Source organism: Xenopus laevis, chromosome 2S (genome assembly GCF_017654675.1).
Source record: "Xenopus laevis strain J_2021 chromosome 2S, Xenopus_laevis_v10.1, whole genome shotgun sequence".
Taxonomy (NCBI): domain Eukaryota; kingdom Metazoa; phylum Chordata; class Amphibia; order Anura; family Pipidae; genus Xenopus; species Xenopus laevis.
The window spans coordinates 167,422,848-167,668,485 of record NC_054374.1 but is presented as its reverse complement, the minus strand read 5'-3'; the positions used below and the strand labels follow the sequence as shown (position 1 = coordinate 167,668,485).

Below are 245,638 nucleotides of genomic sequence, written 5' to 3'. Positions count from 1 at the left end.
GGACAGACACAATGACAGTTACACAGAACTATAAACCCAGTGAGAATGAGGAATGAATGGATATTGGGAAGTTGTATCAGGAGTCAGAGGCAGCAGTGCAGAGAAGAGAAAGGGACAGACACAATGACAGTTACACAGAACTATAAACCCAGTGAGAATGAGGAATGAATGGATATTGGGAAGTTGTATCAGTAGTCAGAAGCAGCAGTGCAGAGAAGAGAAAGGGACAGACACAATGACAGTTACACAGAACTATAAACCCAGTGAGAATGAGGAATGAATGGATATTGGGAAGTTGTATCAGGAGTCAGAGGCAGCAGTGCAGAGAAGAGAAAGGGACAGACACAATGACAGTTACACAGAACTATAAACCCAGTGAGAATGAGGAATGAATGGATATTGGGAAGTTGTATCAGGAGTCAGAAGCAGCAGTGCAGAGAAAGGGACAGACACAATGACAGTTACACAGAACTATAAACCCAGTGAGAATGAGGAATGAATGGATATTGGGAAGTTGTATCAGGAGTCAGAAGCAGCAGTGCAGAGAAAGGGACAGACACAATGACAGTTACACAGAACTATAAACCCAGTGAGAATGAGGAATGAATGGATATTGGGAAGTTGTATCAGTAGTCAGAAGCAGCAGTGCAGAGAAGAGAAAGGGACAGACACAATGACAGTTACACAGAACTATAAACCCAGTGAGAATGAGGAATGAATGGATATTGGGAAGTTGTATCAGGAGTCAGAAGCAGCAGTGCAGAGAAGAGAAAGGGACAGACACAATGACAGTTACACAGAACTATAAACCCAGTGAGAATGAGGAATGAATGGATATTGGGAAGTTGTATCAGGAGTCAGAAGCAGCAGTGCAGAGAAAGGGACAGACACAATGACAGTTACACAGAACTATAAACCCAGTGAGAATGAGGAATGAATGGATATTGGGAAGTTGTATCAGGAGTCAGAGGCAGCAGTGCAGAGAAAGGGACAGACACAATGACAGTTACACAGAACTATAAACCCAGTGAGAATGAGGAATGAATGGATATTGGGAAGTTGTATCAGGAGTCAGAAGCAGCAGTGCAGAGAAGAGAAAGGGACAGACACAATGACAGTTACACAGAACTATAAACCCAGTGAGAATGAGGAATGAATGGATATTGGGAAGTTGTATCAGGAGTCAGAGGCAGCAGTGCAGGAATGAGTGGATATTGGGAAGTTGCTTATAATTACATTTCTTTCATTCATATTATCGGCGGAGTTCCCCTTTAAAAAACATCCATATCTTTTGAGACTGATCTGTATTTATACGTCTATCAGGGGAGTAGTAATGTAATGGGACATGGACAGGGTTAATTTGGTGGGGGCAGAGGTGACACAGGTGAAAATCACCCCAAATGAATGTCCCAGAATATTAATGTGCTTGTATATAAAATAGTCTGTTCAGTAGAGTGTCGTGTGTAATATTGATTCTAAACTTGGCTCTGAGATCCTTCCACGTGTTTCATTGGGATAAAATAAGTGTAGAAATAAAAGCTGCTCATGTGGAAGAGGTGCCTGTGTGTTGTTATTGGACCTCACTAAACTCTCACTATTCACCTCTATCTCTGGCTCAGCACAAATACTTTACAATCTCCTGTAACTGCCAGTCCATATAGGGCTACCAGGTAGCTGATCACAGCCCTTCTTAGGCACCCCCCCCCCGCAATCTGAATTTGTCCTTCTAAGTCTAGTTTCCCCAAGAGACCTGCTTATCTTAAATAGTTACAATTGTTTCTTTGCTTGTCTCAAATTGTTACAAATGTATCAAAGAACAGTGACTCCGTGTTATGGGCTCTCTGCCAAAAAGCCTCTTATTTTTATTACGTTTCAGAAACATTATATCTTTTTCTGGCATCAGTGCAGGAGATCAAAGAGAAACTTGGGACATTTTAGTAAAAAACGCTGGAGCTGTCAAAATCGAGACTGTCCCACAGAAAACGGAACAGTTGGGAGGCATGGGACAGGTTTTTTGGCTGAGCCTCGATCAGATCTAGGGATGCACTGAATCCAGGATTCGGTTCGGTATTTGGCCATTTTCAACAGGATTCAGATTGGGCCGAACCGAATACGAATCCTTACAATCATGCGACTTTGCATCACAAAACAAGGAAGTAAAAACATTTTTTCCTTCGTTTGCGGCTCTCTTTTTCCCTCCCCTGCACTGATTTGCATATGTAAATTAGGGTTCGGTATTCGGCCAAATCTTTCACAAAGGATTCGGGGGTTCGGACGAATCCAAAAAAGTGGGTTCTGTGCATCCCTAATCAGATCTAATTGACTATTACCTGCACCGTTACATTAAAGGGGTTGTTCACCTTTAAATTCAATTTTAATATGAGGTAGAGAGGGATATTCTGAGACAATTTGCAATTGGGTTTAATTTTTTATTATTTGTGGTTTTTGACTTATTTAGCTTTATATTCAACAGCTCTCCAGTTTGTAATTTCAGCAGTCTGGTTGCTAGGGTCCAAATTCCCCTAGCAACTATACACTAATAATAACAAGAGCCTGGAATATAAATGGGAAGGGCCAAGGAGTAATAAAAAGTAACAATAACATTACATGTGTAGCCTTTTGTTTTTTTGTTTTTTAGATGGGGTCAGTGACCCCCATTTGAAAGCTGGAAAGAGACAGAAGAAGATGCCAAATAACTAAAAAAAACAGAAAATGAAAATGAAGACCAATTAAAAAGTTGTTTTCTGGGGATCAAGCCATTATTGAAAAATGTATGTTCAGTTCTGATAGAGATTGTCCTTTACGTACTTTCAATAGTTTTAATAATTGATGAAGATTTGCTCTTTTCTGTATAACATGTAGTTCATTGTTTTGTTGGATTGATGGAGAGGATGTTTCTTTTTATTTATTTATTTTTCTATGTTATCTATGTTCTAAGTCGGGATGCACCGAATCCAGGATTCGGTTCGGGATTCGGACAGGATTCGGCCTTTTTCAGCAGGATTTGGATTCGGCCGAGTCCTTCTGCCTGGCCGAACCAAAACGAATGCTAATTTGCATATGTAAATTAGGGGCGTGTAGGAAAATCACGTGACTTTTCGTCACAAAAGTAGATTTTTTTCCACTGTTTCCTTTACTGACCATAATTTGCATATGCAAATTAAGATTCGGTTCGGTATTCGGCCAGATCTTTCACCAAGGATTCGGGGATTCGGCCGAATCCCAAATAGTGGATTCAGTGCATCCCTAATTCTAAGGCATCATTGAATGTTTATTTTCTTTGGACTGATAGGTAATAATGCTGTTCTTTTGTATTAACTGATGTTTATTCAAAATGCTAATAAGCACAATTGAAAAGGAAGGAAAGAAAAAGCTGTTTAGTTTTGGCCATTCTAGAACATACTAAAAGTTAACTTAAAGGTAAAGCAGCCCTTTAAAGATGGTGGACAGTAAACTAAGGTCTATGACATGATATTCACATTATTATTGGGCTACTATTGATGTTAGTGATATATTCATGTCCACACTACAGTTATGGGACCTGTTATCCAGAATGCTCGGGACCTGGGGTTTCTGGATAATGGATCTTTCTGTAATTTGGATCTTCATACCTTAAGTCTACTAGAAAATCATGTAAATATTAAATAAACCCAATAGGCTGGTTTTGCTTCCAATAAGGATTAATTATATCTTAGTTGGGATCAAGTACAAGTTACTGTTTTATTATTACACAGAAAAAGGAAATACATTTTTTAAAAAAATGGATTATTTCGATAAAATGAAGTCTATGGGAGATGGCCTTTTCCATAATGCAGAGCTTTCTGGATAACAGGTTTCCAGATATCTGTACTTACGCCTGAAATCAATTCCTTTTCATTAAGATCACAGAAGAAACTATGACACCCGACTGAGGAAACTAATAAACAAGAAACCCCCCCCCCCTATTTTACATTTTTCAGGGGACCAGAATATTAATGTATAAAATCTGGGAAAATATAAAATCAGAGAAATGCATTTTGCATCATGACATGGTGGTAGGGTTGCCACCTTTTCTAGTAAAAAATACCGGGTCTTAGCCCCGCCCAAAGCCCCACCCCCAATCCCACCCAAAGCCCCACCCCCAATCCCACCCAAAACCACACCCTCAATCCCACCAAAAGCCACACCCCCAATTACACCCAAAGCCACACCCCCAATCCCACCCAAAACCACACCCCCAATCCCACCCAAAGCCACACCCAAATCCCACCCAAACCACACCCCCAATCCCACCCAAAGCCACACCCCAATCCCACCCAAAACCACACCCCAATCCCATCAAAACCACACACCCCAATCCCACCCAAAGCCACACCCCCAATCCTACCCAAAGCCACACCCCCAATCCCACCCAAAGCCACACACCCAATCCCACCCAAAGCCACACCCCCAATCCCACCCAAAGCCTAGCTGTGGGCTGTGCTGTCAGTTTGCCAGGCAGTCCGAGACTCCGAGACCATACAGTCCCCTGTTGTTCTGCTGCTTATGTCAGCACGACCCCCCTCCGCCCACAAATTGCAGCACATGAGGTTGTGACGTCACAACGTCACATAATCGCCGTGACGTCCCAGGCGCCGCAGAAAGCTTAGCTGGGGATTTTGAGGAGGGAGCAGCGAAGCTCTTATTGCCATTTCTCCCCTCAGAATTTTACCGGCCTTGTAATTATCGGTATTTCTTCAACACCAGCATCGGCCTTGAAACCTGTTTTTCCGGCTGGGCCAGTTAAATACCGGCTGGGTGGAACCCTACATGGTGGGATTACAAAGAAGCAGAGTAAAATGAGGGAAAACTTCAACTCGGAAGATGTTAAATTGAGTTTTTACTGTAATACAGGGGTGTCCAACCCGCGGGCCGAGGGTCACATGGGATATGAATGCGGCACAACTTGAACTTCGACCAATCCAGGAAACATCATGTTGAAATGTCGCGCACAGAGAGCGTAAGTACGCGGCCGCTAATTGTGGGCACGTGGGCTTTACATTTTACATGGGGTGTGCGGCTTCCTAGAGCAGGAAAAGCAGTTAACAAGTGAGCGTTGGGTTACTTACAAAGGCAACTAAGTGTTCTTCAGCGGCATCACCCACTATGCTAGGGATATACACAGCGCCTACATTTGTCAGTGTAGGGATGGGAAAATCTTAGACACCCTTACACATTACAGACAGGCACATCCCTAGTAATCCGGACGCCTAAGTGGGTCCTTATGGGGACCTTGTGCCTATGTAACCCCTGTAGTTCACACAGTGTACACCAGATGGCACTGTGCCAGAGTATAAAAGGTTTAGGAACCATGTGCTCTGGGTCCATTGCTTTAGCCCAACCAAACAGGCTGGAAGGGAATGGGTAGTGTCGACCCTAGGTGCCTTGGCCCTAGTAATTAGACAGCTATACTCGTTTTATAGATCACTCTAGGAGTGATAGAGAGGTTATGTAGTTGAGCAGCTCAAGGCTCCGCCGAGGAGATTAGAGGGATTAAGATCCCAGGGTATTACTGACCCAGAGTAAGGAACCAAGTGTTGAGATAGGGATATCAGGAGTTCCCCTAGTCTGCCACTGGAAGATATCCTGAAAACTGGCCAATACCCATCACATGCTGTCAACTTACTCTCTGCTGTATATTCCCCAGCCTGTGGGGATTCAGCCTATACGTGCTGTGAGTATATGCTTCCTTTATGCTCTATTTATTATCTTTATTCCTTTATGTTCTATACTTCATTGTGGATCTGTGCTATGTTAAATAAAGACAGTTTATTGTTTAAGAATTAAAGAACTACTGGCGCCCATCATTGGTTACAGTTACACTACACCCTGCTGCGAGGGCTTACCCCTGAGAGAGAGGGCTCATATGTGGTATAACCCCACACTGATAGTAGCTTACACTGACCACAGTAAAGTCAGTTTACTATAGCGCTACTTCAGCAACTGTTTTCAAGAATGAACACGGGCAGATTTATCAAGGGTCGAATTTCGAGCTATTTTTGTCTACTTCGACTATCGAATAGGCCGCAATTCGATTTGTATTTGAAAAAAATGTGACTACTTGAATATTGAAATTTATCATGTACTATACAGCCTATTAGTTAAAAACGTTGATTTTTTTTTAATAACTTTCAATTGCTCTTTTTTTCAATTTGAATTTCGAAGTTACGGGAGTTGAAAAAAAACCTCCCATTACTTGAAATTCGACCCTTGATAATGCTGCACCCTGAGAATTCACTGCGAATTGCAACGGCTTCCATTGAACCTCATATTGATACATTCGTTTCTCAAACACAATGTCAAAAGGTTTATGATCCCCACTTTTCCTTTACTATTACAATAAAATCGAAATCTAGCGTTAGTGTTTGTGTCTATTTCCAGTGTGGCCCCAGAAAATATTTCTTCCTCCAATGTGGCCCAGGGAAGCCAAAAGTTTGGACACCCCCGGTGTAATAGGAGCAAATTTCTAGTAAGGTTTTCCTTTAGACAATCAGTAGTTTGCGTCACTTCATATAAATGTCTGTACGGCGCATTTACACACTTACGTTTATACCATATTCATTATTATGGCGCTATATTGATTTTACCGCTAATCTGGCGTACAGACAAATTACGCCTTGAATGTTTTTTCGGAATATCTCTGTAATGATTACAATTCACTAGGGGTGCACCCAATCCACTATTTGGGATTCACCCGAATACCAAACTGAATCTTAATTTGCATATGCAAATTAGGGTCAGGAAAAAGTGGAAAAAATCTACTTTTGTGACGAAAAGTCACACAATTTCCCTACACGCCCCTAATTTACATATGCAAATAAGCATTTGGATTCAGTTCAGCCAGGCAGAAGGATTCGGCCGAATCCTGCTGAAAATGGTCGAATCCAGAACCGAATACAGGTATGGGACCTGTTATCCAGAATGCTCGGGACCTGGGGTTTTCCGTATAACGGATCTTTCCATAATTTGGATCTTCATGCCTTAAGTCTACTAGAAAATCATATAAACATTAAATAAACCCAATAGGCTGGTTTTGCTTCCAATAAGGATTAATTATATCTTAGTTGGGATCAAGTACAAGCGACTGTTTTATTATTACAGAGAAAAAAGAAATCATTTTTAAAAATTTAGATTATTTGGATAAAGTGGAGTCTATGGGACACAGCCATTCGTAGCTTTCTGAATAACAGGATTCTGTATAACAGATCCCATACCTGTATATTCCACTCTCATGTACTCAGGGTTGGACTGGGAACCAGAACTGCTTTTTCAGGGAGGCCCCTGCCGCAAAGCTCTCTCTGGGCCCCCAGTTCCCTGCGGCAATTAGACAACGACCCACGTGCCCCTTTTTTAATTCAGTCTATGGGAGCCATTCCGTAATTCAGAGCTTTCTGGATATTGGGTTTCCGGATAAGGGATCCTATACCTGTACTGGATTCGGTGCATCCCTACAATTCTCTTATTATTCTCAGAAGATCAACATGAATTGTTTAGATACAGTGTGTGGCCAAGAGGAGTTGGATAAAACTCTATAATGAAGTCCTTGTAGAGGAACATTATCTTACAGGCCGTGACTCCACTTCCACCTTATACATAATATACATAATATTCCGTTTCTAAGGACAAGTCTAAGTCGGAGTTTGATGGTTCTCATTTATACTCATCGTTTGCTCTAAAGCTGCTCATAGACATTCAGATTTTATTCTCGTGTATGACAATCATTTCAATCTCCCGAACTGCCACTAACCAATCAGATAAAATAAAGTAGAAGAAATCAGACAATGTTCGTCATAGGAATGTTTATCTGACAAATAGCAGTGAGTGACAGTTGCTGATATGACAGATAGGCAATACGTCCAGGATATTATCATTAAAGAAGGAAAAGAAGAAGTGAAATCAAAACCCTGTTAGTCCATAAACACTCACTTCAAAGCAAACTAGTTCAGTGTGGCGCCTATGTAGTATAATTGGCCAAACTGCCTTATATAAGACTTAACTTTTAATAAATTCGGCTAAAAAGAGAAAAGACAAAAACCCACTGCTAGTAGCCCATAAGGCCGCAGTGCAGGAACAATGTCCTTAAAAAACATTCATTTAAAAACCAGCAGATGGTGGAAACGGTGGTATCTTAATCAGCCAACAAACTTCGTAGTAGTAGAAACCATTGGTTACAGTGCAAACACTACCCGCTCCCACCCTTCCCTTGTACCCCAAGTTTGTCAGCAAGAACCTGCCTGTCTACGTAGGGACAAAGTGGGAGCTAAGTTGCCACCGTCCACCTATGCCGCCCAACGCGTTTCGCTGACTACATCAGCTTCCTCAGGGGCGTAAGTGGTGGGCGCTCATCTTTTCAAAGTTTAAATAGGCATTCGCGCCACTTATTCGCGCAAGATTACGCTGGGCGCGATTTCCGGGTATTGCGCATGACATCATCAAAAAAGGTCGTAGAGACATTAGTGCGTCTCTTCACTGGCGTATTTTCGCCCAATTATATTGCGCCTGCGCGCCTGACAAAGATGCTGGCGTATTTTCGCACAATCATATGGCGCCTGCGTGCCTGACAAATGGGTGAACGTTTTTTTAATAGGAGGTATATATTTAACCCCCTATAAAACCAACAAAGGGTACCTAGGTGCAAAGCTAGTTAAAGGTAAAGTAACAACAAAAATCAGTAAAATTAGAAACATAAGAAAATTAGAAAACAGTTACTTAATTGCGGGAAAGAGGGGAAAACTACCAAGCGAATATTGCTTGAAATACTTAAAGAAAGGGTTTAATGGTGAAACCCTCATTGAGACCCGCTCTAAACCTATCATACAGCTTCTTTGCTTCAATTTTGAAGTCATCCATGGTGCTGCATATCCTCCTTATCCGGAGATATTGTCCTGTAGGGATCCCTCTGATGGTACTCACGGGATGTTGACTATTTGCCTGTAATAGGCTATTAGTGGCCGTCTCTTTACGATAGACTGTAGTGTGTAGGTTGTGATTTTCACTTCTGTAAATTCGGATGTCAAGGAAGTTAATACTATCTTAGATAACTTCTGTATTAGAGGTCACTCTATTAAACTCACCAGACTTCATGTCTCTCTACATGCAGGATTTGTGCAAAAGGCAGTTATTTTATTAGATTTTGGAATCAGTACCTCAGGGTGCCTAACTTTTGACACCCCCAAATAGAAAATGTCTTTCCTTCTCCTTTAAAAGTTGGCCACCAGTATGTCTGTGTGGTTCTCTGCAGCCGCCCCCCATGTATTTTCTTTATTATATTTATACGTTTGTGTCGATGTTTATATTTATTCTATTTAAGAGCTGCACTTTCAATTTAGGATTTTTTTGCCGTTATTTGTGTTCCTGGCCATCTGTATCACTAGCCACGTTCTGTAGCCTTGCAGGACAAAATGCATAAAGCCACTGGGATGTCAATAAAGATTTTTGTTTTGTTATTTTTTTGATGACCTACGTGAGCGTCTACCTCCTTTTTTGCCATGTTTCATTACACCAACCCCGAATTAATGTCTTGTATCACTAACCAAGTGGGCTCATGTGGCTACGGGAGACTTAGTGATTAAGGCTTCAGACATTGTTTTAGGATTTTATGGCTACCGATAGCCACAGATTTACTGGAGTCTATGGACGAGGTTGGATATTTACTAACCAGGGTATCAGAACAGGTAAGGGGATCTATTATCCAGAATGCTTGGGACCTGGGGTTTTACACAAAAGGGATCTGTTAAATATCGTAACCCAATAGGAATGTTTTACCACCAATATGGAACAATTTCCTATTTTATTATTATTATAGAAATAATGGAAATCATTTTGAAAGATTAAAATTGTTTGCTTAATATGGGCTCTATGGAAGATGGCCTTCCTGCAGTTAGATGCTTCCTGGATGATGGATTTCCAGATAAGGGATCCGATTCCTATATTGCACTTCCACTCAGACCAAACTTTTGTCAATTAGCCTCTTGGTAGAGTCCTGCGCGGAACCAATTTGTTAAACCCGACTCACAACTCGCAAACTTACCCGCTTGGACCCGCTACCCGACCCACAAGTACCTTATCCGCAACCCGATCCGCGACCCGCTCACAGAAGAAACAGGAAGTGCTGTCATTGTAAACCGATGACATCATTAGAGGTAGGCGCAATCAGAAAAAATCAGTAAAACTCGCTATTGAGAAGACCCACAACCCGATCCGTGACCTGCAAACCCGGAGAACTGCCGACCCACTCCCGAAACTTCATCCTGCAACCCACAGGGTACCGCAGTTTTTTGCAGGTAACCTGCTGTACCTGACCCGCTGCAGGACTCTTACCTCTTGGTTGGTGTGGCCCTATAGGCTTTTCCCTGAGTAATACATAAATATGACCACTAGAGGGCGCTGTATGTTTTAGTCTGGGCTCATACAGTGCATGTGGCTATTGGCCAGAATTCGTCAGAGGCATTCAATCTTTAAAGGACCAGTAACACCAAAAATTTTTAGTTAAAAATCCCATCCTAAATGCTAAAAATAATAAGAAAAATAAATAAATAATAAAAAAAATCCAAGAAAAATGATATTTATATTCAGATTTTTGTAAATGAAATTATAATGTATTTTACCCAGGGAACTCTTGCCATTTGGATAATGAGAAAAAATGAAATTCATAGTAAATTTGTATTATTCGTTAATTGCATTGTTTTTTTGTTTTTTTTAAAGCTATGTGTAAATGTAACTGCTGTAGAAAGTAGTGTCTGGCTCTTTATATGGCACTGCTGGTTCTGACTATATGTATCAATGAAACAATGTAGCCTCAATGACTTTCTGTTATATTCCTTGTGTTCAGCCTGTTACTCACAGAACATGAAATTATATAAGTGTGATACACCCACTGGCGCTGATATAGGGCAATATTGCTATTATAATCTGTTGGGGTTCACTAATGGATTTTCCATGGGGATAACTCCCAGTACCCCCAACATCAGTGACAAGATTTTGTGTAGGGTAAAAAGTGGGGCCACACCATGAGATCCCCCTTAAGGGCTTACTGGTAAATGTTCTATGTATATAATTCATGTGATGTAGTTGTATAATCACATTTACTTTACAGTGCTACGCAATATGTTGGCGCTATATAAATACATGTTAATAATAATAATAATAATAAATATGGGCCCTCAGATGCATCACAGACGTGTATCTCAGTAGTTAAAGCCAAAGAGAGAAAATAAATTAGTGTAACTCCATTTAATAAACACATTTTTAGTTGTCTGCTGGCGGCATTTGTGTTTTTGTTTATTATTTTGTATATATATATATCTGGTTTTGTTCTACGGCTCCCAGACCTGGAGCTGAACCTGCTATGCGGTTGCTAGGAATGAATGACACTGGCAACCAGGCAGCTGCTTGGAAGTCAGGAAGGCTTTGAAAGATTTTTCAATCCCTAATAATAATAATAATAATAATAATTAGCAGGTAAGTGGCCTGAGTATCTTGGTATGTGATCCTTCCCCAGAAAGTACCATGAAAGGATTAAAGGAAAACTATACCCCCAAAATGAACACTTAAGCAACAGATCGTTCATATCATATTAAGTGGCATATTAAAGAATCTTACCAAACTGGAATATATATTTAAGTAAATATTGCCCTTTTACATCTCATGCCTTGAACCACCAGTTTGTGATGGTCTGTGTGCTGCCTCAGAGATCACCTGACCAGAAATACTGCAGCTCTAACTGTAACAGGAAGAGATCACCTGACCAGAAATACTGCAGCTCTAACTGTAACAGGAAGAGATCACCTGACCAGAAATACTGCAGCTCTAACTGTAACAGGAAGAGATCACCTGACCAGAAATACTGCAGCTCTAACTGTAACAGGAAGAGATCACCTGACCAGAAATACTGCAGCTCTAACTGTAACAGGAAGAGATCACCTGACCAGAAATACTGCAGCTCTAACTGTAACAGGAAGAGATCACCTGACCAGAAATACTGCAGCTCTAACTGTAACAGGAAGAGATCACCTGACCAGAAATACTGCAGCTCTAACTGTAACAGGAAGAGATCACCTGACCAGAAATACTGCAGCTCTAACTGTAACAGGAAGAGATCACCTGACCAGAAATACTGCAACTCTAACTGTAACAGGAAGAGATCACCTGACCAGAAATACTGCAGCTCTAACTGTAACAGGAAGAGATCATCTGACCAGAAATACTGCAGCTCTAACTGTAACAGGAAGAGATCACCTGACCAGAAATACTGCAGCTCTAACTGTAACAGGAAGAGATCACCTGACCAGAAATACTGCAGCTCTAACTGTAACAGGAAGAGATTACCTGACCAGAAATACTGCAGCTCTAACTGTAACAGGAAGAGATCCCCTGACCAGAAATACTGCAGCTCTAACTGTAACAGGAAGAGATCATCTGACCAGAAATACTGCAGCTCTAACTGTAACAGGAAGAAGTGAGGAAGCAAAAGACACAACTCTGTCTGTTAATTGGCTCATGTGACCTAACATGTATGGTTTGTTGGTTTGTTTGTGAGTACAGTGAATCCTATGATCCCAGGGGGCGGCCCTTATTTTTTAAAATGGCAATTTTCTATTTATGATTACCCAATGGCACATACTACTAGAAAAGTATATTATTATGATAATGTTTTATTTACATGAAGCAGGATTTTACACATGAGCTGTTTTATGTAATATCTTTTTATAGAGACCTACATTGTTTGGGGGTATAGTTTTCCTTAAAGGGACATACAGTAGCAGTGCTACATAGTTCAGCTGTGCTGCTCCCACTCGATAATCTGCAACTCCCAGCAACCTCTGTAACAAAAGCACCCTGCCCTTACTTTATAGAAGTAGAATAAATTAAAAGTGGAATAGTTTGACTCCTGTGGGGTCTGTGATTGATCAGGTACAAGTAAATGGCTGGTACTGAGCCTGTAACTCCTGCTGTGCAGCGTCAGTGTCACTGGTACAAAGGGAAGAGATAAAATGAGCAGTAAAACAGATTCCACTAAATAAACCTCCTATGGAAACTTCACCTAAATATCTGCAATATTCCCTTTCATGTTAGAAATAGCTCTGAATATTTTCCTTTTAAGGATGTGACTCGCAGCCCTTGTGTTGCACTTTGGTACAACTGTATGAGTTGCAAAAAAACAAAAAAAAAGGCAATTTTTTCCACTTCTGGACTTGGTGCTGGTTTTGTAGGTACTGACCGTTCCCTTGTGTTGCTCATCAGTGGAATGAATAGAAAGGCACCAGGGCTGATCCAGGGGCTAATGCTGCTTCTCCCACTCTGCACTTAGCATTGGAGCTGGTCAAAGGGGGGTACAATAAGGGGGGGGTACAATATTTCTCTCTGCATTCATAGAGCAAAATTTCTGGGTTAAAACCTTAAAATTCAGGGGTGGTTTACCTTTAAGTTAACCTTTAGTATGTTATACAGTGGCTGATTGTAACTTCATTATTTATTCGCTATAGGTTTTTAATTATTTCTAATCCTTTCCAGCTTTCAAATAGGGGGTCACTGACCCCATCTAATAAATGCTCTGTAATGTTACAAATGTATTGTTATTGTTACTTTTTATTCCTCATCTTTCTATTCAGGCCTCTCCTATTCATATTCCAGTCTCTTATTCAAATCAGTGCATGGTTGCTAGGGGAATTTGGACCCTAGCAACCTGAAATTGCAAACTGGAGAGCTGCTGAATAAAAAGCTAAATAAGTCAAAAACCACAAATAAGAAAAAATGAAAACCAATTGCAAATTGTCTCAGAATATCCCTCTCTGCATCATACTAACGGTTAATTTAAAGGTGAACAATCCCTTTAATGTAAATTAAGAAACCTGTAGAAAGGTGCCGCTATAAACATCGTCAAATTGGTCACTGGACCTCTCCCATTGACTTTTTTTTTTTATTTTTATTTTTTTTTCAACTTTCTATTTATTGAAGTTAACACAAGATCGACAAAATGCAATTGACTTTTCCTGTTTACATATACAGCAATAAAAATTTCACTAAGACGCAATCTTTGTCTATCGCATTATTACACACTCATAAACCTATGTATGTGTTAACAAATTTACAACAAATCCTTATAAAAAAAAAAAAAAGGAAAAGGAGAGGGGGGAAAAGGGTGGGGAGGGAGGGGTTGAGGGAGTCTCCCATTGACTTTTACGTGAATTTGGCAGGTTTTAGGTGCCATATAGAAAAATTCAGATTCTTAAAGGGTCTAATACAAATTTTTAAATTTTGATCAAAAAAAAAAATCTAAAAATTAAAATTTTAAATTCGACGCTTACTAAATCTGCCCCTACATTTAAATGATTTTCTAATAGACTTAAGATATGAAGATCCAAATTATGGAAAGATCCGCTATCCGGAAAAACCCAAGTCCCGAGCATTCTAACAGGTCCCTTACCTGTATCTAGTACATGCAGGGTCGGACTGGGCTGGTGGGCCCCGCTGGCCAACACCCACTTACTGGCCAAACCTGTCGCTGCTGCTCCTTCTTCCCTCTCCTGCCCCAGTTGATTAATTAAAAAAGGGGCACGTGGCTAGTTGTCTAATTGCCGCAGGGAACTGGGGGCCCAGAGGGAGCTTTGCGGCAGGGGCCTCCCTGAAAAAGCAGTTCTGGTTCCCAGTCCAACCCTGAGTACATGAGAGTGGAATATACAGGTATGGGATCCGTTATACAGAATCCTGTTATTCAGAAAGCTACGAATGGCTGTCTCCCATAGACTCCAGTTTAATCAAATAATCCAACTTTTTTAAAATGATTTCCTTTTTCTGTGTAATAATAAAACAGTCGCTTGTACTTGATCCCAACTAAGATATAATTAATCCTTATTGGAAGCAAAACCAGCCTATTGGCTTTATTTAATGTTTATATGATTTTCTAGTAGACTTAAGGTATGAAGATCCAAATTACAGAAAGATCCCAGGTCCCGAGCATTCTGGATACAGGTTCCATACCTGTAATATAGACATTACATTAGATATATACCTTTATATCACTCTAAAGCACAGCCATGGCTGCAGTCAGACAACAGAAGCAGTTGTTGAGTAAATTGAGCCAATTCATTAAAGGTTCTTGCGTCTCCTTGCCCTCGTGTCTCCTGTCTGACCCATGTGTCTATCAATACAGGGGAACCCCCCGAGGCGGCTGCTCCGATGTGGTGCCAGTTCCAGGGCTTCTAAACAGACTGTGTCCATGGACTTGCACCTAAAAAAGAAAAAAAAATACATAATTTTGCTGGAAATGCTAAAATGCTGAATCTTAATGATTTAGTCACAGATAGGAAAAGTAGATGGTGACTTGATTGCAGGGCTGGGCCCGACGGAGCCGAGATGCACCTGGATGACTCTGGATCTGGGGTGTCATGTCTGGTAGTTTTAGGCTGTTATTTGCCTCAGAGACCTGCAAGGACTGGCTTTGCTCTTACATATGGTCATAAATAGGGGCAAATTCACTAAGCGCTGAAGTGCCTAACGCTAGCGTCAATTCTCTAGCGTTGGTCATTTTCGTTACATTGCAAATTCACTAACGAACGCTGGCGTAGATTCGCTAGTGTTACTTCGCACCCTTACGCCTGGCGAATTTCCGCAACGGACGTAACTACGCAAATTCACTAACTTGCGCAGTATACTGAACGCTACCTTTTACGCCAGACTTCATTCGCCACCTCAGACCAGGCGAAGCGCAATAGAGTAGATAGGGATTGCTTCAAAAAAAGTTCAAATTTTTTCTAAGTCCCAAAAAACGCTGGCGTTTTTTCTATATTATGAGTGATAGGCTGAAAAAGATCGAAACATTTTTTGGGGCTCCCCTCCTTCCCCCCTACATTTCCTGACTCATGGCAACTTAACTATACAGTGGGCACATGTGTAGGGCAAAATAAACATTTTATTTGATGTTTTGAAGGTTTCCCAGGCATTTGTAGTGATTCTACGTATTCCTCCATTGAAATTTGAATTTGGCGCCGTATGCAAATTAACCATCGCTAGCGTAACTTCGCTTCACGAATCAACGCTAGCGCAACTTCGCAACCTTACGCTACCCCTGAGCGCAACTTCGGATTTTGGTGAATTTGCGGAGCGCTGGCGAAACTACGCCTGGTGAAGTGCGGCGAAGTGCGGCGGTTACACCTGACGCAACTACGAATCTTAGTGAATTTGCCCCATAGGGTTTATATAATGTAGAAATTAGGGAGAGCCAAGGGAGAGATATCATTGGACAGAACATGGAGGGGTGAATCCTCTATAATCAGTGCAGCAACTTGTATTTCTTAGAAAAGTACCCAATTTTCAAACAAGCCAGTAACCTTATATTATACTTTACATATAACACAATGGGGTAAATTGCGAAGTGGCTAATGCTGGTGAAAATTCGCTAGCGTGACATCATTTTGCCACTTCGCAAATTTACTAACAGTCACCTTGGCAAAAATTCGCCATCGATGTACATTGCCGATTGCATGAAGTTGCACTCTGGCGAAGGGGGAGAAACGACGCAAATTTATTAAGATTGTTTTTATATCTGAACGTTACCTCCTTCGCCACAGTTTACTTCGCCAGGTCAGAGTAGGCAAAGTTTAACAGAGTAGATAGGAGTTAGTAAAAAAAATTTTGATCATTTTTCTAAGTCCCAAAATAGTTGAAAATTGTTCTAAGTCCAAAAAAAACACTGGCGTTTTTTGGGTGATAGGCTGAAAACGAAGGAAAATTATTTTTAGGGTGCCCACCTTCCCCCCTACATTGTTAACATATGGCAGATTACATATACTGTGGGCACATGTGTAGGGCATTAGAACACCAATATAGACTTTTATTAACTTCCCCGGGGCTTGTGTAGTGTTCTGTATGCGCTGCTGCATACACGTCCATTCAAATTTAAATTTGGCGCCGTATGCAAATTAGCCTTCGATAACACAACTTCGCTTACCCTGACGAATTAACGCTAGCTCAAATTCGGTACCTTTCGTCTCCTGAGCGCAACTTCGGATTTTAGTGAATTAGCCGCGGCCTGGCGAAAATTCGCCTAGCGAAGTGCGGTGAAGGCTGCGCTAGCAAATTTCCAGACTTTAGTGGATTTGCCCCAAAGTGATCAGACATATAATTACAGCGAATGATTCGAGTTTTATCACTGCAAGATAACGGATATAAGAGCTACAGTAGATATGACAAGTGCTATATATTATTGTTATATCACAGTCAGATATTATATTGATATCTCAGAAATAATGATTAACTCCACCCCAACCCCAATACACTCCTCTATTGTACAACTCCACAGAATATGTGGGTGTATGACGTAGAGAGGGACATTCTGAGACATTTGGTTTTCATTTTTTATTATTTGTGGGTTTTTGACTTATTTAGCTTTTTATGGTCCAAATGACACTAGTAACTGTTCATTGAAGGGGAAAACATGTTTTACTTCCTGGTTTTCTAGTCACGCAATTTCCCGCCCGCCCCTCATTTGCATATGCAAATTAGGATTCGTATTCGGTTTGGCCGGGCAGAAGGATTCGGCGAATCCGAATCCTGCTGAAAAAAACCAAATCCTGGATTCGGTGCATCCCTATAATTTTGTACCACGTTGATTGGTCGTTGAGTTGGCTCATGATGATATCTTTATGTAAAGGGCACTCACCCTGGTGGTCTTGTGACGCCCGCCTCATGGTCCTTCCTCTTCTTTATGCCAGTAATACTAGTGCGCGCGTCTCGCACTTCCTGGTTTTACGTGTAACGAAGCATCGCCGTCATTGCGTTTTGGCGCAACATGCTCTCATTGCCTGTTGTAGGTTCTACTTTGTAGCTTCCTGGGTGAGATTTTGTATTATTCTGATTTCTGTCCTGACTCCTGCCTGACTATTCTGAATTCCCTAATCCTGACCTGCGCCTGTCTGACCATTCTGAAGATCTTCCTGGTTTGACCCTTGCCTGTCTGACTTCTCTTGAACTCTGCACCAACCCAGCCTGTGTGACTAAGATACTTGTCTTATCCTGAATTGTACCTTCTGCCCAAAGACTTAAGGTGGCCATACATGGATAGATCCGCTCGTTTGGCGATGTCGCCAAACGAGCGGATCTCCCTCCGATATGCCCACCTTGAGGTGGGCAATATCGGGCAGATCTGATCGTGGGCCCTAGGGCCTAGCATTCAGCAAACGGGCGGTCGGATCGCGGGATTGCGGGACTGCATCAACGAACAGATGCGGCCGCGATCCGACGGGATTTTTAAACCCATCCGATCGAGATCTGGCCGACTTTCGGCCAGATCACGATTGGGGAAGCCCATCGGGGGCCCCCATACACGGGCCAATAAGGCACAGACTGTGTCGGCAGCTTTTATCGGCCCGTGTATGGCCACCTTAAGATAAGGATCGTGCCCCTTTGCTCGTCCTAAACCTTTGTTTGGCTCCTCTCTTATTAAGACCTGGCGGCATCACATTAGCCGAGGGCTCCTCCAGAAGTGAAAGGTCGATGTTAAAGGGATACTGTCATGGGAAAAAATGAATCAGTTAATAGTGCTGCTCCAGCAGAATTCTGCACTGAAATCCATTTCTCAAAAGAGCAAACAGATTTTTTTATATTCAATTCCGACATGGGGCTAGACATTTTGTCAATTTCCCAGCTGCCCCAAGTCATGTGAATTGTGCTCTGATAAACTTCAATCACTCTTTACTGCTGTACTGCAAGTTGGAGTGATATCACCCCCTCCCTTTACCCCCAGCAGCCAAACAAAAGAACAATAGGAAGGTAACCAGATAGCAGCTCCCTAACACAAGATAACAGCTGCCTGGTAGATCTAAGAACAACACTCAATAGTAAAATCCAGGTCCCACTGAGACACATTCAGTTACATTGAGAAGGAAAAACAGCAGCCTGCCAGAAAGCATTTCTCTCCTAAAGTGCAGGCACAAGTCACATGACCAGGGGCAGCTGGGAAATTGACAAAATGTCTAGCCCCATGTCAGATTTCAAAATTTAATATAAAAAAAGCTTTTTGCTCTTTAGAGAAATGGATTTCAGTGCAGAATTCTGCTGGAGTAGCTCTATTAACTGATTCATTTTGGAAAAAACATGTTTTTCCCATGACAGGATCCCTTTAAGTGCACATATAGGGCAATATTGCTATTATAATCTGTTGGGGTTCACTAATGGATTTTCCATGGGGATAACTCCCAGTACCCCCAACATCAGTGACAAGATTTTTGTCTAGGGTAAAAAGTGGGGCCACACCATGAGATCCCCCTTAAGGGCTTACTGGTAAATATGGGCCCTCAGATGCATCACAGACGTGTATCTCAGTAGTTAAAGCCAAAGAGAGAAAATAAATTAGTTTAACTCCATATAATAAACACATTTTTAGTTGTCTGCCGGTGGCATTTGTGTTTTTGTTTATTATGTTGTATATATATATATATATATATATATATTATATATATATATATAATATATATATATATTATATATATATATATATATATATATATATATATATATATATCTGGTTTTGTTCTACGGCTCCCAGACCTGGAGCTGAACCTGCTATGTGGTTGCTAGGAATGAATGACACTGGCAACCAGGCAGCAGCTTGGAAGTCAGGAAGGCTTTGAAAGGTTTTTCAATCCCTAATAATAATAGTAATAATAATAATAATAATTAGCAGGTAAGTGGCCTGAGTATCTTGGTATGTGATCCTTCCCCAGAAAGTACCATGAAAGGATTAAGGGACATACAGTAGAAGTGCTACATAGTTCAGCTGTGCTGCTCCCACTCTATAATCTGCAACTCCCAGCAACCTCTGTAACAAAAGCACCCTGCCCTTACTTTATAGAAGTAGAATAAATTAAAAGTGGAATAGTTTGACTCCTGTGGGGTCTGTGATTGATCAGGGACAAGTAAATGGCTGGTACTGAGCCTGTAACTCCTGCTGTGCAGCGTCAGTGTCACTGGTACAAAGGGAAGAGATAAAATGAGCAGTAAAACAGATTCCACTAAATATGTATGAAAACTTCACCTAAATATCTGCACACAGAGCAATATTCATTTTCATGTTAGAAATAGCTCTGAATATTTTCCTTTTAAGGATGTGACTCGCAGCCCTTGTGTTGCACTTTGGTACAACTGTATGAGTTGCAGAAAAACAGAACAACACTCAGTAGTAAAATCCAGGTCCCACTGAGACACATTCAGTTACATTGAGAAGGAAAAACTGCAGCCTGCCAGAAAGCATTTCTCTCCTAAAGTGCAGGCACAAGTCACATGATCAGGGGCAGCTGGGAAATTGACAAAATGTCTAGCCCCATGTCAGATTTCAAAATTGAATATAAAAAAAATCTGTTTGCTCTTTTGAGAAATGGATTTCAGTGCAGAATTCTGCTGGAGCAGCGCTATTAACTGATGTGTTTTGGAAAAAACATGTTTTCTGATGACAGGATCCCTTTAAAGGCAGAAGCGAGAGCTGAGACCAGGGAGCTTAGCGCTGGTTCTGGATTTAGTGTGGTGATCGTGACACTTGTATCTGAGGATTCCCCTGGCTGCCCATCACTTCTATCTCCAGGACATAACGTTTGTACAATTACTGTCTATTCATTGGCAGAACAGACGGATTTGTTATTTTTTTCTACTTTAATCCTAGAGTTGAAATGTGAATATTGATTTTAGATTTTGGCATTGAAACGTATGATCGATGTTCGAACGTTCTCTGTTATGATGAATAAAATCAAACGTTTATGGCCAACTTTAAACCTAAAGACAAAAAAAAGGAAAAGGTTCTAAAAGTTCAGCTGGAAACAACTGCGCACGGGGCTCATTCTCACAGCAGATAACTACGTTGTACCACAGACATTAGCATTTTCTTTTTCACTACTATTTCTATTTATTAGGAGCAGCATTGCACTGGGGGTGCTGTGTCCACTGGGGTCTCCATATCAGGGCCCCCTCTGTTCCACATGAAGGAGCACAAGAGCTGACGTCTGTGGGTCTGGGCCAGTGGGGTCCACGAGGGTTGGGGCCACTGGGTTTTTTACAGGTGTTTTGCCAGTCTGACCTTGATGAGGAGTCAGTCCATTTCAGGACTAGGGGTGGGCAGAAGAGGCAAGTGCCTAGAGCATAGGGTTGCCATCCGGTCGGTATTATACCAGCCTAGCCAGTAAAACACCTGCCAGGGCCGGGGCCGGTATTACAGATTTACGGCAATGTAGCTGCTGATACATTTGTAATACCCTTTACAAAAGCCCTTGCCCTCCAGTAAAAACTTACATTTCCTTTGGCTTCTGCGATGTGGCCCCCGCCCTTTTGCGGCGCTACCCTGTGTCTCCGCCCCTTTTTACGTCGCTGACTGCCGGCTCTGCCCCCTTTTGCATCACGGTCCGCCCCTTTATTATCCGCCCTCACCACTGGCCAGTATTTTTTTTTTTAAAGGTGGCAATCCTACTAGAGCACAAAACTGGGGGTGCCAGGTAAGTACCTTCTCTGCCTCCGACCCCTAGTCAGGTCCCCTCTTTCTTGTCTTCCCGGCTGTGACAGACGTGCGCTCGTGGCTATTCACGGCATATTTGGTGCTGTGACTGGTCAGGTTGTCTAGCCCCGGCACTGGTCCATTTTTGGCAACTTGGAATTCCCAAAATTGCCTGTGAGTGCGACTCGCCAGCAGAGCACAATGGGCCTTTCCACAACAGCAGTAGAGTAGGATTTCTGGTATCAGCTGCCGCCTGAGGGGGTTTAGTGACTGTGCCTCACAGGCCCGGATTTGTGGCGAGGCCTAATATTAGGGGCGACGTGTTATCCAGCCACTTTCCTGGGAGCAGTGGGGATCTCTCTGGTGCTGGAGCACACGTGCAGTCGTGGGGATGGCGGTATGCGGGTGGGCACCAGGACTTCCCGGTAGTGATGTGAGGGCCGGCCCAATACCCACAGGGTCAATCGGGTTCAGGCCGACTTCGCACCCCCATTTGCGAGTGGCAGGTCCAGGTTGAGCTCTTCTTCCTGCTCTCCCTGGCCGCCATCTTGCACTGCCAACTTCTGGTTTTATAGCCGTGCGCCTGCTCTCCCTGCCCCTTTTGTGACATCATTGGCGGGACGGGTTGACGCAAGTCTATAAAAGGAACCCGGAAGTCAGATGTGGGTGTGCGTGGGAGGAGGGAGCCAATAAATCCAGCGCACTGACACTAATTTAACCCTTATCCCAGACATGAGGCCCAGGGCTCCACATAAAACACCTGAACTCCAGGTAACTAGGTAACACCTCACTACACTACTTTAAAACTGAACATATACAGAATCCACAGGCTGCATGATTAATTAGCAATTCATTTAGATGCCTGCTGCAGACTGAACTGATTTATGTGCAGCCATGCATCATGTACAGGAATATAAGGGCAGAGACTGACGCAAAGATTTGGGGAGATTTAGTCTCCCCGCAACAAATTGTTTCTTCTTTGGGCGACTAATCTCCCTGAAAAGCTTTCCCACCAGCTAGAATGTATATCGCCAGCAGGATAACACTAGGAGCGCTTCGTTTTCCGAAGTCGCCTGAAGTTTCCTCGTGAGTCGATTGCCATTGTATTTTCAGGGAGATTGAATTTTGTAAGAAGTGAGTGCGCTCCCCTCTTTTATAGACAAGACTTGTAATCTCACTGTATATAATGTACCAATAGAACTCAGTTATAGAATAATAGATAATATAGAAACAGCGCTCCTTTCAATGCTTCATACACACACACACACATATACACATACACACACACACACACTACGTACAGTACCTCCCAACTGTCCCTTTTTCGGAGGGACAGTCCCTCTTTTGACAGCTCAACCCGCAGTCCCTCATTTGTACTGGAAAGTCCCTCTTTTCTCTGCACTGAACAGCCAGAAAAAGAAACAAAGTTTCTCACTTAATTGGCTTTTAGCAGAGAGCCCAGAACAGCTAACAGGTGCAAATAAGATACTTTGTAACAATTTTCAGACACAAAGAAACTGTTTAGATATGGAGAAATATTTTCAAACTTTCATAACCTGCCAAATTTTGTAATATTACCATGGTAATTAGGGGGTGTGACCACAAAAAGGGCGTGGTCAAAAAATGTGATGGGAGGTATGGGAGGGGATGCATACCTCCCAACTGTCCCTTTTTCGGAGGGACAGTCCCTCTTTTGACAGCTCAACCCGCAGTCCCTCATTTGTACTGGAAAGTCCCTCTTTTCTCTGCACTGAACAGCCAGAAAAAGAAACAAAGTTTCTCACTTAATTGGCTTTTAGCAGAGAGCCCAGAACAGCTAACAGGTGCAAATAAGATACTTTGTAACAATTTTGAGACACAAAAACACAGTTTAGATAAGGAGAAATATTTTCAAACTTTCATAACCTGCCAAATTTTGTAAAACAAACATGGTAATTAGGGGGCGTGGTCACAGAAAGGGGTGTGGTCAAAAAATTGCTGCGCTACGTGCGGAAAATTTTTTTGTCCCTCTTTTTACTTCCAGAATGTTGGGAGGTATGACACACACATACACACACACACATACACACATACAAAACTTCCCACAATTCACTCGTGTGCGTGAGATATCCAATAAGTTACTGGCAGGATCCTTTATACACAGAGCTGTCGCTTCTTTCCCTTCCTCCCATGTGACTTTCCTCCTGCTCTCTGCAGGGTCCTAGTGCTCTCTGCTAGTCTCTCCACTCACAGCATTCCAAACAGCAACACAAGAATCAGAATACAATCATAAGAATTTTAATCAATTCAACACAAAATCATAAATCCAGACTTACATTTCAGATACACTTCTTCCTGTGTACCTTGGGCTCCCTCCCCTAGTATTTATAGGATAAAGCAGGGTCGGACTGGGATGCCAAGGGCCCAGCAGAAGACGTTAGGCTGAGGGCCCACTTTCCAAATTATTATACCTCCTCTCCCCACTCAACCGCTTTATTCTCCTAGTCGTTTTTCTCTAAATACTAAACTCTATTCTTCCTCATCTATTAAGCCTCTTTGTTCCTTAAAGAAATAGGGAATGACCATGAAATAGGCCAAATGTTTAGAAGCCAGAGGGGCCACTGACAATTGGGCCCACTGGGAGTTTTCCTGGTATCCCGGGGGGCCAGTCCTTCTCTAGGTTAAAGGTCATAGTGGGACACTGGATTGTCCAATTTAAATAGGCATAAATAGGTAAAACATTTCATTTCACTTGTTTAAAACCTCATAATTTAGTAAAATCACAGTTGTGAATATGTAGAATTATACACTCTTAAAAAGTTTTCATAAAAAACGTGTCAAGTCAAAATCAATATTTAACCCCCAATGTCCCCAGCTGGTATATCCATTTAGATTCTTCTTGGGAGAGAGTTAGTTTTGTGTCTCCTCCTCTCCAGTTGGATCTTGTATGGCTAATCCCCATGAACATATGGCCACTAGGAACTTTATTATGTGCCTTAGCAAAACACCACACAATTCTTACAGTAGGGGAACCCTGATCTATTCTTGAGCCACATCCCTTCTTGCCTGCTGGTCCTAAAATAACTCGGAACTAATTTACGTTTGATGTTGTCTGACCTTTAGTAAACCATCTTAGGTTTATTACCAATGATAGACTCCATACTCTTATCCAGTTTTAGAATATGCCAGTGCTTAAGGTGGCCATAGACACACGGATCCTATCGTACAAATCGAGGATTCGTACGATTTTCGGATCGTCTGTGGCGAGTGCCGACATCTTTCGTCCGGCGGAGATCGGTCGTTTGGTCGATCGGTCAGGTTTGATTTTGACCCGACCGATCCCGCCGGAGCCCACGGCACATCGTAATCTGATCGTTCGGCCATACACCCGAACAATCAGATTACCCCCGATATAGCCATGTTTGTTAATGGCATATGGGGGAAAGATCTGCTCATTTGGCGATGTGGCCAAACAAGCGGATCTTTGCATCTATAGCCACCTTTATTCATTACACTTTCTAATGCCTTATGGTCAGCATATACTGGGTAATAAGGGGGACTTTCTCCCTATTTACTTCAACAACCGATATTTTCTTCATAAGGACCTCTCTAGTGGACTTTATTTTTTGCCTGGTCAATTATTTCTTCCCTGTAGCCTTTTTCCATCAATTTGGTAAGAAGTCCCTCACAGGCCTTATCGAAGTCTCGCTTTTCTGTACAGTTACGTTTTATCCCACCGTCCTGACCCCGGGGAAGATTGTTAAGCCACTCCCTATGGTGGCAGCTAGAATAAGGTATTTAAATACAGGCAGATGGAAGACAGGTACGTGATGATTAATTCTCCTGTTTGACACACAGTATCCCCTTTGTGCTCCACCTCAAATAAAAACTAGAAAAAGACAGAGGCCAATGTGCGCTTCCATATACTAAAACACCGGATCCCTGCTAGATTTATACTTACAGGATCGCCGGTGTTAAGCTCGCATGTAGTTAGAATGGCTTTGAAGTAGATAACGGTCCCGTCTCTCAAACGCTTACAGCGAAGCTTGTCTTTAGTCTTGTCAGAGTCCTCGTGTTCCACTCGCTCACACGTTCCTATTATCACCTCCTCACACTGCAGACTGCAGCCGAACGTATGGAGACTGGCGCTGCTGGCTGGGAAGTCAGTTGAACAGCAAGACAAATGCTCAATTGATAGGATTTTTATTAATATAATTCAATAGTGTACACTCACATTTAAAATACTTAGTCCACGGCCCAACGCGTTTCGTGATCCAGAATCACTCCATCAGAGGCAGTACAATCCTATCAATTGAGCATTTGTCTTGCCCAGCCAGCAGCGCCAGTCTCCATTCGATCAACTGCAGTCTGCAGTGTGAGGAGGTGATAATAGGAACGTGTGAGTGGAACACCAGGACGCTGATAAGATCAAGCCAGCAGCGCCAGTCTCCATACGTTCGGCTCAGGGCCGATCCTGCGCATTTCGCCGCCTGAGGCGGGCTTCGTTTTGCCGCCCCCCCCTTCCCCATGGTACTCACTTTTCCTGACTGGGACTGGGTAGGGGAGGGTCCACGTCGCTAATGCAGAGCGCGCAATTGCGCGCTCTGCACTAGAAGAGCCGAATTTCCGGGTTGAAAACCGGAAATTCGACTCTTAGTTACCAGGAGCGGCATTTTTGCCGCCCCTGGTAACCAGGGGGGCGCTGCCGCCTGAGGCGAGTGCCTCAACTCGCCTTATTGGCGGAGCGCCCCTGGTTCGGCTGCAGCCTACAGTGTGAGGAGGCGATAACAGGAGCGTGTGGGTGAGGGGAACACGAGGACTCTGACAAGACTAAAGACAAGCTTCGCTGTAAACGATTGAGAGACGGGACCGTTATCTACTTCAAAGCCATTCTAACTACATGCGAGCTTAACACCGGCGATCCTGTAAGTATAAATCTAGCAGGGATCCGGTGTTTTAGTATATGGAAGCGCACATTGGCCTCTGTCTTTCTCTATTTTTTATTTGAGGTGGAGCACAAAGGGGATACTGTGTGTCAAACAGGAGAATTAATCACCACGTACCTGTCTTCCATCTGCCTGTATTTAAAGATCTTTACGGAACTGTTTTTTCAAAAGTCGAACTGTTGTGAGGAAAAGTACTTTGTTGGTGGGAGTTTATTTAATATAGGAAGCGCATACTGTTTTTTATTCTTAATTTTTTTGGGGCAGAATCCCCATTTTGTTTTGCGAATCCACTGGTTGCATCTGCGCAAAGTTGAATTTAATTTTTATAGGATAAGGTATTTACCCATTCACATCAGTTGGTTGTTGGTATATCCTTGTGCCCAGCCTATTGCCCAATGGGAAGACGGTTAAACCAAGGAAATTAACTTCCTGCTGACTGGACTGACTTGTGAACTGTATGTTCCAACTGTTGGTATTTAAGTAGGTCAAGAATTCATTTAGGCCTTCTATTGACCCACCCCAGATGAAAAGGAAACCATTAATACATCTCTTCCATATCAATAAACCCTCTGGAATCCCCACTAGATGATTAATATAAGTCTCCTCCCAGAACCCCATGAATAAATTAGTGTAGCCAGATGCCTCTTCACTTCCAATGGTAAAAGGAATCCTCAACCCAAAAATAAATATTTAATAATATGAAATCCCTACTTTCCTTTATAAAATGTTTCTGGGCTCCTGGTATTCCTAATTCTTTGTTAAAACAATGGGAAACTGCTTCCAAACCTGTATCATGTTGTAACGTTGGTATAAAGAGAACAAACACCCACTGTCACTAAATAATAATGTGGCTGCCAAGTCAGGGTTTCAAGAAAGCGAATAGTATTTAATATTTCCTTTAAAAACAAAGTTAAACTGTTAAAGGGATACTGTCATGGGAAAAACAATTTTTCTCAAAATGAATCAGTTAATAGTGTTACTCCAGCAGAATTCTGCACTGAAATCCATTTCTCAAAAGAGTAAACTGATTTTTTTATATTCAATTTTGAAATCTGACATGGGGCTAGACATATTGTCAATTTCCCAGCTGCCCCCAGTCATATGACTTGTGCTCTGATAAACTTCAATCACACTTTACTGCTGTACTGCAAGTTGGAGTGATATCACCCCCTCCCTTCCCCCCCAGCAGCCTAACAACAGAACAATGGGAAGGTAACCAGATAGCAGCTCCCTAACACAAGATAACAGCTGCCTGGTAGATCTAAGAACAACACTCAATAGTAAAATCCAGGTCCCACTGAGACACATTCAGTTACATTGAGAAGGAAAAACAGCAGCCTGCCAGAAAGCATTTCTCTCCTAAAGTGCAGGCACATGTCACATGACTTGGGGCAGCTGGGAAATTGACAAAATGTCTAGCCCCATGTCAGTTTTCAAAATTAAATATAAAAAAATCTGTTTGCTCTTTTGAGAAATGGATTTCAGAGCAGAATTCTGCTGGAGCAGCACTATTAACTGATTCATTTTGAAAAAAATTTTTTTCCCATGACAGTATCCCTTTAAGTATGGGTTGCAAAACAATGTCCACACAATTTGCAATATTGCTACCAATAGAGCCCACCCCTGTCTGATATGATCGGACGCCCTGGGGTCTTTTACACCACAATATGGACTCTGAATCTTCGTACACAAAGTCCTTGACACAAGTTGCTCTAAATGCAGCTAAAATTCTGACCCCCCGCAAATGGGAAAGCGTTATCTCGCCTACGATGACCGAGTGGATAAAGGAAATGGAGGAGATACGCAAATTCGAGGAAACGCGCGCAGAATCTCATAAGGCAGCGTTAAATCATTGGGCGACCTGGTGCCCTTGGCTACAATCCCTCGACTTCATAAAGGAAAACGAGAGACACCTCTGCCAAACAGACCAATTAGGATAGTCAACGTTGAACACGATGAATCGTTCAATTCGGGACACTACTTTGAGAATATTTGTAGTGTAAGATTGTTAAGCTGTAACACTATGGGGCTCATTTACATAGGGTCGAATATCGAGGGTTAATTAACCCTCGATATTCGACTGTCAAAGTTAAATCCTTCGACTTTGAATCTCGAAGTCGAAGGATTTACCCCTATTCGTTCGAAGGATTTTAATCCATCGATCGAACGATTTTCCCTCGATCACAAATTTGTTAGAAAGCCTATGGGGAGCTTCCCCATAGACTAACATTGAGGTTCGGTAGGTTTTAGGTGGTCGAAGTTTTTTTTTAAAGAGACAGTACTTCGACTATCGAGCGGTTGAATAGTCGAACGATTTTTAGTTGAAATCGTTCGATTCGAAGTCGCCAATTTGATGGTCGAAGCAGCCAAAAAAAACCTCAATATTTGACCCTCAAAGTAAAATCCTTCGACTTCGAATATCGAAGTCGAAGGATTTACCGCAAATGCTTTGATCGAACAAACAAATCCTTTGAATCGATTCGAGGGATTTTAATCCATCGATCAAATGATTTTCCTTCAATCAAAAAAACTTAGAAAGCTTATGGGGACCTTCCCCATAGGCTAACATTGGTGTTCGGTAGGTTTTAGGTGGCGAAGTAGGCAGTCAAAGTTTTTTTTAAAGAGACAGTACTTCGACTATCGAATGGTCGAATTGTCAAACAATTTTTAGTTTGAGTCGTTCCCATTCGAAGTCGAAGTCGTAGTCGAAGTAGCCAAAAAAAACCTTCGAAATTTGAAGTATTTTTTATTCTAATCCTTCACTCGAGCTTAGTAAATGCGCCCCCTGTTGTCTCCCAGGAACGCTTTAGGGCAGTGATCCCCAAACAAAAGCTCGTGAGCAACATGTTGCTCTCCGACCCCTTGTATGTTGCTCTCAGGGTCCTCAAAGAAGGGGCTTATTTTTGAATTTCAAGCTTGAAATGAAGTTTTAATTGCGTAAAAACTAATTACAGTCCCAAGTAGAGCTTCTTGTAGGCTGCCAGTCCACATAGGGGCTACCAAATAGCCAATCACAGCCCTTATTTGGCACCCCAAGCCCAAGGGACTTTTTTCACGCTCTTGTTGCTCCCCAACTATTTTTACATTTGAATGAGGCTCACGGGTTAAAAAGGTTGGGGACCCCTGCTTTAGGGCATGTGGGAGGGAATATGTCTAATGCGGCAGATTATTCATACATCCCAACTGTCCCTTTTTCCGAGGGACAGTCCCTCTTTTGACAGCTCAACCCGCAGTCCCTCATTTGTACTGGAAAGTCCCTCTTTTCTCTGCACTGAACAGCCAGAAAAAGAAACAAAGTTTCTCACTTAATTGGCTTTTGGCAGAGAGCCCAGAACAGCTAACAGGTGCAAATAAGATACTTTGTAACAATTTTGAGACACAAAAACACAGTTTAGATAAGGAGAAATATTTTCAATCTTTCATAACCTGCCAAATTTTGTAAAATGAACATGGTAATTAGGGGGTGTGGCCACAGAAAGGGGCGTGGTCACATGGGAGGAAGGGAAAGAAGCGACAGCTCTGTGTATAACTCAGAGATTGTATTGGTAATGGTGGGTCTTTAGGGCAGAGCTGTTTGTGCTTCTGTGCGATTAAACCGTCAGTTTCAATTCGTAATTCAACGTCCAACCTGCACAAAACTCTCTAAATAGTGACAGTAACGCCTGACACACACTGACTCCCTCAACTCTCGCTTTTAGTTCTCCTTTATTTCCAACGTTACAGTGACGCGGCCGGTCACGTGCGACTGACGTCAGGGGAGGCGGAGTCGCCACTAGGAACTGGCAGCAGCAGCTCTGGAGTCAGACGTTATTATCTGCGCTGCGGGACTTTTAAACAGCGACCCGGGACTGGATTAGGAAGATCGGGAGTGCGGGGCGGGATGCGGTGGTGCCGGACTCTGCTGTGGGCTTTGTGCGCTTCTTTTCTGCAGCCGAGCCGGCCCGAGAGCCCCACGGAAAGTACCGAGGAGGATCGTATGCTGAGCGGTCGGTACCTGTTCATTGATAGATCAGTATTTATTCATTGATGTGTCTGTCCCCTCCTACTGGGGATCATGGGAAATAACATGGGGCTGCACCTGCCAGATCTTATACTTGTATCCGTGTTACTCCTGATTTACATCTGTCTCTATATGTCTCTCTATTGGCTGATGCCTCACACACTATTCACTCGCCTCATTGGACTATTCTCAAACCCAAACCTAATGCTGTCACTCTGCTCTTATACCATTGCCCATGACTCTGCTGCTGGGTCTACTCCTGTACCTGTGTCTATGACTCTGCTGCTGGGTTTACTCCTGTACCTGTGCCCATGACTCTGCTGCTGGGTCTACTCCTGTACCTGTGCCCATAATTTCTGGGTTTACTCCTGTACCTGTGCCCATGACTCTGCTGGGTTTACTCCTGTACCTGTGCCCATGACTCTGCTGGGTTTACTCCTGTACCTCTGCCCATAATTGCTGGGTTTACTCCTGTACCTGTGCCCATGACTCTGCTGGGTTTACTCCTGTACCTGTGCCCATAATTGCTGGGTTTACTCCTGTACCTGTGCCCATGACTCTGCTGGGTTTACTCCTGTACCTGTGCCCATAATTGCTGGGTTTTACTCCTGTACCTGTGCCCATGACTCTGCTGCTGGGTTTACTCCTGTACCTGTGCCCATGACTCTGCTGCTGGGTTTACTCCTGTACCTGTGCCCATAATTGCTGGGTTTACTCCTGTACCTGTGCCCATAATTGCTGGGTTTACTCCTGTACCTGTGCCCATGACTCTGCTGGGTCTACTCCTGTACCTGTGCCCATAATTGCTGGGTTTGCTCCTGTACCTGTGCCCATGACTCTGCTGGGTTTACTCCTGTACCTCTGCCCATAATTGCTGGGTTTACTCCTGTACCTGTGCCCATGACTCTGCTGGGTTTACTCCTGTACCTGTGCCCATAATTGCTGGGTTTACTCCTGTACCTGTGCCCATGACTCTGCTGGGTTTACTCCTGTACCTGTGCCCATAATTGCTGGGTTTACTCCTGTACCTGTGCCCATGACTCTGCTGCTGGGTTTACTCCTGTACCTGTGCCCATGACTCTGCTGCTGGGTTTACTCCTGTACCTGTGCCCATAATTGCTGGGTTTACTCCTGTACCTGTGCCCATAATTGCTGGGTTTACTCCTGTACCTGTGCCCATGACTCTGCTGGGTTTACTCCTGTACCTGTGCCCATAATTGCTGGGTTTACTCCTGTACCTGTGCCCATGACTCTGCTGGGTTTACTCCTGTACCTGTGCCCATAATTGCTGGGTTTACTCCTGTACCTGTGCCCATGACTCTGCTGGGTTTACTCCTGTACCTGTGCCCATAATTGCTGGGTTTACTCCTGTACCTGTGCCCATGACTCTGCTGCTGGGTTTACTCCTGTACCTGTGCCCATGACTCTGCTGCTGGGTTTACTCCTGTACCTGTGCCCATAATTGCTGGGTTTACTCCTGTACCTGTGCCGATGACTCTGCTGCTGGGTTTACTCCTGTACCTGTGCCCATGACTCTGCTATTTTGGCCTGTGTAGCTGAACTGGTGACAGGACCTATTCTGAATCCCAGTCCAGACCTGGTGCTGATTCCAGTGCTGGTCACATACTTATTACTGATGTGTATGCTGCTGTCCCATAGTCACGGTGCAGTGAAGTGACACGAGCATTTCTGGCAGTGCAGTAACTGCATTCGGTTTCTGTTTATAAAGAGCCCGTTTATATCATTTAGTGTGTTGCAATATAAATGATTGGGCCAGTGACCTCACAAACCAGTGTAAAGGGGCAGAGAACTGAAGAACAAAGGGTTAAATTCAAATCCAGATCACAGCAGAGTAAAGAGCCAATCGTTTCATAGAACCACTGTGCAACTTTTGCTAAACGTTGAAGGGGAATTTCCCCTTGTATCTAATGGCTGTGTGCGTAGTAAGTAGAAATGCAGCGGGTACATGTTGGGTGGCACCTCTCTGCCCACACGGCTCTGTGGCATCTCCTTCTGGATCCTGGAAGGTCATTGGTTTGACTTATGAAGGATCAGTGGTCTCACACAGGTGCCAGGGAGGGGGACCTGTCGGATTTAGGAGACGTGTCCCTTTAAATCTCATTTAATTCCATTTGGTTGGGTCTCATGGGACTGTGCCCTGTAACGTGGCACTTTATTCATTAGTCGCATGTTAGTGGGATAGTGCACTGGTGTATATACAATATGTGCGTATTATCTCCACTATTAGAGGAAACTCACTGAGTCACTGTTACTCCCATAATAATAATAATATAATATAATAATAAAATAATATAATAATAATAATATAATAATAATAATATAATAATAATAATATAATAATAGGGGGTGAAGGGTAAGTGTGGGTTAATGGCGGCTGTGTGTTTGGGGGTTAAGTGCAGCTGGAATGTCGGCTCAGGATTAACTGCCAGGGACCCGGGGGCTTGGAATGTGTTCAGGGAAGAGAAAGTTAAAGGCTCGGAGTCTAGTACTTTGGGCTTATTATTGTTGGAGCGACAGGATCATGTTTGCGGCTCTTCCACGACACAATTTGGCACCGTGTGCATCACATTTGTGGTGTCGGAGGAACTACTTGCTGAATATGTCGCCACATCAGCTTCCATTAAAGGGGAAGTTCACTTTTTGCCATAGACCACAGTATTTAATATGTACCGTATTTGCAATTGGTCTTCATTGCATTATTTGTTTTTTTTCATTGTGTCTGAAATAGGACTAAAAGACACAGGGCTGTGCACAGTACAGGGGGGTTTAGTTATTTAAGGTAACTTTTAGTATTATATAGAATGCCCTATTCCTACCAACTTTGCGATTGGTCTTCATTATCTCTTTTTTTTTTTTTTTTTATAGCTTTTGAATAATTAGCCTTCCCCTTCTGCCTCTTTCCAGCTTTTAAATGGGAGAAGGGAGTCACTGACCCCCCAACGGCCCAAAATGATTGATCTGTGAGGCCACAATCTGTTTGTTATTGTTCGTTTAAATAAGGTCCTGGCAAACAGATAGCTGCAGAAATACCTAGAGAGCTCAACTCTCGATAAACTCAAAAATAAACCCATGCAAAATTAAAAATAAAGACCAAGTGCAAATTGTCTCAATATCAATGGCTACGTCATACTAAATGGTAATTTAAAGGGGAACTGCCCCTTTAAATAGGAAGTGGTGAAATTGTTTAGATATAAAGGTTGCCATTCCCAGGCACGTTGTGTACTTTATGGAGACTGTATCCACAGACATGTAGGGGTTAAATGCCTATGGGAAATATACCAGTGATGGAGCCGCTGATGTTGGGAAATGCTCCCTATTCTTTTACTTGTCATTTTGGAGACCCAGGGAAAATGGGCAAAATTCTGTAACTGTTACTAGGTAGTATTCACTCATAGCAACCACTCTTAATGTTGCTCTCCTTTGTTTTACTGCAGCTACTGACTGAATGGTTGTGCTGAACTGTAACTTGAATAAAAAAAGACATGAGATGAATGTTTAAGTTGGATCAACATCTTGTTCACTTTTGAATTAACTTTGTTTGATGTACAGAGAGATAATCCAGTTATAACTCCAGGTATTATAGCAGCTATCTGGTTGCTAGGGTCTTATTTATCCTAGCAACCGGGCATTTGTTTGAATTAGAGAAATATGAGGCAATTTCTAGAAGTTGGACCAGATTTTCCATTTGGGTTCTATTTTATATCTAGAATAATGTACCCCCTACTGTAAATGATAAGGATATTAGAAGTCACTGAGGGGTTGTTCTGTGACCATATAAAGGCACAAGGCTGCAGGCTGAGTTATACAGGGAACTCTGAGTATCACTCATGTATTATAAGGGATAATGTACCCCCTACTGTAAATGATAAGGATATTAGAAGTCACAGAGGGGTTGTTCTGTGACCATATAAAGGCACAAGGCTGCAGGCTGAATTATACAGGGAACTCTGAGTATCACTCATGTATTATAAGGGATAATGTACCCCCTACTGTAAATGATAAGGATATTAGAAGTCACTGAGGGGTTGTTCTGTGACCATATAAAGGCACAAGGCTGCAGGCTGAGTTATACAGGGAACTCTGAGTATCACTCATGTATTATAAGGGATAATGTACCCCCTACTGTAAATGATAAGGATATTAGAAGTCACAGAGGGGTTGTTCTGTGACCATATAAAGGCACAAGGCTGCAGGCTGAATTATACAGGGAACTCTGAGTATCACTCATGTATTATAAGGGATAATGTACCCCCTACTGTAAATGATAAGGATATTAGAAGTCACTGAGGGGTTGTTCTGTGACCGTATAAAGGCACAAGGCTGCAGGCTGAGTTATACAGGGAACTCTGAGTATCACTCATGTATTATAAGGGATCATGTACCCCCTACTGTAAATGATAAGGATATTAGAAGTCACTGAGGGTCAGGGAGCTCTGTGGTGTTGCCCAACAGTAGTAGAATTTAGGTCTCACATGTTGGACAGGCCAGACAGGTATAAGGTATAAGAGTCGGGTGTAAATAGATGTGAGAGGAGAGATCAGGCCAATAAGGCCCAGTAAACACAAGGCAGTTGAATCCATAGAGCTGCTCCTAAGCCTCTCACTGTGTTTATTTGCTGGCAGGGAGTGATCTTATCTCCAGTATAAATACCTGGGGGTTACTCCTCCGTGGGCGTCACCAGCTTGTTATACGGAGAATAAAGAACCTGTGACGTCCCAGCTGTACATATATTTATATGAGAGAGGAGTTGATGTGTAAGTGACAGCTTGGGACAGATAAAGCCTCACATTTCCCCTGTCTGGGCTGATGGGCGAGGACTGAGTAGCTGATCCTGGCCGAGGATGCTGGGAGTTGTAGTTCAGCAACTGGAGGGTTTAGGGATGGATGGGCTAGACTGTTCTATTATGGAATTACCCTGCATGTTATTGGGGTGTCGCTACCAGGCTTGGGGTATATAATGGGCACGTGAGGGTTAAATCCCCCCGGGGAGATCATTTGGGCAATTTTCCATGAGTTTTTCCGCCAGTTTCCACTGTTCCTCTATTTGTAGTTTGTCCTGGAAACAGAATAAAAATCTCCCGGCGATACAAATATTTACTCATTGTTTTCTGCTCCTCTGGCCAAGAAATTCTCACTGGGAAGAAAAAGTTCATTATGTTCATTAATACACAGGAATCCTCTGTTCTGCTGGGGAACGTGTTCTCTGTGCTGTAAGTACCCCAACATACATTCTCTGCCTTGTAGGTACCCCCAACATACATTCTTTGCCTTGTAAGTACCCCAACATACATTCTTTGCCTTGTAAGTACCCCAACATACATTCTTTGCCTTGTAGGTACCCCCAACATACATTCTCTTCTTTGTAGGTACCCCAACATACATTCTCTTCTTTGTAGGTACCCCAACATACATTCTCTTCTTTGTAGGTACCCCAACATACATTCTCTTCTTTGTAGGTCGCCCAACATACATTCTTTGCCTTGTAGGTACCCCAACATACATTCTCTTCTTTGTAGGTACCCCAACATACATTCTCTTCTTTGTAGTTACCCCAACATACATTCTTTGCCTTGTAGGTACCCCAACATACATTCTCTTCTTTTTAGGTACCCCAACAAACATTCTTTGCCTTGTAGGTACCCCAACATACATTCTCTTCTTTGTAGGTACCCCAACATACATTCTCTTCTTTGGAGGTACCCCAACATACATTCTCTGCTTTGTAGGTACCCCAACATACATTCTTTGCCTTGTAGGTACCCCAACATACATTCTCTTCTTTTTAGGTACCCCAACAAACATTCTTTGCCTTGTAGGTACCCCAACATACATTCTCTTCTTTGTAGGTACCCCAACATACATTCTCTTCTTTGTAGGTACCCCAACATACATTCTCTGCTTTGTAGGTCCCCCAACATACATTCTCTGCTTTGTAGGTCCCCCAGCAAACATTCTTTGCCTTGTAGGTACCACAACATACATTCTCTTCTTTGTAGGTACCCCAACATACATTCTCTTCTTTGTAGGTACCCCAACATACATTCTCTTCTTTGTAGGTACCCCAACATACATTCTCTTCTTTGTAGGTACCCCAACATACATTCTCTGCTTTGTAGGTACCCCAATATACATTCTCTGCTTTGTAGGTCCCCCGATATACATTCTCTGCATTGTAGGCACCCCGATATACATTCTCTGCATTGTAGGTCCCCCAACATACATTCTCTGCTTTGTAGATTCCCCAACATACATTTTCTGCTTTGTAGGTCCCCCAACATACATTCTCTGCTTTGTAGGTACCCCAATATATATTCTCTGCATTGTAGGTACCCCAACATACATTCTCTGCTTTGTAGTCTCCCAACATACATTCTCTTCTTTGTAGGTACCCTAATATACATTCTCTGTTTTGTAGGTACCCCAATATACATTCTCTGCTTTGTAGGTCCCCCAACATACATTCTCTGCTTTGTAGGTCCCCCAACATACATTCTCAGCTTTGTAGGTACCCCAATATACATTCTCTGCATTGTAGGTACCCCCAACATACATTCTCTGCTTTGTAGGTACCCCAACATATATTCTTTGCCTTTTAGGTACACAGCACCCCGTGTTAGATAGCTTCTCAGGCAGCATTGATTATTAGTGTGGTTGTGTAATTAATATGATATTGGGCATTGCTCTGGGCCGCAGTGATACATATGTGTGTATATGTGTGTGTGTATATATATATATATATATATGTGCATGTGTGTGGCCTGTGACTACTCCACTGGGGAGAACGTGTCAGTCACTGCTCAGTCATGTCTGTGCTGACCAGCCAGGTACCCCACTCACCCCCAAATCTCATCTCCATTGACCCTCAGGATTATGGAACCAAAACTATAGAACTTGGATAATGCAGTTTGCAATCTAAGGTCCCTATCACATTCCTATCAGACCTTGCTCCAGTGAGCTTACAATCTAAGGTCCCTATCACATCCCCATCAGTACTTGCTCCAGTGAGCTTACAGTCTAAGGTCCCTATCACATTCACATCAGCCCCTGCCCCAGTGAGCTTACAATCTAAGGTCTGTATCACATCCCCATCAGTACTTGCTCCAGTGAGTTTACAATCTAAGGTCCGTATCACATTCACATCAGCCCCTGCCCCAGTGAGCTTACAATCTAAGGTCCCTATCACATTCCTATTAGTCCCTGTCCTAGTGGAGCTTACACTCTACAGTCTTTATCACATTCCCATCAGTCCCTGCTCCAGTGAGCTTACAATCTAAGGTCCCTATCACATTCCCATCAGTCCCTGCCCCAGTGAGCTTACAATCTAAGGTCCCTCTTGGAATGGCTGATTGTTCTTCTGGGTGGGTTTCAGTATAAGTGGCAGTGCTGGGGATGAACGAGTTCTCTAGTTAATTTGTGTTTCTGCTTGATCTCTGGGAATGAGCTTTGGAGGCTTTTTACCATTTATAGTTATGTGAAGGCAGAACTGGTTGTGATAATTAAGTGTTATTAGAGAATTTATACAGCTCCCTGTGCTGAGGGATTATGGGCCCCAGGACGGTCGTCTCCTCTTTATACAGAGGCCAATTAGTTTTCCCTTTAAACGGGGACTCGCTGTGTTGCACTCGGCACTTTTCGCTGATGTTTGGAAAGTGGCTGTTTTTGTGGCCAGTAATTCAGCTGGGGGTGTTTAACTGTGACTCACTGTCACCCCAAACTTCTGCCTCTTGGGGAAACGTTTGTTCTTTATATGAATGTGCCCATGAGATCTGTCACTACTGAATTATCTGCAGCTCTTTATTGTTCTGCATATGAGATGTAGGGGCACAGGCTTTGCTCACATTCATAGATTTAGTTCATGAGCGGGAGCTGTCCTATTGCTTCTTCTGTTGATCTCAGGTGAAACCTCTACTGACTGGGGACCCCTCCCTAGGAGCAAAAGAGACGGATCTCTTTTCATGGGTTCTCTCCTTGGCATCAGGTTAGAGCATTAAAGGAGAAGGAAAGGCTAAAAGTAAGTAATGTACAGTATATCAGAAAGATCTATATAAATACACCAGTAACCCCTCAAAGTAATGCTGCTCTGAGTCCTCTGTCAAACAGCACATTTCTTTCCTTCTATTGTGTACTCATGGGCTTCTCTATCAGACTAACTGTTTTCAGCTTAAACCTCCAGGGCTAGGGCTTGAGCATGCTCAGTTTGCTCCTCTCCCTGCTGTAATCTGAGCCCAGAGAGACTCAGGCAGGAAGTGATGTCACACCAATCTAATATGGCAGCTGCTATCCTAAACACACAAAGAGCTTCTAGAGCTATTTACTCAGGTATGGTAAAGCATTCTACAGAATAAATATAGTGTTATAGCTTGCACTATTGTGGCTAATCTATTGGCAATAAACTGCCTCCGTAGCTTTCCTTCTCCTTTAAAAGTTATTAATTGCTCAACTCCCGCTTGTTATATATTATAAAATGTAGCAAAAGTTTTAGTTTCCCCAGCAGCAAAATCAGGTCTGTTTATCAGCTTCCTTGTCTTACATTGTATCAACAGTCTGAACCAGCAGTGCAGGGAATAGACAGGGACAGACGCTGCTTTTAGTAGCAATACATATACACACAACTTATAACATAGAGCATTTGTAATTAATGTATATTGCAAAGTTACTCAGAATTAGGTTTCCTTTTAAAAAGGCAAAAAAATTCCCTTTAAAGGGGCTGTTCACCTTTAAATTAACCGTTAGTATGATGTAGAGACTGACATTCTGAGACAATGTATTGGTTTTTATTTTTTATCATTTGTTGTTTCTTAGTTATTTAGCTTTTTATTTAGCAGCTCTCCAGTTTGCAATTTCAGCCATCTGGTTGCTAGGGTCTGAATTACCCTAGAAACCAGGCATTGATTTGAATAAGAGACTGGAATATGAATAGGAGAGGCCTGAATCAAGAAATAAGTAATAAAAGTAGCAATAACAATACATTTGCAGCCTTACAGAGTATTTGTGTTTTTTTAGATGGGGTCAGTGACCCCCAGTTTATAAAGCTGGAAAGGATTAGAGATAATTAAAAATCTATAACATAAATAATGAAGACAAATTGAAACGTTTCATCCAATCAGCCACTGTAAAACATACTAAAAGTTAACTGAAAGGCAAACTATCCCTTTAATGATATGATGTACTTTAAATGATGCAAATTCTTTGCACTTTTACATTTTGGCACCAAATTCAAAATGAGACAATAAATTTCAGAAAACAATAAAACGTTGGATCTTTGTTCTCTGGTTTCACTGATTTACAGACTGTGCCATAAATGTACATTTCACACCGTGTCCCAGTTTGTTTGGGAATAAGATTGTGTTACGTCTTTTTATTAAATCTGAAATGGGAACTTTACCCAAAAAACTGTTTGCCGACACCCACAAGCCAATTCTGATCAACATCGGGTTCAAAGTCATTTAGAAACTGAACGACTGCTGAAAGGGTTTGTTTATCCCATTCTCATCTCCGCAACCTCCTCCCAGGTTGTCAATCTGAGGCTTCTGCTACATTGTTTCAGGAGTCGGAGCAAGCAGTGCAGAGAATATATATTTAGCCAGACAGATACTGCTTCCAATAGCAATTCTTGTAATCAATATTGGCAGTTACATAATAGAAGCAAATGTCATTCTCAGCAAAGAGTCGTTTTTGGGTGGAGGAGCCGTTTATAAATGGAAGGAAACCAGATTCTGTCTTTGCTGATGATGAAAACATTCATGGTACAGGACCTGTTATCCAGAATGCTCGGGACTTGGAATTTTCCGGATAATGGATCTTTCTGTAATTTGGATCTTCATACCTTACGTCTATTAGAAAATCATATAAATATTAAATAAACCCAATAGGCTGGTTTTGCCTCCAATAAGGATAAATTATATCTTAGTTGGGATCAAGTACAAGCGACTGTTTTATTATTACACAGAAAAAGGAAATCATTTTTTAAAATTTGGATTATTTGATTATAATGGAGTCTATGACAGAGTAGCTTTCTAAACAAAGGGTTTCCGGATAATGGATCCCATACCTGTATTTAGAAAAGGGGCATAGTGGCTGGGGTTGGATTGTATGGGGTTGGTACAGCTGGTATGGAAAGGGTGTGAGTGGTGTGATACAGGGGTAGTATACAGTATATACAGTATATATATATATATAGTTCTGGTTTTAGTTGCGGCTGTATAGGGACACTATTCTCCTTGGGTTGGTGTCTCAGACCCTGGCATGATGCCCAGCACCGGCAGTATTAATGGGCCAATAAAAGCAGCACTCACAGTGACTGTACCCGCTCTCTCCAATAAATCCTAATGATGAGCGCCAGCAATTGGCCACAGAGCTCATTAGGCTTCCCGTTGTAGTGCCAATTACTCGGGCAAATTGCCCCTGCGTCTAACGAACCGGACTGAGATTGACAGAGACAGAGAGAATTAATCCACATCCTTGTGCCCCAAGTCGAGCAAAATGTAATGTTTTTATGTATTAAGTCTCTGAATGTATCTTTACTCACACACTGTGCCAACTATGTGCCAACCTGAGGGCAAGTCATTGTTACGTTATTATACATGTTGGCACATTTGGTTCCTTGGCTTTAACTCACTGCTGGGTACATAACACTATAGTCTATAGAGATCTTTCACCCACATTCTACTTTATTTAAAATGTCTCCAGCCAACACCCAATGCCAAACACACGCACCCCTACCCCACACAATGAGCCCTTGTTCTTACTCACACCTTCCACTTCTCACCCACTACATTACTGGGCAAGTCCTTGTTTAATAGAACAATATGACACAGAAGTGCCCTGCTTTATGGCAGCTGAGATTCTAGCTATCTGTATAACAGAACATTCTGTCCCAGTGGCTGCACAGATCCTATCTGATCCACATTGTAAGCAGCAGTCCTGTCCTGCTTTATGGCAGCTGAGATTCTAGCTATCTGTATAACAGAACATTCTGTCCCAGTGGCTGCACAGATCCTATCTGATCCCCATTGTAAGCAGCAGTCCTGTCCTGCTTTATGGCAGCTGAGATTCTAGCTATCTGTATAACAGAACATTCTGTCCCAGTGGCTGCACAGATCCTATCTGATCCACATTGTAAGCAGCAGTCCTGTCCTGCTTTATGGCAGCTGAGATTCTAGCTATCTGTATAACAGAACATTCTGTCCCAGTGGCTGCACAGATCCTATCTGATCCCCATTGTAAGCAGCAGTCCTGTCCTGCTTTATGGCAGCTGAGATTCTAGCTATCTGTATAACAGAACATTCTGTCCCAGTGGCTGCACAGATCCTATCTGATCCCCATTGTAAGCAGCAGTCCTGTCCTGCTTTATGGCAGCTGAGATTCTAGCTATCTGTATAACAGAACATTCTGTCCCAGTGGCACAATGCCATGTTGTACTATATGCTATTACTATACTCATGCTAATTACATATCCAGTCATTAATAATTATAATATATTAGTCGCTGCCACATGCTTATGGGAATGTGTAATAGGGTATTATCCACTGTGTTGGCAACTGATGTTATTACGTTCTTGTAGCAGGAATTGAATGATAATAAATATATATATATATATATATATATATATATCTATATATATATATATATATATATATAAACACCCTACTCATTGGTTTGTAGGTCAGGCAAGAACACTGGGTCACATTTATAAATATATTGCTTATTAGAAGTTGACCAATCAGATGTGTTTGTATGGGCAGATAATATCAGAATATTACCTAGTGGGTTCAGGTCTCAGTTAATCTGCCCAATTTGAGAACTTTGTCTCCTGATGCCCCTGTGGATTTTGGATGCCTCCCCCCTGATGCTCATTGCGCCTCTTGATGCCCCTTTTGCTCTTCCAGGTCTTCCCTGTGCCTGTGGATCCGACCAATCACAATTGTCCTTTCAGGCATCTCTCAAACACTTGATGAAAACTGACTTGTAAAGAAACGTCACGGAGAGGAAAGAGGAAAAAAAAAACACATTTGAGCTGAATATAAAATACTTGAATTCAAACATGTTTTTATAAATGCCATGGGAATATTGGAAGTGGATTCCTGGGTGCCCCCCAGGATCTTGGTGCCTTTTCATGTGGGTAAATCTTTTGTTTTTGTTGGGGCCGGAGGCAGGAGCCCCCCCATCCCTTAATATCACCCCCCCCATCTACCAACATTAACTGTGAGGAACTGCCCCAATCCCTGTGTATCCGGCATTTTCGTTAATTCGCTGATTCACTAACGGACGCTGGCGTAACTTCACTAGTGTTACTTCGCACCCTTACGCCTGGCGAATTTGCGCAATGGACGTAACTACGCAAATTCACTAACGTGCGAATTCTGAACGCTACCTTTTACGCCAGACTTCCTTCGCCTCCTCAGACCAGGCAAAGTGCAATAGAGTAGATAGGGATTGCTTCAAAAAAAGTTAAAAAAAAATTCTAAGTCCCAAAACACGCTGGCGTTTTTTCTTTTTTTATGGGTGATAGGCTGAAAAAGACTGAAAAATTTTTTGGGGCTCCCCTCCTTCCCCCCTACATTTCCTGACTCATGGCAACTTAACTATACAGTGGGCACATGTGTAGGGCAAAATAAACCTTTTATTTGCTGTTTTGAAGGTTTCCCAGGCTTGTGTAGTGATGATACATATTCCTCCATTGTAACTTCAATTTGGCGCCGTATGCAAATTAACCATCGCTAGCGTAACTTCGCTTTGCTTGACGAATTAACACTAGCGCAACTTCGCAACCTTTCGTTTCCCCTGAGCGCAACTTCGGATTTTAGTGAATTTGCGTAGCGCTGGCGAAAATACGCCTGGCGAAGTGCGGTGAAGCGGACTCTGGCGCAACTACGAATCTTAGTGAATTTACCCCTCTGTCTCTTTTCAGCCTGATGTTGTGGTTGTCGGGGGTCACTGACCCCATCAGCAGATTTTCCGATTCGATGTGAAGCTTTACCCTGCTACTTTCCTTTGGGGCAATGTGCTTAAAGCAGCAGAACCAGCTAGAGGCCCAGCAATGGCCAAGTCTGATTTACTGTATTTGATAAAGAGTTAATGTGAATTAATTCTCAGTGAGTTGATTTAGTGAAGCAGAATGTGCCTCTCTCCCATCTGATTGTGCCCAGGCTGCTCTCCACAGTTTCTAATTCAGAGTTTTTCTACTTTTTTCCACTCATCAACTTTTCATTGAGTTATTTAACTATTTTTTGATGGCAATAGAAACCCAGAATGATTGGTTCCTTGACCCGCCTTGTGCCCCCCATCTCTGTGCAGTTCCTTGTGCAGCGTCTCTCCCGGATTCTGGAACATCTTGACATCATTTATGATCTGCTTCCAAATCCCTGTCATTTCCTTTCAGCTATTAAAAGATTGCGCATAAGATTTCCATTAATTTGCTGGGTTTGTTCTGCGCCCGTAACCTTAAATAGTCACATGCAGCCGAGTTCTAGCTGAGACCAGCGCATTCTCTTATGTCAGACCTCACAGGACAGACTCTGGTGCAATTGTTGCCTCATCTCATTACTCTGCCAGCCAGGAAATTGCAGCAAATAAAGTGGGGCCCTGGGTGGAACCATAATGAAGAGCCTACTGCAGCCATGCCTAATAAATAATTCCCTTATTGGCACACAGGCCTGCAGGGCAGCATTATTCATAGAGGCCTGTGCTCCAACACGTGCCATATGGATTTACACGTCTGCGCTACAGTAGGCATGCAAGCCTGGGGTGCAGGAGCAGAGGGAGTGCCGGAAGATGAGTGCAGATCTGGGGTGCAGGAAGAGGAGTGGGAGTGCAGATCTGGGGTGCAGGAGGAGGAGTGGGAGTGCAGATCTGGGGTGCAGGAAGAGGTGTGGGAGTGCAGATCTGGGGTGCAGGAAGAGGTGTGGGAGTGCAGATCTGGGGTGCAGGAAGAGGAGTGGGATTGCAGATCTGGGGTGCAGGAGGAGGAGTGGGAGTGCAGATCTGGGGTGCAGGAGGAGGAGTGGGAGTGCAGATCTGGGGTGCAGGAGGAGGAGTGGGAGTGCAGATCTGGGGTGCAGGAAGAGGTGTGGGAGTGCAGATCTGGGGTGCAGGAAGAGGTGTGGGAGTGCAGATCTGGGGTGCAGGAAGAGGAGTGGGAGTGCAGATCTGGGGTGCAGGAGGAGGAGTGGGATTGCAGATCTGGGGTGCAGGAAGAGGTGTGGGAGTGCAGATCTGGGGTGCAGGAAGAGGTGTGGGAGTGCAGATCTGGGGTGCAGGAGGAGGAGTGGGAGTGCAGATCTGGGGTGCAGGAAGAGTAGTGGGAGTGCAGGTCTGGGGTGCAGGAGGAGGAGTGGGAGTGCAGATCTGGGGTGCAGGAAGAGTAGTGGGAGTGCAGATCTGGGGTGCAGGAAGAAAAGTGGAAGTGCAGATCTGGGGTGCAGGAGGAGGAGTGGGAGTGCAGATCTGGGGTGCAGGAGGAGGTACTTGCCATGGATTGATTGGGTGGAATACACAGAGGAACATGTAGATTATTTGTGCATTTAGATGTGAGTTTGGGGTTGTATCTTCAGTTGGTTCCTGTTTCCTTAGTGAGAGCACTGATGTGGCCGGCCTCCCTATAATACTTTCCCTTTAATGACTATAACAGAAGTGCAGCTGTTGCACACTTACGTGCTAATCTCTGCCCCTCTTTTTCCCCTTCAAATTTGCTCTGCAGCCTCCTCTCTCCAACCTCCTTAGGCTCCACCTGTCCATAGCAACATAGTGTGACACTTAATCTTCTGCTCCTTTCTCTTTCCTCCCTCCAGCACTTCCTCCAGCACTTCCTCCTGACACTTCCTCCTGACACTTTCTCTGTGCAACATCCAACTGCCACCTTCCCCTCTCCCTTCCAACAGCCCAAATGCACCCTTTGTTCTGGATACGTTCTGGCTGCTCTCACCCAATTCTAAGAATCCCTCGATGGCGGGGGCTGCTGGTCACACATAGAGACTCCTCTGAGCTTCTGTAATTTCAACTTATTTCCTACTTTCAACAGTTTATTATGAGATATTTCCTTTTTGTACTAAACATAGAAAATACTTGTAAAGTGCAAAGTGCTCAGAAGAATACACTTAGTTTTTATCAATCCATTATTTTGTCTTTATTTCCCCTTATTCCTGGAATTTATATATATGACAGGGTCACAACTCCTCTGTATAACTTGAATTTATGAGAATTCTAACTAAGGAACTAAAGCTGAACAAAATGATATATGAAATGGTACAGCAACTTGTAATCTGTACCAACCAAGGCCACCACAGGCTTTTATCACCCCAGTAGCCCAGAGGGAAACTCAAAATATCCATTATATAATTCCCCAAAATAACCAATGTTAATGTGACTTCTAATATCCTTATCATTTACAGTAGGGGGTACATTATCCCTTATAATACATGAGTGATACTCAGAGTTCCCTGTATAACTCAGCCTGCAGCCTTGTGTCTTTATATGGTCACAGAACAACCCCTTAGTGACTTCTAATATCCTTATCATTTACAGTAGGGGGTGCAGAGCGTGTGCCCTGACCCTTAAATTGCAGAGTATAATTATAATGTGAGGAATTCCCCGTGCAACGTTGACTGTTCCTCAGGTTGTTGTGTTGTTACATTGCAGAAGTGTGTGAGCTGCATCAAATGGGGGTCACTGACCCCATCTAAAAAACTAATGCTCTGTGAGGCTACAAATGTATTGTTATTGTTAATTTTTATTGCTCACCTTTCTATTCAGGCCTCTCCTATTCATATTCCAGTCTCTTATTTAAATCAGTGCATGGTTGCTAGGGGAATTTGGACCCTAGCAACCAGTGCTGAAATTGCAAACTGGAGAGCTGCTGAATAAAAAACGAAATAAGTCAAAAAAGTACAATAATAAAAAATGAAAACCAATAGAAAATTATCTCAGAATATCTCTCTGTACATCATAATAACAGTTAATTTAAAGGTGAACAACCCCTTTAACTGGTTAGTCTAACAAGGGACACAAGTAATTAGGGCTGTGCAGAGACTCCTATCAGTCCATATTTGCTATTTATCAAGTATCTGCCACTTTAATGACTTTACAGCAGTTTTTCTGCTCAGTCTGTGCCCTGTCGCAGGTACCAGAATATTCCTCCCAGTGCTCCAGTTTCTCCTGCATTCTTTCCGCTCATACAGTGAGGTGTCAGCAGTTAGGGGTCAGCGACCCACAACCTGTCTTTCCTGTAATTTCCCTGGCTGTGTGTGATGGGTACACCGCAAAGCTTCCTCGGGGTCAGTCACAGCATTAAGAGACATGTAGGGGTCACTTTTGGTTCTGAATTATTTGCTAAAAAGTAAAATCAGATAAAAGTTAGATGTGACCCCCCAGCATTGAGCCTGGGGTCTGTATATACTCCCTGATATATTTAAAGGGGTGCTTTATCTTTACAGTAACATTTAGTACGTTATAGAATGGCTTATTCTAAGTAACTTTCCAATTAGTCTTCAATTTTTTTTTATCGTTTTTTAATTATTTGCTTTCTTCTTCTGACTCTTTCCAGCTTTCAAATGGGGGTCACTGACCCCATCTAAAAAAACAAAACTCTCTATAAGGCTACAAATGTATTGTTATTGCCACTTTTATCACTCGTCTTTCTATTCAGGCCTCTCCTATTCATATTCCAGTCTCTTATTCAAATCAGTGCATGGTTGCTAGGGGAATTTTGACCCTAGCAACCAGACGGCTGAAACTGCAAACTGGAGAGCTACTGAATAAAAAGCTAAATAAGTCAAAAACCACAAATAATAATAAATGAAAACCAATTGCAAATTGTCTCATAATATCCCTCTCTACATCATACATAATTTATTTTGTCAACTTAAACAAAATAGCAGACTTTATAGCTGGGGTTATACAAAGTAAGGGTAACTAGGATGGCAGGATTATTTGTTTTTTTAATTATTTAGCTTTTAGTTTAGCAGATCTCCTGTTTACAGTTTTAGCAGCTGCCTGGTTGCTAGGCCTAGTTTACCTTAGCAACCAGCCAGTAGAAGGCTGAAATATGAATAGGAGAGACCTGGATGAAAAATGTAAATCATAACATTAACCTTAAAAACATCTATTTTATTAATGTTGTTGCTAGGGTCAGTGACCCCCTTGGACACTGATGGAAAAGTTACAAAGAAAAGACTATTCTGTAACCTGCTAAATGTAAACGGCCCTAGGGGCAGGGCTCGGTTTATCACAATGATCTGGGCTCTTGTGCTTGGGGCAGTGGCATTTGATATTTTGGGAACTGCCCCTTCCCCTTAGGGTGAACATTTCGTTTAGAAATCAGGATTTTAAGGATGTGCCAGTTTTAGGTACCAGGAACTTAGGGATGTGGCATTTTTAGGAATCGGGAATTTAGGGATGTGCCAGTTTTAGGAATCAGGAACTTTGGGATATGCAATTTTTAGGAATCAGGAATTTAGGGATGTGCCAGTTTTAGGAATCATGATTTTAAGCATGTGCCAGTTTTAGGAATCATGAACTCAGGGATGTGCCAGTTTTAGGAATTAGGAATTTAGGGATGTGCCAGTTTTAGGAATCTGCATTTTAGGGATGTGCCGGTTTTAGGAATCATGATTTTAATGTGTAAGTCTGGGGCTTAGGGATAAGTCAGTCTGGGAATTGAGAGTTTTAGGGAAGTGCCCAAACTGGCACATATTCCTAAAACTGGCATATCCCTAAAATGCTGATTCTTAAAACTGGCATTACAGGAGCTGTGGGTTTGGTAATTGGGGGATTATATTGGGGGAGTCAATACTGTACTGGTGAGTGACATGGAGAAGTGACCGTGTGATTTTGTTCTGTAGAATTCTGTCGGATAGACAAGCTCCTGTGCCACAATGAGGATGAGCTGCTGAGCTTCGGGGCGGTGAGGAGTATTCACAAACAGATGGACGATGATGCCAACGGCAGTGTAGATGTTGAGGAGAGCGACGAGGTGAGTGACTGGCACTGCCCAAACTCCTCATTGTGCCCAATGTTTATTCTCTATTATGTGTCATTCTCCTCTGCCCGTGGAAATCATGGCACACATAAGCTGGCAGTTGCATTTGCTTTATCCAAGACTGACAGCTGGTGCCCACATATGCCTCATACTGTTGCCTTCTAAACGTAATGCCAGACACGGGGCATGAACTCCAGCTGTATATAGTGAATAAAGTACCCCCTATTGTAAAATATAAGGATATTATAACTCACAAAGGAGTTCCATGACCATATAATATACAGGTCATGGAACTCAGAGGTAATATCCTCATGAGTTTACACGAGTTTTAGTTAGTCATGTGACAAAAATGACATCACTACTCACCGTTTAGAACTGATGACATCACTAGTCACCGTTTATAAGGATATAATTTACAAGATACTCATGGCTTTTGTGTATTATATATTATATAGTTTATATAGTTGCCTGACTCGTGGTCAGGAGTCTAAGTGGCAGCTTAAGGAAAGCAGAAAAGAGCTATCACTTTACTTTCCCCTGGTGAAATATAAATATAAATATATATATATAGAGCAACAGTTGAAGCAGCAAAGACACTGGGGGGAGGGACACTTGGTCCTTGTGACATTGGCCAAAAAAAGCCCCCGTGCAGCAGCAACACCCCACAACTGCCCTTTATTCCCTTTTATCCCATGTCCTGGTCTGTGGGGGGCCCTGGGGCACTGCCCAAATAGTTCTGTATCTCCAGGGCACTTCATGAGAATATGCCAGACACGTTGCCCTGCACAAATATGTGATCCGTTATCCAGAAAGCTCAGAATAACGTCATCACTCTCTTCCATAGACTCCATTATATAGTGAATAAAGTACCCCCTCTTGTAAAATATAAGGATATTATAAGTTACCGAGGAGTTTCATGACCATATAAAAGTACGAGGCCGAAGGCCGAGTTATACAGGTCATGGAACTCAGAGGTAACTTCTAATATCCTCATATTTTACAACTGGGGGTAATTTATTAATTATAATACACAAGTTTCACTGAGTCATGTGACAGAAATGACATCAGAACTCACTGTTTATAACTGATGACATCACAACTCACCGTTTATAAGGATATCATTTACAAGATATTCATGGCTTTTGTGTATTATATTTATATATATTCTCCTGATAGCAGTGTGTGTGTTGGGGGCTTGGCATTTCAGCTTTAATGTATCAGATATAAAATCCATGTTCTATTTACTGGAAGGCAGTGCAAACCAGGGGCACCACAATGCAGCTCCACACTAACTACTGGGACTTGTTCTTTAAAGTGGGTGGTTCCCCTTTTAATCACTCTTAGTTTGTTATAGAATGGCCAATTGTAATCAACTTTTCAATTGGTCTTCATTATTTAATTTTTTTATAGTTTTGTAATTATTTGCCTCCATCTTCTAAATCTTTCCAAAATTGAAATGGGGGTCACTGACCCCATCTAAAAAAACAAACTCTCTGTAAGGCTACACATGTATTGTTATTGTTACTTTTTATTCCTCATCTTTCTATTCAGGCCTCTCCTATTCATATTCCGGTCTCTTATTCACATCAGTTCATGGTTGCTAGGGGAATTTGGACCCTAGCAACCAGACGGCTGATATTGCAAACTGGAAAGCTGCTGAATAAAAAGCTGCAAAAACCACAAATAATAATAAATCAAATCCTATTGCAAATTGTTTTAGAATATCCCTCTCTGCAGCATACTAACAGTTAATTTAAAGGTGAACAACCCTTTTAAAACATTACTGGTACTTTTTGATTTCTTTCCCTCTGCACAGAATGAGGTGGGGTTACGTAAATTGGCACAGTAACAGGTGATTTCCACGAAACGCAGGTGGGGAATACGCCATGAATGCCGTGAGCTTTTATGGTTCGGGCACATTTAATGGAGAAGGAAAGCTAACGAAGCAGTTTATTGCCAATAGATTAGCCACAGCAGTGCAAGCGAAGTCTATTGGAAATGGCCTTTCTATAATTTTAAGCTTTCTGGATAATGGGTTTCCAGATAGCGGATCCCATACCTGTACTGTTAAACCAGGGGGCACTGTCACTCTCTAGTGTTTGGATAAGAATTCCTCATCTGAGCATTCCTGGCTGACTCCTCCAAAATCCGAATTAATGATACCTGAGCCCCCATGGGAATATATGTGATAGGTACAAGGGGTGGGCTTCTCTAGTAGAGACTGTGAATTCTGTCTCACACATAATCTGGGCTGCAGTTACACTGGGTCTCCTCTGGGGTCTCATCTGGGGTCTCTCGCTTGTAGTTTCTCAGGGAAGATCTGAATTACCACGACCCCACGGCCAAGCACAACACCTTCCATGGAGAGGACAAGCTGATCAGTGTGGAGGATCTTTGGAACTCCTGGAAATCCTCAGAAGGTGAGAATGAACTGCTCCTGTTATTAACTGAGTAACCTCCACCCCGGGCATTTGCAGCAGATTTCGTGAACTGACCCGGCAGCTGCCATATTGCTCTTATGTGAGTCCAAAGATTGGCACCTGGGCATCTCCTTCACCCGCCCAGTTATAAGGCACATCTATCCATCTGCAGTAAAGCACTGCGTATCTTGACAGCGCTATATAAATAAATGATGATGATGATGCTCAATTGTACCCTAACCTTTTAGTTTGTAAACCCTATTGTACTCTGTAATCCTTGTCTGTTATCCACCATTTATTCCCTGTTTGCTATAACTGCAGTAAAGCACTGCGTATCTTGACAGAGCTATATAAATAAATGATGTGTCTGTAGTTCCTACACTAGTGTGTGTATATGTCCAGCTCCTGCACTCTATAGACCGGCACCACAAAGGCACAGCTGGTTGGATGCGTCACACTTGCTTCATTCTGTGATACACTTGTATTTAATAGGCCAATGCTCCCTGGGACCTCTGAATATTTCATTTAATTAGTAAATTAGTAAATTAGGGGTAAGGCTGGCACAGGGCATTAGCAAATATATACCTACTAAATACACTATAAACCTACTATCATATATGTGTCTGTGTACAGTGCATTGTGTATGTTCTTTGCACAGAATACTCTATACTCATATACTGTAAAGGCAAATCCCACCTATATGTATGATATGTATATGTATTATATGTATGATATGTATATGTATGATATGTATGATATGTATTATATCTATATGTATGATATGTATATGTATTATATCTATATGTATGATATGTATATGTATGATATGTATATGTATGATATGTATATGTATGATATGTATATGTATGATATGTATTATATGTATATGTATTATATGTATGATATGTATATGTATGATATGTATATGTATTATATGTATATGTATGATATGTATTATATGTATATGTATTATATGTATGATATGTATATGTATGATATGTATGATATGTATATGTATGATATGTATTATATCTATATGTATGATATGTATATGTATTATATCTATATGTATGATATGTATATGTATGATATGTATATGTATGATATGTATATGTATGATATGTATATGTATGATATGTATTATATGTATATGTATTATATGTATGATATGTATATGTATGATATGTATTATATGTATATGTATGATATGTATTATATCTATATGTATGATATGTATATGTATTATATGTATGATATGTATATGTATTATATGTATATGTATGATATGTATTATATGTATATGTATTATATGTATGATATGTATTATATCTATATGTATGATATGTATATGTATTTTATCTATATGTATTATATGTATGATATGTATATGTATTTTATCTATATGTATTATATGTATGATATGTATATGTATTATATCTATATGTATTATATGTATGATATGTATATGTATTATATGTATGATATGTATATGTATTATATCTATATGTATGATATGTATATGTATTATATGTATATGTATGATATGTATTATATGTATATGTATTATATGTATGATATGTATATGTATGATATGTATATGTATTATATGTATATGTATGATATGTATTATATGTATATGTATTATATGTATGATATGTATATGTATGATATGTATATGTATGATATGTATATGTATGATATGTATATGTATGATATGTATTATATGTATATGTATTATATGTATGATATGTATATGTATGATATGTATTATATGTATATGTATGATATGTATTATATCTATATGTATGATATGTATATGTATTATATGTATGATATGTATATGTATTATATGTATATATATGTTATGTATTATATGTATATGTATTATATGTATGATATGTATTATATCTATATGTATGATATGTATATGTATTTTATCTATATGTATTATATGTATGATATGTATATGTATTTTATCTATATGTATTATATGTATGATATGTATATGTATTATATCTATATGTATTATATGTATGATATGTATATGTATTATATGTATGATATGTATATGTATTATATCTATATGTATGATATGTATATGTATTATATCTATATGTATGATATGTATATGTATTATATCTATATGTATGATATGTATATGTATTATATGTATATGTATTATATGTATGATATGTATATGTATGATATGTATATGTATTATATGTATATGTATGATATGTATTATATGTATATGTATTATATGTATGATATGTATATGTATGATATGTATGATATGTATATGTATGATATGTATTATATCTATATGTATGATATGTATATGTATTATATCTATATGTATGATATGTATATGTATGATATGTATATGTATGATATGTATATGTATGATATGTATATGTATGATATGTATTATATGTATATGTATTATATGTATGATATGTATATGTATGATATGTATTATATGTATATGTATGATATGTATTATATCTATATGTATGATATGTATATGTATATATGTATGATATGTATATGTATTATATGTATATGTATGATATGTATTATATGTATATGTATTATATGTATGATATGTATTATATCTATATGTATGATATGTATATGTATTTTATCTATATGTATTATATGTATGATATGTATATGTATTTTATCTATATGTATTATATGTATGATATGTATATGTATTATATCTATATGTAATTATATGTATGATATGTATATGTATTATATCTATATGTATTATATGTATGATATGTATATGTATTATATGTATGATATGTATATGTATTATATCTATATGTATGATATGTATATGTATTATATGTATATGTATGATATGTATTATATGTATATGTATTATATGTATGATATGTATATGTATGATATGTATATGTATTATATGTATATGTATGATATGTATTATATGTATATGTATTATATGTATGATATGTATATGTATGATATGTATATGTATGATATGTATATGTATGATATGTATATGTATGATATGTATATGGTATGATATGTATGAGTATGTATATGTATTTATATGTATGATATGTTATGTATTTATATGTATTATATTTATATGTATGATATGTGATTATATCTATATGTATGATATGTATATGTATTTTATGATGATATGTAGTTTATATGTATGATATGTATTTATGTATTTATCTATATGTATTATATGTATGATATGTATATGTATTATATTCTTATATGTATATATGTTATGATATGTATATTGTATTATATGGTATGATATGTATATGTATTTATCCATCTTTATAATGGTATGATATTGTATTTATGTATTTATATCTATATGTTATGATATGTATATGTATTATATTCTATATGTATGATATGTCATATGTATTATTATGTATATATGGTATTTATTATGTATGATATGTATATGTATGATATGTATATGTATTATATCTATATGTATTATATGTATGATATGTATATGTATTAGTAAGAGAAAATAATAACATATAGACTCTCTGATGGAGGTCTGATTACACACAGTAACATCTCCTCCCTGTCTCTCTCAGTCTATAACTGGACGGTGGATGAAGTTGCCCAGTGGTTGATCACATATGTGGAGCTGCCCCAGTATGAAGAGACATTCCGGAAGCTGCAGCTCAGTGGCAGAGACATGCCCAGGTAGGTTGGCAAGGCCACTGCTTCTAACAATTCCTCAACTCACTTTTTATCATCCATGATTTATATAGAGCTCCCATTATATAGGGGTGGTCACTCAACTTAGTTCCTGATCCCCTATTCCCTGAGGCACCTGTGGTACCCAAGGGACCCCCTCATCTGCATTATGTTGGCACCTACTTACTAATGGATGACTGGCAAGATGCCTCTAGGATGCCCTTAGTGTCCATAGCCACCCTAGCCTCTCTGTGGGTGCCCTGTATTCACCACCCTAGCCTCTCTGTGGGTGTCCTGTATTCACCACCCTAGCCTATCTGTGGGTGCCCTGTATTCACCACCCTAGCCTCATTGTGCGTGCCCTGCCTTCACCACCCTAGCTTCATTGTGGCTGCCCTGTATTCACCACCCTAGTCTTTCTTTGGTTGCCCTGTATTCACCACCCTAGACTCTCTGTGGGTGCCCTGTATTCACCACCCTAGACTCTCTGTGGGTGCCCTGTATTCACCACCCTAGCCTCTCTGTGGGTGTCCTGTATTCACCACCCTAGCCTATCTGTGGGTGCCCTGTATTCACCACCCTAGCCTCATTGTGGGTGCCCTGCCTTCACCACCCTAGCTTCATTGTGGCTGCCCTGTATTCACCATCCTAGTATTTCTGTGGGTGCCCTGTATTCACCACCCTAGCCTTGTTGTGGCTGCCCTGCATTCATCACCCTAGCCTCTCTGTGGGTGCCCTGTATTCACCATCCTAGTCTTTCTGTGGGGGCCCTGTATTCACCACCCTAGTCTTTCTTTGGGTGCCCTGTATTCACCACCCTAGACTCTGTGTGGGTGTCCTGTATTCACCACCCTAGCCTCTCTGTGGGTGCCCTGTATTCACCATCCTAGTCTTTCTATGGGTGCCTTGTATTCACTACCCTAGTCTTTCTTTGGGTACCCTGTATTCACCACCCTAGTCTTTCTTTGGTTGCCCTGTATTCACCACCCTAGACTCTCTGTGGGTGGCCTGTATTCACCACCCTAGTCTTTCTTTGGGTGCCTTGTATTCACCACCCTAGCCTCATTGTGGCTGCCCTGCATTCACCACCCTAGCCTCTCTGTGGGTGCCCTGTATTCACCATCCTAGTCTTTCTGTGGGTGCCCTGTATTCACCACCCTAGCCTCTCTGTGGGTGCCCTGTATTCACCATCCTAGTCTTTCTATGGGGGCCCTGTATTCACCACCCTAGTCTTTTTTGGGTACCCTGTATTCACCACCCTAGTCTTTCTTTGGGTGCCTTGTATTCACCACCCTAGCCTCATTGTGGCTGCCCTGCATTGTTGATAATTTTATTGCTATGACCTGGTTATATGGAAAGCAAAACATTGAGATAAGACTATTTCAAATGGAATGAGGTTTATTGAGTTTAACAAAACATTTTTAATAGTTTTGCCTTGGGAAAATGATCAAGTTACACCGAAGTGTCCCACAAGCATTTTGCCAAAGACACTGCACTTTTCACAAGCTTTTATACAATAAAATGGGAGTCACATACATACGTTATATAACTTGAACCCTCCCAAAATGGAAGAGGACTGAATGTTCTTATCTACAGATATTGCACTGAAAATAGTTTCCCGCTTACAACTGTCCCTCAGTCTTGTGGTTCTTTATCAGTTAAAATCAGACACAGGGAGGAATCAGTAAATGTAGAAAACACTTCTGCACAAGGGGCCTCATCTCGTATCTGCTGACACTCTGAATTCTGTCAGTTACTTACAAAGTGGCCTCTCATCACTGGGTGTCATTAATAAGAGAATTAATAAATGGGGGAACATCACCCCTCCCTTCCCTTTGGTTATTGCTGAGTCAGAATGAGAGGGGCATTTGTTATTAGACTTTATTATTCTTACACTCTGACACATAACCATTTGTCCCTCATTGGAATAGGCTGTTCTCATATAAATGTGCTCATATAAAAATATATTATCAGCATTCACCACCCTAGTCTTTCTGTGGGTGCCCTGTATTCACCACCCTAGCCTCTCTGTGGGTGCCCTGTATTCACCACCCTAGTCTTTCTGTGGGTGCCCTGTATTCACCACCCTAGTCTTTCTGTGGGTGCCCTGTATTCACCAGCCTAGTCTTTCTTTGGGTGCCCTGTATTCACCACCCTAGCCTCTCTGTGGGTGCCCTGTATTCACCACCCTAGCCTCTCTGTGGGTGCCCTGTATTCACCATCCTAGTCTTTCTTTGGATGCCCTGTATTCACCACCCTAGCCTCTCTGTGGGTGCCCTGTATCAGCCCCTGTAGCCTCACTGTGGGTGCTGTGTATTCAGTGAAGCAGTCGAGGATATTCTTTCATTAAGTGACGTTTGTGCCGTGTTTATTCTTCGGGAGAATTAATGGGATCCTTTGTTTTCCTAGGCGGGGGGGGGGTTGCTCAGTAACGTGAGATTGTTGTCCTGCACTTAATGGCCACTACATGAGCCTGTTGGCCACGTCTCAGGGCTTTATTGCTTGTGTCTCTAATCAGATTACAGTTTAATGAGCATGAAGCCCTGGAATTAAATCAGCAAGTACATAAGAGCTGCACCTCTTCTCCCAACCCCACTCCCTCCTCACTTACCTGCACTGCCCAACGCTACAGCCAACTAGTCACAGCCTGCGACTCGCAATGATTGGTCAGGGGCTTTATTTGCCCCCAGCATTTAATGAGAAACTTAAGGCAGTGGCACCCAGGGACCATATGAATAATATAATATAATATATCAGTCCATAGACAGAAGTTGTCTGGTATTTTGTATAAACCAATGGGAACGTTTGCTCCGGTCAGTAATATTGTGCCTCAGTTACACCCTCTCTGTGCCACACAGGTTGGCAATCACCAACGCCACCATGACGGGCTCCCTCCTGAAAATGGCCGACCGCAGTCAGAGGCAGAAGCTTCAGCTCAAGGCGTTGGACACGGTGCTGTTTGGGCCTCCTCTGTGTAAGTTACTGGTAAATGATTTCATTGGTTCTGGTAACTGGTGCACAGACTCAGCCCAATCGCTTTGTATAAACACTGCTCATTAATTAATATAATTAAGTCTTTATTAGTGTCCCAGTGCCTCAATAGTCCTGGCAGCACAAACAGGCAGTTGCACTAAATTGTCACCCACTGGTGCCCACGACTGCCTGACATTGATCCTGCAGTAAATCTATGCTCAGAACAAGCTGCTACTAATAACCGGCAGTTATTGCATGTGAGTTACTATAGTACAGCACACGTATGTAATATACAGGCGCCTCATCTCTGTGTCTTGTGTGAGTTAAACTTCACGTACAGGTGCCATCAGTGGCCTCTATAACATTGACCTGCACTGCTGTCACCACCGCACGTTATTTGTACTCTGGAGTCACATGGTAGGACAGCAGTGCAGACTTACTGGCCTGTGTATATAGTGAGTCTGTACGGCTGTCGGCAAATAATCATTTATATTATACTTGAATGTGAATGGGCGAGTGTTTCTCAAGCTGCCAGTGTCTCTATCACCAGCCTGTGAATCTGCACTTTGTTCTACACCAGAAATGTATTACACTTCTCCCCCCCATATAATCCCCTGGTCAGTACCATCCCTGCGCCCCCATCTCGTCCCCAGGATAGTGTCCCCCCACCCCTGCACCCCCCCCCATGTGATGCCCAGGCCTGTGGATAGAGCCCCCCAGGCTGCCCAGAAACACTAGTGATTTGTGTCTTTCCCACAGTGACTCGTCACAATCATCTCAAGGACTTCATGTTGGTCGTGTCGATCATTATGGGGGTGGGGGGGTGCTGGTTTGCCTACATTCAGAACCGCTACTCCAAGGAGCACATGAAGAAGATGATGAAGGACCTGGAGGGTTTGCACCGCGCTGAGCTGAGTCTCCATGACTTGCAGGAGAGGTGGGTGCACTGCTGTTTCACACTGTCGCCTCTTTGTACCTCCTGTACTAGCCCTTTATCTCTGGCTCTGAGCCGCTCCTGGACTTGGTTCTGTGCAGCCGCCAGTTCTGATTGGTTTATAACATTGGCAGCCATTGTGCTGAGCTGAGGGGCTTTTACTCCCTGTGGAGAGAGTCTGGGGGTCCTGGGTCTGTAACCGCTTAGTACTTGGCTCCCCCCTGTGTGTCTGCACCCCCTGTTCTGCCCACATGGAAACATTAAATTGTAGCCTTGACTTCATGTGGTTTCCCATTAATAACGGCTTTCAGCAAACTCGCTGCCTCCTCAATCATTGGCTGGATCAGTCCCACGTAAACCTCATTTATTAACTCACACATTCCTTTTCCATTCAATAAATATTCCCTTAGGCAAATACAGCTCCGTGCGGGGGAGTGGGGGTCCGGCTTTTATTGCCCTGAGATACCGACCCGGCCACATACAGGACTTACGGACACTCTCCATCCCCCACACACAAGACAGATACCCCCCCCGGTCAGTCTGAGATACAGACCCCCAGTCAGTTGATAGTAGATGGGGGGGGGCAGTGTCTGTATTTTCAGGGGGGGCTGAGCTACAGACCCAGACTAGACTGATAAGAAAGTGAAGAGGATCAACACAGATTTGGATTTGGTCGGGCCACACAGATTCGGGCAGATTATTCGCCAGGCGACAAATCTCCTCTTCTTCGGGCGACTAATCTCCCCAATCTGCCTCCCCTGCCCTCTGCCAGGTAACATGAAAATGGCCCGGGGGCAGACACTCGGAGCTCTTCGTTTTCAGAAGTTGCCTGAAATTTCCTCGTGAGCCAATGACGAGCAACTTCGGAAGCGTTCCGAGTGTGGCCCGCGGGCCATTTTCATGCCGACTAATCTCCCCGAATCTGCCCGTGTGGCCAGACCCTTACAAATTCTTGTAGATCAGTGAGATCAGAGAGATCAGTGAGACCAATTTGTGATTAATCGCCATTGTTTGCTCCCGGGCAGGTCACATCTGAATGAGCAAATTAACACTGACTCGTATAAATTCCTTCCTAATTGTTCTCCTCACTGTCATCTAATCTCAGCACAATTCCACATTCATTTGCCACTTTTGGAGTTTGAGTGCAACTGGCAATTATATTGGGAATATTAGACTTCCCTTCTTTATTTTCCCTGATTTCTGTGAAAGTGTCACTGGATCAACTGCCGATTCAGACTCCCATGTTTCCCCTAACTGGCGATTCTGTGTTCTGATATATTGGCAGTTGCTGTAATTGGTACAAAAGTGATTAGTAATGGAAAACCTTAATGAAAACCTCATTTAGGGTACAACCCCCTAAGTTTGCTCATAGAGATCCCATAAAACTATGACAGAATAGGTATCCCCTGTACTAAGCACAATTCAGCAGGAACAGTCCCCTAAGTTTGCTCATAGTCTGTACAGAGAGATCCCATAAAACTATGGCACATAGGTATTCCCTGTACTAAGCACAATTCAGCAGGAACAGTCCCTAAGTTTGCTCATAGTCTGTACAGAGAGATCCCATAAAACTATGGCAGCATAGGTATTCCCTGTACTAAGCACAATTCAGCAGGAACAGTCCCTAAGTTTGCTCATAGTCTGTACAGAGAGATCCCATAAAACTATGGCAGCATAGGTATTCCCTGTACTAAGCACAATTCAGCAGGAACAGTCCCTAAGTTTGCTCATAGTCTGTACAGAGAGATCCCATAAAACTATGGCAGCATAGGTATTCCCTGTACTAAGCACAATTCAGCAGGAACAGTCCCTAAGTTTGCTCATAGTCTGTACAGAGAGATCCCATAAAACTATGGCAGCACAGGTATTCCCTGTACTAAGCACAATTCAGCAGGAACAGTCCCTAAGTTTGCTCATAGTCTGTACAGAGAGATCCCATAAAACTATGGTACATAGGTATTCCCCTGTACTAAGCACAATTCAGCAGGAACAGTCCCTAAGTTTGCTCATAGTCTGTACAGAGAGATCCCATAAAACTATGGCAGCATAGGTATTCCCTGTACTAAGCACAATTCAGCAGGAACAGTCCCTAAGTTTGCTCATAGTCTGTACAGAGAGATCCCATAAAACTATGGCAGCATAGGTATTCCCTGTACTAAGCACAATTCAGCAGGAACAGTCCCCTAAGTTTGCCCATAGTCTGTACAGAGAGATCCCATAAAACTATGGCAGCATAGGTATTCCCTGTACTAAGCACAATTCAGCAGGAACAGTCCCTAAGTTTGCTCATAGTCTGTACAGAGAGATCCCATAAAACTATGGTACATAGGTATTCCCCTGTACTAAGCACAATTCAGCAGGAACAGTCCCTAAGTTTGCTCATAGTCTGTACAGAGAGATCCCATAAAACTATGGTACATAGGTATTCCCCTGTACTAAGCACAATTCAGCAGGAACAGTCCCTAAGTTTGCTCATAGTCTGTACAGAGAGATCCCATAAAACTATGGTACATAGGTATTCCCCTGTACTAAGCACAATTCAGCAGGAACAGTCCCTAAGTTTGCTCATAGTCTGTACAGAGAGATCCCATAAAACTATGGTACATAGGTATTCCCCTGTACTAAGCACAATTCAGCAGGAACAGTCCCTAAGTTTGCTCATAGTCTGTACAGAGAGATCCCATAAAACTATGGCAGAATAGGTATTCCCTGTACTAAGCACAATTCAGCAGGAACAGTCCCTAAGTTTGCTCATAGTCTGTACAGAGAGATCCCATAAAACTATGGTACATGGGTATTCCCTGTACTAAGCACAATTCAGCAGGAACAGTCCCTAAGTTTGCTCATAGTCTGTACAGAGAGACTATGGAACATAAGGCAGGGTCCTGTGTTTAGTCCCTGTGTGTGGGTTTTGTTCCACAGTCAGACTATTTGCCCACAGTGAAAAGACATGTTGGGGCAGAGCAGACCAGAATTTGTTGTAAAATTCCAAATTATATTTGTGTATAATAAGGAGATTATCAGTGTATATTCTTATAGGAAATGTGTTTGTGTCTGATCTGGAGGGACAGAAGCTCAAGGCTGGACAGACAGAGGGACTATATGTACAGCGCTAGTATGGGGGCCTTCCAGTGCTTAGGCTGCCATGTTTGATTTTATTTCCCATAGGCCTGTTGTATAAGCAGGAACATCAGCCAGCAATGTGTCCTATTGGCCTTTTATATTGTGGCAAGTACTGCCCTCTAGTGGACACTAGTAGACACTGCATGCTGCTCTCTTTGCTGTTAATTAAAAGGACATTTAATTAAGCTTTGGCCAAAGTCAAACGGTTCCAAAAGTAATGGATTCATGCAAAGGAATTCATTGGCTGCCCGTTTGCATTCAGTGATTTGATTGGTTATTTAGTTGCAGGATGGATAGTCCTCATCACTCGTGTGCCCTAATTCATTTGATTGTCGCACGCACATTAATATAAATATAAATATACTGTATATCAATACACGTTTGTGCTCACAGGCTGCAGAAGGCCCAAGAGGAGCATCACACGGTGGAGGTGGAGAAAGTTCACCTGGAGAAGAAGCTGCAGAATGAGATCAGTCTGGCGAAACAGGAGGCTCATAGGCTGCGAGAGCTCAGGGAGGGGACGGAGAATGAGCTGAGTCGCCAGAAATACGCCGAGCAGGAGCTGGAGCAGGTGAGGGAAACTTGCCTTGTGCTGACACTCTAATGGGACGTTCAGGCCTCTCCATTATTCCTGACAGTGTAACAGGGGGTGATACTACGTCTCCCCAAAACCCCACAGCCAACCTGTGTAACTGGAGCAGCTCCTCCCCTATGATAATCGTTTTATTCTTCCATCCTCCCTCCATTACATCATCCCACAATTTATTGGACTCGCTACAAAAACCTCTTTGCGCTTGGTCCCTTGACTCGTGCATTGTGGGTACTTTACCAGGAATGAGCTCTTAAAGGGGTGGTTCACCTTTAAGTTAACTTTTAGTATGTTAAAATAAAAACTTTTTAATTGGTCTTCATTATTTGTTTTTTTTTTTTATAGTTTTTTAATTATTTGACCCCATCTAAAAAAACAAATACTCTGTAAGGCTACAAATGTATTGTTATTTTTATTCCTCCTCTTTCTATTCAGGCCTCTCCTATTCATATTCCAGTCTCTTATTCACATCAGTGCATGGTTGCTAGGTGAATTTGGACCATAGCAACCAGATGGCTGAAATGACAAACTGGAGAGCTGCTGAATAAAAAGCTAAATAAGTCAAAAACCACAAATAATAAAAAATGAAAACCAATAACAAATTGTCTCAGAATATCCCTCTCTACATCATACTAACAGTTAATTTAAAGGTGAACAACCCGTTTATTTGCCTGTGTAGTGACCTACTTCTCCTTTACTGGGTAATTGAATCCAAACACTCACACTCTTCCCGGGTACAAAGTTCTAATTGTCTGTAATTCAGAAGCGGCTCCTACTCCTGCCCCACCCTTTGTCTGGTAATGGGGAGTAGAGAAATTCAGGGGAGACTCTGGAGAGGTACATTGTAGCTGGAAATAGAGGGAATCAAAGCTCTGTACCTGGGTAAGTACTGGGGGAGATTCACTTACCCAGGGGGAGGTTCCTGTCTGACCATGGGAAAGAGAACAGCCCAGGAGCAGGAAGTACAGAGAATCAGAGCTCTGTACCTGGGTAAGTACTGGGGGAGATTGGATTCACTTACCCAGGGGGAGGTTCCTGTCTGACCATGGGAAAGAGAGCAGCCCAGGAGCAGGAAGTACAGAGAATGAGAGCTCTGTACCTGGGTAAGTACTGGGGGAGATTGGATTCACTTACCCAGGGGGAGGTTCCTGTCTGACCATGGGAAAGAGAACAGCCCAGGAGCAGGAAGTACAGAGAATCAGAGCTCTGTACCTGGGTAAGTACTGGGGGAGATTGGATTCACTTACCCAGGGGGAGGTTCCCGTCTGACCATGGGAAAGAGAGCAGCCCAGGAGCAGGAAGTACAGAGAATCAGAGCTCTGTACCTGGGTAAGTACTGGGGGAGATTGGATTCACTTACCCAGGGGGAGGTTCCTGTCTGACCATGGGAAAGAGAGCAGCCCAGGAGCAGGAAGTACAGAGAATCAGAGCTCTGTACCTGGGTAAGTACTGGGGGAGATTCACTTACCCAGGGGGAGGTTCCTGTCTGACCATGGGAAAGAGAACAGCCCAGGAGCAGGAAGTACAGAGAATCAGAGCTCTGTACCTGGGTAAGTACTGGGGAGATTCACTTACCCAGGGGGAGGTTCCTGTCTGACCATGGGAAAGAGAACAGCCCAGGAGCAGGAAGTACAGAGAATCAGAGCTCTGTACCTGGGTAAGTACTGGAGGAGATTGGATTCACTTACCCAGGGGGAGGTTCCTGTCTGACCATGGGAAAGAGAACAGCCCAGGAGCAGGAAGTACAGAGAATCAGAGCTCTGTACCTGGGTAAGTACTGGGGGAGATTGGATTCACTTACCCAGGGGGAGGTTCCTGTCTGACCATAGGAAAGAGAGCAAAGCAGACTGGATTCATGTATCCCAAAACTGCAGCTGCAGGAGTTGTCAATAAAGGGGCGGGACCAATTTGCAGCAAGTATTGCGCCACGTGAATATTTATACGCAGGTTATTGTGCAAGAGAATTGCGCGTCCCATTGGTGAGTGTGTGGCCAATAATAATAAGTCTCGTGCCCCCCGTGTGTTACAGGTGAGAATGGCCCTAAAGAATGCCGAGAAGGAGCTGGAGTCTCACAGTAACTGGTCGGCCCCGGAGGCCCTGCAGAAATGGCTCCAGTTGACCCACGAGGTGGAGGTTCAGTATTACAATATCAAGAAGCAGAATGCAGAGAAGCTGCTGACGTTGGCCAAGGAAGGGGTGAGGGGCTCCCCATTTCTTTCACCTTTCAGACTCTCCTAATGTTGTTGCTTCGTGTCCCCTGATATTGTTCCCTTCTTTCTTTTTAGGCAGAAAAAATCAAAAAGAAGAGAAATACGTTATTTGGGACATTTCACGTGGCTCATAGCTCCTCCCTCGATGATGTGGATCATAAAATCCTCACGGCAAAGTGAGTCTCACACACAACTGAGACGTTTAATTTATATATATATATATAGCAGCCACTTATTCTACAGGGCTGTACAGAGAGCCCATATCATCCCCTGCCCCAGTGGGCTTACAATCTAACTGCCCTTTCACATATCCCTCTGTCCCTGCCCCAGTGAGTTTGCAATCTAAGGTCCCTATCACATTCCCATCGGTCCCTGCCCCAATGAGCTTACAATCTAAGGTCCCTATCAAATTCCCATCAGTGCCTGCCCCAGTGAGCTTACAATCTAAGGTCCCTATCACATTCCCATCAGTCCCTGCCCCAGTGAGCTTACAATCTAAGGTCCCTATCAAATTCCCATCAGTGCCTGCCCCAGTGGAGCTTACAATCTAATGTCACTATCACATTCCCATCAGTCCCTGCCCCAGTGAGCTTACAATCTAAGGTCTCTATCACATTCCTATCAGTCCCTGCCCCAGTGAGTTTACAATCCAAGGTCCCTATCACACTCACATCAGTCCCTGCCCCAGTAAGCTTACAATCTAAGGTCCCTATCACATTCCCATCAGTCCCTGCCCCAGTGAGCTTACAATCTAAGGTCCCTATCACATTCCCATCAGTCCCTGCCCCAGTGGAGCTTACAATCTAAGGTCCCTATCAAATTCCCATCAGTCTCTGCCCCAGTGATCTTACAATCTAAGGCCCCCATGACATTCATACACATGGGGCAGTTTTATTAAAGGAGTAGCCCACACAGAGAACACCCAGTTTGCAGATAGTGACTTAGTCAGACCCACTCAGCTGTCTCTCTCACTCTCTATAGACAGGCACTCGGTGAAGTGACCGCCGCTCTCCGTGAGCGTTTGCATCGCTGGCAGCAAATCGAGACCCTCTGTGGCTTCCAGATTGTCAATAACCCCGGGCTCCATGCACTAATGACTGCTCTGAATATAGACCCCAGCCTTATGGGGGTGTCTCGCCCTGCACCCACACATTTCATTATGTCGGATGACCTTGATGATTTGGATGAAGATATTATATCCCCCATCTCTAAGCAATGTAAGTGCCCAGGTCCTGCCTCTTACCCTGTGGGTGTCTGTGCCTGGAGTAATAATGTTTCCTCTGATATACACGTCTTTATTCCAACATATGTCTGTGTGAGTGTCAGTGTGAGTGTCAGTGTGAGTGTCTGTGTGAGTGTCTGTGTGAGTGTCTGTGTGAGTCTGTGTGAGTCTGTGTGAGTCTGTGTGAGTGTCTGTGTGAGTGTCTGTGTGAGTCTGTGTGAGTGTCTGTGTGAGTGTCTGTGTGAGTGTGTGTGAGTGTGTGTGAGTCTGTGTGAGTGTCTGTGTGAGTGTCTGTGTGAGTGTCTGTGTGAGTGTCTGTGTGAGTGTCTGTGTGAGTGTCTGTGTGAGTGTCAGTGTGAGTGTCTGTGTGAGTGTCTGTGTGAGTGTCTGTGTGAGTGTCTGTGAGTCTGTGTGAGTGTCTGTGTGAGTGTCTGTGTGAGTGTGTGTGAGTCTGTGTGAGTGTCTGTGTGAGTGTCTGTGTGAGTGTCTGTGTGAGTGTCTGTGTGAGTGTCAGTGTGAGTGTCAGTGTGAGTGTCTGTGTGAGTGTCTGTGTGAGTGTCTGTGTGAGTGTCTGTGAGTCTGTGTGAGTGTCTGTGTGAGTGTCTGTGTGAGTGTGTGTGAGTGTCTGTGTGAGTGTCTGTGTGAGTGTGTGTGAGTCTGTGTGAGTGTCTGTGTGAGTGTGAGTGTCAGTGTGAGTGTCTGTGTGAGTGTCTGTGTGAGTGTCTGTGTGAGTGTCTGTGTGAGTGTCTGTGTGAGTGCCGGTGTGAGTGCCGGTGTGAGTGAGTGAGTGAGCGAGTGAGTGCACAGAATTGTGTATGAGTGGGCCCTTCTGTGACCCCCGTGCTGCATGTCTCTCCTCTCAGCATGACTGGATTATTCCGGGATTTATTCCTGACATTTCCGACTCCATTTAACTCCGTCTCTTTCTCCCAGCAGCCCCCAACCTGAGCCTTCGTCAGCGGCACGTGGACCCCCAGCTTTCACTCGGACCCCAGAGGTTGGTAGAAGAATATCTGGTGAGCCAGAGGGAGGCCCCCCCCACAGCTCCATTACCGTCCCAGCAAGGTGTCTCTCCACCGAATGTGCAGTCTCTCTACTGGACAGTCTTTCAGCTCTGAGCCGCACCCCCTCCACCTCCCCCCCTCCACTTGCCCCCCATTTCCCACTACCCCTCTGCCCCCTCCGGGGCCTCTCTCTCATCCCGTCTCATCACTCTATCACTTACTATGTACAGACGGACCCCCATCCTGATCTGACCCCTCCTGATGTCTCTTCTGGGATCTCATGTCGCTCTCCCAGTGTCGGGTATATGAGCATGCGTGTGTGCCGCTCCCTTGCTGCATTATCCATGCGCATCTTTCTGCTCAGCTTGCGCCTGCATCATTAACCCTCTACTCTCCTAATCCCTCCACTCATGTCCCTAAAGGGATCCAGATGCACTGGCTACTGTAGGGAGGTGCAGTCTAATGCATTCTCTCCTCGTCTAGCACACGCACCTCACACTCATGTTTTGGGGGTTAAACACTCTCACCTAATTTGTTGGCTTTTGGCAACTTTCACTTATATAAATATATTTTGCTCCACCTAAAGGGTGAGATGTGCAATGCACAAATATTACTGCAATCTGTCATTGTGCAATTTGCAACAGAACAGAATCATACCTCCCAACTGTCCCTTTTTCGGAGGGACAGTCCCTCTTTTGACAGCTCAACCCGCAGTCCCTCATTTGTACTGGAAAGTCCCTCTTTTCTCTGCACTGAACAGCCAGAAAAAGAAACAAAGTTTCTCACTTAATTGGCTTTTAGCAGAGAGCCCAGAACAGCTAACAGGTGCAAATAAGATACTTTGTAACAATTTTGAGACACAAACACACAGTTTAGATAAGGAGAAATATTTTCAAACTTTCATAACCTAAACAAACATGTTAATTAGGGGGTGTGGCCACAGAAAGGGGTGTGGTCAAAAATTGCTGTGCTACGTGCGGAAAAAAAAATTTTTGTCCCTCTTTTTACTTCCAAAATGTTGGGAGGTATGCAGAATAATAGCTGCAAATCTCTACAAAGCTAGAATCTCAGCCATAAAGCAGGACAGGACTGTTGCTTACAATGGGGATCAGATAGGATTTGTGCAGCCACTGGGACAGAATGTTCTGTTATACAGATAGCTAGAATCTCAGCTGCCATAAAGCAGGACAGGACTGCTGCTTACAATGGGGATCAGATAGGATCTGTGCAGCCACTGGGACAGAATGTTCTGTTATACAGATAGCTAGAATCTCAGCTGCCATAAAGCAGGACAGGACTGCTGCTTACAATGGGGATCAGATAGGATCTGTGCAGCCACTGGGACAGAATGTTCTGTTATACAGATAGCTAGAATCTCAGCTGCCATAAAGCAGGACAGGACTGCTGCTTACAATGGGGATCAGATAGGACTATACTGTTTATTACAATTGCACTATATTAACACATTTGCAGTGTATATACAGAAGTGTTGTTATTAATGTGTATTATCTTTGCTGAGATCATAACAAGTCGGATGCTGTGCTGCCTGCGCTGTATATTCAGTTTATCAATAGGGATTTGCTGTAGGTTGAGGTCTGTTTCGGGGTGAAGGTGAGTACAGCAGGGATGTATCCCCAATATTGTGCAGCCAATATGTGACTTGTATAGTACAGTGATTACTATATTTGGCTTGGCTAACATCTGGACTGATACTCTGACTTGTCATGGACTGACCTTTCCTCCCCTCTGTTACACCCATGAAGGCATTTTTGGGCAACAGGAATATCCGATATCAGCAGGGCCCTAGAGAAGTCTGTTGGGTATAAATATGTTCAGGATGGGTGTTTCAGCTTCCCCCCTCCAGTTATAGAATTATTGGTTCAGTCCATCGGTTGGTGCATCAGATTGGGCAGAGGTGGAGCATTTAGTGACCAAGAGGCCACGGCAGATCCTACAAGTGTCAGCTGTTGAGTCATTTGGATCTGATAGGCCGGCGGTGCATTATACAGTATATATATATATATATATTATCAGAGAATATTGAGACATGGGGAGGCTTAGGGGTGTCTGTTTCCTGAATTACAACTTCCCATAGAGTCATTATCCCAATACAGATGTGGGGGTCCCATTCATTCTGTACTTTGTGTGTAATTCGATTTCTCCATGTTCTGAGCAGTGCGTCTGTCTGTCCCTCTGTCATTGGCTTCATTCTGGCACCTCCATGTTTCTCCTGTGACTTTTGACAAGAGACAATTGTCTGTAGATGAAGCCGCTAGTCCATTGGGCTCCCTGGGCTGTCGGGCCACATATTTCAGCTTCAGGAATCCCATCCCCCCACACGTTCCACTTTACTGGGAATATTTTCTTCTTTCCCCCAGGCTGCCGAGGAGTCAGACAAGAAGTTGTCCAAGATGGAAGTCCTAATGTAAGCGCTGCGCCCCCCAGGGCTCCTTTCTACTGCCCCCCCCCCATGCATTGTCATTTCCAGAGCTCATCACTTCTTCCCCTATCCCCCACCCACATGTCTTCCTCTGGGGTCTTCTTGTTCCCTTTCCAACCAGCAGTTTGTTTCCTTTAGTCTGACTCCTCTGTCCTTCTCTTCCCGTCATCCCAAGAGACTTTCCCTGACTCATTCCAGCTGCCAATGGACTTATGTAGCCCTGTGACCTTGCCCTGCCCTTTGGGACCTGCATATCCCACATAACCCAAGCGCACCCATATGCACATGCACCCATATACACACACACCCCCATAAACACTGCACCCTTATACACTGCACCCATACCCACTGCACCCATATACACACACACCCATAAACACTGCACCCATACACACTGCACCCATATAAACACACACACCCATACACACTGCACCCATACACACTGCACCCATACACACTGCACCCATACACACTGCACCCATACACACACCCATACACACTGCACCCATACACACTGCACCCATACACACTGCACCCATACACACTGCACCCATACACACTGCACCCATATGCACATGCACCCATATACACACACATCTATATGCACATGCACCCATATACACTGCACCCATATACACACACACCCCCATAAACACTGCACCCTTATACACTGCACCCATACCCACTGCACCCATATACACACACACCCATAAACACTGCACCCATACACACTGCACCCATATACACACACACACCCATACACACTGCACCCATACACACTGCACCCATACACACTGCACCCATACACACTGCACCCATATACACACACACCCATATACACACACACCCATAAACACTGCACCCATACACACTGCACCCATATACACACACACACCCATACACACTGCACCCATACACACTGCACCCATATACACACACACCCATATACACACACACCCATATACACTGCACCCATATACACTGCACCCACCATAATGTCACCAAGCTTTTGGTGAAGGAGAAAGATAGGGGAACACGAAGCACCTTGGGAGGGCAGATCAGTGAGCTCCTTTGGACAAGGGCTGTGAATTCTGGGAAGAAACAGATTAATTCCTGACCAGTGAACTTTGCAATTCCCCAGAGCATTTGGATTTTAGTCAGACCCAACCCTGTACAACTTGGTGCCTTGTAAAGAAGTGGGTCTCTCATTTCACTCCTGGAATCCATGGGAATTTCCAGTCTGCCTATTCCTTCTGCACAGAGACTGACCATAGGTTTCATGATCCCACCTTGTACCCCCAGACACATCTTGGTTAGGAGCAAAGCTTGTCCAATAGGCTCTTCTTCTTCTTCTTCTTCTTCTTCTTCTTCTTCTTCTGGTCCTTCAGCTTTTCTTTCTGTAACAACTCTCTTCCTCATTTGCTCTTATTCACTGGTGACCTTTAGCCTCTCTGAACCCTCCTTTTTCCTCCTGACGCCCATAGATTTTAATGGGCGTCAGCGACATTTTGCCGGCAGCAAATTTTTGGCAAAAAGAAACGAGTCAAATTTGCCCAAGCCTAAAGGCCATGCACCTCCCTGTACAATATCCTTCCCTTCTGTATATACACTCATGTGTATGTCTTCTTTGGGGTTTATGTATCTGTTTAGTAGTCGTGTGGAGCAGTGCAATAGTGCATTTGTTGTTTATTGATTAGAGACAAGACTTGCTGTGCCCACCCGGGTGCCAAGGTCTGGTACCACTGACTGGAAATGCACATTTAACTGATTTTTGAGAAATAATGGTCTCGACCTGCTGAGAACAGATCTGGTAGGTGCGCTAACGAACTGTCTGGAGATCCACTCATAACCAGCATGTGTTTGTATTGGGGGGCTGTATTTATCATGAACATGTACCTCCAGTACCCCCCTCTGCCAGTGAATTAATAACCAAACCCACTGTCTACAGTAAATCTCCTACAACCTGCATGTTCTATCAGCATTGCTGTTGGCTGGCATAGCTCTCCGCTGATCTGCATCCAATCACCTTCATTAATCCATCCAATCCATGAGTCCATCCATGAGTCAGGATGAGTGTAGAGTTACGGTTCAACTCTTAATCCCTCACTAATTGTTTTCTCTTTACCCTTAAGGGACCTGAGTCACTCAGATTCTGAATCGTCCATCCTTTACATGATTGAGCAAAGAGTTGGTGGGCACAGTTCCAAAATCCTCGGCTCCAAAGCCTTGCCCAGAACCTTGGAAGAGGTGCCATCTGGCAGTCAGACGCCCAACGGAGGCAACCGTCACTTGGAACTGGTAAACATAGGTGCCGGCCAGGAGAGTGTGCCTGCAAGCCCACAGATCAGCAATAAGTTGTCGGAAAAGTCCCCCAGCTTGGGCGAGATCAGCACAGCCGGTACCATACAGTCCCAATCGGACTCTTCAAGATCCCACAGCCCAAGTTCCACAGAAGCCGAGACGCCGTCTCCAGGGACGGAATCGAAGCACAACAATTCCAAGGGCACCCGCATCCCACAGCTGGCGGGAAAGAAGGCCGTGGCTGAAGATGACAGCGGATCCACAGGAGAGGACACTGACTCGGTCACGAGCAAGAAGAAGTTGACACTGAAAATCTTTAAGAAGCCAAAGAAGTAAGGACTGGACTGTTGTTCCCAGAGGAGCAAAGGAACACACGGGGGTTATGGGAATTATCACTGTTACCCCCTCGTCCTGTGATTCGATGGTGCACAGCCATACTGGGAAGAGTGTGGAGAGTAGGACCTCATTGCTCTCCCACCTCCAGAACACACGGTTTTGTGGTATTGACACAAAGATGGGGGGTCTAGACTGATCATCCTCTTGTTGGTTTGGGGACTGTTGGGGCGGAATCTGCTTTGCCTCTCCCCCATATAGTGGGTGTCCTTGCTTTACTATGCATGGTTTTGGGAAGTCTCCTTCCTTAGCCAACCAACCAGCACCTGAACGAGGGCATTGTTTTATTTCTATTGGGAATGGGAAGAGGCTGTTCAGGACAACTGGTTTAAGTCTGAGGTGATACGTGTGCAACTTTTTGTCTTTTTTTTCATCTTTGTTTTATGTTTCTTGTTTTTTTTCTCTTCTTTGCTACTTATGGGCATGCAGATAAAATAAGGAAAATGAAATAAAAAAAAATAAAATCCTTTGAACCCATTTACTGTTTTAATCTGTCACCCCACATGGTGCCAATCAGCGAGACTCGATATCATTTAGGTGCTCATGTATTAGACTCTATATCCCTTAGATGCCCATGTATCAAACTCTATATCCCTTAGATGCCCATGTATCAGACTCTATATCCCTTATATGCCCATGTATCAGACTCTATATCCCTTAGATGTCCATGTATCAGACTCTATATCCCTTAGATGTCCATGTATCAGACTCTATATCCCTTAGATGCCCATGTATCAAACTCTATATCCCTTAGATGCCCATGTATCAAACTCTATATCCCTTAGATGCCCATGTATCAGACTCTATATCCCTTAGATGTCCATGTATCAGACTCTATATCCCTTAGATGCCCATGTATCAAACTCTATATCCCTTAGATGCCCATGTATCAAACTCTATATCCCTTAGATGCCTATGTATCAGACTCTATATCCCTTAGATGTCCATGTATCAGACTCTATATCCCTTAGATGCCCATGTATCAAACTCTATATCCCTTAGATGCCCATGTATCAGACTCTATATCCCTTAGATGTCCATGTATCAGACTCTATATCCCTTAGATGCCCATGTATCAGACTCTATATCCCTTAGATGCCCATGTATCAGACTCTATATCCCTTAGATGCCCATGTATCAAACTCTATATCCCTTAGATGCCCATGTATCAGACTCTATATCCCTTATATGCCCATGTATCAGACTCTATATCCCTTAGATGCCCATGTATCAGACTCTATATCCCTTAGATGCCCATGTATCAAACTCTATATCCCTTAGATGCCCATGTATCAGACTCTATATCCCTTAGATGCCCATGTATCAGACTCTATATCCCTTAGATGCCCATGTATCAAACTCTATATCCCTTAGATGCCCATGTATCAGACTCTATATCCCTTAGATGCCCATGTATCAGACTCTATATCCCTTATATGCCCATGTATCAAACTCTATATCCCTTAGATGCCCATGTATCAGACTCTATATCCCTTAGATGCCCATGTATCAAACTCTATATCCCTTAGATGCCCATGTATCAGACTCTATATCCCTTAGATGCCCATGTATCAAACTCTATATCCCTTAGATGCCCATGTATCAAACTCTATATCCCTTAGATGCCCATGTATCAGACTCTATATCCCTTATATGCCCATGTATCAGACTCTATATCCCTTAGATGCCCATGTATCAGACTCTATATCCCTTAGATGCCCATGTATCAGACTCTATATCCCTTAGATGCCCATGTATCAAACTCTATATCCCTTAGATGCCCATGTATCAGACTCTATATCCCTTAGATGCCCATGTATCAGACTCTATATCCCTTATATGCCCATGTATCAGACTCTATATCCCTTAGATGCCCATGTATCAGACTCTATATCCCTTAGATGCCCATGTATCAGACTCTATATCCCTTAGATGCCCATGTATCAAACTCTATATCCCTTAGATGCCCATGTATCAAACTCTATATCCCTTAGATGCCCATGTATCAAACTCTATATCCCTTAGATGCCCATGTATCAGACTCTATATCCCTTAGATGCCCATGTATCAAACTCTATATCCCTTAGATGCCCATGTATCAGACTCTATATCCCTTAGATGCCCATGTATCAGACTCTATATCCCTTAGATGCCCATGTATCAGACTCTATATCCCTTAGATGCCCATGTATCAGACTCTATATCCCTTAGATGCCCATGTATCAGACTCTATATCCCTTAGATGCCCATGTATCAGACTCTATATCCCTTAGATGCCCATGTATCAGACTCTATATCCCTTAGATGCCCATGTATCAAACTCTATATCCCTTAGATGCCCATGTATCAAACTCTATATCCCTTAGATGCCCATGTATCAAACTCTATATCCCTTAGATGCCCATGTATCAGACTCTATATCCCTTAGATGCCCATGTATCAACTCTATATCCCTTAGATGCCCATGTATCAAACTCTATATCCCTTAGATGCCCATGTATCAAACTCTATATCCCTTAGATGCCCATGTATCAAACTCTATATCCCTTAGATGCCCATGTATCAGACTCTATATCCCTTAGATGCCCATGTATCAGACTCTATATCCCTTAGATGCCCATGTATCAAACTCTATATCCCTTAGATGCCCATGTATCAAACTCTATATCCCTTAGATGCCCATGTATCAAACTCTATATCCCTTAGATGCCCATGTATCAGACTCTATATCCCTTAGATGCCCATGTATCAGACTCTATATCCCTTAGATGCCCATGTATCAGACTCTATATCCCTTAGATGCCCATGTATCAGACTCTATATCCCTTAGATGCCCATGTATCAAACTCTATATCCCTTAGATGCTCTATATCCCTTAGATGCCCATGTATCAGACTCTATATCCCTTAGATGCCCATGTATCAGACTCTATATCCCTTAGATGCCCATGTATCAGACTCTATATCCCTTAGATGCCCATGTATCAGACTCTATATCCCTTAGATGCCCATGTATCAGACTCTATATCCCTTAGATGCCCATGTATCAGACTCTATATCCCTTAGATGCCCATGTATCAGACTCTATATCCCTTAGATGCCCATGTATCAGACTCTATATCCCTTAGATGCCCATGTATCAGACTCTATATCCCTTAGATGCCCATGTATCAGACTCTATATCCCTTAGATGCCCATGTATCAGACTCTATATCCCTTAGATGCCCATGTATCAGACTCTATATCCCTTAGATGCCCATGTATCAGACTCTATATCCCTTAGATGCCCATGTATCAGACTCTATATCCCTTAGATGCCATGTATCAGACTCTATATCCCTTAGATGCCCATGTATCAGACTCTATATCCCTTAGATGCCCATGTATCAGACTCTATATCCCTTAGATGCCCATGTATCAGACTCTATATCCCTTAGATGCCCATGTATCAGACTCTATATCCCTTAGATGCCCATGTATCAGACTCTATATCCCTTAGATGCCCATGTATCAGACTCTATATCCCTTAGATGCCCATGTATCAGACTCTATATCCCTTAGATGCCCATGTATCAGACTCTATATCCCTTAGATGCCCATGTATCAAACTCTATATCCCTTAGATGCCCATGTATCAGACTCTATATCCCTTAGATGTCCATGTGTCAGTGATGTTGTGCTGTGGATTTCCAGTGGAGTAATAGCTTTTTTAGTATAGTAAAGAAGTTGACGAAAGTTCAGTTTTTTATGGTGTCCAAGTCCCAAGTTCTCCAACGTTCCCAACACACATACCATTGGGGATACAATTTCTGGTAATTCAAGGGAGTTTGAAATGTAGTGCACAACCTCTCTCCAAAAGCTGTGGATTATTGGGCAGTCCCAGAACACATGTAGGTATGTCCCAATATCTCAGTCACATTTGACACATTTGGATACAGCTCAGCCAATTCGTGTGGGGTAAATAAACCCGGAACTTTATCTGAATGGATCTGTCCCTAATTCATATGGATATATCTGGGATCTATTTCAACGTCTCTCCCCATATTTCATTGGTGAGTTCAGGTATATCTCTGAGCCACTTATCTGTTGCCCTAGCAAGTGATCCAGACAGGCCCTCCATAGGATAGTATAGGACCAGGACATTTTCTCTAAGTAGATCTTTTTCTAGGGTAGACTTAGCTAGAGTAATTGGTCTACATGGAAATTGAGCTTTGAACAGTGCGTGAGTCGCCAGCGTCAACTCGGCTTTCGCAAATTTTTCGCCCATTTTGCGAATTTCATGGGAAATATGCGAAATTCGCGGCGAAGCGTAACTGGACAAAAATCGCCCATCATTATACCCCCCACCCCGTATTCCCCCTCAACATGGAGATACATTTATCCCAAAACAAAATCACTCCAACTTGTAGTGAAGCAGTAAAGAGTGACGGAAGTTTATCAGAGCACAAATCACATGACTGGGGGCACCTGGGAAATATAAAAACAATCTGTTTACTCTTTTGAAAAATGGATTTCAGTGCAGAAGTCTGTAGCAGCACTTTCCACTGATGTGTTTTAGGGAAAAAACATGTTTTTCCATGACAGAATCCCTTTAAAGGATAATTCAACCTTTTTTTTTTTTTTGGTTAATATCTAAAATGTTCAAATAGTGCCCAGAATAAGATTACTTTCTCCCTGCATTCAGTCTCATGTCATTTCTAAATCACAAGCAGCTCAACTGCAGCTCGTTCCTGGTGTAGCCTGAAGCTGGGAGACAAGTCTGTTATTCTGGAGTCTGTTTAGAGTCTTTTTAGGGATTTTAAAATAAACTGTTTTCTGCCTCCACCTGGGAGAGATCAGAAAGGGAACAAGACAGTTTGCATATTGCACATTTTATTGACATTAATTGCACATTTTATTGACATTAATTGCACATTTTATTGACATTAATCGCACGTAGAGGTGGACTTGTTGCCATGGTGGGAGCCATCACTATAGATATGGTGCTGATTGGGTCCTGCTGGTGTTGGTCTGTAGGAGGGGACACTGAGGTCTCAGGGCATTGGGGATCAATGTAACAGTTCATGTGGGCAGATTCCATTTGTACTAGATTTAGTTGGGTAGCAGGTAAGTTATAACTTATAAGGGGTAAAACTCTCCCCCGGAGGTAGGTTGGTATGGTGTATAACCCAACAAGGTCTGGGATTTTTCCAACCTGCATCGCAGATGGCATATGGGGGGAGGGGTTAGAAGTCTGGTCTGTGACCCACCTAAACCTGCGCCTCAAGACCTGAACAAGCCCAACTCACTGATGACTAAGGAGGAGTAAGGGACCTGTTGGTAGACAAGGGCATTTGCACTCCTGATTCCTGATTGGCCAGATTTCATACAAAAGCACCAACGGATCTTTCCAAGTCTCTCTAAGGCTCATGTAGGTATTTGGTGGTTCCTGTTTGTCTCCGTATGGACCAACATGGTATCGACACCTCAGTATGGGGGCAGCACAGGTTCATAACCTTCTATTCTGCCGCTGCCAAGTCCCTGTCCTTTTCATGCTTTGGTACATTCCATTAAAGTCAATAGGAGTTGACACCATGAGTTTCGGAACTGGTGAGGAAACCGCCCCATGTGACTTTAGCCTTAATCTGAATGAAACTGGAATTATCTGCCTGGGACAGGCAACAATTATAAAAACCCGGAAAAGACAAATATACTGTAGGGTTTAAAAAAATTCTAAGACACTTTACATTCTACTTAAAAAAAAAATCAATAAATAATATTTTTATAATGTCAGTTTAAAGGGGAAGATCGCTTGTTTCATGTGTTTCAATGAGAGACTTGCGCCCAGGCACAAACCAATGGCGACCAGTGATAAACATGACTCAGGTCAAATGACTAGAGGAAACATTTGATTGGTGCCCATGGGTTACTGCCCCAGTGCTAATTTGCCCGGTGTTACTATATTGGCCCCGTTGCACTTCAATCTGTCAATCAAATGTATTGGTTTATTGGGCAGTTGTTACTGCCTGTAGCACCTAGTGTTTCTCTTTCAGATCATGGAAGGAGACATTATGCTCTTTGCATGTAAAGGCAAAAAATAAAATCCAATTTTTACTTTCTTTAATGATAAAGAAACCTATGTCCAATATACTTTATATAAAAAATGTGTATAATTTTTATAAAAAACCTGACTGTATGCAGTGAAATTCTCCCTTCATTTACTGCTGTGGATAGGAATTGTCAGACGGTCCCTAACTGCTCTGCAGGGAAACAATCATACTTATGTACAGCAGGGGGAGCCCCCGCCTTACTTCCCAGTCATGCAGAACTCAAGCAGCTTTGTTTGTTTCCCTGTAGAGCAGTCAGCGACTGTGTAGAGATTTGCATTGGATTTTATTTTTGCCTTTACATCCCCTTAAACTGGGATTCTATTTGGAGGATTATTTTGCTGCAGCCACTGGTTCTGCAGAGTTGGAGAAAGTTTATATTAAACAATACAAAAACTATAAAATCCACATTAGATTACATGACAACACAGGACCCAGTGCAGTCTGTATATTCTGATTATTAATCAGTCTTGTGTATCGGCTTCTGGCAGATATTATTTGACTTGTGTTGTGTATATAATTATGACGATTCCTAAACAGCCCAGATCACACTGAGCATGTGCACAGTCTTGGTCTTGCAAAGATGTATAACAAAGTTACAAGATGGTGACCCCCTGTGGCCAACTTTGAAAGCATAAATAGGTTTGATTAGGCTTGTGGCGCAGTAACTCAATAATTTCTCCAAGGCATGCTAATAAGTAAAAAAATATACTAGAGGGGATATTTCTCATGTTTTTTAACTATTGATGTAAATAAAGTATATTTTTTTACTTATTAGCATGCCTTGGAGAAATTATTGAGTATTTGGTTATACCTCTGTTTGGTCACTAGAGGTCTCCGGCATGCATACCAGTAATGTTTACTGATTCTACTCCCAATTTGACTCTAATAGTTGTGGTGCAGTAAGTTCATGTTTATGATTAGTATACAAAATACAGCATTTCCAGCCTTATTCTATTTTACACTTTACTTCCCCTTTAATTAAACTTGCAATGACCTCATGGTGTGGCTTTCATTCACCAAAAAGCCAGGATCCAGTGTCCCACCCCTTTGGGAAGGAGGAGCTTGTCTCAGCACAGGAGGAAGAAGTAAAGCAAGTAGAGATAGGAAGCAGCTAGTTAGTATTGTCAGGTTTGGATCAATCCACTTGGGTTGGTTCAGATGATGTGACTTGGACAGGAATTGGTGCTCCTTGTACAGGTTCTACCTGGTGTCAGTTCCTTGGATTCACCATTCCCATTCTCCATCACTGCAAGTCCTGTGTACTCCTGAGTAATAGGCAGAGCTATGATGCAACGTGCTGCTCTGACGCTGAGTATTGAGTATCAGAGAAGCTTCTTCTGAGCATGGAGTGGAGCTTCCCCTTGTAATGGCAGCAATGATATCCTTGGGGGTGATGCTGTGTCCGTCTAGCAGATACCCCAAGGATCATGTAAACAATAGGTCAATGTCTGTCAGGGAGAGGTGAGCCCATCATTAGCAGCTCATGCTACTAGAGCTCTTATAATAGAAGCAGAAGCCAATGGGCCAATGCTGCAGCTCATCCCTGATGGACTTACCAAGTATCTCCATGTCCTGCCCTTTGTATTGCCAAATGCTTTCCCTTCTGCATTAATAATGTATATTCCATTCTGGGACTTCCATCTGTATAAACCATAAGCTTCTCTGTGGCACCACAATGACTCATCCATTGAGCCACATTTGTTATTATCAGTGTGGACTTGTGGCTTCAGCTTAGTGCTAGCCAACGGAGCCAATGTATTTGCTGGCAACCATAAAGCAACTTTGTCCTTCTCACGTCATGTTCAGAGAGTGACCTGGATATTGGATCTATTCTTCTTCTTCTTCTCATCTGCCCTTACTTGGGCCTCAGTGGAACCTGAATGTGCAGGTAAGTCCTCTCACCTCCATCTTCCTCAATTCACTTCACTCCCTAGATTTTTGGAAAGTTCACATTCTGGTGAATACAAAACGGTTATGTTTTAATGACATTTATGAAAATCACCTAAAAATATTGCAATTGGTCGTTTTTTTATAAAAACAAACAAATATTTTTGTAAAGTAGACATTCTGACGAATCCAAAATGGTTATGTCTTTCTACTTTAAACTACTCAACTGCAGCACTACGCTAAAGGCAGTGGTTTTTAGGAGATTTATGAAAATCGCCTAAAAATATTGCAATTGGTTGTTTTTTCTAAAAAAAGAACAAATGTTTTTCAAAGTAGACATTCTTATGAATCCAAAATGGAAATGTCATTCTACTTTCAACTACTCAACTGCAACGCTAAAAGCAGCGTTTTTTACGACATTTTTGAAAATTGTCTAGAAATATTGGTTGTTTTTTCTAAAATAAAAGAATCAAATTTTTTTTAAAAATACACATTCTGACGAATCCAAAATGGTTATGTCTTTCTACATCAAACTACTCAACTGCAACGCTAAAGGCAGTGTTTTTATTGCTGGTCCCTGTCAGTGTAAAACAATCTCATTCTCTCTCCATCCACATTCTCTGCTGCTGCTGTATTTTTCCATAATTTGGAGCTTTCTGGATAACAGATCCCATACCTGAACTAATGAGTAAACTCACATTTTACATTTATCTCTGGTCCCGTCTGTGTAAAACACTCTCATTCTCTCTCCATCCACATTCTCTGCTGCTGCTATATTATCCCATAATTTGGAACTTTCTGGATAACAGATCCCACAACTGTACTAATGAGTAAACCCACATTTTACAGATCATCTCTGGTCCTGTGTCTGTTTAAAACAATCTCATTCTCTCTCCGTCCACATTCTCTGCTGCTGCTGTGTTCCTTCCCATAATTTGGATTTTTCTGGATAAAAGATCCCACACGTGTACTAATGAGTAAACCCCACATGTTACAGTTGATCGCTGGTCCGTCTCTGTGTGTAAAACACTCTCGTTCTCTCTCCATCCACATTCTCTGCTGCTGTGTTTTCTCATAATTTGGATCTTTCTGGATAACAGACCCCACACGTGTACTAATGAATTAACCCACATTTTACAGTTTATCGCTAGTCCCCTGTCTGTGTAAAACAATCTCATTCTCTCTCCATCCACATTCTCTGCTGCTGCTGTGTTCCTTCCCATAATTTGGATCTTTCTGGATAACAGATCCCACACATGTACTAATGCGTAAATTCCACATATTACAGTTTATCGCTGGTCCCCTGTCTGTGTAAAACAATCTCATTCCTCTCCATCCACATTCTCTGCTGCTTTTGTGTTTCTTTCCATAATTTGGAACTTTCTGGATAACAGATCCGATACCTGTATTAATGAGTAAACCCCACAATTTATATTTATCGCTGGTCCCCTGTCTGTGTAAAACACTCTCATTCTCTCTCCATCCACATTCTCTGCTGCTGCTGTGTTCCTTCCCATAATTTGGATCTTTCTGGATAACAGATCCCACACGTGTACTAATGAGTAAAGCCCACATGTTACAGTTTATGGCTGGTCCGTGTCTGTGTAAAACAGTGTGAGCAGGGAGCAGTTTTGTTGTTTCTCATACAGAATATTTCTCTGTCGCTGTGTGTACAGGCCCATTGGGAAACATGTAAAACACAAATGGTCTGTAAGGCAACAAATATCTATTCAGGTCTCTCATATTCATATTCCAGTCTCTTATTCATCAGTGCAGGGTTGCTATGAAAATGTGGACCCTAGCAACAGGATTACTGAAATTGCAAACTGGAGAGCTGCTGAATAAAAAGCTAAATAACTCAGAAGTCATAAAAAAATAAAAAAACGAGGACCAATTGGAAATAGTGTGAGAATGTGAGTCCAAGTGAGTGTATGTCAGGTACAAGCCAACACTGTGTTCCCTATTCTCATATACATGACATATAATAATGGGGCAGTGTGTGTATTCTATTCATTGTACCATTCCTTATACATATAATTATACATGCTGCAGGGCTGTCATTCCCTATACTGAGAATGGATACTGAATAAACACACTCTCGTCATGGCAACAAAACCCACTGCATTTTACTCCACAACTTATTTGTAATGAACTGAACTCAGTGACCGTTATGTAACTTGCTAATAGAACTGTCCTGCCTTCAGCTGCACCTGTGATGTCATAATGCTCTGAGTCTTTGTGATGTCATCATGCTCTGAGTCTTTGTGATGTCATCATGGAAAAACTGTCACGGTGATGTCATAATGGAAAAAGTCCAGGTGTCCGACTGCAGCCCCGAGATTTCTCATTCTTGATCAGGAGACTGAGGTGAGTAGATCTCTGTATATTTGGGAGCAAATGGGATTAAAAAGAATCATTTTCTACTGGTCCCATGTGGGATTACAGACTGCTAACAGTATCATACGTTTGTTACACTGTCTGGACTTACTCACAATTTTATTTCTCTACTGGGTTTGGCTCATTTGCATCTCCAGCCCTTTAATCTGCAAAAACCCCATTTAATCATGAACTAAACCCTATAGGATTGTTTTGCCTCAAATAAGGATTCATTCTATTTTAGTTGGGATCCAGTAAAAGCTCTTGTTTTCTTATTACACAGAAAAAGGAAATGATTATTAAACATTAGAATTAATGGCGTCTATGGGAGACGGCCTTTGTGTAATATGGAGTTTTGTGCAGAACAGGTTTGTGGATAACAGAGCCCATAGTTGTATATCTATGTATACATGCACACACACACACATATTGGCATCACTAAAGTCTTTCTTTTTGTCTCTACAGAGAGAATATTCTACGACCAAAGAGAACAAAACTACTAAACTACAATCACAAAACTACTAAATAATTATCAGAAAACTACAAAAGAACGATAAAAAAACAACAAAAGTAGAAAAGAAAGATCAGAAAAGAAGAAAAGTAGAAAAGAAAGATCAGAAAAGAACAACAGAAGAAAATGTTGAGATTGTTGCGCAAATGCTTTTGCTTTCGCAAGGTAAGGACGTGGCTCTACTGTAACAGGACATTTCATTTAGTGACTAACTTGATGGAGGACAAACTTTATCATTAAAACTGGTCAATCTCTCCCATTTCCCTTTGCTGAAAAATGCGCAAAATTGCGAAAATATTTGCAAAACAGCAAAATTTCACGACACACATTAAAGTCAATGGGAGTTTTTTACTTTTGGCGACTTTTTTGTCCTAATACATTAAAGTCAATGGGCGTTTTTTCTTATGGCGACTTTTTTGTCCTAATTCATTAAAGTCAATGGGCGTTTTTTCTTTTGGTGACTTTTTTTTGCTAATGCATTAAAAGTTAATGGGTGTTTTTTTTCTTATGGCGACTTTTTTGTCCTTACGCATTAGTCAATGGGCATTTTTTCTTATGGCGACTTTTTTGTCCTAATTCATTAAAGTCAATGGGTGTTTCTCTTATGGACATTCTTTTGCTGTGAATTTTTCAGTGACAAATTTTCATTGCAGTTTCGCAAAAAACAATTAACGTCAAAATTTTAAATTTCACCACAAATCCATGGCTCATGAATACATTTGCTCATAACTAATGGCAACCCTAGTTCCCAGTGATACTGAACATGAGTCAATAGATTGCTAGCTCCCCAGTCTAACTGTGTATTGTGCTGCAAACAAGCTGAAATGTGATTTTACAATGATAATGATATATATATATATATGTGTGTATATATAGAATGTGAATTTAGTCGAGGTTCAGTGCTGCAACAAAGTGCTGCTGGGCCCCCTCATAAATAACTCTAAAGAGGGGCCCGGCTCACACAGCCCCCCCACTAGTGATGTGATAGTGATGAGAAAAACTCAACCCACACCCGGCCCCTACCCACACCCCCCCAACCCATCCCACCCGCATCTGACTCCTCCTCCTTTTATAGACCAGCACTGACCTGCCCCACCAATGATGTCACAAAAGGGGCGGGGCAGGACACATATAAAACCTGAAGCTGGAAGTCAGAACCGGCAGTGTAAGGCCACAAGAGATGTACAAACCCACCCGACTCACAGCTAAATCCCAGGGGTCCCTCGGGTATCAGACCGACCCCACATCACTACACCCCACCCAACTGCCAGGAATGTTTTGTCAATGCCCCCCAGCTCTCAATTAGGAGAGTGACTGGGGAGGGAGAATTCCATGTAACTATAGAGGAAGGAGACTTGTGTTCCCTGGGGAGGCAGCCTCTGATTCCTCTATAGTTAAGCCACACTCACGGTTCACTTGACTCATTTTAATTTTAATAGATAAACCACTAACATTTAAGGGCACAGTTTATTCTGTTCAGAAAATATGAATTCATTGCAATTTGACTGTAAAGTTTATCTTGTTTGTATTGTAATATAATACAGGACATTTGAAATGTGATATATATATATATATATATAGGAATTTTCTCTTAACTAAAGCTTTCATTTCAAATGATATCTTTGCCTATTTGTATATTTCTTTTTGTGATAAAAACTTTTTTTTCATTCTTCAATAGAAAAAAGACAAAAATGTAAAGAAATCTACGGATCAAGCTGAATTTATTGTGGTAAGCAGAGAAAACTGTACTATTATACTACTATACTATACTACTATACTGAGGGTTTAGTCACTTCATTCATACACTTGCCCCACATTTCCCCATTATTTCTCCTTTGAATAATATCATTGCATCAATAACCACAAGCACAGCTTAAACCATCTAATATTGAAATTCAGAATCATCCAGTAGCAGCTCTATCACTTCATAGACTTGACTTTATTCAGGAGAAAATCTCTTTTCCTTTCTTGGCTTTTGATTATATCAGACTTAATCCCTACACAGACCCTGACTGTAGTTATCATTCTTCTTATTATTATTATTCCATTATTACTACCAAACTTAAGCAATGGCACAAGGGCTTGTTAGATGAGATTCCTTTAGTTGAAGCCCTATTTAATATAAGTATTAATAGCTCATTGCTCTCTCATTGGAACATCAGGATAGAAGGGGTTGGATGGTGTTTAGCAAGTGAGGGAATACAGGGATATGGGAGAGAGCTCATAGTACAAGTTGATCCAGGACTGGTCCCATTGCCATTTTGGGGTCAGAAAGGAATTTTCCCCTCTGAGAGGCTTCAGAAGGGGTTTTTTTTCCTTCCTCTGGATCAACTGGCAGTTAGACAATTTATATATAGACATAAAAGGCCGTGTGTCTTTTTTCAACCAAACTCACTATGGAAAAAGTGGCACAAAGCCATGGAATTGATGCAGACATAGTTGGTTGAACTTGAGCTCAATGGTTACTATTAATGGAAATATAAGAATTTCCCATTAGTGATTATTACCTGATTTTGCCACATGCCCATAGACTAATGGGTGAAATTAGTCACCAATAGACATCAATGCATTTTTGGTGAAGTGAAACAAAAATGAATATAATATTTATGTCTGTGTTACAGTCAATAAGCCGCTGTATTTACAATCTATTTCTGGAATACTTAGCCAAACGTTGTGTTACTTTGCATTACATTGATCAGTGATTAATGGATTCTTCATGTTGTTTCTTGTGTTAACCAGGAGGAACAGATGAGTGAGCAGGAGGGATCTAACACCACCCCCAGCCACTGCCAGGTAAGCACAAAATAACCAGCAATCCAAATCTCTATTTTAGCCGCTTCCCTACAGAGCCAAATAGATGGGATAAAACATATTATTAATGACACATTTAAGCACCTCCATAGATGACTCACAAATAATCTCTCTATTTAGCAGGAGACACTGGTTGAAACTGGCAATAGCAGCTGCCAGGATGAAGAACCAGTAGTGGAGGACCTGGGCCCTACCATCGGCCAGGAAGAGCTGGAAGAGACTGACAACCTCCAAGAACCTATTGACCCTCTGAATGAGATCTGGGAGGTAACCTGCAAAGGATTTTATTTTATAAACAATACACACAATAAGATTAAAGTCACCAACTCAGCATCACATTGAGCCACATTATATTCAATTAAACAAGTTCTTTAGAGAGACAAATGAATGTGATGAGAAATGTTTCTAATGATGTGTTTAAGCTCCTCACCCACAAAATGTGTCTTTATTTAACAGGAGTCAATAGAAAAAACTGGCACTGACACCAGCCAGAATGACTGCCCAGAGGAAGAACAGCTGGACAGTGAACTCAGCCAGATTGAGGCCGACGAGATTGTTCAGGTTTGACATTATTTCATATTAAACCATTTTAACTAAGGATGCACTGAATCCTCTTTTTGGATTCAGCCAAACCCCAAAATCCTTCGTGAAAGACTTGGCCGAATACCGAACCGAATCCAAATCCTAATTTGCATATGCAAATTAGGGTCAGGAAAGGAAAAAGTGGAAAAAAAACTTCTTTTGGGACAAAAAGTGTCCTGATTTCCCTACCTGCCCCTTATTTACATATGCAAATTAGGATTCGGATTGGGTTTGGCCAGGCATAAGAATTCGGCCAAATCCGAATCCTGCTGAGAAAGGCTGAATCCCGAACCGAATCCTGGATTCGATGCATCCCTATCAATAACATCCATATCTGCAAGAATTAATAGAAAACATCTGCATTTATGGCAAATATTTGTTCCTGATTATGTTTTTCTGTCTTAAACAGGAAGAACAACTGATTGAGGAGAAAGAGGAGGATGATGATGAGGAGGAGACAGCCTCTAACTCCAGCCACTGCCAGGTAAGCAGAAAATAACCAACAAATGTAAATCTATATTTTAGCAGCTTTCCTAGAGAGCCAAATAGATGTGATAAAACATGTTATTAATGAAACATTTAAGCACCTCCATAGATGATTCACAAATGATCTCTCTATTTAGCAGGAGACACTGGTTGAAACTGGCAATACCAGCTGCCAGGATGAAGAAACAGTGGTGGAGGACCTGGGCCCTACAATTGGCCAGGAAGAACGTGAAGAACAACTGAGTGAGCAAAAGGAGGATGATGATGAGGAGGAGACAGCCTCTAACTCCAGCCACTGCCAGTTAGTGGAGGACCTGGGCCCTACTATCATCCAGGAAGAACTTGAAGAAGAACTGAGTGAGCAAGAGGAGGATGATGAGGAGGAGACAGCCTCTAACTCCAGCCACTGCCAGTTAGTGGAGGACCTGGGCCCTACCATCATCCAGGAAGAGCTTGAAGAGAGCAATAAGGTTTGTGCTTGACTGTCAAATATATTTTTTCCCAGTACAACATTAAACCATTTTAAATTAATTTTGGCCACAACATAGGCCCCTATCCAATCAAATCCCACAAATGATTATGTAGGCCCCTGTTCCTTAATACCTAAATTCCAAATGCACAGGTGCTCAATAATGCAAGTGCAAAAAAATCCATATTTCCAATCATGTGATATTGCAGTAGATGCAACAGTGCAGCCATGATTATGCTAGAATTATGAGAAAATGCTGCATTTATGGCAAATATTTGTTCTTGATCATGTTTTTCTGTCTTAAACAGGAAGAACAACTGATTGAGGAGAAAGAGGAGGATGATAATGAGGAGGAGACAGCCTCTAACTCCAGCCACTGCCAGGTAAGCAGAAAATAAGCAACAAATTTAAATCTATATTTTAGCAGCTTTCCTAGAGAGCCAAATAGATGTGATAAAACATGTTATTAATGAAACATTTAAGCACCTCCATAGATGATTCACAAATGATCTCTCTATTTAGCAGGAGACACTGGTTGAAACTGGCAATACCAGCTGCCAGGATGAAGAAACAGTGGTGGAGGACCTGGGCCCTATAATTGGCCAGGAAGAACGTGAAGAACAACTGAGTGAGCAAAAGGAGGATGATGATGATGAGGAGGAGACAGCCTCTAACTCCAGCCACTGCCAGTTAGTGGAGGACCTGGGCCCTACTATCATCCAGGAAGAACTTGAAGAAGAACTGAGTGAGCAAGAGGAGGATGATGAGGAGGAGGAGACAGCCTCTAACTCCAGCCACTGCCAGGTAAGCAGAAAATAACCAGCAAATTCAAATCTGTATTTTAGCAGCTTCCCTATAGAGCCAAATAGATGTGAGAAAACATATTATTAATGACACGTGTTTTTATTTAACAGGAGTCAATAGAAAAAACTGGCACCAGCCAGAATGACTGCCCAGAGGAAGAACAGCTGGACAGTCACTTCAGTGAGAATGAGGCTGAGGAAATTGTTGAGGTTTGAGCTTATTTAACATTAAACCATTTCAACCTTTTTTTGGACCATACATAGACCCCCCTATCCAACTAAATGCCACAAATCTATTTAGCCCCCCCCTTCTCCCATAACCAAATGTCAAATGCAAATACAACCTAGAAGAACATGAGCACTGAAAACCAAGATCCAGGTCAGTGTTAAAAAGATCAAGAAAACACCCAAAAGAAGTTTGAGCAGAAATATCTAATTTAACATTTTTTTCTCAATATACATTTAAAGAGGATGTATGACCTCTTGCTAATTTTACTCTATAACGAGCTGCTCATGTAAATCATAGATATGTCTTTATTCAAACTATAGGAAAAGTAGAGTTTAACACAAGCCCTTTTAATTAAACTAATGTTGAAAAAGTGAAGACATTTCCCCATCATACACCTTCATTCAGGGTTCAGAGTTCAGTTCACATAAGAAAAAAATGTATCAAAGTGATACCAGAAAAAAGGAGAATCCATTATACAGATTATATGTGCAAAGCAGTGACATTTCTACCTATTGTATTGGCCCCCAGCATATTAACCTTTCCATCAATAATAGTTTTAACTGAACTCATCTGATAAACTTTCTTTTTTCTTCCCCAGGAGGATGATGTATCTCCTCTTTCCAAGAAGCTCCGGGTAAGGAAATGTTATAAAACTGTATTGTGGAACACTAAAAGCACAATTTTCATGGTTTTACTTTATTACTCCAGCCCTCTGTCTTCTCCCTTAATATAACATTTACACGTTTTCCCTACACCACCTGTTTATTTATTTATTTATCCAACTACATTACATTTTTTCAATATGAATATTTTAATAGAATTATTTATCATGTTTTGAATAACAATTTTACCTTTTAGGAACCCGCAAGATTTTTGAAGTTGGGCGAGGCCATCGGAGAGGGCAGATTTGGACCAATTCATTTGGTGAGATATTTCATTCAATGTCGTCTTTTTGGATGATTTTCTATTTCTGCCGCTTGGTCTTACTTTCTATAGTATTGTCCTTTCTGTATTTATTGTGTGTTTCTGAATTAGCCTCTAAACCTTGCCCTAGTCACATGCAATATCTGTTGGCTTTATCCATCTGTTAAGTTCATAATCATAACAGAGCTTCTTTCTACTTTTGTTCCAGGGATGGCACTGTGAGAAACAAATGGAGGTGGCCATCAATATTATACCCAACAGGGAGGTAATGACTTCATACTGTTCCTATTATTAGATACTAATAAGCCTCTGGTTGCACCTATGTTATGATTATCAGTAGAAGTAGAACATAATAACCAAATACTGACATGTCCCCAGGTCTGTGCCAGTGAAATGCTCTTCTGGGTTTAGCAGATGCATTATAGAATGGCAGTAATAACCTGATGGATGGAATTGTTTGTCATTTTTTATAACTAGGTTGGGGTATTTCAAATGTTCATTTTATCTATTTTATTTAATTGTGTTTCTTTTGTTTGAAACTAGAATGAAAAATACCTCAATGATGAACTGGAAATTCTCCCAAAGCTTCCAGGCCACCGAAACATCATCAACTTTTATGGGGCCTACTATCACAACACAAAGAACAAGTCAAAAAACCAAGGTTTATGGGTAAGGAAATGTTTATTCAGATAGGTAAAACTTTATGGACCAAATTGGCCAATCAAGAGAATTAATATAAACTTGTATTTTACATGGAAATAGGATTTGTTTGGTAAAACTGCACGTCACCATAAAACAGCCCAGTTACATGTCATATATTGTATAACTGTAGGCAATTATAGGCTTTATGTTCTTTATTTGTCTTCTAGATCTCTCTGGAACTTTTTGAGGGCTCAGTCAGTGGCCTCAGGGAGACAAGGAGAAACAATTCACTGGGCGAGAAGTGGACCTCGTACATTTGCAAAGAGGTCTTAAAGGTATGTCATACGGGAACCTCTCTGCTTCTATTCACGATTTATGTCAATAGTTAAATATTTCTTTTCTCACTTTGATTTTATTCATTTCCCAGGGTCTGTGTCATCTTCAGAAATATCATGTCATTCATCATGACCTGAAACCTGAAAACCTCAGGCTGACGTCATCCGGCGATGTGAAAATCTGTAAGTAACACTTAGGGGGGACATTTTGAAGATTTAGGAAATGTGATATTGTTTCATTTTCTCTCTCAATTTCTCTTGCTTAGTCTCACAAGGCCACAAATATTTACATAAACCTTTGAAAATCTTTAATCCGACATAAACAATATTCCTTCACTAACGCTTTCTCCCATGCAAATGTTTTCCAGAAAACAAACAATAAATAGGTTCTTTCATATTTTATTGTTGGACATTAGAATTCATGTTTTTGTCATTTAATTTCAGGTGATTTTGAATTTGCCACCATTGGGAAGAGGAGTTCCAGCACCAACGGGACTCCTGCATATATGGCTCCCGAGGCACTTGCCTGTCTCGTAGATGACCATCTGGACTATGACCACAGGGTATTGTTACCTTTATTTATTCTGTATATCGGCTACATGGGGTGAAGCGCATGCAATGTTTTGCTCACTCATTTCACATAAGTCTCTCATAACAGTGAAAACAAAGTTGTAAAGTACTTGCCCTGCTATGAGAGGGGGATCTGAAGTGAGAGAGAGAAATACATTCTAAGTGCAGGGAACAAGAATGGAACAAACCAACCTCATTTAACTACTTCTTCTTTTTGGGTTTTTCTAACTCTGTATAACATCAAACTTCTCTCTGGGGCTCTGTTTAGTGCCATTATTTAGGAAAATGACATGTTTTCTATCAGTACAGAGTGGCATAATTCTAATGGGTGAGTTATTCACAGTTTCACATAGAGACACTTTCAGGGGGTGGATTGAGAGCAGAACTATCAGAATAATCTATTACTGGAATGCTTTTAATGTCCCCTGTATAAACTCTTGTCTAATATTTGTTTTTTTCCCTATATTTTGATATGTAGGCCGACATCTGGTCATTGGGAGTCAGCGCCATTGAAATGGCAGAGGGCTATCTCCGTAAGTAACTCTTATCATGTGTCTGTCCCATCATCCATAAAGAATTGTTACTAAACAATGACACAGGGTATTAATGTGTCTAACATAGAATAATGTTGTATCCTTTGTAAATAAAACAATGAATTTTACTAAATAGTGTCATTATCACCATGTTCTTATATATTATTTTCTTCTAACCTGTAGCATACGGCAATCTGAGGGGCCACAAGCTGATCAACAGAATTCTCAAAGGTCCTGCTGTAACACTCACGGGGAACAACTGGTGAGTGACTCCCCCTGAAATAGGAAAAGAGAGTGAGGGGAAGGAGGGCAAATTGACATGGGAGTAAGGGGGGTACAAAAGAAAAAGAGAGTCGGGGTGAAAGAGGGGGGATTAGACAAGGGAGAAGTTATAGGGAGGGATGGGGAGCGACACCACCAAGACTTACTGATTGGTGATTAATGATTAATTGGTGTCAGTGAGTTCCTTTAAACAGGGAGGCTTATGGGATATTCAGGGCACATGGCTGTCCTGGTGGGTTCTGATTCCTTTAATAGTCTTTTTATGGCATGAACTGTTTCATAAATGATAATATTGACTCAATTTTGTTTTTTCCAGGAGTGAAGAATTCTACTTCTTTATCAGCGAGTGTGTGCAGAAAAATCCAAATAACAGACCCACCGCACGCGAGCTCCTCGGGCACCCCTTTATTACTGGGCTCCATGATGAAATGGGTGTGAAGAGGAGCATCGCTAAACAACTACAGAAAGGGTGGAAGAACTAAAGAAATGAAGAACTGAAGCACAAAGGCACCATCGGGGGGAGGGACGGGGGCATAAGGGGCCCATTTGTCATCTTGGGCCCCAGTATAACATCTTGGTCCCCGATGGCAGCCTACAAGAAAGAAATATGGAATCTAACAAAGAACAACATCTATTTGTTTGAAAAGAAACAAATAAACTATTCATTATTCATTTGATTTATTTGGTTTTGTTTTTTTTTGTTGTCATGAAAAATGTATTGAGTCCATAATTGTTTAGTTTCTTGTATACTGACACAAGGGGAGACCTTCTTAGAGACTAGGAGAAGTTAATTACAGACAAAGTTCTAAAATAATAAATAGAAATAAATAGAACAAAATGTATTTGGGCAAATCCACTATTATTTGTAGAAATTATGACATTATGACATCATGATGATAGTTACGTTGTAAGGACAGATTTAATGAAATCATATAAGTAAATGATAATGCCATGTAACTGCACAAGCAGCAACACACAGTTTGAAGGCACACCTGCGCCAGGGGGGGCCCTGTCCACAAATGTTTTTTATGGGGGGCCCTGACCACCGATATCTTTTTATTTTTTATTAACATGTGGGAACCCTAGCCACCAATATTTTTTTTGTTTTTTTACTGTGTGGTGGGGGGCGGACCTGTGGGGTGGGGAGGGTGGAGCTGTAGGTGGGGCTTGCGGTGGGCACAGCCCAGGGGGCCCAGGAAATGTTGTCGTATGGGGCCCTGCGATTTCTGATAGCGGTCCTGCCAGCCAGTATAAGTATAGGGACAAAGCAGGGTTCCAGCAAAGGACTTCTACAATGAACCCCTTGTTGTCTTGTGGGAACCAGACAGCATATGTGCACAATTGCCATTGCAATTAACATTAGCAGTCATCCCTTTTTCTGCTGGAAAACACCACTCTGCTGTATACTCTGGCAGCAAAGCAATACAGAGAAGCTCTGCTCTGGCTCTCTAATAGAGTACCCCCACTCTGGCTCCTGAAAGACCCTAAATGAATGCAGACATGAAGCTCTGATGTTACTGTAACCCAGTGATCAAGGCATTGCACTCACACCTCAGGCTGGGCACATACAGAGGGACATCTAGCGCTATATACCGGGATCTGAGAATGGGCAAATACGGCCCCAGACAGAAAACTCTTCAACAATATACCAGGAAGACAGATAAAGGGCCAGACTCCCCACCTAGGGACATGGATCAGGGGAACCTAAATCTCCAACACCAACTCCCACTCAGCAAGACCACGGAGTGCAGATCTTACTCGCAGCCACAGCTGAGTATAAAACAACCCTCTCCACATAAATTGAAGAACTGAAAGTGGATGTTTCATTAGTCAGAGCAAACTTGCAAATGGTACGAGAAAGAGTGACCACTGTAGAGGGACGTATATCTGGGCTAGAGGAGAGGTGTGACCCACTACTCAATCAGATACAACAACTTCCTCGAACCGTCACAGAAACCAGAAGGGTTTGGGTAGGTTCTTTCTTTTCTTCTCCCCACTGAATGACTAAGACACAATTCTGAGACACCGGGCCCCCGACCCCCTCAACAGGCACATTCTTATACACTTGATAATGAATGGATATATTCAGTCCCACAGCCCAAACTTGACCCTGGAACTTGACATCGGTGAAGGTACAATAGGGGTGCCCTTAGGTAAGGCTCTGGACTATGTTTCAGAACACTTTATTATTCAGGGACAGTAAGATATCCTGTCACTCTAATGAGTTCGGGTAGGAGGGCCAAGCTATAACAATTATCAAACATATATATATATGTAAGTAAGCCTGAATAAGGGAGCACCACCCCTAAATCAAAGAGAAACAGACAAATGGTGTGCAGGGTTATATGGATAAATAGTAACACAAAAGAGAAAAAGATTAACCCTTAAAGTTGCACCACCCCATCTTTAAATCCGATGACTCAAGGAACAATAAAACTTAACTTTTAATAAATGAATTAAAACCGTAAGTCCAGAGGAGCGTTTAAAATAAGGTTAGGGACAGGGAGGCAAAGAACCCGGATTCAAATGGGCAAAAAAGTACACAGCATACAGTGGGTGTTTGGGATGTCAAAGAGTAACCCACGAGCCTACAAATGTAAATACTGGTAAGTCACATACAATCATTTAACAGCCATAAATCGGGGTCAACCTTGTATGATGGCTTTTAGGCCTTAAAATATCCACCACCCCTTCACCCTCAAGCACACCCTCCCATAGCCAAAGAGAGAGAAGCCAGTGTATTATGGCTGTATGTCGATTAACCCTGAATTAAATCAGGCAAACTAAATACATAAACTGCCAACCCTGGCATACGAGTGCTGGTAGGCAGCAGAGTTCAGTTAATAAGCCATAGACTGAGATAGGGATTAACACAAAGCGCAATCAGGTCTGGTGCACCACCCCTTCACCCTCAAGCGCCCCCTCCCCTTTTTCCAAAGTAAACAACCAAAGTATCCGTATTCAATTAGTTATAGATTTGAATGGAGGTTAAGATTCTATCCCAGCCACAAAATCACCGTCGAGAACCCACCCCTTCACCCACAGAGCTTCCCACCCGTTTCTGCTTATTAAAGATGGGGTGGTGCAACTTTAAGGGTTAATCTTTTTCTCTTTTGTGTTACTATATATATATATATATATAATATCAAAACAGGGGGGTTGTGGGAGCACTCTAAAGGCTTTAAAGTATATATATATAAGTATAATAAATGCTATTGCATATGTACCCAAATAGGGGTTACAAAGTTATGATCATAAAATTGATAAGCCACCATACCACGTCAAGGTAAACCCCGAATGGCGGTCCCTAACTTGTTTTATATTTTATGTGCATTTTAGCATTACCTGTAATCAATGTCCATTGAACGCTGTTTTTTCACTGAGGGCTAAATCCTCCCCAGCCAGCAATCAGGCTTTTAAAGGAGAGATATTCCCAAAACAAACGCCCAATTTTAAAAGCATTGGATCACCACTAGTTTAAAGGGGGGGTATGGGGTGCTACAACCACTGAAGCTATGCCACAGCTCCTGGCTAAATATACAATATCAAAACAGGGGGGTTGTGGGAGCACTCTAAAGGCTTTAAAGTATATATATATAAGTATAATAAATGCTATTGCATATGTACCCAAATAGGGGTTATTTTGTATATATATATAGGGAAGAGGCAACAACTCCTGATGGCAATGCCATTGATACACCATTTACTTGGTTCTTGGGTTCCTTTTTGTGGAGAGGTCTCCATGATACAGTTACAGTTCATGGTAAAAGCCTGCCAAGTTGCAGGTTGGGCAGGGTGGGTTTTGGGACTGTTAATGTTACTATGCAATGTTATTACTATTACATGCATGTTGTATTTTCTTACTTTTACCCCCCTCCAAGGCCGTGGCCTGCACAACACTATCCTGCCCATCTCACCCTAGTAGCGTGGTGGGCCAAGCATCCCGGTGTGTACATCCACTGCCATGGCGTTCCTTAAACTTCTCTCCTGGAATGTCAGGGGCCTTCATTCTAAAATCAAGCATGGTCTTGTATTTCAATACCTTAAAAAATATGCCCCAGATATTGTCCTGCTACAGGAAATGCATTTGGTTGGCAGTAAAGTCCTTGCACTTAAAAAAGCTTGGGTGGCCAAGGTTATTCATGCTTCTTATTCTACTTACTCCCGTGGGGTGGAATTCCTCATTGGTAAATCAACCAACCTTGGTGTTCAGCAAGTCTGTACAGACTCACAAGGTAGAGCTGCACTAATAAGATGCATGTGGGAAAGCAATGTGTGCATGGTTGCGTATGTACCTGCCTCCCCCTGCCAACCTAGTTATCCTCTCTGAAATACTGGGCAAACTTAGCAATTGGGACCCAGCCCCAACCTGGCTCTGTCCCCCGCCTTAGATAGACATGTCCCCAAAGACACAACTGCAACTCCTCTTGCGAATTGGTGTGAAACCTACAATCTTATAAATCCATGGAGGCATAAATTCCCCAGTCAAAAAACATACTCCTGTTACTCTGCATCCCATAAGGCCACATCTAGAATAGGCATGACGCTAATATCTAAACCCATTCTAGCAGAGGTGCCTGAAGCCAAATATATCAGTGGTATATCAGATCATGACCCTTTAATGATTAGCCTGAGCACCCAAAGGGACACCTGCTCCCCACAATGGAGATTACACCCTAAGTGGCTTCAAGTCACAGAGGTTCGAGAGCAAATGATAAATGAACTTGCTCAATTCTGGCCACTGAATGAGGGCTTGGCATCTACTCCTACAATCTGGCAGATCTATATGACAACCCCAAGAGCATAAACAATACATTTGTCCAATTCTACCAAACACTTTACCAGTCTACACAAAATGAATATACTCCAGATCTAAGGGAATATCTTAAAAACATCCCATTAGAAAGCTTGTCAATACAGGACAGTCAAATCCTTGAGGAACCATTGTCAATAACTTCAATTAAGGATGCAATATCCCTATTCCCCACTGGGAAAGTGCCAGGTCTGGATGGCATCCCAATGGAATGGTACAAACTCAACATGGACCACCCTGGCTCCTAGGCTTCTCCAACTATACGAGATGGCCTTGGAGTTGGGAGTTCTACTGCCATCTCTAAGAGAAGCCTTAATAGTTCTAATACCCAAGAAGGGGGGCCTATCTCGCTTCTTTCCAAGGATGTTTGCACTGGCCATAGAACCATTAGCAATAGCAATCCGAACAACCTCACAAATCAAGGGCTTGCTCTTTGGGGAAGTAGAGGAGCTTATATCTTTATATGAAGATGATGCATTGGTGTACTTGGCGGACCATGGGCAATCGATTACGTAACTGCTTGCGATTGTGAACCAATTTGGGAAGACCTCATGGCTACAAGTAAATTGGCAAAAGTCCATATGTATGGCACTAAACAGTACAACACCGAACTATACCCAACACACCCCTAAAACAGATAGAGGTGTTTAAATATTTTGGAGTATGGGTAAGTCAAGACCCACGCAAATTCAGAGAGTTGAATATAGACCCAACAATACGACAATTAAGCACAAACTTCATGCACTCGGCAGGCCTCCTACTTATCTGATATGCCACAGTTAAGTCTAGAGGATTTGAAGGACTTTACTCACTCCTACTTACCCACTGTAATTAGTAGCAACGATACTCTAATATAGTACCGTACTATATACAGAACCTACCTCATGCCAATGAGGCTGAATTCCATGGCAAATAACCTATGTTTCAAATGTGGAGCCAGCCCAGGCATGTTTATACATACTTTATGGTCCTGTTTATTAATTGATACATTTTGGGCAAAAGCAACAACATTCATAGAACAAACGCTGGACTTGCCCAATGTACGATCTCCTGGGACTGGTGTAAAATATAGTGCCCGACAAGCACAGACGCTCCCTGTTGAGGCTTTTAGACTTCTAAGCTAGGAAAATGAAACTTCTGTCATGGAAGCTGCCCAAACCACCCACCCTAAAAAGATGGAAATCCTTGATAAATGAGGCTTTGCCACTCTATAAACTGACCTACTTCAGCCGAGGCTGCCCAGACTAATTTGACAAAGTCTGGGGCCCGTGGGCAGATACACTGGACAGCACCAGACAGCAGGTAAATGACTCCTAATATAGGAACGTTTGAGTAACTGAATAACCTCCATGGTCTAACTGCCCCCTTTCTCCCCCCTCTTTTTGTAGTGTGTCTGTTATAAGTTAAGGGGGGAAAAAAGGTTTGTTCATTCATATGTACCCAAGCTTGATGGGGAAAATGTATAAAAGATGGCTCATGTATAAAGAAGAAAGACTACTATATAAATATGCACCCAGAATATTTGTATTCTTTTCCATTTTTTGGGATGGATCGAGTTGCAGTTGAACAAGATTCAGCTATCCCTATCCTATTTGTCTATGAGGACTATGTAGAATGGACATTTGCCTTAAACAACTCACTATGTTTTCATTTTCTTAATGAAGTGCTCACCTGGGTGGGAGGTTACTTAAGGGTTGTTACGTAGCATTGTTACATCACCTGATGAAGCGGCCTGCCCCCCGAAATTTTGTCTTTTTCAAATTTGACTCAATCAACACATAGGGGTTTACCCCTTTGAAACTGCTATCGAGTGCCAGTGCCTCGTTTGGGAGAATTATTGCATCGAGGAATCGCCGTTTCCCCCAAAGGACTGGGCACCTAGATACGTATTTCAAGAGGGCCAGGGTGTGCAGGCGATGTCTTAGGCGTGCCCAGGAATGTCTCATTTACGCCCCATCATGTTCAGACCAGATTCCCCAATATAATATTGGTACGTGCCAGTACCCAATATTATAATGAAAATATGGGCAGGCTGTGATCCATATGTGGGTGATACCAAACATGAATGAGATCTCATGTTCCAGTCCCCCAGGTATAGGTATAGGTATAGACTGGCCCTGTTTGGTATCATTAGGAAGCATGTGACCTCCTCATAACCAATATGTGAGGAATTATATGACACAGGAGATATTGATCCTTTCCTATAATCCATATTTTTCAACTAACTTTCCCCCCTGCAGCTTAGGCTCCCGGCAGGTCTGGACTGGGAATCAAAACAGGCCCTGGCATTTCTGGTACACAGAGGCCCAATCAGCTCCCCAGCAGCCAACTAAATAGTGACTTTCTATGGGATCTTATGGCAGCCCCTCTGGCTTGATAAAAGGCCGCATGGCCTGAAACGTTGCGGTGATGCCCACAAAAGCACAAATAAAGGCTTTTTAACCATTTGAAGAGTTGGTGGTGCTGTTCAATCTTCTACTACACAGTTATGCCAATGGTAAGTGTCCATTGTAGAACATGCACCACCTCTAAAGAAAGCTGAGAATCGATGTGCTGACTACTCTTCTCCTACAGCCCCTCTGGCATTTGCCAGAACTCACAGACGGCCAGTCCGGGCCTGGCTACTTTTTGATCAACTGATCAAAGAACTGACTGGCCCAGCTTACTTGCCCAAATGGTGTGACTCCAAATTGTCTCAGAAGGCAGATATCACGTTTCCACAGCCCCTTGGTGGGATCTCCAATCAAGGGTCTTTGAAATATGTCCAGTGTTAACTGAGAAAAACTCTAATGATTTCACATGAACTTTTATATATAGTGAATAAAGTACCCCCTATTGTAAAATATAAGGATATTATAAGTTACCGAGGAGTTCCATGGACATATAAAAGTATGAGGCCGAGTGTTTTTATACAGGACATGGAACTCCGAGGTAACTTCTAATATCCTCATATTTTGCAACTGGGGGTACTTTATTTATTATAATACACAAATTTTAGTGAGTCATGTGACAGAAATGACATCAGAACTCACCGTTTATAATATAACTGATGACATCAGAACTCACCGTTTATAAGGATATAATTTACAAAATATTCATGGCTGTTGTGTATTATATAAATATAATACAATATATAAATGAATCATTTCTCACAAACATATGCAATGGACCCAGATTCACCTTCTATCCCCAATGTTCTATTTTTATTATTAGCTGAGTGACACCCAGAATCCTCTCTGCCTCTATGTGGCCCCAGGAGGACACGGTCCGGGCATTTATGGGGCACAGGTGGGTCAATATGATGGAGGGGAAGTGACAAATGATTTTCTGTCGCTCAGATTCAATTGTCCCCCGGAGCACAGATCATCACTTCTTTATTCCCAAAATGTGGAACGCCATATTGGACAGCACCACCAGGTCCTCCAGGAAGGCAAAGAGGGTGTAGACTGTAATAAGGGGGAAGAGAGGTGAGTGGGGGCTTCTCCATTCCATAACCTCCCAACTGTCCCGTTTTTCGAGGGACAGTCCCTCTTTTGACAGCTCACCCTGCAGTCCCTCATTTGTATTGGAAAGTCCCATTTTTCTCTGAACTGAACAGCCAGAAAAAGAAACAATGTTTCTAACTTAATTGGCTTTTGGCAGAGAGACCAGAACAGCCACAGCAGCAGATAAGATACTTTCGTAACAATTTTGAGATAAGCAAATAAGTAATTGTAACAATATAAGATAACAGGTCCCTTGGGAGAAGTTAGACTCACAGCTTAAAGGGCAATTCACCTTCATTAGCAAAACTGTAATAACCATACCTTCCAACATTTTGGAAGTAAAAAGAGGGACAAAAAATTTTTTTCCGCATGTAGCACAGCAATTTTTTGACCACACCCCTTTCTGTGGCCACACCCCCTAATTACCATGTTTGTTTTACAAAATTTGGCAGGTTATGAAAGTTTGAAAATATTTCTCCTTATCTAAACTGTGTTTTTGTGTCTCAAAATTGTTACAAAGTATCTTATTTGCACCTGTTAGCTGTTCTGGGCTCTCTGCTAAAAGCCAATTAAGTGAGAAACTTTGTTTCTTTTTCTGGCTGTTCAGTGCAGAGAAAAGAGGGACTTTCCAGTACAAATGAGGGACTGCGGGTTGAGCAGTCAAAATAGGGACTGTCCCTCTGAAAAAGGGACAGTTGGGAGGTATGTAATAACTGGGGAAAAAAAACACAGAAATATGTTCAAACTTTCATAACCTGACACATTTTGTAAAATGAACATGGTAATTAGGGGTGTGGCCACAAAAATGGGCGTGGCCATAAACATTTCACTGCACTCTGCGCCCCAACTTTTTGTCCTTCTTTTTATTTCCAAAATGTTGGGAGGTGTGCTTTCATAACCTGCCAAATATTGTAAAATGAAGAAGGTAATTAGGGGGTGTGGCCACAAAACCTTGAGTTTCTCCCCAGAGCAAATCTTTTTGTCCCTCTTTCTATTTCCTAAATGTTGGAGGTTTGTGAGGTTACTGCTCCTTTAAAGGAGTCACGTGACAGTGAGTGAGTGGCTAATGACAGACTTTGTGCAGATGAAGTACAAGGAGCCAATCGTCTCACACCGTGGGCGTCACGTGGTTTCCAACAGGACAGAGTTTTTGTGCATTTTCCTCTCAGTCTGAGACCTGGCTGGACTCTCGGCTCATGACATTCATATTTATAACTAATGAGGCTGAATTGTCATAAGCTCTAGCATAAACACACAGGCACCAGTGTAACTCTCGCGATAACTGCTCTTTATTTCCATACGCAGTCCCGCCCAGGAACAACAGAACCCCTCCTCACACACAGCCAATCGCCTCCCCCACTCCAAACTAACCAATTTGCCACGCCTACTGGATTCTTCCGTCACCAGCAATTTTTTAAAACAGAGCGGGACTCCTGCCCCGCCCCTCCCATTATCATTGGCTAACAGCACAGCCAATCCAGTTCCTCTATTCCGTGCGCAGCGCCTATAACATGAGTAACGCTCTACTTTACGTGTCATATTCCTTTGAGACAAGAATACAGTCGCGTTCTCCGTATAGTCAATAAAAATCCCCGATAGAATGAACTAGTTTAAACTTGCTGAAAAGAATGAGTCGCGTTCTGACTAACCATCACGTCACAAGAGCCCAGCACACCATAGAGTCCCCAAATCCAGCCAATTGCTAAGAAGGGCGCGTAAAGTAGCCCAGATCTTTGTTTGACTGACAAAAGAAATGACCAATCCCATCGAGCGGTTGACGGGGGCGGGGCTCAGGTCTGACGTAGTATCCCTGACGCGACCGCCATAGCGTTGGATGACGCACTTGGCTCTTCTGCGTGACGGGATTGTGACTGCCGGTGCCGGTGAGTCTTGTTAAAGGCGCAGGCGTCCTGAGGCCGCGGACAGGTAGGGACAGAAAACGTTGGAGCGTATGAGAAGTTGCTGGAGGTGTGGGTTTTCTCCTCCCCCCTGTACGCACAGTTCGGTGGAACAGTCCGCATTATTGCCTTTTATTTTCCGGGATTTTCCACTGTCACGTGGTGGGAAACTAATTAAACCTGATACACGGTCACTGGCAACTCTGGACCATCACCGGCCTCCGTAATTAAACTCCTCCTCTTTGCTGCTGACACACAGCCCTTGCTGCCCTGATACTGACCCAGCTATTGCCTCCTTGTTGCCTCCCTATATACTCGGCTCCATAGATCTGCTTCTAGTGTCCTCCTGCATTCTATTGCCAGTCTCTTCCTTTAACTCTTCCCTGAGTCTCAGCCTTACGTACAAGGAGGGTTTCCTTTATGTGTCCTGCTCTTATTATTATTATTATTAACATGTATTTATATAGCGCCAACATATTGCGTAGCACTGTATAGTAAATGTGATTATACAACTACATCACATGAATTCTATACATAGAACATATGGAGTGACAAACATCACAATCAATACAGGTACAAAGAGGTGAGGAAGGCCCTATGCATAGGCATACATTCTAAAGGGAAGGGAGTAATACACAAGGTGTGGGAGTGGGCAAGATCGAATTAAGTGGGTGAGAAATGTGGTACTGTATGTGGTGTTGCGTTTGGTAGTTAAGCAGAGTGAGGGGAGGCTTCTCGAAAGAAGTGCGTTTTCAGAGATTTTTTGAAAGCAGAAAGGTTGGGAGAAAGTGGGACAGACCGTGGGAGAGAGTTCCAGAGGAGGGGTGCAGCCCTTGCAAAGTCTTGAATGTGAGCATGTGAGGAGGTAATGAGAGAAGAGTTGAGTAGCAGGTCAGTAGAGGAGCGTAGTAAGCGAGTGGGTGAGTATATAGAGATGAGTTCAGAGATGTAGGGTGGAGCAGAGTTATGAAGTGCTTTGAAAGTCAGTGTCATTAATTTGAATTTGATTCTGAAAGGTAACGGAAGCCAGTGCAGGGATTGACAGAATGGCGAGGCAGAGGAGGAGCGGTTGCTGAGGTGTATGAGCCTCGCAGCAGTGTTCATTATGGACTGGAGAGCTGACAGTCTCTGGAGGGGAAGGCCAAGCACAAAGATAAGCCTAGGGAGGAGGTTAGTGAAAGAAGTTTAGAGACAGAAGATTTGTTAATGTTGTTAACGGGTATATAAAAGTCACCTAATATGATGGATGGGATGTTAGATGAAAGAAAGTAAGGAAGCCAGGCAGCAAAGTTGTCCAGAAATTGTGCAGTTGCTCCTGGTGGTCGATATATAAGAGCAATGCAGAGTGAAACAGGAGAAAAGAGCCTAATGAGACTCAAATGAGGAGAATGATAGAGAGGGAACAGGTGGAAGAACTTTAAAAGTAGAGCGGGGAGAGAGAAGCAAACGTACCCCACCTCCAGGTCTGTTAGCAGGTGTGGGAGTATGTATGAGTATGTATGAGTATGTATGAGTATGTATGAGTATGTATGAGTATGTATGAGTATGTATGAGTATGTATGAGTAAGTAAGTATGAGTAAGTATGAGTAAGGTGTAGCCCCCATAGGACAGGGCAGCAGGTGAGGCAGTGTCAGTAGGAAAGAGACAGGTGTCAGTAAGTGCGAGTAGGTTAAAGGAATTGGCAATGAAATGGTCGTGTATAGCGGTGAGTTTGTTGCAGACAGATCTGACATTCCAGAGAGCACAGGAAAGATTAACTGGGTTTTTGGGTATAGGAGTAAGAGTTCTGTACTGTTTGAATTTGCTCCGGAGAGAAGGAGCTTGTGGCCGAGATATAAGTGGGCCAGAAATATATATTTCCGGCCGGCTCTCTTTGATCGTTGCTTGGCTTGTGCAAATGTAATTAGTGCCTGTGTTGCACTACTCTTGCCTCTCTATTGTATCGCCACAAAGTGAGAACATTATTGGTTGATGGGGGCACAGACCGTAGCAACAGAAAGCAGGTTACAGAGAGCACGTGATGTGTCTGCTGGTGGATATAAGGCATAATGTGAATTTAATAGCAGTGATTATATGGTATCAGCCTCACACTGTACAGGTAACGCTTCACCCTGAAATCACAAGTGTTTTTGGGCTAAAATATAACTTTCTGTACCTAATTCATCTTTGTGTCTCAGATCTATGAAGCAGCCTGGCTGATATGTAAATAAAACTTAGCAACCAGAGAAAGCACCATTTGAACTTACAAGGTCCTTGTGTTGGTGGCAGTAACCTCGCCTTCATAGTGCCAGGCAACCATCATGCTCTTAGCCCCATATTTCCCTTCTTTGAAAATTTCCTATGGAGGTAGAAGTGTTCCTTCTCCTTCTGTCTCGGTCCTAAAAATGTGTAAGAGAAGTGGTGCATTACTCTGAGCCCTCTCCTACTCATTGGAGACTGTGGGAAAGACTCGTTGCAATTGCTGAGTGTAGTCTCCTTCCAACGAGATGATGCTTACTCCATGGATTGTTGTTCACTCCACTAATAACAGAGAGAATTAGCTGTAGAATTAGAAGCCAACTTGCTCATGTAATCTTGCTTTATACTCGTCTTCATGTTGTATCCACTTGGGAAGCAAGAAAAGTGTCTGTTCCTGCCATATAAATACCTTTTATATAAAGCTTCATATAGATCACTTGCCTTTATTCCATTGGGCGAGTGCTGGAAGCTGGAAATTGTATCTGTTGCTGGGGTGGAATTATTGATGGAACAATGGGCGTCATTTAAGAAACCGTAACATCAAAACATGAAAGGAATGACTAATGTACAGTTACCATGTGCTGGTAATAGCTGTGTTTGCTTCAAATTGTTTATATCAACTATAGTAGTACTTATCTGTTATCTACTGTTTATTCTGTGCTTGAATGGCTGCCCCCATGGCTACACAGCAGCTTGTTTATATAAACTATAGTAGTACTTATCTGTTATCTACTGTTTATTCTGTGCTTGAATGGCTGCCCCCATGGCTACACAGCAGCTTGTTTATATAAACTATAGTAGTACTTATCTGTTATCTACTGTGTATCCTGTGCTTGAATGGCTGCCCCCATGGCTACACAGCAGCTTGTTTATATAAACTATAGTAGTACTTATCTCTTATCTACTGTGTATCCTGTGCTTGAATGGCTGCCCCCATGGCTACACAGCAGCTTGTTTATATAAACTATAGTAGTACTTATCTCTTATCTACTGTGTATCCTGTGCTTGAATGGCTGCCCCCATGGCTACACAGCAGCTTGTTTATATAAACTATAGTAGTACTTATCTCTTATCTACTGTGTATCCTGTGCTTGAATGGCTGCCCCCATGGCTACACAGCAGCTTGTTTATATAAACTATAGTAGTACTTATCTCTTATCTACTGTGTATCCTGTGCTTGAATGGCTGCCCCCATGGCTACACAGCAGCTTGTTTATATAAACTATAGTAGTACTTATCTCTTATCTACTGTGTATCCTGTGCTTGAATGGCTGCCCCCATGGCTACACAGCAGCTTGTTTATATAAACTATAGTAGTACTTATCTGTTATCTACTGTGTATCCTGTGCTTGAATGGCTGCCCCTGTGGCTACACAGCAGCTTGTTTATATAAACTATAGTAGTCTTTCTGAAGCGAACACAGCAGTTGTACCAGTGCAAGCTAACACTACATTATGTATTAAGTAATGCAAATATTTTCACTTTTTGGTGTTACTGCTCCTTTAACATTCACAGCACCCCTCACATAGACTTATGCTAGTATGCATAAACCAGCCATCATAAGGACATGGTATATCGGGGGCATTGCTTGATAACACTGGAATTTACCAACAAGTTTGAATGATACATATATATATATATATATATACGCGCGCAGGTAGAGTGAGCCTAAGCAGCCATTGGTCAGCAGGAAAGATGGCAATAACCTGAGAAATATCACTTTGATGGATTTATCCCATTCACTGTCCCTCCCAGCCATGAGATGTGTGACGGCACAGAAAGCTTAGAATATAAATCCTAAATATAATTCACATCCAGCTCATATGAAAGAGAGTACAGGTATAGCATTGTTTAGAATCCTTGGGGCCTCGGGATCCTACAGAAATTCATTCCAACATTAAAGCCACTAATATGGATTTATGCAGCTTATTTAGGATCAAGGTTCTGTTTTATTACAGAGAAACCCTTTTTAAAAAAATTATTTGCTTAAAATAGACTATGGCAGATGGCCTTTCTGTAACTTGGAGATTTTGGGGGTTTTCTGAATGAGAATACTAGGAATGTACCAAATCCAATATTTTGTATTCGGCCGAACCTCCGAATCCTTCGCGAAAGATTCGGCTGAATGCCAATCTGAATCATATGCAAAAAGGTTGGAAGGGAAAAACATTGTATTACTTGTTTTGTGACAAAAAGTCACGTGATTTCCCTCCTAGCCCCTAATTTGCATATGCATATTTGGTTCGGCCGGGCAGAAGGATTGGGCCAAACCCGAATCTTGCTGGTAAAGGCAGAATCCTGGATTCGGTGCATCCCTAGAGAATCCCAGTCCATGTGCAGGAACTCCAATGGGTTCATCAGTCAGTATTGCTATATAATACACAAAAGCCATGAAATCCTGTAAGTTATATCCTTATAAACGGTGAGTTCTGATGTCATCAGTTATAAACGGTGAGTTCTGATGTCATTTCTGTCACATGACTCACTGAAATTTGTGTATTATAATAAATAAAGTATCCCCAGTTGCAAAATATGAGGATATTAGAAGTTACCTCGGAGTTCCATGACCTGTATAAAAACACCTGGCCTCGTACTTTTATATGGTCATGAAACTCCTCTGTAACTTATAATATCCTTATATTTTACAAGAGGGGGAACTTTATTCACTATATAATCTCTTGCTCAGTAACTAACCTTTGCTTTCTTCTCCTTTTAGATTTATGAAGCTTTAGAGCCCTTCTAAGGATGTTCAATAAAACATTTGGAAGCCCCTTTGGCACTGGCAATGGTGCGTTTGGCGCCACCTCAACTTTTGGACAGAGTAAGCGAGTTTTACAGTAGAACCCCCAGAAAAAGTGGTGTAAAAATCCGGGGAAATGTATTATGCATAATATATAGGTGGGACCACAAAAACAATGTAAAATGAGGGAAAACGTAAACTCAGGATGTAAAATTGAGGTCCCACTGTGTTTTAAAGGGGAACTATAGCGAAAATGAAAATTTAATATTAACTTACTCATACTGAAATAAGAAATTTTTTCAATACAATCAATTAAAAATTCTGCGTCGTTTCTGAAATCATCAGGTTTATATTCACTATCCCTCTCTCAGCCTCAGCATCTGATTTTCTTTATTCTGACTTCATGAGGCAGTTGGGTGTCAGATATTCATTGACAGTTAGATCCAATATATCTTATAGGGGGGCTCCTTTCCTAGCAGATGAATTAGAGCTCACTCAAATAACGGATTCCAGTACAAACAAAATCTAACAAAATAACTGCCTTTTGCACAAATCCTGCATGTAGAGAGACATGATGTCTGGTGAGTTTAATAGAGTGACCTCTAATACATAAAGACTACAATCTTTAGTTTAAATGCACGCCAACCCGCCCACAGACGTTATGTCACTTCCGGAATTTCGTTTTCGTAATCTTATGACCATAGTCTTTATGTTAATGTTTACTTTTGACCGACCATTCTCTGCCAAATGATGATATCCTTTCAGATAGTACTCTTTGTGTTAATGGTGGATCTCCCGTACTTAACGAACGATCGATATCCGATCATTCGTCGCCGCACGACTTTATCTGTACATCTATGTCCACCTTTAGATCCAATATATCTTATAGGGGGGCTCCTTTCCTAGCAGATGTATTAGAGCTCACTCAAATAACTGATTCCAGTACAAACAAAATGTAACAAAATAACTGCCTTTTGCACAAATCCTGCATGTAGAGAGACATGATGTCTGGTGAGTTTAATAGAGTGAGCTCTAATACATCTTCTAGGCAAAAGGAGCCCCCCTATAAGATATATTGGATCTAACTGTCAATGAATATCTGATACCCAACTGCCGCATGAAGAGAGAATGAAGAGAAACAGATGCTGAGAGAGGAATAGTGAAGATAAACTTGATTATTCCAGAAAGGGTACAGAATATTTAATTGACTATATTTAGAAAACGTCTTATTTCACTATGCTGAAGCCTATATTAAATTTAAATTTTCGCGATTGAGAGGACATAGAAAGTTTGATCAATGTTGTACCGTATATACTCGAGTATAAGCCGTCCCGAGTATAAGCCGAGGTACCTAATTTTACCTCCAAAAACTGGGAATGCTTATTGACTCGAGTATAAGCCGAGTATAAGCCTAGGGTGAGAAATGCAGCAGCTTCTGGTAAGTTTCAATCAAAAAATTGAGGGTTTCTGCTCCCATTGGAGGTGCCGGCGTCTCGTTTTGGGACGCAGACGACCATTCTTAAATGCCGGCGACTATTCCTGGAGACTATTCTTGGACGCCGGCGACTATTCTTGGAGACTATTCTTGGACGCCGGCGATCGTTTTTGCGCTTGACCCGAGTATAAACCGAGGTAGAGTTTTTCAGCATATTTTGGGGGATGAAAAACTCGGCTTATACTCGAGTATATACGGTAATGCACTTGTACATACAAAATGGCACCTAAATCCCCAACCTCTTAACCCACAATTGCTAGAGGCAATTGACATTGGCCCAATCTTTCCTTACACTAGGCAAGTTCTGTTTGCATCTCCGTGAACATCTTGCCCATTCTATACACATGTCCTAATCTGAATCCACCTTTTCTCTGCTTCACAGCAACTGGCTTTGGGACCACCCCTGCCACGGCATTTGGCTCTGCAGGGTTTGGCACAAACACAAGTACCGGGGGGCTGTTTGGAAACGCACAGACCAAGCCAGGTAAGTGATGTTAATGAGAACTCCTTATTGCATTCACTTGTCTTGTGACTAGTAGTTTGTTTTTTATTTAGTTTGTTTTTTATTTTTTTTAACTGTTTTTTTGGGGGGCGGCCAATGCTCAGAGAAGAGTCTTGGTATTCTCCTTACTCTTGAAGATCAGAGATAGGTGTTGATTTGTTCAACTCTGTATGCAGGTAGCTTGTTTGGAACCAATACCTTTAACCAGCCAGCAACTTCCTCTGCAAGCTCAGGCTTTGGCTTTGGGACCTCAACTGGAACTACAAACAGTTTATTTGGCTCTACTAACACAAGCAACAGCCTCTTCTCCGCACAGAACAATGCCTTCGGACAGACCAAACCTACAACCTTTGGAAGTAAGCTATGCTATTTTTACTATTAGTTTGTTTAATGAGTAACAATTGTTTTATTACAATAACTGCCATCGTTTGAACCCTGTGTACTGTAGAATAGAAGTTCCCCTGTAATATAGAGGCAGGTGGTAGTTGTATTAATACTGCATTCTCAGGACCCGGGCTTTTCTGAATAATGGATCTTTACGTAATTCGGATCTTCATACCTTAAGTCTACTAGAAAATCATGTAAACATTGAATAAACCCAATAGGCTGGTGTTGCTTCCAATAAGGATTAATTATATCTTAGTTGGGATCTAGTACAAGCGACTGTTTTATTATTACACAAAAAAGGAAATCATTTTTAAAAATTTGGATAAAATGGTGTCTAATTCTGAGCTTTCTGTATAGCTGGTTTCCAGATAATGGATCCCACGCCTATCTCTATTGCCTTTTTTTAGTTGCTGTACATACATTGCTTAACCCAATAAGCCAAAAAAAAAAACGGTGAAGGAAGCCTCCGGAAGCTGCAATTACATTTATTATAATGTGCCACTACATGTTTCGGGCCGCAAGCCCTTTCTCTTAACCCCTTCCAAAGATTAGAATAAGAGCTCATAATTGCATCCAGTGGTAGGTGACAACTAGTGAGGGGTTACATTTAGGGAGCACGACTAGTTTAAAGCCCAAAGCATTTCCATCCTGTGCTGGCTCCTTCTCAAAGCTCAGAATAAGAGACAAAGCACTGAGATGTCTCCACATTAATATTTCGTTCAAGAATAAAATGTTAAAATATTTGTGAATTATTTGCGGTGTAAACAGTGTTATTTAGAAATTAAAATTAAGCCTTAAAAATTGTGACAGAATCTCCTTAGGGGTAAAATAGAGGACTACACAATTTATCCTTATAATCCCATGTCCTGCGTAACAAGTTGACGCTCTATAAATAATGATGGAGCCCAAATTTGGTTTAGGTGCCTCTGACTTCAGAGCTGTGTGTCGGTAGTCGTATCGCTTTATTGACCGGTTGTTGCTAGGAGTTATTATTAGCGAAGCTTGGACCCATTTAATGCGTGGCAATGTCTTTGTTGACCTAAAACTGCAGGGGTTCTGAGCATAGGCGATGGGTCTAATGTCTTCTAAAGCCCCTAACATACAAACTGTGGGGATGATATGTGTGGGAAGGCCAGGTCATTCACTAGAACCTCATTGCATTAATCTCTTCCAGTAGACAGCAATTAATAACAGGACAGAATCATGTGGCGAAAAGCTGCAGTTTAATTTCCATACCAGGACAGGGGATATCCGCTATCCCTCCTATATTGTGAAGTCTGATTGGATGAATGTACAGCTGCTTAAAGAGATACTGACACCTGAAATTAAACTTTTTTTTACATCTATTATAATATTGGCTTTGCAAACTACTTCTAACTTTGCCATAAAGTATTTGCATGATGCTTTTACATTACCTGTCTGACCCCCCATGTTCCTGTATGAGGGGGCTGCCATATCTGTGCAGCAGGAGTCCGTTAGCATTCGAAACTGTAACTAACAGGCTGAGATGGGACAGTCAGGTTGGCAAAGTCAGAGTGTCAGAGAGTCAGGCTTAGGAACTTCAACTAACAATTATATACAAAAACAAACCTCTCAGCAAAAAATGATCAAATTCAATGATCAAAATGCTAAAATTCATTTTTTAGTGTCAGTATCACTTTAAGCATTTTGTACAGAATAAGAATTTCTAGTGGAGACCAAAACATTATAGAAGTTATTGGTTGTTTCTTCCCGGTTCTCTTGGATTAAATTGGGTATGACCTGAAGCTGCCTGTCCTTCACAAGGTTCAATGGCTTGGGGACCGTGTCTGATACAGTCAACAGATTATTTTATTTACCGTATAGTCAGAGGAGCATGTGCTCTTGCTTATTAAGTATGGAAATGTGGGGGTCTTTGGGGTTTTTTGTTTGTTTTTGTTTTTTTAAATTAAAGGTAACACCATTGTTTCCTAATGCAGATTTTGGAACAAACGCCAGCACTGGAGGCCTCTTCGGCACCACGAACACGGCAAATCCATTCGGTGGGGCCTCTGCATCTCTGTTTGGCGCCTCAACATTCACTTCTGCTCCAACAGGAACCACAATTAAGTTTAATGTAAGTTTTGGGATGTTGTGTAGATTTAGCTGTCTGGAGAATAATGTTAGATTCCATTTGGAAGAAGCTGATTCATCTGCAAAGATTCCTGTGGACCCTTTTAATACACTGGAGATCATAAAAAGCCCATTTGCCTCACAGTTGAATAACCCTGCCATAAAGTGTCATCCAATATCCCGTCAGTGTAAATGGTCTTATCTGCACTTCCATGATCCTTAAAGGAGAAGGAAAGCTACCAAAGCAGTTTATTGCCTATAGATTAGCCACAATAGTGCAAGCTATAACACTATATTAAACAGTTCTAGAAGCTCTCTGTTTATTTAGTATAGCAGCTGCCATATTAGCACTTCCTGCCTGAGTCTCTCCCTGCTCACTCATAGCTCTGGGCCCAGATTACAGCAGGGAGGGAGAGAGGAGCAAACTGAGCATGCTCAAGCCCTAGCCCTGGAGGTTTAAGCTGAAAACAGGAAGTCTGATACAGAAGCCCATGAGTACACAATAGAAGGAAAGAAGTGTGATGTTTCTGATAAAGCTTACTTAATTTTAGCCTTTCCTTCTCCTTTAAATGAATCTCGTGTTTTTAGCCCCCATCTGGCACAGACACCATGGCAAAAGGAGGAGTCACTACCAACATCAGCACCAAGCACCAGTGTATTACTGCCATGAAGGAATACGAGAGCAAGTCCCTTGAGGTAACTGTTGCTTCTGTGGGTCACGCACCCTTCACGTTATTTCCGTGACTCTTTTTATCCAATATCTGCTACTATGGTGCTTTAGATTAGGGATAATTGGGCACCTGGTTTCTCCTTGACCTCATATAGATTCTCTCTTTCAGGAACTTCGTCTTGAAGATTACCAGGCAAATAGGAAGGGCCCCCAGAATCCTGTTGGTGCACCTACAGGAACAGGCTTATTTGGCACCCCAGCAGCAACTTCAAGCACTGCAACCGGTATGTTTGGATCTACTGCAGCAAACAGCTTCTCCTTTGCTGGGAATAAAACTACATTTGGCACAGGTATGTATTTGACACACTCCCATCTCCTCCATTAGTTAGGTAAGGACTCAAAAATTAGAAGCAGCAGTATTGGCACCAAAAGGGCTAAGGTAGCCTGCTTATGGCAAATGTGAGGCAGACATTTGTGGGGAAAAACTGGATTGTGCCATTGCCTTACATCTGTGCTATTGCTTGGGTGGGCCACTAAGACAAGTGTTCCTGAATTACTGCTGGTGCAGATTAAAGCTTCATGCCCCCAGCTAAAAATGTGATCAAATAATGCTGCCTGATATCGGCAAATGCCATATCTCAATAAACTTTATATCTAATTACAGAATCAGGCCAGTATGCTGCCAAAGAGAGAGTGTCTTTACTAGTTGGGTGAGTGAAGCATTTAGTCATTCCATCACAGAACTAATTGCTTTGTGATTTCTTCTCAGCAGCCACCGGTGCATTTGGAACAAATACTGGGGCTCTCTTTGGCCAGCCTGCTAATCAGCCAGCTGCTAGCCTGTTTAACAAGCCCTTTGGGAATGCAACAACTACACAAACTACTGGCTTTTCATTTGGGAACACAAGTACACTTGGACAACCACAAACAAGCACTATGGTAAGTACCCCTATTTTATTAGTACTCTGATTTGTATCTTTAAAGGAGAACTAACCACCCCAATAAGAAAAGTACCTACCTACTACCCTAGGTAGGGGTCCCCCCTCCCTGCTTCCCCCCCCTCCCCCGCATAGTTAGTTACCCCTAAAAGTGCCCCCAACACATATTGGTGCAGAGTAAGCACAACGGCGCCCATGGGCGCCATCTTCCCAGATCTTAGTCTTCATCTGTAAGGGAAAACCTTTTCTCTAGTCGGCCCTCCTGTCAGTGCAGATTTATGGGTTATGTCCAGGTTCACCTCTGGAGGCAGGACAGAAGAATTGGTCTCTAGGCCCCTCCCTCAGGATATATAGGCTGGCTCCACCTCTGTTCCCCAGTTCTGTTGTAAAGCTCAGTGAGGTGATTGAGGAGACAGCAAAATCTGAAGGAAGGTCAAGAGACAATAGTAGGAATATACAGAGATAGAGAGAGTCCCTGCACCCATACTAAAATCAGCCTGGGTGGGACTTACTGCACTGACAGTTCGGGCCTACTAGAAAAATATTTATCCTAAGTATAAATTCCTTTTTCTCTAGTCGGCACTCCTGTCAGTGCAGACGTATGGGACGTTCCAAAGCTGTCCCTTAATAATTTGGGTGGGTATTGTCTGTAACACACAATGAATTTTAGATATGTTTCTCAGCAACTGCAGCTTGCAAAACTTTACAGCCAAACAAGGCCGGTGTAGAAGCAAAAACATGTAACTGGTAAAACTTAATAAAAGTGTTGGGCGAAGCCCATGTGGCTGCTCTGCATATTTGTTCTGGCATAGCTAAATTTTGGAGAGCCGAAGAGGTACTCTGTGCCCTTGTAGAGTGAGCTACCTCTCTGAATGGTTTCTGTTTGTGGCTGAGAATGTAGGCTTGATTTATAGTCTCTATTAACCATCTGGCAATAGTGCGTTTGGACACTGCTAGGCCTTTGTGTGTAGGGGAGTCTGAGATCAAAAGCGAATCAGATCGGCGTAGTTTAGCCATTCGTTTTTTGTAAATCTTAACTGCACAAATTGGATGTTGTGAGGGCAATTGTCTTTCTTTGTCATGTGGATTGAGGCAAAAAGATGGAAGAACAATGTCCTGATTGATATGAAAGGCTGACACTACTTTTGGAAGGAAAACAAGAACTGTCCTAAGGACTACTTTGTCGTTATGGATAACAAGCTAAGGTTGGTATGGGACAATGCCGCTATCGCAGACACTCTTTTGGCCGAAGGGATTGCAATGAGAAAAGCGACCTTAAGGGTCAACCATTTTAGGTCACAGGTATGAAGAGGTTCAAATGGTTCCTTTTGGAAGGCCGATAACACTGTCAGATCCCAAGAAGGTGTAGGGTTCCTAAAGGGAGGCCTGACTCTTAAGGCCCCTTGGAAGAACTCCTTTCCCCCCTGGTCTAGTGTTTGTCTACTGAGGAAGTCTGCTTCCCAATTGAGCATCCCAGGAATGAACACCGCCGAGATGGTTGGGACATGGAGTTCGGCCCATGTCAGGATCTTTGTAGCCTCCAGCATGGCCTGCTTGCTTCGGGTTCCCCTTTGTTTGTTGACGTAGGCTACCACTGTGGCGTTGTCTAACTGAATGCTGAGTGGGTGCACACGAAGGAGGTTGGACCAGCCCTGAAGCGCCAACACAATTGCTCGCAATTCCAGTACATTGATTGGCAAGCGGGATTCCTGCAGATCCCAGTGACCTTGTAGCGCGTGGTCGCGATATACAGCCAAACAGGCTGGCATCGGTTGTGACCACTTCCCACGTGACTGGGCCCCAACTCCTGCCCGATTGTAGGTGTATCCAGTTGGTCCACCAATAGAGGCTGCTCCTGGTTCGTAGAGAGATCGGAATGGTTTGTTGGAGATCCTGATGATCTTTGTTGCAGAATTGTAAGAAATTGCGTTGTAGAGGACGCAGATGAAACGGCTTCTAGAGCCAATACTATGAACCCTAAGAGCCAAAGGCAGTCGCCGGCCATCACTGTGGTCTGCTTGAGGAGCTTTGTAGTGTTGTTGACAAGGTTGTTTATCTTGTCCTCTGGAAGTTGTACTGTTTGGTACCTGGAGCCGAATTGTAGACCCAAAAAGGCTATCTGTTGGGAAGATAGGAATGAGCTTTTGCGGAGGTTTATCAGCCAACCCTGTTGTGCCAGGGCCTGCAGGGTGATCGTCGTGTCCCTGACTAATTGCTCCTGAGACACTGCTTTGAGGAGCAGATCGTCCAGATATGGTAACACATGAATTCCCATTGTCCTCAAGTGAGCTATCAGTGGTGCCAGCACCTTGGTGAACACTCTTGGAGCTGTAGAAAGTCCAAATGAAAGAGCTACAAATTGGTTGGTCTCTGACTGCAAATCGTAGGAAGGGTTGAGAGCTGGGATGGATGGGAACATGAAAGTATGCATCCTGGAGGTCGTTCGATATCATAAAGCATTCGGGTTCCATGAAGGCTATGGCCGACCTGATCGACTCCATTTTGAACTTTTGGTTGTGAATGAAGAGATTCAACCGTTTGAGGTTCAGTACTGGTCAAAAGGATCCCCCTTTTTTTTTTTTTGTGACCAGGAAAAGGTTGGAATAGAATCCTTTGAATTTTTGGAGCTGTGGCACCGGAGTAATAACTCCTTATTGTCGTAGGCCCAGTATGGCTTGGTTCAAGGCCTGTCGTTTGTGTGGAGGTACCACCGATGGAACAAAAGGTCTTGGTGGCAATTTGGTGAAATGTATTCTGTAGCCATTTTGGATAATTTGCAGAACCCAATTGTCCATAACATGTTTCCCAGCATGATAGGAAGTTTGACAGTCGACCTCCTACTTTGGATGCTTACTTTTGGTAGAGGTGGGCTTGGTGGTGGTAGGCTTCCTGTGTCTACCCGGCTGTTGCCACTGTGGCTTATTGCGCCTTGCACTTTGGTCTGTGCTGGTGTTACGAAAGGTAGGGGAGCGAAAGGAACGAAAATTGCGGTAAGGAGTGGTCCCTGTCTGCCTAGTGGTGGTTCTCCTGGGTAGTGATCTATGCACCCCATTTTCCTGGTGGGAGGAAAGTACTCTTCCCACCTGTGACCTCTCTGATAATTTGCTTGAGGTCCGGTCCAAACAGGGACTCGCCCGTATGGCGTAGTTTCAAGAGCTTATTCTTAGAGGCGGTATCCCCTGACCAGTAGCGTAGCCAGAGACCCCTTCTGGCGATCACAGAATTGGCGGAAGATTTTGCGGCTAGCCAAATAGGCTACAAAGGAAAGGGCAGTGTTAAGTCTATTCATGTTCCCTGCTAACTCCTGAGCTGAGGTAGGAAGGTTTTGGGTAATCTCCTGTGCCCAATGTCTAGCTGTGCGAGCAAGGCCTACTGCTGGTCTGAGGATTGCCGCCGTTTGAGTGTATGCTCGTTTGATCCATGGGATCTTTGAATGCTGACTCTTCAGTTGGTTTTGTAGTTTGTTTGGATAGTCTAGAAATGGCTGAATCTACCCTAAGAGGCTTATCCCATACGATCTGAAGAGTACGGAGTTGGCGCCCATGAACTCCGCTGCGCTTTCTCTACACTGATACACTTGACTTGATACATGCGCAAACTGTTAGGAGCAATTTCAGGGATAACTAACTATGCTGGGGGAGGGGAAGCAGGGAGGATGGACTATCTAGGGTAGTAGGTAGGGGCTTTTCTTATTGGGGGGGGGTAGTTCTCCTTTAATGCTTTCCCCTCTTTCAGTTACTGTACTTTTTCTTTCCTTGAAGGGGCTCTTTGGATCAAACCAAGCCACACAGCCTGGTGGTCTCTTTGGGACAACAACCAATACAAATGCTGCCAATGCATTTGGCACTGGAGCTAGCCTGTTTGGGCAACCTAATGCTACAACTTTTGGAGGCAGCTCGGTATGTACCAAGAATCTGACTGCATTGTGTTGTGTGTTTCTAAGGGCGGCGACTGTCAGGGAGATTCCTCATCCGCCATTATTATTTACAACCACAGGCGATAAATCTCCCAAAAATGGCTCTCTATTAAAAATAATGGAAATCGTCAGCGGGAAAACCCACGAGACGACTTCAGAAGACAGAAGAGATGTGTTTCTTTTACCGCCGGCCATTTCAGTTATTTCCAATGGAGATGCATTTTCTGGAGAGTTGTCGTCCGCAATTGTGCAGTTTTATCTCAGGCGGCAAATCTTTCCATCAGCCACTGCCCTGCAGGGTCACGAAATTGTAAGCGATTCTGTGTGTGTTTGCCCAAAGCCACCCAGCCCGGTTCTTCATGAATGAAAAAATGTTCCGACAGTCTAACCAAAGTGAGCGCTAAAGAAAGCCAAGGTTCCAAATTTCTGTGTTCTGTCTTAAATCATTTCAATTGATTTTACTGCCTTTTTAATGAATATGTTGCATGTCATTTAAACAAAATATTTTGAAAATGGTACACACAAATGTTGAAACTGAGAAGTTTTATTGGTTTCAGGTAAAGTATGTGCTGGTTTCTAATTTTGATGATTTGATCATTTTGATTCCAAAAAGTTGGGTGAGGGTTTTCCTCTGTTGCACCAGCTCCTTGTTTGGAAACGCTTTGTATCCATTTGGCAAGTGAGGAGCCCAGTTGAGTTCCAGCTCATTCTTGCCTGTTCTAGGATTTTAGCTGCTTAAAGGAAAACTATACCCCCCAAACAATGTAGGTCTCTATAAAAAGATATTGCATAAAACAGCTCATATGTAAAATCCTGCTTCATGTAAATAAACCATTTTCATAATAATATACTTTTCTAGTAGTATGTGCCATTGGGTAATCATAAATAGAAAATTGCCATTTTAAAAAATAAGGGCCGCCCCCTGATATCGTAGGATTCACTGTACTCACAAACATACCAACAAACCATATATGTTAGGTCACATGAGCCAATTAACAGACAGAGTTGTGTCTTTTGCTTCAACACTTCTTCCTGTTACAGTTAGAGTTGAAGTATTTCTGGTCAGGTGATCTCTTCCTGTTACAGTTAGAGCTGCAGTATTTCTGGTCAGGTGATCTCTTCCTGTTACAGTTAGAGCTGCAGTATTTCTGGTCAGGTGATCTCTTCCTGTTACAGTTAGAGCTGCAGTATTTCTGGTCAGCTGATCTCTTCCTGTTACAGTTAGAGCTGCAGTATTTCTGGTCAGGTGATCTCTTCCTGTTACAGTTAGAGCTGCAGTATTTCTGGTCAGGTGATCTCTTCCTGTTACAGTTAGAGCTGCAGTATTTCTGGTCAGGTGATCTCTTCCTGTTACAGTTAGAGCTGCAGTATTTCTGGTCAGGTGATCTCTTCCTGTTACAGTTAGAGCTGCAGTATTTCTGGTCAGGTGATCTCTTCCTGTTAGTTAGAGCTGCAGTATTTCTGGTCAGCTGATCTCTTCCTGTTACAGTTAGAGCTGCAGTATTTCTGGTCAGGTGATCTCTTCCTGTTACAGTTAGAGCTGTAGTATTACTAGAGCTGTAGTATTTCTGGTCAGGTGATCTCTGAGGCAGCACAGAGACCATCACAAAATGGTGGCTCAAGGCAAGAGATGTAAAAGGGCAAGATTTACTTAAATATATATTCCAGTTTGGTAAGATTCTTTAATATGCCACTTAATATATGAACTATCTGTTGCCCAAGTGTTCATTTTGGGGGTATAGTTTTCCTTTAACAGTTCAAGCTCTCCTTTGGCTTTGTGCAGTTATGGGATCTGTTATCCGGAAACCTGCCATCCAGAAAGCTCTGAATTACAGCAAGGCCATATCCCATAGACTCCATTTTATCCATATAAAGGGATTTTGTACTCACCGTAAAACCTTTTTCTAGTAGGCCCGAACTGTCAGTGCAGACGTAATGGGTTATGTTATCCTTCACCTCTGGAGGCAGGACAGAATTGTTGACTCCTGGCCCCTCCTCCTGTTATAAGGACTGGCTCCACCTTCTCTCCTCAGTTCGTTCAAAAAGCTCAGCTGGTGGAGACAGTATAGACAGAAGGAAGAGCAAGAGACAACAGATCGGAAAAGATAGAAACAAGAGATGTCCGAAACCCATACTAAAATCAGCCTGGGTGGGACTTACTGCACTGACAGTTCGGGCCTACTAGAAAAAGGTTTTACGGTGAGTACAAAATCCCTTTTTCTCTAGTCGGCCCTCCTGTCAGTGCAGACGTAATGGGACGTCCAAAAGCTGTCCCTCAATTTGGGTGGGTAGAACTGTGAACTGTATAGCTGAAGTTGTGAGTCATTGAGCCACGGTAGCGTGGAGAACTTTACGGCCAAACACAGCCGCTTGTGATGCAAAAACATTTAACTTGTAAAACTTGATAAAAGTATTTGGTGAAGCCCAGGTGGCAGCATTGCAAATCTGTTCGGCCGTAGCCATGTTCCGCAGTGCCCAGGACGTGCTCTGTGCCCTAGTCGAGTGAGCTTTGACTGCCAACGGTCTGGGCTTGTGCTGGAAGTCATAGGCAGTGTGGATAGTCTCCACTAACCAACGAGCAATCGTTCTCTTTGAAATGGGCAGTCCTTTGTGAGATACTGCATAGGAAACAAACAAACGATCAGTATGCCTGTAGGAAGATGACCTCTGAACATAGACTTGCAACGCCCGCACAACGTCCAACGTGTGAAGAAGTTTTTCTCGTTCATTAGCTGGTTGGGGACAAAAGGATGGTAAAACAATGTCCTGATTGATGTGGAACTCGGACACCACTTTTGGCAAAAAATCTCGTGTCGTTCTGAGCACCACCTTGTCGGTATGGAAAGAAATCCGCGGTTCCTTGCAGGAAAGGGCAGCCAATTCCGATACGCGCTTTGCGGACGTGATGGCTACCAGGAAGACAACCTTGAGGGATAGCCACTTAAGTTCACAAGATGCTAGTGGTTCAAAAGGGGTTTTTTGCAGGGCATTGAGTACCAGCGGCAAATCCCAGGTGGACAGAGGTTGTCGAATTGGAGGCCGTGCCCTCGCCACACCTTGAAAAAACTGTTGAATTTCTGGTTTGTCAGCCCAACGGTCATGAGTCAGGACTGTCCGTGCTGACACTTGTGATTTAAGCGTCCGTAGAGCAAGGCCCTTCCTGAAGCCATCAGTGAGGAACTCAATGACAACAAAAGGTGATATATTGTCCCAGTGAAAACTGTGTTGATGGCACCATGTTAAGAACGTTTTCCATACTTTATGGTACACTCTAGATGTGGACTGCTTGCGTGCTTGAAGCAAAATGTCTATTGCATTCTGTGAGTACCCCTGCTGGGACCACCAGTCGGTCTCAAGAGCCACGCCGTTAAACGGAGGAGTGGTAAATTGGGGTGATTGATTGGACCTTGAGTGAGCAAATCGGGACGGTCCGGCAACCGCCATGGTCTGGATACAGACAGTCGAATCAGATCCGTGTACCACACTCGGTTGGGCCAGTCGGGCGCTATTAGAATAGTGGTGGCATTGCTTTGCTTCAATTTCGCGATTACCCTGGGCAGGATGGCCAGGGGTGGGAAGGCATACACTGTGTGGAAGTTCCAGGGTATGACCAAGGCGTCCACGAACGCCGCATGTGGGTCTTTTGTTCTGGCACAATACAGTGGGAGTTTGTTGTTGTGTTTGGAGGCCAACATGTCGATTTGCGGGGTGCCCCATTTGGCCACAAGTTGCTGGAACACTGTGTCGTTGAGCGACCATTCCCCCTGGTCGAGGGTAGTTCTGCTTAGATAGTCTGCCTCCCAATTGAGTATTCCCGGTATGAAGACCGCGGACAGATTGGTCACTGTAAGTTCTGCCCATTGCAAGATCCTGGTCACCTCCTACATGGCCAATCTGCTGCGTGTGCCGCCCTGCTTGTTGACGTATGCCACCGCCGTGGCGTTGTCGGATTGGACACGTACGGCTTGAGACTGTAGGAATGGGGTCCAACCCTCTAGAGCTAAGGCGATCGCCCTGAGTTCCAGGACGTTGATGGGTAAGGTGTTTTCTCCCGGTTTCCAAGTGCCTTGTAACGTGTGATTGCGATAAATCGCTCCCCAACCGGTGAGACTGGCATCTGTAGTCACGATTTCCCACTGGGAGGGGGCCCAACTCCTGCCCTTGTGGAGGTTGGCTGGGTCCATCCACCATTCCAAACTCCGATGTGTTATGTTGGATATGGGAATGATTTGGATTAATTCCTTGTGGTTTTTGTTCCACTGACTCAGAAAATTGTTTTGGAGAGGACGAAGGTGAAACCTGGAAAATGGAATTGCTTCCAGTGCGGATACCATGAAGCCCAGAAGGCGGAGACAATCCTCTGCCGAGGTTGACGGAGCTGTTGTGAAAGCTTTGGTTGCGTGAACTAGTCTGTTCACCTTGTCTTGAGGTAAGAACACCTTCTGTAACTGGGAATCGAAAACCAGACCCAAAAATTGGATGGTCTGAGTTGGTTGAAGTGTACTTTTGCGGTAGTTTATCAGCCATCCGTGTTGTGATAACACTTGGAGACAGGAATGAGTGTCCGCAGCTGCTTGGGCTGCTGAAGGACTTGAAATGAGAAGATCGTCCAAATACGGTAAGATCTTGATCCCCAAGGTTCTGAGGTAGGCGATCACTGGTGTTAAAACTTTGGTAAAAACCCGTGGTGCAGTACAAAGTCCAAAGGGCAAGGCAGTAAATTGGTAGTGGAGGTTGCCTATCGCAAATCGTAGGTAATGGCGGGATGCGGGACAAATGGGTATGTGTAGATAAGCATCCTGAAGGTCTATGGATGTCATGAAGTATCCTGGTTCCATAGTCGCAATAACTGAACGGACGGACTCCATTCTGAATTTCTGATTGGAAACGAATGTGTTGAGAGCTTTGAGGTTCAGCACTGGCCTGAATGAGCCGTCCTTCTTTCTGACTAGAAAAAGGTTTGAATAAAACCCTCGAAACCTTTGAGGTAGTGGTACGGGTTGTATGACTTCTGCGTGCAGTAAAGAGTTGACTGCCTGGTGGAGCAATAGTGACCGTTTTGGCGTAGTTGAAGAAGTACGGAACCTGGTGGTTGGGAGATGCGTGAAAGGGATTCGATAGCCTTGTTGAATTATGGTTAGCACCCATGTGTCTGTGACGTGTGTCTGCCAAGTGCCCAAGTATCTCTGCAGTCTGCCACCCACCTGAGTGTGCCCTAGGAGGGCTGAGTCAGGCAGATGTGGATCTATTGGGGAGAGGTTTTTTGGTGTTGGTTCGTGACTGTTGGTGCCAAGGCGGTCTGGAGCGCTTATTGGTCTGGTCTGGGAGAGTTGACCGGAATGCTGACCGAAAGGGCCGAAAAGGGCGAGCTTGGGAGGACCAATTTTTTCTATTTGGAAATCTAGAAGAATGATCAAAACGTGGTTTCTTCCCAGTGGGAAGGAAAGTACTCTTTCCTCCAGTGACATCTGATATTATCTGTTTAAGGTCTGGACCGAAAAGGGATTCGCCCGTGAAACGAAGTGACAACAGTCTCAACTTCGAAGCAGTGTCCCCTGACCAGTGCTTGAGCCATAAGGCACGTCTTGTAACAACTGTATTTGCTGTTGCTTTTGCAGCCAATTTGGTAATTTCCATGGCCGCTTCGGCAAGGAAGGAGAAAGTGGTAACGAGTTTTTCTACTTCTGAATGTAACTCGAGTGCTGATGACGGTGGATGAGTGGCAAGTTCCTGTGCCCAATGTTGTGCTGTACGGGCTAAACCCGCTGAAGCTATAGCTGGTCTCAAAATCGCTGCTGCTTGGACGTAGGATTTTTTGAGAGTCGATTCCATGCGGCGATCTAGAGGGTCCTTAAATGCCGCTTCTTCAGCAGGTAAGGCCGTGTGTCGAGACAGGCGTGCTACCGCCGAATCAACCCGTGGGGCTTTTTCCCACTTTTTGTGGTGTTCCTCAGGAATCGGATATGTATTGAAAAAACGTTGAGTAAGAGCAATCCGTCTCTCAGGTTGATTCCATTCTGTTTCAATTGCTTGTGTGACTGACTTGAACACTGGGAAAGTCAATTTAGATTTTTTTTGAACTCCTAAGAGTTTGTCAGCTTTAGATAGTGCCACTGTTTCATCTTTGATCTCGAGCGTGTGCATCATTTCCCTAAATAACTTTTTAGTAATTTCTGGATTAGTAGTTTGTGTGTGTTCATCGTCTGAAGTTGACTCAGGAGAATGATCAGACATGGATTTTTCTAAACAGGGATTGTCTTCCTGATCTGATTCGGAAGCTAACCCCTCTTCTGAATCTGAAGTGGAGTCCACTGTAAGCACGGCTTTACGCTTTTTGTTTTGGTTAGCTGATTGTGCATATTCAGAAGATGTAGATGGAAAGGGTTGAACAGATTTCATTATCCATTGTAAGAAATCCCCAAATTGTGGTGGAACTGGAGTGGAGGAACCGGGTTGATTCCAGGATGGAAGTGGAGAGGCATCCCCTGTGACCTGCAATGGGGTAGTTGGACGTGATGGAGACAGGATAGGAGTAGGTGGTGCCCTCCCGTTATCAGTATTGACTGGATCAGGAGGTGGTTGAGACAGAGGATATTGTGGTGATAATACAGGTGGTCCCTGAGTGTCTGTAGCTTTGCTGGCTTTACAGTCAGAACAATAATTTCTCTCTGATCTCCTTAATGAGTGTCTACAGGTTTTGCATTTTGGTAGTTTTTCAGGTTTTTTTGTCTTTTTAACAGATTATATATCCGCCCTTAACTCTGTGAGAGAGTCTGATTTCTCCATATTTGCAGAGTGAGTCCCAACAAAAATGAGGTTTACACTCACCCCTGGGCAATATGTCTCGAAAAAAAGGGCTGCAGGATTTGTTTCTAATCCTTTCCGTGACCGGAATAGATAGGCTGACCGTTGCCTGCTTTATAATGCAGGAGAGGAGAACTTGCGCCTACACTGGAGCTGACGCGTGAGCCGCAATGAAAAAGAGCGGCCGCGCCTGATGACTTCAAATCGCCTATGCCTTGGCGCGAAGAGCCGCCGCGATGCAGAGTGAAGATGCGGCTGACAATGATGACGTCAGTGCGCCGACGACGCGAAGAAAGCCACCGCACCCAAGCAGCGTGGTCTGTTGCGAGGCAACCGGCCTTCACCACTGTCCCACAATGAGCGCTCGGATGGTCACATGGATCCGATGGAAAGAATGCACAAAGGATCTAACCGCATCAGCCAAGGTACTTAACCCATTAGCACTGCAGTGGGAGTCCATTGACCACCAGTCCCTTGCAGACTATGCGACTTGCATACTTACCCTGTACAGACAGTGTTGCACTGAAGGCCTCAAGAATCAGATAACAACCTAAAATGATAGCGGGTAGCTCTGCATACCCTATAGGTTGTGTGCCTGTGACAGCTCTGCATGTCACCTATGGCCAGTGTGAGCCGTACAGAACGCTCAGCTTAGAATTGTACCAAAAAGGGAACCGATCACCATGCCCTAATTGGTGTAAACTGCTAGTAAAAGAAAGGAAAAATAAATAAATAAATAGAGAAGCAGAAAATATCTGTCCATAACCTCCTGAGGCAGGACAAAGAACTGAGGAGAGAAGGTGGAGCCAGTCCTTATAACAGGAGGAGGGGCCAGGAGTCAACAATTCTGTCCTGCCTCCAGAGGTGAAGGATAACATAACCCATTACGTCTGCACTGACAGGAGGGCCGACTAGAGAAAATCCAAATTTAAAAAACGATTTCCTTTTTCTGTGTAATAATAAAACAGTAGCTTTTAATGGGTGGTGCAGCTAAAGGGGTTGTTCACCTTTAAATTAACTGTTAGTATGATGTAGAGGGTGATATTCTGAGACCATTTGCAATTGGTTTTGATTTTTTATTATTTGTGGTTTTTGACTTATTTAGCTTTTTATTCAGCAGCTCTCAAGTTTGTAATTTCAGCCATCTGAAATTCCATTAGCCACCATGCTTTGATTTGAATAAGAGACTGGAATATGAATAGGAGAGGCCTGAATAGAAAGTTGAGGAATAAAAAGTAGCAACATTTGTAGCCTTACAGAGCATTTATTAGATGGAGTCAGCGACCCCCATTTAAAAGCTGGAAACAGTCAGAAAAAGAAGGCAAATAATGCTAAAACTACAAAAAAAAAAAAATCAATTGAAAAGTTGCTTAGAATTAACCATTCTATAACCTACTAAAAGTTAACTTAAAGGTCAACCCCCCCTCAGGGAAATGCCCCATGCTTTTTACTTACCCCTCGGTGCAGATTTAGGGATCAAAGTTCACGTAGTGTAGGGTTTTTCTAGTTATCTGTTGAATTCTCCTTTAAAGAGATACTGACACCAGAAATGAAAGGGATACTGTCATGGGAAAACATGTTTTTTCCCAAAACACATCAGTTAATAGTGCTGCTCCAGCAGAATTCTGCACTGAAATCCATTTCTCAAAAGAGCAAACAGATTTTTTTATATTCAATTTTGAAATCTGACATGGGGCTAGACATATTGTCAATTTCCCAGCTGCCCCTGGTCATGTGACTTGTGCTCTGATAAACTTCAATCACTCTTTACTGCTGTACTGCAAGTTGGACTGATATCACCCCCTCCCTTTCCCCCCCCAGCAGCCAAACAACAGAACAATGGGAAGATAACAAGATAGCAGCTCCTTAACACAAGATAACAGCTGCCTGGTAGATCTAAGAACAACACTCAATAGTAAAATCCAGGTCCCACTGAGACACATTCAGTTACATTGAGAAGGAAAAACAGCAGCCTGCCAGAAAGCATTTCTCTCCTAAAGTGCAGGCACAAGTCACATGACCGGGGGCAGCTGGGAAATTGACAAAATGTCTAGCCCCATGTCAGATTTCAAAATTGAATATAAACAAATCTGTTTGTCTTTTTTGAGAAATGGATTTCAGTGCAGAATTCTGCTGGAGGAGCACTATTAACTGATGTGTTTTGGAAACAACATGTTTTCAGATGACAGGATCCCTTTAACCTTTTTTATATCTATCATAATATTGCCTTTGAAAGCTACTTATAACTTTGCCATAAAGTATTTGCACAATGCTTTTACATTACCTGTCTGATGCCCCATGTTCCTGTATGAGGGGCGGCCATATTTGTGCAGCAGGAGTCGTTTAGCATTAGAAACTCTTAATGGACAGGCTGAGATGGGACAGTCAGGTTGACGAAACGGTCAGGTTTAGGACCTTCAGCTAACAATTACTTACATAAACAATCCACATGACCTATAGGTGACTTTTAATGTACATTCATATTTTAAAAAGTATTATTTTTATAGTCCGTATCACTTTAAGGTACAGTTGTTGCATTTCCTATATGTGGACCCAGCGTAGCAATTAAAACAGTTTAAAAATGTAACTTGTGTCTTTTTCTTCCGCTTCCAGACCCTGTTTGGTAACAAACCTGCCGGTTTTGGGACGACCACGACCAGTGCCCCTGGATTTGGCACTACCACTGGCGGGCTCTTTGGTAACAAAGCAACCCTGACTTTAGGAACCAATACAAACGCTTCCAATTTTGGTACATATGAGAAAACAAACGTGATGTAATCTGTAACGTTACACTGTGTATACCAGTTTGGTACGTGATCCACTTTATGGGTAAAAAGGTCCCCTGCTATTTGTCTATAATGTCCTCTAATGTACTTGTAAAGTCTAATCATGTCCCCTCACAAGCGACTTTTTTCCCCCAGAGAAAACAACCCCAACCTTGTCAGTCTCCCCTCATAATTTAACTCTTCCCTCCCTCTAACCAGTTTAGTTGCACTTAGTCTCTGCACTCTCTCCAGCTCATTTATATCCCTCTTAAGGACTGGAGTCCAAAACTGCCCCCATACTCCAGATGAGGCCTCACCAGGGACCTATAAAGAGACACAATTATGTTTCATCCCTTGAGTTAATGCCCTTTTTTATACAAGAACTTTATTTGCTTTAGTAGCCACAGAATGACACTGCCCAGAATTAGACAACGTGTTATCTACAAAGACCCCAAGATCCTTCTCATTTAAGGAAACTACCAACACACTGCCATTTAGTGTATAACTTGCATTTATATTATTTTTGCCAAAGTGCATAACCTGCATTTATCAACATTGAACCTCATTTTCCAGTTTGCTGCCCAGTTTTCCAGTTTAGACAAATCACTGTGCAAAGTGGCAGCATCCTGCATGGAACCTATAGTTCTGCACAATTTAGTCTCATCTGCACAAATAGAAACAGTACTTTCAATGGCACCTCCAGGTCATTAATAAACAAGTTGAAAAGCAAGGGACCTAGTACAGAGCCCTGCGGTACTCCACTAACAACACTGGTCCAATTAGAAAATGTTCCATTTACCACCACTCTTTGTAGTCTATCTTTTAGCCAGTTCTCTATCCAGGTACAAATACTATGTTCCAGGCCAACATTCCTTCATTTAACCAGTAACCTTCTGTGTGACACTGTATCAAATGCTTTAGCTGATATCGCTGCACTATCCCTTCTAACTGAGTGAGGCTTGCTTAGTGTGTGGTATACACAGTGTATCTCAACACCTCTCACACTCTAAAGTGACTCTTGCTCTCTAGCCTTTTCTCTTCTAAATAAACTAACCAATACAATCTATATAGGGTTACATTTTCATCTCTCATTCTCGTATAATGTATTTATGTACCTGCATTCTTTTATTTGCCTGGCTTTCTTTCCCTCGGCACTCTCTACCTTTTGGAGGCACATTTATCAAAGGTTGAATTTCGAATTCATGAGTTTTTAAAAACTCCCCTAAACTCCCATAAATATACAAAATTAGTTTAAAAAAAACAAAAGTAAATGATTAAAACACTGATTAAATGGATTATTTTAAAAATATTAAAAAAATTTAAAAAGTTCCATTTATGTTTTTTCTCCAAAAAAAAAAAAGCTTGAATGTCAAGAAGGCTGCAAACAAATCTAAAATGATCCCTGGACCTCTCCTATTCTCCCAATTCGGCAGGTTTTAGGTGGTGAATAGTCAAATTCGAGTTCTTAAAGCAAAACTATACCCCCAAAATGAATGCTTGGACAACAAATGAAGTGGCATATTAAAGAATCTCACCAAACTGGAATATATATTTAAGTAATTATTGCCCTTTTACATCTCTTGTCTTGAGCCATCATTTTGTGATGGTCTCTGTGCTGCCTCAGAGATCACCTGACCAGAAATACTGCAACTCAAAGGGTAGAACTACACGGGTGTTTTGACATCCAATACCTTTCATTCCACCGCGACGCGTTTGATGCGCCAAATCTAAGGTAAGTAACTGTAATCTCGGACGTTGTCGCAGCGTGCATCTGACTCGACATGGTCGGGTTACGACGCAACATGCAGTGTTTGCATCATACAGTCATGTCGGATGCACGCTGCAACAACGTCTGACATTTCTATTACTTAGCTTTAGGGTAGCACCTAATACACTACTTTTGATTCGGTTAAACCCCGAATCCTTTTTGGCCGAATACCAAATCCTGCAAATTAAGGGTGGAAAGGGAAAAACATTTATTGCTTCCTTGTTTTCTGAGAAAAAGTCACGCGATTCCCCTCTCCACCCCTAATTTGCATATGCAAATGGATTTGGGTTCGGCTGGGCTGGGCAGAAGAATTCAGCCAAATCCAAATCCTGCTAAAAAGGCCGAATCCTGGATTCAGTGCATCCCTACTTACCTTAGATCCGACGTGACGCCTGTGATTCCTCGCGTCGGAATGGAAGATATCGGATGTCAAACCGCCCGTGTAGTTCTACCCTAACTGTAACAGGAAGTGTGGAAGCAAAAGACACAACTCTGTCTGTTAATTGGCTCATGTGACCTAACAAGTATGGTTTGTGTGCACCGTGAATCATACAATCCCAGGGGGCGGCCCTTATTTTTTTTTAAATGGCAATTTTCTATTTATTACCCAATGGCACATTCTACTGAAAAATAATGTTTTATTATGCAAATGGTTTATTTGCATGAAGCATGTTTCTCCACATGAGCTGTTTTATGCAATATCTTTTTGTAGAGACCTACATTGTTCGAGGGTATAGTTTTCCTTTAAAAGGCCAGAGCATGATAAATCTCGAAAATCTATTTATTATATTTTTAAAAAAAAAAACTCCAATGGAATGTGAATAACTCCATAATCAAAATTAACAGTTTTGACCATAAAAAAAAAATTGGAAAATTCATATTTTCAATTCAACGCCTGAAAAATCTGCCCTTAATGTAGATGTTGGTGTCTATGGGAGACGACCTTTCCCTAATTCGGACCTTTCTGGTTAACGGGTTTCCGGATAATGATCCCATACCTGTATTATTTGGGAGAAGGGAATTGGTGATGGAGGCTTCAGGCTATTCTGATATTGCATACTAAGGCTTGGGTTTCGATATCCCCCAGAGGTTCTGCTTGCATTGCTCAAAGTGAGGCTTCTACTGTTAATTGCCACCATTGGGTGCTGTTTAGACCCATGATCCTGGTAGAGGCACTTCAAGCCTGGGTGTGTTGAGCTGACACTCATTTGTAATACTGATTCATTTGCAGTTAACTTAAAGCCTGGCCAGTATACAGTAAATGTCCAGCATCCTAAAAGGTCTGTGTATTATCCCGGAGGGCAGTTTACTTTTGCTGAAGAAGGTTCTGTTTTGTTATCAAACCTTCCCATAAGCCATTCAGCTTTCCTGTTGCTTTATCTGGTTATTTTATGCTTTCACTTAGTCTGGGAAAAGCAATTGCATCTGTAGCCGAGCCCCATGCTTGGGACACTATGGGGCATGGATTTCATTTGGCTGAAATTTTGCTTTATTAAACCTTATGGAAAGGGGGGAAAACAGGCATACACTGATATATGTATGTATGGGTATGGGGGTAGGGTTTTTCTTTACAGTTCAATTCTCCTTTAAGACCTCTCAGTAAAAGCTCACCCAGATATTTTCCATGCTCCAAAACCCAGTAACTACATGCCAGTGCCCAGAGCATGCAGCCTAATCTTTTCTGGCTTTAGCACTCTGCTGCCTGACAGTTTGTCTACTTGTAAACTGACACTAAATACATTTGTGATCTGCTATTGGCAACATTCAGAAATTCTATTTGGAAGTTAAATGTTTAAAGTAACGGAAGTGACCCGTTTGTGTTTTGTGTTAAAGGGTTTGGCTCGAACACCGCAGGAACCGGCCTGTTTGGCAATAAGCCAGCAACGGGAACCATCGGGCCCAGCCTTGGGACAAGCTTTGGAACAGGTAGGCAGAATCTTTGTTTATTATAGTGCTTATTAATGTTTATTTTATTGCATTCAGCTATTTTATAGTGACCAAACTGAGATGTAACTGTTGAAATTTGTGTATTTTTCTTTCGCTATGTTTGCTGTTTTCGGGGGTCTTAATTGATTTATGTTAAAGGAAAACTATACCCCCAAATGATTACTTAGACAACAGATAGTTTATATCAAATTCAGTGGCATATTAAAGAATCTTACAAAACTGGAATATATATCTCTTGCCTTGAACCACCATTTTGTGATGGTCTGTGTGCTGCCTCAGAGATCACCTGACCAGAAATACTGCAGCTCTAACTGTAACAGGAAGAAGTGTGGAAGCAAAAGACACAACTCTGTCTGTTAATTGGCTCATGTGACTTAACAAGTATGGTTTGTTGGTATGTTTGTGTGCACAGTGAATCATACGATCTCAGGGGGCGGCCCTTATTTTTAAAATGGCAATTTTCTATTTATGATTACCCAATGGCACATACTACTAGAAAAGTATATTATTATGAAAATGGTTTATTTACATGAAGCAGGATTTTACATATGAGCTGTTTTATGCAATATCTTTTTATAGAGACCTTCATTGTTTGGGGGGTATAGTTTCCTTTAATGGTTTTACTTTATATGGAATATTGAATTCAGTGCACTTCCCATTGGACGAGCCCCCTGTGCCTCAAGGCTAGTTTGAGTCAATGTGCACTGAAACCATAAGATATTAAAGATGTTTCCCTTAGATCCAGAGGTCTCCAACCTTTTACTCCATGAGCCACATTCAAATGTAAAAAGAGTTGAGGAGCAACACAAGTATGAAAAAAGTTCCTGGTGTTGCCTGGTAGCCCTATGTGGACTGGCGGTCTGTAAACCTGTTTTTTATACAACCAAAACTTGCCTCCAAGCCAGAAATTAAAAATAAGCACCTGAGGCCACTGGGTCTGTGTGACTTTAGGCGACACTTTTCTAAATAGTGGACTATGCAGGGAGGAAGCGTGGAGGGGTGAATGGGAGTTCTCCTTTAAGGATCAAGGTGTCTCTGACATCACATAAAGGTTGGCCCCTAATATTATCTGATGCACTAAATGAATGGAAACTGTACAATTACACAAAGATGGCTGCATTCTCTTCTGCAGTAACCAGAACAACTGCATCTGAAATGAGTATATGCAGTCTTTTCTTGCACATGATTCCCACAGACTGCAGTGGGGACTGCTTTGCATTTTTTGGAGCATCGTGTTTGCAGGATTCCTATATTTACCCAAATTTTGACAAGAGAAGACTTATATAAGTGCAGTGTGTAACCTCAGGATACGAATGATTGATTCACATGTTTCTTTTCTTTGTGTAGCGCTAAACCCTGGCCAGACATCTTTGTTTGGGGGCAATCAGCCTAAACTGACTGGTACACTTGGGACAGGAGCGTTTGGTGGTACCGGGTTTAACAGCACCTCAACAGGCCTATTTGGAGCTCCACAGGCTGCAGCGAGTGAGTCTTTAACTGTCATTTTATCTGAGTGGAGGAGAAAACGTAACCTTTCCAGCACCTAGACTTGTTTTGTTGTCATTAGTTTGCCACTGTATCATATCTCATACCATGTCTCTTTACCATACCGATTCCTACATGTCACACAGCAACCCTGACTGATTTCAATGCTTCAGCTGCACAGCAGATGTTCCTACAGCAGCAATACAATGCACTTAGATATTCCCCCTTCCCGGACTCCCCTCTGTTCATGAACCCCATCTCTGATCCAAAGAAGAAAGAGGAGGTAAGGGCAAATATGCAACGTTTTGTGCGTATAAATAAAACTGCTTGGAGAATGGGATGTAACATCAAAACTAATTGTTTTCTCAAAGTCAGCTTGGGGGACACAGGGACAATGGGGTATAGCTAGTACCATTAGGAGGCAGGACACAACTACAAAAAAGACAACTGGCTCCTCCCCCACTGGCTATACCCCCAGCAGGCTGGAGAAGAGCTCAGTTTTAGTTGTGTCCTCAGGAGGTTAGGACAGAAGAATTTTTTATTTTATTCCTATTGTCTAGTCAGCCTTGCTGACACCAGGGGGTTGCTTGAACCTTTACACTGTGTAAAGTACCTCATTGGCACCTTCCAACGTGGGATCTGTCTCTGGGGTCACAGGTGTTTTACACAGACCACTCAGCCAATTCCTCTCCTCCCTTTACAGGAGGAGACCAGGCTGGCCGGCAGACAGAACTGGGAGAGCGGTCTACAGGACAGGTAAGTCCCAGTGGGCTCCCTCTCCCCCTTCCCTTCTCCCTCCCCTAACTATGGAGTGCAGATTGGATTCCCTTCACCCCCTAACAAACTCATTGGAGAGGTAAGGGGAGGGATTTTTTCCCACGCCGTGTTTCCCCTAAATCTCTGGGGGCAGCCACAGCGAGCAGGGAGGGATTCCCTGATATCAGCGCAGGGGCCTCCTACACACGCGGTTCCAGTCGCGTCTCCTACACACAGGGGACTCGCCAGCCGCAGAGAGCTCTCTCTCTTTGCCGCTCAGACGCGGTTGGATGCGCTCCGTAGGCGCAGTTTAGCCGGACGCCATTTTGGTATTGCGGAAGTATATTCCCGCGGTCCCTGGCCTCTCGCGTGATCTTGAGCGCGCCCTTCACACTCGCGGCCGCCATTTTGGATCGCGCACACAGCATTAGCCACGCACAGACGCTGCTCCCAGACTACCATACTCTGGCAGCAGAGACACAAGGCACCACTGCAGAATTGACAACTCGATTCTCTCCTACTGCTCAGCTAAGTGTCAGGCTATATTCTACTGGGTTATTCTCCCAGGTATTCCATATATTTTTCCACTATGTCTGATGGACCCAGTGCCAACCTCTTCTCTAGGGGGGCAACCACAGCCCTAGTCACTTTTCTGTCTTGTGCCAAATGCCGCAAACATTTGCCCACAGGGCACAAATCAGCCCTATGCAACCAGTGCTCTCCACAGCAGGTTTCTGAACCCTCACCACCTTCTCCACCTCTGGTGAATCAGGCTGCCCAGGGGGATCCCTTAGCATCCAGCCCCGAAGCCTCCCCACGCCGTGTACAGGCAACACCTGAGTGGGCGGCCCAATTGGCCACAGGCATTCCAAAACTAGCACAGTCTCTAGACAAATTGCTTTCTCGCCTTGACAGTCATAAACCTAGACCCTCCAAACGCAGGGCCCCCTCCCCGTCCGAAGACGATAGCGATTCTCCACCGAGGATTTTTTCACCTCCTGATTCTGGGGATGAACAGGATCATTCAGACGGGGAATGTTTTTCTGATTCGGACCACGATGATCCTAAAATCTCTTCTGACACCGTGGACTCCCTTATCTCCTCGGTACTAGAAACCCTCCACCTCCAGGAACCGGAGGTCCGTGCGGAGTCTTCCAAGTCTCTCTTCAAGCGACGCAACAAGACTTCACCGATGTTTCCTTCCCACAACCAGCTTGAACAAATTATCCAACAAGAGTGGGACACACCCGAGAGACGTTTTCAAACAAACCGTCGTTTCCTGAAGTTGTATCCTTTTCCACCTGAACTTACTGAAAAATGGGCTGCTCCTCCATCCGTGGACGCCCCAGTATCCCGCCTCTCTAAGAACACGGCCTTACCAGTCCCTGACGCGTCCTCCTTCAAGGACTCTATGGACAAAAAGTTAGAGAGTTTACTACGCTCAACATTCGCAGCTTCCGGATCCTCGCTGAGGCCGGTCCTAGCGACGGCATGGGTTAGCCGAGCTGTTCAATCCTGGTCTGACACTCTTATCACCGCCATTTCAGACGGAGCACCACGTCACGAACTCGCACAGCTGGCATCTCAAATCAAAGAAGCCAATGACTACATGTGTGAAGCCTCGCTCGACGCCACTCAAGCTATCAGCAGAGCCTCCGCTCTCTCGGTGGCAGCCCGCAGATCCTTATGGATGAAACTATGGTCAGCGGACCTATCCTCTAAGAAGTCCCTGACCTCCATCCCTTTCAAAGGGAAGCTTCTCTTCGGACCTGATCTTGACAAGATCATTAGTCAAGCTACCGGGGGCAAAAGCACTCTTCTCCCCCAACCCAAGGCACGTCCCTCCTTTCGGAAGAACAGGTTTTTTCGTGGCTCTCAGACCAAGAGCGCGAGATCCTCTCCTCCAAGACAGTCCTTTGCAAACAAGGGGCGTTTCGCCAACAAACATCGAACTCCCTGGCAGAACCGAAAGCACTCCTCCAAGCCCACCGACAAGACTACTTCGGCATGACGCCGTACTCCCCGCCCCGAACTTTATAGGGGGGAGATTGTCCCACTTTGCAAACACGTGGGTATCTCTTGTTCAGGACACCTGGATTCACGAGGTGGTTACTCGAGGCTACCATCTAGAGTTTTCATCTATCCCACCTCACCGATTCTTCATGTCAAGACTTCCTCAAGAACCAGGCAAGCGTGCAGCTTTTCAGAGGGCCATCTCCAACCTTCTCCTAGCAGGAGTGGTTACTCCCGTCCCCCCGGACGAACACTTAAGGGGCTACTATTCAAACCTGTTCATAGTCCCCAAAAAGGACGGCTCAGTCCGGCCGATCCTAGATTTAAAAGAACTGAACAAGCTCATTCGTCCAAGGAAATTCAAAATGGAATCCCTCCGGTCTGTCATTGCAGCGATGTCTCCAGGGCAATTCCTCATGTCTCTCGACATAAAAGACGCTTACCTTCATATTCCCGGTCCCCTTCGCCCAATTTCATCTCCGGGAGCTCCAGTGGAACATCCTCAGCACCTGGAGACGGAAGTCCTTACTACAAGAGATAATCCTCTCTCCTCAAACTCGGACGTCCCTTCTGTGGTGGCTCAACTCCACTCACCTCTCAAAGGGAAAGCGCCTCGGGGACCCCAGTTGGCGCATTCTCACGACCGACGCGAGCCTCTTCGGCTGGGGAGCGGTGCTCGAAGGCAGGTCGGCCCAAGGGCAGTGGAACCTCACCGAAAAGAAGTTACAGATCAATCTGCTCGAGATCCGCGCAATTCACCTAGGCCTCATCCATTGGCAGCAGGCCCTCACGGGGCAGGCGGTGAAAATACAGTCGGACAACTCCACGGCGGTGGCCTACATCAACCACCAGGGCGGCACAAGGAGCAGGGCGGCTCTAAGCGAGATAAAAATCATATTCCAGTGGGCCGAGGCTCACAGCGTACAGCTGTCCGCCATCTTCATACCGGGACTACTGAACTGGGAAGCCGACTTCCTAAGCAGGCAATCCCTGGATCCAGGCGAGTGGTCACTAAAGGACGAAGTATTTCAAGAGATAACTTCAAGATGGGGCATTCCAGAGGTGGACCTCATGGCGACCAGGCACAACAGAAAGGTACCACACTTCCTAGCTCGTTACAGAGACCCACTAGCCCTAAACGCGAACGCTCTGACAGCCGACTGGCCCTTTCAGCTGGCGTATGCCTTTCCGCCCACTCCGCTAATCCCCAGGACGATCAGAAAGCTCCAGCGGGAACGGTCCACCCTCATCCTCATAGCACCGAGGTGGCCTCGACGAGCTTGGTTCACGGACCTTCTCAACCTCTCCGTCGCAGAACCGTGGCCTCTGCCTCCTCTTCCAGACCTTCTCACTCAGGGTCCGATTTTACATCCAAACCCGACCTACCTCAATTTGACGGCGTGGCTCTTGAGACCAAGATTCTGACTCAAAAGGGATTTTCTCGAGCCGTGGCACGCACCATGTGTGCGGCTCGGAAACCGGTTTCAGCCAGGGCATATCACAGGGTCTGGTCCACCTACCGCCAATGGTGTTTCACTCGCAAGGTTAGCTTCCGGCTATTTTCTCTACCTTATTTACTCGAGTTCCTGCAGGAAGGCCTATCGCTAGGACTGTCTTTGGGTTCCCTCAAATCTCAAATCTCAGCTCTCTCAGTGCTGTTCCAGAAAAGACTTGCCCTGCTTCCTGACGTTAAAACCTTCATGCAAGGAGTGGCTCATGTGACTCCGCCTGTCAGGGCTCCCGCACCTACCTGGGACCTCACGTTAGTGCTCCGGGCACTTCAACTTCCTCCCTTTGAACCCCTGGGATCGGTGCCCATTCAGTTCCTGACCTGGAAAACTGTTTTCCTCCTGGCTATTGCTACAGCAAGACGGGTTTCTGAGCTCGGCGCTCTCTCCTACAAGTCGCCTTACCTCGTCTTCCATCAAGACAGAGCGGTCCTTCGTACCATTCCATCCTTCCTACCTAAAGTGGTCTCGGATTTTCATATAAACCAAGAGATCGTGGTTCCTTCCTTCTGCCCGTCTCCAGCGAATCAGAAGGAACGGGCACTGCACACTCTGGACCCAGTGCGGGCCTTAAAGTTTTACCTCTTCAGAGTTCAAGACTTCCGCAAGTCCGATTCCCTGCTGGTACTTCCCTCAGGCTCCCGTCGAGGCGCATCGGCTACCAAACAATCCATTTCTCGCTGGATCAAACAAGCTATACAAGGCGCATACAAAGCCCGGGGTCGCTCACCTCCGTCCAGGGTCACGGCCCATTCGACCAGGGGTGTGAGTACGTCTTGGGCCTTCAGAAACCAGGCATCAGCTGACCAGCTATGCAAAGCAGCGACTTGGACCTCTGTCCATTCATTTGCAAAATTCTATCATTTTGAAACTTTTGCTGCATCTGACACTCGCTTCGGCAGAAAAGTGCTTCAGGCCGCGTTGGCTGACACCAATTAAACCTCTTTTTTCCCACCCGGTTGTTAGGGGACAGCTTTGGTACGTCCCCATTGTCCCTGTGTCCCCCAAGCTGACTTTGAGAAAAGGAGATTTTGTGTACTCACCGTTAAATCTTTTTCTCTTCAGTCACTTGGGGGACACAGGGCTTCCCTCCCTGGGTTGAGGTTTTTCACTTCCGTCAGACAAGTTAACCGTTTTTTTCTTGTTAGCAGTTATTGGCTTTTTTGAAAAGTTTTCATTGCGTTATATCATATCCTGTTGACTTTGGTACAAACTGAGCTCTTCTCCAGCCTGCTGGGGGTATAGCCAGTGGGGGAGGAGCCAGTTGTCTTTTTTGTAGTTGTGTCCTGCCTCCTAATGGTACTAGCTATACCCCATTGTCCCTGTGTCCCCCAAGTGACTGAAGAGAAAAAGATTTAACGGTGAGTACACAAAATCTCCTTTTCTTGGTGTTTTGTTTTTTTTTTAATTGAAAAGTAGGAGCCATATTTTGCATTAACTTTGCTCTGTGTACTTTTCGATAGCTCTTGAAACCCACCAACCCAGCTGCCCAGAAAGCTGTATTGACTCCCACACACTACAAGCTAACTCCTCGCCCAGCAGCCAGAGTACGTCCCAAAGCATTGCAGTACAGTGGAGCAGCCAAAAACCAACTCTTTGATGCCTTGGATGATGATGTGCCGGTCCTGTCCAGTGGTGTGTTCATGCCCAAGTAAGTCATCCGCTTTATTTCATTTCTTGTCGCCATATGCCCGTCTTTTTCTTATTCAGTTATCAAAGATCCCTATCCCTTTTAAAGGAATTGCTGAACAGTATAAAAATAAAAAACTGGGTAAATAAATAGGCTGTGCAAAATAAAAAATGTATCTAATATAGTTAGTTACACAAAAATGTAATGTATAAAGTCTGGAGTGACTGGATGTGTAACATAATAGCCAGAACACTACTTCCTGCTTTTCAGCTCTCTTGCTTTCCACTGATTGGTTACCAGGCTGTAACCAATCAGGTACTTGAGGGGGCAACATAGGACATAACAGTTTCTTTTGAATCTGAGCTGAATGCTAAAGATCTGTTGCAAACTCGCTGAACAGTTATGTCCCATGTGGGCCCCCTTATAACAAAGCAGGAAGTAGTGTTCTGGCTATTATGTTACACATCCAGTCACTCCAGCCTTTATACATTACATTTTTGCCTATCTAACTATAATAAATACACATTTGATTTTGCACATTTGATTTTGCACAGCCTATCGATTTACCCATTTCTATACTGAACTGTTCTTTTAAAGGTTCCCTATAGAGCTGATTATGCACAGGTCAGTATTACTTGCAGACTTGTGTTTAGCTGCTATTTGTGTAAAGGCAATCGTACATGTGTTTGAGAGAGCACAAACCCTCTTCTTCCAGGTTTGCTGAGATTTCATTCATGGACATAGAGGCTATGACGGATCAGATAACTTACTTGGGCAGACTTTATGGGTCTTTCCTGATATCTGTTTAGAAAAGGAATGTTAGCTTTGTGGCACATATAAGCCACAGTTGCCCTCAAACCTGGTGTTTGATTAAGGGCTGCATACATTCTTATACATCTGGCTGATGGCCTTGTGGTATACATGTCAGGGCCGCCTTCTGAAATTACGGGCCCTGTACGGCAAAATTTTCAGGGCCCCCTGGTCCCCGCCAGCCCCCAAGCCCCACCCCATATCTCATCCACCCACAGTAAAAAAGCCAAACAGAAATCAGAGCTAAAACAGTAACACCCATTGGTGGCCAGCGCCCAGACACATGTTCTAAAAAGCCATTGAAGATTAGGGTCCCCCTGCAAGTAAAAGAATATTGATTGCTGGGCCTCCCCCAAGTTATAAAAAGCCATTGGTGCTCCCTCCCCCTGTCCCAAGTATAAAACAATATCGCTGGCCTGCCCCCCACAAGTTATAAAAAGCCATTGATCAGGGGCCCCCCCTGCAATTAAAAAAAAATGTATGGCCTGCCCCCCCCCAAGTTACAAAAAGCTGACTGGTGGTCAGGACCCTCCTTTAAGTAAGAAAAAAATTGTAGTAGCCCACCCAAAATTAAAAAAAATTGCTTGCCAGTCCCCCATAAGTTTGGCTCTTAAGGGGGGGGCAGCCAATCCCTATACAGCTTTACCGGGACTTAAACTTAATCAGCCAATGAGGGCACACCAGAGCTCCCGTTCTCTATTCTAAATGTTGCAGCAGGCTGACCGCAGGGGGCCCGGCAAATCAAGTAGTAAGTGAAGCATGGCCGGGCCCCCCTATCACACAAAAACCTGCAGGACCCAGGACAACTGTGCCCCCCTGATGGTGGCCCTGATACATGTACTTTTAATATAAATGAATTTTGTTACAACAGCGCCACCTGCTGGTCAGTTTCCCACCAGTCTGACCAGCAAGTAGTCAAGGAAGTTGTCAGGAGAAAGAAAGAGGCTGATGTTCTTCTGCTTAGGAATAAAATTAGAAACCTTTCTCACATCTTTCCTAAGCAGAAGAACATCAGCCTCTTTCTTTCTCCTGACAACTTCCTTGACTACTTGCTGGTCAGACTGGTGGGAAACTGACCAGCAGGTGGCGCTGTTGTAACTAAATTCATTCATATTAACAGCACATGTATCCCTTAATATCTTGGAATTAAAAATAAATGAATGTAAATGCTGATGTTCTTCTGCTTTTTCCCTGTTTATATGTTCGTGTGCACAGTGAATCATACGATCTCAGGGGGCGGCCCTTATTTTTTAAAATGGCAGATTGCTCAGGAATGGAAACAGCCATTACCTTTTAGCCACAGACCTATTTCTATGACTTGTTTTCAGATTTTATGGAGAAGGGAGGCTATGGTACAGATTATAAATGTTCAGATTTAAGAATATTCCACAATCAAACATTTTGTAAGTCCAGCCAGGTAGCCCATGTGGCACGGAGTTTCTCCAGACAACCTCTCGCTAGGTAGGTCCATTTCGGGCTTGGAAAGGAATCCATCCATTGTTATTTACTTTTTATGTGTTCATAGGAAAAGCATAAAACAACTGGACTTGAAGTACCTGAAGAACAGCAGCCTATTTTCCCAAAAGAGCAAAGATTTGGATGAGGTGGTGCCACCGACTCCCGAGACTCAAGACAGGTAACAAATGCCAGAGTTTAAACAAATTTAATAAACCTGTTCTGGGGGGTTTAATATTACTCTTCTTTATGCACTCTCACTTTTTTACTTATGGTGAAATGCTCTCCGTAATGTAAAAACTCGGTATGGTGTTACACTGTAGTGTCTATTAGGCTGTCTGTTCTTAAAGGGGAACTATAACGAAAATGATCATTTAATATAAGCTTCATCACACTGAATTCATAATGCAATTCTGCATTATTTCTGAAATCAAGTTTATCTTCACTATTCCTGTCTCAGCATCTGTTTCTCTTCATTCTCTCTTCATGCAGCAGTTGGGTGTCAGATATTCACTGACAGTTAGATCCAATATATCTTATAGGGGGCTTCCTTTTCTAGAAGATTTATTAGCTGTATTTTGCACAAATCCTGCATGTAGAGAGACATGATGTCTGGTGAGTTTAATAGAGTGACCTCTAATACATCTTCTAGGCAAAAGGAGCCCCCCTATAAGATATATTGGATCTAACTGTCAGTGAATATCTGACATCCAACTGCTGCATGAAGAGAGAATGAAGAGAAACTGATGCTGAGAGAGGGATAATGAAGTTAAATTTGATTATTTCAGCGCTGCTAAACAGCACTTTCTAGATATTCTAGACATTCCTACAGTCTTTTTACACTTATTTCAGATCTGTTGAAAACCACCATGCTGATGAAGAAAACGATGAAGAGGCAGCCACTACATACCCATCCCCCTTCTCCAGGCCCCTCCCACAAAGCCAGGAAAAAAAGCAGTTTAACAATATGGATGACACCATTGTAGCACTGAATATGCGCAAGTCTGGGAGAATCGGACTGGAGAACAGCAGCAACGATGTCTCCTTTAATGAGGATTCTCTTCGAGATACAGAAATTCTTGATGCTTCTCCCCACCCTGCAGGTATGAGCTGCCATGCTGTTTATTTTAAACCTTTTAGCAGCCAAATAGCTGAATACATTGCCCAATATAGGATTTGCTATGGGTTTCTCAGCTTGGTCTGTTTTACTTTAACTTCTACTTTCTTTGTGTAGGAATTACCCTAATGAGGGACAGCTATTACACCATCCCATCCATGGAGGAATTGGCCAGAAGTGTGGATGAGAATGGGGAATGTATAGTCGATGGCTTCACTATTGGGCGGGAAGGTCTGTATATACTGGCTACGAGTTGTCTATTACATTGCTATTTTTCATGCTAAGAAAGTTTAAGTATTATCTGAACTAACAAAATTCCTTGCTTGTAACTGGCAGTAGTTAAATTCCTGTGGAACCTGCGAAGATATTTTGTATTTACTCCAGCTCTCAGTCTCTCACTTGTCTAAAGTATTAATGGGAGGGCAGGTGTCCTAGGCCTTACATTGACTTTAATTGGGATCGAGATCTGCTGTCCTGCTCTGATATAACATGTTTGTGTAAGTAATTAAACAAACAAGTAATTATACTGGTCAGGACTGCACACCTTCAATCCCCAAGGTCCTATTGGGGATGAAATTCAATATACAAAAAAAAAAAACAGATAGAAGGTGGATTGCAAAACCAATATATTAAAAATACAATTTATTATATATTCTCTAAAACACTGGCCAGCCAGGAAGCACAGTGAATAATTTAAGAATAAATATATAGTGAATAAAGTACCCCCTCTTGTAAAATATAAGGATATTATAAGTTACCGAGGAGTTTCATGATCATATAAAAGTACGAGGCCGAGTGTTTTTATACAGGTCATGGAACTCCGAGGTAACTTCTAATATCCTCATATTTTGCAACTGGGGGTACTTTATTTATTATAATACACAAATTTCAGTGAGTCATGTGACAGAAATGACATCAGTACTCACCGTTTATAAGGATATAATTTACAAGATATTCACGGCTTTTGTGTATTATATAGTGAATAAAGTACCCCCTTTTGTAAAATATAGGGATATTATAAGTTACCGAGGAGTTTCATGACCATATAAAAGTACGAGGCCGAAGGCCGAGTGTTTTTATACAGGTCATGGAACTCCGAGGTAACTTCTAATATCCTCATATTTTACAACTGGGGGTACTTTATTTATTATAATACACAAATTTCAATGAGTCATGTGACAGAAATGACATCAGAACTCACCGTTTATAACTGATGACATCAGAACTCACCGTTTATAAGGATATAATTTACAGGATATTCATGGCTTTTGTGTATTATATATATATATAAAACCAGTAGTATATTCAATCCAGGTGGGCAATCACTTTTCCTGAAGAGAAAATTCAAATAACTGTTCCTTGGATGTGGTATATGCTTGTAATTTAAATGTTTGTGCATCAGCAGAGTGTAGGTTAAAGTAGAAGAGAGCAGTCCTGGATAAGGGTTAACGTTTAAAGGAACAGTAACATGAATAAATAAAAGCATTTTAAAGTAATGAAAATATAATGTAGTGTTGCTCTTCATTGTAAAACACATCTGTTTGCTTCAGAAACTACTACAGTGCATATAAATAAGCTTCTGTGTAACAATGGCAGCAATTTAAAAAGGGCTAAATGGCATAGATTAAATAGTGGATAACAGATAACACCATTATGTTCTACAGAGCTTATCTGCTGAGCCTTTTATCCTTTATATGGCTGTCTCCATTGCTACACAGCAGCTTGTTTATATAAACTATAGTAGTACTTATCTGTTATCTACTGTGTATCCTGTGCTTGAATGGCTGCCCCCATGGCTACACAGCAACTTGTTTATATAAACTATAGTAGTACTTATCTGTTATCTACTGTGTATCCTGTGCTTGAATGGCTGCCCCCATGGCTACACAGCAGCTTCTTTATATAAACTATAGTAGTACTTATCTGTTATCTACTGTGTATCCTGTGCTTGAATGGCTGCCCCCATGGCTACACAGCAGCATGTTTATATAAACTATAGTATTACTTATCTGTTATCTACTGTGTATCCTGTGCTTGAATGGCTGCCCCCATGGCTACACAGCAGCTTCTTTATATAAATTATAGTAGTACTTATCTGTTATCTACTTTGTATCCTGTGCTTGAATGGCTGCCCCCATGGCTACACAGCAGCTTGTTTATATAAACTATAGTAGAGTTTCTGAACCAAACACACCAGTTTTACCAGTGCAGGACAGCCGTACATTATATTTTTTATTACTTTAAAATAGTTTAATTTTTTGATGTTACTGTTCCTTTAAAGGAACCGTGCAACCTACCCTGGCTGTCACCTCGTTGATTAATTGAGGGGCACCTGCCAGTGAGTCTCTGGAGTAGTCCTGGATTTCCTTCTCATCATGTCCTGCCTTATGGATGATGGAGCCTTACCCCATAGGTCTCCTTTGCCCCCCAGAGAAAAGTAGAATTTTTGCCTTCTAAAACAATTCTATACTAAATAATTCTATACTAAATAATTCTAAACGGCTTTCTAATATATATACGCTGGCAGGATAACCAGGGCTCAAATTGTGCCGCTTCCCAGATTTGTTAATCTCACAACATGAAAGGCATTATGGCAACCGGCTTGGCTGGATTAACTCTGGGTTTTAGCAACTTTATTTTAGTCAGAACCAGCAGTGCAAATAATACCAAGGGACTGACACCTGCTGCTTTTAATTTCAGTTATACTTTGAGTGAAAGAAACTTTGAAATCACTGAAAATGTATCCAATTATATCTGTCAGAATATTAAATATTGTGTTTACAAACATTTTCTGTTGAATGTATTTCAGGTTTCGGATCAATATACTTTGATGGAATCATTAATCTGACCAATTTAGATCTTGATTCAATTGTACACATCCGCAGGAAGGAGGTTATTGTGTATGTGGATGACCAGAACAAGCCCCCTCTTGGTGAAGGTTTGAACAGGTAACAACATTTAATGCCATTAGACTGCACTTGGTGAAAGACAATTTGCAGTTGGTCTTCTTGTGACTCTCAGGCTTGGCATTTCAGCTGCTATAGAATGAGAATTGGGCAGTAGGGTTGCAGTCAGTATTAGACCGAATCTTGTGTGTTTAGACTTTGCTTGTGATCCTTCTCACTTTTGCCCAAAAATTTTATTGTCTTACACTTGAAAGCCCAGAAGGCATCCAGGCAGTACCAATTTAGTGGGACCCCTGGCTGAATGCTGGGTAAATATAATGTGCTACTGTCAAAGTGGGGGATCCCTTTTCCCTTGCAAAACCCTTTAATGGTTGCACTAGAGGTTCTTTACTTACATTAAGGAGATCGTAACCTATCGTTGTGACTTTTGTGTGATAGAGGATCATCTTTGTAGCTGACACACAGCCTTACTTACCCTCACTTTCCTTGTTAAAGAGGAGAATCTAATAAGCTTCATCATAATGAAATAATACGTTTTTTTCTAAATATAATCAATTAAATATTCTGAAATAATCAAGTTTATTTTCCCTATCCCTCTCTCAGCATCTGTTTCTCTTCATTCTCTCTTCATGCAGCAGTTGGGTGTCAGATATTCACTGACAGTTAGATCCAATATATCTTATAGGGGGGGGGCTCCTTTTGCCTAGAAGATGTATTAGAGGTCACTCTTTAAAAATCACCAGACATTATGTCTCTCTACATGCAGGAATTGGGGGAAAAGGCAGTTAATTTGTAAATCTTTTTTTTTTGTACTAGAATCCATTATTTGAGTCAGTTTTAATCCATCTGCTAGGAAAGGAGCCCCCCCTATAAGATATATTGGATCTAACTGTCAGTGATTATCTGACACCCAACTGCTGCATGAAGAGAGAATGAAGAGAAACAGATGCTGAGTAGGGATTGGCGAATTTGACCCGTTTCGTTTCGCCGACACCCATTAAAGTCTATGGGCGTCAAAAAAATGTTGTCGTGCGGCAATTTTTTTTTTTTTTTTTTTTTTTGACGTGCATCTCTTTATTTTGACTCTCGACGCCATACAAGTCTATGGGCGCAATTTTTTCACCCATTCCTAATGCTGAGAGAGGGATAGTAAAGATAAACTTGATTATTTCAGAAACGATGTAGAGGATATAAGGATTTTTTAATTTACCGGAAATCCTTTTCTAAACGGCCTGGACTGTCAGTTCAGTAAGCCCTACCCTTGTTAGTTTCAGTTAAAATTTAATGTATTTGATGTTTAAGTTAAAAAATCCGTATTTCTCTAGACCGGCCCTGTCGGTGCAGACACCATGGGGACGTCCCAAAGCTGTCCCACTTCTAGGGCTGGGTTTAGATTAGATTATTGCTGCCCCAACTGCAGCCTAAAGTAGTTATGTACCAAAAGCTACAGGTGTTGAAGGAAGTTTATAAACTGGATAATGAGGCCCAAGTGGCCGCTTACAATTTTGCCCTGGTGTAGCTAATTTTGCAGAGCCCAATCTACTTTGTGCTTTAGTGCCATTGTAATTGCTAAAAGAAATGTCATATTTCAGGTAATAAAGTTCAGTAGAGGCTCAAAAGGAGGCTCTCGTAGAACGGTCAGCACAGTTGTGCAATCCCAGAGAGCTGTAGGGCCCTTGTATGGTGACCTGACCTTGCGTACTCCTTGCATAAATTGCAAGATCTCTGCTTCTCTTGCACACTGATGCTGCAGCAAAAACGATAGAGCTAAATCTGACCCTCTATCATAGCTAGAGACAATCCTAAGTGGAAACTTTGCGTGTGTTAGAATGTCAGTGGCTCTGTGTGACAACCCTTTCAAAAGGCATACGCCAAGGTGGAGCTGCTGACACGTTGATGAGTTCCAAGTAACATGCTCTTCTCGGCCCGTCTAGGGCAATTAGGATAGTTGTCATTCTTTTCCTGCCGCACCTTATATCTTATCCTTAGTAGAATTGCGAATGGTGGAATACCTTGTTGAATAAGGTATGATTAAGGCGTTCACCTATGCGGCCCCCGGTTCCTGGTGCAGTATGTAGGTTCCTCATAATTGTGTCATAATGCTAGCATGTCTATGTCTGGACATCAGTTGTTGGAAGATCTCCAGATGGAGTGACCATTCTCCTTAGTCTATCTGTTGATTGCTTAAGCTGGCCATAGATGTCGAGATTTTTAAAAGATCAGATCCTCATTGTGAGACCACGATTTTATCTGAACGATCATACGAATTGACCATCAACTAAAAAGACCAATTTGGCAGGAAAACAAAGGGGAGCTAACTGCTTGGCCCTGCAAACATAGAAACATTGCACTGGGACCGACAAAGATTTTTTGACCTGACCGCAAGATGTACGATCGTTCGAATCCCACTAACCGCACGATAATTTCGAAGGATTGGTCGGACTTCCCTAAAATTGGTCGTTCGGCAAGAAGAATTGTCGCGCCTATGGGGAGCTTTAGATAATCCGCTTCCTAGTTCAGTACTCCTGGAATGAACATTAACGATATGGCTGGGACAAAGAGTACCTGAGCTACTTCCCGCTAGCCCTGCTCCTGCGTGTTCACCTTTGTTTGTCTATAGAAGCCACTGCTGTGGCCTTGTCTGACTGGATTCTGAGCGATCGATTTGTTAACGCTCTTGACCAATGTATTATTGCATTCTGATTGCTTTTATCTGTAGCCATTGATAGATATTTGAGATTCCTCTGGTAAGCAGGTTCTCTGGCACGCCCAAGGTGGCCATGTTGCCCCCTAACCGGTCAGACTGGTGTGGATGAAACAACTGTCTACTGCTGTAGAGCCTATATCTTGCCCTGTGCAATGCTGTGTGGAACAGTCCACCACCCGAGGGAGTTCCTGACTAGTCTGCTGACTGGAATCTGTTGGCATGGTTCCTTTTCCAAATACATAGAAAGTGGTTTTGGATAAGTCTCATGGATTCGTCCATATGGTAGGGCCTCTAAGGCTGCCCTATGTAACCTAGGAGTTGCAAGGAGCTCTCCGCCGATATAATGGTCTTGAATTGTAAACCCCAGATATTTGCTGGGATTCCCCTCTGATGGGTACATGTAAGTAAGCGTCCTGAAGATCCACTTCAGTAATGTAGCATTAATGTGTCATTGACATTAGTTTGGACCAGATTGATTCCAAGCGGAATTTTTGTTTAGTAGAGCTCTCTGTTTATGTGAGGAAGCAAGTTGTCGAATGGAATTCTGTATCCCACGTTGACAAAGGATAGTATCCAATTGTCCTGTATGTGGTAGAGTTCTTGAAGTCGACCTCCTACCTTTGCTGCGTACAATTTGTGCGAGTCAGGCTGAGTTGGGCTTTTGAGGGCCCGACTTACTAGTCTGTCATTGATTGATTGGACCAGGTTGGTCTGCCCTTCTTGGGCTCTGATTGTTGAGTATGAAATGTGGAGTTGCGAAAGGAACGAAAAGGTGGTCCCTAGGGCTCCATGACCTATTGTAAGGTCTGTTTGATTGCTTTGGCTTGGGTTTCATCCCTGATAGTAAGAATCTTACCTCCCGTGACCTCTGTAATAATTTTTGCTTTAGGTCAGGACAAAAGAGTGAGTCTCCCGGAATCGTAAGTTTTATAAGTTGGTCTTGGATACTGTATCTCCAAACCAATGCCGTATCGATAGTGCTTTCCTTCTACTACTGTGTCAATACTGGCCTTGGCTGCCAATCTGACTGTGTCCATGGCCGACTGATAAGAATGATAATGCTGAGCTCAGCCTTTGTAGTTCTTTTTGTAAATCCTGAGGGATTTTTTAATAGTGCTTGGTCCCGAGCTGTACGCTCCCAGCTTGCAGATACCACCGCTGTGTCTTAAGTTTGCTGCGGCATGTGTATATCCCTTTCTTAAGGAGATTCCCTCTTTTTGACCATAGCCTCCCTGAAAATTGCCTCCTCTGTTGGTAATGTGGTGCCAAATTAACCTTAGGACTTTGTCATAACTCCCTGCTGTTCCTCTGGAATAAGATAGGTGGTGAGAAAAATAAAATAAACTTTAAATGTAGGGATAAAACTCGTCATTCCCTGGGTTGGACTCCTAAGACTTTGTCGTTGTTTCATCTTTGGCCTGTAGTGTAGCATTTCACATAGTGACATTTAGCTGTGTCTGGCCCCGCAATTGAGCGGCACTGCTGTTCAGTATCGGAGTCAACAGAGGAAAAATTCACTGGTTGATAACTCTACCGGTTCCAGATTACTATCCTGGTCACTAACCTTGTTTGAGTCAGTGGAAATTGTATGTAATCTGAGCTTTTCACTTCTTGCCATGAGCTGTTTTGCTAAAGTGGAAGGTCCGAGTGTCCTTTTTGGGGACTAACTTTGTAAGGAAACTGAATGTGGAGATAATGATGTAGCAGAATCTGGTGACTTGCGCAAACCAATATACTCCTTGTTCTGCTTTTCTCTTGGGAATATGTATCCTTGTATTTGTACTGTATTGCAGTATATTGCTGGAATTGTGCACAGAGATAACTGTGGCTATAGAGCTTGGATGCCTCCTGCTCTTTTGGTAGCTTCTTTCTTCAATAGAATAAAATAATAAACCTGAAATAAGAAAAAATTAAAATAGTGTGACTGTCCTAACCTCCCAGCAGGACAGAAGAAAAAAACTGAGGGGAACAAGAGGAGCAAGGAGCTTATATGAAGAGCGGAGATTCTCTCTTTTCTTCTGTCCTGCCTCCGGAGGTGGATACTTAACCCCACGGTGTCTGCACTGACAGGAAGGGCCGGTCTAGAGAAATTTAATTATTGTATTTAGAAGCTTCAATATTCTGAAGCTTATTGCATTTTTATTTTTGCGATATTTTAAAGTTTAAGGTAATCTGTTACTACTGTAATCAAGGGGTAAACTATGTCGTAGATATTTATATTAATGTGACCTTTACTACAACTGTTCTATACTCTGATTTAACCGTGTAATTGGAAAAATTACTTGCTCTTTGAGAACAGTGTGTATAATTCTAATTGTTAAAACAATTCATTGCTTAGGTTAAGTCTATTTATAACCTACTAAAAGTGAATGTACAGGTGAACATCCAAAGGCTGACTTAGCCTCAATGCCTTGTCTATCCAGAATCTGGGTTCAGCCCACAAAATGCGTGACCCTTTCTTTCCACTATAGATCTGCCCAGGTGACCCTGGATGAAGTGTGGCCCGTTGATAAGACCACGCGTTGCACGATTACAAGTCCCGAGCGACTGAATGAAATGAACTACAAGGCCAAGTTAGAGAACGCCTCTCGTAAGCAGGGGGCCCAGTTTGTGGATTATCGGCCGGAGAGTGGTTCCTGGGTGTTCAAGGTACAGATCTGAGAAACTGAAGCTACATTACCTGTATCATTACCTGTATCTCTGCTCTGCACTTCGTTTCTTCTTCAGTCTCTAACCTACGAGTAGAATCAAAATATGGATGTGTGACTTATTATGTGTCTCCTGTAGGTGAATCACTTCTCTAAGTATGGCTTGCAGGACTCTGATGAGGAAGATGATCAGCTTAACAACGCGGAGGCTAAAAAGCTGAAAGCTGCCCCTGTTCCTCCTCAAGGCAAACCGCCTCCTCTCCAACAAGCAACTCTCCCTGGAAAAGTCACCCCTCCACCCCAGGTACAGAGGGGCTCACTGGAAAATGTAATGCTGGGAGATGTTAGACTTTAGTTATACATGGTGCATAGCTGCACTCAATTGTGCTAAATTCTTCCCTCCAGTGCATTGTCTTATGTGCATAGTTTTGTTGTAGGCCTTATGTGGTCATACACTTCTATATACACTTCTTCTCCTTGAGTCTTCGTTGCAGATATAAAATGTAAAGTAAGAACAGCGGAGAGGAGAAGAGAATTCAGGGATGCAGCTTCCCAGTGGCTTTAAATATCGTTTTTGTTTGAAACGTGCCAAATTTGACACTACTGAATAGGGTCTAGTTGAGTTGTTGCTTCCATAATCTGTCACTGGTTTAATATAAATTTGGTAGTGCTTCCAACATGGCCGATACAGTAGGCTGTGCTTAAGGGAGGGCTGCTTGAAGTAGTGGAGATGATGCTTCTTGCCCAGCTCAGTGGTAGGTAGGTGCTTGGTCCTCTCCAAATGAGCCCCTGCAGGATATGTAAGGCTGGTCCAGAGCAGTAGCTGTAGGTTATTTCACTTATCAGAACCGAAATACTCTTTATTCTTAATCTAGTTACACCTTCATTTAGTTGCACATGCACCCTAACAGAGGGTGACCTTCAGTCTCAGGATAATTGCTGCAAAATACAGTTTTAACTCTTTGAAGAGTATAATGCTCAATAAGATCTTGCTTAAAATCTAGCACGAATTGTGTTGGTTAATTTGCCAGTTTGTACAATAATATATAAATATATTAGGGCAGCAGAACACAGATCAAGTGATATATATCACTACACTCATTGGAAGTGACTCTTTCTTATCAGGGGCAAAATGCCCCATGTGCTGATCCCAGAGGGTGGGACCCGGGCAGGTATCAATAATAAAATATTGCAGGGCTCGTGCTACTGACATGGGACTCGCTAGCCCAGTGTTTTAAAAACAAGCCAAGTGGACTCCATCTGGCTTTAATATGGGTTCATTTTATGAAATTTTTTATTTTTATTGTTGCTTGCATAAAGCAGTAGTTGAGGGTATCAGAGTTAGTCTGTATATAGAAACAAAGGCTGTGCTACCAAAACATCCAGCACCCATGTTTCTGACTGGCTTACTTACAGTGAATAAGATACATTTTCTGGCAATGTTTGAAGGTTGAACATTTAATGTAGAGCTTAAAATTAGATTGATCCCCCCCCCCCCTAAATATATTGGACTGGTCTGTGGCAAACGCTTGTTTTGGCGCATATGTAAGTGGCCTCTGTACATTTAGATGAGAGTTGCAGGTTACTTCAACTTCAGACTGAAAAGTTGTGAATGAAAAGGGGGCTGTGCTGTTCTTTCTGCCCTTTGCGAGTTTGTGGGGGGGGGGTTCCCTTTTCTGTTTGTGAGAGCTGAATGGCAGTATTGAGTATCTCAGTAGGATTGAGTATCCCAGCAGCAAGGCATGGAACTCTCTGCATTGGCTTCAGTAGTCGCTTCTTGCTGCATTGCTCTGCCATTGTTTCTTTCCTTAGTTAAGATCTATTAAATGTATTTGCTACCTCTGCAGATTCCAATTACTGAGAATGTTGTACTGGTTTTTTTTCTTAAACATTTATAAGTGTATAACAAATGATTTATAGTTATCTGGTGTGATAGAAAATAACAGATTATTCAGTTAAAACACACACCCATAAACAATAACGAGCCACAAAAGTAGGGCCTATTATTGGCCCATCGGAAAGAAATCTGACTTGAACAAGTACAGGTAAGAAAAGGGGGCAGACACAATGACAGTTACACAGAACTATAAACCCAGTGAGAATGAGGAATGAATGGATATTGGGAAGTTGTATCAGGAGTCAGAAGCAGCAGTGCAGAGAAGAGAAAGGGACAGACACAATGACAGTTACACAGAACTATAAACCCAGTGAGAATGAGGAATGAATGGATATTGGGAAGTTGTATCAGGAGTCAGAGGCAGCAGTGCAGAGAAAGGGACAGACACAATGACAGTTTCACAGAACTATAAACCCAGTGAGAATGAGGAATGAATGGATATTGGGAAGTTGTATCAGGAGTCAGAAGCAGCAGTGCAGAGAAGAGAAAGGGACAGACACAATGACAGTTACACAGAACTATAAACCCAGTGAGAATGAGGAATGAATGGATATTGGGAAGTTGTATCAGGAGTCAGAGGCAGCAGTGCAGAGAAGAGAACAAGAGAATGAATGGATATTGGATGGAGTTCCCCCTTTATAAACAGATGCAATAACCGTTCAGTGTTTGTGCTTCTATTAAATTCAGGAATAGAATTACATATAAGGACTGACTTTGCAAGGAGCAGTTGTATTGCTGTACTATGGAGTCTCTAAAGGGAGAGTTATTTTTTCGGTATTCATCAGGACGTGTTGCTATCTCTTTAGTATTTCTCAGTTTACCAAAAATGTTTCTATCCCACACCTTGAATCCACAGGCTCCTGCCTTACCGTATATACTCGAGTATAAGCCGACCCGAGTATAAGCCGAGTTACCTAATTTTACCTATGAAAACTGGGAAAACTTATTGACTCGAGTATAAGCCTAGACACCACTAAAGCCCTGTCTCCCAGCAGCGCACATTCCGCCAAAGCGACTTCTTTGCAAAGTTGATGGTGACAGAGAATTGCCAAACGGATTACTGTGTGCATTGTCCCACTACCATGTGCAGAGGGTGCTGTGTGATATTGCAGTCACTGTTATTCTTTCATATAACCAACAGAGGGCGCTGTGTGATATTGCAGTCACTGTTATTCTTTCATATAACCAACAGAGGGTGCTGTGTGATATTGCAGTCACTGTTATTCTTTCATACAACCAACAGAGGGCGCTGTGTGATATTGCAGTCTCTCCCCAAGTGAACTGTTGGTATAGGAATGATTATTAGTGACTGCAATCTCAACTACTGCCCGCTGACTCAAGTATAAGCCGAGGTAGACTTTTTCAGCACAATTTGGATGCTGAAAAACTCGGTTTATGCTCCAGTGTATACTTGCCCACTAGTGTGAAACTTTTAGATTGTGGATATGGATAGTAGTAATTGGATGAAAATTCTCAAATAAAACAGTTCTCAGATTTCCAGGCCTGGATCTGTGGCCAGTATATCAAGGACACTGTTGCAGCCCCTTTCAAAGCATGCGATTCCCTAAAGCTTTTCTGTCCAACTGGTGACCCCCTCACCCCCTGAGGCTTTTCTGTCCAACTGGTGACCCCCTCACCCCCTGAGGCTTTTCTGTCCAAGTGGGGACCCCCTCACTTGTGTGCCCTCCCCCCACATGAACGACCGGCTGCAGTGACTGTTTAGTTTTTGTAAACTCTGCGATCTGTACTTAGATTAACTGGCCCCTGCATTGTTGACTGCTAATACTCCTGCATTGTTCACACTTGAAGCCCAGACTGTAGGGACCTTGTTGTTCACATCTCAGACAAATAGTGGACAGGCACCATCACTATCACTGTATGTAGCACTGTATTACCTTAGGGGTAAACTATCCGGACCACTCTATCTCGTACCCCATTCTGTCTGATGTACTCGGCCTGCCCGTGTGTTGCTGTGTTATCCACAGGGGAGGAGAGATATGGATTTAAGGATATGTCTTTATACGACTGTAACCCTTTCGACACCCCTTTGTCTGTGTTCCACTTCACGTGTGTCTTCGCTTGCCCTTACGTCTGGGGCAGAATCACAGGGGAAAACTTTCTCACTAACTACCCTGACATGTCCCCTGCCTGAAGGTTTTCACTTTCCCAGGCCCAGTCTCTCAGGTTTATTGGGGGTGCCAGAGTGCTCAGAGACCATCCTCGTGCCACAGGACTTCTCTTCAGGAATATCCACTTCACATGGGAAGGATGTCACATATACATCATAAGATTCTTTGTTCAATCACAGGAGTGGGAAGTATGACTGTACCAACCACAGGTGTAACACTTCACCTGGCTTCATCTCTTCAGGTATCTCTTGGGGTAGCTTCTTCACATCCAGATGAGGTCTTCTGCAGCCACAACCTCTTCACGATGCTTATGGCAGTTTGTAGAGATATGGCCCAACTGACCTCAGAGGAAACACTTGGGTGGTTCTCTTCTATCACCACTTACTTTAGGAGAGGGAGCCCGTCTAGACATAGTTGGCATCTCATCCCTTCCAGACACACGAGCCTTGAGTTTTGCAATCTTTTTTGTAATCTCTTCCTCCTTTAGGGAATCATTTGAAGTCTTTTCAGAACTACGATTTTTCTTCTCTCAACATAGAACATGAACTTCCTCTTTTGTTCTGGTTATCATAGGGCCTACTGCAGCATTCTTTTTCGGGTTCAGGCCCAAACTTTTGCACCACTCCAGAACACTCTGGGCGCTTAATAGTTGACGCCATCTTGTCTCGCTTTCTCTGTGACCAGGTCCCAGCCGTAATCTCAGCAGTGCCTCCAAAATGTAACCCTTTCAACACCCTTTTGTCGGTGTTACACGCCACATGTGGTACTTACCTGATGGCATGGGACAAACCTGAGCCACTCCGCAGTGGTATTGGGAGAGACTGGGTACCTGGTACTTACTAGCACAGTGCCTCAACCTAGTGGGATCCGGGAATGCACCTACGGGTGGCCCCACTAGGAATACAGTAATAATGCACACACCGTATTTGTTAAATTATGTTATTTATCTAAAATTAAATGGCCAACTAGTACAAATAGCATTCCTAACCAGGTGGGAGTAAGGGTCTCACTATCTAAAGAAGGCAAAGTCCTTTAATGTCCTTCCACAAAACAGTCTCTGTATCTTCTTTAGGGTACTGTCCCTTTAAACAGGATACTCACTCCAAATCCTCTTCGGATGCTTAGAGCTCTCTTCAGGTGAGTCCAGCACAGTCAGTCATACAGTGCAGCTACTAGCAACTTTGGATGCTCAGATAGGAATCTCCTGCTGGTTGTTCCTCCAGTCTGGATTCCTTTCACACATGTGGCTTCCCTGTGTCACCCTGATCCAAATGTCTGCTTTTGGTGAAGTCTTTCTCTCTGTCCACTGCATGGTTCTTTCTGCCAGTATCTGTGACTTCCTCTTCCTGCCAGCCAGAAAAAGCCCGGCCCTTGGTACCACAGAAGTTAGATGGCAGTGCCCTTAGGATGACTAGGGCATTATATGCCTTCAATCCAATAGAATATATAGACCTAAAATAATAGAATATATATACCCCAAACCCTTCAACATGGGTTACCTCCAGCTATAGGCCAAGGTGACTATTCCACTGAGGTCCCATGGTTAATGTTTTCCCGCTACAAATGTATTCTATGCATTTATTGCATGATATGCTCTACACGTATTCAAGCCCTTCAAGGGAATTGTTCAGTATAAAAATAAAAACTGGGTAAATAAATAGGCTGTGCAAAATAAAAATGTATCTAATATAGTTAGTTAGGCAAAAATGTAATGTATAAAGGCTGGAGTGACTGAATGTGTAACATAATAGCCAGAACTCTACTTCCTGCTTTTCAGCTCTCTTGCTTTCCACTGATTGGTTACCAGGCAGTAACCAATCAGAGACTTGAGGGGGGCACATGGGACATAACTGTTGCTTTTGAATCTGAGCTGAATGCTGAGGATCAACTACAAACTCACTGACCTGATCCTGTAAGGCTGGCTCTGTGCTGTGCCTTGTAAAATGATTTGCACATAATTCGGTCAATTTGGTCTGGGTGGCACTTTTTGTTGGCAGTTGTAACACCTTTTTCTTTGTGACCAGAGTCCAGCGGTAGATCAACTTGATCGGGTGCTCGAACTGGACAGCGATATGGCTGATATTACCCAGGACCAAGATCTGGATTCTGTTGCAGAGGAGCAGGACATCACTGAAGAACAGGAGCCTTTATCTGCATCTTCCCACATTGCATCTTCCCTGGGTATTAATCCTCATGCCCTGCAGGTAAATTGCACCCTCTGGATATATCCATAATTCTATAGATCAACGTATGTTGTTGAAAATGACCAGATGTGTGTCCAGTTTCACCCCCCCCCCCCCACACACACACACACACACCAGATTGGGCTGACCCATTGTTGTAAGACTTCATCACACTCATGTTGGACTTCAGACCTGACTGATATCTGAATATTTTTTGGCCAAATATTGTTTCCCATACACAGGCCAATAAGCTGCCAGTCTGGTCTGAAGGTGCAGATTTTATTGGTTGGACTGTATATTCCCAGCTTCATTGTTCAGCACCTACAAATTCAATGTTCTTGGCAGCAAATGTATCCAATGGTTATTTCATAGTTCTGTAGAGCCATGAATGGTATTTCACTGCTGTTTTATATCCATGTGTTAGAACTAAACCCATTGTATATTACTCAGCATATCTGCTGTGCCTCATTGCTCTCAGCTGTAATGGACTCCCCCAGAGCAGTTTATTTATGGAAACTGATTCCTCACTTGCCCTTATATTGGCTGCTTAGCACAGTCTCTTTCCACTATCTAAACAGGTGATGAAAGCTTCGCTGCTACTGGAGGAAGAGGATGGAGAAATGATTAATCGCTTCAGCAGTTTCCCTTCCAGTATGGACCCATACCCAGATGTTAGGTCTCCCCGCCTTTTCCCATCATCCCATGCAAAGAGGACTTCCTCTAGTAAGTTCTTGTAGTTCAACGAGACCCTGAGTACTTTGATGTAAAGTCATTGGATTGGTTGTTACTTGCCTGACCTCTTTATTTTTGTGTCGCCCACAGTGGGACTGCTGCAGTCTAAATTTGCATCCCCCTCCATATCCCGGATAAGTGAGACTGCTCAAGGCTCCCACAGTCCCAGAATTCTTCCTGTTACACCATGGTCCGTCCCAGCACCCCTAGCTCCCACCTTTGTTATACCCCGCCCTGCTCCAGAGACTCATCTGAGGACTGTGGGAACCCGAAGGCAACAAGAACTGGTTCCACTAGAGAAGTCTGTTACACATGGGCGCGGCTCTCTTCTGATCGACATGGGGCTGTTCATGGGCAGGTCGTTTCGTGTTGGTTGGGGCCCCAATTGGACCCTTGTTCATAATGGTGATAAGCTAACTGAGAGACTGAATGCAGAAGAAGACCAGAACATGGACACTATCGATTATGGGTTTCTACCTAAGCCCACGTCTGCTAAATCGTAAGTATCCACGTTTACCCCACACTGTATTAGGGTGCCTTGGACCCCAAAATGGTTAACGGATACATCTTGAGAAACAGTCTTGCTATTGGGTCACATGCAAGAAATATGCTGATTTTCCCATAGCCAAACTGCTCTCTTTGGTCACATATTAGGGACGCAAGACATGTTTACGTTTATAAGGTCAAAACCAGGAAAGGTGATAAGTTCCAGTTTGAGCATTTGAGTTCCCCAGAAATTGATCTCGTTGCTCCTGGAGGGGGAACGGTGTTTCCATATTGCTTGCTGTGCATATACTGAGTCAGAACTGTTGCAGGGAAATACTGAGACAGCCAGTACCATGACCGTTCTGCTCCATTAAACGAGACCATGAAACCCCTATGCTTTTGCAAGTAGCTCACCGGATAAAGGGTTATGTGATTAGGTCTTCTATTATCTACCAGTGGACTTGTCCAGTTCCCCCAAGTTTCCAGCACACCCCTGCATCAATAAGATATACAGGTATGGGATCTCTTATTCAGAAACCCGTTATCCAGAAAGCTGCAAATAACAGACCTGCCGTCTCCCATAGGCTCTATTTTATCTAAAGAATTCTAAATAATTTCCTTGTTCTGTGTAATAATAAAACAGTCGCTTGTACTTGATCCCAACTAAGATATAATTAATCCTTATTGGAAGCAAAACCAGCCTATTGGGTTTGTTTAATGTTTACATGATTTTCTACTAGACTTAAGCTATAAAGATCCATTATCCTGAAAGCCCCAGGACCCAAGCATTCTGGATAACCGGTCCCAAACCTGTACAAACGTGACTGTACTTAAATAGTTAGCACTACATGCCAGCTCCCATCTTGCAGGGCAATCACTTCCTGGCACGCCCTATAGCTGTGCCCCTGGAAATGCCAGCCGTCTCGCAGAATGTTCCATTCATATACAATTAATGGGGCGGGAGTTCAGTTTACCTTTCTGTTACCAACGGCCTCTTTTATTTACGTTGTCTTTTTAAGAGGGCAAGCAGTGACCCCCCAATTTATAATTCAATAGGATCTTTTTACAGCTTTTGCCGTGAACTGTCCTACATAGCGGATTCCTGGAAGTAACGTACTGCTCTCCCTCTTTTCATTGTAAGAGGCTCCATTTATGTTCTAGAGACTCTCACCGGCCCTAAATGTGCCCTGGGGGGGGCCCTTGAGCTCCTGTACACAATCAATCAAATCAATTAAAAACCTTTATTATCCGTATACTTCTTACAGTATATTGAAATATATTAAAAAGTGGAAATTATAGGTTACAATGTTCTGCTATAGCATTTCCTACCAGAGATACAAAATACATTTCTCCAAAACCAGAATGTGGCAGATAACATGTATTTTTTTTGTATAGGGGTGAAATTAGTAATAAGGAATTTCCTATAATTCCCTCTGCTGTTGTAACTATACTCTACAGCGACTGTGCTATTTCCATAACATACTATAATATAACGACTCAAGACAACTCGATAAAAGGATGTAAGAATGGACGGGGGGAGACCAGCTTTCTTGCCTTGACTTCCTTTCTTAGTGATTAAAGCAGTATTTACATTCCATGACAGATCATCTGCTAAATTCACCCCTAGGAACTTCACATTCTTAACTATCTCAACAGCAGTTCCCTCTGTACATAACGGGGAACGATCTTCAGTTTTCTCCCTAAAGTCAATTATCATCTCCTTAGTCTTTTCTACATTCAAAAAAACAGTTCCTTAATCTCCTTCCTGTATGCAGAATCATCATTATTGCTAATGAGTCTTATTACTAGAAGAGAAGTTCTCTCAAAAAGAAAACTGTAGCTTTTTGTTCTACATGCACCGTTTAATCATCAGAATCAGAATCAAGGGATTCTGTCATGATTTTTATGATGTCATTTTTATATCTAAATGACACTGTTTACACTGCAAATAATTCACTGTACAATATAAAATGTCATTCCTGAACCAACAAGTGTATTTAGTTGTAATAATTTAGTTGAACTGCTTTCTGGCAGGCTGTTGTTTCTCCTACTCAATGTAACTGAATGTGTCTCAGTGGGACCTGGATTTTACTATTGAGTGTTGTTCTTAGATCTACCAGGCAGCTGTTATCTTGTGTTAGGGAGCTGTTATCTGGTTACCTTCCCATTGTTCTGTTGTTAGGCTGCTGGGGGGAAAGGGAGGGGGTGATATCACTCCAACTTGCAGTACAGCAGTAAAGAGAAACTGAAGTTTATCAGAGCACAAGTCACATGATTGGAGGCAGCTGGGAAATTGACAATATGTCTAGCCCCATGTCAGATTTCAAAATTGAATATAAAAAAATCAGTTTGCTCTTTTGAGAAATGGATTTCAGTGTAGAATTCTGCTGGAGCAGCACTATTAACTGATGTGTTTTGAAAAAAAAATTGTTTCCAATGACATTTTTTCCCATCCCTTTAAGGCAATCCCATTAACCACAGTGCATTGTTTAAATAGTCAAGTATTTGAGCTTTGTGTATAACAGACCTTTGGAATATACCTGTCCATTTGTGTGTTCAACTAAAGCAGCGCTACCTGCAGCAAGAGAACATTGTTTAGATACATAGACAAGATGGCATACTGCTTAGTAACTATCTCTTCCCAACGCCACCTCAACTTGGCCAAGACTCAGCTCATGATCTTTCCACCCAAACTGAGCCCTTCTCTTCCTTTCACCATTACTATTGATGGCATGACTATTAGCCCGGTTAACTCGGCACGCTGCTTGGGGGTCATCTTCGACCAGTCCCTCTCCTTCTCTAATCATATTAATAATATTGCCAATACCTGGCACTTCTTCCTCTGCAATATAGCCAAGATACGCCCATTTCTTTCACAAACAGCGAAAACACTAATCCGTGCCCTTATCTTATCCCGTTTAGACTATTGCAATCTCCTTCTAACTGATCTTCCTGACTCCCATCTCTCTCTCCCCTCCAATCAATTTTAAACTCTGCTACCAGGATCCTTCTGCTCTCTCCTAAGAGGGAACCTGTTGAACCCCAACTAAAATCCTTAGCGTGGCTGCCTGTTAAACAAAGGAAAACAAATAAACTCCTTCTATTAACATTCAAAGCCTTTCACTCCTCTGCTCCTCACTACATTATTTCTCTTGTCTCGCTATATGTTCCTGGTTGTCTTCTCCGCTCTTCTCAGAGCCCCTTCTCTTCACACCATCCATTGCCACCTCTCGTCTCAAACCCTTCTATCTTGCTGCTCCTTCCCTCTGGAACTCCATCCCTGAATTCCTCCGTAAGGAATCCTCTCTTAATCTCTTCAAGAACAAACTAAGAGCCTACCTCTTGGAGCTCTAGAACATTAGCCTAGTCCTGTCCCTGCTGACTGTGCCTTATGTTGTGCACTTTTTTATCTCCAATTTGTACCTGTATGTTAGCCTCCCATACACTTAGACTGTAAGCTCTACGGGGCAGGGACCTCCTTCCCACTATGTCAAGGGAAAGTTGTGCTCACCACTATTTTTTAAAACCATTAGGCGGAGGTTGCAATGAGGGTGTGACCACAACATGCATATAGTCAAATACAAGAGTCCTCTGCACTCAACCCATTATCAATATATTTAAGACAGAGACATTTTGTGCTACTGAAAAATGCCTTACCCTTTAAACAAAACAGGGATTGTTTTTCCATATATTGCAATATATTTAAGCTGGCCAACTACGTCAAAGTCATCCTATATATATATATATATATATATATATATATATATATATATATATATATATATATATATATATATATATATATATATATATATATATATATATATATATATATATATATATATATATATATATATATATATATACAAAGTGTTGTGCATGTATAGCTATAAGCCTAGTTAGTAGGGTTAAGTGTCTTATTGTAAGTACGTGTGTGTTACAGAGATGTTTTTCTCTCCCTAGTCTCACAGAGTCTCCATTTAAAGTTCACATGGAAAAGCTTAGCCTGGAGCAGAAGAGCAGAGAGCTGCAGTCGTACTTGATGCCACTGGAGATAGAGCTGAAAAACAGCAGTGTGGATAGATCTGCCCAGTGCCCCCACTTTAAGCCAAACGCTGGAGTCGCTGCCATTCATGACTATGCAGGATGGGTCAGGAACTTGTCCAATGAGGCTGGAGAGCTTGAAGGTGAGTTCAGAACAATATGGGCCCCTGCCTTCCCTTGTGTCTCCCCCAGCCTGTTCTATTAACCCTTGTATATACAGTGCAGTCACTCAGGCCTTTGGATTTTCTCTTATACAGCGGTCGTGAAGCAGTGGGGTCTGACGTGGACCTTGTGTGAATCTCTCTGGGGCCAACTGAAGGAGCTGGAGGCTAGTTTGGATGAGCCAAATGAGTATGTGAGGAACCTGGAGAGGAGGAAGGCTTTCTCCCACTGGCTGGCTCACACTGCAGAGGAACGTATAGAGGAGGAGGTGTCTCTGTACGGCCCAGAGAGACACGTTGAAGCCGTATTTAGTTTCCTAACGGGGGGCAGGATCAGTGACGCTTGCCGTCTGGCACAGAAATCTGGTGAGAGTCCCTCGGTTGGCTTTGATGGACGTATAGAAATAGTCTTTCCTATGCTTTAATCTATAGGAGAAGTGAATGTGTATAAATCAGCAGCACCTGGTATACAAGCAGAAGAAATGAGCTGGCCCTATAGTGTGCAGTGTGAGTGCCACATGTTTTACCCAGGTTATTCCTCCCCCCACAGGTGATCACAGGCTGTCCCTGCTGCTCTCTCAGATGGTCGGAAGCCAAGAAATGCGGGAGCTGATTTCCCTGCAGCTGGTGGATTGGAATAAACTGCAGGTGGATCATTATATCCAGGAAGAGAGGCTGCGTGTTTTCTGCTTGCTCTCTGGCACTCCTGTAAGTCTTGCTCGTTGTACTGCCATTTAATTGGCTCATCGCATGTTCTATATTCATCTTTTTATGTTTAAAATCCATTGCCTCTACCTGCTGTAGCGTTTCATGTCAAACGCGTGTGTATTTGAGTTCTTTTTCTCTTCCTGTTACTCCTCTGTGTCCCTAGGTGTGGCGCTCTTCTGATAACAGAAGCATAAACGTCTGCTCTCAATTGGACTGGAAGCGAACGCTGGCCGTTCATCTCTGGTACATGCTCCCTCCCACTGCCACCATTGCTCAGGCCTTAAGACTGTACGAGCGGGCCTTTCAGGTAAGCAGTCTGCCTACTAATGGAGGCAATTCAGAACTGCAGTTATCCAATTGGGCCTTATGTTGTTTTAAATCTAATAAGCATGTGTGTTCCTGATCCATCAGATGAATTTGTACTTCGTTACGGATCTAAACACTGGTTGTTGTAAGACTTGTATTTATGTCACTTTGCCAGGAGCATGAAGAAGGGGAGCCGTATGCCTGTTACCCGCTCCCTCCCTATTTGGAAGACTGTAGCATCAGCCTCGGGGATGAACCTTCAGCCAAATTCTCCTCCCTGCAGAGAGATGTCTGTGTCCATTTGCTGAAACTGTACAGTGAAAGGTGAGTGAAGCATTTAACATCCATTATAGCTGTAGTTAATGTGAATGATTCCGTATGACTGTAAGCAGTATGTGTGTGTACAACTGATGCCCATTATTGGTGTGAAGAGATGGGTTCTGATTAGGGATGAACTGAATCCACTCTGGGATTCAGCCGAATCCTTCGTGAAAGATTCGGCCGAATCCTAATTTGGGGCAGAAAAGGAAAATGTGGGGGGAAATGTTTTTTATTGCCTTGTTTTGTGAGTAAGTCACGTGATTTACATATGCAAATTCGGATTCAGTTTGGCTATGCACAAGGATTCGGACGAATCCAAATACAGCTGAAAAAGATCGAATCCTGGATTCGGTGCAGCCCTAGTTCTGGTATAAAGTAATGTCTGTGTTGCCTAACCCCATAGAAGTCACTTGAAGCAGCTTGGTGTTTATAGTAAATAATTGTACTCCAAAAAACAGTAACAGCTTCCGGATTCACTTGCAATTGTGTTTGTTTTTGTACAGGCAATACGATCTGTGTCAGTTGTTGGACCCCAGTAGTGTGACCCCAGATCCTCTGGACTACAGACTCAGCTGGCACTTATGGATGGTCTTACAGGCTCTAAATTATACCCATTTGTCTGAGCATCGCCAGGGGACGCTTCATGCCAGTTATGCTGCCCAGCTGGAAAACGTCGGGCTCTGGGAATGGGCCATATTTGTACTGCTGCACATCCCACATCCACAGTAAGTGATTGGCTGCTTTTTGCATGTGACCTTAAAGATTAGAGGACAGGTCACTGGAAAGGGCTGGGGAAGAGTTGCTGAGGGCAGAGTTAATCTGGCCATACACTATAAGATCCGCTCATTTGGTGACATTGCCAAATGAGCGGATCTTTCCATGATAAGTCCGCCAACGCCGGGCTAGATTCCTAGGGCCGAACGATCGGATTACAACGAGGAGGAGTGATCGCCAACATGGTAGATCGCTTGAAAAATGAAACCTTCCCGATCAATATCGTAGCCAGATATCGATCGGGAAGACCTGTTGGAAGCCCCCATACATGGGCAGATAAGCTGCCCAATTGGTCTAAAGGTTACATATCGGCAGCTTTAATCTGCCAGTGTATGGCCACCATTACTGAGGGCAGAGTTACTGAGGGCAGAGCTTACAAAGAGCTGTCAGTGATTTCAGAGGGGCAACTTGAGGTTAAAGGGGAACTATCATGAAAATGTAATATAAGCTTCGGCATACTGAAATAAGAAACTTTCTTAATACGATCAATTAAAAATTCTGTACTGTTTCTGAAATAATCAAGTTTATCCTACCTATTCCTCTCTCAGCATCTGTTTCTCTTCATTCTGTCAGATGAATATCGGACACCCAACTGCCGCATGAAGACAGAATGAAGATGCTGAGAGAGAGGAATTTATTTCAGAAACAATGCAGAATATTTGATTGTGTTTAGAAAGTTTCTTATTTCAGTATGCTGACGCTTATATTAAATTTTCATTTTCACAATAGTTCCCCTTTAATGTAATAAGCTACTGAATATTTGTGCCTGGGCTGCACCAAGGAGGAAGCTGTTGGCAAGAAAATACTGAAATACTATATATTTATATAATACTGGCGGTTATAACGTAACTATTGCTTTCTTGTTCTGCCCCATGCAGCATCCGTGAAGCAGGTGTCCGGGAGTTGCTGAATAGGCAGTGTGTTGTGCGGGAGAGCCCAGAGTCTCTGGCAAAAGAGAATTTCCTAATTCACCGTCTCTGCGTCCCAGCACAATGGGTCCACGAAGCCAAAGCAATCCGCTCCAGACGGGACGGAGACCGGCATAAAGAGGCCTTGTATTTACTAAAGGGCCACCAATGGAATCCCTGCCACAAGCTGGTGACCCGACACTTGGCTGCAGGTGAGCTGGTTGGCAGTTTAGATGGCAAAGCAGATCATGTGAGTGTGTAACACCCTATCCTTCCTCTAGGAGGCAGTAGAGTTCAGTCAACTCCCAACATATTTTGAAGGGTTTAATTCAGGGGTGTCCAAACTTTTTGCAACAAGGGCCAGATTTAGTGAAGTGAAAATGTGTGAGGGCCGACCATTCAAACTGACATCAATTCGGAGGTAGCTAGCTTGTGATCAGGATCATTCTGCAACTCCCAGCATCCCTCCTATTTCAGGATCTCCTCTATAAATCATTAAAGCCCAAGTTAAAAAAAAAATACATGCTGCTGTAAAGGTGCAAGTATCACTGCCCAAAGTGACCAACTGCAATCCCAGAAAACTTCTCAATCAGTTTCAATATTCACCATGAAAGCACAGAGTACCTTAACCCACATCAGCACTGCTCTGTGTCCAACCCACAAGCCACCAAACTGCCAGCCCAGTGCCACCAACACAACCCGTGTCCCAGAGCTTATTGATAGTGACAGAGGTTTGTCAGTATGATGGTGTCTGTATAGGAAGCCGAGCAGTGTCCAGTGCAGAATGAGCCCAGACTGAGGGTCAGCTCCAGAACAGCCTAAGCCCAGTGGCAGGAGAATAACGAGGCCATTGCCAGAGCCGGGCACCTCCCAGCAAACACAGTGTTTAGTAGTGAGATAAACAGAAGCCGGGGAGCCGGCCGGACCCAATCCCAAAAAGCCAGAGTGCATTGAAGGACATAGCGGAACCCACAGAAATCCATCAGAGACATTCCCTGTCCGTCCTCTCCCTCACACAGGCCTCTCGCTCCGACCCACACCCCTTACCTGCAATATCCAAGCCTACCTACAAACCACTCCCATCGAGATTCTTCAGTCAGTCTCGTAGTGTCTGGGCCGGTGCTGGGTGGAATGCAGCTTCTGGGAGTAACATGCGTGCTCAACAACCAAACCAAATGTCCCGACGGGGCCACCGTACGATGTAGGCTCCTCCTAAAAGCAAAACACTCCCCCCACGATCAGCAGTGGCAGTCGCTGTCATTGAGCAAATAGCACTGAATCACCCAGAGCTGCCGATAAAGGATAAGTCAGGGCCGAACATTACCAGTTGTGTTTATTTGCCTCTTCTAATCTTTCACTGGACTGAATCTGCCTGTAGCACCCAGTAGCACCCAGAGGTGCTGGGGGCGCATACAGCATACCAAAAGATGCAATACCTCCAGTTTCATGTGCGGGCCTTATTCTGGTATATTTTTGGAATCTGCTGTGGGCCAATTAAAAATGGATCGCGGGCCGTAGTTTGGACACACCTGGTTTAATTGTAGTAATTGAGCAACAGAGCAAGTGTTGGGGGCAGAACCCCGTTGAAGCCTGTCCTGCAGGTACTGATAGTCCCAACCAATGAAGTTGTTTTGTGTTGCACAGATGCCGTTATTAATGAGAACTACAGATACCTGCAGAGCTTTCTGGGTGAGCTGTCCAACCCCGAGCACTGCAAGCACATTCAGGACTGGGAGACTGCAGGGAAGGTCTATCTGGATTATATCCGTGTTATTGACATGCTCAACCTGATTCAGCAGGTATTTATTATTAAGTCTCCTACACTGGCCTTACTTTTACTTTATTGCCTCTATTAAATCAATACCTGCATGGGACTGGCTCATTTTCTCTTCTTCCCATAGGACGAGAGCTCCGGCTGTGAGTTGGAAAAGTTACACACCAAAGTAATGTCTCTGTGTAAATGGGTCGAGCTGATCCACTGCTACACGGCCAAAGATCGATTGGCACAGTCAGGTAGGGACTTCCATTACTGCCCCTCAACTCTACTCATCATGTGTTTTACCTGCACTAAACACTATCGACAAGCTGCCTTTAAAGGATAAGCAAACTTTTCAAATAAGTGAATGTAAGACTGATGAGGGGACTATTCTAAGCACTTTTGCAATGTACATTGATGGGTTTTTAATTTTTTATTCCAAGATATTAAGGGATACATGTACTGTTAATATGAATGAATTGTGTTACAACAGCGCCACCTGCTGGTCAGTTTCCCACCAGTCTGACCAGCAAGTAGTCAAGGAAGTTGTCAGGAGAAAGAAAGAGGCTGATGTTCTTCTGCTTAGGAAAGATGTGAGAAAGATTTCTAATTTTATTCCTAAGCAGAAGAACATCAGCCTCTTTCTTTCTCCTGACAATTTCCTTGACTACTTGCTGGTCAGACTGGTGGGAAACTGACCAGCAGGTGGCGCTGTTGTAACAAAATTCATTCATATTAACAGTACATGTATCCCTTAATATCTTGGAATAAAAACAAAATAAATAATGAATGTACATAGCAAAAGTGCTCAGAATAGCCCCCTCATCAATTTAACATTCGCTTATTGTAAAGGTTTACTTATCCTTTAAAGGGGTAGTTCACCTTTAAGTTACTTTTTAGTATGTTACAGAATGACACATTCTAAGCAAATTTTCAATTGTCCTTACTTTTTTTAATATTTCTTTTTAATTATTTGCCTTCTGACTCTTTCCAGTTTTCAAGTGGGCTCTGTAAGGCTACAAATATATTGTTATTGTTACTTTTTATTCCTCATCTTTCTATTCAGGCCTCTCCTATTCATATTCCAGTCTCTTATTTAAATCAGTACATGGTTGCTTGGGGAATTTGGACCCTAGCAACCAGATGGCTGAAATTACAAACTGGAGAGCTGCTGAATAAAAAGCTAAATAAGTCAAAAACCACAAATAATAAAAAAAAATGAAAATCAATTGCAAATTGTCTCAGAATATCCCTCTCTACATCATACTAACGGTTAATTTAAAGGTGTACAACCCCTTTAAATAGTCTCACCCTTTATATGAGTATAGTCCTGGGCCCTGCCAAGTAAGCAGAATTAGTAAGCAGAATTGGACCCTATAAAAGAAACACCCATGATTTTAAATTATTTGCTGATCGACTATTAAGCTGCTTTTTTTTTCTTAATTAATAGAAATGGCGAAACGCGTTGCCAACATCCTCCGAGTGGTGCTGAGTCTGCAGCAGCCCCCAGAATCCATGTCAGACTCTTCTGAACCCCGTGTGCCCTTAAGACTTCTTGCCCCACATATTGGGCGCCTCCCTATGCCCGAAGACTACGCCCTGGAGGAACTCCGAGGCCTCACCCAGTCTTATTTAAGAGAACTGATTTGTGACAGTTAATAAAGTGCCGCCTTTCTGCCCCTGAGCCCTTATGGTGCACTGATCATGTGACTCCTATTTTTCTTAGGATCGGGTTTTCTATGGTTTCTGACAGTGAGACGAGCCAATGGATTTAGTCCGTTACCTGCGCCGGGGGAGGGATTTCTGTTCTACGGGAGCCAAACTCCTTTTAACAACGGTCGATGATAAATCTGATTTTAAATGTATTATTTTGTGATCAAGGGAATTTTTGTTGCTTTACAAAAAATAATATTTATAAAAGTTTTTGTACAGACTCTTCCTGTACAAATAAGTGTGAGGCGCCATTTTTATACGACTGCTCGCCAGACCGCCTCTCACCTTCACCCAATCAGGGTGGGTTTTCTTCCAGATGCATTTTAGACATCTTATTAAACTGTCGTGTGATTGGTTAGGGTTTATCATTTCTAATCTAGAGATGAATTTTACAGGAGCTTCTTCTGGTCGCTAGGGGCCCCTGACCTTCCTGCTGCTGCTGCTGCTGCGGGGCCCTTTAGCTTGTGTTCTGATTGATCCAACAGAGAAACTCAGGTAGGACCCCCCTCCCTGCAACATAAATGGGCAGTGCCAGAACTATCAACGTCCAATGGCAGCTGATGGCCCAGCCCCTCCCTGGTGGTGTCAGGGGGCTTTTTACTGTTGCGATTGGTCTTTTTTGTCTGCAGAAATGAGAAGCGCTTAAAGAGCCAGTGTCCTCCTTTGTCTCTGATCCAAATGCACCAGTAGGAATGGATCGTGTGCGTTTATAACACAGAGTATTGGTGGCTGCCAGTGTTTGTCTGTACAGCGATGTTGCAGTTGGTGAGTCGCATGCGTGTGAGTGGCTTTGTATTATCGGCGCATATGTTGGGGTGACTGTAAGGAAATGGGGGGGCTTTGGTTCATCTCCCCCTCTGCTTGTATTGGTAGTGCCCAGTCCGTTGCTTTATGTGTAAATGTGCTGGGGGGGGGCTATTGATTGTCAGACTCGTGTACGAGGTTTGTGTGCCGCCTGCCCAGTGTCCCCCAGTTGCTGCATGAAATTCCCTCACGATTTTACTCCCCAAACTGTGATGATGATGATGATGATGATGAAGAATAAATAAGGTTTTTCCTTGTGTTCCAAAAATATGTTTTAATAAAAGTTTAATATTCCTGCATTTGCCTGATTTCTTCTGTGGCCCCAATGTGGGGCCCCCCCAAACTGTCCAACCTCTTGTGTGTTCCCTGAGCAGTGCTCTATAAATTCGGGGTTCACTCTCCTTTCAGCACTGGGACACCCTCAGACCACGGCGCTTGTTCATCTCCCCACAATATTCCTTATGGTTGTACAGAAGTGGTTAACCCTGGGCTGAGGATGGGCAGAAAAGCTAGCAATCTATTTAGCGCCCCCCAGTGCCCACATGCTTGAGTTACCGCAATGCTGAGCCTGACCAATAATCTTTTAGCAAGAGGGGGATCTGGAGGTTCCTGGGCTGTGTACAATTATGGGGGGTCTCCGAGGGGCATTTTCATTGAAGTTTCCTCCAGTGGTGCCTAAAGGTAATTAAAAAGGAGGTGCATAATGATCCGCCAGTTTTTGGGGCACAAATAAAGTTCCCGACGTCCCCATTGTATTGTTGTGCCGCTGCCCCGCTCCTGGCAATAAGGCTCAGAGTGCAGGGTCTGTTCCAAGTCTGACACTGAGCAGGTTTGTGCTACATTGTTTCATAAGTCAGAGCCAGCAGTGCAGAGAATAAAAACAGACCAACCCTGCTTTAAAGTGATACAGACTTGGGGATCTCAAGGAGTAAAGCCGCAGGAGCAGACACCATGGGGTTAATTATCCAGGACAGAAGAAAAAAAAAAAAGCATCTCTCCTCCACCATCAGACATGGCGGCCGCGTCACATAAACAACCAGGGCTCTTACTGCACCAGAATAGGGCGGCTTTCAGAACAATTCCATCTTTTACGCCCAAATGAACATTCCTTCACTGTGTCCAAATGTCAAAGAAGGTCTTGCACTAAATGTGCTCAGAGTTATCAGTACTTATCTGTTATCTACTGTGTGTCCTGTGCTTGAATGGCTGCCCCCATGGCTACACAGCAGCTTGTTTATATAAACTATAGTAGTACTTATCTGTTATCTACGGTGTATCCTGTGCTTGAATGGCTGCCCCCATGGCTACACAGCAGCTTGTTTATATAAACTATAGTAGTACTTATCTGTTATCTACGGTGTATCCTGTGCTTGAATGGCTGCCCCCATGGCTACACAGCAGCTTGTTTATATAAACTATAGTAGTACTTATCTGTTATCTACTGTGTGTCCTGTGCTTGAATGGCTGCCCCATGGCTACACAGCCAGCTTGTTTATATAACTATAGTAGTAACTTATCTCTTATCTACTGTGTGTCCTGTGCTTGAATGGCTGCCCCCATGGCTACACAGCAGCTTGTTTATATAAACTATAGTAGTACTTATCTGTTATCTACTGTGTGTCCTGTGCTTGAATGGCTGCCCCCATGGCTACACAGCAGCTTGTTTATATAAACTATAGTAGTACTTATCTGTTATCTACTGTGTGTCCTGTGCTTGAATGGCTGCCCCCCATGGCTACACAGCAGCTTGTTTATATAAACTATAGTAGTACTTAATCTGTTATCTACTTGTGTGTCCTGTGCTTGAATGGCTGCCCCCCATGGCTACACAGCAGCTTGTTTATATAAACTATAGTAGTACTTATCTGTTATCTACTGTGTGTCCCTGTGCTTGAATGGCTGCCCCCATGGCTACACAGCAGCTTGTTTATATAAACTATAGTAGTACTTATCTGTTATCTACTGTGTGTCCTGTGCTTGAATGGCTGCCCCCATGGCTACACAGCCAGCTTGTTTATATAAACTATAGTAGTACTTATCTGTTATCTACTGTGGTGTCCTGTGCTTGAATGGCTGCCCCCATGGCTACACAGCAGCCTTGTTTATATAAACTATAGTAGTTACTTATCTGTTATCTACTGTGTGTCCTGTGCTTGAATGGCTGCCCCCATGGCTACACAGCAGCTTGTTTATATAAACTATAGTAGTACTTATCTGTTATCTACTGTGTGTCCTGTGCTTGAATGGCTGCCCCATGGCTACACAGCAGCTTGTTTATTATAAACTATAGTAGTACTTATCTGTTATCTACTGTGTGTCCTGTGCTTGAACGGCTGCCCCCATGGCTACACAGCAGCTTGTTTATATAAACTATAGTAGTACTTATCTGTTATCTACTGTGTGTCCTGTGCTTGAACGGCTGCCCCCATGGCTACACAGCAGCTTGTTTATATAAACTATAGTATGATGGTATTTTTAGTAATACCATTTTTGACCTCGTGTAAGACAAAACTCAGTAAAGGAAAACCTTTAGTAATAGTCAGGCAATTTATTCTTACATAATACAACATAACAGTTTTGTCTGGGTAAGCTGTTGGAGTAACACACAGAATGTCAGCCAAGGACTTACCAAAGACCCACCTCTTGGTCCAGGCGTTATATAGCTTTCAGAAGGCATTTACAGTAATTGTGACAAGGGGTTCACGGAAATACCATACATGGTCCGACGAGGAGACTTACTGGCATATATTTGTACATTCCTGTAAGATGTGCAGTTTTGCAACATAAGAGTTTCTGGTTCCAACTGTCCACAGCCTCGTAAACATCTGTTGGCTAAACATAGCCATTGTGGTACAGACAACTATTGAGCAACACTTCTGCAAAAGGGCTTAAGAGACATGCTGACACTATGCTGACACTCTGGAATCTAAGTAACAGAGTGGGGATCATTTATTTGTATGGCCTAGTATAAGTTATATGAGTGACCATTGTCCAGAGTAGACCATTTAGCCCTTAAAGTCCATCCTGCCTTAGGCCATATAGCGTTATGGCGTCATAGAGGGCGGGGGTGACAACTATCAACCCTCTGACACTAGCCATTCGTCCGTCTTAGGATTTGGACCGTTCCAGCTATCAAATTCTACTGTCATATCAAATTCTACTGTCATTCCTCTCTTGAAACATTGAATATGTTTCACATTAGTAGTTACAGGCACAGTAAGAGTGCTGAGAGGACCCCCAGGAACAAGGGAGGTCTATTATAAATGGGACAGTGGTGTGCGCTGTTGTGAGTTACAGTTCAACTATTGTGGCAGCACCAATACAGAAGTGTAGCTGAAAAGCTGAAATCAGTGAAAAGAAAAAACAGGAAGCTAGGGAGCTACAGATACATCCTGTTTCATGAAATAACTTGGTTAAGTGCAGTTGGGAACAGAAAACCCTATAAAATGACAAAGAATATACAATATATATGTAACATGTTATAAGAGACTAATATAATACTGATTTCATTACTATTGAAAAGTAAAAAATTATTCTTTCTTTCTTTCAAACCTCCCCACACATGGCTGAGAAAAGCTTTATCTTATAGATGTAAATCAAATGAAAGCAGAAGTTGGGGGGAGGTGCTTATAGCACAAATTCTAACGGAGAAATATAGACCAAGTATTAATGCTAGGATGACATGGATAGACTTAATGAAACTTTCAATGGAGTTCTTTAACCAACTATAAAATTTTACCTAATCATTTGGCATAACTGAACTGTTCTATAAAAATATTACACTTATTGTTGTAGCTCTAAAACTTTGACTATATGACATTCAACAAACATTTCAGAAACAATTTGAGTACAACTTTCTTTTTCCTATCAAAACACATGCTAATCTAAAATCATACTATTTTGGTCAGCTACTCTATTTATTTGAACAACCTCTATGTTTATAGTTACATAGTTAAATTGGGTTGAAAAAAGACAGAGTCCATCAAGTTCAACCCCTCCAAATGAAAACCCAGCATCCATACATACACCCCTCCCTACTTTCACATAAATTATATATACCCATATCTATACTAACTATAGAGCTTAGTTTATGACGGTGATAAGATTTATATTTTTTATAGATTTAACATTATGGGCGGGACTAGTCTTGGAATCTAGACTCTACTCAATACTAATTTTAACACATGACAGAGTTCTATTATTATGGGTTTATCATTTGTTTTTTTTTTCGTCAGTGCTGTTTACACACAACCGGCTACATATAGAGCTGAGGACCTGGGGCAATAATACAATAATAAGTAATTGCAGGAAACTTCCCTTCTAAAAACTGTTTAAACAGATACAATTTTACCTTTGTTGTTTTCATAACTAATCTAAAACTAAACATATAGAGAAAATGTTACATTATCACATTCCCATTGTTCTTATAAATTGCACACAATTTAACTATATCACATTCAATACTGTATGAATCGAAACCTTAAAATTAACCCATTTCAATATCAGTCCATCAGTTCATTATAGGGGAAAGTCCAATCAGAGAGACATCATGGCTTTGGATAGGCATATGAAGAAATATTCAACAGTCACTTGTATTCAGTCAATGCAGCAGTCTCTGTACAGTTCTTTTTAAGAGTTCATAATCAGTCCATGGATTCGATATTAGGATATGCAAAAGATGTAAAGGCATCACAGATATGAATGGCAAACTTTGAAATGGCTCTTTGTATGCATGTAGAGTTTCTTTCAATGAGTGGTGTGATCAATGATAGTTGTTCTATTTGGAATGGATTGGAATAATCTCAACAGCTACTGATGGAATTTTGCTCAGATCACCAACCTGGAAACAAAGAGACAATGTGACAATATCTGGTGTTCTGGTAATACTGACTTGTCTAATGTACTAGCCAAAGAACTCTAATGAAACTACTGTATGAACTGTCAGTAATGAGAAGTGGTTGTACATTCAAGATATGAGTGAAGGACGTTTGTTTTCTTGTGGTTAATTCAAATGAAGAGAGTCCACAACACCTGATAGGATTGTTGCGGAGAATTGACAGGACAGCTGGGAATAAATCCAACCAAATGCTGCCAGTGATTGTGTTGTTGGAAGTGGGATGGTACAAAGACACAATTCCACTTAATATCAGTGATATTTGCAAATTTGTAACAGAATCGAAAATTTAATTATGTAAACTATCAAATACAACCTGTACTGTTTCCTTCTTATAACAAAATAATATTGATTAATCATAACCAGGAAAAACATTTAACAAGTTCTCTCTTGTATCTATATTTATATTTTTATATTTTTAGCCTAAATGAAAATGACATAGACCCATTTAGTAGCATCATTTATTTCTACAAATTTGGTAGTGAAATTACTGGTTATCAGACAAAATCAACAATAAATTTAAGTCACTTCTGCATTTTCTTACACTTGCAGACTTGTGATGCAAGATACACAAGTGCAAAGATTACGGGAGAAGTTTTTCTTTTAGCAGCGGCACAAGCACATAAGCTGCATTTTTATTAACTGAAACTTATTTAATTAGAAAAAATAGTAACAACAACAGAACCCACAATATAATACTCCCCTCTTGTTGTACTGCAGATGCAGTACAATAATATGAAATAATGGATTCACATCTGTCTAGAGAATAATGAAAATAATTTAACCTGTACCAATGAGTGAATCGGGTATGGATCCAAACTGCATCAAGTTTACCTTCATGTTGGTGAAAAAGATCCAGATGCAGGAGATACAGAAAAAAAAATACAGATGAATATGAAATGGTAAAGTTAAAAATATTTGCTGTGGTTAAAAGTTCCTGAGCCAGCTGCCTGACAAAAGAGGAAGTTACAAAACAGTGAGAGAAGTTGAGCATCTGAAATATTGTGCAACGGAGGATTCTGGGAAATGTAGTTTTTATGACAGTACCAGCAAACAGAATCCTTCTTGTTATTAATTGGACTATGAACTAGATTTCCTCTTAAAGGGTGCTGTAAGTCTAATGCACCATTAAGTACTTTAGTGTGAAACAACTGACCGTGATTTATTTGGTCGGCAGGAAGTTTGTCTTCAGAATATTCAGGGGAAGTACTACTGTTAATAAGCTTAAAACATTCTGAACCATTAGCTCAATAAGAATCTTCATTACTGGGGGCTGCACTGTCTGTGGAACCAAAAGTTCTGAGATTGTGTAACCCTGTGTTACTCTAAAATTGCCAATAGGCACAAATTTGGCATTTAATTGCTCCTTAGTATCCATATAAAGGACTGGATCTAAGTTTGCTGAGCAAGGAGCAGAGAATAGGTGTAATGTCTCAGCTGAAGTATATGTGAGAAATATCACTTTTCTATTGGTTGGCAAAAGCCTGCTAAATCTAATGGCATGCAATTTGTATAGTAAAATATTTACTCTTTCACATATCCGTTATCTGTCACAGTAGAATGTCAAGTTGTGAGGGAAGAATACTATCGCCTTCTGGCCAGGAAAACGCAGTCTTGTCCCCTCCACTGTGACACTTAACAAAGGCTTTGAAACTTAAAATGTTTTGGGCACTCAACTAGCATATCTAGGAGGATTGTTAGATATTCTAAACTGATGGAACATGTTTTTTTCAGATCGCAAATCATACATAATACACTTAGAAAACAGTTATCAATCTGACACATAAAGATAAAAAAGAGAAGTAAGTTTAGTTTGAGACAAAAAACTATAACAGAGAACATTTAAAGAGACAACACTAATATTTCTGTTAACACAAGAAAGACAAGTGGAGTGAATTAACCTTATTCACGAGTAACCCATTCACAAACAGAAATACACAAGAGAACTAATGTTACTACGAGAATAATAACAAAGAAGACAATGTTAGGATAGGATAAGAATAGTGACATGATAGTCTAAGACAAAATGACAATATTGTAGTGACAGACACATAGAACAAATATTACATTACCAGAGGTACCTACTAAAACATTTAAACAGTAAAGAGAACCAAAAACAGTAAGGCAAACATATTCATTACAGACACAGCAAAGTCATATAACCGTCAAGTCAAGTCAAGTCAAGTCCTTTTCTTTCTAACATACACACAAGTATTACATTCAAAATATGCTCTAACAGACCTGTAGGATGCAAAAAAGCTTAGCAGCGAGCTATTAACATTGGTTTATAAAACAAACAGGGCAAACAAACAGACATATAAACTGGAGTCACCTGCAGGAAAAAATGATGTTATACTTTTCTCTGAAATTTAGAACATGCTTACAATTGAGTGGAAAGGGAGAAAATAGGTTTGAAGTTGCAGATGTACAACACCTGCATGTTTGTATGGCTCTCGTTTTTCATCTGACAATTCAAATGGACAGGAAAGTGATTCACACTTCACACTCTAAAGAATTTCCTTCAGAAAACCTAGTTTTCCGTATTTCTGGCCACAAATTCTCTCACACACCATTACACATATGACAGTTACACTAAAGTTATTCACGCACTCGGCTAGGCAAACATTCAACATTCATGGATCCTTTTGCATTCATCAAACAACATACAGTACACGTGTAATTTCTATTTCAAGATGTTTTAGACTACACTTCATGATAAGGAATAAGAGACTTACAAAATACAAAAACAGGAAGGAAACTGCGGATTCCTATCATGAATGGCAGATAATTTCAGCTGATTAACACAACAATTAACAAAACAATAGGCAAAAAGAAGAAGTTAGAAAAACATATATACCCCACCCCGGGGGGTACTTACGCGCGTGTATCCATCATCCGTTAAAGTAAAGCTCGACGGGGAAACCTTCCTGGAAAAGAGATATCCACGGGTAAACTATCGACATCCGAGAACAAAGCTTCCTCGGGTACACTCCAATGGCCACAGCCTGGAGCCCTCCATTGCCTGAAAAAATTGACTGGAAAAAATGAATCACAGTCGGCGGGTCACCATATGATGGTATTTTTAGTAATACCATTTTTGACCTCGTGTAAGACAAAACTCAGTAAAGGAAAACCTTTAGTAATAGTCAGGCAATTTATTCTTACATAATACAACATAACAGTTTTGTCTGGGTAAGCTGTTGGAGTAACACACAGAATGTCAGCCAAGGACTTACCAAAGACCCACCTCTTGGTCCAGGCGTTATATAGCTTTCAGAAGGCATTTACAGTAATTGTGACAAGGGGTTCACGGAAATACCATACATGGCCCGACGAGGAGACTTACTGGCATATATTTGTACATTCCTGTAAGATGTGCAGTTTTGCAACATAAGAGTTTCTGGTTCCAACTGTCCACAGCCTCGTAAACATCTGTTGGCTAAACATAGCCATTGTGGTACAGACAACTATTGAGCAACACTTCTGCAAAAGGGCTTAAGAGACATGCTGACACTATGCTGACACTCTGGAATCTAAGTAACAGAGTGGGGATCATTTATTTGTATGGCCTAGTATAAGTTATATGAGTGACCATTGTCCAGAGTAGACCATTTAGCCCTTAAAGTCCATCCTGCCTTAGGCCATATAGCGTTATGGCGTCATAGAGGGCGGGGGTGACAACTATCAACCCTCTGACACTAGCCATTCGTCCGTCTTAGGATTTGGACCGTTCCAGCTATCAAATTCTACTGTCATATCAAATTCTACTGTCAAGTAGTACTTATCTGTTATCTACTGTGTGTCCTGTGCTTGAATGGCTGCCCCCATGGCTACACAGCAGCTTGTTTATATAAACTATAGTAGTACTTATCTGTTATCTACTGTGTGTCCTGTGCTTGAATGGCTGCCCCCATGGCTACACAGCAGCTTGTTTATATAAACTATAGTAGTACTTATCTGTTATCTACTGTGTCCTGTGTTTGAATGGCTGCCCCCATGGCTACACAGCAGCTTGTTTATATAAACTATAGTAGTACTTATCTGTTATCTACTGTGTGTCCTGTGCTTGAATGGCTGCCCCCATGGCTACACAGCAGCTTGTTTATATAAACTATATTATTACTTATCTGTTATCTACTGTGTGTCCTGTGCTTGAATGGCTGCCCCCATGGCTACACAGCAGCTTGTTTATATAAACTATAGTAGTACTTATCTGTTATCTACTGTGTCCTGTGTTTGAATGGCTGCCCCCATGGCTACACAGCAGCTTGTTTATATAAACTATAGTAGTACTTATCTGTTATCTACTGTGTGTCCTGTGCTTGAATGGCTGCCCCCATGGCTACACAGCAGCTTGTTTATATAAACTATATTATTACTTATCTGTTATCTACTGTGTGTCCTGTGCTTGAATGGCTGCCCCCATGGCTACACAGCAGCTTGTTTATATAAACTATAGTAGTACTTATCTGTTATCTACTGTGTGTCCTGTGCTTGAATGGCTGCCCCCATGGCTACACAGCAGCTTGTTTATATAAACTATAGTAGTACTTATCTGTTATCTACTGTGTGTCCTGTGCTTGAATGGCTGCCCCCATGGCTACACAGCAGCTTGTTTATATAAACTATAGTAGTACTTATCTGTTATCTACTGTGTATCCTGTGCTTGAATGGCTGCCCCCATGGCTACACAGCAGCTTGTTTATATAAACTATAGTAGTACTTATCTGTTATCTACTGTGTGTCCTGTGCTTGAATGGCTGCCCCCATGGCTACACAGCAGCTTGTTTATATAAACTATAGTAGTACTTATCTGTTATCTACTGTGTGTCCTGTGCTTGAATGGCTGCCCCCATGGCTACACAGCAGCTTGTTTATATAAACTATAGTAGTACTTATCTGTTATCTACTGTGTATCCTGTGCTTGAATGGCTGCCCCCATGGCTACACAGCAGCTTGTTTATATAAACTATAGTGTTTCTGAAGCAAACACACCAGTTGTACCAGTGCAGGAAAACACAATATTATATTTTTATTACTTTAAAACACTTTTATTTTTTGATGTTTCTGTTCCTTTAAGGCAGCACCCATTAACCCTTGCAACTACCTGCAAATTCTTAGCTTAGTCTCTAAATAGAAGGGGGGGGAGAATGACGAAGCTCCAGTATTGGTGCAAGATTTGTGGGTGAAATACTGGGGCAATGGGATATTTTGTAGGGGTTACACAGGGGGTCCCCCTCTACCAGTTGCTGTGCCCAGAGTCACTATAGTGTGTGGGTTACATGTGCCCCCGGGTATGAGGTGCTGCAGAGAAACAGACCCGTCTCCCTGTGATTCCCTGGGGATCTTATAGTGATTCACATACAGTGTGTACCCCAACATTATGGCACAACCCCCCAGCATTTCCCCAGGATACAGAGACCCCTGTCTGTGATTGGTGAAGTTGTGCCAATAGAATTCCCTATAAAGGGTCCAGTCCAAAGCTGCCGAGTGCTGGAATGGGGGTTTTGGGGTGAACTGGGCAGAGTTTCAGTAACCCCCTCCTGTGCCCCCCTCCCCCGGGAATGCCCAGGGCACTTTGTTAGTAATATAAGTGGGTCAGTGCCCCCCGAGTCGTCCGTTTAATGGCGGCAGCCTCTGGGCAAAGAGTTAAAGGGCAGAGTTGGAGGAGAGAAGAAAGAGGGGGTGTAGGAGGGAGGGGGGCACAGAGGAAGGAGAAACGTTCCAGTTGGGACAGAGAAGAAGGAGCTGAGGCAGGAGGGGGATTAGAGCAGGAGGGGGGACACACTAGAGGGAACAGTATCTGGGGGAGGAATAAAGGGCAAGTAAGCAGCAGGACAATGAGAGACTGGATCCAGAGCAGAGACAGTCAGAGTAAGGGGAGAAGCTGCAGGGAGGGAGCTCAGGGCAGATGGGAGATCAGGGGAAACTGGAGAGGAGGAGAGAGGCAAAGTCGAGGGGTTGGTAGAAGATACTGTGACTGCTGGAGATCCACTCGGGGGTCAGTGTGATGCACAGGGGACCTCATGTACCCCCTGATCTAGTACTGGGGATGCCCCTCACTTGTGTCTCTGCTCAGCCTGGAACCCTCCCAAGACTTCTCTGCACCTGACTCTGCCCAACATGAGACTCTCCTGCCTCCTGGTCTGCTGCTGCCTCTGCCTCCTGCCGGGTAAGTCCCCCCTGAGTCTCCTGCCGGGTAAGTGCCCCCCGTGTCTCCTGCCGGGTAAGTGCCCCCCGTGTCTCCTGCCGGGTAAGTGCCCCCCGTGTCTCCTGCCGGGTAAGTGCCCCCAATGTACCTCAGTCCTGTCCTCCTCACTGGGCTCCTGGGATCTGTAGGACATAAAAGGGGCAGACGTTTACTGGACAAAAACCTATTGGGGTGAATGTGGGGCATTAGGGCAGGTTTTGCCGCTGAGAGAGTGAAAGGACCATCACGTGCCCCAATTCTACCATTGATTTCCATTTGGTTGGGCCCCTGGGGAAGGGGCCACTCATCTCAATATTAACCTGCAGTGTCAGCCAGTGATATTCAGCCGCTCTTTATGGGATTCAACTGGTTGTCTCTCTCCAGCTTGGTTGTCAGGGGTCGCTGACCCAGCTAAAGGGAAAGCAGAGTAACCCTGAGGCTACAATTGTATTGATATAGTGTTAATGGGTGATCACTTATCTCTCTTTTCAGTTACTCTGCCTGGTTGCTAGGGGAAGTTCAGCTGTAGCAACCAGATAGCATTTCAGATTCCTGAACCTGGAAACTACAGCACAAAGTTAAATGATTCAAATAAATCTCACAGAAAACCTAAACCTACAATACATGTCATATCTGTCATGCTGAGCCTCCCTCACGGTGTACTGCCCCTTTAAATGTATGGTGCAAAAAGTCATATCAGCCAATCACTGAGTGATGTTTGTTCTGTATCATTTGATTGGGACCAATAACTGTCTGTTTCAGCTGGAGTGTGGGAGGGACCCATGGACACCTGGGGGAGGACAAACAACTCCCTGCAGGCTCATGTCTCTGTTCTCCCCACTTGCTTCAGTGAAAGATACAGCGACACATTCATTACAATAGGGACCAACTGCAGAGTTGTAATCATTACTATGGGCTGCAGGTTATTGGGGCGCCATTGTCTGTTACACACGTTTATACCCCCACCTTCTTCTTCTGCAGGGTCTGTCTGTCTGTCTGTTCCACTTATAAACCCATTTGCCTATTTGTCTGTCTCTCTGTCATTCTGACTGTTTGTCTGTCATCTGTCTTTTTTTGTTTTTCTGTCTATTGGTCATATATCTGTCTAACTACTTGTCTGTCTATTGATCATCAGTCTGTCTGTCTGTTATTCTGCCTATCAAGTATCTGTCTGTCTATTGATCATCAGTCTATTATCGATCTATTTGTCTGTCTGTCTAGCTCTATCTACAGGTATATCTCTCTCTCTATCTATCTATTTCTATCTATCTATCTATCTATCTCTCTATCTATCTATCTATCTATCTATCTATCTATCTATCTCTCTATTATCTATCTATCTATCTATCATCTATCTATCTATCTATCTATCTATCTATCTATCTATCTATTATCTATCTATCTATCTCTCTATCTATCATCTATCTATCTATCTATCTATCTATCTATCTATCTATCTCTCTATCTATCTCTCTATTATCTATCTATCTATCTATCTCTCTCTCTATCTATCTCTCTATCTCTCTCTCTCTCTCTCTCTCTCTCTCTCTCTCTATCTATCTAATCTTTCAATGTCTGTCTGTGCACCCCTGTGTATGTAAGTGTGTGTGTGTGTGTATATATATGTGAGTGTATATATATATATATATGTGTGAGTGTATATGAGTATATATATATATATGTGTGTGAGTGTATGTGAGTATATATATCTTTATATCTATATAATAAGTGAGTGTATGTGAGTATATATATATATATATCTATATAATAAGTGAGTGTATGTGAGTATATTTATATATATATCTATATAATAAGTGAGTGTATGTGAGTATATATATATATATATGTGTGAGTGTATGTGAGTATATATATATATCTATATAATAAGTGAGTGTATGTGAGTATATATATATATATATGTGTGAGTGTATATGAGTATATATATATATCTATATAATAAGTGAGTGTATTGGGCTCAGGCGCAGTGTCCCTTGAGATCAGCTGATTCCGGTGCTGCACAATCTCCAGTTTCAGGTGGATCTGAGGGATTTTGCTGCATCTGTGAATTAGTTGTAACCCAATCAGGTGTGTCGAGGTCGGTCTCATTGAGAGGCGACTGTTCCTGATCTGTAAGTGAGTCTGAGAGATGTGAGTGGAGATGTGATCTGGGGGAACCTATACGGCCCCATTAAACATTCAGCATGTGAGGGGGGGGAGACAATGTGAGGGGGGGCGGCTGCTATTCAGCAACTACAAACAAACAAGCAGCGAGTTCTCAGTACAGCAGTAATTAGTGTCACAACCATCGGCCCATAATATGTATCTGGTGTCTGTTACTATAGCCGGGATCTGCAGCACCCTGGCCCGTAGCACCCCTATCTGCCAGCACCCTAACTCCCAGCACCCCTATCTGACAGCACCCCTATCTGACAGCACCCTAACTCCCAGCACCCCTATCTACCAGCACCTCTATCTACCAGCACCTCTATCTACCAGCACCCCTATCTGACAGCACCCCTGTCTCCCAGCATCTCTATCTCCCAGCACCTCCGTCTGACAGCACCCATATCTGCCAGCACCCCTATCTCCCAGCACCTCTATCTGCTGCCAGCACCCATATCTGTCAGCACCCCTATTTGCCATCACCCCCATCTGCTAACACCTCTAACTTCCAGCACCCCTATCTGCCAGCACATCTATCTCCCAGCACCTCAATTTGCCAGCACCTCCACCCAGTCCCTGCTTAAGACTCATTTCTCACCCAAACCCCACTGCCAACCTTTCATTAACAACATTCTCCCACAGAGTCTCCGCTCAAGAAAAAGGGAGATCACACAAGCATCCAATATATAAATATATATATATACTAATTATTAAGTAAGAGTAAGGTTGCAGGGAGTTTCTTGCATCCCAGAGAACATTACACAGACTTTTGTGGTCATTGTACCTGTTCTGTCTTATTTCAGGGGTACAAGGAGCACAGGGGAAATTCGCCTACAAGCTGATGAACGATCTATTTGCCAACTACTCCAACGCTCTGCGGCCTGTAGAGGACATGGATAAAGCCATGAATGTCACCCTGCAGATCACCCTCTCCCAGATCATTGACATGGTACAGTATCTGTAGGGAGCGATCGATGGCCACCCCAGATCATTCCCATGGAACTTAATCCCTGGGAAATGGGGTCAGAAGTGATTCTTTTCTCCAAAGCAGAACCCTCTAGATATTCCGTCATTTTTGCACAAGTGTTTTGGGTAACGTGTCTTCTTTTCCCCGCATGCTGTTTAGGATGAGCGGAACCAGATCCTAATGGCCTACCTGTGGATCCGACAGGTGTGGTTTGATGCCTACCTGCGCTGGAACAAGGAAGATTATGATGGACTTGATACCATCCGTATACCTAGCAGTTATGTATGGAGACCTGATATAGTCCTATATAACAAGTAGGTCGGATGGGTGTTGAGTGCCATCAGTTCGATTCCTATCACTTTTCCAGCCTGGGCACAGGCAAAACCTTTGAAATCTTCCAAACCAACATAAAGAGAACCCTGTATAAGTCTTCACTTTACTATCTCTAAGGCCACCCCATAGTGCTGGTGGCTTGGGCAATGCTCAGGAGTAACTAAACCCTATAATAACACACAAAGGGTAAGTCTCCACTCAGCTGGAGCATCAGAGATTAATCTGTTCTGAATAAACCCAAAGTAGTGTCAAAGGTAAGTGGCAAAAACTTCTATGACCATCATCAGACAGTGGATAAGCTGAGGAAAGTTAGAAGGGGATTTAGGGAGGGGAAAGTGGGGATGAGCAGCAGAAGATGACGGAATGAGAGACAAAGTAGATCTTCATTGTTGTGTAGAGTTGCCAAACCCCACTGGTAGGTTCCCTGGGCTTTTCAGTCATATCATCAGCTTTGTAGATTAGCTTTAGCTTGTGTAGTTTGGGGGGGGGGGGTCCTGAGGTTAATGATAAGTTCCCTAATCTTTGAGGTATTTAATAGATTGTTTTATATACTGGATAATATCATGTATAAGTTGTATGTGGTTTCCTTATGCTCCCAAGTATGTGCAAACTCAATGGTGTCATCAGAGAATGTAAGGACCTTGCAATAGTCATAGAATGATAAGCATCCGTGAATATCCCAAAGAATAGTTTGGGACTCAAGCAATTGTCTTTGTGGTGTTCCTGTGCTTAGATTGGGGTAGAAGAGCTCTCTCAGTTATCACAGACTCTGGTCTTGGAGTCAGGAAATCTAGAACTTTGGGGAAGATGAAGGATGAGGTCAATAGGATTCAGATATTGACAGTAATAGCGCTTCTGTTGAACCGTTTGGTGGGCAGGTGAGTCAATATAATGTTGATGATGTGGAATTCTCTCCCTGAATCTCTCCCTAAAAGGTTGAACTTGATGGACGTGTGTGTGTTTTTTTAACCTTACTTACTAAGTTACTATGTTAGTTACTGGTGGCTGAGAGTATGCCAACTTTCAATAAATGTGCCACTTATTGTTGAGTAGTAATTAGAGCAATTACCATGATAATTTATCATTTACACTGGGCCTACATTTGGCACGTTAACCTGGTGGTCCAGTAAAAAAGACTTGAGGACCTTGAAAGCTGTACCTCCAGTGTATCAGAGGTTTGCACCTACTCCCTCTCCCAGCCCCTTGTGATGGATCAGCTTGAATGTTCTTCATCATCGGTTTCTTTGATAAATGAATAATTGTTGAGCGTATAAAGCAGAGAGGTGCCCTGGCTGCTCAGATATGATAATGCCTGGGAATTCTAGAGGGATTTTTTGGCTAGAAAGTTGAGGATCCTGTGATTGGACAATGAACAAGGTTGTCTATTTTCCTCTAGTCATCTTGCAATAGACCTCTTTGCTCCATAAGACAAGAGTACAAAGAAGCCATGTAGGTTATGCTGCCTTGTTCATTTTAAGTCCTTGGTGACAACAAATACATTTCAAACATCCCAGTTAGTCCAGGAGGTTCCCTTCCCAATCCCTCCTTGTTTTCTTGTACAGAAACAGATTGGGGCATCACTTGTGCACTATCCTCTGTCAGCTCCCAGTCTCATACCCGGGATGTAACACAATCCCCTAGTAACTGACGGGTCAAACATCTCAGGTTCTTCTTCGGAGGTGACCTTCTGGGGCCTGAGACTAAATTACCACTTTGCATTTCTATTGCTCTTCCTGTATATGTGATATTATATGGAGTCATATTGCCTTTTTATTGTCACCCCCTGCTGTGTCGTTTAGATGAGTTGCAGTAAGATAACAAAACAGAACGTCAAGTTTTTGGGCTCTTACTGACATAATTCATCCAGTTTCTTTCTTTGTTACTTAAAGGGATATTTTTTCAAAATGAATCAGTTAAAAGCGCTGCTCCAGCAGAATTCTGCACTGAAATCCATTTCTCAAAAGAGCAAACAGATTTTTTTATATTCAATTTTGAAATCTGACATGGGGCTAGACATTTTGTTAGTTTCCCAGCTGCCCCTGGTCATGTGACTTGTGCCTGCACTTTAGCAGAGAAATGCTTTCTGGCAGGCTGCTGTTTTTCCTTCTCAATGTAACTGAATGTGTCTCAGTGGGACCTGGATTTTACTATTGAGTGTTGTTCTTAGATCTACCAGGCAGCTGTTATCTTGTGTTAGGGAGCTGTTATCTGGTTACCTTCCCATTGTTCTGTTGTTAGGCTGCTGGGGGGGGGAGAGAAGGGAGGGGGTGATATCAGTCCAACTTGCAGTACAGCAGTAAAGAGTGATTGAAGTTTATCAGAGCACAAGTCACATGACCAGGGGCAGCTGGGAAATTGACAATATGTCTAGCCCCATGTCAGATTTCAAAATTGAATATAAAAAAATCTGTTTGCTCTTTTGAAAAATGGATTTCCGTGCAGAATTCTGCTGGAGTAGCACTATTAACTGATTCATTTTGAAAAAAATTTTTTTTCCCCATGACAGTATCCCTTTAACCTTGTCTGGGGAACTGGACCACCTTGGAGCTAGAGTTACATTCATACCTTACGTTATTCCCTTACGTCAGTCAAGAAAAGTCAGTATCCGGATCCACCCTTGTTTAGACCAAGTAAGTTCCTGGCCAATGTGACCTCGTAGTAGCCATTTTACATTTCCTGTCTCTTTAAGAAAGAACTCAGATGTCTGCAGTTTCTGACATTATGCTGATTGCCTGGATGTCCTACATTAGAGAGCTGACAGTTGGTTAGAAATTCAGAGTTTATGTGATAAGAAATGGTTTGGAATTTAGGAGTCAAAAGCAGCACTTGAGATATGTGTCTCTTATACAAACATGGCGCCTGCTGTTACAAACATTGAACCGATTGGCTGAATATACTACAGTTGTTTGCTCTCTGGTCTACAGCAGGGAAAAGCAGTAGATGCCTGATTTGACCTACAGTAAAGAGCTGAGGTAGCTCACAATTCAGAAATGGAAAGTAGAAGATCAGATCTGAGACTCTTACGTTATTTCTGCTGTTACTGATACTGTGCTGGTTGGTCAAGTGTCCTAAAGTTAGGTGGCTCTCATGGCTCTCATGGATACATGGATACACTTGTATCAAGCGTGAAGTGTCCTGGCATCTGCTGTTATGGACATCCTACTGGCTTACTGATTGCCCTACAAATGGCCTGGTGTCTACACTTACCAACATCATGCATATTGAAGAAGCTCCCCCATACCAATATACTCCTAAATCAGTGGTTCCTAATCTGCGAGGCTGGCCTTTGGGGGTGCTTGTATCAGTGGCAGTGGGGGCTCAGTCTGAAGGACTTTCAGTGTCGGACTGGGATGCCAGTGGTCCACCAGAAAACCTTAGACCATGGGCCCAATGGAAAACCATAGACTGTGGGCCCATGTTCCAAACTATTATTCCTCCTCACTCAACCTCTTTATTCTACTAGTCTTATATCTACTTAATATACTTTATTCTTCCATTATTAAGCCTTTTTCCCATAAAGAAATAGGGAATGACTGTGAAATAGGCCAAATGGAAGCAAGAGGCCCACTGGGGGTTTTCCTGGTATCCCGGTGGGCCAGTCCAACACGGAGGCCTGTTAGGGTAAGATTTGGGGAGCATACTTGCAAAAATCATTTCTGATCCGGGCAGGAGGCGGAGCCATGATGTCAGAGGGGTTGGGTGATCAACATTGAGGGCAGAGCGAGCGACATCACAGAGGAAGAGCTATAACACAGTTATCAGTGTATCGATGATCACCATGTCAATATAGGGAGATCCTGCCTGGTTTTCCTTATTTGGAAAATTGGGCAGACTGTCTAGACCCGGGCAGCCCTTCTGAAAATCCTGAAAAGCCCTTCTGAAAAGACAGGTGCCAATCCTAGTCGCAAGATACACCTGGATTTGGGCAGGGGTGGTCTCTCAACTTGTCTCATGGCAGCTGTGCCCCTGGCTTTGGGGTGAAAGGTTATTTACAGGTCTTGGAACAACCAATGTTTTCCTAGAACTCTAATCTTATAATCAGTTAAGGTTGACCCAATCCAAAAGTTTGACCATACAGGGGGGTTTGAACAGTAGTCAAGGATTCTAAAGGTATAAGTATCCAAGGTTTAAAGAAGAGAAGGCAATAAAAGAAAAGTGCAGTAGAAGAACGTTAAAATACAAAATGATATTGTAGGTGGTAGGAAATGAGTATAGAAGAGAGATGAGACTCACACACCCAAAGACTGACACTTTACTAGTTTGGGTAATTAAACTGTTAGACCAGAAGTGTTTGACATCCAGTCTCTATTGGTTTATTCCTTAGTGCTGATGACCAGTTCACAGGCTCCATGGAAACCAATGTGGTCATCAGATATGATGGGCAGATCATGTGGGACTCGCCTGCGATCACCAAGAGCTCCTGCAAGGTTGATGTGTCCTTCTTCCCCTTCGATAGACAGCAGTGTCGCCTGACCTTTGGCTCTTGGACGTACAATGGAAATCAAATCGACATCCTCAACCACCTGGATACGGGGGACCTGACTGATTTTGTAGAAAATGTTGAGTGGGAGGTATTGGGAATGCCAGCCAAGAAGAATGTTATCACTTATGGGTGCTGCTCAGAACCTTACCCTGATGTCACCTACACCCTCATGTTAAAGAGGAGGTCTTCTTTCTACATCTTCAACCTCCTGCTCCCCTGTGTTATGATCTCTTTTCTAGCACCTTTGGGCTTCTATCTTCCAGCAGATTCAGGAGAGAAGGTCTCTTTGGGTGTAACTGTCCTGCTGGCCCTCACCGTGTTTCAATTACTGGTGGCTGAGAGTATGCCACCTTCAGAAAATGTGCCACTTATTGGTGAGTAGTAATTAGAGCAATTACCATGATAAGTTATCATTTACACTGGGCCTACATTTGGCACGTTAAGCTGGGGGTCCAGTAAAAAAGATCTTATAGACTTGAGGACCTTCGAAGCTGTACCTCTAGTCTATCAGATGTTTGCACCTACTCCTTCTCCCAGCCCCATGTGATGGATTAGCTTGAATGTTCTTCAAGCTGATCCAGAAAACGACTTAACAATACAGGAATGAGTCTAATGCATTTTCTTATTGCAGGAAAGTATTATATTGCGACGATGACTATGATAACTGCATCAACAGCACTAACCATCTTTATCATGAACATCCATCACTGTGGGCCAGAAGCAAAACCAGTGCCTGAATGGGCCAAGAAGTACATCTTGCAGTACATGTCCAGGATATTCTTTGTATATGAGGTGGGAGAAAGCTGTAGAAGACCTAGAACTGAACCAGATTCTGAGAGAACATCCAAAGTACCAGGGTTGAATGGACAGGCCAAGCAAGAGGAGGTTGTTGATGTGGTTAAGAACTGCCCAGAAAAGCTCAGCCCAAAGGACAAAGAGGCCATGGATGAGCCAGAACATTCCAAATATGCTCACGGTGTTTGTCAGGAGAGTGGCAAGTACTTTTCTGAGCAAGGTGGAGGTGGGAAAGGGTTTGGGTACGAGGAGTGCCCCAATATCCAATGCCTGTGCCACAACGAACGTTTGCTGAAAAACATTGAATATATTGCCAACTGCTTCCGGGATCAACGGGCGGCTCAGAAAAGGACTGGCGAGTGGAAGAAGGTTGCCAAGGTCATGGATCGTTTCTTCATGTGGGTCTTCTTCATCATGGTGTTCTTAATGAGCGTTCTGATCATGGGCAAAGCTATCTGATGATGCTCCCCAGTGACTCCCAATGGATTTATCCTTAACATTCTCAGTGGAATCCTGTGACATTCCAACTTATCATAAAGGCTCGTCATTTTGGCATTTTGGCTCGTCATTAGTAACCATTTTGGCATTTCGTGATTATTTCTGACCTTGTCATCAGCAGTGTATTGGGTTTTTTTTTAAGGAGTGGGTGAGTCGGGGCTATGGGTCACTTCTTCATGTGGGTCTTCTTCATGTGGGTCTTCTTCATTTGGGTCTGCTTCATGTGGGTCTTCTTCATGTGGGTCTTCTTCATGTGGGTCTTCTTCATGTGGGTCTTCTTCATGTGGGTCTTCTTCATGTGGGTCTGCTTCATGTGGGTCTTCTTCATGTGGGTCTTCTTCATGTGGGTCTTCTTCATGTGGGTCTGCTTCATGTGGGTCTGCTTCATGTGGGTCTTCTTCATGTGGGTCTGCTTCATGTGGGTCTGCTTCATGTGGGTCTTCTTCAGGTGGGTCTTCTTCAGAGCTTTCTGATGGTGGACAAAAACCAAACCAATGGATTTATGACTTGTCCTCCATTTCACTCCATGCACCACCCACTCTTAGAGCACTTAGAGCCATTATAGGAATGACACAGCAGCATGCTGTACTGTATTTACTCAGACCTTTAGTCTCCATTGTGACATCGCATTGGCCATTTCTGACCTTGTCAACATCAATCAATGTACTTGTGACTCTACATGAAGGCTCATCTAATAAAACAAAGGGTTAATGATGTAAAGGGACTTTAAGAAACATTACACACTTTCAGCGTATATGTGTATGTATATCTGTGGCAGTATTGTGGAGTTTGTGGCAAGGGAAACTGTACCCAAAAACCATAAGCTGTTCTGTTTTTTGTTGCTTTGTATAAAAAACAGGTTTTGGGTGGAGTTCCCCTTTAATGGTGCTGAAATCCCTGGCAGTAAATGTGAACGTTTCATTGTTGCTTAAAATAAATGGACTTTACACTGATCGATAATGAAGGAATGTGCTGGACTCTTTCTGAGAAGTAAAACAAGGCTGCTCTATGGCCGGAAGATGATTGGTAACCGACCCGTATATCTGAGAGATAAAAACATCAGCACCATGACTGAGATCTCCTTTCCTCCCCACCAATGAATCACTCATTCCCCTCTCTTGGTAGGGAATCCCATAACCTGACTGTCCTTACAGTAAAGAACCCCTTCCTATGCTGATGATGAAATCTCCTTTCCTACCCACCAATGAATCACTCATTCCCCTCTCTTGGTAGGGAATCCCATAACCTGACTGTCCTTACAGTAAAGAACCCCTTCCTATGCTGATGGTGAGATCTCCTTTCCTCCCCACCAATGAATCACTCATTCCCCTCTCTTGGTAGGGAATCCCATAACCTGACTGCCCTTACAGTAAAGAACCCCTTCCTATGCTGATGATGAAATCTCCTTTCCTCCCCACCAATGAATCACTCATTCCCCTCTCTTGGTAGGGAATCCCATAACCTGACTGCCCTTACAGTAAAGAACCCCTTCCTATGCTGATGGTGAGATCTCCTTTCCTCCCCACCAATGAATCACTCATTCCCCTCTCTTGGTAGGGAATCCCATAACCTGACTGTCCTTACAGTAAAGAACCCCTTCCTATGCTGATGGTGAGATCTCCTTTCCTCCCCACCAATGAATCACTCATTCCCCTCTCTTGGTAGGGAATCCCATAACCTGACTGCCCTTACAGTAAAGAACCCCTTCCTATGCTGATGGTGAGATCTCCTTTCCTCCCCACCAATGAATCACTCATTCCCCCTCTCTTGGTAGGGAATCCCATAACCTGACTGTCCTTACAGTAAAGAACCCCTTCCTATGCTGATGGTGAAATCATCTTTACCAATGAATATTACTTACACATCCCACCCATTTGTGACATCAGAAGAGTATCAGACTAGGTGTGTGTGAGGATTTTGGGGAAGGGTGAAGAGTAGGGGTTAAAGATACTGCTGCTCTTCACCCCCTGTATATAAATATATATAATAGGGTCATTATGTGTAGGGTTTATATATAAGGGCAGCAAACTGTACAACACATTCATATTACTGGGAGGACTTCAGTCAGTCTGTCTGTCAGTCCACTCGGCCCAGACAATGAATCAGCCGATAGTCTCTCTCCTGAAATCCAATCAGTACCTTTTGCTGCAGGATTCCATCCTCGGGCCCTTATCTGTTTTGCACAAAGCCTGCGTGTGGCCCCGGGGGTCTCTGGGAGGGATAAGGAGCAGTGCATGCTGGGAAGCTCAGGCCCCTTATCTTGTTCTGCTGCTTTAGGAAGGAGCAGAGAGATGTAAGGGAATATAACGGGCGCACGGGGGTTACAGTTCAGCAAGACTCCTCCACTACTGTAAAAGTCTGAGGAACAGCACAGGATTTAGGGGTGTGGGTTCCCTACAGTCCTGGGGCCACAAACAGAACAACACATTCAACTGGCAATGGGCAGGCCAGAAACATTTTATCCCAAACTTTATCCTAAAATCCTTAAACCCCCACCCCTCCTCCTCACCCACATCTACTGATTCCCTCTGATGATGTCACAAATGGTCGGGATAGGCTTTATGATAACAGATTCATTAGTGGGGAGGAAAGGAGATTTCACCATCAGCATAGGAAGGGGTTCTTTACTGTAAGGACAGTCATGGGATTCCCTACCAAGAGAGGGGGAATGAGTGATTCATTGGTGGGGAGGAAAGGAGATCTCACCACCAGCATAGGAAGGGGTTCTTTACTGTAAGGGCAGTCAGGTTATGGGATTCCCTACCAAGAGAGGGGGAATGAGTGATTCATTGGTGGGGAGGAAAGGAGATTTCACCATCAGCATAGGAAGGGGTTCTTTACTGTAAGGGCAGTCAGGTTATGGGATTCCCTACCAAGAGAGGGGGAATGAGTGATTCATTGGTGGGGAGGAAAGGAGATTTCACCATCAGCATAGGAAGGGGTTCTTTACTGTAAGGGCAGTCAGGTTATGGGATTCCCTACCAAGAGAGGGGAATGAGTGATTCATTGGTGGGGAGGAAAGGAGATCTCACCATCAGCATAGGAAGGGGTTCTTTACTGTAAGGACAGTCATGGGATTCCCTACCAAGAGAGGGGGAATGAGTGATTCATTGGTGGGGAGGAAAGGAGATCTCACCATCAGCATAGGAAGGGGTTCTTTACTGTAAGGACAGTCAGGTTATGGGATTCCCTACCAAGAGAGGGGGAATGAGTGATTCATTGGTGGGGAGGAAAGGAGATCTCACCATCAGCATAGGAAGGGGTTCTTTACTGTAAGGGCAGTCAGGTTATGGGATTCCCTATCAAGAGAGGAGGAATGAGTGATTCATTGGTGGGGAGGAAAGGAGATCTCACCATCAGCATAGGAAGGGGTTCTTTACTGTAAGGGCAGTCAGGTTATGGGATTCCCTATCAAGAGAGGGGGAATGAGTGATTCATTGGTGGGGAGGAAAGGAGATCTCACCATCAGCATAGGAAGGGGTTCTTTACTGTAAGGACAGTCAGGTTATGGGATTCCCTATCAAGAGAGGAGGAATGAGTGATACCAAAGTCTGGATTGGGAGTCAAAATAGGTCCTAGCATTTCAGGTACCCAGGGCCCCCCCCCAGTACACAATATAGTGAGTGTCTATGACAACTTACAGCAGCCCCTCTGACATTTGCCAGAACCCACAGATTGCCAGTCCAGCGCCACTGATACCTGCAAGAAGCTTCCTGCTTTTCAGCTCTCTTGGTTTCCACTGATTGGTTACCAGGCAGTAACCAATCAGTGACTTGAGGAGAGGTCACATGGGACATAACTGTTGCTTTTGAATCTGAGCTGAATGCTGAGGATCAATTACAAACTCACTGAACAGTTATGTCCCATGTGGCCCCCCTTATAGTCACTGACTAACTCAGAGTTAGAGAGCTGAAAAGCAGGAAGTAGAGTTCTGGCTATTATGTTACACATCCACTCACTCCAGCCTTTATACATTACATTTTTGGCTAACTAACTATATTAGATACATTTTTATTTTGTACAATCTATTTATTTACCCAGATTTTAATTTTATACTGAACTGTTCCTTTAATATCAGCCCAGGGTGGATGGGGCCTGTGGGGGTGTCATTTAAGAAAGTTCTGGGGATAAAAACCAGGTCACTTTATGTGTAAATCTTCAGTTGGCTAATGTTAGCCAGAAACTGACACCCGCCCTATTCAAGCTCAGAGTCTCCCCCATGATGTGCTCAGACTGGGGGGCTCCTTGACTAACAGCGCCACCTACAGACCAAGTGCTCTCTCCTCTATCTCTCTCTCCCCCTATCTCTCCCTCTATCTTTCTCTCTCTATTAGAGCCGGGCCAGACTGGGCAGGCGCCTAGGCAACCTGGCAGGTCGCTGCAGTGACTGGGAGCGCACATGCTGGAATTGTCGCTGGCGCGCATGCACAAATTGATGCTGATGCACATTTACCCGCGTGCATGCGCGAATTGTTGCTCTCGAGAACGGAAGCACAAATCGGAGAGAGGGGACTGGACTAGGGGTAAAAGACAGGTAAAGGTACGTGCCTGGCACCCCTCCAACTTTGCGCTCTAGGCACATGCCTACCCCTAATTCCGGCTCTGCTCTCTATCTCTCTACCACTCTCTTTTCTCTCTCCTCCTCTATCTTTTTTCTCTCCGCCCTTTCTTTTTCTTTCTCCCTCTGTTTTCTCTCCCCCTTTTATACTTCTCTCTCCCCCTCTACTCTCTCTCCTCCTCTGCTTCTTCTCTTTTTCCCTCTACTTCTCTCTCTCTCCCCTCCTGTTCTCTACTTCTCTCAATCTGTCTGTCTCTCTCATCTCTAATTCTCTTGCTTTCTTTCTACCCCTCTCTACTTCTCACTCTTTAGCTCTCCCCTATTCTACTTCTCCACCTCTCTCTTTTTTTCTCTCTCCCTCTCGACTTCTCTCTGTCACTATCACTCCCCTCCTCTAGTCTGTCTCTTTCTCCGGCTGTAGAACATATAAAGGGATGACAGAAGTAACGTCAGGGAGCCTCTAATTAACCTTGTTCCACTCTCTCTTGTCCCCAAATAACCCCCGCGCTTATCATCTTGCCCCCCCCCCATTCCATTCATCACATTTTGTGCACTTTCATTGTAGGGACAATATTCAGTCTCTGTTTCTTTTACTGTTACAAGAACTGACCAGCAGGTGGCGCGGTTGTTATAAAATTCATTATTTTGGCAGTTAATAAAAACTTCAATTTCTGTGAAACTGCAAAAAAAAATGTAATAATAATGTCAGCTGCAAATGTGCTTTAATCACCCTGAGCATTTTTACTTTTGAGGTTTTTAAATGTTTGCGTGTCCTTTATAGAGAGAAACTTAATTATATGAATAGCAATGCACCCCATATCCCCCAAGTACCCCAAAACCAACATATATCATTAAATGGAGATCCCTCACGCTGTCACTGCTCTTGTCTGTCACTTTATATTTTCTGCACTGCTGGTTCTGACTCCTGAAACAATAGAGCATCTGGAGGGCACATGAGTGGACGTGCCTGCAGGGAAGGGGTTAAGGGTGTGGGTACTTACCTGCAGATGAAGATGTTTCTTGCCCAGAGAGGAATGAGGCCACAGTATACGAGGGTTAATAATCATCAGATGTTCTGCCACTAATTCTCCTTCTGAAGCAGTTTCACAGCGTGGCCATAAATGAGACTTATCGGCTCAGTACAAGTCCCAGGGTACGGGGAGTTACAACACAAACAGGAGTCAGACCCAAATGCAGGACCCGGGCCCCAAACCAGCAGCAGAATGAAGCACACGCCTCTGGCTGCCATTTAAAGGGAAACTGTCATATCCGGGGCCCAGAAATGGAACAATACTGTGTCCCCTACAGAGATACAAACAAAGCTCCCCTTAGGTGGCCAAAGGGGCAAATGCCCTGGGCTCTTAGAGCAGCAGCTGTCGCCAGAATCGGGGGTGGCAGGTACAAGAGGCTTTATTGTGGGTAATGTTCAACCTTTAGCTACTGTTATAGTTACAGCAACCAGTGCCCAATGACAGCCAAGGGCTGCTGGGAGTTGTAGATGAACAACAGGTTGAGCCCCCGGGTCCTTGTATATAAGGAAGAAATTCTACTGCTTGGAACTATGGGAGTAGCCGGGGTGCACCTGTAGCACATGATGGGATTATGCTGCACTCTGATTGGCTCTACACTAATTACTGTGCCTCGCTGTAAATCCTCTGGGGTCCAAACATTCGGACTTAAAGGGATACTGTCATGGGAAATTTTTTTTTTCCAAAATGCATCAGTTAATAGTGCTGCTCCAGCAGAATTCTGCACTGAAATCCATTTCTCAAAAGAGCAAACAGATTTTTTTATATTCAATTTTGAAATCTGACATGGGGCTAGACATATTGTCAGTTTCCCAGCTGCCCCTGGTCATGTGACTTGTGCTCTGATAAACTTCAATCACTCTTTACTGCTGTACTGCAAGTTGGAGTGATATCACCCCCCTCCCTCCCCAGCAGCCAAACAAAAGAACAATGGGAAGGTAACCAGATAGCAGCTCCCTAACACAAGATAACAGCTGCCTGGTAGATCTAAGAACAACACTCAATAGTAAAATCCAGGTCCCACTGCGACACATTCAGTTACATTGAGTAGGAGAAACAACAGCCTGCCAGAAAGCAGTTCCATCCTAAAGTGCAGGCACAAGTCACATGACACGGACAGCTGGTAAATTGACAATATGTCTAGCCGCATGTCAGATTTCAAAATTGAATATAAAAAAATCTGTTTGCTCTTTTGAGAAATGGATTTCAGTGCAGAATTCTGCTGGAGCAGCACTATTAACTGATGTGTTTTGAAAAAAACATGTTTTCCCATGACAGGATAAGTAAAACTTTTCAATAAGTGAAAGTAAAATTGATGAGGGGGCTATTCTAAGCACTTTTGTAATTTACATTCATTATTTATTTTGTTTTTATTCCAAGATATTAAGGGATACATGTGCTGTTAATATAAATGAATTTTGTTACAACAGCGCCACCTGCTGGTCAGTTTCCCACCAGTCTGACCAGCAAGTAGTCAAGGAAGTTGTCAGGAGAAAGAAAGAGGCTGATGTTCTTCTGCTTAGGAAAGATGTGAGAAAGGTTTCTAATTTTATTCCTAAGCAGAAGAACATCAGCCTCTTTCTTTCTCCTGACAACTTCCTTGACTACTTGCTGGTCAGACTGGTGGGAAACTGACCAGCAGGTGGTGCTGTTGTAACAAAATTCATTCCTATTAACAGTACATGTATCCCTTAATATCTTGGAATTAAAACAAAATAAATAATAAATGTACATTACAAAAGTGCTTAGAATAGCCCCCTCATACGTTTTATATTCACTTATTTTAAAGGTTTACTTATCCTTTAAGTGCACTGGGCCACTAGGGAACCCGCAGGCACCAATTTGCTGAGTGTACAAAGTGGGTGGGTAGAAGGCAGAACTATGCAGCACATGTCAAGCAGATCCTTATACTCAGCACTGGGGGGACAAACGTTGTGGGAGTAGAAATGAAGGTGTTGGTTCCACACTGAGCCCAGAAAGGGACAAATGAACTTTATTTCCTCCAGGATTTCCGATTTTATGATCAGAATTGGTCCAGTGAGAAGCACAAAGTCCATCCTACTGCGCCATCTAGTGGCGGGTTCAGGGCAATGATCGGGACTCTGGAAGCTCAAGTGAAACTTTTCTCTGTCTGTTCTGTGATTGGTCCCTTTAACACAGACGTTTGGATTGAGCCGAGGAAGATGGATCAGGGAATGAAGGTTTGTACTGGGCTCGAGAATCATTTGCAAAAGCGCAGAGACCAAGGAATATGGCATTGGGGGGTATGATCACTATGTACAAGTGTAACCCAATATGCTACAATTGGGGGGCACTGAATGCCACCAATCCCCCCTCTCTCTGTCTCTCTCCAGATTAGTCAGAGGAACAGGAGGGGTCTCAGAGAACAAAACCTTCCAAATATCAATTAATCAGCATTTACTTTAGCAAAGTGTTTTACCCCCCAAGTTCCAAACTGCCTCCTGAGTTGCCAGCGTTGGAGCCATAGAGGCGGCAGTTGCACAAGGTCAGGGGCATTAGTACAAGTCCATTTCCCCCGCTGGTACAACTCATGGCTCATGCTATCAGTCAGGGTCTCACAGCAGGAGTGAGCTCTGAGCAGCAGGGACGTATATAAAGTAGGGATGCACTGAATCCACTATTTTGGATTCGGCCAAACCCCAAATCCTTCACGAAAGATTCGGCCGAATACTGAACCGGATCCGAATCCTAATTTGCATATGCAAATGAGGGATGGGAAGGGGAAAACATTTTTTACTTCCTCGTTTTGTGACAAAAAGTCACGTGATTTCCCCCCTGCACCTACTTTACATATACAAATTAGGATTCAGATTCGGTTCGGCCGGGCAGAAATATTCAGGCAAATCCAAATCCTGCTGAAAAAGCCAGAATCTCGAACCTGATCCTGGATTCGGTGCATCCCTAATATAAAGTTAGAGGGAGATGATTAATAACATTCAATAACACAGGAGAGGAATAACAATGAATGTGGGTGAAACAGGTTTAATAAACACCCAGTGCAGTTTAGGGCAGAGACACACACTCAGATTCAGGGAGACTAGTCGCCCATCGACAAATCTTCTCTTCTTCGGGCGACTAATCTCCCCGAACTCCCTCCCGCCGGCTAGAATGTAAATCATAGGCAGAATGGCACTCAGACTTAGACACTTAGTTTTCCGAAGTCGCCCGAAGTTTCCTTGTGAGGCAACTTTAGAAAACGAATCGCACCAATTGCCATTCTGCCGGCAATTTACATTCTAGCCAGCTTGAGGCAGTTCGGTGAGATTAGTCGCCCGAAGAAGAGAAGATTTGTCCATTGGCGACTAGTCTCCCTGAATCTGAGTGTGTGTCTCTGCCCTTAAGAGTTTGCATTTATGAAAAAGACTCTTCCCCTTTAAACAGAACACAAACGTTACAGCCAACAGAACAACAGTCCCAATTAAAAACTGCGTATAACGAGTAACCCCGGGGCCGCTGATTGGCTCAGGGTAGGACTGAGTGCAAGCGGACGCTCCTTTCCAGCACAAGATTCATTCAGACGCTCCTTTCCAAATGCAGTGAGCGAGCAATGGCTGCACATCATCATCCAATCAGCATCCTCCGGGCACGGGAACCTCAGAAGGACTTCAATACAATGAACTGAACAGACAGGGAGTAGAAAGTACATTAATAAAATGCAATTGGAAGGGGGGCTTTAAAATCATTCTGACACATCCGAACAAGATCCTCCCTTTATAGGAAGAGAAAACTGCCGCTTAGTAAGAAAGTGCCCAATAGCCTTGAAATGTTACTGGCTGGGAGTTGTACTCCCGTGAGCTTAGCTATGGATTGTACAGACACAGCCGGATCTTCATCAAACAGAAATGATGTTGAACTCATTTAACTGCCTGACATGTTTAGAACATGGAGAGACAAGACAGGCAGTTGGTGAGCTGCACAGTCTTTATGCGATTGGTCTCATTAAAGGGGTTGTTCACCTTTAAATTAACTGTTAGTATGACGCAGCAAGGGATATTCTGAGACAATTTGCAATTGGTTTTCATTTTCTATTATTTGTGGTTTTTAAGTTATTTAGCTTTTTATTCAGCAGCTCTCCAGTATGAGCAATCTGGTTGCTAGGGTCCAAATTCCCCTAGCAACCATGCACCCATTTGAATAAGAGACTGGAATATGAATAGGAGAGGCCTGAATAGAAAGATGAGGAATAAAAAGTAATAAACTAGAAAATAAATAAATAATGAAGACCAATTGAAAAGTTGCTTAGAATTAGCCATTCTATGACATACTAAAAGTTAATTGAAAGGTGAACCACCCCTTTTAAAACAGACGCCATATTTACTCCATACCCCCGCCCCAAAGACAGAAGCTGGAGTAACAGGGGTTAATAATCACAGCAGGGTGTTTTGCTCTATATGAAGTGGGGCGAGGCCGGTCCATGTCAGCATTTGCCCTTTAGCTGTGGCTGAAGCCCTGGAGAGAGAGAGAGTCACTGAGGAGAACAACCAATGGAGAACAGCAGCAGCCGCCCCTCGTATCCAAATGCAGCAGCTTTGCCCGTATTTACTAATGCCCACAGTCTGTGCTGCCAGTTAGTGGGGAGACGGTTTGTCTAAGTCCCGCCCTCACCCATGTGTATATTCTACAGGGGCACAAGGATTTCCGGGTGGACCCTCTGATGCTTGAGCAGCTCTGACCTCCAGCGGAAGCTTTTGGCACACAGATTACAGGGGTACGGCCTCTCCCCAGTGTGAGTCTTGACGTGGGTAGTGAGGTGCTGGCGCTGGATGAAGCTCTTGCCGCACTGCTTGCACTTGTACGGCCGCTCGCCCGTGTGGATTCGCTTGTGGATAAAGAGCGCAGTCCGTCGGCGGAACACTTTCCCGCACACGTTGCACACATTCGGCTTTTCTCCGGTCTGGTGGCTCCTCTGGTGCTTGAGGAGGTCGGAGCTGCGGGAGAAACGTTTCTCACACTCGCTGCAAGAGAAGAGCTTCTCCCGAGGGGGGCGCCGCTGCTGCAGGAATCCCAGGCTTTGGCGGAGGCCTCTGAGGGCATCGGCTGAAGTTTGGGGTTCATCTCCATGGAGGCGACTGCTGCTGAAATCCCTGACTTCTTGGGGGGCTCCCATGTGATCCAGCACATTCAGGGCCTCAACTCCCAGTGTGATGTTGTCTTTGGAGTCAGAGGTTTCCAGTACGTCAGTGGGTCTGTTCGGGTTCATCTCCTTCCCATTTTTATTGATCCAGACTTCACCTGTTGGGGTAAAACAACGAGTAAATAGTCTCATCCAGAATCCAACAGAGACCAGGGCTGGGCTTTCTCCATTAACTCTCACACACCAGCACTCAAGTTGAATTCCTCAGAATCAGCTCTGTGACCCAAAACTGGCCCCAGTCATTTAGGCTTTATCTTCTTCTATGGCAGGATGAGATTGCACTGAATTAAAGGGCATCACAGAGAAGCAGGGGTTAAACCAAGCACATATTTCCCTGCACGAATATCAGACCAACGGCCCTGCTGGATGATGCCATTAATATAAGGGGACCTATATATTCTGTGCCTTACCCAGAGATATCAGTGAATCCGAGTTCTCCTTCATCATATTCTTGTAGAGTTCTTTCTGCCATTCCTCCAGGTCCTTCCATTCCTCCGGAAAACACACAGCCATGTCGTCAAATGTGACCGTAGCCTGAAATACAGAGACATCACTGAAATTCTATTTCTCTCTACAAACAGCCATAGGATTTCTCTCGTAAAGCAGTAAAAGTTGCCTGGGTGCAAAGTATAACGAAGGATAAAGCTAGCACTCACAGCTCTTATGAAAAGTTTTTTATTCAATCAAAAAAACGACTAACGTTTCGGCTAGCACTCTAGCCTTTCTCGTTATATATCTATATATATATATATATATATATATATATATATAAAATATATATATATATATATATACTGTATATAAGATCACCTCTGTGCCGTGCACCCTCTGGTGTTTCCCCAGCTCAGATCTCCAGCGGTAGCCTTTGCCACACACATTGCAGGGATATGGCTTCTCCCCGGTGTGAGTCTTCAGGTGGGTGCTGAGGTGCTGTCTCTGGATGAAGCTCTTGCCACATTGGGCGCACTGGTAGGGTCTCTCCCCCGTGTGGATTCGCTCGTGGATCAGGAGGGAGGTGTTACGACGGAAGCACTTCCCGCACTGGTTACATACATACGGACGCTCCCCTAATGGTCCTAAATGACTCCTCTGATGTTTCACCAAGTCGGAGCTGCGCAGGTAGGTCTTCTCACACTGACTGCACTGAAACGGACGCTCCTGAGGTGCCTGCTGTGACTTTCCTGCTCCCCCAACATCACCACTCTGCTCCGGCACTGCCTGCGTCCCATTCATACCCTTCCAGTCATTCTCTGAAACGCAGTAAAATAAGTTACAGGGCAAGTATATTCCACATCAAAGGCATGTGCTTTCTATAGGCCCAGGTTTAATGGGTGAGTAAGCTTAGGAGGATCAATAAGATCTGAACAATGGGGACATCTCATGCTGCATTCACTTGTAAAATGTTAGGGCAATATATATATATATATATATATTGGAAATAGTAAAGATCGCACTCGCAGGTCTTAGGTGTAGTAAGAAGGATTTTTATTGTGGACAATGGCTGATGTTTCGGCTGATACAACAGCCTTTCTCAAAGTGAAAAATGTGTCAAACAAAGGAAATAAATACACGGTGTGGCGGGAACAAATCAAGATCAAACAGGGAAACACCGGGGGCAGAGGAAATGACGTGTCAGTGACAGCATAGGTGAAAATAAACATATACATAAAGGTGCAAATAGATGAATGGAAACCAGAATAGAGTAAGACAAAAATAAAAAAAAAGAATAAAAATAAAACAATCAAAGAAGGCTACAGTAATAAACTCAAGTGAAAATAAAAAAGTGATAATTAACACGCACAAATTAAAGAATCACGCTACCCTATGTAAGCGTTCATAAGAATATTCGATAAGACGCAAAGGTTATGTTACACGAGAATGGACACCGTGTCCAGATTGGATACAATGTTATCGGCTCGTATGTCACAGAAAATAGAAACAATATATCACGAGGAGGAAACAGCTGTATGTCAAGAAGGACACAATGTGTATGTATGTCCCGGAACACCAATTAATGGTGCTAGAACCGTTTGCAGAAGGGCAATCTACATGAAGACTAAGGACAGACAAACTTACCCAGGGAAATCTTTTTCTTATGTGAATTCACTCCAACCAGAAGACTCTGTAATATGAACAGACAAATTATTCATGTTTCCAGCTTAACCAACGAGTGGAACAGAGCAGTTGTTACTATTCCCAGAATTACATGGGCCCCAGGGTAAATGACTTGTTTTTCCTTTGTTACAACTCCCAGCACCCTCTCCATGTAATTAAACAGGAAGTACCTCATCCTCGTGCACCTTCTGATGCTTCACCAGTTCAGACCTCCAGCGAAAGCCTTTCTCACACTGGGCACAGCGGAAGGGTTTCTCCCCTGTGTGAGTCTTCAGGTGGGTGCTGAGGTGCTGGCGCTGTACAAAGCTCTTCCCACACTGGGCGCACTGGTAGGGTCTCTCCCCAGTGTGGATTCGCTCGTGGATGAGCAGAGAGGTGTGTCTCCGAAAGCTCTTCCCACACACGTTACAGATGTAGGATCGCTCGTCCGTATGTACGCGCTGGTGGGTGCGCAGAGTCCGCTTGTTGATAAAGTTCTTTCCACACTCAGGGCAGGAGTGAGTGCGTTCTGCCTTCTGAGCTCTCTGCCTCAAGAGTAGTCTCGCCCGCTTCCCCAGCGCTTTGCCCCTTTCCAAAGTGCCTCTCTCCACTCGTTGGATACATCTCTTCCTAACGGGGGTCTCTGTAACAGACAAGAACGTGGCTAAAGGAAGAACATGTGCTGTAGATCTGAAACAGTTTCCCTGGTATCTGTGTGTGTGTGTTCTCCACAACATGCCGACCAACCGAGAGCCCACAACATGCCAACCAACCGAGAGCCCACAACATGCCAACCAACAGCCCACAACATGCCAACCAACCGAGAGCCCACAACATGCCAACCAACCGAGGGCCCACATCATGCCAACCGAGAGCCCACAACATGCCAACCAACCGAGGGCCCACAACATGCCAACCGAGAGCCCACAACATGCCAACCAACTGACAACTCACCTTTCTGCCCGTCCTCAGAGCCATTTCCGGAGTTCTAGAAAATAGAAAAAAAATAAGTCAATGTTTAACATAAATCTCTGATATATATATATCTGACTCTACTCGCTGTGATGCCCCTTTCCACTGCTCCTTAATACATCCACGACTCGGTGTTCTTCATCAAACCTCCTCTAGACTGTCAATACACTGGTCTGTATAATCAACCCTCTGAATGGCCCCTCAAGGCTCACACTCTCTATAGCTGGACCTAGTCAGCCTGGTCAGGCTTTATCTTCCTTTATGCTTCTTTCCTATCTTTCCATGTCTCTCTCTGGTCCAGCTGCTCTCACTCTCTCTCTCTCTGGGCAAGAATCACTCTGTCTATTGTACACTCGTGTCTAGGTGACCTCTCTACTAGTCAGCCAAAGGTCTCTGCTTTCCACTCTCTTATTGAGCCTCTCCTCTTGTACCATTTGCCCCCTCTTCTGCCCGCACCTCTCATACAGATATAGGAAAAGATTGCCTTTCAGTCATGAGCCATAGTTCAGAGAATAATTATCTGGCACAATTAATACTTATGTTCCCCAAATCTCACCCTATCTGACATCAAGCTAGGCTTTCAGGTGTATCTAGGAGAGCAAATATCCATTCTCCTAAAGTCTCATGCTAACTGGCCTTCAGGCTGAGCCTCCATGCTACTGCATCAGAGTTTGGGAATTACTGCTCCTCTCCCTCTTCCCTAATCCAAAGAAACTTGCTTTTTCCTGTGTGTAAAGCTTGAGTAGGTGCAAGTTTGAAGCCAATGGACAGTTATAACTAAACCTCAATATCTTCCTTGCAGACTTTGTGGTGTAAAGTAAGTTCATTTGTGTAAATCTCTTATTGTGTCTGTCTGAAAAGGCGGCTGAGCTCTTACCTCTTCCACGTGGATCTTCTGATGTTTAAGCAGCTCTGATCTCCAGCGATAGCTGTTCCCACAGACGTCACAAGGAAAGGCTTTGATGCCAGTGTGAGTTGAGTGATGGGTGGTGAGGTGCTGCTGTTGAACGAAGCTCTTCCCGCACTGCACACACTTGTAGGGCCGCTCGCCCGTATGAATGCGCTCGTGTATGAGCAGAGCCGTGTGTCTACGGAAACACTTGCCGCACACGTTACAGATGTACGACCTCTCGCCCAGGTGAGACCTCAGGTGTGACTTTAACGTCCGCTTATTGTAGAAGATCTTCCCACACTCGGCACACGCGTGAGCTTTGTCAGATTTCGGATTGCGGGGATGTACAACCGCACCAGCTGGTTTCTTGGAGCCCTTGTTCTGGGAATCTGTGGCCTGGTGTTCTGCACCTCCTACAGACAATACAAATCATTAAACGTATAATCATGTCTTTTGTGAAGTCTGTCAGATAGGGGAGTCAGGAACCCCAGCGAAACCAACTAGGGCTCATGTTGCCTCACATATGTGCACTGCAGCCCAATCCACCAATCAAAATGCAAAGGGGGAAAAGTACAGCATTATCATCTTCCAACTATGGCTCCCTGTGCCCATTATGATTCCCCCCTAGTTACTGAGGAAGGTATTTTGTGCTGCACTGGTGTATTAGAGCATTTAGGGAAGGCTGCAAGCTTAAAGGAACAGTAACACCAAAAAATGGAAATCTTCTAAAGTAATGAAATCATAGTGTAGTGTTGTGCTGCACTGATAAAACTGGTGTATTTACTTCATAAACTCTACTATAGTTTATATAAACAAGCTGCTGTGTAGCCATGGGGGCAGCCATTCAAGCACAGGATACACAGTAGATAACAGATAAGTACTACTATAGTTTATATAAACAAGCTGCTGTGTAGCCATGGGGGCAGCCATTCAAGCACAGGATACACAGTAGATAACAGATAAGTACTACTATAGTTTATATAAACAAGCTGCTGTGTAGCCATGGGGGCAGCCATTCAAGCACAGGATACACAGTAGATAACAGATAAGTACTACTATAGTTTATATAAACAAGCTGTGGTGTAGGCATGGGGGCAGCTATTCATTTATATAAACTATAGTAGAGTTTCTGCAGAAAACACACCAGTTTTACCAGTGCAGCACAACACTGCATTATGGTTTCATTACTTTAGAAGATTATAATTTTTTTGGTGTTAATGTTCTTTTAAGGCACATCTCACACATGTCATGCACTGCTGCCCTAAAAAACTAACATTAACAGCATTTTAGTGGGCGAGTACGTCATATTATTCTGGTCACTTACCCAAATACTGTGGTTGGTATTTCAGTGATGTAGACTGTGCAGTTTAAGAGTATTAAATGGGAACTAACCTGAAAATGAAAAAGAGGCCAAATCTATTTAGATACTTGTATTCCAAGCCAGGTTCTATAAAAGGTAATTTTAAAAGATGTTTTTTGATGCATGAGTTCTATACACCATACTGTCCTCTTGCATAAAAGAGCTTGTTGTAGCATTTACCTGACTCCCCATCTCCCAAAAAGTAACATAGAGAATCCTCTGCATAGTCCTTGTTAATGCGCTTAAGTAAAAGGATAAGTAAACCTTTACAATGAATCTAAAATTGATGAGGGGGGCTATTCTAAGAAATGCTGCAATGTACATTCATTATTTATTTTGTTTTTATTCCATGATACATGTACTGTTATTATGAATGGATTTTGTTACAACATCGCCACCTGCTGGTCAGTTCCCCACCAGTCTGACCACCAAGTAGTCAAGAAAGAGGCTGATGTTCTTCTGCTTAGGAATAAAATTAAAAACATCTTTACTAAGCAGAAGAACATCAGTCTCTTTCTTTCTCCTGACAACTTCCTTGACTACTTGCTGGTCAGACTGGTGGGAAACTGACCAGCAGGTGGCGCTGTTGTAACAAAATTCATTCATATTAACAGTACATGTATCCCTTAATATCTTGTAATAAAAACAAAATAAATAATAAATGTAAATGACAAAAGTTCATACAATAATCCCCTCATCAGTTTAACATTCACTTATTTTAAAGGTTTACTTATCCTTGAAAGATGAGCAAGGAATTGTGCCCTTTAATTACGGAGATCTGTGTGTTTCTAAATCAGTAATGATTGCTGTTGCCTTGAGATCCAAGTGAAGCTTCTGTAATCTTTCTGATGTACATAAGAAGGTAAAGTTAAGAAGCAGAGGAATCAGCTGCTTACACCCCCCCCCCCATTCCCTGGCTATAGTAGTTGGGTCATTGCGCTTTTTACCCAACTCCCATAGCTTGTTACTGGAGCAAATGGCCCCTCGTGTTCTGGATTGCTTAGGAGACTCTGCTCCCTATATGGACAGGCACATTAAAGATGAATGGTTGAGATAATTATGGATCCATGGAGGGGGAAAGGGGTGGAATTAACCATTTTAGTGGAGACAATCGGCTTTGCAGCAGGGATATTCTGTTACCCCCGAGAATGCTCTCGATGTCATGCGACCCACGAACTCTGCAAACAAGACAAATAGCAGGGCTGGCACTACTTCTCTCTGATCTGACCTTTCCTACCCATCTTCAAGTCTCTCATTCCAACAACTGCATGGTTGCTATGGTAAATTGGACCCTAGAAACCAGGCAACTGCTGAAACTGTGAACTATCCATTTAAGAAGGGTGAGCCTATTATAACATAGTTTGTATATGTGTTACAACAAGCTCTGCCAAACAAATGCAATATACAGTATAACATGCGGCCCTCAGACTGTGACTCCTTTTCATTTTAAGTCTATTTCCCTTTAATACAATGCCTAGTGTCAATCAACAAGGTAAAAATGATAAATCAGTTCCTTACAAATTAGTTACCCTGTACGATAATATATAATTCCCACTATTCTTAGCCAGAAAGCTAGTCTGCAGGCAAGAAGTACTTATCAGATGACAAAGCAGAGACTTGTCCCCCTCACCTGCGCTGACAGAGCTGACAATCTTCTCGCCAATATTCAAATCGCCCCTCTGGTCCTTGGCTAAGCCATCTCCCACCTGAGTCGCACACAAATACGAATTAGGAGTCATACATATCAGAAGCACATACCATGTCAACCTCTGCTTGGATTAACTAATGGTTTGGCCCACTACTGGGAAAAAGGAAATAACCAATGAGGTTAAATTAAAGGGCAAAAAATCTCCCTCCCACCACACCAAAATGTAATTGCCCTTTAAAGCATTTTATTATTGACGTGATTTTTTATTTATTTTCATGATATTAGCAGTTTTATCACTGTTAATATTATAAAAGAGTACTATGAAGAGCCTGGCTGAATAGAATAAACTTAATTTACTGATGTAGGAAATGTCCCTTGATGCTTCTGTTCCAATGATCAATAGAACTGAGCAGAGAAGTATTAGGAGACATTATGAATTGGGGGCTGACGTATACCACCAGGATGTTCAACTCTTTCAGTAACCCCTCCCCTAAGCCTCCAGGGATCAATGGAATGAAGGAGGAATCATCCGCAAGTTGCCACAAGGACTTACCTCCTCTACGTGGACCTTCTGGTGCTTGGCCAGCTCAGACCTCCAGCGGAAACCTTTGCCGCATTCCGTGCAGTGAAAGGGTTTCTCCCCGGTGTGAGTTTTCAGGTGGGTGTTAAGGTGCTGCCGTTGAACAAAGCTCTTGCCGCACTGAGGACATTGGTAGGGACGCTCGCCCGTGTGGATGCGCTCGTGGATAAGCAGGGAGGTATGTCGGCGGAAGAACTTTCCGCACACGTTGCAAATATACGACCTGTCCCCCAAATGAGCCTGTAAATGGGTCTTAATCGTCCGCTTGTTGTAAAACACTTTGTCACACACTGAATAAGCGTGCGCTCTTTCTGTCTTAGATGTGTCAGCCACGAACTTGATTCGGATTTTATCCGCACCCTCTGTGAAAACCACGTCCTTCCCCTCCGCCATGGCCACAGGCTGACTCGGCTGCCCTCCGTCCAGCTGACCAGTGCAAGTTACAGCTCCTTCAGGGCAAAATGGCAGGTTACTGGTGCAGTCTATTGCTAGAGCAGCGGCTGGTTCAAGTCCATCACAATCCTTTTCCCCAATGGCTTTCTCCACCAGGCCTTCCCCTGAAACAGAAATGCAAGGGAAGAAGTTCTCAGCTTGGGAGAAGTAATGAATCAATATATAAAAGTGCTATTGATACCCCTTAAGGCTCCAATACATGGGCAGATAAAAGCTGCTCACATACCGCTTCCCTGATCGATATCTGGCTGAAAGTTGGCCAGATCCCGATTGGACAGGTTAAAAAATCCCATTGGATTGTGGCTGCATCTGTGCTTTAATGCGATCCCACGATCTGACCGCCCGTATCGGATACATTATGGTCCGATCATTGGGCCCTAGGGCCCACGATTGGATCAGCCTATCGCTCACTTTAATGTGGGCATATCGGAGAGAGATCCACGGCTCTCTATGTCTATGGCCACCTTTAAACTACAGAAATATAGCGGCCCAAGCCCCGCCTCCCCTGACACAGCAACAAGAGGCTATGTCTGAAAGTCTACTCAATGGATCAATCAGTGAGTAATGAGATAGTAATACCACCTGTAGTAAAACCACTCTGAGGAAACAGCATTTATTCAATGGTATCTCTTCAAATGGGAAAGGGATTATCCCCTACGAGTCTCTTGGAGTGAATGGAAAATAAAGGAATATTAAATACCCCCCTCACCGAGTGACATTAATGTCTCTGAGGTCTCCTTCATGACGTTCCTGTACAGCTCTTTCTGCCATTCCTCCAGCTCCATCCATTCTTCTTTAGAGAAAGAGGAAGCCAAATCATCGAAAGCCACCGAAGCCTGTGACCAAACAAATGTTACAAAGTGAGAATACACCAACAGTAAAAATCCAGGTCCCACTGAGACGCATTCAGTTACATTGAGTAGGAGAAACAACAGCCTGCCAGAAAGCAGTTCCATCCTAAAGTGCTGGCTCTTTCTGAAATCACATGACCAGGCAAAATGACCTGAGATGCACCTACACACCAATATTACAACTAAATACACTTGCTGGTTGAGGAATGACATTTTATATTGTACAGTGAATTATCTGCAGTGTAAACAGAGTCATTTAGAAATAAAATCTACATCATAACAATCATGACAGAATCGCTTTAAACAGATGCCCAGTTACCTTGTCTGTGTGGTTCTTCTGATGTTTCAGGAGCTCTGATCTCCAGCGGAAGCCTTTGCCACACTCGATGCAGTGGAAGGGTTTCTCCCCGGTGTGAGTTCTCATGTGGGTGGTGAGGTGCTGGCGCTGTACAAAGCTCTTGCCACACAAAGTGCACTGATAGGGTCGCTCGCCGGTGTGGATCCGCCCGTGGATCAGAAGGGAAGTGTGCCGACGGAAGTTCTTCCCACAAATATTACACAGGAAGCTCCTCTCACCCTTGTGAGCCTTTTGGTGTCTGGCCAAGTCCATGCTACGCCCAAAGCTTTTACTGCACTGCCCACAACTAAACTGGCCCTCCCCTGAGGGTTTCCTCTGCCGAGGTTTGGGGGGCTTTTCAGTCAGGCAGCTCATGTCATACGCAGGGCACTGAAGAGGACCGTCGCCAATCTGGATCTGTTGCTCCACTGTCAGCTGGGTCCCTACATTGTAATCCACTAAACAGTCCATTGTACCAACCAGAACTGGCCCGTCCATGTGCGGCTCCATCTTCAGCTGCTCCGGAAATTGCGCGGCTACTGTCACCTGATCCAATGTAATGTCTGCAGCCTCCACCTTTATACACCCGCCTCCTATAATCCCCTCTTCCATGGCTCCTCTGCCCTGTAGGGTTAAAATAAGTTTCAGTTCATTTTCCTTCTGAAGAAACAATCATTGGTCCCTCCAGGAATATTCAGTCTCTCCCGCCTGCTGCTTAAACTGGTTACTCTGCCTCTGGAGATATTCAGGAAAGTGTAAATATAAATAAATATACAGATTTATGTGTGTGTGCCCCGTCTCTCGCTGACTCTCTGTATCAGTGTCTCTCTTTATTACGGTCTCTTTATCATTGTCTCTCTATCTTTGTATCGCTGTCCCTCTGTCTCTGTATCACTGACTGTCTTGCTGTCTTTGTATCGCTGTCTCTATTGGTATCTCTGTATCACTGTCCCTCTGTATCTGTATTGCTTTCTCTGTATTGCTGACTGTCTCTCTGTCTTTGTAACGCTGTCTCTATCACTGTCCCTGTCTCAATCTCTCTATCACTGTCCCTCTATTAGAGTCTCTGTATCACTGACTCTGTCTCTATTTTTGTATTGATGTCCCTCTGTCTCAGTATCACTGTCCCTCTATTGGAGTGTCTGTATCTGTCTGAGTGTCTCCATCACTGTCCCTCTATTGGTGTCTCTGTATCTGTCTCTATCGGTATCTCTATCACTGTCCCTCTGTCTCTATATTGTTACCTGTCTCTCTATTGGAGTCTCTGTATCTGTCTCACTGTCCCTCTGTCTCTATGTTGTTGTCTGTGTCTCTATTGGAGTCTCTGTGTCTGTCTGACTGTCTCTCTGTTTGGACGTCCCAGTCTCCAGTCAGACAGACGAGGCCTCAGGCCTGAGATACACGAGAGATACACGAGAGATACATGAGGTGCAGAGAGGAGAGAGCACTAGTGGCCCATGTATATTATACACTGTAACGTCTGTACACACAGAAATCCTATTTCCCCCATAGATATAAACATGACAGTTCGTTGCGCAGGGCCCTACCTTCTAACTCCCTCCTAAGCCTAAAGAAAGAGGGTGCGCGGCCCTCCCGCTCCTTCTCAGCGGCACCAATCTCCCCGGTGACAAACCGCTTACAGCTGCGACCTGACCGGGGCGCTATACTCCGCCCCCTTCCGGCCATTAGCCAATGAGGATGAGGGGAAAACTACTATTCCCAGAAGGTATCGCGGCAGGTGTGCGCCTAAAACCCGTCCTTGGGAAACCGGATACGGCATAAAAGGTTCCGCCCGTGGGGAAGGTTCCCAGGATCCCTGTCTACTGCTCTCCGCTTGCACTCGGGAGACATCGTGGAATGATCATGATTTTGTGTGTGTGGCCTTTAATATTAGAACTCAATCAAACCTTTCCTTTAAAGTCACGGGATACTTGTAGCTTTGCGGTGCCGAGTGGGGGCGCATTTCTGGCTGATCCTGTCTTCTCACTGGCACAGCACTTCCGCCTCGCTTTATGGCTGAGGTCAGAGTCTGAGTTGTCTGACAGGTCACTAATACACTGGCAATACAGCAACTTGTCACTAATACACTGTGTGTGACTATCACTGTGTTTTATAATACATTATGTACATTGTACCCCCTACTGTAAATGATAAGGATATTAGGAGTCACTGAGGGGTTGTTCTGTGACCATATAAAGGCACAAGGCTGCAGGCTGAGTTATACAGGGAACTCGGAGTATCACTCACGTATTATAAGGGATAATGTACCCCCTACTGTAAATGATAAGGATATTAGAAGTCACTGAGGGGTTGTTCTGTGACCATTTAAAGGCACAAGGCTGCAGGCTGAGTTATACAGGGAACTCTGAGTATTACTCATGTATTATAAGGGATAATGTACCCCCTACTGTAAATGATAAGGATATTAGAAGTCACTGAGGGGTTATTCTGTGACCATATAAAGGCACAAGGCTGCAGGCTGAGTTATACAGGGAACTCTGAGTATCACTCACGTATTATAAGGGATAATGTACCCCCTACTGTAAATGATAAGGATATTAGAAGTCACTGAGGGGTTGTTCTGTGACCATATAAAGACACAAGGCTGTAGGCTGAGTTATACAGGGAACTCTGAGTATCACTCATGTATTATAAGGGATAATGTACCCCCTACTGTAAATGATAAGGATATTAGAAGTCACTGAGGGGTTGTTCTGTGACCATATAAAGACACAAGGCTGCAGGCTGAGTTATACAGGGAACTCTGAGTATCACTCATGTATTATAAGGGATAATGTACCCCCTACTGTAAATGATAAGGATATTAGAAGTCACTGAGGGGTTGTTCTGTGACCATATAAAGGCACAAGGCTGCAGGCTGAGTTATACAGGGAACTCTGAGTATCACTCATGTATTATAAGGGATAATGTACCCCCTACTGTAAATGATAAGGATATTAGAAGTCACTGAGGGGTTGTTCTGTGACCATATAAAGGCACAAGGCTGCAGGCTGAGTTATACAGGGAACTCTGAGTATCACTCATGTATTATAAGGGATAATGTACCCCCTACTGTAAATGATAAGGATATTAGAAGTCACTGAGGGGTTGTTCTGTGACCATATAAAGACACAAGGCTGCAGGCTGAGTTATACAGGGAACTCTGAGTATCACTCATGTATTATAAGGGATAATGTACCCCCTACTGTAAATGATAAGGATATTAGAAGTCACTGAGGGGTTGTTCTGTGACCATATAAAGACACAAGGCTGCAGGCTGAGTTATACAGGGAACTCTGAGTATCACTCATGTATTATAAGGGATAATGTACCCCCTACTGTAAATGATAAGGATATTAGAAGTCACTGAGGGGTTGTTCTGTGACCATATAAAGGCACAAGGCTGCAGGCTGAGTTATACAGGGAACTCTGAGTATCACTCATGTATTATAAGGGAACTCTGAGTATCACTCATGTATTATAAGGGATAATGTACCCCCTACTGTAAATGATAAGGATATTAGAAGTCACTGAGGGTTTGTTCTGTGACCATATAAAGACACAAGGCTGCAGGCTGAGTTATACAGGGAACTCTGAGTATCACTCATGTATTATAAGGGATAATGTACCCCCTACTGTAAATGATAAGGATATTAGAAGTCACTGAGGGGTTGTTCTGTGACCATATAAAGACACAAGGCTGCAGGCTGAGTTATACAGGGAACTCTGAGTATCACTCATGTATTATAAGGGATAATGTACCCCCTACTGTAAATGATAAGGATATTAGAAGTCACTGAGGGGTTGTTCTGTGACCATATAAAGGCACAAGGCTGCAGGCTGAGTTATACAGGGAACTCTGAGTATCACTCATGTATTATAAGGGATAATGTACCCCCTACTGTAAATGATAAGGATATTAGAAGTCACTGAGGGGTTGTTCTGTGACCATATAAAGGCACAAGGCTGCAGGCTGAATTAGCTAATATTGCGCTAATTGTTACCACCACTAGAGGGCACACACAGGCTAGTTTTGATACTACAAACCCTTTTGTAATAGTTCCCTTTTTAATATGTTTCTTAATTTTATACTTTAAAACATTTCCCCTTCTCAAGATTCACAGTTGCAGTTCGGTCAATTAAATAACTGGCAACCTGTAGATTGTGGTAAATGCTGTTTGGGCCTCTGTGTACTTGAAATACCTGGACCTTTTTTGAATCCCTATTTTTGAATAGAGCCGCCAGCCTTGGAGAGCTGGGAGAAGTTTTAAAGGGGTTCTTCACCTTCCAACACTTTTTATCTGTTCTGTTGGTTTCAGATAATTCTAAAGAAATAAAGACGTTTGCTATTTTCTGTTTGTGACCATTTTTCTAATATTGAAGTGAAAAGTTTCATGTTTCCCCTTCTTGTGTTTGTGAAGCAGCTGTGTGAGGGGGTCAGCGACCCTGTAACTGATCCATGAGTGGTCACAATGCTTTAGGTGATATCCTTGCAGCGTTTGTATCAATCAGTATCAGCTCTCAGACAGGGTGCCTGACTCCGCCAAGTCAGGAAATCTCATAGATCAATGAATAAAGCTTACCCTGGAGAACCCTCAGTCCCTGCTGAGCAGAATCTCTGCCATTAAAGGCAACTGTTAGACTTGATACAATAGTTACACTTATATTCCCTATAGATCCTACTGAGAAATGGATCAACTAATAGTTACATAGTTACATAGTTACATAATTAAATTGGGTTGAACAAAGACAAAGTCCATCAAGTTCAACCCCTCCAAATGAAAACCCAGCCCCATACACACACCCCTCCCTACTGTCACATAAATGATATATACCCATATCTATACTAACTATAGAGTTTAGTATCACAATAGCCTTTGTATTATGTCTGTCCAAGAAATCATCCAAGTCCCTCTTATAGTCATTAACTGAATCATCACCCGGCAGTGCATTCCCCAACCTCACTGTCCTCACTGTGATGAACCCCCTACTCTGTTCCTTTAAATGAAACTTCTTTTCCTCTAGTCTGAAGGGGAGGCCTCTGGTACGTGATTCTCTTTATGGGTAAAAAGGTCCCCTGCTATTTGTCTATAATGTCCTCTAATGTACTTGTAAAGTCTAATCATGTCCCCTCACAAGCGCCTTTTTTCCCCCAGAGAAAACAACCCCAACCTTGTCAGTCTCCCCTCATAATTTAACTCTTCCCTCCCTCTAACCAGTTTAGTTGCACTTAGTCTCTGCACTCTCTCCAGCTCATTTATATCCCTCTTAAGGACTGGAGTCCAAAACTGCCCCCATACTCCAGATGAGGCCTCACCAGGGACCTATAAAGAGACACAATTATGTTTCATCCCTTGAGTTAATGCCCTTTTTTATACAAGAACTTTATTTGCTTTAGTAGCCACAGAATGACACTGCCCAGCATTAGACAACTTGTTATCTACAAAGACCCCAAGATCCTTCTCAGTTAAGGAAACTCCCAACACACTGCCATTTAGTGTATAACTTGCATTTATATTATTTTTGCCAAAGTGCATAACCTGCATTTATCAACATTGAACCTCATTTTCCAGTTTGCTGCCCAGTTTTCCAGTTTAGACAAATCACTGTGCAAAGTGTCAGCATCCTGCATGGAACCTATAGTTCTGCACAATTTAGTCTCATCTGCACAAATAGAAACAGTACTTTCAATGGCCACCTCCAGGTCATTAATAAACAAGTTGAAAAGCAAGGGACCTAGTACAGAGCCCTGCGGTACTCCACTAACAACACTGGTCCAATTAGAAAATGTTCCATTTACCACCACTCTTTGTAGTCTATCTTTTAGCCAGTTCTCTATCCAGGTACAAATACTATGTTCCAGGCCAACATTCCTTAATTTAACCAGTAACCTTCTGTGTGACACTGTATCAAATTCTTTAGCAAAGTCTAAGTAAATCACATCCACTGCCATCCCAGAATCAAGGTCTCTACTTACCTTCTCATAAAAAGAAATTAAGTTAGTCTGGCAAGATCTATTACGCATAAAACCATGCTGGCACAAACTCATAGTATTATGATTTGCTATGAAGTCCACTATCTTATCCTTTATTAACCCTTCGAAAAGCTTTCCTACCACTCACGTCAGACTAACTGGCCTATAGTTTTGAGGCTGAGAACGGGATCCTTTTTTGAATAGAGGCACCAAATTAGCAATTCGCCAGTCTCTCGGCACTATGCCAGATAAATCAATAAATCCTGAAAAATAAAGTAAAGAGGGTTGGCAATCACAGAGCTAAACTCGCTAATTACCCTGGGATGAATACCATCTGGCCCTGGACCTTTGTTAATCTTAACATGTTCTAGTCTCTTTAGAATTTCCTCATGTGTGAACCATGCATCATTAGTTGTATTACTGGAATTGGGACTATTAAGAAGGAAACCTTCAATAACTGGTTCCTCATTTGTGTAGACAGACAAAAAATATGAGTTCAGAATCTGCGCTTTTATTTTGTTTTCATCAACCAGCTGACCCCCCTCTGATACTAAAGGTCCCACCCCTTCCTGCTTCATATTTTTACTATTAACATATTTAAAAAATAATTTTGGATTCTTTTTACTGCTTGCTGCAATATCCTTTTCTATAGCAATTTTAGCTTGCCTTATAGCTTCTTTGTATGATTTATTGGCCTCCTTGTACCTTATAAATGTTTCGGCTGTACCAGCTAACTTGAAAGCCTTAAAAGCAAGTCTTTTCTTACCCACCTCAACACCAACGCTTCTATTGAACTTGGAACAGAATCTGCACCCGGGTCACTGAGCTGCCTCACTCACACTCACACCAACATTCAACTTCAACTTTGGGAAAAAAACAGTAAAAAATATTCAAAATGGAAAGTAAAAAAATCTTTATTTCTGAAAACAACTGAACAGAAAAAAGTTTTTGAAAGGTGACATCCCATTTAATGAGCAATATTGCTTGGTGTTGCTGAACTACAGCTCCCAGCATGCCTTAAACCTTTATCACATGTCTAACTCTGCAGGGATTTGTAGTCCAGCAGCTGCTGAGTGATATGAGGCAGAGTAAAAGTCTCTTCACCCGCAGATTCCTCCCCCCGTCCCAATCCTGCGCCCCAATGGGCCCATTCCCCGGCACGTGATTCCATTCCCACATGTCACGGATTCCCTGCACCCTTTCTTTGCACAAATGACACTGATCTTCTCAATAGGAACCTGGAGTCTCAGGGTGGGCTAATAACTGTCATTTGGGCGGCACTTGTTGGAGACAGAGATAAAGATAAAAGGGAGTTCACAACTGCCAATTAAAGGCAAAGTTCTAAAGAGCTAAAAATACACCGACCTCCTTTGGGTATTTGTTTCCGGAGAGCACGTTGATAATAATATCTTTATTCCCTGTGCGGCCCAATGATACCCGCGTCTCTCGCTGCACAGGTTATTGATTAGCTCAAGTCATGATGAGTTAAAAAGGCTTTATTAGGATATGCTTAAACCTAACAAGCTTCATGCCTGTGTGGGCACTTACTCATAGGCTGTCAGGCACGAAATGCGTTAGGTTAAAGCATGTTCTTATAAAGCCTTTTTAACTCATCATCACTTGAGCTACTACTTTACTTGGAACCTGACCTCACCTCACTTGGATTTTGTACACAGAACATTGAACCCTGTGATGCCGCATGGAACTCCCAGCATGCCTAGCTGAGCATGAACCAGCCTTGAAGGAATGTACTGATCAGTGTGGTCCAAAGTCCAGACACACACGATTCAGATGCCGCATGGAAGTTCTGGTGCAGTTTGATGCCAATCAATCATTTTGGTGCCCCCACAATACACAGCACTACTGCATGAAAGCTCTTTTGGTTGCTCGGCAACAGGGTCTCTTTTAGGTGAATTTCCTATAAATTAATTTAGCTTTGTCACTGCAGACAAGGGGCCCCTAGGCAAGACATAATGCTGGAGCCTGGGTGAGTAATAAGAGGATTTTCACATGAATATTCCTATTGGCCGGGAGGACACGACTGCTGGATTGTGACTCATCATAATGTTCTGCCCAAGGGTCTCCAGAACCAGCATCTCTACTGGGAGAGAGAACAAAGTACAGCAGGGAACATCCAGATCAGAACCTGATATTATATGATATTATATAGAACATCCTGGTCCCACAGCCAAAATACTCCCATCAGGGAGACTAAACCCTCAGCAAAGCCTTCCCAGTGCTCTAGATAAAAGACCTTATTAAAGATGCAAGAGAACTGGCCAATGAGAATGCAGCTCCCCAGCCCTGTCCCAGGCATCCTGCTGTTATCTGACATAGGGAGATTATTATTGTGTATTTGTGTTGTGTTCTGCTGTTTAGTTCTTCTGCCGCAGACAGACTGCTATTAACCCTCCCAGCTCCAGGAACAAAGATCAGCTGGGATTCTTTTGAATCTTAATGCTGATGAGTTACAACTCCCAGCATGCTTTAACCCTTGAGATGATATTGTTTCCTGGGTCCAAAATGCAGGGAAATAACTAAAATGTAGGCCTTTACTAGGGTTGCCACCTGGCCAGTATATTACCGGCCTAGCCGGTAAAACACCCACCAAGGCCAGGGCCAGTATTACAAATTTACCGGCAATGTAGCTGCCGGTAAATTTGTAATATTCCTAACTAAAGCCCTTGGCCTGCCCCAATCTGCAGAAAATCTACCTTTTCTTCGGCGCCTGGCCAGTTGCACGCCGCCCCCTTTAACGTCTTGCTCCGCCCCTTTGACGTCACACCCAATTGCATGCCGCGACTCCGCCCCATTTGCAATCACTCCCCGCCCCTTTGACGTCACATCCCACCTCTTTTTACCGCCCCCAGATTTTTATTGTATTGAAAGGTGGCAACCCTAGCTCTTACACGGCTGGTTTTTCAGGCGCTTCTTACGCTTTCTTCCGTTCAGCCGCAGGGGAGCGCAGGAGTAGACGCACTGAATTATTGTCAATGGGGCTGTACTCACACAGACGCATGTAAGCGCCACACACAGATTGGGAGGCAGCATGTTGCATTTTATCTGCGTTTGGTGCTTACTTGCGTCGGTGTGAGTACAGCCCCATTGACAAAAATTCAGTGCGTCTACTCCTGCGCTCCCCTGCGGCAGGTAAGAACGCTTGTCTGTAAAAGCCCTGTTACACTTTTTCAAGAGTCAGAATCAGCAGTGCAGAGAATAGTAAATGAAAGACAATAGAAAACCCAGTGAGAATGAGAAATGAATGGATATTGGGAATTAGGATATTTTCTTCAGTTCATTAGGGTGGAGTTGCCCTTTAAGGGCCTGTACTTGTGTAACCTGAGCCGGGGATGGAGCAGCTGATGGAGAGAAGGTGCAGCACATTTACATTATACCCCCAAGCAGAATCGGGGGGCGGGGGGAACTGACTGCCACTTTGCTGCCCTGAGTCAGAGACACCCGGATACACACGGTGATTAATAGCAACTGCCGCCCTGAGTAAACAAACTGCCACTGAGGAACAGGGAGGAGCCTGAAGGGAAGGCCAAGCCCTCCCTTAACCCCTTCCTCCTGGCCTAACCCTCCTTCATTAACCCTTTCCTCCTGGCTTAACCTTCAGTGCTTAACCCTTTCCTCCTGGCCTAACCTTCAGTGCTTAACCCTTTCCTCCAGGCCTAACCCTCCTTCATTAACCCTTTCCTCCTGGCCTAACCTTCAGTGCTTAACCCTTTCCTCCTGGCCTAACCCTCATTCGTTAACCCTTTCCTACTGGCCTAACCTTCAGTGCTTAACCCTTTCCACCTGGCCTAACCTTCAGTGCTTAACCCTTTCCTCCTGGCCTAACCATGCTTTATTAACCCTTTCCTCCAGGCCTAACCCTCCTTCATTAACCCTTTCCTCCTGGCCTAACCTTCAGTGCTTAACCCTTTCCTCCTGGCCTAACCATCCTTTATTAACCCTTTCCTCCAGGCCTAACCCGCCTTCATTAACCCTTTCCTCCTGGCCTAACCCTCCTTCGTTAACCCTTTCCTCCTGGCCTAAACCTCTTTCCTTAACCCTTTCCTCCTGGCCTAACCTTCAGTGCTCAACCCTTTCCTTCTGGCCTAACCCTCCTTCATTAACCCTTTCCTCCTGGCCTAACCTTCAGTGCTTAACCCTTTCCTCCTGGCCTAACCCTCCTTCGTTAACCCTTTCCTCCTGGCCTAACCCTCCTTCCTTAACCCTTTCCTCCTGGCCTAACCTTCAGTGCTTAACCCTTTCCTTCTGGCCTAACCCTCCTTCGTTAACCCTTTCCTCCTGGCCTAACCCTCCTTCATTAACCCTTTCCTCCTGGCCTAACCTTCAGTGCTTAACCCTTTCCTCCTGGCCTAACCCTCCTTCGTTAACCCTTTCTGCCTGGCCTAACCCTCCTTCATTAACCCTTTCCTCGTGGCCTAACCCTCATTCCTTAACCCTTTCCTCTTGGCCTAACCCTCCTTCGTTGATTCTTTCCTCCTGGCCTAACCTTCCTTCATTAACCCTTTCTCCAGGCCTAACCTTCCTTCATTAACCCTTTCTCCAGGCCTAACGTTCAGTGCTTAACCCTTATCTCATGACCTAATCCTCATTCCGTAACCCATTCCACCTGGCCTAACCCTCTTTCGTTAACCCTTTCCTTTTGAACTAACCCTCTTTTCTTAACCCTTTTCTTCCTGACCTATACCCCTTAATTGACCCATTTCTCCTGGCCTAACCCTCAATCTATAACCCTTTCCTCCAGGCTAAGCATTCATTCTTTAAAGGGGTTGTTTACCTTGGAGTTAACTTTAAGTATGATGCAGAGAAGGATATTCTGAGACTATTTGCAATTCATTTTCATGTTTTATCAATTCTGGTTTTTAGTTATTTAGCTTTTTATTCAGCAGCTCTCCAGTTTGCCATTTCTGCAATCTGCATTGATTTTAATCAGGTCCGGACTGGGAGGAAAAAGCAGCCCTGGCAAAAGTATCAAAGCAGCCCATATATTTACGCGCATGCAAAGCATAATATATATTTCTAACCCCAAGGTTAACTAGAACTAGTGATTATTAATAGATATTTTAAGAGTCCATTACCATATAATCCCCAGCAATATTATACACCCTATGTGCTGGAACTAATCCTTGCAACAAATATCTCACCCTAGTTTCTATCACAACTATTGATTGATTAGTGGCCCTATACTCTATATTGTATATTCTACATTCTCCATGACAATGTACCCGGGCAGATAAGAGACTTTAATTACCATGTGTGCCAAATGCTGCCTCCTGCAATGAATACATATCACTGTTTTCCATATACAGACTGAAGTGATTGCTCTGAGCACGGATCCTCCTGTTGCCAACATACAAATCATAAGCATAAGGGATTGGGTATATAACGATATAACAAGCAATTGTAATATTACTAACTGAAGTTGATCAAAATTCCTGGTTCTCCCATACATCCACTAATGCAGGCATCGGCTTAGCTGTGGCTATTACAGACATCTCATCTATGGCCCATCGGGCATTTGCCCGAACCCACAGATAGCCAGTCTGGGTCTGATTTTAATAAGAGACTGGAATATGAATATGAGAGGCCTGAATAGAAAGATGAGTAATAAAAAGTAGCAACAATACAGTTGTAGCCTTACAGAGCATTTGTTTTTAGATGGGGGTCAGTGACCCCAATTTGAAAGATGGAAAAAATCAGAAAAAGGCAGCAAATAATTCAAAAGCTTTATAAAATAAATAACGAAATAGTAAAAAATGAAAACCATCACACTAACAGTTAATTTAAAGGTGAACAACTCCTTTAACCACTTCCTCCTGGTCTAGCCCTTATTCTTGAGTTTAGAGCAGCACTAACATCCCTGGTGAAAACTCTAAATGATTCACAAGTGCCACCCCCACAGGAGCCAATGCAAGTTCTAAATTAGTAGGATTATTTGATAAAAGGGAGGAACCTGTAATATAGCTTGTGGATTAGGACCTATAGCAGGGTCTGACTAGGTCAGTGTATAGAAGTATATAGAAACCAGAAAGAAAAAAGATACCCCGTATATTCCCAAATTGAGGTTTAGATGTAACCTCAATTAATATTTTCAGATAGACCAATTAATGAATTCCCCATCAATTCACTGATATCATTACCTAAGTAAACACCACATTTGATTCATTTAATTATTCTAAAAAGAGGTATTATTGTTCCTTCACAAACTAAATGAATAAAGTGCTTAGTGCGTTATAATTAAATATTTGATTATTAATTAAATCAAATCTAGAAGAAATTAATAGCTAATATAAATTAAATAAATAGCAGTGATTCTTAGAGAATTTGTTTTTTACTTTTATATATGAAAAAGAACAAAAGTGCAAAGTGCTTATATTAAATAGAAAAAAATTGATCTACCCCCACAAATTAATGTATAGTTGTAAAAATGCTGTTTGCTTTGTAATTAATTCAAATTAGTGTCACACAGAGACACAGTCAAACGAGTTTTCTCATTTTGAATCAGCCGATTTCATATCTCTCATACCCTGGTGCTGTGGTGTGTTTGTCCTTATTATCTCCTCTGCTAATAATATCTATACCATTAGCCAATAATTATATCTATACTATTAGCCAATAATAATATCTATACTATTAGCCAATAATAATATCTACACCATTAGCCAATAATAATCTAACTATCTAATATCTAATCTAGCCAATAATAATATCTATACTATTTAGCCAATAATAATATCTATACCATTAGCCAATAATAATATCTATACCATTAGCCAATAATAATATCTATACTATTAGCCAATAATAATATCTATACCATTAGCCAATAATAATATCTATACCATTAGCCAATAATAATATCTATACCATTAGCCAATAATAATATCTATACTTTTAGCCAATAATAATATCTATACCATTAGCCAATAATAATATCTATACCATTAGCCAATAATAATAATATCCATTAGCCAATAATAAATTATACCATTAGCCAAAATAAATCTATACCATTAGCCAATAATAATATCTATACCATTAGCCAATAATAATATTATTAGCCAATAATAATATCTATACCATTAGCCAATAATAACTATCTATACCATTAATAATATCTATACTATAGCCAATAATAATATATTAATAATATACCTTAGCCAATAATAATATCTATACATTATAGCATTAATAATATATATCTATACCAGCCAATAATACTATAATTAGCCTAATACCATTAGCCAATAATAATATCATAATAGCCATAATATTAGCCCAATAATAATATCCATTAATTAATAATATCTATACCATTAGCCAATAATAATATCTATACCATTAGCCAATAAGCGTCATAGAATGGGTGCCAAGCACTGGTTATGCTGGCAGTGTAGCCGGGAGTAGTCTTGGCATGTGGCATGTGACTATTGCTGGCCACTAGCCGTAAAGCAGCGCATTACCAGTGACCTCAGGAGTGACATCATGGGGCACATTTACCTAGGGTCGAATATCGAGGGTTAATTAACCCTCGATATTCGACTGCCGAATTAAAATCCTTCGACTTCGAATATTGAAGTCGAAGGATTTAGCGCAATTCGTTCGTTCGTCCGTCCGTTCGATCGTACAATTTAATCCTTTGAATCGAACGATTCAAAGGATTTTAATCCATCGATCGAAGGATTATCCTTTGATAAGAAAAACCTTGGAAAGCCTGTGGGGACCTTCCCCATAGGCTAACATTGGCCTCGGTAGCTTTTAGGTGGCGAACTAGGGGGTCGAAGAGACAGTACTTCGATTATCGAATGGTCGAATATTCGAACGATTTTTAGTTCGAATCGTTCGATTCGAAGTCGAAGATCGTAGTCGAAGGTCAAAGTAGCCAATTCGATGGTCGAAGTAGCCAAAAAAAACATTTGAAAATCAATTTTTTTTTTCCCTCTATTTTCCTCTATTCCTTCACTCGAGCTTAGTGAATGGGCCCCCATATGTAGGGTTGCCACTTGGCCGGTATTTTTTACTGGCCTGGCAGGTAAAAGTGTTGCCTGACCCCAATGTTATTTATAGGGAAAACCCTTAAAAACCTAGGAAGGCTGGTATTTTTTTTGCAGAAACCCTGATCATATGAGATGTTCCAGATGTTCTGTGCCGTCTATATTCTCCTTCTTGCTGCCCCCTGCAACTCCCTGTAGCGCCCCTGGATTTCTCAGTGTCAATTTGCTAAATATGCCCATCCCAATAGTGCAGCCCTCAGACAGGCCAGGGGAATTATGGGTAAATGTGAATGCCCTGTGTTTGCAAGTGATTCTAAAGACCCCCGGGGCAGCAGGACATTAGTGAGATCTCATACTATTAATCCTATGGGAACAGAGCAGTGACTCCCCGAATTAATGGGAAGGAATAACCTTCCACCCACTCCCCTTGACTGAATAGGACCTACAATAGCTGCCGGCACAAGTGGAACTGCTGGTTGGTGCTCGTGAGGTTTTTGGGGGAGTTTTATTTAAAGCTGCACAAAGTGTAACCTTTAAAGGCACAGTCCCTCTATTTATTAGGAATATGAGGCTCTGGGCACAAATGACAGAGAAAGGCCACTGCCCATGTGCCACTGCCTCCTGACATTCACTCTGGTTGATTTTCCCTATACTTTAGCCAATTGCCAGCTGGTTCTGAGGGGGACTGGTAGGCAGATGTTATCGGCCGTGTTTGGGCAAATTAAGATAAAGATTTATTGCCGGGCTTCTGTTCATGGGCTGTATATGAGCTCTCTGCAAACAAAGCTCTCTGAGCTGTAAATGAAGGAAACTTCCGCATATCTGGCCAAATGTTTTTTTATGGAGTATTTTCCCTTTAAATTAATTTGCTTTGGGGGTAAGGGGTGAAATGGCACACTTCTCCACCCGTGTGGACAAAAAAATTTGGGTGCCATAAGCCTAGCACCAGCACTGGAGTCTCTAGGACAAAGCTTCTTGGCAACAGAGCTTTCATCAACTAGTTATCAATATAAAGAGAATAAACAGGTCCAATTACTCCTCATATCCAGTCACTTATTAAATCATGTCACTTCCACCTAAGGAACATATCCAAAATACCATCATTTATCACCCAAGATGCTGCCAAAATTCTTATTCACTCTCTCATCATATCACGTCTAGACTACTGTAACTCTCTTTTAATTGGCCTCCCCCTCCAGAGACTGTCAGCTCTCCAGTCCATAACGAACACTGCTGCGAGGCTCATACACCTCAGCAACCGCTCCTCCTCTGCCTCGCCATTCTGTCAATCCCTGCACTGGCTTCCATTACCTTTCAGAATCAAATTCAAATTAATGACACTGACTTTCAAATCACTTCATAACTCTGTCCCACCCTACATCTCTGAACTCATCTCTATATACTCACCCACTCGCTTACTACGCTCCTCTACTGACCTGCTACTCAACTCTTCTCTCATTACCTCCTCACATGCTCACATTCAAGACTTTGCAAGGGCTGCCCCCCTCCTCTGGAACTCTCTCCCACCGTCTGTCCGACTTTCTCCCAACCTTTCTGCTTTCAAGAAATCTCTGAAAACGCACTTCTTTCAAGAAGCCTCCCCTCACTCTGCTTAACTACCAAACGCAACAACACATACAGTACCACATTTCTCACCCACTTAATTCCATCTTGCCCACTCCCACACCTTGTGTATTACTCCCTTCCCTTTAGAGTGTAAGCTCTATTGCATAGGGCCTTCCTCACCTTTTGTACCTGTATTGATTGTGATGTTTGTTACTCCATATGTTCTATGTATAGAATTCATGTGATTTAGTTGTATAATCACATTTACTTTACAGTGCTACGCAATATGTTGGCGCTATATAAATACATGTTAATAATAATAATAATAATAATAGCAACCAATCAGCAATGACATTCCCTGTCTAGTGGTGCAAGATTGAAGCTGCTGCCAGTGGAATTTGGGAAGTGATCACCCAATGAAAGAAATATCAACAAGGTGAGGGTTGGAAACAGTTGGTCCCTGGGTCCTAGTTCTCCCCTAATTCTGCCCCGAGGCAGGGCTGGGACTAGGGGCAGGTAGAAAGGGCACGTGCATAGGGTGCAAAGCTCACGAACCTTCTGACTTGTGTGAGTGCCAGGGGGTAGGAGCGATGTGGCTGGTAAGGGCATTATACATAGAGAAAGCTGAAAAGCCCCAATGATCACCCCCATAGCTCTCATTCATGTTATTGGCTAATGGTGAGAAGCAAATCTGGGAGAACTTTTTTGCCCAGAATCCACTCACTGGAACAAGTTTGGGAATTATCACCACTTTGTGAATTTTTCAGCAAAACGGGACGTATTCACCCATCACTTCTCCTCTGCTTACCCCTAATTCCTGTTTATGTTACACCCCCCGGCCTGATTATATTACCCAGAAATAGTCATAGGCCCATTGTGAGAATTGTATTGTTTCCTCAATCTTTATTCTCCTTATTGTCATCTATTCTTTCACCTGCTTCTTCTTTTTCTTTCCAAACACAAATAGGGAAAGACTATGAAATGTACCAAATGGTTATGGGCAGGAGGGCCCACTGACAAGCTGCTATCCTGGCAGTAATCAGTTAACCAGGATATGACAGATAGGTGGTCAGCAAAGGGTTACTAATAATATAACAGGTAGGCTGGCAGTAAAGGGTTACGAATTACAGTATATTATAGGTAGGTTGTTAGCAAGGGGTTAGATGTAATATTACAAGTAGGTTGGCAGCAAAGGGTTACTAATTATATTATAGGTAGGTTGGCAGCAAAGGGTTACTAATTATATTATAGGAAGGTTGGCAGCAAAGGGTTACTAATTATATTATAGGTAGGTTGGCAGGAAGGGGTTAAACTTGTGATATTACTGGTAAGTTGGCAGTGAGGGGTTACCTAGAATGTTACAGGTATGATGATAGAATGGAATTAAAGGGTTACCCAGGATATTACAGGTAGGTTGTCAGCAAGGGGTTACTATTTGTACTACAGGTAAGTAATGAGTAAGGGGGTTAGTTATAATATTACAGGTGGGATGGAATGAAGGGATGTTACAGGTAAGTGGGATTAGAGAGCAGCAGGGTGGGATTTGCAACTGAGTGAATGGGACAAGACCCAGTGACAGGGAAATGTGCAGTGAGTTACTATATTTATATATATATCATATCCAGTGTGCAGATCCCATCCAGCCTGATGTTACTCACACTCACATATATATATATACTCACACTCACATATAAACTCACACTCACATATAAACACACACTCAAACTCACAGGACACTGAGCTCCCCATTAAACACTGATCCCACACAAACACACACTCACATATATATATACACACTCACATATACACACACTCATACTCACACTCACATATATATATACACACTCACATATAAACTCACACTCACAGGACACTGAGCTCCCCATGAAACACGGACCCCACAATCTGCACACACTCACATATATATACAAATACATATAAATAAACACACAGATCAGATTTAGGGATTGTCGCTGAGTTTCCGCTGGGGACACTGGTGATTGAGCAATTTCAGCAGCTCCTATAGGGGGGGGGGGTCGGAGTCGTTCCTGATGTTCCTGCCCCGCTGGTAGAACCGGATTGGCCTGCGGGGGAGCTGCCATATGTGTGTCCCGGGGAGGCTGCAGTGTCGCTGCGACTGATCTGAGCAACACAAGGAACATCCCCGTGTGTCTGTAGGGAACGCATTTTAACGTAAGTAGACGCATAATGTCCTAAAATGCGTTCCGTACGCCCGATCCCCTCCACTGTCATCTCTCCTCTCCCTGCCGCCCAAACTGTCAGCTCTCACTGTCTCTCACTGTCTCACTGTCTCTCACTGTCTCACTGTCTCTCACTGTCTCTCACTGTCACTCAGTGTCTCTCACTGTCTCTCTCAGTGTCAGTCTTTGCGCCATGTCCCGCGACTCAGTGCAGATCCCCGACGACCGGGACTTCCAGAACTTCAGGAGCGAGTGCTACTCGGACGCCGGTTGGACCCTGACTTACAGCAAATCCGGGGTCACCGTCTGGATCCAAATCCTGGAGGAGGAGAGAGCCATGCACAGGATCAGGGTAAGAGCGGGGATCCAGTGGATACACCAGCTGTGTGAGCTTACAATCTAATGTCCCTATCACATTCCCATCAGTCCCTGCCCCAGTGGGCTTACAATCTAATGTCACTATCACATTCCGATCAGTCCCTGTCCCAGTGAGCTTACAATCTAATGTACCTATCACATTCCCATCAGTCCCTGCCCCAGTGAGCTTACAATCTAATGTCCCTATCACATTCCCATCAGTCCCTCTCCCAGTGATCTTACAATCTAAGGTCCCTATCACATTCCTATCAGTCCCTACCCCAGTGAGCTTACAATCTAAGGTCCCATCACATTCCCATCAGTACCTACCCCAGTGAGCTTACAATCTAAGGTCCCTATCACATTCCCATCAGTCTCTGTCCCAGTGAGCTTACAATCTAATGTCCCTATCACATTCCCATCAGTCCCTGCCCCAGTGATCTTACAATCTAATGTCCCTATCACATTCCCATCAGTCCCTCTCCCAGTGATCTTACAATCTAAGGTCCCTATCACATTCCTATCAGTCCCTACCCCAGTGAGCTTACAATCTAAGGTCCCATCACATTCCCATCAGTCCCTGCCCCAGTGAGCTTACAATCTAATGTCCCTATCACATTCCCATCAGTCCCTGCCCCAGTGAGCTTACAATCTAAGGTCACTATCACATTCCCATCAGTCCCTGCCCCAGTGAGCTTACAATCTAATGTCCCTATCACATTCCCATCAGTCCCTGCCCCAGTGATCTTACAATCTAATGTCCCTATCACATTCCCATCAGTCCCTGCCCCAGTGAGTTTACAATCTAAGGTCCCTATCACATTCCCATCAGTCCCTGTCCCAGTGAGCTTACAATCTAAGGTCCCTATCACATTCCCATCAGTCCCTGTCCCAGTGAGCTTACAATCTAAGGTCCCTATCACATTCCCATCAGTCCCTGCCCCGGTGATCTTACAATCTAATGTCACTATCACATTCCCATCAGTCCCTGCCCCAGTGATCTTACAATCTAATGTCACTATCACATTCCCATCAGTCCCTGCCCCAGTGATCTTACAATCTAATGTCACTATCACATTCCCATCAGTCCCTGCCCCAGTGGAATCTACAGTCCCCATCACATTCACACAATATACCTGGGAATATTCAGTCTGTGCAACCACAATACAGTCTCACATCCCGCACCCCAGAGCTGTGAAAACCCCCAGAAGTTCCCTCTTGCAGTTTTGTATGTAAAAAAATATATATATATTTATTTTGCAAAACATAATGCAGACACATTTTGGCGCTGGAGTTCAATACTATTAACGGACCTGTCCTGCAGAGCTTGCAATCTGAAATAAGCAGGAGGAATTTGTGTTTCAGTGAGTGAGAGCAGCTGTATATAATTGTGCCTCAGTCATAAGACTAATCATTTAATGGACATATGACTTTCCTGTGGGACTTATATACAATATATAAATATATATATCTCACAGTTGTGAAGCCGCTGGAGTGTTGTAGGTTAATGATTTTACTTTGTATGGGGGAGTCTGCAGCCTGTGGGGCTCAATGTTAATAGGACGGCAAGAAACTTAATTGTAACTTTGCCCCACAAATCAGAACCAACGTTTCTTTATCAGCAGGAGACTTTACTAATGGAGGAGAAGTACATGGACGCCCAATTAACCCCTCACTGCCCTGAATAGTATTTGTTCTGACCCCTCTGGTGCACTTGTAGCTCAAGCAATTATTGCTCTGAAATCCTCATTTCCAAGTGATTATTCCCTGACCTCTCACTGCACCATCAGGTCTATGTGATTATTCTTTAGTTATTGTGTCTCTTTTTCCACCCAATCACCAAGCTGCAAATAATATGGAGAAAATATTCATAATTGCCCCTTATACCTTTCCCATTAATAGCACTTGGGTGCACACGGGGTGCTAATTTAGGGTACCTGGAATCCAAAGGATGATTGTGCCTAAAGGTACCCCTTTATTTAATATTGACCTTTACTGAGGCATTGAGTATAGAAACACTGGCCCTTCTGGCTGGACCCCTTAGCTCATAACAAGGTTACAGATATATAGAAACATTGGGGTAACAGTCACCCTGCTATAGTTCCAGGGGTACCCAGGGTACAAATAAGCACTCACCCCAAATCTCCCCCTAACTGACCTTCAGACTGGGCCCCCTTAGCTCATAACAAGGTTACAGATATATAGAAACATTGGGGTGTCACCCTGCTATAGTTCCAGGGGTACCCAGGGCATAAATAAGCACTCACCCCAAATCTCCCCCTAACTGGCCTTCAGACTGGGCCCCTTAGCTCATAACAAGGTTACAGATATATAGAAACATTGGGGTAACAGTCACCCTGCTATAGTTCCAGGGGTACCCAGGGTACAAATAAGCACTCACCCCAAATCTCCCCCTAACTGACCTTCAGACTGGGCCCCCTTAGCTCATAACAAGGTTACAGATATATAGAAACATTGGGGTGTCACCCTGCTATAGTTCCAGGGGTACCCAGGGTACAAATAAACACTCACCCCAAATCTCCCCCTAACTGACCTTCAGACTGGGCCCCCTTAGCTCATAACAAGGTTACAGATATATAGAAACATTGGGGTAACAGTCACCCTGCTATAGTTCCAGGGGTACCCAGGGTACAAATAAACACTCACCCCAAATCTCCCCCTAACTGACCTTCAGACTGGGCCCCCTTAGCTCATAACAAGGTTACAGATATATAGAAACATTGGGGTAACAGTCACCCTGCTATAGTTCCAGGGGTACCCAGGGCACAAATAAACACTCACCCCAAATCTCCCCCTAACTGACCTTCAGACTGGGCCCCCTTAGCTCATAACAAGGTTACAGATATATAGAAACATTGGGGTAACAGTCACCCTGCTATAGTTCCAGGGGTACCCAGGGTACAAATAAGCACTCACCCCAAATCTCCCCCGGGTTTGTTACTGAAATGTCCCGACTTTCTCTTTGATCTCATGCACTGACTCCAAAAACAGATACAAAGTTTCTGAAACATAATTAAAATAAGCAGCTGCGCTTTGATACATTTGTATCGATTTAAGACAAGCAAAGAAACAATTGTAACTATTTAAGATAAGCAGGTCTCTTGGGGGAACTGTGATTCAGCTTTGTTAGGAAAACTGTCATAGCACATAAAACATGGCACTAAAATTCCCAGAAATGTGTTACAACTTTTCATAACTTGCCAAATTGTGTCAAATGGACATGGTAATTAGGGGGTGTGGTCATGAAGTGGGCGTGGTCAAACACATTTGCAGCAGAACTTTTTGTCCCTCTTTCTATTTTTCAATTGTTGGGAGGTGTGAAGTGAGCCAGGGGCACAGAACAGGGGGCAGAGCTTTGGGGTCTCTGTAGTCTTCTGCCAGCCTGACGCCTTTTTCATCTTTTATACAAGTCCCACCCCAAACAGCTATGATGGCATCATCCGATTTAGCTGACCACTTGTGTGGCCAAATTGTATCCAAATCCTAATTCATTCTATTTATTTAAGACGCATTGTAATTGAATATAAATGATTTTTAATAGCCCCACATATTCAGGTGGGATTCATGTGATTGTACAGTAATGGGATCTGAATAATCTCTAGTTATTAATTAAATCTAATTGTTTTATTAGAGTAGGGACCATTTCCCTGCCCCAGGGCCCCAATCCCAGGCCTGGTGAATAGAGGGAGGGATAAGGTTCCAGTATTACAGGTTGGGAGAGGGGAGAGCGGGTGTATTTGCAATACCAGTGGGATTAGTCATCATTTGGGCCTTTCCTTTGTGTCCTGCCAGGCCGGCTCCTGTCTCACGTGGAACCGGTTCTTCTTCTTCTTTATACAAACTGGACATTGTACCCAGCGGAGCAATTTTCTCCCTGTTCTCTGGGACTATTCCAGTAATTTAGGAGGACACATATTGCATTACATACCTCCCAACTGTCCTGTTTTTTGACAGCTCAACCCGCAGTCCCGGATTGTTATTGAAATGTCCCGACTTTCTCTTTCATCTCCTGCACTGATCAGCCAAAAAACGATACAAAGTTTCTAACGTCATTTGGCAAAGAGCCCAGTCTATGTGGCAGGTGCTCTTACATACATATGTAACAATTTTAGATAAGCAAAGAAACAATTGTAACACTTTCCCCCTCTTGAGGGCAATTTCACGTTCATTAGCAAAACTGTAATAACACATAAAAAAGACAGAAATGTGTTCAAACTTTCATACCCTGCCAAATTTTGTAAAATGATCATGGTAATTAGGGGGTGTGGCCACAAAAATGGGCGTGTTAAAAGAAATCACCACGCTCCGCAGCAAATCTTTTGGTCCCTCTTTCTATTTCCATAAAGTTGGGAGGTTTGTCCCTTATATTCAAACCAGGGAAGGTCCAAACTGGGGCCTGGATTTCCTTTTGCATCTCCTGTTGAACAGAGCAGAGGGTGATATCTCTTTAATAAGAATTACAGTCACTTTCCAGCATTAAAGCGTCTGATTAAAAGACGTATCACCGAGGTGCTTCTATTTGGTGCTGCCTCTAATCTATTGAGAGACCCAGTAGGTTCAGCACAAGCTCTTTCTCATCATCAGGCCGGGCGGCTGTACGTGAGCTGGAATATATTGAGCTGCCGCAGACACGGGGACATCGAAATGACTTTGTAATGTAAAGAGCTTGCAATTATATTTTACTTACTTCAATTCAAAACCTGTTCTGGAACTACTACTGTATCTGCCAGCATCATCACTTTAAAGGTGTTGTTCACCTTTAAATTAACTGTTGGTAGGATGTAGAGAGGGATATTCTGAGACAATTTGCTATTGGTTTTAATTTCTCATTATTTGTGGTTTTTGAATTATTTAGCTTTTCATTCAGCAGCTCTCCAGTTTGCAATTTCTGAAGTCTAGTTGCTAGGGTCCAAATTCCCCTAGCAACCATGCACTGATTTGAATAAGAGACTGGAATATGAATAGGAGAGGCCTGGACAGAATAAAAAGTAGCAATAACAATAAATTTGTAGCCTTACAGGGCATTTATTTTTTTAGATGGGGGTCAGTGATTTCTCATTTGAAAGCTGAAACGAGTTAGAAAAAAAGGCAGATAATTAAAAATTATAATAAATAAATAAATAAATAATGAAGACCAATTGAAAAGTTGCTTATAGTGATGGGCAAATCTATTCACGAGGCATGGATTCGCGGTGAAAAAAATTCATAAAATTGCCGCATGTCAAAATGATTTCAACACCCATTGACTATAATGCATTTGGACAAAAAAGTTGTGCGCCTAAAAATTTAGATTTTCCAACAAACGTAGAGAATAACAGCAGCCCAATAAAGTACATTCAATTGGACTTCTGGAGTGTTAAAGACTAAGTGAAAAGAACTAAATAGAACATCTATATTATTGTCAAAGTACAGGTATGGGACCTGTTATCCACAATGCTCGGGACCTGGGGTTTTCCGGATAAAGGATCTTTCTGTATTTTGGATCTTCATACCTTAAGTCTATTAGAAAATCATATAAACATGAAATAAACCCAATAGGCTGGTTTTGCCTCCAATAAGGATTAATTATATCTTAGTTGGGATCAAGTACAAGTTACTGTTTTATTATTACACAGAAAAAGGAAATTGTTCTATAAAAATTGTTGATAAAATGGAGTCTATGGGAGACGGCCTTTCTGTAATTCTGAGCTTTCTGGATAACGGGTTTCCGGATATCAGATCCCATACTGGTTCAATGCTTGCTGCTTGCCCGGCACAACACATGTATACAGTCCTGCCGTTGCTGAGCCATTTGCAGCCATACTGCATACATGGGGTTTTCTGGATCACAGATATTTCCGTAATTTGGATCTTCATAAAGGACCAGTAACATCAAAAAAAATTTAAAAAAAATCTATAGTATACATTGATAAAAAACAAATTAAACTTTAAAATCGCAAAGACTTTATTAAGAAATAACTTACCAAAACTCCGCTTGCGCTCCTCTTCAGAAAGCGATCGGGCGATCCATCGTGCGGCGCTTGATTTCTTCTCCCTGCCTTCCTTATAGGAGATAGTCCCTTCCTTATAGGAGATAGCCCCTTCCTTATAGGAGATAGTCCCTTCCTTATAGGAGATAGTCCCTTCCTTATAGGAGATAGTCCCTTCCTTATAGGAGATAGCCCCTTCCTTATAGGAGATAGCCCCTTCCTTATAGGAGATAGCCCTTTCCTTATAGGAGATAGTCCCTTCCTTATAGCAGATAGCCCCTTCCTTATAGGAGATAGTCCTTTCCTTATAGGAGATACTCTTTTCCTTATAGGAGATAGTCCCTTCCGTATAGGAGATAGCCCCTTCCTTATAGGAGATAGCCCCTTCCTTATAGGAGATAGTCCTTTCCTTATAGGAGATAGTCCCTTCCTTATAGGAGATAGTCCCTTCCTTATAGGAGATAGCCCCTTCCTTATAGGAGATAGCCCCTTCCTTATAGGAGATAGCCCTTTCCTTATAGGAGATAGTCCCTTCCTTATAGCAGATAGCCCCTTCCTTATAGGAGATAGTCCTTTCCTTATAGGAGATACTCTTTTCCTTATAGGAAATAGTCCCTTCCGTATAGGAGATAGCCCCTTCCTTATAGGAGATAGTCCCTTCCTTATAGGAGATAGTCCTTTCCTTATAGGAGATAGCCCCTTCCTTATAGGAGATAGCCCCTTCCTTATAGGAGATAGCCCCTTCCTTATAGGAGATAGCCCCTTCCTTATAGGAGATAGCCCCTTCCTTATAGGAGATAGTCCCTTCCTTATAGCAGATAGCCCCTTCCTTATAGGAGATAGTCCTTTCCTTATAGGAGATACTCTTTTCCTTATAGGAGATAGTCCCTTCCGTATAGGAGATAGCCCCTTCCTTATAGGAGATAGCCCCTTCCTTATAGGAGATAGCCCCTTCCTTATAGGAGATAGTCCCTTCCTTATAGGAGATAGCCCCTTCCTTATAGGAGATAGTCCCTTCCTTATAGGAGATAGTCCCTTCCTTATAGGAGATAGTCCCTTCCTTATAGGAGATAGCCCCTTCCTTATAGGAGATAGCCCCTTCCTTATAGGAGATAGCCCCTCCCTTATAGGAGATAGCCCCTCCCTTATAGGAGATAGTCCTTTCCTTATAGGAGATAGCCCCTTCCTTATAGGAGATAGCCCCTTCCTTATAGAAGATAGCCCCTCCCTTATAGGAGATAGTCCCTTCCTTATAGGAGATAGCCCCTTCCTTATAGGAGATAGTCCCTTCCTTATAGGAGATAGCCCCTTCCTTATAGGAGATAGTCCCTTCCTTATAGGAGATAGTCCCTTCCTTATAGGAGATAGTCCCTTCCTTATAGGAGATAGCCCCTTCCTTATAGGAGATAGCCCCCTAGGATACCCCCCTTATAGGAGATAGCCCCTCCCTTATAGGAGATAGCCCCTCCCTTATAGGAGATAGTCCTTTCCTTATAGGAGATAGCCCCTTCCTTATAGGAGATAGCCCCTTCCTTATAGAAGATAGCCCCTCCCTTATAGGAGATAGCCCGTTCCTTATAGGAGATAGCCCCTTCCTTATAGGAGATAGACCCTTCCTTATAGGAGATAGACCCTTCCTTATAGGAGATAGCCCCTCCCTTATAGGAGATAGCCCCTCCCTTATAGGAGATAGTCCCACCCTTATAGGAGATAGCCCCTCCCTTATAGGAGATAGCCCCTCCCTTATAGGAGATAGCCCCTTCCTTATAGGAGATAGTCCTTTCCTTATAGGAGATAGCCCCTTCCTTATAGGAGATAGCCCCTTCCTTATAGGAGATAGCCCCTTCCTTATAGGAGATAGTCCCTTCCTTATAGGAGATAGTCCCTTCCTTATAGGAGATAGTCTCTTCCTTGTAGGAGATAGTCCCTTCCTTATAGGAGATAGCCCCTTCCTTATAGGAGATAGTCCCTTCCTTATAGGAGATAGTCTCTTCCTTATAGGAGATAGTCCCTTCCTTGTAGGAGATAGTCCCTTCCTTATAGGAGATAGTCGGGGAGGAGAAATGGATCGTCGCTGTGTCGCCTTTTTTAAAGGGGTGCGCAAGCGGAGTTTTGGTAAGTTATTTTTTAATAAAGACTTTGCGATTTTAAAATTTCATTTGTCTTGGTATTATTGTTTTTCGATGTAAAATACATTTTTAGATTTTTTTTTTAATGTTACTGGTCCTTTAAGTCCACTAGAAAATCATTTAAACATTAAACCCAATAGGCTGGTTTTGCTTCCAATAAGGATTAATTATATCTTAGTTGGGATCAAGTACAAGCGACTGTTACACAGAAAAAGGAAATCATTTAAAAAGGTTTTTAATTATTTGAATAAAATGAAGCCTATGGGAGACAGTCTTTCCATAAATCAGAGCGTCCTGGATAACGGGTTTCCTGATAAAAAATCCGATGCCTGTAGTTCAGTGATGAGCAGTGAATGGAAACAAGGGAGTCATATACAGTATATAGGAATGTTGATCTCGTTGTGGCTAATTTGATGGGAATCTGTACCTGCTGCTGACTGTGTTAAACTCCTAGTTGGGATGGAAGAGAGAGACAAGATGAGAACAAGACATTCAATATCTATTAGGTTACTGGGCCCCACAGCAAAATCATTTAAGGGCCCCGATAAACAGTGAGAATAAGACATTTTACATTATAGTCACTGGGTGAGAAAGTCAATTAAATCAGCTCTTATCAGGCTGAAACACTCGCTGCTACAATTGCATTGGAGGCACCAATAAAATATTTCAGGATCCCTCAGAGGTTAATGTAATAGTTTAATCTTCTCCATTAACCCATCACAGCCCATTACCCCCTCCAGCAGCAGCACAAGCAGCAATAATAATGACTGGCACAATGGACCCCACGGCAACCACCATGGAAACCACTAATCAGAGTCATTAACCCACACGGACTGCCCCACTCTCTCCACGGACAATTCCACTTCACTTTATTTCTCTCTCCAACTGTCAGCTCTTCCTCTCCCTGCCCAAAATCTCACCAGGCAAAGTGAGGGCTCAAATTTAAAGGATGCCCAGGTGACCTTACTGAATGCTTGAACTGAATTATACGAATATCCGGTTCTGTTCTGCAGAGCTCATGCTCTGGCGACATTCTAGAAAACCCAATGACTTTATAAATGGTGTTATTGCTGGTGAAATATTTATTACAGCTCTGCATAACCCCCTGCTCCCTCTCAGTCTCCCCCCTGCTGCCTGCCATCATTACAGGGAGGATTTTATTTCTTTCATCTCTTGAAGAGACTTCAGCTCAAAGCATTTCCTGTTGCTTAGCAACCGCATCAGCACCACCATGCGCTCTCCCTGCTCTACAGTTCCCAGGTCTCTGCGACTCCCATGGATCCATTTTGCACATCCCTTGATTATCTCCCCGTTTAGTGGTTATGGGGAGTTCACAGGGTGCTGGGAGTTGGAGCTGTCAGGCCACATATTGGGTAATGCTGTAAATACATAAGCATCTGTGAATTATTATCATTTATCACTAAGGACAAGGGGCCCCTTTGGGATTTAGGGCCCTAATGTCATAGTCACAAGAAGCTGCTGCAGTTTCATGTCACGTCCTCCCTCTCTGGGTTGTATTACCCATCATGCCATTCTCATGGATCCCCCTAGAAGAGCACTCTGAGATATTTCTACCCCCCAGGGACAAAGCCTTATTTAACTGCTGACCATAGAGTGTGACAGTTTATTTTAGATGTTACTGATGTTCCGAACTCCATGCTGGGAATTGGAGGCCAACATAGCTGCTCTAGGATCTGAAATCTTTTGCACTATATATAAATATGAAGCTCCCCCTATTCCAAGGCTCCATTCTGGGTGCCACTTGCCGAAAATCATGTTTTTCATATTAGAAAGAAAATGTTATTGAACCTATAGAATGTAATTAGTCTTTGCAGTTGCAGTTTGCAGACAGCTCTCACGGGTGGATTCTATGAGAGATAATCCAGGTTCTGGCTTGATTAAGTATTAAACAACTAAGGTTGCCGTGGGAACAAATGGGCCCCTTGGTACACAGACGTGGAACGTTCATTTAGGATCCAGGACGGATTGATAGGCCCTTACCTGACTGATCTAGAGTAATTTGCCATCCTCCCTGTACAAACAGCAGGAGCTCCCCAGGCTACTGGCCCAGAGCCCGACCATTGCGTTATTAAGTCAATAGTATCCCATAATCGACTCTGCACCTGCCTTTCTCTCTTTCATAACAGGCTTTCATGTCCATGTATTTTTCCAGCAATGTTAGACTGACCTCCTACATTGTGTTCTAATGATTTGTAGTGTATGTGCTGAAGCTGCCATATTGCTTGCTATGATCACATTAGTTCTGAGACCATCCTGCCCCTGGAATACACCTTCCCTCTTTCACTAAAGGATTCCAAGAGCCTGATTATTCTAATCCATAGTCTCTTCCTATTTAATCAGGGGCGGCGAGCTGTATAAGGTCTCCATGGCCCCCTTATTTCCACAGCAAATAATAGATAGACTGTATAACCCTTTGCTTGTGTTACTGACCCTTTAAACTAAACTGTTCGTGCATAGCTGGGAGTTATGTACTTACTGTAGGGCAGGAACATTAAGCATTGGCCCCACTCCCTGTGCACATACACAGATCACCAGGTTTTATGTTCCACAGATCAAAGAGAGATCAGTAAATAAATTGCTTTTGAGGCATGGGAGCCTGTGTTCTTTGTGCTGGGCTGGAAGGGGTGCGGGGAGTTGAATGAAGGGTGTGATGCAGCAACTGCTTTGTATGGCTTCCTGTGAAGTATAGCAAGGGTCACCCTTGTCTGGTGCTGATGCAAATATTACTGCAAGTACAGTATATCTTCTGATAGGGAATTGGTAACTGGTAGACCCCTTACAGTAACCCAACACTTTCCTCATAGACTCTTTATAAGACTGTCTTTGTCCCATTATTATTCTATCCATCAGGATACTTGGCCAATGGACTGGGTGGGGGGATTTTGGTTCTGTACGGGTGTAATGTTATTGTAATATTTTCAATAAAAAACATAAAAACCCTATATATATATTTATATACACACACCCTGGCATCTCTACCTCTGATCTTCTGCTCAGTTTGCTGGTGCATTTGTGCAAATTATGCATAATCCTGGGATTACTGTGACAGTATCCGTGTAATCCCATGGCAATTATCTCAGAATATCAAAGTAATCCCGCCTAAAGACACATTCTGCTTGGACACTTAACTATCTGTATGTCTTGGTTGTTCTCTGCCTTTCTGGTTCTGACTGTTGAAACTATGTAGTCTTGGCTAGAGGGGAACATAAATTATTATTATTAACATGTATTTATATAGCGCCAACATATTGCGTAGCACTGTAAAGTAAATGTGATTATACAACTACATCACATGAATTCTATACATAGAACATATGGAGTAACTAACATCACAATCAATACAGGTACAAAAAGGTGAGGAAGGCTCTATGCAGAAAGAGCTTACACTCTAAAGGGAAGGGAGTAATACACAAGGTGTGGGAGTGGGCAAGATTGAATTAAGTGGGTGAGAAATGTGGTATTGTATGTGGTGTTGTGTTTGGTAGTTAAGCAGAGTGAGGGGAGGCTTCTCGAAAGAAGTGCGTTTTCAGAGATTTCTTGAAAGCAGAAAGGTTGGGAGAAAGTCGGACAGACGGTGGGAGAGAGTTCCAGAGGAGGGGTGCAGCCCTTGCAAAGTCTTGAATGTGAGCATGTGAGGAGGTAATGAGAGAAGAGTTGAGTAGCAGGTCAGTAGAGGAGCGTAGTAAGCGAGTGGGTGAGTATATAGAGATGAGTTCAGAGATGTAGGGAGGGGCAGAGTTATGAAGTGCTTTGAATGTCAGGGTCATTAATTTGAATTTGATTCTGAAAGGTAATGGAAGCCAGTGCAGGGATTGACAGAATGGCGAGGCAGAGGAGAAGCGGTTGCTGAGGTGTATGAGCCTCGCAGCAGTGTTCATTATGGACTGGAGAGCTGACAGTCTCTGGAGGGGGAGGCCAATTAAAAGAGAGTTACAGTAGTCTAGACATGATATGATGAGAGAGTGAATAAGAATTTTGGCAGCGTCTTGGGCTACATTGCTGCAAGAGTCAGGCAGACAGTGCTTTTGGCTGGGGTTGGTCTAACCCTGGGAGGTTTCTATTGCTCCGATTGGCTGCACTTTGTTCAATCTCTGGGTATTTACTTGATGAGGTGCCACCCTGCATGCCCATGTGCCCTGGTTAATGTGTTGCCAGACTAATTACAGTGAAAGTGTTGGATAGGTGAGTGCTACTAGTTGCTCCATTAATTAATAGCAGTTATATCTGGCGTCACTGTTTATATTTAGAGATGTTTATGCCATGTCTGTAATGCCAGTTGCCGGATATTTTGGGGGCGGCTTGTTGCCATCGAAGTGCCATCTGCTGCTGACAATACAGAGCCTTGTTTTAATTGCACTGCTGGCTCCGACTCTGACGCCCACCGGCTCGCACAGACTCCTGGGAACAGAAGTTCCTCCCACACTGTCAGCATAAAAACTGTCATACCAGAAAGCTATGAATAGTATTGTGTACTGAGTCGGAACCATACGTGGGCCCCTGTTTCACCATGAGAGCCACTAAGCGACAGCAGCACAGGGAATATTCCTTATTAATAACCTGGATTTACTGTATTAAACCCACAGAATCAGGTTCATGGAGGGAATATACCCCATGAATTTATTTGCTACATGTAGTGCTATGGGGAAAGTGCACCTACTTGTGTTTGTTAGTGATGGGCCCCGGGGACAGTGCAGAGAAACAGCAAACATGGCACATGAATAATGCAAAGCAATAATTTGGCCCTAAAACAGAACCTGATATAGAATTCATTGGTGCAACTCCCAGAGGGGCCCAGGGCAAAACAGACTACTGGTTCTGTTTGTAAAGTAGATCCCCAATATATTCCAGTTTTACTTGATCTTCCCTCATCTTTTAAGCTCTGCAAAAATGGTAATGGTTAAAGGAGTCAGGGTTAACAGGACTTACAGTGTAGTAGTACAGATGGTTCAGCCCACTATGTAGAATGTACAGACCTGTTCCTCAGTATATAAAATAGAGGAGTCAGGGTTAACAGGACTCACAGTGTAGTAGTACAGGATCAGCCGGGCCCAGGGGCTGATAAAGGATTTGGTATAAAGTGAGTGTGACCTAAGATAAGAATTGCCCTACAAGTCACTATCCGGGAGCTGGGGAAGTGCCCTATCCTATATGTAACCCTTTTACTTCCAAAAAACGCCAACTGAACTTGTCTGCACCAAGGGATTGTGGGCAGACTCAGGCAAATAGCACCTCTGGGTGCAGGAATATGACTCCATATCATATATATATATATATAAAATATCTCTGTCTTGTATAACTTATTAGTCATCTAAGGACAGCTCTGCAGCCATGTGATGGTTATCTAATAAGATCATGCAGGACAGGGATGTTATAGGGAGTCCAATGAGGGGAGATTCTCCAGAACTCGGGGTCTCAGAGCAGCGTTTGTGGGTGACACGGGTGTGGGAATACTCCGTAATGCACCACAAACATGTTGCCACTAGGGGTAAGATTGAAGCAGTAGAGCTGGACTACAACTCCCAGAACCCTCAGCTGCTGGCTGCCATTAATTGTGTGTTGTCCCCGCAGTGCAAGATGGAGTGCAAGGAGGTCTCGGCGGAGGTGTTTTATGATGTCCTGCATGACATCGAGTACCGCAAGAAATGGGACTCCAACGTCATCGAGACCTTCGATATTGGAAAACTGACAGTTAATGCTGATATTGGATATTATGCCTGTAAGTTGTGGGAGACTGTTTGGAATGGGGGTCCCTATACAAACACTGGGCTGTGCGCCCCTGTACCTTCTAGTTATGCCATTTAGTTGTAATGATACAGGACTGCACCCGTTTTGTCTCTACCAACAGGGAAGTGCCCCAAACCCCTGAAGAATCGTGATGTCATCACACTGCGCTCCTGGCTGCCATTTGGGAATGATTACATCATCATGAACTATTCCGTGAAGCACGCGGTGAGTTACCCAGCGAGGGGCCAGTGTTTACCCTGGGCATTCAGCACCCCCTCCCCTGGTATCAGATTGGGTGCCACAGTCACATACAACACTTACTGCCACATCATCAAACCAGGTGCCCAAAGTTATATACAGCACCCTCCCCCCTGTGTGGCCAAAGTTATATACAGCACCCTCCCCCCTGTGTGGCTAATGTTATATGCAGCACCCCCTGCCCTGGGCATCAGACTGGGTGCACACACTTAAAGCGCCAACTCCCCATGTGTATGTGTTTAATATAATCATTATGTACATATACACTAAGTATATCATTATCTTTAGCTAATTAATCTTTAACTAATATCACTGAAATCATTAAATATCCAACTGCAGTGAAATCGTGTGCAAAGAGATTAGTGTGAGGGGCTTATTACTGTGAGTTCCACTAATGGAGATATAGCACCAACAGAGATTATACTTCATTGCTTCAGCCTGTGTCCCAGTGAGCTTACAATCTAAGGTCCCTAACACATTCCCATCAGTCCCTGCCCCAATGAGCTTACAATCTAAGGTCCCTATCACATTCCCATCAGTCCCTGCCCCAGTGAGCTTACAATCTAAGGTCCCTATCACATTCCCATCAGTCCCTGCCCCAGTGAGCTTACAATCTAAGGTCCCTATCACATTCCCATCAGTCCCTGCCCCAGTGAGCTTACAATCTAAGTTCCCTATCACATTCCCATCAGTCCCTGCCCCAGTGAGTTTACAATCTAATGTCCCTGTCACATTCCCATCCATCCCTGTCACAGTGAGCTTACAATCTAAGGTCCATATCATATTACCATCAGTCCCTGCCTCAGTGAACTTAAAATATAAGGTCCCTATGATATTTCCATCAGTCCCTGTCCAAGTGAGCTTACAATCTAAGGTCCCTATCACATTCCCTGCCCCATTGAGCTTACAATCTAAGGTCCCTATAACATTCCCATCAGCCCCTGCCCCAGTGAAGTTTACAATCTAAGGTCCCTGTCACATTCCCTGCCCCATTGAGCTAACAATCTAACTGTCCTTTCACATTTCCCTCTGTCCCTGCCCCAGTGGAGCTTACAATCTAAGGTATCTATCATATTCCCATCACAACCTGTCACAGTTTCTCTGCTTCTTTGCTGGTATTAGAACAGAATTCATGTTTTGCTTTATGGCAGTTCTAATCACAGCTCAGAATGTCAGATCCAAGGGTAACGTAGAGGATAAGTAACTGGCAATCCTGTATTTATTTGTCTATTGCTCTCTGTATAGAAATACCCTCCAAGAAAGGACTTGGTCAGAGCAGTGTCGATCCAGACTGGGTATCTGATCCAGAGCGGAGGCCCAAAAAGCTCCACCCTAATCTACCTGGCACAGGTTGATCCCAGAGGTGAGGGAAAGTCTTTAACCCTTGTACACTTTAGAAACATGAGCTGCAAAGTGTTAAAAAGCTAAAAGGGAAGGGCATATACATCAAACAACTGAATCACATACAGATACTGATTAATAAGGGGTTATAAAGAGGACCCTGCCCAGTAGAGCTTGCAATCTACATATATCAGGGCAGGATTACAATGTCAGTTAATTCACCAATGATTAAAGGCAAAATAGACTCTTTACAAGCAGATTTCCTGATCTAATCAGAATCCTGGACAGAATTTACAAGCAAATTTGCAGGACAAGGATTGGCCCACGTGTGTGTGCTCTGCCGTGTGTTCAGCTACTAATAGGCCATGTCTGGACCTCAAACCCAGTAGTAATGTGATCAGGTTGAAAAATGTGTCGTTGTATTTCTATAAAGGAAACCAAATCATTTAATGTTTCTCCTTTATATCTTTAGGATCTTTGCCCAAGTGGGTTGTCAACAAGTCCTCTCAGTTTTTAGCTCCGAAGGTAAGTAACGTACTGCAATATGGCAGCTCCCACTACCTTGTGGCAGAGTGCATGCTGGTTGTGCATAGAGAGCAGTTATAATACGGCGGCTCATGGCAATGACACACTTAGACCAGATGAGCGCAAGTGAAGCAAACGTACCAGAACAGACCCCACGGTGGCGCTGTTCTGCTGCTGCTCTATGGGAAACAGGGATACGGCTGAGAAGCTGGCACTCTTTTCATCTGGATGTTTCAGTTGAGCCCAGCAGAGAAATACAGCATGGCAGCTCATACAAAAGATATCCAGCATAGACTTAAAATGTGCCCATACATTTTACACAAAATATAGAGGATATATTTCCCCTTTAATTATCCTCATGGTCACTACTCATGTAGTTGTTCCTCTCATACAGTAACAATAAAGGTTTTATGACCATGGCATGTCCAGATGGGTAACTATATGTAATGCTCATGGCTTGAACCTGTTGTTCAGTGTCCTGGTCCAGCCAATGGATGAGCAGATGAGAAGCCATAGACACATGACCCTGTTGGTTCCATCAAACACCAAGAAAAACCCCTGATGGTTCAGGAGGACACTTGACCAGGTATATTTGGGGGGTTTTGGTGCATTTTGTCTGCTTCACCAGATGGGCATTTAGCGTACCTCTGGGGGTGGGGGTGTCACATTAGATCATTAGGAACTAAACATGTCATGGGCCAATGCCCTTTCTCAAGAAGGAGATTCAAAATAATGTAGGGGCCACAGCTCCTCCTTCTGCTCTGAAAGGAGCCATGCTATTTGTCTATTCACAATCATGGCCAATAACCAATCAGTCAACAGATCTGCCTGGGAATGGGCACCTTTACACACACACACACACACACACACACACACACACACACACACACACACACATCTAGACACACACTTGATGGTTACACACATAACCAGACTTTTTCCTGTTGGTTAAACACACAGTTAGACAATATCCCATTAGTTGCACACATGGATATGAAGACAGTATCTTATTGGTTGCACGGATAACTAAAAGTGTTCCTTCACACACAAAACAAGATCTTCCTGGTTATATATATGTAACATGAATGTGTTGGTTATACATAGAAGAGAGATTGTTTGTTGCACCCTCCCAGTCTGGTGACCTCAAGCTCAACTATGTGGCACCTTTCTGGTTCTCCTAAGATGCAGGTAGGCCAGACCTGAACATTTTGTTCTTTACAATTCACTTGTAAGAGATAGGAAATTAGTGGAGAACTGGGGGTACCATCATCCGTAACCAACCAGATGCAGAAGATGGCTGCAGTTCTGTATATAATCTTGGGGTGCTGGACAAGCTCAGTATAGGGCAAGTTAACAGTGACCCCTAAGGAAACTCAACAAATAATTTTTGTTTCTACAGGCAATGAAAAAAATGTACAAAGCCTGTGTGAAGTATCCTGACTGGAAGAAGAAACATAATCCCCACCACAAACCATGGCTTTACCCAGAGCAGAGCAACCTGCCCACCATCAGCCTCTCTGATGTGACCATACAACATGCCGACTCTCTGGAGAACATTGATGAGAGCAGCGCCACAGAGACCAAAGACGACCGGGGAGATGCCAGTGATGAGGACAGTGTCAACTGAGAGTCCTCTCAACTCTTGCCATCTTGTTGGTGTCCACCTGATCATCATAGTGCAGACAACAGTGGGATCAATGAATAAAAAAAGGGAAAAAGGATGAGACCCAAATGCAACCCTGGGGCACTGGAATTTGGGACTTGTGGAATATCTACTGCCTTGTGATTGTCATGGACTTCAAGAATGTCTCCAAGAATGAAATATGTCCAGTCTTTTCAGAAAAAAGAATATGAATGAATGAATATGAAATAGAAATAATTGTTTATAGGTGGGGAGTGGGAGTGAGCACAGGGGTGTGTTTGAGTACTGTCTAGGGGTATGGCTTACATTGGGGCAGCTCTGGTACCCATAGCCATAGCCTCTCACAGTTGGGTTGATATCATATCCCAGGTTGTGTAATAAAGATCAAATGTACCAATATTTGGGCCCCAAATAAGTAATCTTTATGGTATTTGATTCCATATAGTTTATAGAGTTTCCTCTGGGGCAAGTTGATGAATCCTTTAAACCCGCTTCTATAGTCAACTGCCAAAAGGCCCCATCTGGACCTTCTGGTGGCTTGGATTACCATAGGTGTTGCTAAATTGGCCAGTGATCTATCCAATCAACGTCTGGTCCATCAAGTATAAGTTGGTTCCCATTAAAAGAATGGAAAATAAATATGACACCCAACAGGATACAAAGTATTAGGAAGCTGATTGTGTTGGAGAAGACCCTATAGAACAAGGATGTCCTACCTGCAGCCCAACAGCTTTTCCTGCAGTTGGATATAACGCAGTGCTTAGTCAGTAATTATCCTGGTGATCCAGTTTTCATAACTAACTGCCACTTGTATGTTTTAAAGGCCAAACAGGCGTTTAGTAGGGATCATTTCATCTAAGCTTTGATAACCTCAACTGAAAGTTATGGTCAACCAAAACCAACCTGCCTTTCCCAATGGGCCTGCCTTTCTCCATTGTTACGCTGATCTGAAGGGCAGGACACTATGTTTTCTGCTACTCTCTGTTCAGCTAATCGTGCCTTTCAATAAAGAGAATGTCCACCTCTACACATTGCTCTAGAAGGTTTATGTTCCATGTGAATAAAATGTGAATCCTTTCACATATAAGAAGTATCTGCTTCAGCTGGGCCCAACCCTTCCCTACAAATAGATCCACTGAAACGGAAAGTATCGACTTCTTCCTTGTGGAATTTAGAAGAGGCTTTTGCTGCCAACTATTGGTGGAAACTGGTACTACATGTATCACAATAGCCAATCATCTCCATTCATTTTCACTTGTTGGAGACGCTCTGCTATAAAAAATTTTTATGTGATACAATGATACTTTCCCTTTCTGTAGTCCCTCATTTCACATGTTGTTTTAGCTCATACCCATCACAATATTCTCTGCCAGTATAGGGAATAAAATGACTTATTTTCATAGAAACCATTAAAAACATGTATTTTATATTGGCCCTGCATAGGCCAGCGGATTATAATGCCATATCCCTTTAAGCAGCAAAGTCTCTGTTTTTTTTATAATCTGCTGCTACAAAAAACTGCTATTCCTGGGGAACTGCAAAATTAATGTTTCATAAGCACCGGGTTTTGAAGGATTAAGTTGTACATTAGATGATACTGCCATTACTGAGGAACTCCCATATATATGTGAATCCACCATTGTCATAGTGGAATGTTTAATAAATGTGTTTCAATAATGCTATTTAGTATTTATTTATCAGCCTGCAGCCTTGTGCCTTTATATGGTCACAGAACAACCCCTCAGTGACTTCTAATATCCTTATCATTTATAGTAGGGGGTACATTATCCCTTATAATACATGAGTGATACTCAGAGTTCCCTGTATAACTCAGCCTGCAGCCTTGTGCCTTTATATGGTCACAGAACAACCCCTCAGTGACTTCTAATATCCTTATCATTTACAGTAGGGGGTACATTATCCCTTATAATACATAAGTGATACTCAGAGTTCCCTGTATAACTCAGCCTGCAGCC

General features: G+C 42.9%; 6 protein-coding genes across 9 annotated transcripts; 5 read left to right on the top strand and 1 right to left on the bottom strand.

Annotated features, from left to right (window-relative positions):
• The first annotated feature begins 30,091 nt into the window (after window positions 1-30,091).
• On the top strand, window positions 30,092-72,204 carry stim1.S (stromal interaction molecule 1 S homeolog). The gene is given in 14 exon segments (XM_041584672.1): window positions 30,092-30,404; window positions 48,277-48,407; window positions 50,719-50,833; window positions 54,436-54,547; window positions 57,400-57,515; window positions 58,274-58,451; window positions 61,965-62,142; window positions 64,190-64,357; window positions 64,447-64,547; window positions 65,353-65,588; window positions 66,530-66,627; window positions 66,629-66,658; window positions 68,976-69,022; window positions 71,170-72,204. Coding segments are annotated over 14 exon segments (2,121 nt in total). The 5' UTR covers window positions 30,092-30,298; the 3' UTR covers window positions 71,675-72,204.
• A 14,162-nt stretch (window positions 72,205-86,366) lies between these two features.
• On the top strand, window positions 86,367-91,951 carry LOC108705892 (serine/threonine-protein kinase 3-like). 2 transcript variants are annotated; one of them, XM_041584671.1, is made up of 8 exons: window positions 88,506-88,607; window positions 88,832-88,897; window positions 89,106-89,162; window positions 89,441-90,057; window positions 90,319-90,437; window positions 90,923-90,977; window positions 91,161-91,239; window positions 91,576-91,951. In XM_041584671.1, exons 5-8 carry the CDS (start codon window positions 90,381-90,383, stop codon window positions 91,739-91,741), a joined length of 357 nt encoding a protein of 118 aa, XP_041440605.1. In that variant the 5' UTR covers window positions 88,506-88,607; window positions 88,832-88,897; window positions 89,106-89,162; window positions 89,441-90,057; window positions 90,319-90,380; the 3' UTR covers window positions 91,742-91,951. The 2 variants fall into 2 exon arrangements, 1 of the variants encoding a protein (XP_041440605.1); XR_005965945.1 differs by lacking the exons at window positions 90,923-90,977; window positions 91,161-91,239; window positions 91,576-91,951 and adding exons at window positions 86,367-86,942; window positions 87,250-87,954 and having other exon boundaries at window positions 88,572-88,607; window positions 89,441-89,874; window positions 89,967-90,791.
• Window positions 91,952-101,134: 9,183 nt separating this feature from the next.
• nup98l.S (nuclear pore complex protein Nup98-Nup96-like S homeolog) lies at window positions 101,135-167,971 on the top strand. Of its 2 annotated transcripts, none has more exons than XM_041584670.1 (33): window positions 101,135-101,483; window positions 106,411-106,515; window positions 108,312-108,413; window positions 108,608-108,787; window positions 110,777-110,913; window positions 111,498-111,605; window positions 111,749-111,929; window positions 112,352-112,518; window positions 116,279-116,416; window positions 125,851-125,986; window positions 129,604-129,696; window positions 131,065-131,202; window positions 131,349-131,485; window positions 136,943-137,130; window positions 139,445-139,555; window positions 140,227-140,477; window positions 140,609-140,722; window positions 143,301-143,439; window positions 148,576-148,753; window positions 148,892-149,056; window positions 154,803-154,982; window positions 155,540-155,684; window positions 155,784-156,192; window positions 160,143-160,366; window positions 160,481-160,750; window positions 160,935-161,092; window positions 161,256-161,399; window positions 161,574-161,722; window positions 162,223-162,444; window positions 163,372-163,613; window positions 165,046-165,200; window positions 165,303-165,414; window positions 166,608-167,971. In XM_041584670.1, exons 2-33 carry the CDS (start codon window positions 106,440-106,442, stop codon window positions 166,814-166,816), a joined length of 5,358 nt encoding a protein of 1,785 aa, XP_041440604.1. In that variant the 5' UTR covers window positions 101,135-101,483; window positions 106,411-106,439; the 3' UTR covers window positions 166,817-167,971. The 2 variants fall into 2 exon arrangements, with proteins under 2 accessions (XP_041440604.1, XP_041440603.1); XM_041584669.1 differs by having other exon boundaries at window positions 112,349-112,518.
• Window positions 167,972-177,618: 9,647 nt separating this feature from the next.
• On the top strand, window positions 177,619-188,957 carry LOC108709055 (neuronal acetylcholine receptor subunit alpha-10). The gene is made up of 5 exons (XM_041584668.1): window positions 177,619-178,740; window positions 181,725-181,870; window positions 182,048-182,202; window positions 186,546-187,078; window positions 187,336-188,957. Exons 1-5 carry the CDS (start codon window positions 178,692-178,694, stop codon window positions 187,956-187,958), a joined length of 1,506 nt encoding a protein of 501 aa, XP_041440602.1. The 5' UTR covers window positions 177,619-178,691; the 3' UTR covers window positions 187,959-188,957.
• An 8,823-nt stretch (window positions 188,958-197,780) lies between these two features.
• LOC108710065 (zinc finger protein 420-like) lies at window positions 197,781-209,628 on the bottom strand. 2 transcript variants are annotated; one of them, XM_041584666.1, is made up of 12 exons: window positions 209,473-209,628; window positions 207,908-208,549; window positions 207,447-207,573; window positions 206,258-206,841; window positions 205,687-205,762; window positions 202,682-203,109; window positions 201,787-201,820; window positions 201,024-201,475; window positions 200,815-200,860; window positions 199,549-199,988; window positions 199,149-199,272; window positions 197,781-198,836 (listed from the first exon to the last, which is right to left on the bottom strand). In XM_041584666.1, exons 2-12 carry the CDS (start codon window positions 208,535-208,537, stop codon window positions 198,223-198,225), a joined length of 3,555 nt encoding a protein of 1,184 aa, XP_041440600.1. In that variant the 5' UTR covers window positions 208,538-208,549; window positions 209,473-209,628; the 3' UTR covers window positions 197,781-198,222. The 2 variants fall into 2 exon arrangements, with proteins under 2 accessions (XP_041440600.1, XP_041440601.1); XM_041584667.1 differs by having other exon boundaries at window positions 207,908-208,660; window positions 209,473-209,618.
• A 15,884-nt stretch (window positions 209,629-225,512) lies between these two features.
• Window positions 225,513-245,339, top strand: stard10.S (StAR related lipid transfer domain containing 10 S homeolog). The gene is made up of 7 exons (XM_018250471.2): window positions 225,513-225,667; window positions 225,853-226,027; window positions 239,741-239,888; window positions 240,018-240,121; window positions 241,400-241,517; window positions 241,968-242,020; window positions 243,420-245,339. The coding sequence occupies exons 2-7, from the start codon at window positions 225,869-225,871 to the stop codon at window positions 243,645-243,647; spliced, it is 810 nt and encodes a 269-aa protein (XP_018105960.1). The 5' UTR covers window positions 225,513-225,667; window positions 225,853-225,868; the 3' UTR covers window positions 243,648-245,339.
• Window positions 245,340-245,638: the final 299 nt, after the last annotated feature.

Excerpts from the sequence above, each read along its gene's own strand:
- LOC108705892 (XM_041584671.1), top strand. The coding sequence starts at position 90,381 with ATGGCTCCCGAGGCACTTGCCTGTCTCGTAGATGACCATCTGGACTAT. Across the intron at positions 90,438-90,922 it reads ATCTGGACTATGACCACAGG|GCCGACATCTGGTCATTGGG; the intron begins GTATTGTTACCT and ends TTTGATATGTAG. Across the intron at positions 91,240-91,575 it reads ACACTCACGGGGAACAACTG|GAGTGAAGAATTCTACTTCT; the intron begins GTGAGTGACTCC and ends TGTTTTTTCCAG.
- LOC108710065 (XM_041584666.1), bottom strand. The coding sequence starts at position 208,537 with ATGGAAGAGGGGATTATAGGAGGCGGGTGTATAAAGGTGGAGGCTGCA. Across the intron at positions 205,763-206,257 it reads AGAAGGTCCACGTAGAGGAG|GTGGGAGATGGCTTAGCCAA; the intron begins GTAAGTCCTTGT and ends TGTGCGACTCAG. Across the intron at positions 200,861-201,023 it reads AGAAGGTGCACGAGGATGAG|AGTCTTCTGGTTGGAGTGAA; the intron begins GTACTTCCTGTT and ends TTCATATTACAG.
- LOC108709055 (XM_041584668.1), top strand. The coding sequence starts at position 178,692 with ATGAGACTCTCCTGCCTCCTGGTCTGCTGCTGCCTCTGCCTCCTGCCG. Across the intron at positions 181,871-182,047 it reads TCTCCCAGATCATTGACATG|GATGAGCGGAACCAGATCCT; the intron begins GTACAGTATCTG and ends CATGCTGTTTAG. Across the intron at positions 182,203-186,545 it reads GATATAGTCCTATATAACAA|TGCTGATGACCAGTTCACAG; the intron begins GTAGGTCGGATG and ends TTTATTCCTTAG.
- nup98l.S (XM_041584669.1), top strand. The coding sequence starts at position 106,440 with ATGTTCAATAAAACATTTGGAAGCCCCTTTGGCACTGGCAATGGTGCG. Across the intron at positions 156,193-160,142 it reads AAGCCCACGTCTGCTAAATC|TCTCACAGAGTCTCCATTTA; the intron begins GTAAGTATCCAC and ends TTCTCTCCCTAG. Across the intron at positions 160,751-160,934 it reads CCGTCTGGCACAGAAATCTG|GTGATCACAGGCTGTCCCTG; the intron begins GTGAGAGTCCCT and ends CTCCCCCCACAG.
- stard10.S (XM_018250471.2), top strand. The coding sequence starts at position 225,869 with ATGTCCCGCGACTCAGTGCAGATCCCCGACGACCGGGACTTCCAGAAC. Across the intron at positions 239,889-240,017 it reads TGATATTGGATATTATGCCT|GGAAGTGCCCCAAACCCCTG; the intron begins GTAAGTTGTGGG and ends CTCTACCAACAG. Across the intron at positions 240,122-241,399 it reads ACTATTCCGTGAAGCACGCG|AAATACCCTCCAAGAAAGGA; the intron begins GTGAGTTACCCA and ends CTCTCTGTATAG.